Source organism: Ambystoma mexicanum, chromosome 9 (genome assembly GCF_040938575.1).
Source record: "Ambystoma mexicanum isolate Mex_15411 chromosome 9, UKY_AmexF1_1, whole genome shotgun sequence".
Classification (NCBI taxonomy): Eukaryota; Metazoa; Chordata; class Amphibia; order Caudata; family Ambystomatidae; genus Ambystoma; species Ambystoma mexicanum.
Window position 1 is genome coordinate 1433565232 of NC_090931.1, and position 288358 is coordinate 1433853589.

General features: G+C 46.7%; 1 protein-coding gene across 1 annotated transcript; it reads left to right on the top strand.

Moving 5' to 3' along the window:
• The first annotated feature begins 270 nt into the window (after positions 1-270).
• Positions 271-189407, top strand: CYP27A1 (cytochrome P450 family 27 subfamily A member 1). Its single transcript, XM_069616854.1, has 9 exons — positions 271-774; positions 121714-121904; positions 136323-136522; positions 146800-146997; positions 157731-157894; positions 172045-172211; positions 173730-173811; positions 187024-187224; positions 187996-189407. The coding sequence occupies exons 1-9, from the start codon at positions 529-531 to the stop codon at positions 188119-188121; spliced, it is 1575 nt and encodes a 524-aa protein (XP_069472955.1). The 5' UTR covers positions 271-528; the 3' UTR covers positions 188122-189407.
• The last annotated feature ends 98951 nt before the right edge of the window (positions 189408-288358 follow it).

A 288358-nucleotide genomic window follows, 5' to 3' on the forward strand; every position in this document is an offset into this window, starting at 1 on the left:
CCTTAAATCTGCCACTGCTGGAGACCAGCCAGGGGTGGACTGGAAACCAAAAGAGGCCATGCAAAGGATGTTTACAGTGGCCCCAAATCACACATGTTCAGCAATGCGCCTATGAGAAAATAAGGTTATTACACATAAGAGGCCCCGGGTGTAGCGGTCGACTGGGGAATCCCCAGAGTTTCCTATAGGCCAGTCCGCCCCTGATCAGCCAACCTGCGGTGGACCCAGCAACCTGTGGTTGCGAGCTCCGTTTCCTGCTCGAGAGTCCAGGAAATGCCCTTTGGCAACAGAAGGCGGCTGTAAACACGGCCGAGCTGGCACGGTGCCAGCCCGAGCCGCGCTTGCCCAGGTCACCGCAGCTTCCAGTCGTGGCCCAGCTCTGGCAGCTCCTGTCTAGGTGTGGCGGTGCTGTGCGGTGTGGAGGCACAGGGGCCAGCACCGCGTCACCGCCCGAGCGTCCCCGGCCCCGTTACTGCAGCCTGCGCTGTCCTGAGAGCCGTGTGGAGCAGCAGTGACCCGCCCCCAGCCATGGCCACCCCGTGCACCCTCCGCCTCAGCCCCCGGTGCCGCAGCCTGCTCCTGCCGCCGTGCAGGCTGTGGGGAAGCCCGCAGAGGGCCAAGGCTAGCGCCGCTGCTGAGGAGGTGGCCGCCGCCGGCGCATCCCAGGGGGAGCAGAGGCTGAAGGGCTACCAGGACCTGCCGGGGCCCACCCTGCTCCAGAACCTGTACTGGTTCTTCGTCAAGGGGTACGCACTGCGGACCCACGAGCTGCAGGTGAGTGTGAGGGGCGCCTATGTAAGATGTAAGCCCCCCCCCCATGTTGAAATGCCGGTCTCTTTTGAAAGTGTCATTAAAACGTACTGTCTGGGCATTTTGAAAGGGTCGTAGCTCACGAGCCTCTGTTATGTTTGGGGTGTGCAAAATAATGGTAAGTTATGTAACGCGTTAGATTAATTTAATGCATCTAAAAGGCCAGCGAGCACCGGTGGGCTGGGTAGGGCGGACGGCTCCCAGCGCTTAGATAACACTCTGCTGTAGGCGTGTGCGCCCGTTGGCTCCTGTACTACGGACACTCCGTTTTTTTTATCGTCTCTAGTGCTCCGATAAAAAAAAAATATATATGACTAATACACATATATGATTCTGTCTCACGGTAAGGTCGATCAACATACGCCACGAGAGACCAAAACACGCGGGGGGGAGGGAGGTGGGAGGGCACATTTCAAAATCCTGAGGTGTCTGGTGTTCTCAGCCCGCCCCTAAGACCCCTCCCATAAGTATACACTACTCTACCACTGCCCCACTTTTTCATTCGAACACTCATGGCTAAGTCACAGAATAATACATTGATTTGCCCAAGATCACACACTTAAGTGGTGCAGCAGGGACTTGAGAGCAGGCTTCGATTTATAGACATATGTTTAGTTATTGAATTTCAATAGTACTCTGTTTGGAATGCATTACAAGTACAGACATGATAATACACCAACTTGACACATGTATAGACCCTTTTATTTAGCGAAAAGGGTATAAATGTACGGCAAGGGGTAGATTGCGCAAGACACATACATCTCGCAATACATTGTACTTGCTAGGTAGCACAGTGAGATGACTAGTCTTTTAAAACCTTGGTGTCCTTTGGTTTTTCTTAGGACATGGGTTCGAATCCAGGTGGGGAATACAAGCGCGGTTATTTCCTTTTTTCTGCAGACCAGACATCCAGGCGGCGGCATCTCGCTGTCTTTTGGATACCCACAGGAAGTCTCCAAAAACCCTGAGTCTGTGTGTCAATCCCAGAGGTTAGGCAGCTCTGGGTAGGCACCTGCACCCCTCATTCAGAAATGGTTGTTGCTGTACTGCCCAGTGGCCGTACGGCGCTATTGGAGCTGACGACGGAAAAATCAGCTAAAAATGGAGGAGGCAGCAGGTTAACCCCTGCGGTGTCATGCCGCCAGGACCTGGAACCATCCCCTGGGGGTCAAAAGGCGAGGGGCGGAAAGGCGCCAAAGGCCTAATGGGCCAAAAGCCCGCGAAGGGCAGAACAAAAGGAAATGGGCGGGGACATCAGGATTTAAGCAGGCGGGACCGGGGTGCCAGGCATCTCGCTCCTGCACTGGGACCCGGTCGCCACCTCGCTGATGGAAGAAATTTCGTTTGCTGTGGAGTGTCCTTCGTTCGTGTTGCTGCCTGGGTCGCGTTCCAGAGACGGAAGAATGGTTCCAGCCAGAGAAGAAGGGCTCCGGCACTCGTGGGTTCCAGCCAAGCAGCAGCATGTTGCAGCCAGGAGGGTGCGTCGGGTAAGGAGCAGGGTAATGTTGGAGGTTGAAAGCAGGACTGGGCGCAGGGGTGCCGGTCGCGGCTGACAGAATCTCAGCACAGAGGCCAATCGTGGAATGGGCGGCCGTGCGCCACACGCGGCAGGCAGACACACGGGTTTGCAATATGGGGGGGTCGATGGCAGTGCAGGGCATGAGGGAAGCACATTGCAGGGGACACGTGCCGGGTTCGGTGGGGACGTGAACTGTTTCGCGGGTGTTCCAGTGTTTTGGGGAAGGTCGTCACGCTGGATGGCTGCAAGGGCAACTTGCTCACAAAGCGTTACGGAATAACACATGTCTGATCCACGGGGCCGCGTTTAAGAAACCTCTGGGTAGTGAGCAGGTTATACATATTATATCGTAACTACTGGAAATAACTTTGAAACAAGGCTTGGGTGCCCCCTGTTCTGCGGGGCCGGAGCAGCCGAGTCCACCTTCATTAATATACGCAGGTTTCTGTGGCTAACTAGAATGACATTAAACGCGAACGTTCCCAGTAGGGTAAAAGCTGACACTTGAGTTACATACGCAGCATGAAAATACAGCATGCAGGACGAATAGTCTCGCAGGCAGCGATGGTGTACCACTGTTCCAGGAGGTAGAAAGGGGGAACAGGGGAAACGCAATGCAGGCGTACACATAGCATTCTACTGCGGCGGGCCGGCGCAAAGCCAGACGCCTGCAATTATAATGACCCCAAAGCGCTTGGTCTGAACGCGAGATTGAAGCGGGGTGTCGCAGGGTGCAGGGGAATGCGCGCAAATGCCCCTATCCGGCACGTAATATTGGGCACTAACAGTGCAACCAGGGCAACTGAATGTAGGCCGCTATGAGGTACACAACTGAGGGCCGATTTTGTGGTATAAGGGCAACAATCCAAGGGGAACGGAGTAAACACAGACAGGCCAAATAAATAAAGGAAAGAGCGTTAAGAATAAAAGTGGTGAATTAGTTGTTATTATAAAGGCAATCTAGCATCACTGCAGAGCAAATGCAGGGAGTAGAGACGGCAAGTCTACAGACACCGCCCGCCGGAATTTTACTGGAATAATGGGAATAACTACCGGGTTAGGTTCCTAGGAATACGTTGGTGGAAGAGGCATAATTTTGGCAAATACACCAGATTTTGAGTGACGAATGGGTTTCAGGATTTCTATGGATTTGGAATACAGCTGATCGAACAAGTCGCACTGGTATAGGAACAGCAATTTCTCTGTCAAAGTAATGGACATGGCTGATTCGTTGCTAAGAGACTAGTGCAAGAATAACTAGTTACCAGTTCTAAAGGGTTGCAACCACAGCTGAGAATGCAGCAGGGAGGAATAATAACGGAGCCTGGAGTCGGGGTAACTACACTAGAGCAGGGACATTGGAATAGCCGCTTTGGATAAAGGCAACGTGGGGCGAGGCCACTCAGCCAGACTGCCATCAAAGCAGTCGAGTTATCAGTGGCAAGGCAGCCCACACGGAAGGCAGTTCTAACCGAACAGGAAGGGTGGTTTTCATTTGAGTTGTACCATTGATTGCTCGGGGTTTCCCACGTGTTCGTTGTAAATGTTTTGGAAGGATGAGCAAGAAGGGAGGTTTGTCCTTTGAGGACTTACATTCTGTGACTTTGGCGTTTGTTACATATCTGGCCAGTTTCTGTTGGGGCGTCAGCAATGACGCGCAACGCCGAATAAGGCGTTTGCAAAGCCCGGGGGCAGTTTGGTTAGGCCTCAACAATAGTGATTATTTGCAGGTATGTTACAGCAGCGCGTTAGCAGAAGGGGAATGTGAAGTGGTTTGGCCACGGCCCGGGGAAGAGTAGATAAGGGAAACGGACTGGGGAAGGTAATTTTTCGGTTTTGTTAAGGGTTGTGCGGTGGCGGGCCGCAGTTTCCTTGGTCAGGAAGCACGACCTGACAGCTAGGCATACGAAACCAGGCGCCAAATTAATGATCATGCAGGGTACAGGGTGGTACAAATGGCAGGCTCCCCCAGATAACTTTCATATGAATATTATGCATGTTTTGACAATGGCGTCAGTACTCCGGTTAAGAGTGAGGGCATTGGTCATATAAGGGGTGGCGCAGGGGCGGCCGGGTGGCCTTTTGGGGCGAGGCCGTTGCAATTTAAAATGTGTGCACTATGTTAACAAGGGAGTGGGCACAGGGCTCCAAATTAACGATCTGTGCAGGGGACAGGTGGTTCAAATTACAGCACGCCACAGAGAAGGTTCAAAAGGAGAGATAGGCACGGTTGCAATCGGTGGTAGTGCACCTGGTACGGGTGAGGGAAGGGTGCCTGGTGGGAAAGGCCGATACAATAGGCACACTGGATCCCCATAGGAGGAGATGCCTAACGTCACAGTTGGGGAGCAGCTTCAATGGTTGGGTCCGGGAGATAGTGCAAGGAAAGCTGCCCCCACGGTTATGCACGGGTCAAGTCCACCTTAGTGGGCCGCCACGGTACGCAGGGCCTTCTGGAAACAGGCGGGGAGCTGCAACAAACCGACACGGCAGTCTGGTGGCATACATATAATGGGAATAGCCACCAAAAACCTGGCTGGGGGACTGTCTGTTGTCTTGGGGGCTCACAGCCAGCTAATGCCTTGGTGTATGTTGATTGGAGCAATCGGCATATAGGGACGCATTTAGAGTCATTGCAGGTGACGGCTCCACAGTGAGCTGGGACTTCAGGTCTCCAAGTGCACCCTACCTAGACGCCAGAGGGTGGGCCAAGGGTGGCGGACGGGAAGAGTAAGAGAAGGGGCAATGAAGGCAGGGCGGTTTTGGAAATCAAGCAAAAGGAAGTCAGCTCAACCTCACCCGCCAGGAATGGCCCTCTCCTAACAGGGGAACGCCTGCAAGGGCAGGCTGAGCCAGGTTAAATTGATTGGGAAGCTTTTGCTGGATAAAAAGTGGGGAGGAGCCTTTTTTCGGGTGCAGTAGGAGGAGCAAGGTGAAAAGATGGCAGGGGTAGGAGTGTCCCGGAACAGGCACACCCTGGTTAAGGTGGAGCAAGACGGAAGATGGTAGGGGCGGAAGTGTCCCAGAGCAGGCTCGCCCTGGTTAAGGCGAAGCAAGTTGGAAAGGGGGCAGGGGCAGAGGTGTCCCAGAGTTGGCCCACCCTGGGTAAGGTGGAGCAGGAGCAGGCCCGCCCTGGTTAAGGCGGAGCAGGTTGGAAAGGTGGCAGGGGCAGAGGTGTCCCAGAGCTGGCCCACCCTGGTTAAGGTGGAGCAAGATGGAAAGGTGGCAAGGACAGAAATGTCCCGGAGCAGGCACGCCCTGGTTAAGGCGGAGCGAGTTGGAAAGGTGGCGGGGGCAGAGGTGTCCCAGAGCTGGCCCACCTTGGTAAGGTGGAGCAGGAGCAGGCCCGCCCTGGTTAAGGCGGAGCAGGTTGGAAAGGTGGCAGGGGCAGAGGTGTCCCAGAGCTGGCCCACCCTGGTTAAGGTGGAGCAAGATGGAAAGGTGGCAAGGACAGAAATGTCCCGGAGCAGGCACGCCCTGGTTAAGGCGGAGCGAGTTGGAAAGGTGGCGGGGGCAGAGGTGTCCCAGAGCTGGCCCACCTTGGTAAGGTGGAGCAGGAGCAGGCCCGCCCTGGTTAAGGCGGAGCAGGTTGGAAAGGTGGCAGGGGCAGAGGTGTCCCAGAGCTGGCCCACCCTGGTTAAGGTGGAGCAAGGGGAAAGGGGTAGGGGCAGAAGGGTCCCCGTGAAGGCATGGCCGGAAGACAGCAAAAAGTGGGGGGATGGTCTTCAGGTTGTTGCAAACGATATATCAGACACACAAAATATAAGTTAGCCATGCCGTTCCCTCCTGTTGTCACTTCACAGCAGCACAAGGAAGGAGGAAACGTACCGTGTAGGTAGTGGGGCGCGCATGCATCTCAAAGGCTAAGGCGAGCTGGACTCGGCGGCGGGAGGCGCCGATGGCCGGCGAGGCAAGGGGGAGTGGCACGGGGGCCAGGGATGCAGTTGGCGCAGCTAGAGGGGCAGCTATGGAAATTGCTGAGTAGGCGGCAGAAACAGGAGGGTTGGTAATACTCCTGGGAGGGAACGACCTGACCAGCCTGGGAAGGGGTGTCCGGCTGAGGGACATTACGAGATCATTGCAGGAAATAGCAGCACAGTTGGGCGAAATTGTAGGGTCGGAAGGGATTCCCCCGGCGCAAGGGAAGGGGGCAGAGAGCCAGGCAGTAGTTGAGAAGGGAAGAAGGAGGCTGAGGGGGAGTGTGGCAAAATTACAAGGGCAGGGGTCCCCGATCAGAATAGGCATGGCTGGAGTGATGGGGAAACACCCGAGTACTTCCTATCGGACGGTGGAAAACTTGTCCACGAACGAGACGGAGCTCCTTTTTCGGGGACATCTTTAGCAAGTTACTGGAAGGGGAGTAGGAGTCAGGAGGAAGGGGAGCCACAGTGGGCGAGAACCCACTCAGTGGCGTGGCGGTGTTTGGGCAACCAAGCACAAATGATAGACTCCGGACGAGCCAGAAGGAAACGGAATGGGTCTTCGCTCTTCCGGACCAGCGCCTCTTGGGGGCCTAAACGGCGGGGGCGTCTGGTAGGGACAAATAAGGCTCAGCTTCCCCCTAAACAAACGGCGCTCTCCCCACCCTCGGACACCTGCACGGGCAGGATAGGAACAGGTACAATGGGTCGGGGGAGTTGGGGGCCTACGGAGAGAGGGGGAAGCAAAGGAAGTCCGGCAAGCAAACGCCACACGGGCAGAATGAAGTTCACAAATGTGTACAAAGAATTCTGTTGTCAAGGAAATAAAAACTGCGGCCAAGTATGCCATTTGAAATTCTGTGTCATGCCAATTTGTGGGGATAAGAAGTAGTGCATGGGGGTGCATGCGCAAAGAATAATTGGCCGTAAAGGCAAATGGACGGCTGCAGGGGTTATGGAGCTGACGACGGAAAAATCAGCTAAAAATGGAGGAGGCAGCAGGTTAACCCCTGCGGTGTCATGCCGCCAGGACCTGGAACCATCCCCTGGGGGTCAAAAGGCGAGGGGCGGAAAGGCGCCAAAGGCCTAATGGGCCAAAAGCCCGCGAAGGGCAGAACAAAAGGAAATGGGCGGGGACATCAGGATTTAAGCAGGCGGGACCGGGGTGCCAGGCATCTCGCTCCTGCACTGGGACCCGGTCGCCACCTCGCTGATGGAAGAAATTTCGTTTTCCACCCACCCACCCACGAAATACAAGCAGAAGAGCAGGAGACCTGGGGTGTTGCTGTCGCAGGACACCCAGGCCAGGATGTGACAAGTTGGCGGTGTTTGGGCAACCAAGCACAAATGATAGACTCCGGACGAGCCAGAAGGAAACGGAATGGGTCTTCGCTCTTCCGGACCAGCGCCTCTTGGGGGCCTAAACGGCGGGGGCGTCTGGTAGGGACAAATAAGGCTCAGCTTCCCCCTAAACAAACGGCGCTCTCCCCACCCTCGGACACCTGCACGGGCAGGATAGGAACAGGTACAATGGGTCGGGGGAGTTGGGGGCCTACGGAGAGAGGGGGAAGCAAAGGAAGTCCGGCAAGCAAACGCCACACGGGCAGAATGAAGTTCACAAATGTGTACAAAGAATTCTGTTGTCAAGGAAATAAAAACTGCGGCCAAGTATGCCATTTGAAATTCTGTGTCATGCCAATTTGTGGGGATAAGAAGTAGTGCATGGGGGTGCATGCGCAAAGAATAATTGGCCGTAAAGGCAAATGGACGGCTGCAGGGGTTAGCAGTTAAACAATCGATTAACCATTGGGTTACGAACACCAGTCCCTTCTCTGCTGACCCCTCTGATAATGAAACTTCAATTTCAAGAAACTGCTAAAATCCTAGCTTTTTAATGCATACTAACCCTCCGACGAATACAACGCCTATGTATATATGTTGTGCTATGCATTCACGCTTCTGTATAGTCATACATCACATTAGCCAAGCACTTCACACTGTAACCAAGAAGTAGTAACACATTCATGTAACAATCCAGTTTGTAAGACTTCTATGTAACTGACATGCGAAATGTAAGCTTGTAAGGAACCTTGAAAAACGACGCCGTGATAGCCACAGGTTTGGGCGTGCAATCAAATGTAATGATAAATGATAAAACTGGAAAAGTCATTCTCCTTTGCTGAACCACAGGTCTAGACGCATCCATCCATCCCCTGACTGCCTTTTGTCAAATCCCATAAGGGTGTGCAGGCCATCTTAGCAACAACAGTCTCATGTATAATGAGTCCAGTGATGAAGTTGTCTGGGAAATTGCAGCCAGGGGGCGACATTTCCCTAAAATTCCCCCTTAATAAAACCAAACACTTTCCCCAAATAGTCTACATGGGAGTTTATAATATAAAATGATGCCCCTCCTAGAATATTTTGGGGAAAATATTTTAGGGGGTCAGGAACAAATTCCTGGTTACTCTTTCCAGGCAACATTATCACATGGAACCATTAATGCTGGCCACAAAATTCGCACACAACACAGATTGAATTGTCTCTTAAATAATGTATCCTTTCCAGCCACAGTCATTACCATGAGATAATTGCCCTCCCTCAAGTTATGATCAAAAGGAAAGCTGAGGGCAGCAAGCTGCCGAAGGGTAACACAGGTGGTCTTGTAAGTAGTGCTGGAAATGGAAACAATTTACTCAGATAACACCTACCTCATTGTGGGGAGCGAGGAGGGACAGAGGGCGTGGCCCAGGCCAGGTCAGCAACAAAACGCCCTATCTCTTCACAGAACCCAAGCTTGGTGATTTGCATAAAACGAAGAGCATTTAGGGAACACACAAATGCCCAAAGTTTTATATTTAAAACATGTTTGTGCTAGTGATTCAGCAAGAAACCCTTCGAGTGAGGAATGGAAGTTGTGATCTGCTCTTTTCAGTGGTCACAATACTCACCCTAACAAAAATGTCTGTAAATGGTAAGGCATATAAAAATACCAATTCAGACCGCTTCTAGATGTCCATGCAGACCAAGAAGTATACTAACCCACGACTACATACTCAACCCGAGAAGATGGAGTAATGAGGCTCAAGCCTCGGTATCCAATAATCACCGCTGATGGATAAAATATATTGGCAAGAAGAAGACAGACAGCCGAGCTTCTAGACCTGAGGCTTTGACTGTTTCTGTACTGAGCACACTTTCTGCCAAGTTTTCTCCAGAGCAGCCCAGGGCTTCAGGACGGAATAGAGTTCCGGCAAGACAAACGTTGCACAAGCTCCTTGCCGTCTTGTTAAGGCCATTTTCCTGCCCGGCCTGTAACCACCCCGTTGTGAAAGAAAATGAGCCAGCATTTATATGGATCTCCGTTTTCTTTCATTTGACTAAAACGCTTTGAAATCAAAGCTATTCTTTAAACATTGCAGTACCCTCAAGTTAGGTAACAAAATCTGCTATAATTACAGCGCCTGGGTCTTTTGCGCTATATACAAAACTGGTATTGTACTTGTTTCTACGTAATAAGGAGCTCCGCATTCTAGGTTAAAACTTTTTTGCTTTACTGTTATTTTCCTTTTTTATTTGCGGTCAATTTCCTGTCTCAAAGATCTGATTATGACGGAGAGAACTGTTAATTGGTTGGACCTTCTCTGTGACACTGTTTGCTTCATAATTGATGTTGCCTCTAACACTGCGGCTCTGGTTAGTGTTTCAAGTGCACTTTATACCTGGAGTTATTGACTGCTTTCTGATTGGCAGGGAGAGGTTAATTATGAAGGCATTGACTACTACTAGTTATTATTACTCCGCTGAATGAAGCTGGTTGTATTGTACTCGAGGGTGAGAGTTGGAGATGCCCATGTAGGGATTGGGGCCTGTGACCTGCAGGTTACACACACACAGATCCATGCAGCAGGTGCATTTGCTCCCTGAGTTATTTCACTAGCATTGTCTTGCTCAATGTCTGCAAGGTCTGCAACTTGTGGCTCTGCAGATGTTGGGACTAGAACTCGCCTGTTTTTTTTCACCATTATAGTGATGATGGGAGTTGTAGTCCAAAATATCGGGAGAGCCGACATTTTTAAAACCCTATGCTATGTGAAATCAGCATGCCCTGCACTTGCTCCAGAAAAGCGGGGGAACTCACGTCAACATGTTTTTGCCCGAAAAAATACAAACAAAAATGTTAAAGGCTGTAAATGTATTCAAGTCTGTTTTTTGGGCTGAGCACTACAAATCGAAGTAGGCTAGTGTGAGGAATTTCACCATCCGCACGGGGAGTGTGCGGTTGCCTGGGCTTTTTAGACATTTTGTGAGAAATAGAATGATGGGAGCTCAACATCTGAAAATGTGTGGGGCTAATCCGCACACGTTTTCATATGCTTGCCACACAACAAACACATAGTCAAGTGTACTCTGGGCAAACACAGCCTACAGGCGCAGTCCTCCCTGTCACATTTAGCTGGAATGTGACAGCCACAGGTAAATCAAAGCATCTCAGGAAGGGGGAGGGATGCAGGCAACACCTTCCTGCGGCCATGGCCAGCTTAATTAAATATCAAAGGTTCCATGGATCTGCCCTGTTCTTTTCTCAAAGTTCTGTATGGTGGCAGCGCATACTGATGAGAGTTAATTGAGGCAGGCCTGTGAAGAGGCCTGGTCACAGAACTAACAAAAGGGACAGGAAACCCCAACACCTCTTTGATATGCAATGTGTCAGCTTGAATCTAGCCCCCACCCCTCTGTAGGAAGGGCCATGAATATTATGTCTGGGACAACTGTTTACAGTAGGCAACACCTGCAGGGAGACCCCCTTTAAGAGGGAAGAAATATGTTAATTGATGGAGACAGAAAGTCTGTTCTCGCCACACACTTCAAGGGAGACCTGCGCTTTGATCAGGAGTAACAGAGAGCTCAATTAACTAGAGAGACACTTTGATCCACAACAGACAGGAAGATGGGTGGAACTTAGTACATGTCGTCACCCCTTAGCTTTCCTGTCGCAAAGCACTCTGGTTATGACCTCACGCATAACAGAAGATTGTTGGTGGGGACCCCTGATTGGTCCATTAAGGTAGGCTTTGCCTGCACCAATCACTGAGGCCCATTTGGCTTGAAAAGCGGACTGAGCCCCTCTCTTAGCAGATCACCCGATGACTTTGAAAGGAGTGAGAAGGACTCATTTGGACCCTGGCTGAAGGTACTGTCTGCATTACAGCTCCGCCAGTGAAGGAAGGCCAGGATTTCCAAGAGGGAAGCAAGATCCCTCCCCTTAACATCTCCCCGGGAATATAGGGAGATACTGGACTGTCCAGCAGCTCCAGAACCAGTATGCAGCCATCACACAACGTGCCCAGCAAGATTCTGCCAGCAAGCTTCCTAGGTGGGAAGTGCCAGAGAGTGTCTGAACAAAGACAAGGGTGTTGCCTGCAAACACTCTCCTCAGCTTAGGGCTGTCTGCCTTAAAGGATGATACAAGCCCTTCGAAGAAGCTAGGAGGAGTGCCACAACAAGCCTCAACCAGCGTCCTTCTTTTAAGGATATTTTTTGTGACAGTCGAGCCCACGAACCGCGACCGGCTGCACCACTGACTGTTGTCACGCTGCAGTCACTAAAGCCGCCCGAGACGCCTCGACCATTCTTCCTGATCCGCGAACCAGCACAGAGACCTAGATTCTTGACCCCGGGGCCGCCGTGTAGGCTAGCCTGCAGCCATCGATCCAACCTCGCTTCCCAAACTGCCTGCCGCCTGATACCTGCAGCTGTCTCCCATCTTGAACTCTGTCGCAGGAGCTGCAAAGTGTCCTGTAACTAACTTGCCGCTGTCGAGAATCAAGATGATCTCAAGCACCAGGTACATTGTGACATTGTGGTTCTGTCCTTCTCCGAAAGGCCCCTAGTGAAATTTACGACCCCTTGCTCCCTTGGTGCTGAAACAAAATAACCTTGAACAGTTAAGACTGATTGCTTTACTGACTACCCTCCTGTCAGTATCCAGAATGCAGCCCTTTCCTTTGTGAAACTGTCTTTCCTCTGTGTTCCTTTACAGTGTGGGTTTTGTTGTGTGCTAGAACTGTCTGTTGTAGTAATAATAAAGTAGATACATTTATACAATCTTGACTGGACAGTCCCTTTTATCATTGGGTAAAAATTGCATTTTTGCTTTGTTGCAACTAACCAACGATCCACAACCTTGTGGAGATCAGCCTGCCGTTCCGTCCACGTTACCAAAGTTGAACAAGAAGGTTTATAATTCACTTGTATTCCAATCTCTTCGATCCCTTCTGGTGTACTTGTGATGTGGGGCTGATTGATGGTTTAGAAACCGTAATTCATCCCTGGACCACTGGTGCCCCGGAAGTTGATTTGTCACAGCTAGTTTGAGGTTTTGTCCCAGAAATCAAATGTGCTGCACTTATTACACAAACTAAAAGTCAAAAGATATGCTAAAACAGTGTAGGCTTATCGCTGTTTTCGGTAGTGCACCCCCAGAGGCATCTGCGTGCTTAATAAAAGACATAGATTTACATGCAAGTTACATAAGTGCACAGGGATCTTTACATAATTTTGTGGGGAGGGATGGGGCTTGACATGTGCAGAAAGCACAACTGGACAAAGACCAGATATGAAGGGGCTAGGGGAATGGACAGAGGGTGTCGGGATCACATTATGAATACCTCTGAAACGGCATGGCAAACCTTGATAAACACTTTACTTGCTTAGGCCATGTCTTTTATTTGTGAATAATAATGCTTGGGTTCTTGCCATTTGGCAAAAGGTAGACATGTTATGTTATGAAGTATTTGTACTGCACCTGTCACGACAGTAGTCTTAAGGCGCCGAGTATTGTCTGATTATTTAGCGTATTGCGACCCAGCAACTGTGTTGGCAGACCTTGGTGTGTGGATACTGAAGGGTAAGGTAGTGATGGGAGAATGTGAGGATGGGGTGGGAGATGGTGATGAAGAGAGAGACTACAATAAAATCATGCCTTTCAAAATCGTAAAAATCCCACTAGATATTGAGGGCGAGTTCCTTAGTTTACATAATCGACCTAACAAAATATTTAGCAGTGCTTTTCGTAAAATGGTCCATGTCACCATACGCACACTTTATATTTGGTGCAATGCTGCCACCGAAAGGCCTGCCTGCCATGTACAGTTAAACTTTTATTTGTCATTTACTGCAAAGTTCGTTTGCATTTAATGACAAAAAGTTTCAAACATCCTCATATTCGCCAGCAAGGTTGCGTACCATGAAAATGCTGCTTGTGCTTCATTAAATCTTCTCGCCTATGTGAGTGGGCTAGCATGATATGATATGATATGGTATTTATAACGTGCCTATACACACGTGTTTCAAGGAGGCAAGGGAGGGGAAACAAGGTGAGGACAAGACAACGATCTTACTAGGCCTAGCATGGGCGTAATTTTAGGGGGACAGGGGTGTTTGTCCCCCCCCCCCAACTTTCAAGGCACACCATTTTTGTTCCCATTCATTTGGCTGGGCAGCTTTTCGTCAGATGTCATGTCCCCCCTCCCCAACATTTTCAGCAAAGTTACTCCACTGAGCCCTAGTGACATTGAGATTCTGCAGGTACAAGGGAGAGGGAAGGGGTACAGTGCCAGGGGAAGAGGAGGAGGAGGAGAAGTGCAAGACAAAGGATCAAACATCAAAGAACACGTAGTGTGGCCAGCAGGTGGCAGTGCAAGGTTGGGTGCAGACAACAAGTGTCTGATAAGTGCAGGTAGGGGGTTTGTAGGGATGCAGATACAGACCCAAGTGCAGGGTTGCCAGGAGGCAGTGCAGGTGTGCAGCTGGGAGGGCAGGGACCTGGGCCTGTAGTTCAGGGGGTAGCCAGGAGACCAGTGCAGTATCGGACAGGAGATCTGAAGGGAAGAGGAAAGCAAAGTGGAAAGTCGTGAGTTGCCTCCGGAACTGGAGATGGTTCTGCTCAAGTTTTAGAGAGGCAGGGAGGCTGTCCCAAAGGGAGGCCCCAGCCGAAGAAAGAGATCTACCCCATCTCATTGCTTGGAAAAGCGACTGACCCTCAAGGAGTGGGAGGAGCGAAGAGCTTGAGTAGGAAGGTATTTCCAAAGAGAGAGTTGGAGGTATTGTGGTCCCAGGCCCCAGAAGGCCTTGTGGACAATGCAAATGGTCTTGAACTTGATCCTTGCAGCCACTGGGAGCCAATGGAGAGATTTCAGGGCTGGAGAGATACGATCCCAGGCCATGAGGCAAAGGACAAATCTCGCAGTCCTGTTCTGGATGAGTTGCAGAGGACGGAGATAAGACGCAGACAGATTTAAAAAGAGGCTTTTGCAGCCTTTGCGCCTTGAAACACCTGTGTATAGGCGTGTTATAAATGCCATATCATATCAGTAGTCAGGCCTAAGGGAACCAGAGCTCTGGAGACAGAGAGCTTCTGGGGGAAGGAGAGTAAAGGAAGAATACCTCCGAGGAGGTGCAGTTTGTAGTTTGACTGCTTAGAGACCTCCGAGATGTGAGGAGAGAAGGAAAGTGTGGAGTCGAAGATGACCACGAGGTTCTTAGTCTCACAGGTGGAAGCAGGAAGAGGGCCAAGGGAGGCTGGCTAGAGAGTGGCAGGAAAGAAAGGTACAGGTGTGCCGATGAGGAGGATCTACATCTTACTGGCATTCAGGCAGAGATAGTTGGCGGCACACCACTCCTGGATTGCAGACAGACAATCCGGGATGAGAGAAGGAGAAGAGTCGGCAGAGGGGAGCCTGAAAGCAAGCTGTCATCCGCATAGTGCTGGAAGTTGGAGCAGAAACTAGCAATGCAGTGGGCGAGAGGTGGCAGGTATTGGTTGAATAACCTGGGAGAAAGGTTAGACCCCTGGGCAACACCACAGGAGAGGAAGGACCCAAGTTGGACCTGGGAGGGTCGGTCGGAGAGGAAAGACGCCAAGCCAGAACCTGATCAGTGATACCCAGGTTATCATGGAGCCGTTTGAGCAGGATGGCATGGGAGACCATGTCAAAGGCAGAAGAGAGATCAAGTAGGATGAGGACAGAGGGGAGATTAGCATCAAGATTAGAGAGCAGGTCTTCACGGATGTTCAGGAGAGCAGTTTCCGTACTTCTGGCTGCTCTGAAGCCAGACTGATGGTCATGGAGACAACCAACAGATTCAGTGTGAAGATTAAGCTGGAAGATGGCCAGCTTTTCCAGGAGTTTGCCCTGAAAAGTAGTTATGGAGATCCAGCAATAATGAACCGGAAGGGAGGGATCGGCTGAGGGTTTCTTGAGAAGAGGGTGCACAAGAGAGTGCTTCAGAGGGGATGATTCCAGTGGCAAAAGAGTGGTTGCAGAAGTCGGCCAAGGTTGGTGCGAGGGTGTCAGTGTGGTCCTTGATGGTTTTGGAAGAACAGGAAAGAGGCTTTTATCGATCAGACTTGTCTAGAAACCTCATCGGGGTGATAAGAGGGAAACAGAGAAGGGAGGGGGGTGGTGGCCGCAGGGGAGCCACAGGAAGAGGAGAAAGTGGAGGGAGAAGCAGGAAAAGATGAAAGACTGGACAGACTCTCCTGGGTTTTAGAGATGAAGTGAGAAGCCAGGGCCGTACAGAGTGCCTGGGAGGGGACAGGTCTCAGATTCAGCTGGTTTAACAACAGGAGCAATACCCTTTTCAATAGCCCACTCATCACCTGAGGATTCTGTGATGTCTTCAGATGGTTCTTCGGATGAAGTCTCCACACATTCTCTCCAGGCTCTGGTAGACTTCTTCTTCGATGTATTTCCTTTTTTCTTGACGAGATAGGGACTTGCTCTGGGGAGCCCACTCCAAACCAGGGAAAAAGCAAAGGCTAAAAAGAAACGTGGAGATGACAGTAGGGGTGGCTAAAGGTGAACTGTAGCTGCGTAACTGGATTTGATGTCGTCTTCTTTGATACCGTAGAAGCAGAAATACAAGTACCAGCATGCACTGGGAGGTAGCCGAATTACCGTAAGGAAAATAATGTGCAATGCTGGGAAGGATGAAGCCCGTAGGCGTCTAGGCAGGGAATGCTGAGCAAACTGTGAGGGCTCCATGGGGAGCACGGAAGAACCAGAAGTGAAAGTAAGGCAGCCGTGAGGGGCGCGGACCAAACGGGAGGTACGGACAGGAGCAGGAAAGAACCAAGGTAGGCTAAGTGAGCAAAGAGAACAGTAGAAAAGAACATGAGGCTGTTCTACCATGCACAAAGCGTCGGCATGCACAGAGTTGCAACGCACCAGCATGTACTTTCAGTGAACTTAAACAGCGGTAGCCATATTGAAAGACTAGACCGTGGCTCTGCGTGTAAAAAAGGTGGTGGCACACTCAGTACGCCCTCTAGCTGTCCCATTTTCGCCTGGGATGGATCATGACAACAGGAGAGGTAGAGACTGCGGCAGGATTGGCCAGTTCCTTGCAGATGGAGTTCGGCCGAGTTGTTAGATGCCGTAGAGATGTGGGCTTGGATGTGAGCTCTCTTCTTCGTGATGACAGAGAGTCGGTATTGCTTTTGGAGTAGGCAGCAGGCCAGTTTGTCAGAGGATGTACAAGATGCCAACCATTTCCTCTCAGCCACCCTACACTTGTGTTTAAGGGTAACGAGGTCTGAGTCGTATCAAGAGTTGCACTTTGTTTTAGGCTTCATGTGGATCCTCATGATGGGTGCAAGTATATATGTGTATATTATAGAGAGAGAATATCAAGATTGTGCCCTCCAGAATGAGTCGGGCCAGAAGAAAGAATGGAGAGAGTCGCAGAGGCCGCGAATAGTCCAGTGGTGGCACGGGAAGCATCCAGGTAGATGTTGAAGTCTCCTATGAGGAAGAGTTGAGTGGTCAAGACCAGGAGGGAGGAAGAGAGGTCCACCAACTCGGAGAGGAAGGAGGATATCTGACCAGGTGGTCGGTAGATAATAGCCACTGTGAGACCGGCCAGGGGAGAGAGAGAGAGCCTACAGACCAGGCATTCAAAGGAGGAGTAGGCCCGCACGGGAATGATAGAGGCAGTAATCCACTCCGGGAAGATCAAGGCTACACCCCATGGTTGGATCTGGGCGTGGAGAGGATCCTGTAGCCATCAGGGAGGAGAGTGTAAAAGCTTGTGACAGAGCTGGCCGTGAACCATGTCTCGATGAGACCAAGGAGATCAAGGTTAAGTTGTTCTAGGAGACTGCAGGTGTTAGAGGAGTGATTGACAGCTGAGCGAGAGTTCAGAGTGGCAAGGTAGAGAAGGTTGCCATCCTTGAAAGACTTCTGGGGAGGGGTACAAATCGGAGGTACTCCCTGCGGAGGTGCAGAAGGAGCCTGAAGGAGGGCAGAGGAGGATGGAGGAGAGAGCAAGGTTGCCAAGGAGGAGGGAGAGGGCACCAGAGAAGTGGCAGAGGGTGGAGGCAAGGAAGCCGAAGAAGGGAGAAAAGGACAAGCGGGAGAGAAAAGGAAATTGATATGGTGCAGGAAGTGTCTATCAAAGAGGAGGAGGTAGGCCTGAGGGCCTTGTACCAAGATGGTGCCATTCAGGTAAACATTAATGATGACCTTAGAGGAGTGGAAGGAAGCCAAGCGGGCAATCCACCGGGTGCCACCATTAATGAGAGAGGAGAGAAAGGAGAGAGCACAGAGCCCATATGAGGCGTCCATAGGTCAGGCGAAGGAAGGACAAAGAGGATATCTGTGAGGGTTTGTATGGAGGAAGCACTGGTGTAGGTATCTGCGATCGGGAGGCCTGGGTTAGAGACCAGGATATCCTTTTTGAACTTCTTCCTACCAGACTTAATGAGAAGGGGAGGGTAGTCGATGGAAAAGCCGTTGGAGAAGATGGGAGAAACGGAGAGCACCATAGATGGTGCAGAGGAGGGGGAAGAGGAGAGAGAAGGGAGGTGGGGAGGCAGAACAGCAGAATGGGGCAGACACTGGGAGAGAACACAGGGGGGATGCAAGCAGAAGAGACTGAGCGAGACAACAAGTGGTATGTAGTTAACTAGCTGCGCTAGTTGGAGGGCTCAGGAGAGAACACAAAAGCACAAGGCAGTATGATGAAAAACCAGGTTAGCAGGGCAGTCAAAGAAAGAGAATCTAGAGGAAGGAAGAGCACAGCAGTACAAAAGACAATTCACAGAGGCGCAACGAATACAGGCAGTATGGTGCACAACCAGGTTACAGGGCAACAAGAACCAGTGCAGTCGGAGAAAGAGAACCTAGAGGAAGAAGAACACAGCAAAGCATTATAAAGACAATTCACAGAGCCAGAACCAGGAAAGAAGGAGAAACCTAGAGAAAGGAAGAGCACAGTAGTACAAAAGACAATCAACGGCAACAACAGAACAGACGATGGACGAAGAACCTAACAGGGGGAGAAAAAGCAAGGCAGAATACAGAGCAGTGCAATGCAGGAACAGCAAAAAGACTGGTGCGAGGCTCACGCGAATGAGGGATTGCGAAGGAACGTGTGGGCAAAGGATGCGCAGTGCGTGCACAAGGTATGAGGGGTGTGAGTAACCAATGCAATCAAGGATCACGTGGGAATCGCAGACTAGGATGCGCAGGCGCAAGGTGGCCGAGGATGGAGCAGGAGCTGGAACAGGTGAACGCAGAAATGCGAGGAACTGCGCTAGCCTAGAGTGCGTAGCTGGCAGGCAGGGAACAGAGGCCCACATGATCGAGGGAACGCGCAGGCAAAGTACGCGCGGTGTGAGCAGCCAAGGAAGTAGAGTGTGACGAACCAGCGCAATCACGGATCACCTGGGGCCATGCAAAAGGGGGCACGCCAAGGACGGAGTCAGACGGAAGCACACATGCTCGTGAGAGTGCGAGGGTCCATGCAAATTGATGACGTGCAGATCAGACTGACCAGGATCTAAGGTGCGCAGAGGCAACGCGATCAGGGATGCGAGGGGCCATGTACGTCGGGGGCGTGAGGTGCGATCAAAGATGGCAGGGGCCAAGTACGTCAGAGACGTGCGGTGGGTGAAAGCCAAGGATGGAAGTGGTGCGGATGCGAACGTGTAAGGAATGCACGGGACAATGCTGGGAGAGGACCGGGAAAGGGGACAGACTGGAGGGGCGAGGAGGAACATAAGGAGGGGTCGGAGGAGAAAGCGCAGGTATGGAGCAGCAGGGAAGGGGTGCACGCAGCAGGGGCCGGGGCAGAAGCAAGGTTGCGGGATGCAGCAGGTGAAAGGCTCAGGAGAGAGCTAAGAAGCGCAATGCAAGCTAACTCCCCAACCCCTTACCTGGTGGCCACAGTCAGGAGGGTGAGTTGTCCACACTCACTGTCTGCGCCGCAGACCGCCTTCATCGCCAAACACCTGCGTTGCTCAACACCTCGACCATGTCCTGCTAGCCCTTTGCCACAGAGGGTCCAAACCTGATTTTATGGCTCGGTACTGTGGACATAACAACCATGTTACATGTCGTCCGGCAGTGTATCCTGCGAACCTGCATTGCTCAACACTGTAGTCTTGTCCTGCGACGGCTTTGTTGCAGAGGTTTCCGAACCTGCTTGGAGAACCGGCTTACTCGCAGAACGTTGCAGGTAGATGAGCGGAGGGCTCGAGAGGGACAGTAGGTAGGCAACTTTGCAGGTAAGTAGGTCCCAGGCCCCAGAAAGCTTTGTGAACAATGCAGAGGTTCTTGAACTTGATCCTTGCAGGCACGGGGAGCCAGTGAAGGGATTTCAGCACTGGAGAGATGCGGTCCCTTGGGTTGAGGCCAAGGATAAGTCTTGCGCTTCTGTTCTGGATGAGTTGCAGAGGGCGCAGGGCAGAAGCAGGGAGGTTGAGGAAGAGGCTGATGCAGTAGTCCAGCCTAGAGAGAACCAGGGCCCTGGAGACAGTGAGGCGCTGGGGGAAAGTGAGAACAGGTAGAGTGCCTCTGAGGAGGTGTAGTTGATAGACTTTTTTGAGATGTCAGGAATGTGAGAGGAGAATGGAGTCAAAGATGACCCGAAGGTTTTTGGCCTCACAGGTGGGGCTGGCCGCGGTGCCAAGGGTGGGCGGCCAGAGTGAAAGTGGGAAAGGGGGACCATGGGTTCCAATGCGAACGATCTCAGTTTTACTGGCATTGAGGCCGAGGTGGTTTGCAGCACACAATGACTGGATAAAGGACAGTCCGATATTGGTGAGGAAGAGGAAACGGCTGAGGGTATCCTGAAGGATAGTTGTGTGTGTGTGATGGAACACCTGCAGTGTGAAACTACTGCAGCAGTTCTCTGGCAGCCCAGCAGTGTGCACATTCAACACCACTGCCCTATGTGTGCAATGGGACTCCATCAGTGCAGCTTCTCTTTATTGATATTGAAAGTTCTCCTTGGAACTTCAACAAATATATTTATTTAAAACAAATATATGTATGTATTTCATTGGGGTCTCAACTTTATCATATGTCAACATATTCCTAGACAATATACCAGAATAGTACTCAAATTAAACTGAAACATATTTCAAACAAAACGGTAATATTGCCACTTGAACCACATGTGATCATTCAGCTGGATTATAGAAGCCAAGTGCATTGGAACGCACCCAATAGCAATGAGACGCAGGCTTTTGGAATAACCATTGAGCTCTGCAATGCTTCTCAATGCAGAGATGCACCGCTTGAGCTTTCAACAAAGCAAATTACTACTGAACAGCTTTAAAAGAGTTGGTCACGGTACCTTGTTAACAATCCAGAACATGCTGGTTCCTTCGGAGAATGCACATTTCTGTACTTTGGGCCTCATTACGACCCTGGCGGAATGGGTTTAACGGTGCCGGTAGAGCTGCCGGTGCCGTTTAACCCATTCCACCCTATTACGAGGTCCCCATGCGGGACCTGCTCTGGACATCTGGTCAGACCAGACGTCCTTTGCTGGTCCCACGAGGGGACCAGGGAGCTAACAATGGGCCTGTAATTAACGGGCCCGTTGTTAGCTCCCTCCCCATTCCCATTGAGCCCTATGGGGGCTCAAATGGGGATGGTCCGGGTCCGGGTTCCCTGAATGGGCAAATACCGTGCCCTCCAAAGTCGGAATGGCCTGGTATTTCCCCATTCAGGGACCACGGACCCGGACCGGAGTTTGGAGGCAGCCATGCCCTTAAGGGCATAATGAGGCTCGTAATGAGGCCCTTAATCTTTCATCAGCGGCTGATCGTTATATCACTACTAACCTATAATAAGAAAATGACATCATTGCTGTAACTGTGATAACTTATTACAGCTGGTGTGTCTTCCCAATGCCTGCTGCTTGAGCCAGCAGAGAGCAGAATTCCAGCTGTCACTGCAGCACTGGATTACAGCTGTGACTTGCTTTTCAAAGTCCTTTGTCTTGAAAAATGTTTGAGCAAGAATCTATCTGCATGTTATGTATCTCAAACCACAGAACCTTTTTACAAGCATTTGTATTAAACTGCTTACATTACTTTTCTGAAGTACATTACAAGCTACATATTTGTTTCTTTTTTATTTCCAAGCACATTCTATGCTGATTATATGTTATGTTATACGATATTTGTATAGCGCCTACTGCCATTGTTATGGCTTCGGAGCTCTGTGGGCCGGAAGACCCTTTGGAAGACACTAGTCTGTGCAGACATGAAAATAAAAAGAGCATCACATTGCACGCGAATAGTAATTGGAATTAGGTGACTATTCAATTACTAGCAGAGAGGACTAGTTTAAAAAATCATAAAAATCATGCAGAGAGTTGTGTTCAGGCTCAGAGATTACGGCTATTTCAGTGACTATGTGACAGCTGGAGCGAATTGTTTTGTGGGACTCTATGGGATGCTATGCGCAAGAGAGGTTGTTGGTATTGTAAATAGTCTATCCACCCCTAGTGCAACTGTCTACAGTTGAGGGCTCTGCTATACTTTAGACACAGAACACATGCAAACTGAAAAACATGCTGTCGAATGAACATCACATGCACAATTCTCATGTATGTCAGAGATACATTTAACGTATGTCCTCTTGTCTGTACCATCGAGTTATTGCAGAAGCCTAAAAAGGTGCTGCATCTTGGTGTGTAAAAGGGGACTGGGACGTGCAGCGTCAGCAGGATGGTGAAGAGCAGTGTGTTGGCAGTTACAGACGGGTATTGTGGGGCTAGGGAATATCTCGAGTTTTCAGTCCCCCTGGCCTCTTTCTAGCTAAGGGTCTCATGGGGGAGTTTCCTTACTTATGCCACAGCGAAAATGATTGGAGCCGGGTAAAAACAGACCTGCTTTATTCAGCAATATTTAAGGACTGTCCTAAGAATAGTGAGGGACTGTCAGGGATTCGTAGATGCACAAGGTGAGAGCTCTTCGCCACAGGGGGTCTCCTGGAGCCAGGAAATGTACTGCCTCACGCATTAACAGCTAATTGCACTACAGAAGAGAGGAAGGAGGCACAAGCCTGTTGGGCTATCGCTTTGAAGTACATGAGGTGTTGACTGAATTGTGCTCTTACGTTTACAACTTTTACACAAGTTTGTAAGATGTCTTCAGGAAATGTGAGAGAAGGCAGCAGAGCTCCATGCTTCTCCTAAACTGGGTAGCTGATGTCTATGACCACAACATTAATGGTAACCCCCCCCCCCCACCTACACAGAACCCTATATATACACACACCTACCTGTTAGGCACTGACATCATTTGGTTTGCCATGGTGTGGGCAGGTCCAAATGGTGGTGCTTGAGAAGTGTCTATTCCTTGATTTCTAGCTACTTCTATCATTTAGTAACATTAAAGTGTGTGTTGTATAGGGCCTGCCAGTGTTCTTTTTGAGCATTCTTCTGATTCTACATTGATTGTGAATGCAAATGAGTTCCTCTTGTAATTAAAATAGAACAGATGTAATTGCACCTGTTCCTTGCACTTAAGATCCGTTTATAACAAGTACTAACAAATGCAAACGTTTTGGCTTTTCTATAGGTATTATGCAATATACGTGATCGTGTATGGCACCCATCTCCCACTATTGGTGGCCTCGCTGTGCTTTGCTCTGTTAGAAAAAAGGGGAATGGGGTACATTAGAGGGACTGGGGGAAACGCAGATGTGAAACCTGTGATGTTGATGGGTGCAGGTTAGAAGTACCTGGTTCCTGAGTGCCAATCTGCCTTATTTAGGTTTGGCGGAGAAACCTGTGAGCACGTTATCCATAGGGAGGAGCCCAAGATCTGATAGACTACAGCACTATGGGTCTGGTTAGCTGCTGATGTGGCAGAATTGGACAGGGCTGAAGAGGAGAGCTTAGTCGTGGCTCGGTTAGTGTTGATGTGCTCACGGCTAAGTCTGTGGGGTCGTTATGTTAGTTCATATTTGTATAGCGCATACTGCCATTGTCATGGCTTCAAAGCACTCTGGAGTGGATGGCCCTTTAGAAGATCGTAGTCTGTTCATACATGAAAATTAAAAGAACATGCAAATAGTAATTAGCCCCTTTCCTGGATGATTCTTGTTTCCTTGATATTTATAGTTCACCTTTTCATGGCCTGGTCTTTCTGGTGGTTTATTTCTCATAGAGCCTTCTTTGGCCTTCAGTTCATCATATTCTTCCGTTATATTCCACTCGCTGACTCTTGACCCAGGGTTAACTTTCCCCTCGCCCCAGGGCTGTGTTTTCCCTGTCTTAGTGGTCTCCCCCCAGAACCCTCCCCCGTCCCCGATTGTCTATTATTCTTTTTCTTTCATTGAAGACAGTTCACATTTCTTAACTTTGGTTCCAAGCTTTTCTCATTTCTACTGGGATGAGTTTCTTGGAGCATATGATGAGTCCCTTGTGACCTCCCATTCTTCCTGGGTAGCCCATTACCTTTTGTACTGTTTGTGAACGTCTGTGAGTTTCTAATGGGCCAGGGACCTTCTCCATCTCACGTTGGGTTTGTTCTCGCTGGCGTCCTCGCTATGCGACTCTCGTTCTTTCTCCCAGTATCTCCGTATCTCAACGGGGAGCCGTGCTGTTTGTTGTGGTTTCCCCGGGTTGCAGCCTGCCCATCATGATGATCTTGTGGTCATGCCAGCACAGAATGTCCGACTCCAGTCGTCTCTGCTTTCCGTCTCTCGTGTTTGCTTTACTGGTCCCAGGTAACTCGGCATCTCATGGGTACCGCATCCTCCTGCTGCTCCGCCTCCTGCTAGTGTTGCGCTACCAGGGGCCCTCCCATGCTTCAGTATGCATTCCTCTCTCTTCTCTCGCTCTTGTTTGACAAGTACTCCTTTAACCTACTCGTCTCAGTGGATTGGTGATTTCCATTTATCAAGACAACTTCTCTTTCTTCCTGATGATGGCACATTTTAACTTTCTTTTTAGTCTCTGTACTTGGAAGCATTTGATATGTTAGATGGTCCCATGCAAGCCATCAAGTAAATTGGCTTAGGGAGTTCCTCACAGGAACGGGACTCCTTATCCCATAATGGAGAGTCTCTCCCGGTGGGGTCCCATTTGTCTCGACCCATCAGGAGGGTGTTGCGGAGGGCACTCACCTTCTTAGCATCGCACGGGGGCCGGGGTGGGAGATCTCGCTTGGGGAGAATGGAGGAATTTCCTCAATTCGTCACACATGTTGGTCCTTCTTATGGATCCATGAACGCCTCCTCTGCCTAAATTGTAGCCCTATTTCTATGTTGGTGGCCTGAATCTAGTCTCTGTACTCTTCAGAAGTGCGAAATTTATTATCACTATTCCAAAAAGATCCCCTGATCCCAGGCAACTATTGTTCTGGCCCAATAAAAGATGTAACCTTTCCCCCTAAACGTCATGCAAGAACATCTGCAGAAGTGTTGGGGTGGTCAGGAAAGGTCCCTGTGATTACAAGGGGTTCATGTTGTGCGCATTGCAGTGCTACCTGGGGGTGGCGGCGAGCTGGGTGCCATGTTGCAATTTCAGAGTTATCAAAGTGTAGTTAATTATGGATGGGATATGTTACTTTAGTGTTCATGTTGGTCTAGAAATTGATACATATTAGCTTGCATGCGTGCAGAAACATATAAAATGTTAAACCCACCAAATGTAAAAACATGCATATACAATAATACAAATACATATGGGTATTCATGAATCTCACAAATTAATCAGAAACACAGTAGTTGGGACTGTTTTTGCAAAATATACTTTGGCTTGTAAACTGACTATGACAGGTTTTCAGAAGGCAGAAGTTTGGTGAATAAGTAACTTCAACCTCTGCGGTCAGTCCAGCGGTAGAAAATAGCCATGGGTTTTTATAGTCTGATAAGTATCGTAGATTGTAGATATAATCTCCTGATGCTTGAGAGCCTGACAGGGGTTTCATTATTTATTTCGGTAAGTAGTAATATGTGGGTTAAGCCTGTGCCTTAGGCTGTTCAGGAGTTTCAATTGTGCGAGGAAGTGGGAGTTTTGTAGATTGGAAAGTTTCAATGGAACAGTGACCTGGGGAATGAGATAGCATCACAAACTCAAAGCATAATCATTCACCCATCCTTTCTCATATCGCAGGGAATAATCATGTGAGCCATGTGCAAATCACGATTTGGGGTTTAAACGGCTTAGGCCAGTTATTGCTAGTAATGAATTATGTTTCAATACCAATGTTTAACCATGTGCTGACGTCATGACCTACTACGGACGATTCCTAAGAAGCATGTTATGAATATGATCTGAAGAGGACTGTTAAGATAAAACTGGCCAGGAAAACATAAGAATTGGGAAACGATGGGATTTCTTTGAAAAGGGTTTGTCCAATCATGTTTGTGGGGTGGATTGCAATAAAGTATTTGGGAGTGGTTTTTTTTCTGTTGCAAAACTGTATAAAAGATGTGAACTGATGTGGCTTGTTGAGACTTGGGTTAGTTTGGTCCTGCAACACCCTCTAACTGTTCCTCGTAGAATTGTACAATAAACTTGCTTTTATGTACAACCGTGTACTCCCTTCTTAAGAGGTGGGCCTGTTTGGGTTAAGGTGATTAAAGGCCCATCCACACAGAAGTTAAAGAGGAAGACTTGCAAGATAAAGGATAAGCAGAAAAACTCCCTAAAAAGAAAGGAGAAAATCCTCTGTAACCTGCCTGCTTCTAACCAAAGGTTAAACATTGCATACGAAATGTACCACCAACAGCGTCCTATAAGGTGCACCATTCTACCTCCTAGCTTCCCCTGTGGCCAAGGAAGGCAGCCCTTGACTGTATGGCTGCAACGTGACTGGTGTGACGAATCCAAGGAGATGGTTACCTCTTCCTCAGGAGTAGCCTCCTCCTTTGAGACCATGGAGGTAAGCCTGCTGTGCTTGACACCCCCGAAAAGCCAGAATAAATTGGTCCCTCTCGAGGTGACTCTCCCTGTAGTCGACAGGAAAACCCCAGAGAGGGGAAGAAGTCACCATCCCTCCACAGACACTAACAACTCCATGGGGTCTGCAGACGGTAGGGTGTATGAAACTGACAAAAACCCTTTAATATTGACAGTCTCAGCTTCTGAGTGTGGCCAGCAAGGGAGAGAGCACACCAGTTGCGGCGGCACGGCCTGCAGTGCGCACTAGGGAAGTGCAGCCAGGCACAGCGGGCAAGCAGCCGGAAGCATCTCAGCCCGCAAGGAGAATGAGAACTAAGTACATTGGAGGCGCTATTAAAAGCCCCAACGAGAAGGTGCCTGCTGACTCTCCACACCGAGTGAGCGGAGGAGAGGAACCGCCTCCGGTTGGTGCTGTCCTGTTGATGAGTCACGTTGTGGAAACATAAAAATTAACATGAGGCCAGGAAGCCCAAATGGAAAACACACCAACACAGGTTGCAAAGGATCATATAAAACGTTTTATTTCAAAGTTCAAAGTTTACCAAAGTATCAAAGTCAATCGACATGCGAATAGCTATTCGGCTCTCTGACTCACATACGAACCTCCAACGATAAGGTTCGTACCGCAAGTGGGAGAGACCGAATATCTGGATGCTCTGTCTTTTATACGTTTTGTACTGCATTGGCCAGCCCTCTTGCAGATTAATCATTCCTGGAACTGTGGCTAGGGTTCGTAGCCAGGTCGAACATACGTTTTAGATCAGTTCCGCTGATACAGTTACAGATTTACAAGAGGTTGAACAGGGGACAGGGTCTTAGTTCATGACCCTAATAAATAGCTTGCGGACATATTGTTTATTCACGTGTGCGGAGGTCACCATGGCCGAAGTCTTTACTTGCAATGTCATTCGGCCTCCATTTTGTGGTTCGGGGTGACTTCCACACTGCAAGAATACCTAAAATGGCGGCTAAATCCAAGATGGCGGTTTACACAATACATTGAGGTCAAGACCTTGCCGCGGAACCTATGTTCGCAGTGTACTTTTAGACAGCTTGGCGTAGGCCAACATACATTTAAACAATGCGATTGGGGTCACAATATTATACCGATTTCCACAGACCCTCCTTTTGGCCTATGCCAAGTGCTAAAACACAATTTCTCTAGTACTTTTGAAAATACTTAAAGGCATTATCTTTTATAGGTTCCGCATCATTGTCCGAAACATCAATAGCCATAAGGTCGTTCACAAGAACTTCTTGCAACATGAACTCTTTAGATGCTGTCTTCGGGGTGTATGTTTTGCGCCCTATTGCACTCATTGCCTGAGCACAACATCCTCCCATCATTCCGCATATACTTGGGAGGCATTGAAAACAACAACAAAGGAATAACAGAGTCCCTAAAATACCTAAAATAACGGAAAGCACCTTCCACCCCCAAGATCGCAGAGAATCCCAAAACCAAGTACTGAGGCTCCAGTCTCCTACAGGGATATGGACTTCAGAACTGAGAGTGTGTAAATTCTGAATTGCTTTGAATATAGTTGGTGAAGAATCTGGTACGAAAACACAGCAAGCGGACCCCACTAATTTGCATACTCCACCTCGTTCAGCTAAAATGACATCTAATGCCATTCGATTTTGTAACGCTACCAATCTTATCGCCTTTTGCTCTAAGGTCATATTGTAGAGTATGTCTGTGGTCCGGTTGATCGTTTTCTCCAATACCCTCGCTAATCCCCTAATGTTTTCCGAATTTGCTATTTGTCCCCAGAAAGGGACCACTGATTTGGCTATATCCCCGAACACTTGTCCGGGGGTATCTCCATCGCTATCTCGCCGTGGGCGAGCCTTAGATACCTCTAAGGTACTAGCTATAAACACACCTGGTAATAATATCCCTAAGTAACAAGTTCCCTGCCAATCTTTAGGCAACCAGGGAAAAGCTAAACTACCACAAACAAAATAAACGGGTCCCCCTACATACAAAGGCCTATTTTCCCCAGTCAAGTTTACAATATTTACACAAAGCTCAAAATCTCCCATTGGCCTAGTGCCATTTCGCTGTACACAGAAAGGGACAGAATCAGGATTGTGATTTATAGAATAAGAAGGAGGCATGGCATCCTTATTGCCTATCGGAGCCATCTTGAAAGATATTAGATTTTGAAAAGGAGAAGAAAGTTTATCAGACGGCCTAATAGAAGCGATGTTAGGTCTACTCCTATTTGCGAAGAGCGAGCATCCCAGGGGAGTCAATTCACGTCTCTCAAATTCGTTCAAATTAGTGCCATCGAAGTTCCCTGAGATGCTATCATTCCATCGGCCAAAGAAAAGTGCTCTAAGAGAAGCATAGCAGGAGGTTGTCAGAGGTAAGGGATGTATATACCATCCCAGTCCCTTGTTCCCATGTTGTGGCAAGTGCGTGCAAACCCAACAATTGCTCTTATTAAATATTGCATGCGTAGCATTCATCACTATCATCAAGGTGTTATTATGATATTTCTGTCTATGCCGAGAGTCCCTAGGGGACAGAGTATGAAGGTGTACAGAGGGAGTCAAAACAGTTGGTACAATTTCGGTCGGTAACAAAGGCTTCAAAGGATAAATGTCTTCAAAGTACCATAGTCCCACGGCAGCAGTTGCAAAACTAACAATTATAAAAACAAAGACACAACAGTACGTTTTCAGGGCCCAGGAGCATTGTCCATTGTTCGAATTGGTCACCTCTTTGTTAGAAAGTTCGATACGAGGAGCAGTGGCGAAAGCGGCAGGCATCGTGCTTGTCCCGATTGTCGGCCCCAAATGTTCGTTTGCTGGCGGCACTTCGGCCGAGCGACTTCTTAGTCCTTCCCAACCCTAGCCAACAGAACCCTCCTTTTCTCCTTTGTTCACAAAAGGAAAAAGATATCAGTATTTCAATCACTTCTTCCCTTCCGGTGCACGACGGTCGTGCAACAACTTCTCCCGTGATCGGAGATTGTACCTGATGGTACCCAAGTTTGCTGAATCCAAAAGCAGAGTATCGTCGCTCCCTGAGGGGAGCGTCGCGTCAGTGGCGACGGAAGTCGCGGAACTCAAAACAGGATTTTCCGGAAGTGATTGATCAAAAGAGTGTGGAGACAAGATGGACGATTCCCCGAGCTCCTCGGGCTCAGAGGACTTCTCCGATGCACTCACAGCGCTGACTGCTACTCCGAGATCAGAGATCGTAGCATCAGCGAGGGGTTCTGTTTCTTCTGTAGCGTGTGGCGTCGGGTGAGGAATCTTCTTCAGATGCGTTGCATGTATCCAATGTTTCTTGCCCGCCACTACCACTAGGGCAAAGTTAGGGATCCACATTCTACAGTAGGACGCCATCCCTATCAGGGCTCTGACTTCCTTCTGCGTTTTTGGGACAGACATGCCAGAAATGTGTTTGATTCGTTCAGGTGTCAATCTTCTCCCCTCCTTTGACAGGAGGTAGCCTAAATAGGCAACCTCCTGGCAACAATATTGACATTTTTTAAGAGAAGCTTTGTGACCATTTTCAGCTAAATGAACAAGCAACAATATAGTGCCTTCTTTACAAGTTTCCTCAGAGTCTGCGGCCAGGAGCAAATCATCTACATATTGAAGCAGCGTACAAGTAGGTGGTAATTCAAGGGTGTCGAGCTGCTCTTTTAAAGCCCTACTATAGATACTAGGGCTTTCAGTATACCCTTGAGGCGCCCTTGTGAATGTAAACGAGCGTCCCCCCAAGGTGAACGCGAACAAATACCTGCTCTCTTCATGTATCGGGATACTAAAGAAGGCGTTTTTTAGATCTACGACACTAAAGTGCGTAGCCGTAGCAGGGATCATTGTTAAAATCGTCGTTACATCAGGCACGATTGGAAATTGTGGAGCCACTACCCGGTTAATAGCACGAAGATCTATTATAAACCGGTACGGAATTGCATTGTCGCCTTTCTTATATACCGGTAAGATCGGGCTGTTACATAAACTACCTGTAATCTCTTCGATCACTCCACGATGCACAAAATCGGAGACAATGCATTTCAAAGCGCGCTCGCCTTCGATCGAAATTTTATATTGCGGGATGCGCGGTAGCTTGACCCCATGTTTTAATACTATTCTTACAGGGTCAATGTGTAAAATCCCGACATCATTGTCGTCTATTGCCCACAAGCATTCTGGGACAATATCAAATTCAGGAGGTAGAGGTCGGGTCAAATATTGGGAGTTAAAGGGTTGCTGGGGTGAAACTGTCAATCTTATTCCATCAGGGGAACAATGAATCACTGCATTCAGTTTCTTCAACAAATTCAACCCCAGCAAATTTTCTCCACAGTTTGAAGTAAGAAGAAAAGGGCACTGGTCAGTAAAAGGACCCAAAGAGACAGACACCGGCACAGAAACCGGACAAACAGTTGGTATGCCAGAAAACCCTATAGAAACATTTGATTGCCCTGACAGGGGAATGTTTGGAACCCGAGAATGGTCAATGGAGCACTTCTGTGCTCCAGTATCGATCAAGAATTGGTGTTTCCTATTCCCTACCAACAGTTCAACATAGGGGCCCTTCTGAATAACAGGAATAGGTCGTGGTTCCAAACGCTGCTTCGGGCAATCCTAGTAAGGCAGAACTTCATCAAAGGGAAGTTCCTCAGAAAGATAGACGGCAGAAGGGTGATCAAATATATTTCTCGAGTCCATACTCGGAGTCTGATTTTCCTGTGAAAAAGGTTGCTGGGGATTTCGTAGAAGCTGACCCCTATCAGGGCCCCCTGCTCCAGGGCGGCCCCGTGGTCGCCTACCCATACCTCCAAATGTGCCTCCTGACCTCTGACTGAGGGCAGGGCATTGTGCTCGCCAGTGACCTTCCTGGCGGCAATAAGCACACTGATTAATGTTTGGAGGAGTATTTCCTCTCGGAATGTACTGACCTCTAGTTTGCGTCGTACCTCCTCTAGGGTTTCTAACTATTTGTTGCAATAATACCTTAGTTTTCAGGTCACCCCTTCTTTTTTCGATTTTCTCTTTTTCGTTATTAACCCGATTCTCATAATACTGAGCCATGTGCAAAACCTCTGACTGAGATTTTGCCTGCCAAGCGCTCTCCGAGGACATAATCTGTGACTGGATGTCAGGCAACAATCCACGCACGAATTTGTCCACAAACAACCTCTTCCCCGACTCGGTACCCAAATCCTGTCCACTAAAGTCGGAGAATACTTGTTCAAACCTATTAAAGAACTCGGTGGTACCTTCGGTTTTCCCTTGGACACAGGCAGTAAGCTTGTCCCAAATAATCCTTTTTTCTGGAATTATAGTTTTTAATTTGGCAACTATTCTATCGGGTAAAGTGAGTATTACCTGGGGTGGTTTCTCACCAGCTGGTCGTTCCCCATCTAGTCTAGTTAGATTTACCCATGTATCCCCTAACCCCGGCACATCATCTACTGTCCGTATCTGTTTCCATACATCGACGGGCAAAAGTACTGGAAACAATAAATCCATGTCACTTAAGGTGAACACAGAAGACTGCAAAACGGATTCGATTTCCTTATAAAACCCTGTCGGGTTCTTCCTAATATCTGGTACCGATTGTCTGATCGTGTTCACTTCCTGTCGAGAGAACGGGACGTGAACAAACTGTGATACATAGTGTGCTGGGATATCCACCGCGGGAGTACCAGCCGCCGCGTTGGCGGGGATTTCTACTTTTGGGACAAAGGTCGGAGGGACCTCTCTCATAGGCAACTGAGATACCGGGACCTCCGACCGCTTACTGAGTAATAAGGCCAAATCGAGCGCTAAGGCAGCTGTAGAGGTGTCGGGCGAAAAAGCTCTTTTACAAATACCAATTAATTCTATGGGGCAACCAACCTTCTTTCTTATACATTCTTCCTGCAAGTGCTGTACCATCACTTGAATTACTTTCCTTTGCATTTCTACCGTATATTGACTGTAGGTATCGTATACCTCATCCGGCGGTATCGATGAATCCGAGATCCATCTGACCGCATCTCTAGTGCAAATTCGTACTTCCTCGGGTGCTGATCTTCGGCACGAAAGGAACCGTTTCTGCATATATATTCTATCGTTTTCATCATCCTCATTTCGCAATCTTTCAAAATCCTGTCTAAATTCGAATAGTCTATCGACATGCCCATGTACCTTCTGTTCGGTATCCCTCGAGAGTGCTAGATCGTTTAGATCTCTCACTCCTTGTGGGAGATCCGAAGTCTGCAATCTACCCCACATTACACCTAAGTGAATCCCCAGCCCTTCAATAAAAACGTTTTTCTCGGGAAAATCGTGCAAATTAGACAATGTTAAAAATGCATCGTTTTGATCACCCTTTTCCATGCAATGTTTAGCCCAAGCAAATAGTTCCTGTTTCCTGCCCGCAGGAACAGTACTACGAGTCACAATTTTCGACCTTGCACCAAGGTCTAATTCAGTAGATACGGGACTCCCCGAAATCGGAAGGATAGGGGGGCCTAACTGAGGTACAGAGGAAAGAGGTAGTGTAGCAGACGGAATAGACAGAGAAGCGACGGCCAAAGAACTGGGAACAGCAGGCTGCGCAGGAGGAGGCTGCGCAGGAGGAGTGAGAGTAGCAATAGGAACAACAACAGGAACGGGCAAAGCGCCCGCACCAGGAGCATATGGAGGCGGCGCTGAAGAGTCAGGCCTCCGTTCATTTAATATCTTTTCGATAAACTCCTCAGAAACATGAAAATCTTTAGAAGGGTAAATTTTCTGGACTCCGAGCGAGAAAGCTCTATCCATTCTCTGGGTTTCATCTAATCGTTTTTCCTTGTCATATAACAATGCCTTTTCGGCATTCGTTTTATGACGTCGTGCATGCTTATCCCTACTCTTAAGCTGCTGTAATGCTTCCTTTTTCCAATTTTGTAACACATCGAAGGCTGCTGGCCTAGCCTTCTTTTTAAGCAGAATCGACTCTAAGTATTCAATACGGGGGATCTCAAAACTACCATTGATTGGCCACTGAAATTCGGAGGCATTTCTGGTCTGTCTGTGCCAAATATCATTAAATACAATACTACCAATGCCATACTTACAGTACATAGTACACGCCGGCGACCCCTCCTGTGGTGCCGGACGGCTAAATTCAAAGGATTGTCGATCGCTGCGGAATAAAGCCCTAAAGCAGCTAGACAATTTCCCAGGCATTTCTCAAAGACTTGGTGTTACCTGGTTCAATAATTGTGTCTGCAGATACAATACTTCAAATTCAAATGTCAGGGTTAAATTAAGAGCCGGGTCACGACTACACCTGACCAAATTCAAATGTCAGGGTTAAATTAAGAGCCTTACGACTGCACCTGACCAAACCTAAGGAGGACCGTACGGTTTTCAAAGGACTTCAAAGGACTTCAACTAACGAAGTTTACCTGCGTTTAGTGGTTTTCGGCAAATCTGCCCACCTCGGATTTGGACCCTCGTCAAGATGCCGTGTCAGACCGCACGACTATCGCCCAAGGATCGGATCGTGCAGCGCTGCCGAGGTATCGCGTCTCGATCGGTCGGGCCCGCAGAATCACACCGTCCGATCCCGATTCGATAGTCTGCGTCAACCTTCAATGATCCGGCATCAATCTTGAGGGTCCCTATTCGGGCGCCAACTGTGGAAACATAAAAATTAACATGAGGCCAGGAAGCCCAAATGGAAAACACACCAACACAGGTTGCAAAGGATCATATAAAACGTTTTATTTCAAAGTTCAAAGTTTACCAAAGTATCAAAGTCAATCGACATGCGAATAGCTATTCGGCTCTCTGACTCACATACGAACCTCCAACGATAAGGTTCGTACCGCAAGTGGGAGAGACCGAATATCTGGATGCTCTGTCTTTTATACGTTTTGTACTGCATTGGCCAGCCCTCTTGCAGATTAATCATTCCTGGAACTGTGGCTAGGGTTCGTAGCCAGGTCGAACATACGTTTTAGATCAGTTCCGCTGATACAGTTACAGATTTACAAGAGGTTGAACAGGGGACAGGGTCTTAGTTCATGACCCTAATAAATAGCTTGCGGACATATTGTTTATTCACGTGTGCGGAGGTCACCATGGCCGAAGTCTTTACTTGCAATGTCATTCGGCCTCCATTTTGTGGTTCGGGGTGACTTCCACACTGCAAGAATACCTAAAATGGCGGCTAAATCCAAGATGGCGGTTTACACAATACATTGAGGTCAAGACCTTGCCGCGGAACCTATGTTCGCAGTGTACTTTTAGACAGCTTGGCGTAGGCCAACATACATTTAAACAATGCGATTGGGGTCACAATATTATACCGATTTCCACAACGTAAGCAGCGAGAAGAGGGTCGAGCTGACTTCGGATCCCACCCGAGGAGTGCCACACAATCCAAGCAGGCACGCAGTGGCTCCAGTGCATTGGGAGACGGTTGACAAAGCGAGAAAGGGAGAGGAAAGCCCCAGAACGGGGAAGGAAGGAAAAAATTCCAAAGTGGGAGCAAGAAGGAGACAGACCCAGGAGTTGGGAGAGCAGAATAGACAAACCCCAGACTCGGGAGAGAAAGAGACGAAGTCCTGGAGTAGGGAGAAAACAGAGAAGCCCCATAGTGGAGAGAGAAAGAGACAAACCCCAGGTGTGGAGAGTTGACTAAGCAGCAAACCCCGGATTGGGGAGGGGACGAAGATACCCCAGAGTGGGCCAATAGAAAGAGGAGAACCCCAGAGCATGGAAAGAAGGAAGCAACCCCAGAGTGTGGGGGGTTGAGAACGAGCGGAGCCCCAGAGTCGGGAAGAGACTGAGAAATGGCTCCCAAAGGGGGGAATGAAGGGAGCCCTAGAGTGGGGGAAGAGACTGAGAGAACTGAAAAAACAAAGCTCTCCCCAAAGTGGAAGTGGAAAGTGGAAAGACAGATAAAACCCCCCAGCTTCGGAAGCAGAGGGACTTGGCTGGCTGGCCATTAGCAACAGTGCCGGTGCTTCTGTTGTCCCCTCTCCCATTCCGAGTCCGGCGGCAACCTGCCGGTAGCAACAGTAGAGTTGCTGCCGGACTCGGAATGAAGCCCAATGTGTTTTGCTGTAAAGTCAGCCAATCCAAAATACCTGACAAGACTGAAAGACCAGAAAATACGAAGCATCATGAATATAGTTTCAAAACTGGTACTGTGAAGAAGATGACCAGGAGACAAGGATCACTCTTGTGAACCAGGGTGAGCGGTCTAACATCCCAAGGCCAGTATTTGGGCCAAAGCAGTACAACAAACCCATGGGGGGGGGGGGGCAGGGTAGAGGGATGAAGAGTGGGTGCGGGAGGGAGGGCGAGAGGGAGACATATTACTATACCCGATGGTAGGCCGGCCCTGCAGGTAACGGCCTGTCACCCTTGTTAAGGGACCCCTTCGCTGTGCTCAGGACCTAAACTTGTGCGGCGGACAGTTCCCTACAGGGTCTTCCTGCCACCTTGGGGCATAGCGCCTCAATGTCACTTGCGCTGTGTGCTTTGAAGTGCACCATTTGCCATCATTTCCCCAAAGATTCTCCCCCAGGTCCCAGTTTGATGAAAAGCCATCAATCTCAAGCTAGCAGCTTGGTGCCCGGACCTATGTTCTGTCGCATTCCAACCCTGGCAGGCCCTCTGCCTGGAGGAGCAGGCACTCAGCCAGAGTTCCCCCTGCGCAGAGACTGTGTTATGTAGCATTTGTAGCCAAGCATACATAGCTTCAATATCTGTCATGTTGGTGCCCGATGGCTTGCAACCAAGTTTGCCCATTCGACCATCCGTTGCTATCTTATTCTTAATAATATTGCATGTTATCAGAGGTGCAGACACAATGGCACGTAAATAGGCCGGGGTGTTCAAAGTGACAAAGGAAGGTAATCTTGCGTCATCACCCAGTAAGAACAAAGAGGCAACCATTGCTGTTTCAGCTTCTATAATAAGATGCATTCTCTCGGGCACCTCTTCCCAGAATCCGTTAGTTCCTTGACGGCACCAGATTAGATGCCCAGAGTTCCGCCAGTTCTCTTGCACATGTCCTTATCCCTCATTTTCATCTTCGACATCTGTTCGGGTGTCCAGTATATCCGATCTAGGCCTTTGATTTGACAGGCCCTCAAGCTCCAATCCAACGATAACAAAATGTACATTGCAGCAGCCCCTTGTCCAACGTTCTGATCTCGGGTCTTCTCGAATGTTGTAAGTTTTCGGTTTGAACGTGAATGAATGCATGCCTTTCCTAGTCTGCCTTCATTGCCGAGATGTGTATGCCACCCTTTCCTAGTCTGACTCTTTGCCGAGATGTGTATGCCACCCTTTCCTAGTCTGACTCTTTGCCGAGATGTGTATGCCACCCTTTCCTAGTCTGACTCTTGCTGAGATATGTATGCCACTGTTTAGGAGTGCATATTGTGACTTTTGTTGGAAATGTAATCATTCTAAAAGTCTACTTGCAATTGTACTGACTTGGGCACCCTCCCCTTAGTGCCATAAGGCAGCAACCCCGGCATCCTGCATGTAAACTCTGGCTCCCGGCACCCCAAATGTGGTTCTAAAACCAACGTTTTGTCTTTGGCACACTGTCCGCTGGAGAATGCATTTATTGCGGGTTACACCCTGTTTACTTGAGGCAGTTGCGTTAACCCACCAAGCTACCTCTGCCTCCAACAAACATCACGTTGACGATGGCATTGATAACCTTTTCGCCTTCCTATGCTTCCTATAACATTGGAGACACACAAAGATGTTAACATGAGTTTGGCCAACTTTGCAAAATGGTTTTGCAGGACACTCTAGGACACTTGAAGCCGCAGTGTTGCATCAGAAGCAGTTTGTTGTGCACACTGTTCTGTATGACATCATTCACGCCCTTTGCCCATCCACTTTTATGGTTACGTTAGTGGCAAAGGGCATTTTAACACATGCACAGCACAAAATATTAACAGTGATATAGGACCGTTCTGCATCAGGGAAATCACCTGTTTCTCTTCTGGGCCTGTTCTTTAAAACAAACGCAGAGCCTCCTATTTTGCATTAACGGCATCAGCAGTGACATCACGGAAATAACATCACAAAGCATGCCAGTCTTTGAAGTTCTAGGGAAGGGGTCTGCGACCTTTGGCTCTTCAGATGTTTTGGACTACAGCTCCCATCAGTCCTAGCCAGCATAGCCACTAGGGAGGGATCATGGGAGTGGCAGTACAGAACTTCTGGAGAGCTGCAGGTTGCAGACCCCCGTTCTAGGGCATCATTGGAGGTGACATTAAAAGAAGTTTATGTATGTAACCACAGAGACGACTAACTCTGGTGTGCAATATTTGAATGGTTACTTACTATAATTTAAGCAATATGCCCCGAGCGGCGGGGGCATTACCGACTCAGGTAATGCCCCGGGGCCCATAGTTATAGGCCCGAGCGAAGCGAGGGCCTTAATGAAGGCCCCAGGGCATTACCAGAGTCGGTAATGCCCCCGCCGTGATGGATGGCCCCGCTCCGAATCTCCACACGGCAGGAGGCTGCCATCATCCCCCACCGGGGACAAAGGATAGAAGGTAAGTGGGGTGGGGAGGGAGGGAGGAAAAAAAAAAGCTAAAGCTTTACCTGAGTCCCCGGCGGGGGGCGATGGCAGCCTCTCAGCCATGGGGAGGCTCGGCGCAGGGATGGCCCCGCTTCGAGCATCCTCATTGGCTGAGTGGCTGCCATGCCCCCTGCCAGGGACAAAGGCCGTGGAATGCCGACAGAGGGATTACCGGCCTGGTAATGACTCGGCCAGGGCCAATCGGAATGGTTCTTTCATTCTGATTGGTGTGCCCTCACCGGGTACTAATAATAGGTATCAACTACATAGTTGTGTAAACCATGAGAAGGATTTTTTTAAATAGCATAACAAACTTAACTTTATAGCTTCTAGGAAATCTTAATTATGGCAGATAATTCGCAGAGAGATTAAATAATTTGCCCAGTATCGGACACTGTTAGTGAAACCAGAACTTGGGCCCAGCCTACGACTCAAGCCCTTGACCACATAGGTTACCAGCTTTTCATAGCAATTTGTTGAAAAAGACAAAACTTGCATAAGAAACTAACCTGAAATTGTATACATTGCTATAGAACCATGTTGAGGAAAAATAATAGTAGATTAAGCAGCAGCCTGCAAAGGTATGGAAGCCTACACGAATCTCAGATGGGTTTTTAAAAATATTCCCAGTGAAAGGAAATGCAACACAATGTGAGGTCGCGTGCTCGAGTCCCTGTTTCACACAGCATGCTGCCTTATGCGCTCCCCTCCCATTTATTATCACCCACATTTCGCACCTCATATTGGACAATAATAACCCTTCCCCCAAGCCACCCCCTCATGCTTTGTTGGCCCAAAGCATAACCTCTGAGGGGCTGCTGTTCTTCTCTGCGCCTTGAACTGTCGCGTGACGAATTGTGAACTCTGCAGGTTAAGCCGTTGAAAGCCTTCCCAGCTCAAAGTCCGGACTTCTACCGTCCTGGGCAGGACGTGTGTGGGAACTAAGTCCCAGAATTCAGGCCAGTCCTGTAAAACATAGGTCGCTTGGCCACCTTGAGTTCTGCGTGCAGGCGAGCAGGATGAGTATTTTCCCTGAGGCTGCCAATCGGATATATTCTCTTAACATTCTGAAAGAAATACCGCCCTCCCCACACGGCAAACATCTAAAAAATGTACGACAGCGCTAAATGGACAAGGTTCTCCACTTACAGTTGAGCAGGAATGTAGTATTTCCACCCCACCTTGCCGAACAGGGATCATTAGTTGACTGTGCATAAGGTGTTACAAATGTAGTGTTTACAAGGCCTTGCAGATATTCTGACCAGTCCATGATAAAGTAAGAAAAACTCACTTTAACAGTAGACCTGACCCCGTCTTCCCAGTCCCTCATGTTAAATGAGTTCAAACTTCTCTAGTTTCCTTCTGTGTCCTACAAAATGTTCATTAATTATTCTCAATAGCAAGTTATATTAAAGGATAGTTCCGGGAATTTTTTTTTATTGTCCCTAGGGGTCGGCCATGTGTTTGTAAGCATAAATCGGTAGATCGTAGAAAACTTTCCTATGGACCTTACCCGACTTTTCGCCCATTATCGCACTCGAAATCAGCCTCCATTTTGTGATAATCCTATCATTTCGCCCCATCGACCTGGCTCACCTGCCATTTCGGCACTAAATCAATTCCCCCGCCCCTGAGCCTGACATTATCAAAACATTCATATTCCCCGCCTCTCCCCGTGACGTTACTGTGCTGCGTAGGCAAACGCGCCCAGGCGTCTTCTACGCGACTCCACACAGAACCCGGAAATCAACACAGATCAGCTCACAATACAGCGCGCCACAATTCGGAATATGAAACTGTACTTTGAAATCAAACCGCAAGATTGTAAATGTGGTAAAGTACATTTATTTGACATCAAATGTTTAGAGAATATTCAGCGATTTGCATTTTTATTTGCTCATGTTCCAAAAAGTTCGTTTTGAGGCACGCGATGTTCCTTTGCTGTACACAGGGTCTTAGAGCATCTCACAATACAGCGCCACAATTCGGAATGTGAAACCGTGGTTTAAAAGCAAACGGCAAGATTGTACATTTGGCAAAGTACATTTATTGGACATCAAATGTTTAGAGAATATTCAGCGATTTGCATTTTTATTTGCTCTTGGTCCAAATTAGTTCGTCTTGAGGGAAGCAATGTCCGTGTGCAGTACACAGGGTGTTGGTTTACGATAACAATAAGCTCTTCGGTCGCACTGATAATCGCATGGCTGTTCCAACAACGAGGCACTAGGCCACCACAACGGTAGGCATGTTGCATCTAACCGTTAGTACCGCGTAAGGGCATACTTGTACTTGGCGATCGTCCCATAAAATGGTCAGGGTGGTAACGTTGTTCACGCGGAGAAGCAACTGGCGGCTGTAGAAGCCGTCCACCGGTGTCTGGTACTCGTGACACAGACAGTAGTGAACGACGTACCTAAAAACATAAAAAATGAAATTAGTTTCACCATCGGATCCTTATTAAAATTATTCATTTCATAGTTATGACAGCGCTACTGTGTGTACACAACTGATTAAAGGCGTGGCGAGGCAGGGAGGGGGTGGGTGGGAGGGGAGTACAAGGTAAGTAGCATAAAATAATAAATAAATAGGGCCAGCTGGTGGCAAGTGCAAGGTAAGTGCAGAACAAGTGCTGGGAAGGGGGGGGCTGTACGATACTGAGACAGTCCCCCAGTGCAGGGGTTGACAGGGAGGCAGTGCAGGTGGAGAGTGGAAGGGCCCAGGACCGAGGTCGCAGACAGTGGACCAGTTGTAGCAGGGGAGAGGGAGAGAGAAAGCAGAAGCAAAGTCGAAGGTTTTGAGGTGCTTCCGTAAACGGAGATGGTTCTCAAGAAAGGGTAGAAAACAATATGCCACATAGAACGAACAAGTACAACTGAACCCGTCTATAAAGCCACTGTATAGTAATTAAATTGCGGTATAAACTCATCAAAAGTTACTTACATTATATTTGCATTTTCCATTTTCTCTCTGTGTAGGGCAGAACCGAAAAACCACTCCTTCTATGCCGAGGTTACTTATTCTAATGAACGTGGCTCATCGTTTCGTTTCTGAAATTTTATTCATTATCTTTTCTTAGTCTTTCGGGATGGTCCCGGCCTGTCAAGGTCAAATCACAATAGAACCTTATACTGGGTCGTGGGCCGTTCCGCCACCCGAGCAAAACATCAAAGCAGCTGACCTTCACTGTGAGCGAGCAGACATTTCTAGTTTGCTAGCTACAGTTAGTGTAAGGGCATCTTGTCTGCGTGCCTTTTTTTTTTTTTTACTGTCCCTATGGGTCGGCAATGTGTTTGTAATACGGAAACATTCTATAATTTTTGTAAAAATGATTTATATTACTGTTTGGTTAATTTAATGCGCAAATCAACAAGGTTCGAGAGACACATTGCATGTACACTGAGCAATGACTTTTATTTACACCTAATACATAGCTACACGTATGCAATGGGCCTGCAACATGAGGAGACTCGAGAGAACAGACAATCAAATTACAATCATTTAAACCGTGATGTGTATTTCTCAATGAGCTCTGCTTTAGGTGGACATGGAACAGAGGCAATGTTGGGTGGCAATGCAGTTGTCCCCTGCATAGGTTCGTTCAACACTCCATGTATGTGCCTATCGAGGACATCTACGATAAGTCTCTCAATAAACTCATATTGCATATCCTCAAACACTGGTTTGATCACCCATTGTTTACTTCTTTTAGTGAAGGCCTTATTGTAGCGAAGCTTCCCTAAAGTTCCGGTCGTCCTACTTTGTTGATGGCCAACATTGTGGTTATGTGCCAAGACCGCTAGAAGAGTCCGATTTATCATGCCTTCCATGCCAAAATGCAACCTTTTGGGCCTGTACTTTAGGCACATATTGTGGAACACCTCCAAATCTCCTGTGTGGCAGAATTCCGTGAGTCCCCTCAAATCTCTTGTTATAGCTTTATCAAATACAATCTTTTCAATGGCCTTGTGAGTGGGTGATGAAGGAATCAACCACTTCTTCTTCCGTGCCTCCTCTGTGGACAAATGGCCATGTTCACATTTGTGGAAATGTTCATTGGTCGACCATCGATGTACGTTGCTGCAGTGCAACATTACTGACCGCCATTTTTCCAGTAGAATTTCCAACGACCCTTCGCATGTTTTTGAGCTCCACCAAAGATGGTTGCTGATTGACTTGGACCACTGCGAAATACCTTGCGTATTTTTTTTTTTTCCTGCAGCCGACAATTTCTTATTGATTGTTTTTGCAAGATGCCATACGTCAAATTGGTGATTTATATTTTTGTACTCTTCTCTCATTGTCTTGGCAATTGAAACGTGTCTGTCCGTGGCTATCAGGTCGATCACCATTCCCCGCGATTGTAGTTCTTGCAATGATGCTACAAAGCCAACTTTCTCCATGGCCACTGAGGATGTACTTTGTGACACCTGCACGACCACCGAACTCACAATTTTCTTACTTTCCATGTCCTGAAAGTGGTAGGTGCAGTACTTGGCTGAAAATCCTGGGCTGTCGCACTGTCCATCACCGGCTAGCCTGAAGCGTTTGCCCGCGAATGTACTTTCCATTGACATTTTTTCCATTCTCCATGCTTCGCTGATGGCTGGAAATAGATAATCGGTTTGGTATTTGTAGAACTGAGTTTTCGCAATGAAATGGATTCCCACAAACTGAAAGAAATACTGTAACTTTTTAAAACTTGAACCACTAAAAAGTGCGGCCGCTGCACAAAGTAGATTGCCTGCTGGCAGTTGCCCCAGCATGGGTTGTGCAGACCATGAGAACGGATGATATTGTGTACAGGTGGCATGTATTTTAAGGTTAGTGCCTCGAATTGCACGAGTCACATTAATCAATGGCTCCCCACATAATTCTCCACCAACCCAATGCCCACATTTCATCATCATAATAATATCCATCAAACAGCTATCGAATACAATGAATTTGGCCTCCTTCCTTATACTGTCACTCTGCATCCCAGCTGGTTCGGCCTGTAACGTTGAGGACATGTCACTCACATGAAAGGTACAATCTCTGATATCGTCTTCCGCTATGCTGAGTGATATTGATGGTGTTTCATTGTCGTCCATTTCACTCTCTTCTGCAACAACTGTTCCTTGGCCGGAAATGGGAGAAAAAAACAATGTTTTCAACTTTCTCGCCCTCTTATTTTTTGCGGGTGTGGATTCTGTGAATTGATCTCCGACTGCATCCAAACTACCAGGAGGACATTCACTATCAATGGCTGGTGGTGGTATAGCTCCGTTGTCAATCAATTCATATTCTTCCCATTGGCACGATGCATCTCCAGTCTCAAGTCCCTGCCAAAAGGTTTGACAAGCAACATCTCTCGTTCGCTTCACTGTCTGTGTAGATCGAGTTCTTACACCCACTCGCAACTAGAGGACAGAATAGAAAAGGGATGTTCAGTTTAAACACAACTTACAGTATTGAACTATTGACAGTGAAAGACAACATAATATAGTGAACAGGACACTAACCTTCTTTTGCTTTCTTTTCTTTGAAACTTTCTTGCCTCGAACTTCAACATCTGGACGCTGTTGCTCCGACTCGTGTGTGCAGGTCTCCACTTCCTCTCGCGCTGCAACGACTATATTTTCATGATAAGCACATCCATCACTCACTGATGCTCCATCGACTCCCTGAAACATAGAACTTTCATTAGTATGTATAATAATATTGAAAACACAAAATGTACTTGGGGACCAATACCCATACGTACATCTCAATAGCAAAACACCAATGAACGCATTGTGTAGAACATTCAAACGACAATAGTTCACGCATTGTTGATCTAGTTAGATGGAACTGTCAAGATCCATACCTCGGGCTCCGCATAGACTTCCATTGATGATATTATTGAAGATGACGCTTCAGCAACTCCCTGAAACACAGTAATTGCATTAGTATGGTTTTCTATTTTGTTAAAAAGAACAAACTTTGTGCAGGCGTCAACGGCTCATCTAAATAGTCCTGCACAATCTTTGATGAGTTGTCTAAAATAAAGAATGGATATCTAAATATGATTCGATTTGCTCCATCGTTGGAAGTGTCACCACCCAGAGATCTGCATCAACTACTAGGGGTGATGTTCTTGTAGAAGAAGCTCCGTCAGCTCCCTGAAACATAGTACTTGCGTTAATAAAGAAGGAAGTATAGCGGATGTAATCACATCATTTGATCTCGCTTGATCGATCTGTCAGTATCCATACCTCGAAATGCATAAGAACATCAAGGGACGCTGTAACTGCGGTGCACACTTCTGCAAGCTGTTGCGCCGACCCGTAACTGCATGCTCCCCCTTCTTCTTGGACTAATGCTCCATCGACTCCCTGAAACATAGGACTTTCATTAGTAATGAACACAATATTGAAAAAAGAAGACACATAGGAGGGCGACGACAGAAGGACATGGCTAAAAACGAAAGAAACATTGTGTGTAACAATCACGCTACAAGAATGCAAGATCTGATGATCTCCATCGATGGAACTGTCCGGAAACGTACCTCGAGCATCTGAGTGACATCTACGGTTGTCGTCAATGCGTTGGACTCCTCAGCATCTCCCTGAAAGACAGTACTTGCATTATTTTGGATAACAATAATTATAACTGAAAACAAAGACTAGAGGACGAGTACTGTGGTGTACCATTAGGTAAAATAATTACACGATAAATTAAAACTATTGATTTACATGCCTAAAACAAGTCAGTGGCAGAATAGCTAAGTAAGATTACCCGATAGGCGCTTGAAGTGGCTGATGACTGCAATAACGACACGGATGGAGAATCTTCCGCCTTCATATTGAGTGGAGACATAAATGGGGAAATTATGGTTAGCTAATGCTACTCACTACCGCAAGGCCGAGAGCTAAATCCGTAAACTTGACTCACCAGTGGAGGGATGTGGACGAATAGAGTGGGGATAGCGGTTGAGAGCAATTTTCGCCTCGCTCGCGGTGTTTTCTTCTTTATTAGCAATGATGTGGAGTACATGTCTGGGCTAAAGTGCCTGCTGCAGATGCGGTATCGATCACCCCTCTTGTCTGCAAAGACTTCTAGGACTCTACTTTCTAGCTCAGACGGTGGATATCCGCAATATCGGACCCATTCTCTTATCTGATCTATTGTCTTAGGGAAAACATGCATTATAGTACCTTCGGATTTATTATGGGTCTTCGAAGGGCAACCGCCAATGGAACAGGCAGGCATTGTGGAAAGTTCTGAAAAGTAAAGATCAACAATTCTCTATGAATACCAATGTGTTAAAAAATTAAATGACACATGATAAGTATTTCAATAACTTTAAAAAAATAGAAAAATATAATTTGACTAAACTCAGAACATGTGACTAGTTCCTTGCATGTACTGTCGTGAACGAAAAGAAAACATGGATGCAATTTGATGACTACTAGCAAATAGATATAAATTAAAAAATTGGACGCAAAATGATTATGGTACATGGCCTTACCTTGACGAACAAACAGTTAGATGCAGGGATCAGAGTAGTTTCTTGTCGTAGAACAGGGAGCAGTTCACAGGTTGCACACTGACGAGTTTGCTCAAAGTGGTCACGGAAGTTCACAGAGACGAAGAGCAGATAACCAGCACCTTCACGGGTTGACTAGCAAAGCGCAAAGAAGTTCTCATTAGAAATATGAAGTGGGTTATAAAGAATTCGAAACAGGGGTGTGTTTTTGAATGAATGACGTGTATTGCAGGGGGGCGTCCAGCGTGAGGGGGGATGCTTGGCAGGAGACACGGGGTCTGGAGGTAGACATGGGAACAACAGCCCATGCTCTATAGACCACTTTGAAGTGTACATGGTCTTTGGCACCTCTTGGCCTTTATCGCTCCCTGACAGCTCCACTTGCCGGCAGCACAAGTACCCCGGTGCGAACTGCCTTTGATAGGGCGGGGGGTGGATTGGGGCGGTGGTCGTGCAGACAAGACACAGGAAGACGCGTGAATGGAGACACACTTATGTGTATTGCAGGGGGGCGTCCAGCGTGAGGGGGGATGCTTGGCAGGAGACACGGGGTCTGGAGGTAGACATGGGAACAACAGCCCATGCTCTATAGACCACTTTGAAGTGTACATGGTCTTTGGCACCTCTTGGCCTTTATCGCTCCCTGACAGCTCCACTTGCCGGCAGCACAAGTACCCCGGTGCGAACTGCCTTTGATAGGGCGGGGGGTGGATTGGGGCGGTGGTCGTGCAGACAAGACCCGTTTGCCGCAGGGCCTCAGCAAGGAGAGGCCATCTAACTGAATGTAAGAGGATGGCTGCAGGATCTACTACATGGAAGGCAGGGGGGTGAGTTTATAAATACCTCACCCTCCCAGGAGAATATATGGGGGTCATCTCTGTACCCGGTGCCCAAAAAGAGGATTTATTATGATCAACCATATTTATTATTTACCTATAACCATGTTTTGTATCAATAAAATCGAACGGCTTTTTATTGCCAACGCTTCATGCCAACCCACAAAATAATATATGTATGACTGCTGCATATATGGGTTCAACGGTTATGTGGATTGAAGGTGGGCGGCCAGCGTGAGGGAGGATGCTGGCCGGAGACATGTGGTGTGACAAGGCAATGGAAGGCCATTCAACAGAGACACACTAGATTCATTTAAAAAATCAAAACAACCATTGTTAAAATATATGTTGGGCTTTATTTTAGATTTTAATTAAAATAAACATAAATAATAAAAATTACACATTGTAAATTTGAGGTTGCAAGACATCGAGGGAAAATCCGCGGTATTGTCCACTGTCACTGGGGAAATGTTGTCTAATGGCAAGTACCGCACAGGCAGGTATTACTCTCCGAACGCGGTGTCCGAGCCTCCCGTGAAGCCACCAAGTGAAGCAACGATAGGCCACCAGCCTGTACCACCTGTGAAAAAGAAAGATGCAAACTGTATTAAACTGACAAAACTTTCTTATCAATGTCGATTCAGGTAAAACATGTCATTTTGCTTAGAAAAAAAATATATCTAGAAAATGCACAATATGGAACCAATTTACATGCGTTCGAATGATATGTAGATGTACTTTTATATGTGGGAGACGACCATGAAATAGTAGTGGCATCACTGACATCACAAACAGAGTATACTTACTCGTTACTCGGATTACGCGGACGAACAGTGCCGCGAAGTTCGTGCATAAGCACCATCATCATCCTCAACACGGTCCGTGAGAGGCAGGCTTCCCTGAACTCTGGCAGCTCGGTGATGCATTGCGGACTTTGCTCGCCTTCCTGCAGACTTTGCTCGCTTTCAGAAATGTAGGCCAAGCACCCGGAATTTTCACGGCAGCAGCAGTTCTCCTCCTCAGTGGGCATTAACTCGCACCGATTGCACGTGCACCAGGTGGAGACGCCGTCCATGCGACATGGTCCAGGCTCTTCATCCGTTGACAGGTCCTCCCAACTGCCGTCCGAATCCCCATCGTTTCCGCGTGTTTCCCTTTCCAGTAGTTCCTCCTCGGTGTACTCGGGCTCGTACATGTAGGGCATTATTGTAGCCATTGTGTGGTAAACAGAGTAAAATAATTTACCGAGATGGTACAGGTGTTTACACGGGCTACAAGCGACGAAGGTAGCTGACCAGAGCACTGAAACGAGTCACAGAATACTCAAAGTAACACAGAGAGAGGAATGGAATCGAAAATCTGCTGCTGTGTGTTGTGAAACGGTCTGTTTATACTTATTGGGGAAAGAGGCGTCCTGCCATTTCCATGGCAACACGTCAATAGCTGAGGCGCAGCGATTGTTGACACGAGACGTGCTTGAAATGGGCAGTACGCGTCTGCTGATGTCAGGCTGAGGGGAGGGGGATTTGATTTAGTGCCGCAAAGGCAGGTGAGCCAGGTCGATGGGGCGAAATGATAGGATTATCACAAAATGGAGGCTGATTTCGAGTGCGATAATGGGCGAAAAGTCGGGTAAGGTCCATAGGAAAGTTTTCTACGATCTACCGATTTATGCTTACAAACACATGGCCGACCCCTAGGGACAATAAAAAAAAATTCCCGGAACTATCCTTTAAGTTATGTTACAGGCATGGCTTGAAATGTGCACTCGCCACTAGCCAATGGCGATTGATAATTGTCTCTTGGCGAGTGAGAAGTGGTATGCTGTCTGTAGGCATAGAATTCAGGTGGCGAGTGATTTCTTTTATGGCTGGTTAGTAGCTTGCAACTTGAAAGTGTGCACCCTTTTTATAGAGCTTTCATTTTGTGCCAAATAGCCACAATGATGGTCTTTGAGCACCTAGGCATGTTCAGGGGTTGGCTTATTTAGAGGGTAACTGAGGTTTTGGAAGGGAAGAGGGCAGGAAGGAATGAGACATCTGGGTGGCGAGTGTTTGAAACAGTGTGTAGGTCCTGTTATGTACAAGTGTGGAAGTGAAAGGCAGGCCAATATGGGGAATGCCTTGTGAGAGACCCCAGGCAGAGCTACAATTTAGGTCCAGGGAATTAACAGACCCTGGTGAAGTGCGCATTGTGTATGTGCACTGTGTCCTCCCTCTGGCAATAACAGGCAGGCTACACAGAAACGTGGGAACACAAATGAAGGCACCAAAGTCTTTGCAGAAATCACGAAACAGATTTATTACTGACAGGGAATTAGGCTCATTGCAAGAAGAGTAAGTTAGGCACACTGGACATGGATGATTGTCTGCACCGGGCTGCGGGCACAAAGCGGGCATTGATGGCAGGCATACTGGCTACGCACACCCAGAGGAAGGGAGAGAGCGTGAGAAGGAGCGCGAGTGAGAAGGAGCGCGAGTGAGGGGAAAAAAGGCAGGTTGGGGAGAAAGTGGCACACGGTGGAAGGAAAGTGGTGTAGGCCAGACTGGGAGATATGTACCTGATAAGGCCCTTTGTAGCTACCCTGCCCTCCACCCACGCCACGCGTTCAGCATAGCACTGCAGCTAAAAAAGAGACTGAGCCCTTGTTCTCTGTCCATTGTGACAAATCTGAGGATATCGTCCCTTAGTGTCAAGGGGTAGAGCTTTCCCATGGCGCCAGGGTCGGTGCAGCCTCAGTTCAATATTGCCCCTGTGGGTGGTACACAGATAGATCATCTGGGGTTGGAATCCCCCTATGGGATTGGGGACAATCATTACTCGAGAACACGGTATCACCCCGTTTTACCACATCTAACCCCTTTTACAACTCCAAGTCCTCCTGCCGCTTCCCTGGATGCAGCTAATATATACTGTTATCAAGTTAGTCCAACTATCTAACATGACAATACTGAGGGACCAGGTAATGTAAAATATTGTGCATGTAGTCAAACCAACTTCATGACAATATTGAAAACCCAGACAACATAGTATTATGCATGTAGCCAAACTAACCTACATAAAAACATGGAAAAACCAGATAACACAAAGTATTTTGCATATAGCCAAACCTGCATAACACTGGAAAATCAGATAACATAGTGCATGTAGCTTGAAAGTTGGTACTGTAATGAAGAAGATGGCCAGGAGTACAAAGATCACCCGTGAGCAACGGAACGGGCGGTCTAATTTCCAAAGACCAGTGATTGGCTCAAAGGAATATATCAGTCCAACAGAGGAGTTCCAAGGGTGTTCAAGCTCAGGCTCAAACAAAAGCATTAGAGACACGAGAGAAGGACAGACGTCACCCGAAAAAGAAGAGCAGGAGCCAGAACGGGATGAGGGAGCAAGGGCGGAATGAACCGAACACGCAACCGGAGAGAAGCCTCAGTCTGCAGGGATGCTGCAGTCCCCGCTGTATGCCGAGTGCTGCAGCACCCTCCAGGAAGGAGACAGCTGCCCGGGGACCATTGATACCGCCAAGATGGAAGCAAGCAGGTACATGGGCCACCCGGGAGCTGTTAGAGGTCCGGGGAAGCGTAGGGGTGAGCTAAGGAGCTGGAGAAGGAGGGTCTGGGACCCTACACCAAACAAGAGACCGTTGTATACTTGGAAGAAGAGTGACCCAAAGGGATGCAACAGAACGGTGCAAGTCTGGGACCTGCACCCAAGTGATAGAGGGTCTGTGACCCTTATAACAGAGAGGGTCTGGGACCTTGAATAAAAGACAGTTGTATATTTGACAGGAGAGTGAACCCAACAGATTCAATGCAACTGTGCGAGTCTGGGACCTGTGCTTAAAACCAAGAGGGTCTGGAACCCTGAAGCAAATGAGAAAGAGTTGCAAACTTGGTGGGAAGTGAACCAAGTTGTATAAAGTATTGTGAGTCTGAGACTTGCACCCACATATGAAACCAAAGTTTAAAGCCTGGAGGGTCTGAGACCCAGATAGAGAAGAGATAACACAAGAGAAAACACGTGCTTAACAAGGGAACCAAACAAGTCGCATAACGTATTGTGAGTCTCGGACCCGCACGCACATGAGAGATTGAACATAAGAGGGTCAAGAAAGACTGAAAATAAAGAAATCCTGAGTTTGGTAGAGGAACGTGCCAAGCTTTTAGGATGCAGGAACTGTGAACTGAGAAACAGTTCCTCCTGAGTTGTATATGGAATTTATTATCAAAATAAGTCTAGGAGAAAGGAGAACAATCCTAGAATTGGGGTCCTTAACTTGGCAGCAGAGCATAGTCAGGAACTGTGAAAAAAGAACAGTTCCCAGTAAACTGTTCAGAGACCGAAGATAAAAATAAAAGCTTGGGGAAAGGAGCACAACCCTAGCATTGTAACCTTGCATTTTGGAACATTATTTTGCATCACTTTATTACCAGCGAAACTGGGAACTTTCTTGTTGATTGAATACACCAATAACACTATTTTACTTTGAGAAGAGACTATACTTGCACAGTTACTATAGAGCATCAGTGTTGGGGACCAAGGTAGTTTATGGGACATGACAGTGACAGACATTTTAGTTTCGTACTTCCTGACTATTTCATTAGCTTCTTTTGGGGCAGTGAACCCTCTCTTAGCATTAGGGACAGAGAGGCCCTTTTCCACCCCTTTTTTTATTAATAAAAGTAGTTTGCAAAATGATGAGCATTGTGTGTGAGCCTTACTTCTGCACCCTTACACCACTTATAAGGCTGTTACGGTGCCCCTGCAAGACCTGACCCCTGCCCCGGATTGGACACAATAGTTCCCAGGGTCCAAGTGACAGGAAAATGGGTGGGGATTCACAGGGTGTCACGCCCCCTTCACCCCATCCACAGCTGTCCCAAGAAGGGGATAGAGGGACCAAGGAGGAAGGAGGCAGGGACATGACAGGTGGGCAAACATCCTCATATTGACACGGTGGTTCATACACAGGAAGAGGGGGCAGGTGAGAAAACATTCATGGACAACAGCTAAGGAAGGATATACAAGGGCTCTCCTTGCCCACCCCAATGGTGACCACAGCTGTTCTCATGAGTCCAAGTAGGAACGGGGGGGATTCACGGGGTGTATGCGACAACCTATGCTGTTTACTGGGGAGGGAAGGAAGTTGTCCAGGGAAGGATTGAAGGGGCAGCCCCCAGGCTGCAGATTGTACACTGGGCTGGGAGGCAGGTGAGACAGAGACAGATCCTCTCTCCATAGCTGTTGCTTTCTCCCTCCAGAGGGGAGGGGAATTGTTTCTCAGGAATTAACACTGCTGTCCAAGTGACAGAAAGGGAGGAGGCCACCATAGGCTGGCTGTAAAAACTGGCATTGTTAGCTGTCACCTGGGGTGCGAACAAGTTTAAAATGCAGTGGGAAAATGAAATGTCATTGAATACATTGAAATGCAACAATCCCCTGTGTCTGGGCCAGTGCAGTGACATACAGTGTAATACGAAAATACACTTGTGGAAATGAAAAATGCACCAAGTGACATGCAATACATTAAAATACATTTAAATGCAACAAATGACCTATATGAGAAAATACTGGATTCCACCCGTGGAGACTGCCATTTCCACACAGACCCCAGGTGTATGTTGCAGCATGATCATTTTGATGTGTTTTATGAACCAATAGTAAGCGTGAATGCAGATTATTCTAACTGTTCCCAAGTAAAAATCGTGCATTGGTTTGGTGTGAGTCCTGTGATGTGCTCAATTCTTCTGGATCTGTTTTCAATGTTCCAGAGGTCTACACTACAGAATCTTAATTCTGGGACTGTCGATCCTGAGGACCAGGGACCGTCTAGTCTAGTCGGTGTGTGTTAAAACAGGGAAAGCGAATGGGGAGTAGAGACCCATTTTTTTAAAAAAAATATAATTTGAAGAATGTTCAGGCGTGACTATGTGATGTGACAGCTGGATCAATTATTTCATGGGACTCAGCTGGTATACATTGTCTATCAACCCTAAGGGCACCTGTCTACAGTTTAGGGCTCTCCTATACTTTACATACAGAGAGCATGCACACTGCATAACATGTAATCCGATGCAAATTACATGCATATTTGGCAGGCGTGCCCATGATACATTCAATGTATGTCCACATGTCAGGCCCTTTATTGGGAATGGCTGGACCAGAGGACTGGTGTTACCCATGCATACAGCATGATATATGCAAAATAATGCAATACAACCACATTTAGTGTCCTGCTTCATATTAGCATTTGTTCTTGCTTCTGAGCACAGTGACAGGGAGCACAGTGACAAGGGAGCACAGTGTCGGGGAGTAATCGGTGTATCATTATCGGAAGGTACTACCCCTTCCAGTGAGAGCTGTACAAATGGGCGCAGTTTAGTGATGTTGGGCATGAATATATAGTTTTCAGTGTTTTGACCAGAAGAAAATATAATCCAAAGAACGGGTAAGTGCTCGTGTTGGAGTCTCTCCTGCTGATAGCTAAGCGGAGGTTGTGGTAAATCGGGGCACACTGACTGAGATGTCCGAGGCAGGAATTGGCTCTGTGCAGAATGATTACTCTGGGGCAACGAAGGAGAGTTTAACAAAAATGATCTCCCCAGCCTGAGCCATACCAGAATAGCCCCGGTTAAAGAGGCGAAAATGAGTTAACCTGTATATTCAGTGAATTAGTTAGTAAGCCACTAAAATTCCATATCCGAGACTTACATTAGATGTAAGGTTGTGAAATCCTGCCTGGTGTCTAGATCAGGCAAAGGAGTCGTTCAATATTTTAAAATAAATACCTTTTTTATTAATAATTTTTTAAATGAACATCAACATCATCATTCCACACCGAACAACTTTTAAACATCACATAAAAGTATTGGAAAAAGGGGGAACACCCTCCCAACTCTCCCCGAACATTGAATACCCATTTCCAGGTTCTATGTATAAAGTGCTTGATATTTCACTACAGGAGTGCAGTTCCACCTGGGAAACGCAAGGGCTCCATGCCAGTTATTCCATTTGATTACAAATAACATTTGATACATTATAAATTCTCATGGGTTTGGGGGGGTGTCTTTCATCAGTAGGATACAACAGTCTGTCTAGTAACTTCGCCCATTCCATTCTGTTCATCACTTCTTTGGCAGTGTTAATGGTCTTGATTCTGATATATGGGGCTAGTTCAGCTCTCGTCCATTTCAGAAAGTCTCTTGACCAATCTATTATTTTAGGTCCAGTTGGGCTGTACAATGTCTTGGCTCTTGGCCAGTATTAATTAAGTCTTATCCGCCCGGGGACTGAGAAAAGGGCCAGAGCGAAGTGATGGCGTTTAACAAGGGTCTCTGGGCTGATAAGACCCGATCCGACACACCGAAGAGGGTATCCATGCTATAAGCTCTCCGGGTTGCCGAGAACCAGGGGCGTTGCTAGGGGGGGGGCTAAGGGGGCTATAGCCCCTGATCTTTTGGTTGTAGCCCCGGATAGAATCTCAGGAGCTACAGCCAAAAGACTAGCTAGCCCCCAGTCCCAACAGTTCCGACATCAGCTTAGCCCCGGGTCTTTTCCAGACCTAGCAACTCCCCTGCCGAGAACAGTGTATTTTGTTTGATTGAACGTGACGTTCATTCAAACAAAATGCTGTCCTAAGATGGCCGCTACGAAAATGGAAGAGGGGCTCCTTATTTCAAATCTGTAGTGGCCTGGAGGGAGCATGGCGGCAGCAGAGACAGCGGCACCCTGCCACTGAAACAAACGGTAAGTAGGGGGTGAAGTCAAAAATACAAAACTTAATGGAAGGGAGGGTGGGGGTGCAAGATGGTGGTGGGGGAAGTAGCCAGCAGGCTGCTCGGAATGCAGGCTGAGATTAGCAGTTTCAGCCCGCGTTCCGAGCAACCTGATTGGTTGGCCCCCACGCCCTTGGTGCTAATGGCAAATCAGCCATTTTATTTACTTGCTTCATTGCTTAATGTCTGGGGAACTGCCCTAAAAGTGTTCATTCTCTCCATGTCTAGATTTTAACTGTCACAGCATTCCAGAATTGGTTCAGCCTCGGACAGTGCCATTGCATACGAATGCTTCTGCAGAACCTCATCTCGGGCAGTGTGCAGGTTTTATTGGGTCAAAGCTGCTCAGTGTGTTCTTTGCAGTACATTCTATTGTATGAGTTTCAAGCTGGTGTTCAGAGATGCCATTTTCATGTATGAGCACATCTTTTGCATTGCTGCTCTTCAAGATTCAACTTTAAGGACTTTGTTCTCGGAGGGCATTGTACTGCCTGTCTGCAGAAGCTGCCCAGCTCCTTAAGCACAGGCCTTCTGTGAGGCCTTCCTGCACAGTCTAGTTGTATTCAAGTAATGCTCAAAGGAGCAAGCTAGCACACACTCTTCCAATTAAGTTCGTAGGCCATGAACGCTTGGCTCCTATGTAGAGGAAAGCTGGTGGGGGGGGGGAACTATAGGCACATTTAAATCGGGGTGGATTTTGGTGTGTGGCTACACAGGGAGCAAGGCTCTGGATTTGGCTTCCTGGGAGTTCTTAAGGCCTGCAGAGAGCTTTACGAGGATGCTGAAGCTGGTGTGGGAGGTTGGATTCCTCCTCTTCTGACTGGGCTCTTCTGGTAGTTATTCTGCTTAATCCCGTTGTTGGGTGTCTTGACCCACGTGCAAGCTATCATGCTACAACAATTGGTGCTGTGGGCTTAGAAAATTCAAGATGGCGGAAAACCCACATGTGCGCCGAAATCCAGGAAAGCTGCGCAGTTTGTGCGCACACCAAAATGGTTGCCTCACTTGCCACCCAATTTGAGAATGATAGGCCGGGGTGCCATGAGGGAAATGGGTTGCCAAAGGAAAAACAGTAGCGCCGGTTAGCTTCAAAGCGCTTTAAAACCACCCTGTGTTTCTCTGAAGGCAGGCTCAAAATGCCTATTTTCAAACATTGCAACATGTGCAAAATATTCACTGAACACCAGCAGACATTTGGCAGAATGGAGTTTTGTGTGCTTACAAAATCTGGGAAATGAAGAGCACAAAACAATGTATAACTAAACTGGCTAAACTGTGCATGTCAGCAGCTTAAGACTAACTGAAACTGGATTTAAAACCACCAAAATTGAAAATGTTTAAATTAACTGAGTGACCTATGTTTGAGTGCCACATAGGTTGCAATTGTTTAAATGTCATAGTTTTAAACTTAGAATCAGCATTCTAGCTGCATATGTAAAAATGTTTAGTTTATTTGAATGCAGAAACTGGGGAACAGAAGTGACATTTTATCTAAAAAGAAAACTGGCTTAAGGAACTGAATTTTGCCTGGCAACTACCCCCATCAGGAGTGAAACTTGAGTCACAGCTGTGTTCCCAGGCCTATCTCCCTTTTGCTGGCCACACTAAGGATATGCCATCTCTCTGATAATTGAATTAAGGGAAGCCCCCACAGAATACAGGAGCTCGGAACAAAGCCATGTCCTGACTCGGGCAAATGTTTTATTACAGAGGTCGTAAAAAGTGGCTTCCTCCTGAAGCACAGGGGAGGGGCACTGCCTGTGAGAGCAAGCTGGCTTGGCAGAACTGGAAAAACCAGAAATTCAACCTTGTGCTGGGGGGAAACAACACCCCTTTGGGGCCAGAACATAACTTTAAAAAGATGGATCATTCATAGAGCGGACATGTGAAAATTTTATAAATGATACCATAATTCTTGTGATTTTTCTGCCCACAATTTAAGAGGTTTTTAGAACCGGTGGTATGTTCAGGGGGGTTTTAGCGGAAAAGAGGATATTACTCTAAATGTATGCATGTTAAAAATCTGACACTTCAGCAATTAATGTCCATACTCCTTGCGCACATGTGTGTAAAATGGGGTCAATGTCAGAAATGGCAAAATCAGTTAAAAAGTGAAATATGTGCCATTTCTGAATGCAAGCCCCCAGGAAGAGCAAAGTTTGAACAGGGGATACCTCCGGTGATATTTGAGGGGTGCATGTAATTTTAAACCAATGTTTATCTGTGCAAATATGTCTCTTTTTATCATATATAGATTGTGTGCCATTTGACAGGGGAGTGTCCTCTCTGCAAGCCATAAAATGACATCGCTCTGACTCACAGTTCCTTCCCCAATCAAGTGAGAAATGGAAATTTGACCAATGGCAAGTGGAGAGGGGTAGGGTCTAGTGATGCTGCATACACACCCACTTTCAAAACCCATAAAAGCAGACAGTCAGGACAGATAGGGACCTTCATTTCCATCTGCAGCTGGAAGCTCTGCCGGAAAAATCCATACTTACCTCCATCAACCTTCAAAGAGCCAACACTTAGACTCCAAGATAAACAGAGACTTCAAATCCCTCAATCTCCAGAATCCAGAAGCAGTGCTGTACCCAGAGAGAGAGAGGGCTGACCCAGATCACTGTGAAGTGCCGAGACCGAGACCGGAGTCCAGTCCAAAACCTGACCAGATCCGTGACGAGGCATATTTCTAAATAGATTGTGAGTACATAGTAGAACTGTTCAGAACCAATCTCTTAGTTAAAATAATATAATTCAATCTATTTAATCTAAGTAGAACTGCCTCCTAACTGTCACCTGTCATTTGCAAAGCTGTCACCTGTCATTTTCTAGTTGCTAGCTGTCACTTGCCACTTTGAACTTTAAAATTTCAAATCTGAAAAACGACCTTTACTAAATCGCTCATATCTCCGCGACCGTTTGTCTTAGAGACTTGCAGTAACTTTCATCTGGCAGCTGAGATCCTAGGCTTGCCTAGGACCCCAAAACGATAGTGATAGTCCTTGTAGTTCCTCTCTAATCGCGCCCGGCGCATTCGCGAATTTTGCGCGATTTGAACATTTCTCCACTTGCAAAAAGATAGCTGCTTTTGCTTTCCTCTGAAAAAATCGTTTGCCTCATAAAAACTATCCCTGCATCACTGCTAGTGTGAGCCTGGACTAATATTAACTAGATACCACTCACCCTGAATCTCTAGAGGGAATTAAAAGCAATTTAGCATATTTTTCACTTCATTACCAGCACATATAAAAGCATTTTGCCTGGGTTTTAAACTTCTGTAGTGTAAGCTTGCTGGGGTGAACTGAATTACAGTTGATTGCATTTCTGAGAACTGTGTGCTTCCTTCCATTTCCTTGCATTGCATCAAGGGGGGGAGGGGATTGCCAGAGAAAAGTGATTACATTGTTTTGTTGAAATCATATTGAGTATTTTCTGTATTGCATTTTCATTCAACATTACATCCATTTGAACTCTATAAAGCATTCTCTACCACATTATACTTCTGTACCGATTTACCAGTGTGCTACCTTATCCATTTCATGTCAACTCCTTAGTGATTATAAAGAAGTGTGCTAGTGCCAGATTCTCTGTTGTTAATCTTTATCATATCAGATTAAGTGTGATATTCAATTATTAATTTATTATAAAGCGTGATATATATATATATATTGCTTAAATTATCAAATAAACCTTTTAACTTGCAAAACAGAACTACTTCTTGGCTCAGTGGGGTCAGGAGGATTCCAAGAGAGGGGTGTTATATAGGGGTAGTCATCCAGAACGCATGAACTGGACATAAAGATATATCAATAAGGGTTTTCATTCAGTATTCTGGACTAGGCATTGACTTAGCTGTAGTGCGGGATTGAATCCTCTTACACCGTCCTGCCTCCCCTTCTCAACCTAGACCTGTGGTCTTCAAACATTTTGGGCCCCCCCCCCACACCCCCCCCCCGAGTCACATGTGAGCAGGATTGGACCCCCCAAAAATGCCAAATGGCTATGAACTATTGTGCACCATTGCCGCGCCCCGCTCCATGTATAGTCCTTGGGCCCCTCCACCTGCTCCCATCAGTCTCTGGACTCCCCCATCCAACTCCTAGCCCAGTCCTTGGGATCTCCCCACCCCTCCACAGTCCCTGGGCTCTCCCCACCCTGCTCCCACCACTATCACATGGCTCCCCCATCCTGCTCCCACTACAGTCCATTGGCTCACCCCACCCTGCTCCCAGCACAGTCCTAGGGCCAGCAGCGGCTGGTGAATTTTTTAAGTGAATGGGCATAAATACCTCCCCCAGGTATGCCATAGGAACTGAGCATAGTGAGGGAGCCTGAACCAATCGGGGGTTAGGGGTTTCGGGCCCCCCCCCCCGGAATTATTTTAACACAATGTGTTAGAATGCTGCATTTTAGAGCAGCCTTTTTAAATTAACCCTGTTTACCACTCTTACCGCCCATCCCTAAACCTTATTAACAAGTCCATCTAGAACAAGTGTTGTCATATCAGGCAGTAGAAGGAAAGAAGAAGCAACATGTGTACAAATCTCGGTAGGTCTCAGGGTGGATGTTTCCTAATTTAGGCTCACTTGTTTTGGACCTGCAATGACGGGACTCTTTCAGTATCTGCACACTCGCCATTGGACTGTCAAGCACCTAGAATTAGACAAGTCACTACCATTTCAATACTGAAAGGGTACCTCCACTGCAGGGCTAATACACATGTGTTTTCTGTGTCAGGTCAGGCACACTTGTCTCACGCTTGCAATGACGGACATAGTTCAATATTTTTAGCGATGGTTCCCTGTCCTGAGTGAGGTGCTTTTTTTCACACCACGCCCACAGCCATCATCACTCTCATTTATTGCAGCGGTGGCATTCCGCTCTCATTTGATGGTACTTGTTGTACTAATATTTCACTGGACACCCTCCAGTAGTTGTTTTAAGTTGCACTTGCGTCAGTCCTACTGAGGATTACCTTTCCATATTGCAGCGGCGGTGTCCTGTGTGAGGTGTGCTTGCGTCATTCTTGCACTGAAGGACGCATTTCAATATTTTACTACGGATAGTTTGTCCGTGTTGCAGTGTTTGTTTTAATCCCGCAGTGTGAGTCGCCTTTTAGTATTGCAGTGCTGGTGTCTTTTCCTGCGTGATGTCGGCTTGCTTCAATCCTTCAGTGATGGTCGCTAGTCAGTATTGTTTGCCATGTTCTGGCTGAGGTATCTTTGGGGCACTTTCACTTATGCCCTCTCCTGTATTGAGGTGCACTTATTCTTGCATCCATTGCCACCTTTCAATTTTGCAGTGCTGGTGTCCCGTTTAAGGAGAATTGATTGTAGTCATGTAGTTGGTGTCGCCATCGAACATTGCAGTGATGGTGTCCTGTCTGGTACAAAGCACACTTATTTCAGACCCCTGGTGGAGATGTCCTCTCTGGTGTGAGTTGAAACCATTTGTCTTCAGCAAAAGCCACCTGATGAATAGTGGTGTGCCTTAGCAGGTTTCCCCTTTGAAATCTCCTTTGGAGAAATTAGAGTTGCGCCTAATTGTGATCAACAGTGCGCCCCAATTTCCGATGGGAAAAGCCTCATTTAACCTAATGTGCACATATAACGCCTAGAGAGCAAGTACCCTGTGCTATGAAATGAACGCGTATCACCATATGGCTCCTTATAAAAAACCCATATATATAAAACAACATTATGAAGTAGCTGCTGGCGACATCAAGGTACAATATAAAACTCATGAACATTTGAACTGAATGAATAAATGTATAAATGTCTCTTTCCTTTACAATGCACTAATAGGCAGTCTTCATGAACCTACGCTGGCAGGATTAAACAAGTAGTGATAAAGCCCACAGTTTTGCTTTTTTGTGTGGAAAGGAGATATGCTACCATTGGTATCTGTCCATAGGATGGCAACAGCTGGTGAATCGTGAGTACCTGAGCATTTGCATGGCAGTGGTTGGCAAACTAATAGCTATATAAGAGCCAACAATGGCTTTTCCCGAGCTAGTTTTGTTTGGCATTTGTTGCGATGATAAAAAACGTATCAAAGCAGATTTCACATTTCTTTAAAGCTTTGAAAAAATGTCAGCCCAGAGTTTTCATAAAAAGAACACAGAACACGGGAAGCCCTACATATGTTTGATCAACCATATGAAGAAGGGTATCTTGTAGAAACCCCTATCAAGGATGCAAATCCCTTCGATTGCTCGGCAATCGCCCTCTTTTTATGGTGCTCCTCGAATCATCTGCATTTTAAATATTGCACTTAACTAATGTCATGGTTTAACATGGTTTAACGGAACATGCAAGATCCAATGGCCAATAGTGTAGAGAGCTACAATACTGTATGTTGTGGCCATTATACTATATGCTGAATCGGGTCTTCAGCATGCAATGAATATCGTGTGCAATGGTACCATTTACCTGCATACGGCTATCATTACACGAAATTTCCTTCTGTCTCGAAATTTTGTGTAATGATAGCCATATGCAAGTAAATGGTCCCATTACACCCAATATTCATTGCATGCTGAAGACCAGATTTTTTTTTTAGTCCACAATAATACATAAAATTTTATTTTTTTGTTTTTATTTTTTTATTTTTTATTTTCTCAGACTGTTGGTGTGTGACCCCCGGGACATGAGGCCCCACAGTTTGAATACCGGTGACCTAGGCAGAGGTTGCCTCATCCTGTTAATAATGAACAGCAGTGTGTGATCTTGGGTTCAGAAAGGATCGAATTGTCTGCCTTTGTAATGGGCTATGTGGCCATTTTCCTACACAAAGTATATTAATTATATGGCGGCTGGCGGATGCTACATGACACCTTCCCAATGATTTACAGCCTTTCTGGGCCATGTTCATACTGAAATGACAATGGAAATACGACACAATCTATATAGCATATAATTAAACCGCTATTATGTTAAAAAATGTAAGTGGGAGGTGAGAAAATGAAATGTATACATCACTAAAACAAACAAACTAGCATTGGCAATACCAACTGTTTGGGCTTTTGTGTAGGCATGGGAAAGAGACTTTCCAGGCACCGCCATAGTGGTATTAACTGGCCATTGATGGTAGCCGGTGTATATTGGCATATAATAGCAGTGCCTAGCAAATGCCTTATTTATTTTTCTATTTGCAGAGCACACTGAGCCCGTGGGCAGCAAGGCACTTTTTACATGACCAGTTACTTGCAGGAACATAGCATCCGAAGTGAGAGGAGACAGAAAAACAGTAAATAACCAGTGAGGGGATATGGGACAGTCCGTAGGGAGAACAAGTTTATAACAATAGAGTTTTTAGAGCTTTCTGAAAGGTGCAGTAGGAACGTTCTGCTCGCAGGGTTCGCGGGAGTGCGTTCCACTGTTTAGCTGCGATTGTTGGCAAGCTTGAGGCTTCTGTTTTTGCCCGTTCAAATTTAGGCATGGCGAGGCGATGAGCATAGGCAGATCTGGTGGGTCTGGAAGAGGTTGCTTTAGTAATTTATTGCGAGAGGTAGGAGGGGGGCTCCAAGGAGAGGCATCTGTGGGCGATTGAAAGTGTTTTCAATCAAATCCTCTCTCAGAAGGGGAGACATTGTGCCTTTCTTCTCACTGCCGTGATGTGTTCAAGTTTCAGAATGTTTAGTGCTGCTCTGAGGGCATTGTTCTGAATGACCTGCAACTTCCTGATGTCATGTTCGGATGTACCTGTAAAGAGCGCATTGTAGTAGACTAGTCTCGAGCCTATGTTGGCTCGGGCGATAGCGAGGCAGTTTTCAGTGGATAGGAAGGGTCTAGCTGCATTGATAAGCTTAGTAGTGTAGGCGACAGAGGAGGCAGTGGAGTTCACGTGAAATCACACAAGAGTCTTCACTGACTGAAATACTGAAATCGGTGTGCCCTCAATGACGGAGGCTGTGTACTTGGGTTACGCTTCTTAAGCATTGCAGAGGGGGCTACCAGGAGGATCTCATTTTTTTCATGGTTTACGCACAGTCGGGTCCATCCAGATTTGAATCGTCGAGTATACAGAGTTCAAAAGGGCAGAGTCTTCCTAATAGTGGCCAGAGAGAGGGAGTAGTATTTGCGTGTCGTCCGCATAGTTTTTATGATTTGCTGATGTAGTCAAGGAGGATGAATAGGGGCTTTGTAAAGATGTTGTACAAGGTTGGAGAGATGCACGATCCTTGCAGTACACCGAAGAAATGGGTGCGGGGGGCACTGGTGTTCTCTGCAGAAACTCTAATGGCTCTCTCGCCTAGGAAAGAGGAGATCCAAGTTGTGGCTTCAGGCGCAAAGTTTGCTGCTACGGCGAGGTGATGGCAGAGGATTTTGTGGTCCACCTTGTCGAAGGCGGCCGATAGGTCGAGAAGAGTAGGACAGGCTTGCCCACATCTCTAAGGTTATCTAGCTGATCTTTAAGGTCCAGCAGTGCTGATTTAGTACCCTGGCCAGGGCGGAATCCTGATTGGCAGATTCCTAGAATTAAATTGGCTTCTAGGTAATGCTGGATTTGTAGGTAGGCTGCCCTATCTAGAATTTTAAGTAGGAACGAGACAGTCATGAAAGGGCGCTAATTGGCAGGGTTAGCAGGGTCAAGGGAGTTTTTTTATGAGGGGGAGAACCCAAGCTTCCTTGTGGCTCAAAGGGTCTATGCCAGAGGGGAAGAAGGCATTGATGAATGAGAAAATGAGAGATGCGAGATCCTCTGCGCAGTCCTTGACTAGGGCTTCAGGGTAGATGTCTCCTTTGCATCTAGATGGTTTAAGATCTTTTAGGATACCCTTGACCTCAGAGTTAGAGACATTGGCAAGGCAAAATGCAGGGGAGGTGCTGTCTGTAGGTGGAAAGTGGGGCAGTGAGTGATGGGGGCTGGCTTGTCGGTGTCAGCAGGGATTATTTTTTACAAGGTGTTGATTTCTGCTAGCATAGCATTTTGGATATTAGTGCACCACAGCTGACCTTTGGTGATGGTAGTCGGGAGGAGGGGATTAGTGGGGGTTTCAAGTTCCCGAAGGATAGTGAAGATCTCTCTGGTGTCGGATTTGGCGTTGGAGTTGTGGGTGTTATAGGAGGTAAACTGGGCCAGAATGATGGCTTGTTTATACTGTTTGGAAGCGGAGGTGAACTCCAGCTTGTTTGTTTTGGAAGGTGACTTTCTCCTGTTAGCTTCTGCTAGTTTATTGGAACGCAGAACGGGGAGGTCCTGTGTATACCACGGGTTCCTGTGGTCCATGGGCTTGGTTTTTCGCTGTAGTGTGGGGGGGGGGGAGCAATGTCAATAGCTGTAGTGAATAAATACATTTGCGTACAGCTCAGCAAGGGCATTGGGGTCAGTTGGGAGGGGATACTCCGGTAAGGGTGAACTCTGTGCCGGGGCAAAGCACTCCTTGGTTAGGTTCCTGGAGCTGCAAGCTAGTGTCGGGGGCAAAGGGGAGTGGGCCGGGGTGGAATATCCTATAGGAGATATAGAGAAGTGGATTATGGGGTGGTCGGACCAAGGGCACGGGCTGTTGCTGGAGATTGCAACCTGACAGTTGAGGTCTGCAATCCAATCTAGAGTGCAGCCTTTAGAGTGTGTTGGGGGGCTAACCTGCTGTAGAAAGCCTAGGGCACTGAGGGTGTGACTACTGCCATAGCAGTGGTGTTGAGGGGTTCATTCTTGCCAAGATTCAAGTCGGCTAGGAGTAGGTTTTTTGAGGTAGTCTTAATGTGGGCAGACAGGGTGTGGAGCATGTCCTCTGCAAAGGTAAGCGCTGGCCCTGGGGGACGATAGACCGTGAGTATAGTCACAGTGTCTGAGTTTGAAATAGGCAGTTTAACTGAGAGGGTCTCACAATTGTTGTAAGGGGATGTCATGGATGTTCTGATTGGTAGGGAGTCCCGTTCTGTTAGTGCAACTCCTCTCCCCCTGTTGTTAGGTCTGTCACAGCAGTGGTTGGTGAATCCAGGGGGGACCGCTATCGAGAGGGCAAGGCCTGAGGCAGTGTGCAACCAGGTTTCTGTGACAGCCAGAATGTCAAGGCTCAGAGATGTGATGAGGTCATCGATATCTAAAGCGTTGGTTGGGATGGAGCTAGCATTGTTCAAGGCACATTGCTGAGGTGCCGTATGTGAGGTGGGGTTGTTACTGTTGGAATAGGCTGTAGGTCTAAAGTTAGGCGCTTGTACAGCGGGCAGGGTGGATGGGTCCCTGGGGTACATGTGGTTGGTGTTGAGGGTGGGGGCGAATTTGGGTGTGGTGTTTTTCTTATTCCTAGTAGGCAATGACATCCTAGATCTAGGCATGGGCCAGGTGGCGATGCGCCCACTTAGGTGATCGTTCCTGGTAGTTATGTCCTGTGTGCTGTTAGTAGAGCTTTACCGGACAGGGTTGTCTGGAGTGTGTAGCGGTATACAGGAGCAGGGCATTGGCAATTGGGTTGTTAGTAGGACTGAGTCATTTCCTGAGGCAGAGATATTGGGGGGCTGTGCAAGTGGCGAGCAGTGTTGTGGGCATGTTCTAGGGGTACAGATTGTCTGCACCTTCCTGGTGCCATGCTAATATTTGCCTGAAGGGCAATTTGTTGCCCTTTGTTGGGCACGGTGCTCGAGTGTACTGGGTAAAGGCCTCGTGCAGCTGGAGCTAAACTCAGAGTAAGCCAGGGTTTGGGGAGGTCATGGATGAACTTGGCGGTGAGGCATGAAGGGCGAGTCGCTTGGCTGCTAAGGTGGTAGTGTATTGGCAGGTACGGCAGGTTTCTTGGGAGCACTCACTGGATGGAGTGGGGCTGCGCACGTCGGTGTGTGCATAGAGGTGAGGCTGTGCACTGGTTGTGGCGGGCTTGTGTATAATACTTGTCCACAAGCCAAAACTGTTGGCTTTGTCAATGCTGTTTTTTAACAGGAATTCAGCGAAGCACACGTAGAGAGCTTATAAACCGAGTGTGGCTGAAGGCAGACCTGGTAAGGCATTTTTATTACACCAGTGGTGCACTTACAGCTCCAATTATGTAATGAAGACTGCTTTGAAAAACACTGACAGGCACTTTGCGTGCCAAGTTTGATGGTAAGGCGTGCCTGAAGTGAGCTCAAAGAGTTCCCATGAGGAGGTGTTTTGGGCGGGGAGGGGCCAGGAACCGGGTGGAAAGGTCATAGATATTAGCATGGCCATGGGCAGCCAATGGGTGGGCACGTAACCGAACAACACCTAAGGCCTGTGTTTCCCTACTCAAATGCTTCCCTTCGTGTCTGTACTATAATGCAACGGTACCGCTTATAGGTGGCGCAAGCACCGCCTCCTAATAGCACAGACTAAATATGTGTAACTCCCTTAAAAGGAATAATTTTCATGCAGTAACGAAGACGAAATTTGGAATGCAGAATTCTTTTGACTCGCCCTGGGCGCTGGCAAAGCTAAGGCCGGCCCTGCAGCTTCCTCCAGTGGGTGTGTGTCTGAGTCCAGCTTTTTTGAGCCTCTGTTGATCTGAACTATGCCCCATAACACACACAACTATCTTATCCCAAAAATCTACTTTTTGCTACACAAGCTTGCTCAGCACAGCCAGCACTGACGCCAAGGGCTCCACTCCCCCGCGAGGCCTGCCACGGTCTGAGCGCCTCCAGCAGCCCCGGAAACACGCGTCTGCGGAAAGAGGCACCGGTAGAGCATCGCGGCAGCCCGGGAGGTGCCCTCATTTGGAGGCAGCCCCTCAAGTGGAAGGAGACTTCGGGGTAAGCCCCTAATGAGTCGCAAGGCAAGGTTTGCGGCCGGGACCTGAACTGTCTGTCCAGGCCTAAGTAGCTAAAGAGACCTGGTCTAAGGCGCAGCCGAACTTTCGATAGGTTAAAGAGTACACTTGGTATGAGAGTGAAACACCTATTCAAAATGATCTTGGACTTAATATAATGACCCAGCAGTCTAGAAAAAAACTAAAATATTCAATCTGAAGAAAATAGCGGAGCACAGGTTCTAATCCATGTAGGATAGCTCAAGATGTTAAAGTGCCTGCTGCAGAGGTATGCTTGTACATTGCAGGTCAGAATTTCCCACCCGAGTAAGGTGGCTCTAAGGGTTAATGTGCCTGCTGCACACCTGAAGAGCTGTGGCCCCACTGTCACTATTTTTGCTGATCCCGCAAAGACTGAAAAGAAATACGATCGCAGAATTGTTGATCACTAAAAACAGTTAACGAAGCATTTTTCCTAAAAACGTTGTTCTTCTTTACATTATTATTTTTTTTTAGCATTTTTAAAGGGCTCACACAGCCCAGGGGCATCGATACGCTGTTACAGGAATATGACTTGGTTGCGTATTTATAACGCACTTAATACCCAGAGGTTTCTAAGCGCAGTTGCTTCGTGTTGTCTTGTTTCCAAGGCGAGCACGTTGCTGCTGAGCTATCCTCCCGGGAGCCTCTGCAGTGATCAGTGTAGCGGCGTTGCCTCCAGAGGCCTTGTCACCTTCGTGGCCTCCAGGGCAGGCAGCGGCATGCCCAAGCAGTCTACATGGGATTTGAACCTCTGTTTTAAAGTTCTGTTGGACTTGTTACACTCTTTTGTAATTAAAGGAAAGTCTGTCGTGACAAGCCCTGCCCCATAAATATCTTCCTCCGCCCGGTCTTTCAAAGGAAAGTTCGGGTTTGGTCCTCATTTCAATATCGGGAGCCGGATTCCAGCTTTGAAGGTTTGAGAGCAATAGAGCTGGGAGTTTGGGGGTTTGGGGGAGGGCAAGATGTTTGAGCCCTGAACATATGCTGATCCGCCATTTGATAATAAAATGGCGATGGCCCAGCGAGGCTCAACTAATAGGGTTTCCCTGCACACCCAACCCAAAGCGGAGGGTCTCTCCAATAGTGCTTGGTGAGGCTGGGCCTGGCTCGGCTCGAGTCTAAAAGACCGGCCAAGCTCCGAGCTTGGCCTACTCTTGGGTTAAAGAAAGTGTAGGAAAAAATAGTTGCCGGATTTCCTCCCCTCCGCCCTGTCACAACTCATGATTGGGAGTCTGAGGCAGCTGCAAGGAGTTAGGGGAAGGAATTAGGACACGGACTGCCGCGATGGAGTCTGGATGTGGTGGAATGATTGTGGGGATTGTGCTGCACAGACCCCACTTCAAACCCCTCCACCTCAGCCCCCATACGCCCACGCAAATGTTTTCTAGAATACGGGGGAAAACCGGTTCCATCATAGGCTGTTTGCCCATCATGTAAACCTGACTGCCCCATTTTCAGTGCACCCCCACTCACTTGGGCTACTCACCCGCCTACTCATCTAATTTATATTCCTATCTGCTTTTTCCCCCCTCTTCCACCGCATGATGTAATGAATCCCGTCCGAACAGTGCCGCCGCTGTGCACCCCCACCCTTCGAGACCAGAGAAAGCGTGCTCCTTCATCACCCACTGCCATTTAAACAAAATCAACATTTTTCTTTACCAGAGTTTACTTGTTTATTCATTTGTTTGGCGCACCCAACCCAGAGGTATCTGGGCGCCTTTCACGCAGAGGTTACAAGTAGTTACAGTGGATGCAATTCTATGACAAGACTGTAGGCGAGCATTATGCTTCAACTTCTTTTATTACTACTCCTCAGCAGTTTCAACAAACCAATAACAAAACACTGTAAAATGTCCAAAGTTACTTTTTCTTTACGGAACTACAACTCCCATAGTCTCTGTAGTCCATATCCATCCATGTTCAGCTATGACCACATCTTGTCCCTGAGCTCCTCCTCTTCTTTTACTGCTCTTCAAGCAGATAAGTACTATTTTGGCACCTCTTCTTGTTATGATTCCAAATGTCTGTTTATAGGGGTGTTGAGGATCGAAATGCTATGAAGGGCACAAGCAGTATTCCTAGCATGAGCGCAGGGCGATTTATAAGCGTATATACTTATATATGATAGACATTGCCGTGAAGAGAGTACAACACGTCGTCTTTCACTGGCGTAGAGACGCGAGTTCAGAGCCACAACGTAACACTAAGTAATTTCACAGATTTGTCTAGATTTCGCATATTCCGCGGCAGGCGGCACGTGCTGTATTACAGGCACATTTGGGGTTTGTCGCCGCCGTGGATCTCAGCATTCGTGAGCTCAGCGTTTGCTGGGAAGCGCAGCTGAGCAGGAGAAGGCTCCGGCCCCCACCCTTGGGAAGGCGGAGCCGGAGCCTCTTCTCGACTGCGCTCGCATGCAATCTGCGACGCGGCGAGAGCAAGAGGACGACTCCGGCCCCCACCTTTGGGGAGGTGGAGCCGGAGCCTCTTCTCATCTGTGTACGCATTTTGGATTGCGACGCAGAGTGCATAGAAGCCGGGCCCGGCAGTGAATGCCTGATCTTAAATAATACGTTTAAAGAGGCATATTTACATTATCTCGATGCCGCAACACAGCGAATTGTGAAAAAGCTACCAGCTGGGAAGCAGATCATACCGCAGGTGTCTGTAAAGCACTCACTCTCACGAACAGACGAACTTGGGCAATTACAGACACACACGGTCTCGCCTAAGAGGCAGATTTGGAACATTCAGCCTAAAACAGGCAGTGTAGAAGAAACAGTCCGGTGCAGCCACTGATACACCAAAGGGAAAAAAAAAACAGAAGACACCATCTCAGGTACCAGACCAGGCACACAGCATGCTCCCGAGAATGTCGGAGTTCGAATGGAGCGAGGAAGAGCAGTCTCTAGATCTCGCTGCCAGCTTCAAGGCGGTGCTGGGAAATTTGCTAGTCGATGCAGTGGCCCAAGGGGTGAAACCCCTGCAAGAAAGGCTGGAGACGCTGGAAGCGATGTTGAATCAGCCCAAGGATAGCACCAAAGAGACTGTACGCACGCCCACTGAAACTGCAGAGTCAGGGTCTAAGGGGAGTATTCAGGCCCGAAAGAGGAAATACTCTTGCAACCCCCTGGGGCCATCGGATGGGGCGAAGGGAAAGGCCCCGGAGGTTGCTGACGCCTTCGCAAAGCTCAGAGAAGCCTATTTGCAGCGTCAGGCAGTGGCAAGCCTCACCACCCCCACTCCAGGGGAAGACATTGGTGGAGGAGATGACCCAGGCTTGGAAGAGGAGCTGGTGGAAGGAGAACTGTCCTCACACGATAGTGAAGAAATAGTTGAGGAAGATTGGGCTAAGCCCAGCGGGGGGGAAGAGAGCCCGCAAAGAGAAACGCCTCGATGAGGATCAGGAGGACATGTTCGACCCAGACAGTATCCGGAATCCAAGGTCTTCAGACTGGCAACCGTCTCCCAGGGTTGCGCAGTACATGACCGTAAGATTGAGGAAGGTCCTTGACAAGGAGGTTAGACCTTGCCTTTGCGCGGAGTGTCCAAGACCGGATCTTCAGGGGAAGGTAGCAGAGACACCCGAGCTGGACCCCAAAATGTTAACATTTGTGTCCAAGACCAGTAAAGATCCCCAAAAAGATCATGGAAGAGCTGTCAAGAGAAGGTATTGGATTTAGCTGGCCCACTAGTGAAGATCGTGGATCTGGCAGAGAGAGCTAAAGATACGGGGGAGGAAGTGGACCCCAACGCCTTGGCAGGCTGGGCACTTCTGGGAAACGCCAACTGCACTATTGCCTCCGAGAGAAGGAGAGGTTTGCTGCTGAAAATCGATCCCAAGCTCAGTGACCTCGCTTCATACAAAGCAGGAGGGCAGCGCAAGGTCTCCTTTTCGGGGGAACCTTTGGGAAAAAATGGGCTGGTTTGTCGGCACTTACACCTCCTTGGAGAAGGCGCAGGCTTCCATTCGTAAAATGTTCCTGAACCAAGTTTTTGCTGGGACTGGCCGCTTCATGGGTTGCACAGTTGGTCGAAATCAAGGAGGGAGTAGACCCCCACAATCCCAGGGCTCAGTACTGGGAAAACAGACAACAGGATATCTTCTTCCCGGCCAGGGGACGTTTCCCTAGAGGACGCTGAGGCCAAGGATTCACACAAGGTGAGAGTAATACATTACCCTCCGGTAGGGCGGAGGAGTGGTATGTTCCGGGAAAATTGGTGCGCGCTTTCCAGCGATGCTTGGATATTGAAAACCGTGTGTAGTCTGCATCTAGAGTTTATAGACCCGCCAGTGCAGGAGAGCTGGCCACACCAGCAGCACCTAGCACACGCAGAGCAAAGCTGTTTAGATCGCGAGCTGTCTCAGAAGACAGAAGAACGCCATGGAGAAGTGCCCGATGACACCTAGTTTCGTGAGCAACATGTTCCTGGTGCACAGGAAAGTGAAAGTCCGGCCAGTGATAAACCTGAAGGAATTGAACGACTGAGTAGTGTACCGTCATTTCAAAATGGAAGGTGTTCACCAGATCAGAGACTCCCTCATGGAAGGAGACTGGCTGACGAGACTGGACCTGAAGGATGCATACCTGACGGTTCCAGTGCTAGAAAAGTTCAGAACGTTCCTAGCTTTTCATTGGAAAGGGCAGTTCTGGCAATTTAAGACGATGCCCTTCGGTCTTGCGTCAGCGCCCTGGGCTTTTACCAAACTGATGAAGCCAGTGGCCGCAGCTATCCAAGAGAAAGGCATAAGGCTGATCATATACCTAGACAACCTGCTGCTACTGGCAGAGGACTGAGAGACGCTGGTCTACAAGACGAGATGGGTGCAAGATCTGCTCTTGTCCCTGGGATTCCTGGTGAATGTGGAGAAGTCAGATACCACTCCAGCGCAGAGACTAGACTTTCTAGGATTTGTCCTAGATACCAAGAAGGCCACACTGGAGCTTCCGGTCGGAAGATACGAGATATCAAATGGGAGATCAGAGGATGCCTGATGAGGCAAGTAGTTTCATTCAGTGCTAGCAAGGATCGTGTGGCTGTTGGCAGCCTCCATTCAAGCCGTATTTCCAGGTTCTTTGCACAATTGGGCACTGCAGAGGTTGAAAATAAGACACTTCCAGCAAGGCTTGAAATATCATCAGCTAGTGTCTTTGGATCAGGAGTCTGTCACGGAACTGGAATGGTGGTTGAGGAATAAGGACGCCTGGAATGGGCGTGTAATCTTTGGAGATAGGCCAGACCTGATCATAGAATCGGACGGCAGCCGTCTGGGCTGGGGAGCTCGATGCAGAGACTTGCAGACAGGAGGGAAGTGGAGCGAAGAGGAGCTTTGTCTCCACATAAACTGCCTGGAGCTTCTAGCAGGGTCCTCCGTGATCAAAGCATTCACAAGAGGGAAGTTGAAGTTGTGCGTTCTGCTGAAGATGGACAACATTTCAGCAGTCCGCTACATAAATCACCTAGGAGGAACAAAGTCCAAGATGCTAGCCGAACTAGCAAAGGATTTTTGGCACTTTTGCCTCCAGTCGGAGACGTCAGTGACAGCAGAGTATCTGCCCGGAGCACTGAATGTGGTGGCCGACTGGAACTCTCGTTACCTCACGGATTCCAGCGATTGGAAGTTGGATCCAGCAGTGTCTCAGATACTGGATCGGAGGTGGGGTCCATTACACATAGACCTCTTTGCGTCTCGCCTCAATACGCAGACTGCCAATTACTTCAGCTGGAGGCTGGACCCGGGGCCGCAAGGAACGGACACATTCTTACAAGAATGGTTAGGCGGGCCGCACTACGTTTTCTTCCCCTTCGTGATGCTGAGCAAAGTTCTAGCGTTGGAGGGAGAGGGCAGAGTTCATTTTAGGCGCACAGCTGTGGAAGTCACAAGTATGGTCCCGACTCTGATGGAGCTGGCAGTAGACCTGCCGAGAGTACTTCCCGAAGTAGACCGACTACTCACTGACCCAGTTGGGTTGTGTCATCCTCTGAGAGTGAGAGGGACACTCCCACTCATCGTGTGCAGCATATCAGGAGACTCTGACAGGCATTTCGGTGCAAGCTGCAGAGCTCATCGCAGAATCCTGGGCTCCTTCCACTAGGAGGAGCTACGACGCGGCTTGCGCCAAGTAGACTAATTGGTGTAAGGGGATTTCAGCCCCTGTAGTAATCATATTGAATTTTCTAGCCCAGTTATTGCAAGACGGGAGAGCATTCTGCACCATAGGAGTGTACAGGTCTGCGATCTCCGCAGGGCATTTGCCGATTGAGGGAGTACCGACGGGAGAACATCCGCAGTGGTGAGGATCATCAGAGGAGCCAGATTCAAAGAACCCCCGGAGCCTAGATATAATACAGTATGGGACGTGACAGTGGTCCTGCGCCTGTTGAAAGACTGGCCTATGGACGGATACTTGTCCCTTAAGCAATTGTCAGGCAAGTTGGTGATGCTATTATGCCTAGTTTCTTGTAAGCGCGTGTCCGATGTCAAGGGTTGGTTGTCTCTCAATGAGAGAAGTAAGGTGTTCCATGCTTGTGCTGCTATAACAGGGAAGCTATTTCCTCCTGCTTTTTTTTGTGTAAATCTGGGCATGACCAGACAGGATGAATTGACTGTCCTTGTGGGTCGTGATGTGGATTTGATTCTCTTGGTGAGGTAGATGGGGGGCTGCTTGATTAAGGCATTTATGGGTTAGTGATTAAGTTTTAAGCATAGAAAGCCATTTGATCTGTCTCCTCAAATGCAAGTTGTGTTCTCTCCTTGGTATGCCATGAGCTGCTCTGAGAGCAATGTTTTGCAAGATTTGGATTTTATTGGTGATGTATTTGCTCGCCCCCAAGTACATAGAGTTACAATACTCCAGCTTGGAGAGGATACGTGCTCTAGGTAGGATTGTACAGCTTTCTTTGGATAAGAATGGTTTGCAGGCCCTGATCAATTTACAAGTGTAAGCTGTAGAGGACGGCAAGGCATTGACTTGTTTGTTAAATGTGAAGGTAGAGTCGAGGTAAAAACCTTGAGTTTTTACTTCTTTTACCACTTTAATGGTATTACCATGGATATTGAAGGCGGTATGGTTCGAGCTCAATTTGTTAAGGTTGGCTGTGGTTCTGAGTATTAGGAGCTTGGTTTTATCATCATTCAGGCATCGGCCGTGTGCGACCGTCCAAGCCTGGATGATGAGGTATATTTTATTCACCAAGGCCAAGTCCTTGTCATACTTTCCTGTGAGAGGTATGAGGATCTACTTGAGAAAGTTTAGCAGCAACGTCCTCCTTTTATAGCTCAGCGCTCGCCCCCGATATATGTGTGCAGCTTGCTGTTGCGGGTTGGAATCCCAGCAAGGTCTACTCAGCCTCTCATCCTTCCAAGGTCGATAAATTGAGAACCGTTCTGTGGGATAACAATGCCATCTGTTATTTCAGCGCTCTGAGACCTATGGGTGTGCAGCGCTATATAAAAAATACATTATTACCACATTATATCTCGCATCATGTTGCATTATCGCTTTTGAATGAATTTCAGCACTACAATTAACAGAAATGGGCGCAATCACTTTGTCTCAATGTATCTGCAAGACCAGGTGGTGGGCCATTAAAGCCGGTCAGGTGTGCTAGAACCTTCCTAACAAAGTATAGCACTTGAAAGTTTCACTTTACGTGTAGGAGCTAGCTGTCCTTCAGATTCAGGTCCACAGCTATCACTGACTAACACAATATTCTGTTCCAAGATTTCCACATCCATTCTTTTGCTGGCTCGGCTCGAGTTCGGATTTTAGAGCCAAGCCAGGCTACTTGGCTCGGCTGTGGCTTAATTCATCGCGTCCCCACCACTGCACCCCAAAATGCCTGGTAGGGCCAAATGCTTTTGTTGGATATTTTTCCGCCTTCCACCAGTGGGAGGTTAGTTGGTGGCTTAAGGTGCTGTAGCTGGTTTCTAAGTGAAATGGTGAAGCGGGTCTCCCACAAGCGGCCTATAGATCACCCTGGTGAGGCGATAAAACTCAGACCGAAACACTCCAGGAGAGGGTGGGCAGGATACCATGTGCAAGGTGACAGACCAGCAATACCAGACAACGACCAATGCACACCAAAATATGTTCATAATCCTAATTATCAGGACAATCAAAACATTCTATTCCTATGCAAGACTGGGAAACATTGGGAAAACCCTGGAACGGAGAATTCTAAAGGGAAATGGAAATAGTCAAGTATGGGGGAATAACCGGTTAAGCCCAGTCACCTATAACTGGGGTCACTATACAATAACCTCAAGCAAATCGGACAAAGAGTTCAGGAGTTAAGAAAGTACCACTGTGTAGTACTGATAAGCTGGGTTCATTCGGTATGTAGTATCAGGGGTCAAGTCCTTAAAAAAATAAATTTAAAAAAAAGTGGGGGACTCGCAATCATACCATTTGAATGTGACATCACCAGAAATTAGCATATCAAGTTGCCCTCTGAAAAAAGTGGGAGGACTATGTCCACCCGCGTGTACTATCGACTTATTTCTATTGGGATGAAGGCACACTGCTCGGCCAATCAGAACAGGGACTCGGTGTGAGTCTATTTGTTGAGCTAGTGATAGCAGAAATGCCTTTCAGGCCCTCGGGGTAGAAAGGATGCACATCAAAGAAAAGGTCGGTAGGGCATCTTCAGCCGCCTTCTGTTTACGGTGGCTGGGCGAGCTATTATGAGGATCCATCCCACAAATGTTTTTGGAGATTTGCCTGGAAAAGTTCAAGGTCACCCTGGGGCAGAAATAAAAAAGTGCCCTCAAAATGTTCTCCCGTTGTTTCCACACGAGTAATTACTTCGCAATCACTTCGAAAAAATACATGTAGTTGCGGGTTAAAGGGTAAAAAGAGAGTAGGTGAAGTAGTGAAGGGGAAGACGGGATGGGGGAACCCCAAATTTAAAAAAAATAATTACTGTCGCTGAAATGACCTGGAACACACAGGCTACTGCCATCGCCCACAAAGTGTTATTTATTTAATTATTCTTTTGAAATTGTAAAGCTAGCCCTGCAGAATTGGATCAAATAAAAGGTGCCAAAATCCTGAATAACACAGGTCGCGGTGCTCACAGCTTTCCTGAGTACCATAGGGTGAGTTACAAGCCGCTTTCCTGAGTAACACAGGGTGCGTTACACACAGCTATCCTGAATAAAACAGGGCACGTTACACGCAGCTATCCTGAATAACAAAGGGTGCGTTACACACAGCTTTCCGGACTAACACAGGGCGCGATACACACAGCTAACCTGACTAACACAGGGTGCGTTACACGGAGCTATCCTGAATGAGACACGGCGCGTTACACACAGCTATCCTGAATAACACAGAGGGCGCGTTACACGCAGCTATCCTGAATAACACAGGGTGTGTTACACGCAGCTATCCCGAATAACACAGGGCGCATTTCACGCGGCTATCCTGAATAACAAAGGGCGCCTTACACCCAGCTATTCTGAATAACACGGGCGCCTTACACGCTGCTATCCTGAATAACAAAGGGCGCCTTACACGCAGCTATTCTGAATAACAGAGGGCGCCTTACACGCAGCTATCCTGAATAACACAGGGCGCGTTACACGCAGCTATATGTTCATGTTCTGAAGAAGTAAAAGTTTGGCTTTCAAAGAGGCTTGAAAGGTGACGGGGGCGCACAACGATATGACAGGGGGAGGGCATTCCACAGTTTAGGAGCAAGAAGACACAAGCATTGGCAATGCCAACAGATTAGGTTTTTGTATAGGCACGGGAAAGGCACATGGCAGGCACTGCTTTAGTGGTATTAAGTGGCCATTGATGGTAGCAGCTGTAAAATAGTGCATGTACCTGAGCAGTGCCTGGCAAATGCCAAATACTTATACACAAGCCAGAACTGTTGGCTTTGCTAGTGCTTGTTTTTAACGGGACTTTGGTGAAACATACACATAGTGCTTAGAAATATAGTGGCTGAAGGCAGACCTGGATAAGAAATTTGAATTACTAGTAGTGCGTTTACAGATCCAATTAAGTCATTAACTCTCAGAAGACTACTTTGAAAAAAAAAACGGACAGGCACTTGAAGCACGAAGTTTGATGGTAAGGCTTGATAATGGTATCTTAAAGAGATCCCAGAAGGATGTGTTTTGGGAGGGGCAGGACGTTGGTGGGATGCCTATAGGGATTAAAAAGTTAAAAAAGTTAAAGGGGGGGGTGGGACAGTAATTGGAATCAAAAGAGATCAAGTGAGTGTTTCTTAAAGGATGAACGTGCCCGGTTGCAATGCTGCAGCCTGGTAGGCCCTGGCAGGCCCTGGGGCATTTGAATGTTTTTGAATGTTTTCTTTAAGAGCGCTCGAAATAGAAAAAAAAGTTTTCATATGGTGTTGGGAGCTTTCTAGGTGTGTGCGGCGAGGGGCTGCTTTAGAGCGGAAAGTGCAAGTTGCTTGGCCATAGTGGCGAGAATTCTCCACATAACCACGACCTTGACTCTACCAACATCAATCATGTCTTCAGCATCATACAGGCCTGGATGGCCACCCCTCATCTAGCTTGAATGATGAAAAAACACTGCCTTAAGCTCCACAGCCCTGCCTTCGCCTCCTTTTGCTTAGATGGTAACACTATCCCCGTCTTTGCCTGTGTAAAAACGCTAGGCGTTTACCTGGACGCTGAACTGAACCTCCAAAAACACATCAAAGCTATCGCCTCCTCCGCAGCCTATTCTACCAAACTCATAAACCTTTCCAGGAAATTCCTTACCACCAACAACTGTCTCACCCTAGCCAGAGCCATCATTGGACCTCCACCAAGAACCTCAACAAACTCCAACTGCTCTAAAACAACGCCCTCAGAGCAGCTTGGGGCTTGAAGCGCTCTGACCACATCTCCCACATCAGACGGGAGGCACACTGGCTGCCCATCAAAGCCTGCATCGACTTCAATCTCCTAACCATCACCCACCGCTATTTACACAACACTGCCCCCCCATCTCACTAACCGTATCACCAAGAAACACAACTTGCGCAGCCTCCGCTCCTCCACCACATCAGCAATGAGCATACCCAGATTTGCCAGAAAGAGAGCTGGGGGGCTCCTGCTTCACTACCATCCCTCTCACACTCTGGAACGCCCTTCCTTAGCAGATCCAAGACAAACCAGCCTACACTCTCTTCTGTAAAAAAGTGAAAACCTCACTGTTCAACAAATATCAGTAATTAAGTGCGGACTGCCCTATCTACCCTGAATTGACTCTTGATCTGTGTTGCAATGTTATTACTTTACTGTTAAAACTCACAATCTATGATACCATGTAACACCATACTGTTTCCATCTAATCCTAATTATGTACTTTTAGCACTGTGATACCTCCGGTCTGACTGATAACACTAAATAAATAAAATAATGCCTGAACCCCACACAGGTATTCCAAATCCCAGTTCCCATGCTCTGTAGCCACCAGACCTACAGATCAGGGGTGTATCTGCAACCTTTACTCCCTAATAGGCAACTTCTCAAAAATAAAACTAGGGAGTAAAAATACCCCCCTCCTCAATCCCCTCCCCAAATAGGAAACGGACACAGGAGCCTGTGCCCCGCCTTCACCCACACAGCTCCAAGGATATGTTTGGCCCCGTAGTTCGCATAGTGCCACAGGAAGAAACTCGGCTACTATTACTGTCTGATCTGAAGATGTAAAAATGTATATTTTAATGTGCATGAATAACTTGGTGCAAAGAAATACTTTTTCCAAAACCTTTCTGTTTTACGTTTAAAACATATCTTTATTTGCCTATTAAATACTCCCATTGGGAATGGGACATACTTTTTTACTCCCTAAAAATCATTTTACTCCCAACTTTAAAAAAACAGGGAGTAAAATACTCCTGCTTCTAAACGTATCTGGAGCATTGATAGCCGCACCATATGGGGACTTGTAAAGCAGGTCCACGGGGGTCAGTACTCTGACGAGAAAAAGGCAGGTGCAGTCCATAGAAATAAATGACGGCCGCCATTCTGCATCTCTGCTGTGTGCATGCGTGGACCGTGGAGCTTGGTCATAATTCACCATATGCCTTGGTGAAGGACATGAGGACCTAGGATTCGCCTGCGTTCCTTGCATTTCACACAGCCCATCTGTGCTGAGGCGCAACCATAGGACTCTTTCACCCGGGAGGATAGCTCAGTGGCAACGTGCTCGCCTTGGAAACAAGAAGATACGGAGCACCACAGGTTCGATCCCCGGGTCTGCGCTTAGAAACTTCAGGTTATTTTATAACGTGCTTAATACCCAATCATATCATATCACCCTCCTGCAGCACACTCTCGGGAGTGAGCCAGACAGGCTGGTTAGGAGTTCCCTCAGTGTTTCTTCACATGCTGCAAATCCTGCAGCTCTTACTAAAAGAAGGCGGACGATGCTTTGCTCACCGTTCTTTTGCAGCAGTGCCGGTAAGATGGCTCTGCGGGTTGAGTGCTTGCTGCTGCGATCTGTGCGTGAGCTGCAGGTCGAAGGTTCGAATCCCGGCATGGCCAACTCAGCCCCTCATCCTCTCGTGGTCGATAAATGAGTACCAACTTTGGTGGGTGATATTGTATGTAAATACGTTCTCTGTAAATCGCTTTAGCGAAATCACTATATAAATAACTCATTATCATTACCCTCAACTTCTTTGTTGCCAGGTTGGGATGCGGAGTGCTGCCAAGTGGTTAAACGTGACAGCAGCTCTTGCGTTGAGCTTTCAAAGAAACCCTCGGGCATTAAAGGACCAGGAAGAAAGGCGGGCGAGAAGGCAGAAAAATCAGATCACTCAACGTGTAAGCCTTTACACACAAACATTGGTGGGAAGGCGGCCAGCCAAATACTGCGGGCCAACGTTTCCAGGAAAATGGCCGCCAGGACTACAGACGGATCTTGGGACGCACGCAGATGTGCCGTCGGCAAGTTGGGAGTGGCAGCGCTCCCTGCTTTTCACTACTCTGATCTCCAGTGTCATGGTGAAAGGCACGGCTGTTGCGATGAGTGACCTACTTCTCACCATCTTGGGCTGCAATGTTGACTAGAAGGGTGTGGGGCTTGAAAAGGAGCTGGCCACGGCCGGCACTCGAGCCTGGCCAGGTCGAGGTTTCAGCTTCTGAATATATGAGCAGAGGGAATAGGCTTGAGAGCTTGTCAGACAACGTAGCTGGCATTTACAGGGTGCACCAGTAGTGACAGGGCCAGCTGAAGATGCGTCAGGGCTGGTGGGGCACCTTTTAACGTGAATTTGGGGGGTGGCGGGGGCTTGCTATGTATCGCTCTTTGACAGCAAGGTGCTAAGTGCAAGGTGGAGGTGATAGCCTGAAGGTGCCAGCAAAGGCAGCCTTCAGGCTATCACTTTTAAGGTTCAGAATTAAAGGAATGTATGTTTGTGTCACAAGGATGCCAACATGGGGTAGCTGCTGGGGGCCTCCCAGTGCCCTGGGGCCCATTTCACCTGAAAGGCTTGAAAGGCCCTGGCACCATCCCGGAGTAGTGGTGCCATACAAAGCCTGACTTTCTGTGCTCTGCAATATTGGCAAGAACTGCTGCTAAGCGCTCTGAGTCAATGTGACTTTCCTGGAGTTGCACCTTCCCAACAAGTCTGGTAGCATACCATTTTTATCATGACACTTCGATTTTCGGAGAGTGTTTTTGTTTGTTTTTGGACTATCTTTAATTTTTTCCCTTGTAGTACATTTTTTTGTTTTGGTTTAAAGATTATTATGCTCCTCTCAATGTCATTTAATAAGTTAATTCAGGGTAGTGTATCCAAATTGATCCCCACAGTATTTCTTGGAAAGGGACATATATATTTTTTTAATTAATTTGAATTTCAAGATCCAATCAAGAGTCCATTGAAGGGCTTTGTGCATATTTGCCTCTGCTGAAGTTTTACAAAAACAGTGTGTTTTTGGAGCTCACATTGCCAAGAAAGAAGATGGGGTACACGGAATAAAACTGTCCCCCCACCCCCCCGTCGCTATGAACTAGACCTGTGGAGCTACACAAATGCCAATGCCATGGAAGTGGTTAAGAGCACATTCTTCATTCTGTGGTAACCACGTGGATTGATAAAACAAGGACAAGGTTACTGTGTTTTAAAGTGTGGTTTTTTGTTGCACCCTATTTTCTCGCATATGTTTGTTTCCCCACTCTGACTCTGCCGGGATTATTTAGTCTCTGATCTTTCACCTCTTTACTCCTTTCTCTCTGTCGTTGGTCTCTAGTTGGTTTCTCAATGAATTCCCAGTCCTTCTCATGTTCATGCACTTTCAGGTTTGTAAGCACTTCTCTCGGCTTGAATGCATCGTTCAGAATTTTCAGTGTGCCTCTCAGGCTCTGGGCGCTTTCTAAAACTTCTCACGATGCCTTTTAAGTTCTAGCTATTTTCAGGATTCCTGGGGTGTGTCACAGGCTCTGGGAGCTTTCTAAAACAACTGAATGGCCCTCTGAGGTGCCATGCATCTTCCTAGTACCCCTCGCAGGCTCTATGCTTCTTGTCCAGCTTCTCAGCACCCTCCAAGGCATTCGGCGCTTTCTAAAATTGTTCAGTGCTGTTTTCATGTCCTAGGCGCATTTCATGGTTCACAGCAGACATTATGTTTTAGGTGCGTTTTGTGGTTCTTTTAAAGTTCAAGCATCAGCCTTTTAAAAACATGTTTTATTGTGGTATGGTTTGCATAAAACCTATCACAATTTCATAAAACATGCTTCTTAAAAAATATATACAACAATTACATAATAACATTATACAAAATCGATGAGAACATCTCCGAATAAACATGATCAGAACTGAAACTTTTTAAAATTAAGTGTTCCCAATCGATTGCCAAGAAGCTCCAGGACCTCCACAAGAAAAGGATACAGGGCTAATATCAAATATACATTCTCTCCCCACATTAATGGAGCTCAAAATCGGTCCCTAGAAAAGTCAAGATCAGACAGAGTATTGTCCTTAAAATGCTGAGTTCTACTATAGCTTTATAGACCTGTAGCGAGGGCCGTACCTTTAACGAGGTATGAGGGACCATAACACGCGGTACGGCCCTCGCTGCAGGTCTACAAAGCTATTAGAACACCCTCAGGGCCTGATTCTGAACTTGGCGCAGTGAATGTGCTAAAAAGCAGGATTCATCGCGCCAAATCAGTACGCCCAGGCTCCACCAGTATTTTCAAGTGGGCCTGGGCGTCCTCGTAGGGCACAAGAGTGCACCTTCAGGATTGCGCCCGTTTGTCATAACGGGCACAATCCTGAAATCTCAGCAGCATTTTTGTAAAATAACGACATATTCGTTATTTTACAAAAATGCTGCTGAGAACATGGGTGTATATGAACACATTCATATACACCAAAGGAAGCAGCTTCAATGTTGCATAATACAACGTGGAAGCTGCTTGCTTTGCAAACACCCGATTTGCGGGCTGTATTCAATCTGCGGGGTGGGTAATTCCACACCATCCTCGTAACTACGCAGCCCTCCCACGTTGGTTGGCACCGATGCCTGGATTTAAAGCAACAGGTCACCACAGGGCAACCAGTGGCAGCGGCAGGGGAGTTGCTGGGTCTGGAAAAGATCAGGGGCTAAGCTAATGTCGGGGCTGGCGGGACTCGGGGCTAGTTAGCATTTTGGTTGTAGCACCTGAGCTTCTATCCGGGGCTTCAATGAAAAGACCCGGTGCTATAGCCCCGTTAGCCCCCACCTAGCAACGCCTCTGGGCAGCGGGATGGGGGAAGAGTGCTCGGAAGAGGTTATGGAAGGCAGGGGGCAACCGGCAAGAAGATTAGGGAGAACATATGGATGAGGAGGAAGATGTCTTGGGCAACACAGTAAATGGTAGTCTCTTGATTATTAACCTTCTGTATTACACACCACTTCAATACTCTCTCTCACACGTGTACAGGTACCTCTCTAGGCGATCTACTGCCCTTAGGTTATATGGGCCTGGGCAAGAGGTCAGAGATTCTGTATCGACTGCCGCTACACAATGAATCCAGTGTCCAGTCTAGGCCTTGCAACGTGTCCCCAGCTTCTAGCAGACAATCCAACATGAGCAAGAGAACAAGGATGCGTCCACATGATTCTTTGCATCCAGGAAACATCAGCACATATATATTGAGTATTTTTCAGTCTTTGAAATGAGGTTTGGAGGGACCTGGTCCTTCACTTTACCCTTCTCTCCTGGTTAGTCACTACTATGGTCTAAAGACGCTTTGGTGCAGGAGCGCTTTTGCATCTAAAGAAAAGGATTTCAAGGTACTATAATTCATGCCAGGACCCATGTGCAGCAATGATGTCAGATATAAATATAACCTTTTCACTACCACTGTTCTTAGGCCCTGGAACCCACGGTTTGGACACCCAGGGTTTTGGAATCAAATCTGAAGTAATCTCCTATTTGGAGAATCTAGCTAGTGGTCTCTTGGTGTGCACCCTTCCTGCACTGAAGCTGGAGCATGGGGCGCGAGCAGGCCGAGTGGTCATTGTGGTGCGACACAGCATCTACGCAAGAAAGGAATTGGAGCAGTTGGAACGCATGTAGCGTCCCGCACATGGACTGAGCGAAAAGAAGCAGAAGCGCCCATGTAACTACATCCACCGTCTGCACGCCCCCCCCCCTCCCCTGCCTTGCCGCAGCCGATCTCACTTACCGGCTCTGCGCATCGTGTAGGCAGGGACTTCAATAAAATCGCCAGCTTGTGAGCAGCCTGGTGGGGATTCTGGGAACTGTAGTTCCTCAGCTGAATCTGCAGCATTTCCAGAGTATTTGAGCCCTGTGCTGGTGAACGCTTTCACACCACCTCTTAACAGATATAGCTGATGCCCCCTGGTACTCCTGGGCAACAACCACCCCTAAACTTCAGTCAGCCGATCGCCAGCCCTTTACATCTGGTGGAAGTGTAACCCCCATGCCACGTTATGTACTGACAATACTGTTTTCTATTAGCCGGAAAGGGTCAATCAAGGCTCCCAGGGGGCTCCCTTGATCCTTGTATGGTGTCATGCTGACTGTATATTGTTTGGGTGATCCTGAACTGCAGTGAGCTCTTGACTGTAGATGGCAGTATGGTGTCCCTTGAGAGACTGCATGGGAGTAGTTGTTCCTTAATGACTGGGAAACTGACGGATGACTGAGCCAATGACTAATTGGACTATTGACAAGATGGGGTGCCGGCGGCTTTCTGTGGGGAGATGATGAAAGCACTGAGGCAGGCACAGACTAATTTCAGGTGAGTGGTGGTACAACCGAGTCCCTCACTGCGAGGAGTCCTCGTTAAGTCATCCTCAGATTCTATTCCATTCACCTATTTGGGAAGGGGAGAATGCAATTGCATAACGACAGGAAAATGGCATTATGTGGAAGGAGTTCTCGGGAGAGGTGCTAACTACTGCATGTCAACCATCCTGTCAGCCACCCCTCCACTCCCCTCTCCTATCTCCTTCCACCCCGACCTCCTTGCTCCCTCGGCCAAGGCTCGCAACCTTGAGGTCCTCTTTGATGGCAACCTCTGACTGCAACAGTTCATCACTACTGCTGCCTCTGATGCTTGTGTTTACCTTTAGATAACTGTAAGATGCTGTGGGCATCACTCCCCAAGTTAAAAAAAAGGAAGATCTTCTTGGAATCATTCTGGAGTCATCTGATGACTCCATCCTAGAGTCATCCATGTATGGTTCAGGAATATAATCCAAAGCCATCCTAAGTATGTGAAGTATGTCTATTGGCCGAAATACTTAAATGAGATGACTCTAGAGTGATCACAGAAACTACTCCAGAATTAGTTCTGATTACTTCCAGTGATGATCTTATATTACTCTAGGATGACTTCGTGACAACTTCAGGATAAGTGGGGATTACTCTAGGATGACCCCATGACCGTTCCAGGATGACTCCCTGACAACTTCGGGATGGGTTGGGATTACTCCAGAATGACCCCATGACAACTTTCAGATGGGTGGGAATTACTACAGGATGGTTTCATAAGAACTTTAGGATGGGTTTGGAATTGTGAATGATTATTGCAGAACTCTAGGATGAGTTTTAAATTATTTCAAGAAGCTTCCAAAAGATTTTAGGAAAAGGGTTTTGATCCCCTCTGGATGTATCCCTTGTGAGTGAGACGGGTGGTATTACTTTAGGGCGAGCCTAGTTAGACTTCTGAATAGTATACTGGGAATTTGCAGCCGTCACTTTCCATCTTTGCCTTTTATGCTAGAGCACCCAAATGTTGTTCACTAAGTTGGCTGATTTTGTGTACAAAAATAACAAATCCACCCCACAATGTCACAAACCAACCTGGGAACTCTCCCATTTCAGTTCACACCTCTAGCTAACATGGCATCACACCGAATAAACTCCCACAAATGCAAAGCACTGCACTAAAATGCACACTTTCAGTGACCTAAACAGAATCTGTTAAAGGTGTACCTACATGACAGACTGACAACAGTCACTTCAACCAATATCGGTGTGAGCAGCTAACAATTGTTTCCACGGTACTAAACAAAACACTTGCTGACTCCACCAGAAATCATAGACCATACCCAATAGCACAAAAACATGTACCATTTACAAGTTAAAACCAACCTACAAATTCACCAGATCAACTATATAGTTCACACAGCAGCATGTGAGCTCTACACACACACACACTTTGTATCTGTACATGTATGATTTCACCACAGTCATCAGTAACTCTGGGGATATCTTTACAAGATTAGCATTGTTGTACATTACGTGGTCGATGAGCAATCTCACCAGAGGCGTAGCCAGGATTGTCTAGAAAATGGGGCCTGAAGCTAATGTAGTTGGGCCCGCCTCAATGACATTAACATCTGTAAATGCCCACACAGCGCTGCTGAGTGGGCATCTACAGATTTTGGGTGGACCTTGCCCGCACAGACCCCACCCTGTCTACGCATCTGATATCGCTTGCATTATGGTGTAACTAGTCTACATTATGATAGTAAAATACTGCAGTATACATTGCTGTGGCTATAAGATATTTTGAATCAGACAGAATCAGAATGTGTTCAATATTTGTTTATTTACCAAATGCAGTTCAACGGGCAATATACTATAAGAATGAAAACAATTTGTAAAGATAAAAGTCAACCATTATGTTTTTTGAAAGGTGGAGTCTTCTTTAGGACTCTTCTGGCATTGCAGATTTTGGTGGCAAGCTTCCTTCTCATCACTCTGATGTCCATAGCAGGCCAACTGTTGGCCTGGCACACAGATGTAAAAAATTCTACAAAAAAAGAAAGGATACATGAATATAAATGGACATCTGAATAGGCACTCGGACTCCACCCACAGAGCCACACCCATACATACTCCTCTCCTACACACTCAGCCCATCACAAAGCGTCCAGCTCCCCCAACTCACACACTCCGCATCGGCCCAATTCAACACCCAGCCCACATACACAGACAGCACACAGGCGCCGCAACTGCCATCCCACCCTTCTCCCCAATGGCCTCCCACTCATTCTCCCCAAGTGCCCTCACCACTCTTCTCCCACAACTGCTCCTCCACCCCTTTTCTCCCACCTGCACGACACGCAAAATTTCCCAGCACATGCACATACTAGCCCCCACACACACAGCCGCCCCTGACATAAACAGCTGCCCTTCTTCCCCAACTAACCTCTTGTGCCCCCGCCCTTACCCTCTTCTTCCCCAACTACCTCTTTCTGCCCACTCCCCTTAAAACTGCCCCACCTGTCTGCTCCCCCAGACACAATATCTCCCACAAATGTGCACACAAAAACTCAGCCCCCCAACAACCAGTCTCCAAACACACACAGTACCCAAGCCTCCATTGTACACAAACTCAGACACCCCTCCCAGCAGACAGCACCCAGCCCCCCTCAGCTGCTCCATTATCCAATTGTCCCCTTCTCCCCAGCCCCTCTTCTGCCTCAACGGCCCCTCTTCTCCAATTGCCCCCTTTTCCCACACCACTCTTCATCCCCAACTATTCTATCCCTTCTCTCACGCACATACAAAGATGTGCGCATGCACAAACAGGTAGCCCTGGCCCTTAGAGCACCATCTTACTAATGCCTTCAAAGCCGGGCGCCCACATTGAATATTAACAAAGAATTGCTGCTCTCTCTTAATGGCTCTTGAAAAGTTCCCCTCCTCAGTATTCCAGTGGCGTGCGTGCACTACCGGGTGGCACAGGAATATATCCAGAGCCGGCCCGAGGCATGGGCAGGCAGTGTGGTGGCCCAGGGCCCCGCTGTCAGAGGGGCCCTGCAAGGCACCAGTGTCTGCCTCAACTGATGTGCAGCTTCCATGTATGTAGTGCGCTTTGAGGCCATGGTGTTGCCTCCCAACCTCCTGTGGCTCACTAGAGAGAGACACCCGTTCCCAGCAGCCCATTTGATGCTGCAGGCCCTTTAACAAATGCTTATCACTTTCTTCAAGCCGCTCATTAAAGCGGCAGCGATTTACAAATGATGGCCCATTTAAGAGATCATTTTTTTGGAGATGTTCATAACGTTTCTTTGTTAAGAAATGCAAATGGGCATTTTCATTCTGTGCGCACACACAAAGCACCAGTTAGCTGCCTACATATACTCTCTCCTCCAGTTCAATTACAATATATCAAAGTAACAGTTTTAAATTGGCTGCATTATTTTCAGATGTTCATATTTAACACACCATAAAGTTTCTTTTTGGTAGAATCTGATGACAAGATCACATCATATATGAACCCTGCATTTGTCAACACACTTTGCATGCTATAATTTGACGTTTTCAAAACTCAAAGCCCACTTTTTTGTATTTTGCTGATTTGCATTCTGGTATTTGTAGTCTCCCAGTGAATGGGGCTGGGAGGCAGGAGGGGAGGGAATAAGGGCACAATTGTACACTTTTTTTGCTTAATATATTGCTGTCAATTATATATTTGAATGGGTACCTTACTATGGCCACTGAAGCCAGAAACCTTGGGGTCATCTTTCGACTCCTCTCTCTCTCTCTCTCTCTCTCTCTCTCTCTCTCTCTCTCTCTCCTTTACCCCTCACATCTTGGACCTTGCCAAGGCAGCCCACTTAAGCGTTCTCCCTTTCCTCATCTTCCCACTGGAAGCTTAACATCCCTACAGCCTCTGATCCTCTCCAGGCTGGATTACTGCAACAACCTCTCCCTTAACCTGCCTCTTTCTTCACTCTGTCCTCTTCAACTAATCCAGAATAGGGCTGCACGACTTATCCTTGGCCTCAAACCCCGGGACCACATCTCTCCAGCTCTAAAACCTCTCCACTGGCTCAAGGTGGCTGCAAGGATCAAATTCAAAACCCTTTGCATCATTCACAAGGCTGTCTGGGGCCTGGGACCACGCTACCTGCAGCTCTCTCACGAAATACTCTCCTTCCAGATCCCTTTTATTGTCTCACTACAACTCTCTGGTGGTCAAATGTTTCTCCAAGCAGAGAGCTGGGGGGAAGATCTCTCATCAGCTGTCTTCCTCCTATGGAACAGTCTGCCTCTCTCCCCGTCCTGAACCAGACCTCCAAGTTCTGTAAACAACTCAAGAACCTTCTCTTCTCCTCCTCCTTCCCTCTCCACCTCCCATGCTAACCATCACCTATGTCGCTGAGATTGGCAGCCTGGTCCCCCATGAGTCTAATAGGATCGTGGCCTTCTGCCCATTCGCCACCAGCATCCCTCCTGCACTGCCTTCTGGGCCCACACCCGCCTGTCGGGTTGTTTGACTCCACTGTACACTTACCTGTTGGACGGTAAAACCCCCCCTTCTCTGGTAAGTCTATGCCCTTGCACTTACCTCTTGGCTCACCAATATGCACATCTGGCACTCCCCCCCCCATGCCCCTTGGGGGCACTAATAGCACTCACCCCCACCCACCCCTTGTTTTTCTATTCACTGCACTTGCACATTCTGAATGTCACAAGGCCTAGTAGGACCACTTTTTGTTTCTTATTATTCTTTGTCAATTATTTAGGTTTATTTGCTACCCTGTTGCCTTCCCTTTTTGCCTTGTGGTGCTTTGAAACGCTGTATTGCTGTGTAAGCACCATATAAATAAATAAATATGGTATTTGTATTTTTGAAGTCATCTTCATGAAGATGAGTAATTTTTGAAAGCCAGACAGGGCATGCAAGTCCTAAATATTTGCCCAGGATGTGGAAAGAGAGGTTACAATCCTGGAGACTGGTGCAGTTATTATTTCCCTGATTGTGGCCATGTGCTGCTTTTCAGGGCACAAGTAAAGGATACATGTGGATGGACACTGTAACCCTTTTCAGAGGGTGGACACAAACCCCTTGGCCGTTTATGAGGTCGACAAGCTTGCTCAAGCATTTGGCTAACATGATTTCAGCCAGGTTGTCATGTTTCCAGTGCCGACACCTACCCACAAGACGCAGAAAATGATGAAAGTACATGCTTGTATTGATATTTTGTTTTTTAGGGAATATTTCACAACATATTTCTGGGTAAGAAAGGTGAGCACCTTTTATACTTTGCCGGCTTATTTAATGAAAATTGTCCTCCCTCAGGTTCTTTTCTGTTTAGTTTTTTTGAAAGGCCAATGCTCTTTTGTCTGTGGCACTTTAAAGGTCAAGTGAACTACATTTGTATCTTTATTAAGGCAAGGGGGAGGAGGGACAGAGGGGAAAACAAATAAAACGCTCCTACTAGGCCTTCTGACAATTGTATTGTGAAAGTGCAGTTATAGGAAGTGCAGGGGGGAGGAGGCAGGTCAGGGAGGGAGCATGGGGTACGGGAGAGGGGCAGAGGGGGAAGTGCAGGAGTGAGGTTGCCCCTGGGGCTGGGCAAGTGCTATAGGGAGCCACCTTCACATGGGTGAGGGTGAAGTAGTGCATGGCCAGGATGAACCTGACCCAGTAGGCTAGTCAGGGAAGGGTGCCCATATAGCGGTGGTGTGGCTTTAGTGAGGTGGTCTTGCTGTAGACCCTGATTCAATGGTTTAGAGTGAAGACTTTGTGTCTTTGGGTAATGACAGACAGTGCAGCCAGGCCCACAGCCATTAGGCAGTGACACAGTGCCTGCACGCCCGCAGATTTAAGTAATGACACAGTGCAGGCAAGGCCATTGCTTTTAGGTTATAAAACACTGCAGAATGCAGACAGACCCACAACATTTACACAATGACCATGCAGCCCGTCCCAGTATATGAATGAGCATTTAAAAAAAGTAATCAACACTGGAAAAATAGCCTGAGAGATGAGAATTTCCAATAACTATGTCCACATTTTTAAACCCAACAATGTATAATGAAATATTCCAAGGAAAACAAAATCCAAAACAGGAGACGTGTGCTTTGATTACACTCTTATGTGGTCTTGTGGGTAAGCGTCTGCACTGGAAACATGACAATCTGGGATGAAATCCTAGTAGCCCAACACTTGAGCGAGAAAACCTATTTAATGCTTGCCTCAAAGACATCTAACAGGCTGTGTTCTTCCTCCATTTCCCCACCCCTTCTCTTCATCAACAACTCCCACCCCTTCTCTCCATCAACAGCCCCACTCCTGCACCCCTTCTTTCGTCAACAGCCCCAGGAAGATAGCTCAGTGGGTTGAGCACTCGCTGCTGCGCTCTTTGTGTGATCGGCAGGTCTGATTCCCAGCAAGGCAAACTCAGCCTTTAGAGTACCAACCAACTTCGGTTGGGTGATATTGTATGTAAATATGTTCTATGTAAAGCGCTTTGGCGAAAGCACCATATAAATAGCATAATTATTCTCCAACTAACCAACGCCTTCACCCACTTCTACCTCAAACACCTCTCCACCCCTTCTCCCTCAACTGCCCCATTCCCCCCCAACAGCTGTATTTCTTTCTCCCTCAGCTGCCCCATCTTTCTCCTCCAAGTGCCCTATTCTCTCGCAACTGCCCCTGACTCCCTCTCCTTCAACTGCTCTAACCTCTTTTATCCCTCCATCTGCCCCAGTCCCCACCTCTTGTCCAACATCACCTATGCACTTCTCACCCAGCCCTTAAACTACCCCTTTTCTCTCAACTACACCCACCTCCCAAATGCCCCCACCACCCTTCTTCCCCAACATCTACCCCCTTCTCCCTCAATTGGCTTCCACATCCCCTACTACCTTAATTGCTCCCCCTTACCAAATGCCACTTCTACCTCAATTGCCATCCCATGCTTCCTCTCCAACTGCCCCTTCTCCCTCAACTGCCCCAACCCTCCTCTCAAATTGCCCCCTTCTCCCTCAAATGCCCCAACCCTCCTCCCCAATGGCCCCTTCTCCCTCAACTGCCCCAACACTCCTGCCCAATCGCCATTTCTCCCTCAACTGCCCCAACCCACCTCCCCAATTTCACCATCTCCCTTAACTGCCCTGCCACCTCCCCATCAATTGCCCCTCCCCCCAGGCGTCCTTCACCATCTGCCCCTCACCCTCAAACTCCCCTCCCCACTTCTCTCTCTCTCAACTGCCCCTCCATACCCAAATGCCCAATCTCCCCCAAAAGCTGTCTTTCTTCTGTAGCTGGCCTGCCCCTTCTCCTCCAAGTGCCCCATTCTCACCCAGGTGACCATCCCTTCTTCTCCAAACTGCCCCTTCTCTCTTACGCAGCTGCCCTCCAATCCCCTTCTGTTCCCTACCGCTTATACTGACCCACCCCTTCTCCCCCAAATGCCCCATCTCCCTCAATTCTCCCCACAGCCCCCTTCTCCCCAACTGCATTCTTCAACTGCCCCAAACCCCCTTCTCCCAAATTGCCCCCTTCTTCCTCTGCTGCTCCAACCCCAATGACTGCCCTCACCAATTGCCCCACCCCCTTCTCCAAGTGCCCATGCCTATTATGCTCCAATACTGCCCCCTTCACCACAAACTGCCCCTCTCCCTACACCTCTGCACCAATTATCCCCTCCTCACCCCCCACCTGCCCTACCCAACTGCTCCCCCTTCGCACCCAACTGCCACTCCTTCCCCACCAACTACCCCTTTCGACAATAAAGGGTGGATATCTCCAACCCAGAACCCTTTTCTACCGTAAAGGGGCCGCTCTGTACTACACCGTGGTGGAGCCCTTTTGTGAACAGCGAGCAGGATTCTGACTAGCAACACAATAGCCTGTTTTGCTGACCTGAAAATAATCCGGGTTCGGAATGCAGTAAAACATGCCTGCCGAGCGTGCGTTCGAATCGGGTTTCAGTTTTTACCCTTTAGTATTGTGCATCCGAACGGCATCGCCTGGGGTAAAGGCACGAGATCCCCATTGTTGCACACAGCAACACGACCGACCCCTCAATCCTCAGAATAAACCAGCCCTTTGTCTGCCGAAAACGCTATGCCGTTACATTGATCCATGTCTCCAAATTATTACCGTAACTCCAAAACTCCACAGGGACCCGTTGCCATTCCTTTGCCAACTTTAGCAAGAGCGGAAAGGAAGTACACACTTTTGCGAGAGGAGCACACGTGGAGCCCATCCAAACAGATACATGAGCCCCCTATCCTGACTAAATAAGCCTACAGCTACACAACACTCCTCACACACAACTCCGCTTTAAAGGAAAGAACATTATTTTAGGTGGATCCAAGTTGCTCTAAACGTGCGTGCTCCAAGGACCCATAACGGCTGCCATGATTGCAGTCGCCTTTCTTCTCTCCCAGGTAGAGACAGCAGCAACACAAAATACCTCACTGTGGCATTCAGGTAAACATAGATGAAAGACTCAGCATGTCCTATATGTGTTTACTCTTTTATCTCTATTTGCGATCAGCTGTTCTCTATTCTTTGTGCATAGGCCCAGACTGGAAAAACAAAAAAAGGCTAAAGTTACCCTGCTTATCTGGTCCAACAAATACATGCACACCAAGAGCTTTAGGTCTTCACCATGACATGGTCATCCATAGCTGTTCTTTCCTTTGCATTCTGGGTCTTGTAGTTTTTTGTTTTCCCCGTTATGCTTTTTTTGCGTTGTGAGATATATATATATATTTATATCATACCCAAACCCATGCATAGGAATGCCATAGAGCTCAACAAACAATAATTGTATTTTTTGAAGACATGTAAGGCATTTTTAATTATATTTAGATGTGGTTCCGGATGGCTTTGTGATGTGGTTGTAAATCCTGTGACATAGCTTTGATGTTTCTGTGGTTGTAATTGTAAACAAAGTTTGGCTCACCTTATGGTAGCACAAGCCAAACTCAAAATCATGACTTTGCAAGTTGCGTGGGGATCCAGTATTGAAAAGGTAAAGTTTCCAGTGCTGTGAAATAATTATAGTAGTATGAGGTCTAGGAATGTATCCACGTTTGGATCATCCCCGTCGGATGTTGTCCCAAGAAAGGGATGGGAACCGAGCATGATGCACAGTAGCACTGAAAATAAATACTGGGGTACATGTACTGGCATGCCAAAACACACAGGACCTTACTTGTGCATAGATGCTTTTCGGGATGACATATGCTTTTGACCTAAGCGCAGCTACATAATACACTATGTGTTGGGAAACCATGGCTTGTTCGCAAAACCACCAACAACTCTCAAATATCCCTCTTAACCTAAAACACAACTAACACCAAAGACCACAAACTAGCACACAGTGACCGGTATCGCCAAACTGAATCTAACAACAGCACATCAAAACTTTTATGCTTTTCCCACTCCATCCTACTAACGATACCCTCCACCAGAGCGCCAAGAGACCACGCAAGTGGCAGGAGTGTGCGGTAGAAGACCAATTAACATGGACAATAACATGAAAGCAACATAATGTCTCCCATTACCAAAAGCTCCTTTTTAGTTTCCAGGCAACATCCGGTTTGTGCGATATTCCTGCTCTTGCAATGAATTTCAGATGCGTTGTTTTAGTGTGCCTTGAAAGACTCTCTGGTGTGTAATGCATGCAGCAGATTTTATTTCATGTGTGTTTTTATTTGAGACAAGTGTATGATGGGACTTTTCACCCAACAGCCTCAAGATTTACCTATTTGCCCAATTGAGGATGGTGAGTGCAGGGGGTTCATGCTATGTTTAGACGTCTGGTATTTACTTTAGCCCCACATAGTCTCAAGCTTTACCCTTGCCACACTGGAGATTGTGAGGGTGCTGGGTGCCTGCTTTTGACTGGGATGGCAAAGGATTCTCACCAAGGGGGGTGCATGCTATGTTTAGGTGTCTGGCTTCTCCTTCGGCCCAGCATAGTCTCAAGCTTTACCCTTGCCACACTGGGGATTGTTACTTAGTAGACCTGGTGGACCATCCAGTAAGTGTATATGTTCTGGAGACCCTGTGTAGGCTCCTATACATAGTTTGGTGTTCTCACGTGAAATGAAGTACTCGCCTGTAATGTAGAGATTAATTTAATATCTAAACGTTTATGTAAAGTTGATATTTATTACCAAGATATATTGTGTAGACAATCTTCTCTTGTGTACTTGTTGTGGTGGTTGAGTTTTACTTTGGCAAGTCGGTTTCACTTGAGGGTCTTTACTCGTGGTTAGCAGCAGAATAGAGGACACTCTTGGCTTAGTTCATGCTTGGCTGCATGGCAGGCTATACCAATATTTGCCGTGCCCACATGGATTTGTATTGGCTGGGTGCATGAACTTCTTAAAAGGATTTCCCTACTTATGCGTTAGTCACTTATTACTGAAAGAAACCTATTTCTGTGGCATGTATGCTTTTTAAGTGTGATTCCAGTTGAATGGTATAACACTTTCGAGGGGATTGGGTCCTCCGACGTATTCCATATCTATGACATGTAATCACCACAGCTGTGCTGCTTCGGAAACTTTTTCGGCGTCTGCGTCCTGCGTCGATGACGTCGATGCGCCGTCGTCGAGGACCTCCTCCGACGTCCGACGTCATCCGATGTGATAAGTAGGACGCACGACGCCCGTAGCCTCAGTTCCGTTTTTTCCGCGAACGTGTTGCTTCGTGTTTCTCGGTTCTAGCCTCGACTCTTTGGAGTTCTGTTCTTTCTGGTTCTTCGAACCTGTTCGTTTGTGCATATTCTTTCGACGATGTCTTCCACTTCGTCTGCGACCCCGCGTCCGGGATTCAAGAAGTGCGGGGTGTGTGGGTCCAAGATGTCGGTGACTGACTCGCACGACGCCTGCCTCTGGTGCCTCGGGGAGGCCCACGACACGGATGACTGTATCGACTGCCAGTCGCTCACGTCCAAGGCCTTACGTGAACGTAAGAAGAAATTGTCGGTAGGTCGGGTGTCCAAGCCCCGGAAGTCGAAGTCGGCGGGGCTTTCGACGGATGATTCGAGGGGTGACTCTCCGCGTCATCGTCGGAAGTCTCGTCGGTCTTCTTCTAGGAGTCGGTCTCGCCACTCCTCAGCCTCTTCGAGGCATTCTCGGAAGCGCCGATATCGGTCGCCTTCCAGGTCCTCTTCCGAGGACTCTGCCCGGCACGTCGGTTATCCCACCAGCCGTGCGACGCCGGAGGAATGGGCTTCCTTCGGGAAGAAAATGTTGGCGATTCTTGAGTCGCAGGGTACTCAGCCGTCCGCGCCCCCGCGTGGGGTCGGCCGTGAGAGGTCGAGAGACACCGCTCGCAAGAGTGGTCGGCACGAGTCACGGGAGAGGTCCCGTTCGGACAAGGAGGCTCGTTCTCGACGTACCCGTTCCAGGTCCCGGTCCTCGACGCGCTCGAGACCGTGTGCACCTGTGAAGTCTTCGAGGAAGACTTCGACGTCGGTGGCGTCGAGGGCGTCGACAGGCTTTCTCGAGGCTTCGGCTTCGAGGAAGTCGTCGACGCCGTCGACGATCCGGTCGTCGAGGGACACGCTCGGGGCTCCGGCTTCGAGGGCTGTGTCGACGCCGCCGTTACTGGAGGCGCTGCATCTGACGTCGACGCCGGTTTCCTCGACGTCGACGCCGGTTTCCTCGACGCCGTTGCCGGTTTTCTCGACATCGGCGCCGATTCGCTCGACGCCATCGACGCCTTTCGTGTCGGAGGTGCCCCGTGTCACGGGTGCACCCCCTAGGAAGGCTCTGGTTAAGAGCAAGCACTCTCGGGTGCCTTCTTTTCGCCAACTGGAATATATTTCAGAGGCGGATGAGGATTCTGATGGCCTGGTGCCTAGTCAGGTGCCAGATGAAATTGTCTCGGGCCACAGTCAATTTGACGATTTAAGGCAGTCACTGCATGATGCCAGTGGACTGGACACCTCTCCGGAGGTGGAATTTTGTAGGCCTGAGCCTGGTTCCCATGCCGATTCCTCCTACCGGCGCCTTATGGCTCGGGTTTCTGAGTATCTGGGATGGTCTGCTCCCCCAGGGGAGTTTGTGCAGGATGATCTGACGGACATCCTTGATGTTGGTCCCCCAACTGACCCGGTACTGCCGTTCCATATGGCTTTACAGAGAAGGGTGGCGGCGGCTTGGACTGCTCCGGAGAGTCTCCCGGCGGTGGGCAGATCCTTGTCGCGAAAATACCGTCCGGCCAGTAGCGACCCCTGCTACTTGACCAGGCACCCCACTCCGGAGAGTTTGGTGGTGCAGGCGGCCACGGCCCCGGCAAAGCAGGCGTCGTACCCTACCATCCCTCCTGATAGGGACGACAAACGTTTTGATGGCTGGGCGAAGAAAGTGTTTTCTTCTGGTGGTATGGCGCTTCAGGCGGCCAACTCCATTTGTGCCTTGTCGCGTTTCACGCACACTCTGTGGAACTGTGTTGCGTTAGCGGCTGAACATATTCCCGAAGGGGACGAACGGGATGGTTTCCTTGCTATGGTCCAGGATGGTAAGGATGCCATGTGTGAGTCCGTTCAGTCGGGTTTGGACTTAGCTGAATGCGTCAGTAGGTCCATGGCGGCGAGCACCGTGATACGCAGGTTTGCGTGGTTGCGGAAGTCGGGGTTTGCTCCTGATGTGCAGTCCCGGCTCCTCAACATGCCCTTTGATGGTGAGCACCTTTTTGGCAGCAAGGCTGACGAGAGACTTGAGAGGTTGCAGACCTCAAAAGCTGCAGCGAAGTCGTTGGGTGCTGCAGTTCGCCAACCTCCGCCTTTTCGTCTTAGGGGACAACAGTGGAGGGGTGGTTCCTTTCGCTATTACTCGTCCTTCAGTAAAGCGAGAGGAGCTGGCAGTCAAAGAGGCCAACGTAGGGGTACCAGAGGTGGACGACAGGGTACCCGTGGTGCCAAGGCCGCTTGGGCAGTTGCCTCTTTGCCCTCAGGTAACGCCGCAGCCGCTCCTACTCAGTCATGAGGCCATGTCCCATGGTTCGCCGGTTGGGGGAAGGCTGGCGCAGCATCTTGTAGAGTGGCAAGCCATTACTTCAGATGTGTGGGTTCTGGAGATCATAACCCACGGCTACTGTCTTCCCTTTCGGCACAGGCCTCGCGACAATCCACCGGGGAACCTCTCTTTGCAGAGTCCGGATCCGCTCCTTGCGCAGGAAATTCAAGCCCTGCTGGAGAAAGGCGCCATAGAACTGGTGCCTGTAGCGGAGAGGAACAAGGGATGGTACTCCCCTTATTTTTTGATTTCCAAGAAAGACGGAGGATTGAGACCCATCATGGACTTGCGCAGTTTGAACAAACTCCTCAGGAAGGACAAGTTCAAGATGGTTACTCTCTCTCAAGTCCTCCAGGCCCTTCAGCTTCAGGACTGGTTGGTGTCACTCGACCTCAAGGATGCTTACTTCCATGTGCCGATCCATCCCAAGCACAAGAAGTACCTGAGGTTCGCGGTTGGCGACTCGCACTTTCAGTTTCGGGTCCTGCCGTTCGGATTGACCTCCGCCCCGAGGGTTTTCACCAAGCTCATGGTGGTGGTGGCAGCGTATCTCAGGCAAGGGGGGATTCACGTCTACCCCTACCTGGACGATTGGTTGATCAGGGGGAGCTCTCCCGAGCAAGTCCTGGATCATCTATCCGTCACCTGCCACTCCCTTCACAGGCTGGGCTTCTCCCTCAATTTAAAGAAGTCCCATTTGACGCCAACACAGCGGCTCCAGTACATCGGAGCAGTGCTCGACACTTCCCTGGGGCAGTGTTTTCCTCCCCAGGTGAGGGCTCTTCACATTCAGCAGATGGTGCACAAGTTTCAGCATGCCCAGATGCTCCCAGCGTTCGAGTTCTTGAGGTTGCTCGGCCTCATGGCATCCTGCATTCTTCTGGTGCCAGAGGCTCGCCTGCGGATGAGATCTTTGCAGTGGGCACTCAAGACGCAATGGTCGCAGTCCTCCGGCAGGATGTCGGACCCGGTTCAGGTGCCGCCCTCGGTCGCCCGGGACCTTCTGTGGTGGGCCGTCGAAGGCAACTTGATGAAGGGGGCTCCATTTTGGCTCCCCTGGCCGGAGGTGACGATCGTGACGGATGCATCCCTCACGGGTTGGGGAGCTCATGCCAACGGGCTGACAGTCAGCGGTCGTTGGTCTTCGTCGGAGTCCAGACTCCATATCAATCTGTTGGAGCTGCGGGCCGTCAGGCTAGCCCTGAAGGCTTTTCTGCCGACTGTGCGAGGAAAGAGTGTCCTGATCCTGACGGACAACACAGTGGCCATGCACTACCTCAACAAAAAGGGGGGGGCAGGGTCACTTCCTCTGTGCAGGGAGGCGATGCAGCTCGAGTTCTGGGCCATCCAGCAGGAAGTTTCGATCTCGGCAGTTCATCTGGCCGGAGACGAAAACGTGACGGCGGACGCTCTGAGCAGGCAGAGCGCGATCTCTCACGAGTGGGAGTTGGCTCAGGAGATTCTCCTGGAGATCTTCGCCCTTTGGGGGACCCCTCAAGTGGATCTCTTCGCCTCCAGTGTCAACCGGAAGTGCGAAAGGTTCTGCTCGCGGGAATTTCCTCCAAAAGGAGCCTTAGGAGACGCGTTCGTGGTGGAGTGGTCATTCCCGCTGCTGTACGCGTTTCCTCCAGTCCCCGTCATCCCGCAAGTGCTGCGGAGGTTACGGAAGTTCGGTTCCCGGATGATCCTCATTGCTCCGGCGTGGGCTCGGAGGACGTGGTACCTGGACCTTCTGGACTTGTCCATCTGCCCTCCACGTCGTCTTCCCTACCGAGACGATCTGCTCTCACGGGAGGGGGGTCAGGTTCTCCATCCAGAGGTCAGATCCCTCAACCTTCACGCTTGGCTTCTGAAAGGTTGAGGTATAAGGATTGGGACCTCCCTGAAGACGTGATGGAGGTGTTGCTTTCGGCCCGTAGGCCAGCAACAAAGTCTCTGTACCGTTGCCGTTGGCGTAAGTTCTGCGACTGGTGCAGAGTTCAGAATGTGGATCCTTTTGCTTGCGACATCCCCATGGTTCTGTCCTTTTTGCTTTCTTTGGCCCACAAGGGCTTGCAAGTGGGTACCATTAAAGGTTACCTGGCGGCGCTGTCCATCTTTAAGCGCTCCTCTGAGGAATGTTCTTACTTTAAAATCCCTTTAATTTCACAGTTTCTCAAAGGGCTCACTAATGTGTTCCCTCAGGCTCCTTTCCTGGTGCCCGGTTGGGATTTAAACCTTGTTCTTAGGTTTCTTATGGGTGCTCCGTTTGAGCCTTTGCATTCTTGCCCTTTGAGGCTGTTAACTCTGAAAACTGTGTTTTTAGTTGCGGTTACTTCCGCTCGCAGAGTGAGTGAGTTACAGGCACTTTCTGTTAAGCCACCCTTCACTGTATTTCACAAGGACAGGGTTGTCCTTCGAGTTCGTCCTTCTTTTCTTCCGAAGGTAGTGACGGAATTTCATTTGGCCCAGAAGGTTGTTCTTCCGGCATTCTATCCTCCTCCGCATCCTGGTAAGGATGAGGAGAGGCTCCATAGGCTTGATCCTAGGAGAGCTTTAAGCTTTTATGTTTCTCGCATGTCCCGGGTCAGAGTGGACGATCAACTCTTTATTGGTTACGCTGGAAAGCGTTTGGGGCAAGCTGTGACGAAACAGACTTTGTCCCGCTGGATTATTTTGGCCATCTCGGAGTGTTACCGCTTGGCGGGTAAGGACCCACCGGCTGGCTTGCGGGCCCATTCTACCAGGGGTGTGGCTGCATCTACTGCCCTGCAGAGGGGTGTTCCTATTCGCAACATCTGTGATGCAGCCACCTGGGCTTCAGTACATACATTTGTACGGCACTATTCCCTCGATTCCATCCGAGGGCAGGATCTGGCCTTTGGCAAGGCGGTCCTTTGCTCTGCTATTTGATTGGCTATTCAAAATTTTGATTCTAAATTCTTTCCCTCCTCCTTGATTTGGTACTGCTTTGGGAGTCTGTCATAGATATGGAATACGTCGGAGGACCCAATCCCCTCGAAGAACAAGTTACTTTCTTACCTGGTAACGTTCTTTCGATGGGATGGTCCGACGACGTATTCCATATCGCTCCCGCCCTGCCTTCCCCGCTGCAGAATTTCTTTTGCGATTGCAGCTTACGTTCCGCAAGGCTTTGTGTCTGACTGGCAGTTGACTTATGTCACACGTTCTGGGGGAAAAAACTACAACTGAGGCTACGGGCGTCGTGCGTCCTACTTATCACATCGGATGACGTCGGACGTCGGAGGAGGTCCTCGACGACGGCGCATCGACGTCATCGACGCAGGACGCAGACGCCGAAAAAGTTTCCGAAGCAGCACAGCTGTGGTGATTACATGTCATAGATATGGAATACGTCGTCGGACCATCCCATCGAAAGAACGTTACCAGGTAAGAAAGTAACTTGTTCTTTGCATTGAGTGTTCCAATTTAAATAATATCCATATTATGCTTTTAACATGCACTTAAAAAGAATATCAAAAAGGTGTGCTTAGCAAAGCATTCTAAAATCCTTCAGCACAAGAGCACAACAAAGCAAAAGCTGAACGACTAGCAGTATTAGTCCGCAAATCATCCTACAAACTCTGTGATGCTCTGAAGTAATCAGCAAGCCATCCCCAAATCGTCAAGAAGAAACACGTTTCATGGCGATGCTCTTGAAGTAATCAGCAGGTCATCCCAGAATCCTCTCCAAATCATCAGGGACAAACATGGCAATGCTCATCAAGTAATCCGAAAGCCATCCTTAAATCATCGGGAACAAAGACTTTTCTAAAATAGGGATGATGTTGGCAGAATCAGCAAGTCATCCTAAACTTCCTGCTTGCCACTCTGTTTCCCTACTTAAGGAGCCCTCCAGCTTCTTTTCCTTTGCAGATGGGGAGCAGGTGCAAGTGGATCTGGGTCACCTGGCCTAAGCCCCGCCCACCTGGTGCCTTCCTGCCTGCTGCTCTTTTTCACCACTTAGCAAGCCCCGGTCAACTGGTGCCTTCCTGCTTGCCGCTCTTTTTCACCACTTAGCAAGCCACGCCCACCTGGTGCTTTCCTGCTTGCCGCTCTGTTTCACTACATAAGGAGCGCTCCAGCTTCTTTTCCTTTGCAGATGGGGAGCAGGTGAAAGTGGATCTAGGTCACCTGGCCTAAGCCACGGCCACCTGGTACCTTCCTGCCTGCTGCTCTTTTTCACCACTTAGCAAGCCCCGCCCACCTGATGCCTTCCTTCACCATCACTGTCTTGTGGCCAATGCTGGATTTGACTTGTGTGGACTTCATTCATTCACGGTGCGTCACTCTTTCGCAACTCTCATGCTGGACTTCCTTTGCATCGTGTACTCATGGTGACCCTGAATCATGCTGTTCCCATCTTCATCTTGTATCCTGGCTTGCAACATTATATGTTACTACTGACTTCTGCAATTGTATTCGCTCTCCAATCTTGCTTCTACACTCGTTTTGACTGCTTACTCTCTTTTCTCTCCTCCTTTCCCTTCTCCCTTTTCCTATCTCCTCCCCTTACTTTCTTCTATGCACTTACTCTATCAGAATTGTCCCTGGACCTAATATGATAGCAACCTCGTCTGTTTCCTCCACCCTCCCATTACTGTTTTTTCCTCCCCACCATCCCTACAGCACTATCTGAAATGTTGTCAGGCCTAGTATGATAGTCGCTTGTTTTGTTCCTCCCCTCCCTTTCTGCACCCCTCTCCCTCACCTTTTGTATTTCTCTGGCTCTACCAGAAATGTCGTCAGGCCTAGTACGGTAGTTGCCTGTCGGTCTCCATTTCCTCCCCACTCTCCCCCTCCCTTCCTTATCTATGTTTTAGCTCTTGCACTATCTGAAATGTCGTCAGGCCGAGTACGATAGTTAATTTCACATCCTTACTGTTCATGGCCTGTAAGAATGTGGTTTTATTTTCCTTTGTTCCCTCCCTTGCCTTGAAGCGCTTTGAAACACATTGTGTATAAGCGCTATATAAATAAACGATCATATCATATCATATCATAACTCATCCCCAAATCATCACCCACCATTCTGAGACATTTTCTGATGACTTTAACAGTGGGATGACGTCTGATGATGTGAGAATGACTTCTAATGTAGTTCGATGATCATCAGATGACTCCAGGACGGTCTCTAAAGTCATCCTTTTAGACCAGGGTCAAATGTTTCATTCAATTAATACATGTAGAGAGCACTGCAGTGCAAATGCCTTTGACATCAAAGCACTATTAATAATGCAGAGATAAACCGAGAGGAAACCGCCAGGTACTGTGTGCAATGGCCAGAGGTGAAATTGGTTAGGCGAGTGTCTTGTGGTGAGATTGTACGTGTTATGGAGCACCTTAGGCAGGAGGGTTACCCATCTGAAGTAGTAAGTGATGGTTGTTCTCAATTTAAGTGTGCTGAAGTGGTCAAGTAAGGGCATGAGGATGAAGCTCACATCATTGTATCGTCCACAATCAAATGAGTTGGTGGAGCATTATAATAGTGATTGCTGGTGCTGTGGAGAAAGCGGTTAGGAATAGTGTGGATGTGAAGGAAACCTTGAAGTTATTGTGGAACACCAGGGTGGCTCAGAGTGGTGTTATAGGAATTTGGCCATTTAAGTTGATGGTGGGGGGGGGAGAGAAGCTAATACAGGACTCCATCCCAGTGGGGTGAACAAAGTTCTTAAGGGTAAGGAAGGATATGGAGTGTCAAGGGAAGTGGAGACTAAAGAGCATGTTGGAAGAAGGTTGCTAGAAGCACAAGAGAAGAATAAAAAATCTGACAAGATGTCATGCTTCCCCGATGGAAACTGTGGCATTCATGGAGACTCCATTGAACTTGCCGTCACGGTTCCTGACGTTCTGTTCTGATTGGTCTAGTGGTTAAGCAAGATGGCCGCCCGCTCTTTATACTGGTGACTGTTCATTCAGTCCGGTGCGTTACACCTTCGATCACATGTGTAGCTCCCTCTTTTTTCCTTTACTGACATATCTAAGCCAGGTGGCTTTCTTCACTGTGAGTCAGGAATTAAAAAAATAAAAAGTACTATATTTGTAGACCTTACCCTTCTCATATGTTCTTACAATACATCCTTGGGGTACAGTTACATCATATGACAGATATACATAAGAGAAGAAGGAATCTTGCAACACAAAAATCTTTTTTGTGCATGAAGTTAAATAGTTTGGTTATGAACACTTTCTGGTAATACTGCAGTACAATTGTGCAGTAAGGGAAGCATTTGTAGGAACTTATGTTGCACAGTATGCAAAAATCTGTAATGGATGCATTTATCATTTTACTCTTCAACATGGGAAGATTTCGGTTATTGCACCTCTATGGCTCATACAGCAGACAATGACTACGTTTCTTAATGAGTTAGTTCATATACTGAAAGAACTCAGTAATGCAATGGTATTTCTAGCAATGCATTGCTTATTGAACTATTTGGCATACACTTTTCTGCCAATATTATAATGACAATCCCTTGTGGAGGCTGTCCATGAAAACTAAATGCACTTGGGATGTCATCAGTGATGTCATCAATTACATTTGTGATGTCATCTTTGATGTCCTGGGTGTTAGTCTTAGCAGTGCAGGGTGGTGGTGCGAGTTATGGTTGCTTAGCTTACCATAACTGGCGAATTTTTAAAAGCGCAACTTAACCGTAACATCCCTTTAACAACGTTTTTTTACTGAATTTCATAGGTTTTTAGTAGCGCCCATTAACCATAACATCCCTGCAACAACATTTATTTTACAGAATTTCATTGGTTTCTAGTAGTGCTACGTTGTCATACCGCCGAGTTACTGGCGTCTATGGAGCCGCTGGCGACGCGGAACGTAGCGCTGTTCGCTTCGGCCACGCCCCCTGGTTCCGGGTTTTTCTTCCCTTGATTGTGATTGGTTGGGCGCTCCGCGGCCCGGTACTTTACCAGCCACTTCCGGGTCACGGATGCGTCGCAACGCTTCCGGTTTCGTTTCCGTTAGCTGTGTTGCTTGCTGCCTGTGGCTTCCTTACGAGTCCTTCGTGATTTGCTGGCCGGGTCCTCGTACCCTGTCTGGCTCCTTCTGATATTCCTTCTAGTCCCATTTGCCCTTCTTTCACCTTCTTAGGTTTTGCTTTCTTCCACCCGTCTCCCTTGCCCTCCTTCCATCTTGTTTACCCTCCCTCCTTCCCATCTTCACTTACCGCTTTCTTCTTGTCTGTTCAGCTTCCCGCTCTTACCTCGCCTTCCTTCTTTATTGCTGCTGATGACCTCCCGTGTACCTGACTCCGGCCTGTTTTCCTGGACTGCCTTTGCTCGCTGGATTTGTTACTTCCTCTCCTTGCCCGTGTACCAGACTCCGGCCTGTTCTCCTGGACTGCCTTTGCTTGCTGGATTGTTACTTCCTCTCCTTGCCTGTGTACCAGATCCTCGGACCGCTTCCTGGACTGCCTGCGTTCTTAATATTTCCTTTATTGGTTACATCCAGCCACTTTCCACCAGTTCTTTCCTTACAAGTATTTCTGGTTCCACTACTACAACACATCCAACTATACTACAGGGGTTTTTTGTGCCTAAAGGCTTTTTCCCCTCCTGGGCGATTCCGGGAGAGGAGCCCCCTGGTCTTCCTTATTAGAGACACAGTGGCTTCCTTTCGGGGTCGTCCCTACCTCCATAAAAAAAAGGAACCTTCCCGGAGGAGAGAAAAGAAGGGTACCTGGAAAGAAGAAGGTGAGGAGTTAGGGGAGGGGGTAACTTCAGAATCTGATTCATCTGACAAAGAGATCGCTGATCCCAGTGACAGATTGCGACGCCAAAAGAAAGTGATGGCCACCCCGCAGCAGGTACAAGAGCTAGTAGCTGCCGTACAAAACTTAAATCTGGAAATGCAGAATCTAAAGGCCGCTAATGCCACCCTACAACAGCGGCTGACGGACCGTGAAAGACTCTCACCTGACTTGCCTCCGCTTCCACTTGTGTCAGGAAAATTCGACGGCTCCCCAAAAAAGGTCAAAGAGTTTCTGGATGCATGCAATTTACATTTCTCTTTTCGCACACAGACCTTTGCCTCTGACCACGCAAAGGTAGGATTTATGATTACGCACATGACCGGGAACGCACTAGCCTGGGCTACCCCACTCGTTAATCTACCGGACCCTGTACTGCAAGATTTTAATGCCTTTAAAAATCTGCTTCAACAAACCTTTCTACGAACTGAAGGTACTTTCCTTGCCTCAGAAGACCTGCTTGATATTAGACAGGGTAGCTCAGACCTCTTAACCTACATTACTACCTTGAGGAATTCAACGAAGTAGTAACAGAAAAGGCACCCATCGAACTCCCACCACATCGTCCTGAAGATTGCTGCATAGATCTAACCCCAGGAGCATTGGTACCTTTTGGGAGGATGTTTCCCCTTACACTGGAAGAAAAACAATACCTCAGCGAATATCTGGATCGTAATATGGAAAACGGACTCATAAGACCATCAAAATCACCCGCCGGAGCTTCACTGTTTTTCATCTCCAAGAAAGGATCTAAGGAACTGAGGCCGTGTATTGATTATCGCGGTCTCAACAAAGTCACCATAAAGGATAGATACCCCATGCCTTTGATCACCGAAATCTTACAAGCAGTCCATGGAGCCAAGATCTTCACTAAACTTGACCTAAGAAATGCTTACCACCTCCTTCGAGTCCAAGACGGGGACGAATGGAAAACGGCGTTCCGAACTCCATTCGGTCTTTTTGAGTATAGAGTAATGCCTTTTGGGTTAGTTAACGCTCCATCTATATTCCAACGATTCATGGACCGGCTATTTTCTGATCTATTGTGCCAAACCACCTTGGTGTATCTAGACGACATTCTTATCTTCTCCAAAACTCCAGAGGATCATAAAAGACACGTCAAGGAAGTTTTTCACAGGCTTCAAATCAACCATTTGTCTGTCAAACTTGCCAAGTGCGTGTTCGCAGTCTCCTCCATCCCTTATCTCGGGTTCATACTCTCGGATCATGGAATCGCCATGGATCCCTACAAGGTGTCTTCCATCCTGGAATGGCCTTCTCCGACTTCAATCAAAGAGGTCCAACGGTTTTTGGGTTTGGCAAATTTCTATAGGAGGTTCATCCCAAACTTTTCTCAAAAAATCCTACCTATCACTTCACTTCTAAAGAAGACGACAACATCATTCAAATGGTCCATCGAGGCCGAAGAGAGTTTCAAGATCCTCAAGAAAGCTTTCTGCTCGGCTCCCATCCTACAACAACCTAACCAACACCGGCCCTTCATTTTGGAGACTGACGCTTCCTCAGCAGCTATAGGAGCTGTCCTGCTTCAAGAAATACAGAATATTGAACATCCAGTGGCTTACTTCTCCAAGACCTTAACCACCAGTCAAAGAAATTATTCGGTCATAGAAAGGGAGTTATTAGCCATGAAAGCGTCATGTTTGGAATGGCGTCACCTCCTCCAGGGAGGAGAGTTTCCATTCACCATTAGGACGGACCATAAAAACTTACAGGTGCTAAGACAATTCGAGTGCTATAACACCCGACAAGCACGATGGGCACATTTCTTCGCACAATTTGATTTTCATATCACCTATATTCCAGGCAAACTGAACCTGGTAGCAGACTCGCTTTCCCGCCGAAGTGACTATCTACCTGAGACAGAGACATCTTCCGAATTTATGTTTATGTTCCCCAAACCAAAAACCATTGGTGTGGTTTCAACATTCCTCAGACAAGTACAGGAGGACTCTGGAGGTCGATTCGAGTTGGAAAAACACCCAAAAGACTTGTCTTACGAAGTTAGAGACGGTCTTTACCTAGTCAAGGGAAGACTGTACCTACCCACACAATCATTCCGCAAAATGGCACTAAACTGGTGCCATGACTCCAAACTAGCGGGCCATCGAGGAGGAACCAACACTTTCGAGTATCTTCAACGACACTTTTACTGGCCAAAGATGAGAGAGGATGTAGATCGCTATGTTCAGTCCTGCATTGTCTGTCTTCGGAGCAAGTCTTCACGCCAACGACCAATCGGTCTCCTCAATCCATGTGAAGTACCCAAGAGTCCCTGGAGCATCATCTCTACTGATTTTATCGTGGACTTACCCCCATCACAAGGTTACACATGTATCATGGTAGTGGTGGACTCATTCACCAAACTGGCTCATTTTTCCCCACTACCAGGGGTTCCCACTGCGGATAAGATGGCAGGCGTATTTCTTCAGGACATCTTTCGGTTGCATGGTATGCCAAATAAGATAATATCGGACCGCGGTAGTCGGTACACCTCCCGGTTCTGGAAAGCATTATGTGCCAGACTAGGTATCGAAAGAGCTCTCACTTCAGGATTTCATCCACAATCCAACGGACAAACAGAATGATTGAACGGGACTCTAGAGCAGTACCTACGGTGCTTTATCAATTCCCAACAAGATAACTGGAATACATTACTCCCACTAGCAGAATTCTCCTATAATAATTCTGTACATTCTGCTATTGGGTGTAGTCCTTTTTTTTGCACCTACGGATATCATCCTCGTTCCATACTCCCTGTCTCTGGTCTTTCTTCTGATCTGCCCGCTGTTGATTCATCCCTCTCTATTCTCAAGGAAACTCACAAGAAAGCACAGGAGGGCCTTCGATCGGCTCAAGCGCGCTATTGCGTTCAAGCTAATAAACATCGTCGGCCGGTTCCGGGGTGGGAAGTAGGAACTAGAGTAATGCTTTCCACTAGGTATCTCCCTCGTTGGGCCCATCCCTCCAAACTGTCTCCCAAGTTTCTAGGGCCATATGAGATAATCCAAAAGATCAACCCAGTGGCCTTTCGTTTACGACTACCCACAAACCTAAAGAGGGTTCACCCTGTATTTCATGCCTCTCAACTCAAGTCTTTCCAGTCTGACCCCTGGGCACGTCAGGCTAAACAAAACCCGATCCCTAGGGGTTCCTCACAGACAGAGTTCGAAGTTGCCCAAATCTGTGACTCAAGATATCGCAGGGGTAGATTGGAGTATTTGGTCAAGTGGAAAGGCTATCCCTCCTCAGAAAATTCTTGGGAACCTATCACACACATTAATGCTCCTGTCCTACTTCGTAAATACCACTTTTTCCATCCAGGGAAACCAGGGGGAGGTGCATATAGGAGGGGGCATACTGTCATACCGCCGAGTTACTGGCGTCTATGGAGCCGCTGGCGACGCGGAACGTAGCGCTGTTCGCTTCGGCCACGCCCCCTGGTTCCGGGTTTTTCTTCCCTTGATTGTGATTGGTTGGGCGTTCCGCGGCCCGGTACTTTACCAGCCACTTCCGGGTCACGGATGCGTCGCAACGCTTCCGGTTTCGTTTCCGTTAACTGTGTTGCTTGCTGCCTGTGGCTTCCTTACGAGTCCTTTGTGATTTGCTGGCCGGGTCCTCGTACCCTGTCTGGCTCCTTCTGATATTCCTTCTAGTCCCATTTGCCCTTCTTTCACCTTCTTAGGTTTTGCTTTCTTCCACCCGTCTCCCTTGCCCTCCTTCCATCTTGTTTACCCTCCCTCCTTCCCATCTTCACTTACCGCTTTCTTCTTGTCTGTTCAGCTTCCCGCTCTTACCTCGCCTTCCTTCTTTATTGCTGCTGATGACCTCCCGTGTACCTGACTCCGGCCTGTTTTCCTGGACTGCCTTTGCTCGCTGGATTTGTTACTTCCTCTCCTTGCCCGTGTACCAGACTCCGGCCTGTTCTCCTGGACTGCCTTTGCTTGCTGGATTGTTACTTCCTCTCCTTGCCTGTGTACCAGATCCTCGGACCGCTTCCTGGACTGCCTGCGTTCTTAATATTTCCTTCATTGGTTACATCCAGCCACTTTCCACCAGTTCTTTCCTTACAAGTATTTCTGGTTCCACTACTACAACACATCCAACTATACTACAGGGGTTTTTTGTGCCTAAAGGCTTTTTCCCCTCCTGGGCGATTCCGGGAGAGGAGCCCCCTGGTCTTCCTTATTGGAGACACGGTGGCTTCCTTTCGGGGTCGTCCCTACCTCCATAAAAAAAAAAGGAACCTTCCCGGAGGAGAGAAAAGAAGGGTACCTGGAAAGAAGAAGAAGAAGAAGGTGAGGAGTTAGGGGAGGGGGTAACTTCAGAATCTGATTCATCTGACAAAGAGATCGCTGATCCCAGTGACATACGTAACCGTAATGTAAACGAACATCTGACTTCATTGCACACCTTGCGCAGAATGCCACATGTCCATGTGCTGGTGCTCAGCACGGTGACGTGTCTGAGAATCTGTACACACTTAACAATAAGATCTATGCCTCGTGGACAGTGTGGAAATACATTTTTTCACCTTCAACATTTCCCTTGCACAGCTCCAACACCTATTCGTGTGCAACCATTACCAATGCAGTACACAGTGAATAGTTTTAGCAAAAGTGCTATTTATCTGAAAAGTACATGAGCTAAGGCCATCCCTCCTCCCCAAGAAACGTCATCACTGCTTTAATGAGGGAGCATGAGAAACAGTGCCCCTAGCTTATAAATAACACAAGCACAACATTTTGGCCCGTCCACCTAACCCCCCATATTACTGTTTGGTGCCTCTTTGCTAATTTCTGTCCGCACCTTTCCTTCTGAGCTGTGCTTCCAAAGAAAAAGGCATCCGTACACAAAGTAAATGTTCCTTTAAGAACCACCTTTCACAGTTTAAAAAGATTTTTTTTTAAAAAGCCATAGACTCCATCTACTTTATATTTCTCTGTAAAGGACACTTCCACGCCTAAAATGGGGAATGAATGGCATTAACAATGTAGAGTTGCAAAGCAGTAACGTGCGACTGAAAAAGGAGGATTTTTGGTTTCGATCCGGGATGCCTGGGGCCTCCCGGATTAGAAAAAAAAATCCCTTTCCAAGATGGCCACCATAGAAAGGGAAAGCGGTGCTTCCATTCGGGGCCCCTCTTCGCTTTCCATGGCAGCCTGCAAAAAGCAAAAAGGAAACCCTGTTAACATATTACCACAAGCACTTTTTTCTTCCCTTTCAGATGTATCGTAATGTTGAACAACTTTATCACAAAGCCAGTCTCAGGTGGACATGGCCACTGTAATCCTATCTTATCCCCCTTCTGGTCATGGCCAGTAGTCACATTGTGCGGATCATGTGCTTATACCATGACCCCAACATTCTGCCCACTCCTCATAGTTGCAGCCAACCCTTCAGTCAATAAACGTATACTGCTACGTTTTTTAACATCACAACACTTGTGTAATACGAAAACACTCCCACATCTCGTCACATACCCAACCCTAACGATATTGTACCCTTTTTTTGGATGAAGTTCCTCTCCACCGTAGCCAAATGTGCCCATAAGCACCTACGTGCCGTGATGCAGAACCTGAAAATGAACATACAGTGACGTACAACGTAGCACCTTACATTTTCGAATGATAAACTGATTTTTAAAAGAAAACTTTAACATTTTAGAATTTGTAAAGTAGTTTTATTTCACAATAAACTGTCCGAGACCATCTTACTAATTCCATTTTCAATCAAATTGTAACAATGTTTCTATGGGCGTCATTGAAAATGTTAATGTTGAGGCACACGTTGTTCTTTTCCCATACACAAAGTATGCGTTTTCGTTAAAGCACCCGCTTTGATCGCACAGTGATTTTCAAGACGTCGCCATGACCTTCGGCCTACACCACCATAAAAGATGTCATGTTACTCCTAATGGCCAGTTCAGCGTATGGACAAAGGGGACCTGGGCGATCATCCCACAAAATTGTGACCGACAGGCAGCCGGTCACAAGCAGTTGCATCTGGCGTCCAAAGAAGCCATCACTCGGCATCTGGAATCCATGGCATGCACAGTACGGCAGGATGTAGCTGGTGGGAAAACGTAAGAGGAAATGCGTGTCAATACCCAACCTTTACAGATAAGGACATAACTAGTCTAATCTGTTTGGCCAGCATGGAACAGCAAACCGGACTGGAAGATGATTTAATACAGAAATTAGATAAGTCTACATTAGAAGAGCAATTTGGGATTTTCACGGATATAACTTGTCCCAGTCATCTCAAACCTAAATCTATCTTCTGTCCGAACATTGCATGTGGACCTATTGACACTTTTGAGAGTCTGGTGATGCAAAACCTGAAGAGATTGCCTACCAAAATACCATCGACTTCCAGGAATTTGGATTTCAAGCAATATAAAGCACTGGCGAACCTCAAGAATGACCATTCTATAGTTATATGCCCCTCTGACAAGGGAGGAGGAATAGTCATTATGGATAGTGAAAAGTACATCAGAGAAGCTAAGAGGCAACTGAGTGTGACAAGTAACTATGTGTTGGTAGACAACAAAGTATTAACGGAAACGAGTACTCTGTATTTTTCTATGCTGCGCAAATGGTGTGATCATGAATTAATTAGTGATGAAGAGTACTGGTTTTTGAAAAACCCTTTTCCAGTAACCCCCCTAATTTATTTTAACCCTAAAATTCCTGAGTCTTGTAGACCCTCTGGGTCGTCCCATAGTGTCCTCTATGGGCAGTCTTCTAGAAAACACCTCGAAATTTTTAGATCATTTTTTACAGCCATTTGTGACTAGCCTTAGCTCTTATATACGAGACACCTCTGATCTACTCATGAAATTACATTATATTGATTGGGAACCAGGATACTTGCTGGTATCCCTAGATGTAGTCTCATTGTATACATCTATAAAACATAGAGCTGGTATCAAGGCATGCAAATATTATCTAGAGACTCGATCCATTAGTCACAGACAACATAATGACATGCTGTTGGAAATGTTGCAGTTTTGTTTGGAACACAATTACTTTCTGCATGAGGCTTCGATATACAAACAAACCGAAGGCACGGCTATGGGGTCATGTATGGTCCAAACCTATGCCAATTTATACATGGGATAGTGGGAGTCACAAATAGCGTGGGCTGAAGAAAAAGAAAGATTTACAAAACATATAGTGGAATGTTATCGTTTTATAGAAAATCTATTTCTAATATGGGATGGGACAGAAGAACTACTATACCTATGTGAATATTCTGAATGATAATGACCTGAATCTTGAACTCACATCTGTTCAGAACAGAAAGGAATTGGTTTTTCTGGATGTGAAGTTCATTGTTGTTGACAATATATTGACCACTAAACTTTTTCGAAAAGAAACAAGCTCTAATTCTACGCTACACGCTTTGAGTCACCATCCAATAGTGCTCAAGAACTCGATCCCAAATGGAGAGTTCTTGAGAGCGAAGAGAGCCTGTAGCACTGAACAGAACTATCAAGAGTAGGCCCAATATATAGGCCAGAGGTTTGTCAATCGTGGTTACAAAAGGAAGGTTGTAGCCGATTGTTTTGACAAAGCCAAAGACATAAAAAGAGCGGAATTGTTTAAAGCACATAAAGTTGCTAAGAATGCTGATATTAAATTTATTACCAACTTTAATTATCAGGCTAGAAACATCAAGAATATAATGAGTAAACATTGGAATGTACTTTTGAGAGACCCAGATCTTATGAAAGTATTGAGAACTGCCCCAAGTGTTACCTCTCACAAAGCTCCTACCTTGAAAACTATTCTGTCCCCCAGTATGGTGATCACAGAGAATTTTACATTTGAGAGTCACTTTATGAAACAAGAAATTGTGGGGTTTCGGAAATGTGCGAACTGTAAAATGTGCAATTTTGTTTCTAAAAAGCCTTTTATCAGTTGCAATGGCATAAAATGGAGACACAAACATAAAATCACGTGTACCACCAAGTTTGTAGCATATGCAATTACATGTGCATTGCACTATATTGGATCAACTATAGGAGCCCTCAAATTGCGCATACTACAACACTATAGGGCGATCAAAAACGGGGACCTTACCCTGACGGGACATTTTATTGAAAGACACAATGGTGATGTAAAAGCTATGTCATTTTTGGGGCTTGACCATATTCCACAACACAAGAGACTGGGCAATCGGGAACTCAAATTGCATCAGTTAGAAGCAACATTAATATGCAAATTTGATACTTTGAGACCCCTGGGATTGAATATTGACCCGGAAATGTTTGTGTTGTTACAATGAATTCATGAAAGGATATTCTGGACACTGTGATGATGCATTTGCACGTTGATTTAACTTTAGTGGTTTAATCATATACTTATATGGGATATGTTAGATTTTATGATGATGCACTTGCACTGTATTAGAATGTCCATGCTCTAATTTTGGAAGAAATGCTGCTATTTGTGCATTATGCACGTTTTTGCCAGTCACCTATCTTGCACTTTATTGGATATCAAAGATATGTTGAGATCTAGGTAGATCAATGAGATCTGCCTTTTCACTTAGAAAATTGGACGAGGACCCTTTAAGGCACATCACATATATAGGAAGGTGATGTGACGATACTTTTAAACAGGGAGATGTGCTGCGCTCAACTCTGGCTTCTGTTAATCGCACTCCGAGCCATGGGGTGTAATGGTCGACTGTTTCATCATGTAGGATGAAACCGAACCATTTAATGAAATTTTGTGCACTTGTGCACATAAACACATTATTAGTATTTTTTAACATGGTGTCAGTTGGTGGGTCCTGGCATGTGGTAGGCAGATTCTACCTCGCGTCTCTGTAATTCTCCAATACAGAATCGATCCTCAAAGGGGACAGTATTAACTCTAATTTATGGAACCTTGAACTAATTCATAGATGGCCGCGGCTTCGCGCACTAGCAACAACAGCCACTTGCGATCACATGATCGGCTATACGAGAGCGAATGGAGGGAGCCTAATACCAATGCCGGTCCACTTCCTGATTTTATAAAACGAAGGTGTTTTCACGTACATGGAAAGAAAAAAGCCTGAGGAAGCTTGAATTTCAAGCGTAACGCGTGGCTGTTTCCACCCTGGTGTGGTGAGTGCTTTTACAACCTGTATGTCAGCAAGGGAGGTGTGGTTAAGATGCCTACCCTTTTTAAGCCATTAGGCAGTGTTGGTTGCACGAGATTTTTTTGTAATTAAATAAAATACTTTTTTGAGAAAGCGGCTTGGTCGTGTGTTCAGGGATTATTGTGCGACATGTTGTTGCTGTTTTTTTTTTTTTTGAAGTGTTACAACCTTCCTTAACACATGTATATTTTTTATATATATATATATATATATATATATATATATATATATATTTCTGAGGCTTGTGGAATCTGCTTAGATCACATGCTGTGCATAGGCCGACATCTAGTGGAAGCTGCAGAGTATTACAGTTTATTTTTCGAAACTCGAAAATGGGCGTCGACACAGGGCGTGCCAGTAATATAGGTACATTTTATATATTCCTACACTTATTAGCCTGCTGCTAGAAGGTGCGTATGGAGAGTACCCCTTTCCAATTTTGCCCCAAGTGCAACCGCAAGTACCCTTGGGTTGACAGACACGCCACGTGCAATCTCTGCTTGCCGAGGGACCACCCTGAGGCGAACTGCAGAGCGTGTAGTAGGTTCAAACCGAAAACACTAAAGGACCGTTCGATCAAGCATTGGGCCCACCACGCCAGGCGTCAAGAGGCCATGGCAGCGGAGGACGCCTTCAGCGATGGCAGCGACGCCGTGCTTTCGGACGGCGAGGGCAACGTGGCGTCCAGAGACAGCCAAGTGCAAGTCCCCAACCTCGGAAGGTCGTCCGGAAAGGCGACTATGGGGAAAACTCCCGGCGACACAAGCGCTCCCCACAGCACTTCCACAAAACACATTAAGTCCAACCGAGACGCGACGCGTACGTTGAGTACTCGGAAAGAAGCACATAGAGAATGGTCCGAATCAGTGTCCTCTGGGCGTTCTCGATCTAGATCGCCGCATGACTCCAGGCAACCATCCACTGTTGCCAAGAGTGCCTCGCTCCCCAAGGTAACGGAGTTTCGATCGTCGGAAGACGAAGCCGACCTCTATCCCCAGACCGCACTCCAGGAGTCGGCGTCAGCAGGCCGCGTAACGGCTGTCCCCGAGTCCCAACCTCCACGCTCGAGAGATAGGGACACTACCCCCGAACCTCGGCGCCAGGCGTCGAAAGGCTCAGAAGGGGGGGAAAAAACAGGGTAAACACTCTTCCACCCATGGGGAAGGGTAAAAACAACAGAGGAAGCAGTCCCAGCCTCCTTCCACACCTCAAAAACATTCTACTCCACATACACAGACGGACAAGTGTCAGTCTTCTGTTATCCCAAAGACCCCTGCTCAAACCAGTAGGTCTAGTCAAGATAAAACAGGGAAAGCCCTCCAAGAAAGAGTAATTTCCAGTTCAAGAGAATGGTCTAGTGATGACCTAGACAGAGTCATGTCAAGGATGTCATCATTGGCAGATTTCTACGCCAAGAACCCTGAACACTTTCTCGCTTATACCCCCGACGGGTCAGCACCCTCAGGCTCTAAGGATCCAATAACCCCAAGTAAAAAGTCCCGGGTTGAAGCACCAACACAGTCTTCAGACCCCTTCTGTATGCAGCCCTATTCTCAATACCAAGGAGATCCATCCTTTTGTGAGGATCCAGATTTGGGCATGTTGGAAGAACAAACTGGGACAGGCTACTATGGGGATGATTAGGACCAAGAGGAGGAGGAGGAGGACGACCCAGAAACCTACAGGGTAGATTCGCCGGTAGATAAAGAACCCCCGGTTACCGGCTCCCCTGTCGACAACCAGTCTCTCTTGAATGAAGTTCTGTCCAGAGCGGCAGAACACTTCCACATTGACACCCAAGGTGCTCAAAAAGAGAGGGACTTTGCTGAGCAGTTAGTGGGAGAAAGGAGACCTGTTGCCCAGGCCATCCCTATCCTTAAGTCAATCCAAAGAAGAATAGACCCTTCCCTTGTTAATCCCAATCTCACTAGGGCAGTAAACCCCAGAATTGAGAAGCTTTTCAGGGCAGCCCAATCAGACCCACTGTACATAAGGGGGCATCTGAAACCGGACTCCCTGGTAGTTACAAACACCCATAAGAGGGCGGGAACACCCTTGTCATCGTCCGAAGCTCCTCCCGACAAGAGAGAAAGAAGATTTATGGCTTGGGCAGGAAGGTAGCCTCCACTTCCGCCTACCAGGCAAGGATTGCCAACTCCACCACCCTGCTGGCGGGTTACAACTGCCACCATGGGAAGAAGTCGCGGCACCCATAGATTCCGCCCCAGAACCCTTAAAAAGCCAATTGGCATGAGTTTCGACGGAGGAAAGAGCCGTGTCCGGTTGCAATTTAAAAGCAACCTTTGATGCCGCGGATAACGCCGGCAGATTGATAGCAGAAAGTACTGTTATCAAAAGGCATGCTTGGTTGCGGCAATCTGGGTTCAAACCCGAAACCCAAGCATCATTAATAGATAAACCAGTGGAGCCGGATCTATTGTTTGGAAAGGCGGTCGAGGACGCGCTGAAAAATGCCAAGGACGAGTATGAGGCACTCAAATCCCTAGGCCAACTAACCAATAAACCCCCAAACCAAAGAGGGAATGGCAATTTTCGTCACCCACGCGGACAAAATTCCCAGAGAGGATCAAACTATTCCCAGGGGCAGGGTACACCATGGAACAATAACAACCAGCAGTCTACCCAGGGTTATGGCAGGGGTAATAAGAGAGGACGTGGTAAAGGTAGAGGCAGCCCCAGTAGAGGCGGCGGCACGCCTCCACCGAAACAGTGATGCTCCGTTCAGGGTCCCGTCTCACGCATCCCCAGTAGGGGGACGCATTTCCAACTTCACCCAAGCTTGGGAAGGGATCACATCAGACAGATGGGTGCTGTCCACAGTGTCCGCAGGATACTGCATCGAACGTCCCCGAAACCACCCTCCACGACAAAAAATACATTCTTTGGACCACCAGAAGATCCTCCTCGAGGAGATCGTCAATCTTCTAGCAAAGGACTCGATAGAACTCTTCCCGGGACACCAGGTAAACAAGGGTATCTCTTCAACTTACTTCCTTGTGCCAAAAAAAGATTTGACAATGCGCCCAGTATTGGACTTACGGCCTGCAAACAAGTATATCAAGCCCCAAAAAGTTTGCATGACTACTCTCCAAGAGGGAATCCCCCTCCTAAAAAAGGGGGATTACATGGCAACATTGGACATGAAAGATGCCTATTTTCATATTTCCATGTTCCCAGCGCACAGAAAGTACTTGCGCTTCAAGGTGGACAGTCGGCACTACCAGTTCAAGGTACTGCCCTTTGGGATAGCTTCGGCTAGGTACTGGCGGTGGCGGCAGCACACCTACGCAGGGAGGCAATCCCAGTTTACCCTTACCTGGACGACTGGCTTATCACGGGGGAGACCCCAGTAATTTGCAGAACAAACATTCAAAGAACGATCGACCTCCTCTTCGAATTAGGTTTCTCAATACATGAGAAAAAGTCAAGTCTGGTGCCAAGCACCTCCAAACAGTTCCTAGGAGCTATCCTAGACACGCAAGAGGGGTTGACCTTTCCATCAGAGGAAAGAATTCAGAATATACTGCTGCAAATTCCGCAATATCAGACCAGTCGCCAGATAACGGTACGCAAAGCAATGCGCTTGCTGGGCATGATGGCGTCATGTATTTACCTGGTCCCCCACGCGTGCCTGCGCATGCGTCCCATGCAGGAATGGTTGGCGAAACAGTGGTCTCAGGAAAGTGGTCAGTGGGACGATCTAGTGGTCGCTTCGCCAACACTTGTACAAAGTCTTCACTGGTGGACAAGAGAAAATCTGTCCAAGGGGAAACCCTTTTACGATCCCGAGATACAGGCGGTAGTCGCAACCGATTCATGCCTGACAGGGTGGGGAGCTCACCATCTCCACCACACAGCTCAGGGTCTCTGGTCTCACTCAGTGGCAAAGAATCATATCAACCTGGTAGAGCTTCTGGCCGTATTCAGAGCGCTTCAAGCGTTTGAGCCCTACCTGTTGAATCTATCAGTGCAGATCCGAACAGACAGCACTACAGCCATGTTTTACCTGAACAAGCAAGGAGGGACTTGTTCGCCAAATCTGTCCAAGCTTGCCCAGAAAATTTGGATATGGGCACTCAGACGGAACATCTTCCTGTCATCTCAACATGTTCCAGGGGATCTCAATTCTCTGGCGGATCCTTTGAGCAGAGATCCCCTCCCAGTGGAACACGAATGGTGTCTACACAGAGAAATCGTAGAAGATATCTTCTCTCAGTGGGGTTTCCCCACTATAGACCTATTCGCCACAAGCGAAAGAGACAGTGCCCAGGATTTGCATCCAGGTTCCCCCAGCCAGACTCCCAGGGGAACGCCCTGTGGATGAACTGGTCAGGGATGTTTGCGTACGCTTTTCCACCAACACCTCTCATCAGGAAGGTGGTTAACAAGATGAACAGAGAATCGATGACGCTCGTCCTAGTTGCTCCCTTGTGGGCGAGACAACCGTGGTTCCCACACTTACGCAGACTAGCGGTGTGCAAACCCATCAAACTCCCGGGCTGGTACAACCTACTGTCCCAGCACCAAGGTCAAACAGTGCATCCTCAACCCAACTCAATGAACCTGGCAGCATGGCTCCTGAGGTTTTAGAGTTTGGACATCTCAAATTACCACAGAGATGTATGGACATCCTAAAAGAATCTAGGAAGCCAAACCCGAGGCACTGCTACTTTGACAAATGGAAAAGATGTGTTATCTGGTGCCAGAATAAGCAAATCAACCCGGTTGATTGCACTCCTTCCACAAATGTCACATACATGCTCCACCTGCTGGATGCAGGACTGGTATTTAACTCACTGAAGGTACACCTGGCACCACTGTCAGCATACACCACCTCCCATAACAAAGTGTTGTGGTGGAAAATACCAGTGGTTAAAGCTTTCATGGAAGGAGTAAAGAGACTTCACCCTCCTATTTCAAACCCAACACCAGGATGGGACCTTAACGTGGTGCTATCTAAACTCATGGGGCCCCCCATTCGAGCCCATGCATAAAAGCAGTCTCAAACACCTGACTTATAAGACGGCCTTCTTAGTAGCAATTACATCTATAAGAAGGGTCCGTGAAATTCAGGCTCTGTCAGTGCAGGATCCATTCTTTACAGTTCATAAAGATAAACTGGTTTTACGTACACACCCTAGGTTCTCACCTAAGTTTATTTCTAAATTCCACGTGAACCAGTCCATCGAGCTTCCGGATTTCTTCCAAGACCCACAAAGCTCGGCTGAGGTGAAACTACACACCCTAGATGTACGTAGGGCGGTCCTCTACTATGTAAACAAGACCAGACCGCTAAGGTAAACAGACCAGCTGTTTGTCTCCGTAGCTACAGGTAGAGAGGGAGATCGGTCTCTAAAGGTGCCATCTCTGAGTGGATTGTTAACTGTATTCAGCTGTGTTACTCCCTTTCTGAAAAAACTCTGCCTTTCACGCCAAGAGCCCACTCTACAAGAGGCATTGGGGCCACTCTGGCTTTCATTGCAAATGTACCCCTTGACACCATTTGCAAAGCAGCTACTTGGAGCTCTATTCACACTTTTACTCAGCGTTACTGCATTGACATCCATTCCAAGACAGATACTCAAGTGGGACAAGCGGTCTAAGACATTTATTTGCTCATGACCCTTCTCCCATTCCACCTCCTTCTTCTAACACTGCTCGCTAATCTATGCACAGCATGTGATCTAAGCAGATTCCACAAGCCTCAAAAGGGATACATTACTCACCGTTATCGTATTTCTGATGCTTGTATCTGCTTAGATTCACATGTGACCCACCCTTCCTCCCCTCTGAGAGAAGGCGCATGGATGCTTGTAGTCTTATCTTTCTATCTATCTGCTTGGATTATCTGTACTCACGCTACTCCTCATGCTACCTCATGTCAGAAAAAATACAATCTGAGGGTCCTAGACGCGTGAGGGATCATGGGTACAGTGGACGTCACACTAGGGATAGTATTACTGGCACGCCCTGTGTCGACGCCCGTACTGCCTGCAGTTTCTCGCTTGTATCACTTGTGTTTGTGCCCCCTTTTACTGACCGACTGCTGTTTTTCTCTTGTACCACCTGTGTTTATGTGTCTCCTTTCACTGGCCACCTGCTGTTTGCCCTTGTAGCACTTGAATCTGTCTGATTCCTTTCACTGACCACCATCTGTTTCTCTCTTGCCACTCGTATTTATGTGACCCCCATTTCACAGATCACCTGCTGTTTTCCCTTGTAGCACTTGAATCTGTCTGATCCCTTTCACTGACCACCTGCTGTTTCTCTCTTGTACCACTGTTGTTTGTGCTCCCTTTCACGGACCGCTTGCTGTTTCTCTTGTACCACTTTTGTTTGTGCCTCCTTTCACTGAGTGCCTGCTATTTCTCTCTTGTACCACTTGTGTTTATGTGACCCTTTCACTGATCACCTGCTGTTTGCGCTTGCAGCACTTGTATCTATCTGGCTGATCCCTTTCACTGTCTGCCTGCTGTTTCTCTCTAATACAACTTGGGTTTGTGACCCCTTTCACTGACCACCTGCTGTTTCTCTCTTGAACAACCTGTTTTATGTGATTCCATTCACTGACCACCTGCTGTTTGCCCTTGTAGCACTTGCATCTGTCTGATCCCTTTCACTAACCACCTGCAGTTTCTCTCTTGTACCCCTGTTTGTGCCCCCTTTCACTGACCACCTGTTTACTACCTGATCTCTTTCACTGACCGCCTGCTGTTTCTCTCTTGTACAACATTTGTTTATGTGCACCTTTCACGGACCACCTGCTGTTTGCCCTTGTAGCACTTCTGTTTGTGTCTCTTCCACTAACTGCCTGCGGTTTGCCCTTGAAGCACTTGCATCTGTCTGATTGCTTTCACTGACCACCATCTGTTTCTCTCTTGCCACTTGTATTTATGGGACCCCCTTTCACTGACCACCTGCTGTCTGCCATTGTAGCACTTGTATCTATCTGATCCCTTTCACTAACCACCTGCAGTTTCTCTCTTGTACCACTTGTGTCTGTGGCCCCTTTCACTGACCACCTGCTGTTCTCTCATGTACCCCTGTTTGTGCCCCCTTTCACTGACCGCCTGCTGTTTACCCTTGCAGCACTTGTATCTGTCTGATACCTTTCTTTCACTGACCGCCTGTTATTTACCCTTGCAGCACTTGTAGCTGTCTGATCCCTTTCACTGACCACCTGCTGTTTTTCTCTTGTACCACCTGTGTTTATGATCCCTTTCACTAACCACCTGCAGTTTCTCTCTTGTACCACTTGTGTCTGTGGCCCCTTTCACTGACCAGCTGCTGTTCTCTCGTGTACCCCTGTTTGTGCCCCCTTTAACTGACCGCCTGCTGTTTACCCTTGCAGCACTTGTATCTGTCTGATCCCTTTCACTGACCACCTGCTGTTTTTCTCTTGTACCACCGTTGTTTGTGCCCCCTTTCATGGATTGTCTGCTGTTTCTCTTGTACCACTTTTGTTTGTGACCCCTTTAATTGACCACCTGCTGTTTGCCCTTGCAGCACTTGTATCTGTCTGATCGCTTTCACTGACGGCCTGCTGTTTACCCTTGTAGCCCTTGTAACTGTCTGATCCCTTTCACTGACCGCCTGCAGTTTCTCTCTTGTATCACTTGTGTTTGTGCCCCTTTTACTGACCGCCTGCTGCTTCTCTCTTGTACCACCTGTGTTTGTGACTCCTTTCACTGGCCACCTGCTGTTTGCCCTTGTAGCATTTGTATCTATCTGATCCCTTTCACTTGACGCCTGCTGTTTCTCTCTTGTACCACCTTTGTTTATGTGCCCCTTTTACTGACTGCCTGCTGTGTCTCTCTTGTACCACTTGCGTTTGTGAACCTTTTCACTGATCACCTGCTGTTTTCCCTTGTAGCACTTCGGTTTGTGACCCCTTCCACTAACTGCCTGCTGTTTGCCCTTGCAGCACTTGTATCTATCTCATCCCTTTCACTGACCGCCTGCTGTTTCTCTCTTGTACCACTTGTGTTTGTGACCCTTTCACTGACCACTTGCTGTTTACCCTTGTAGCACTTGTATCTGCCTGATCCCTTTCACTGTCTGCCTGCTGTTTCTCTCTTATACAACTTGGGTTTGTGACCCCCTTCACTGACCACCTGCTGTTTCTCTCTTGACCACTGACCGCCTGCTGTTTCTCTCTTGTACCACCTGTTTTTATGTGACTCCTTTCACTGGCCACCTGCTGTTTGCCCTTGTAGCACTTGCATCTGTCTGATTGCTTTCACTGACCGCCTGCTGTTTCTCTCTTGCCACTTGTATTTGTGACCCCTTTCACTGACCACCTGTTGTTTAACCTTGGACAACTTGTATCTATCTGATCCCTTTCACTCACTAACCACCTGCTGTTTCTCTCTTGTACCACTTGTGTCTGTGACCCCTTTCACTGACCGCCTGCTGTTCTCTCGTGTACCACTGTTGTTTGTGCCCCCTTTCACTGACCACCTGGTGTTCACTGACCACCTGCTGTTTCTCTTGTACCACTTATATCTGTCTGATCCCTTTCACTAACTGCCTGCTATTTCTCTCTTGTACCACCTGTGTTTATGTGATCCCTTTCACTGACCGCCTGCTGTTTCCCACTTCTGTCTTGCAGCTGATTTACAAGAAGATGTACGGGCCCATGTGGAAATCCACCTTCGGACACTACAAGAACATGAACGTCGCCTCCCCGGAGCTTCTGGAGATGGTGCTGAGGCAGGAGGGGAAGTACCCCATGAGGAGTGACATGGCGCTCTGGAAGGAGCACCGCGACTTGCGAGAGCTCGCGTACGGGCCCCTGACTGAGTAAGAATGAGAAACCTTGTATTTGCTCCCACCAGGCAGGCCTTCACAGAGTAAACCCATGTCTCCTGGTCTCAGTCCATCATGTGGCCCTGGGCAGAATGAACAAACGCCTGTCCTGATCTTAGAAAGACAAATACCGCGTGCCAGCAGACGAGGCCATCCTGTGCCACCGGTATTATGCCCCCTCCAAACACACATCCCTTTCATGGTCTCTAGCTTTGCCCTTATTCGGGAGATCTATATTTGGCAGCCTCTTTATAGTTTTCTATTTTTTGCATCTACGTCTTCTTGAGTTTCTGTGCCTCATTACGGGTTTGGCAGTGCTGTTAAAACAGGCGGTATTTGAAAATACGCTACCAAAACCTGCAATTTGTATGTCAGTAATTACCGCCACACATATGCGGTACTGAGAAAGTATTAACCATGCGATATAAATGTATGCAGTAATGCCAGATTTCCCCAATTCAGTCCAGTGGAACTATATAACATGTCGAATAACTGCTGTGTCCATTTGACCCAGTCATACGGACCCTTCCCGTAAAGCATTGTTGCTGCACAAAGCAATGGTAACTTTTGGCGCTATTACTCCTAGATGAGTTTGGTGGTATTATATCTCGTAACGGGTCCCTGTGCCATAATCTCAGTGCCCTCTCAGTGGAAAAATACTTTCTAATACTAGCTTTACCCGGCGTATCACACACCGATCTAGAGCCTGCTCTCTCTCCCATTTGCTAGAGCCAGCCATTGCTGACAACTGCACAACCAAAGAAAAAATATATATTTTTGGGGGTTGGGGAGTGGCGAATCAACTTCCGGGGCACCAGTGGTCCAGGGATGAATGTCGGTTTCTAAACCATCAATCAGCCCCACACCCCTACTACACAAGAACGGATCTTAACAGATTGAAAATACAAGCAAATTATAAACCACCTTGTCCAATTTTGGTAACGTGGACAGAACGGCAGGCTTATCTCTGAATGGTCGTGGATCGGCGGTTAGTTGCAAAAAAGCGAACATACAATTATTACCCAATGATAAAAGGGACTGTCCAGTCGAGGTTGTATAAAAATGTCTACTTTATCATTATCACAACAGACAGTTCTATCACATAATGAAATAAAACCCACCCTGTAAAGGTATGCAGAGGACAGACCGTTTCAAAGAAGGAATAGGAATGCACTCTGGATACTGACAGGAGGGTAGTCGGTTAGTTCAAGGATACTTGGTTTCAACACAAAGGGAGCAATGGGTCATAAAATGTCACTAGGGGCCTTCGGAGAAGGACCAGGGGTACAGAACCACAATGTACCTTGTGCTTGAGATGATCTTGGTACTCAACAGGGTCGAACCGGTTTCAAGGTGCTTTGCAGCTCCTGCAACAGACTTCAAGACGGGAGACAGCTGCGGGTATCAGGCAGCAGGCAGTTCGGTGAGCGGGGCTGGACGGACGGCTGCAGGCTGGCCTGCACGACGGCTCAGGAATCGTTGTCTGTGTTGGTTTGCAGGGTCTGAAGTACTGGTCGAGGCCTCTTGGGCGGCTTTATTGACTGTAGAGTGACAACAGTCCGTGGTGCAGCCGGTCACGGTTCGATGGCTCGACTGTCTTGAAAATGTCCTTAAAAGATGGACACTGGTTGATGCTTGTAGTGGTAATCCTCCTAGCCTCTTTGCAGGGCTCTTGTCATCCTTTAAGGCGGACAGCCCAAAGCTGAGGAGATTGTTTGCAGGCAACAACCTTGTCCTTTGTTCAGAGACTCTCTGGCACTTGCCAACTAGGAAGCTTGCTGCAGAGCCTAGCGAGGCATGCTGTGTGCTGGCTGGGTACCGGTTCTGGAGCTGCTTGGAGGGTCCTCTGGATTCAGTATCTCCCTCTGTTCACTGGGAGATGTTTAGGGTAGGGATCTTTCTTCCCTCTTGGAAATCCTGGCCTTCCTTCAGTGGCGGAAGCTGCAAGGCAGACTGTACCTTCAGCCAGTGTCCAAATGAGTTCTTCTTGTTACTCTTGCAAAGTCTTCAGATTATCTGCTCAAAAGAAGGGCTCTGCCCTCTTTTAAAGCCAAATGGGCCACAGTGATTGGTGTAGGCTGATTAGTATGCGAGGCTGCTACCAGCAGCTAACAAAGGCAAAGGGCGTACCATGGAGGCTTTGTTGGTTAATTAGGCTGGCCATGGCAGGAGGAAGGTTTTGCCTTCCCCTTCTGGGATGCCTTGATGTTCTACTAGCTGTCATATTCTAACTAAATATGACGGACGGCGCCTGTATGTGTCCAACCATTAGTACATGGGTCTATGTGTATGTCGTACAGTTAGCATAGGAAAATACGTGGAGATTAGCCCCACATATTTTCTGGAAGTTGATCTACCATCATTCAATTTCATTTAAAATTTCAAAAAAGCCCAGACAAGTGCACACCCACTGTGTGGTCAAATTCCTCACAAGGGGGCGGAGGAGAACAGATTTTTTTCCAAAAGCATGTATTATTTAATAAAAGGAAATGAATTGTACTAAATTGTAAACCTACTCCTTTTATAATTGGACGTTTGTTTATTGGTCGCTTCTAGCATGTGTTATGGTCCTACCAAGAACATTACAGTTATCGTAATGAGCAAAGCACATTATCAAACCTTGAATAACCATATACATTACTTTCTGTTAGGGTTATCATTCCAAGATGGACAGTCTGGTGCAGAAAGGGAGGGGAAAATTAGCACCAGTGAAGGTTCCAACCTGCTTTGCATTAAATCAAATAGCATTATGGGACCAGAAGAATGACCAGAGATCTTTATATTTCACAACTAGGTTTATGATAAAAGGGTTGTTTACTTGCATCAATAAGTACATAATAAACACTGGTTCGTGGTGCCCATTTCATTTGTCACAATACTCATTCTAAAATTAAAATGTTGTAATATTGAAGCATATGGGGTCCATTGATGATATAGAGTTTATGGTGTTTTTTCCCTGGATAAAATTGTAGCCACAGCTCAGGGTAAGGTAGGCTGCATAATTGCTCGGTTTCCAATGCAGGTAACCTATGAGAATTATACCTGTACTATTGTGCCCCCAATCCTTTCATAGTTATGGCTTCTAGTTCAAGTTTTGAAAAATTCCTTTCTTAAACATGCCTTTGTTTTCATCTCATGGTTACTTTCTTGCAGCATATATTTTCTTGGTACTGTTTTATTGTGGTTTGGTTTAAAAAAGAAAATTGCAATTTCTCCAACATACAGTACAAATAATCAACCAAAATACAAATGACATCTTACAAAATGTAAAAAACAGACTCATACAAGAATTTATTTCACAACGCTAAAACTGATATCAACGACGAGCTCTGCTGATCCCTAAGAATTCTATTCCAGAATTGATGAGTCCGTAGACTTGTCTCGTGATATACACATTTGTTCAGCCATCTCTTCCGTATTAAAAATAATTCTTCACATTCTATAAGCTTCACAAAACTGACATAACCTTTCCTCCCTAGCAATCTTGTTTAAAGCACCTATAATTTCAACCAAACTTGGAGTAGTCCAATGCAGACTCAACCAATCGACAGATATTCAAACTGCTAGCTACTACGTCTACCAACAGCTTGTGTGAGCTGGAATTGCCTTCGCCTGCAGATTTTACCAAACAAGGACGCACACTACTGCAGATTTCAGTCTCGGTGGTACCACGCACCCAACAGATTTTGAACGTGGCATGACCCTTACGGACAGTGAGGTCCGTGGAGAATCACCTGACATCACTCTGGATACATCAAAACCCGAAAAAGGTAGCTGATGAGGAGGATGACGTGTCGGTCCCTATGAGTCGAGACATCAGCACATTTATTGGATACTGGGACTATTTCACGAAGGCAATTCCAGCTCACACAAGCTGTTGGTAGACGTAGTAGCTTGCAGTTTGAATATCTGTCAATTGGTGGTTGAGTCTGCATGGGACTACGCCCAGTTTGGTTGTACTTACTCCACGGGTTTCATAATGGAGATGATGTCTCTCACCCCAGCCATTGTTGAAGCAAGGCACATTTCGCACTGAGCTTCTGTCCTGATGAAGGTCGGCTAGAGTTAGTCACACTTGTATCAAAGAAAAGGTGTTAGAACTTTGTGTTAGACGTTTTCTTTGAGAGAGGTATGTGTGTATCAATAACAGGTTTTGACTTGGAAAAGAGAGAGAGCTGTGATTCAATGTACGAATGTATATGAGCGGTGGGGTAACTGATTGCGAGATTGTCAACATAGATATATATGCACATTGATGTCTTTTAATTTTAAAATTAAATAATCTGTATGAAGATTTAGTTGAAGAATACTTTGTCATCCTCGATCTACTTGTCCATTTCTTATTGTTTACCTGCAAGAGGTGTGTTACACCTACGTGTTCACCCGGCCTCCTCCATCACAGGGTCTCCAGTAAAGGCCTGCGCATTCCTAGGAGCCACGCCCCGCTCCAGAGAGCAGACAGGAATTCTTTGAACACCGTTTCTGTACACCACTGTGGGTTGCGCGCTTGAGACTAGTCTCTTCCGGTGGAAATGCCGCTCCAGATATGGTCTTGTGCAGAAACATCTGGTATCACGTCTGGGTTACCAAAAGTGTAGAGAAGCCCCTCAACACTCACACCAGAGAAAATTCAACCCACTAGGGAAAAAAGGTCCAACACACCTCTTGCAAGGAGAACAAGTTATTACTCTCATAATAAAGTCAAGGACGCAATAGCAAAGAAGCACAAAAAGGTCTGGGAACCACATTTTAGTTCACTGTACTTTTCACAGAGGAGAAATATCCATTTGCATATCAGTCTTTGTCCCACCCACAAGGGCAGTCCAGCACCGAAATGCTAGGCAATTCTCCTCTGAACAACAGTACCAAGAGCAACCCAGACACATGTTTCGGCATAGTCGGGCCTCATCAGTGAGGTGAAGCTGCGCCTCTCTAAACACAGTGAGCAAGAGGTCCACATCTAGATTACCCTGGGTAGCTTAGGCTGACACCCAAAGTTCTTAAAAATGCACAAAAAGGTCTGTGAGCCCCTCTACCGAGAACAAACAAATGGATATTTCTCCTCTGTGAAGGGTGCAGTGAGCTAAAATGTGGTTCTAGACCCTCCTGAGTGGAAGAAGTTCCATAGAACAGGGTATTTGACCCACGTTCTCGCTTTTTAGCGATACCAAAGAACTCTGCTGCCACGGAGCGCACTAAGAAAACCAACATGGACGGCAGCTTATAAGGGCGAAAAGCGTCACCACCGACGTACACCACATAGGGTACAAATCCACATAGTTGGTTGGTGTGACCCTATAAAAAGGCCACCTGCTCCATATAAGATAACAGGTCATTGGTCGCAGATTCTCCTGTCCATCTCCTTCCATGTGGGGCTCTTCTTAATGCATCATCAGGTGCCCGGGCTTGATAATTAGCAATTAAGTGTGCAACTCATAGCATGCCCTATGAGCGGTCTAATGTGCACTTGGTACTGCAGACATGGGCACAGAGGCTACATTTGAGGTCATTTTTTCTTAGCAAACCCCAACTCTATCCCAGACGTGTTTGTGCCTTTCCAGGTACTCCCAACCTGGGCTTTAAATGTGTTACTTTCCCTCCCTGGCACCTCGCAGCACCAATCACAGTGGCTTTGAGTATTCTACTGTGATCTTTATACCAAATGGGTGTCCAAACAGTTTTATGGTATGGAGTCTGGGGCTGGCTGGAACTCTGGAATGTTAGGGTCTTGGGACTAGGGCATCTGGTCATTATATTTTAGGATTTAGGTTGGACTGGGTCAGAGGCTCGTGCCCTTCTTCTCGTGGGATATCTGTTCACCGGGCGCTCTCGGCCCCCTCATGGCCTTGCACATTTTTTCTAGGTTACATGTCCTAACGATATGAGACAGTGAGAGGTTTGTGGATCTGTGTGAGCCTGGCCCAAGCATCTACAACACAGTCTTGGGCCTTTGCAGCATTCAAAACTTCTTGGGGACCTGGGACGACTGCCCCTGCCTCCCAACATTACAGGTCAGTTGTGATGTCACAGCTAGTGTGTAATAAGAACATTATTGCTAGGCTTTCATACGGATATTGCTGGCTGTCATATATTTTCGTTTTTCATTTAATGAAATACTCTAACAAGTATGAACATGACATCACCCTCACCTTGTAGACCAAGAGCGGGGTCATTATCTCCAGTGCTAATGACCCCTCCAGGTCTATTAGGCCATAAGAGTTCTAAATTGAGATTCGATAAGCAGGAGCTAAAACCAGGTCCTGGGTGTTGGGCATCACCCTGTAGGCAGGAGATTCCGCAGGCGAACCATGAGCTACCGGAGATGCTCCTTTAACTTTGTGTCCATTTTGCATGAACCATTGTGTTTAAATGTGTATTAGATGTGTTGTAATTCTTCTTCATTAAAATTCTCAAATACTCAAAGTTAATGTCACATGTACATGTTTGGAAAGCACCAGTGGGTCCTAGGAGCCAAAAGTAGCTCCTGGAAGCTGTTGGTTTCAAGCTGACCAGGCTCTAGTACGCTAGAAGCAGGAGGCGAATGGCTCCAAGCTCCCCTCAATTTCGAACCCTGCCATAAGCACATAGTGCTACTAGCAATACAAATGTTGGAGTTGCGGCGGTGAAGTAAAAAACGTTACCTGACTAATGGCTAAAGTACACAAAAAATTTTAGGAAATTAAATGAGGTTCATTTTGTAACATTTAACCCCTTAAGTGCTAAGGGCGAGTATGCTCGTCCTTTTTGCATAGACTTGATTGAAGCTCAGCAGTTCAGGGGAACTCGGTTGTTTTTTTTTTTATAAGGTAAGCATTTTAATTATAAACTTGGTTGAATTCGAACAGTTTTATCATGAGTTTGCTTTAGGCAATGTTAAACAGAACGGTTTTTTCTTTACAAAAGTACAAGCACTGTCCCATGATTTAATGTTCACCTTGATGTGTTGAATTATTGTTAGAGTGCCTTGCTGGAAGACATGAGAAATTGCATTGCTGTTTCTTGAATGCAGATGAAATGCTTTCTGTTTCTCTGGCTGCTTCTGAGGTCAGAATGTCTTTAATGAAGTCAATATCAGTAGTTATTGACTGAACTCTGAATATTCCGATTGACTGCGAGGGGGTTACTAATAACTTCCATGTTCTAATGAAGCCCCACAGAACTAGCCAGAGGGTCCCACCCAGAGTTATATGGAGTGAACACCAAGTTAAAGGCTTGCACACAGCTGGACCGTGCACCCACTTCCGGGGACTCTACTTTACAAGAGTAGACATCTTTTTGACATGGTGTCTTCTGTTAGTAAAAGCTGTAATGGCTTTAAGTTCAAGAGTGTCTGGTGGTCAGGGGTGCAACAAAACCTACATTTCAGGGGGGGGGCCTAACTGTTGATGGGAGGGGGCACTTTAGAAAAATGACACTGCACACTTGGAGGCTCTGCTCCCTCTTTTCGTGGCCCAAGTATGAAATGGGAGCAGCCCAGCATTACACATAGGCGCACACACAATTACACATTCACTCGCTCATTTAAACATCCCATTTACCATACACTCGCTCATTTACATGTACGCCCAGCCCGCATACATCATACACTCATTCACACATACAGTCCATACACACCCCTTGCACGCACACATGCATACATACACAATGAGCTAATATGCACGGCTAGTTTCTGAAAGGCTTTCCTCACGTCTCAGCCCAGCAAAAAGCAAGTGTGCACATCAGCCCCTTCCCCTCCGATGTGAAAGAACATATAATGTTCGCACACTCACATCCGTGGGGAGGGGTCTAATGTGTGCATTTGATTTTGGTTAGGCAGAGAGGCGATGGAAGCCTTTCTTGAAACGGAGAGCTTTAAAGTTGCAAAAACATTGTTCTGCACAAACAGTCAAACTTTAAAGCCCCAGTTTTAGGAAAGGCTTCTTTCCTCTCTCTGAGTAAGAGAAAATCGGGCTTCAGCTCACATTTGGGGGGTGGGTGTGGGGGGCGGGGCAGGGGGGCTGAAGCACGATTAGCTCAATGACATTGCACGCCTGTGCAGTTTAAAGATGAAAACACCGTTAATGGAACGCAGGGTACACAAAACAGTCCTGTACTGCCCTCTTTAGGTACGTTTTGGAATAACAATAAACTCTAGTTATGTTGGAATTCTGTGCCACTTCTAAGTGCAGCATTTTTGCACGTTGTGGCTCTGGCCAGACTCAAACTTAAAAACCACACATTTTTTGGCATAACCTACAAAATATGTGCACCTCGTCTTCAAAAACAATTTAAAGAAAGCAAATAATTAGGTTGAAGTTTATAGGCATGCATTTTCATTTTTTCTTGTTGTTAAATGAATGTTCTGTGAAGTTAATTTGCAATGGAATACTTTACACCTGCTCCTGGTGCGGCCTGGTAGCACTGCTGCTGTTGCAGGCTGCTGCCTGGGTGAGTGGGTGGGCGTGTGCGAGCATGCCACCCGAGTGCTGCGTCCATGCTCAGCTCTTGGTACTCTAAACCATGCCAGCGCAAAGGCAAAGGCAAAGGCCTTACCCGATGGAAGACCTTTGAGTATAAGCTGCCAGAACCACCGTGCAGCAGCAGGGTGCCTGCGAGGCATTTTGTCCATGTGTGTCCTGCCTGACAGTAGTAGCTCGTGTTGTGTGTGTGATGCAGGCCTGGAGAATGTGGGTTTGCTGCTGCAGATGAAGACCCATTTTGCTCCCCCAACTTGATGCCTACCCCCACGTGGCACCCTAGCCTGCATGTGGCGCGGGTCTTCCATGCTCTGCAACTCTGCTCCGCACTTAATGTCTCCCTCCCTTAAGTTTGGGAAGAAGTGATACTGCAAATAGATGTTTGGGTAGATTGGGCATTCAGCCAAGTGCATCTTGGGAAACTGTGGCACCACCTTGGCTTTCACACGGACGTGTATTTGGAAACGTTGATGCACCTGCTGTGCATGCGATGGGCCAACTGTAGCAATGGGTGCAAATGGAGTAGCTCCTCGTTACAAAAGTAACATTCTTTGGTGGTATTTAATTTCATCACCTACAAACGTTTGAAAAGCTGTAGTGAGCCCTGCAAAACGTGATCAAAAATCGAAGCGATCACCAAGAGGGTCAAAACTTATAATGGGAAGAACGGATAGAACTCTCTGCAGTAGGGACTCAAACCACAGAGCTATGTGAGACGTGCAGAGCAATGCACACCAGAAGCTGCAACCGAGTGGTGGAATGGCACCCCTTACACATGTTGGGCTGTCCTCGGTGATGACTCTGCACTGGCGAGCACAGACTTTTACAGCAGCACGATCAAGGAAAACAAAGAAGCAGAAGGTGCCATACAGATGATTTAGCATCTTTCTCGAGTAGAAGTGAAGTTATATCTTTATAAAAACTGTCACACGAATGTGCAGCTGCAGCACACGGCCCATTCCAGTCTGCAGTTCACCACACACTGCATCGCGGTGCCAGGCACGGGTGTGCAGCTGCAGCACACGGCCCATTCCAGTCTGCAGTTCACCACACACTGCATCGCGGTGCCAGGTACGGTTGTGTCTGGCTTTGAACGTGGCGCCAATCGCTGGTAGCACCACTGAACCCCCTACTTCTCCCCCTTCAGAGTCCCCCTCCCCTGCTCCACCTGCTCATTCCAGTTACCTCTTTTACCCCCACGGCGTGCCTGCCTGCAAGCCCCGGGGGGTGTTACCCATGTGTAGAATTCTGTTGCTTCCCAGCTAGGTTTGCACTTTATAAATCCCATACGTAGATCTCTCTCCGCGGCAGGGGCCTCACTCTGGAACAGCCTCTCTGCCTCCCTGAAACTTGAGGAGAACCATCTCCGGTTGCAGAAACACCTCAACTCCTTCCTCTTTGCTTCTGCTTTCTCTCCTCCTCGCCCCTGCTGAACTCCTGGCTGACATGGCACTGGTCACCTGGCCACCCTCTGGTCTCGGGCCCAGGTCCCCTCTCCCACCAGTTGCACTCCTGCTCTGCCTCCCTGCCAACCCCCGCACTTGGGGACTTTTTTCTGCACGGCCTCCCTGGCAACCCCCGCACTTGGACTGTTTTCTGTATCCCTACAGTCCCCGCCAGCACTTGACACCTGATGTCTGCACTTATTGCCACCAGCTGGCTCTGCTTCTTTTATTGTTTTATTTATTCTATTTATCCCATGAACTGCACAGTCCCCACCCCCCTCCCACCCTGCACTTTTCTCCTTGCCCCGGCACTTGCCCGATCTGAATGACACCTGGCCTAGTAGGATCGTTGTCTCTGTTCTTCCCTCTGTTCCCCCTCCCTTGCCTCGTCGCGCCTTGAAGCACTTGTGTATAGGCGCGTTATAAATGCCTTATCATATACATCTATTGGTTTCCTTAAGAAGCCATTGGTGCATGAAGGTGTTTCATAACACTATTATGGGGCTCATTACGAGTATGGTGGTACAGGAATAAATTGTGGGGAACGGAATTCCTGCTACTTTTCCCGCACCGCCATGCTACGAGTATGGCCCTGGCCTGGGGGATTTCCTCCCACTGTCCACGCGGAAAATTGGCTAAATCTGTAATTCGTAATTCTGCCAGCGGTAATTCTGGTGAAAAAGCCCTATAGAGTCCAATGTGAATTTACCCTGTCACCGCCAAATGTAATCCGGCTGTAATTCCGATGGACCAAGTGGTGCTATTGGTAATTTCTTTGTGTGGTATTCCAGTGGATTTACTGCCGGAATACCACCCAACACATAATGAGCCCCAATATCTTGCTGCTGTCACCTAGTTCCAGTGAATTATGGCAGTCTTACTCCACTGGACTGACCTTGCAGCAGGAAATTATGGCATATTCTCTGTCTCCCCAGTCCTCCGGCAGAGTGCGGAGGGAAGGAGAGTGACTCCAGGGAAAGGTGGGGGGAGGGTGGCAGGGTGTTTTCTTTTCCCACTTTCATTGTCAACCCCATGTTCGTGGGACAGGGCAAGGGGGTAGACGGGGATGTCGAGGGGCAAAGGGGCATACACTGTATATAATTGTAGATGGGGAAACTGTCAACCACAGGGTTCACTTTACCTCTAATGCCACTCAGAACCCCTTTATAGGCTATACCTCTGTCGATAGGTGCCCAACTAAAATTCCATATGTCACTGTGACGTGAACCCGATGAAGGAAGGCCAGGAAGAGAAAAATGCATTCCTGGAACTACAATGGGTAAAAAGGAAGACTGATTTCCCCCCCCACTCCCCTACTTTGATATGAGGGGATGAGGCTAGTCATTGCCCTAGTTTGCCTGTGGACTTGTGTACACAACTTCCCTTGCCAGGCAGAAGAGGCACAGAGATGGGCACCTTGCAGCGGATCGCTATCTCTTTCTGGCATGTTTTCAGTTTCAGGTGGTACAGGGGTGTCCAGTGGTTAACCTCAACCAGGTATTAGCTGGGAATAACACCATATAAGTCCACTAAGAAGGGAAAGCTGCTGAGTTTGACAACCTGTGTGTCCTCGTTTTAGTTGTAGCATGTGGGGCTGTATACTAATAATAATAATATATTCCTTATATAGCGCTACACACCCATGGGTCTCGGAGCGCTGAAATAACAGAAGACATTATTATCCCATAGAGTGGTACTCAAAGTAGCGACCTTGGAAGGATGAAAGGCTGAGTTGACCGTGCCGGGATTCGAACCTGCCACAGCAGGCAGCGCACAGATATTAGAGGCAAGCACTTAGCTCAATGTGCTATCTGGCCGGCTATGGCACGATTGAATGCGCATGGTAAGTAGACTTAAATAGAGATTTAAGAGGAGAGGACAGTGTGCGCAGCCCAGGACAATCCTAGAGGGGCTTGGCAAGGAATCTTCCGCCAGAGAGCAACTGGTAGGTTTGTTGTTCCTCTTAGCCCAGTTGACTATGGCCATTGGAGGCTTGCAATTCCACGCTTGAGTTAGAATGATGCTATTGTAGTGGGTCGTAGAGCCTTGTCTAGATGTGTCCCACTGCAGTAGTATGTTCCAGAGGCGATGCCGGGTGGGGGACAGCCACTTGCGGCTCAGTAGGCAATCTTCTGGCACCAAACCGAAGGCTGGACTGTCTATGGTATTGGTCCTACAGCCCTTCTGGGCAGTATTGCTTTCCTCCTCTCCGCTCTGACATACGCATATACCTATCGAACCTGTCGCTAGATCCCTTGTGATGAACTTGCTTTTCACCGACTCCCCTCCGGCCCTCTCGAGGCATCCCCACAGGATCATACATCCTCCTCTCACACACCCCATAGATGTAGGGTGCTATTGTTTCCATCCCTCCCACCATCTCCTTTCACCGTATCTACATCTTCATCCAGTCCTCCTTTCCCCCTCCTTCTCCGATTGATCTCTCCTCTGATTCTTGTTGTGCAACCTCCTCCACTGATTTCTCCACCCTCCACCAACTCCTACATTACTCTTTTCACCACCCCTTCTCAGATCATTTTTTTTATTCCTCTGCCCCTCCTTTCACCCCCTCTACTCCTCTTTTCGCCACCTCCTCTGCTCCCTCTATCACCCCCTCTTCCAAAAAGCATTCTCTCGCCATCAACTCTTTGCGTCTCCTCTGACTACCTCTTCTCATTTCACAGCGCTCCTCTGATCTTACGCTCAGCACCTATTCCTCCCCAGTTACTTCTTTCACCACATACTCCGCGCTTTCTTTGAGCGCCAACCTCTGCTCTCTCCCCCAGCCTTGCCTTTCCCTAGACATCTTCAAAATCCGTCTCCTCCTCCAAACATCCACACAGCCATGTTTCCCTCTTCTAAGCTGTACAGGGGAGTAACCCGTCCCCTGGGGTGAGGCCTTTCCTAAGGGGCTATTCCTGGGTATCATGATGGGTGTTTGAGCATGATTAGCCCTCTTTTGATAGTGTAATGATCACACGTGCTTTAGGTCTGTGTGCTGGTCCAATGCGATACCCAGGCCAAGCCTATGAAAGGCCAGTTTGCCATCTTTGTTTTCATACATGACTCCTGCATGTGCTATCCGAGTTTGGTCTGTTTATGCTGTTCCGGTCTTGCTCCCTAGATGGTCCCAACTCTTGTGGTGAGATTGTGTTGCTCTTTTCTTGTTCTAGGCCACAGTATGGGTGTAGTGCTGAACAAGTGTTTGCGTGTGGGGGCAGTACGTTTCTCTGTGTGTACCCTGACGGCCATGTTGTACTCACTGATGTCCCACCTTAATGGGGCAGCAAGTAGCTTTGAGTACTTGTGACAAGCCTCTGCCATAGGTTTTGTGTTGGGGGCCGGGGGGGAGCAGGGATCCTCTCCACACTAGATCTAGTTTACACAACAGTGCATCCCTTATACCAAATACTTACACACATAGAAATGCCATGAATACATATGTGAATCACTCGTAGCTCTTTCTGAATCTGTGGTAAATTACTGACCTGTAAATTGATTGGCCCATATATTGTTTTGCAAAATGTTTTCTTTTCTCCTGAGATGGGCTGGATTCATAATTGTAGCATTGCCATGGCTTAGGTTTCTCATTGTGATATAGTGCCTTGTTTCTATCTAGAGGTTCCTAATCCCTACTGACCAAAGGCCTTCAATACACCACGCTGTGCTTTGATTATTTGCTCGACTGGTTTGGTAAAGTTAGATGTTCATCAGTGGAGGAGGAGTCTAGTAGAATAGGCTACTCTGGGTTGCTGTTTATGATCCTGATAAAGAAACGTGCTGTAGTTCAAACATTGAAATAATAACAAAAAATCAGGGTGAAGGATCCCACACACATTTCATATTTCACTCTTATATAGATGCAAGCAGGTTTCTCAGAGAGTATAAAAGACCAGAAATGTTTTGACCTAAAAGTGTTTTAATTTACATATATTTGTCGCACGTGGAGAGAACACAGTTGCCAGAGACACTCTTATTTGGCACAACAAGAACATATTTCAGTGCATGAAATTGACACTGTTTGATTGATGACACCAATCAAGTGTCGATTTCATGCACTGAAATATGTTCTTGTTGTTCTTTGAATTCTGTTCTGTTCAATGTTCACATTGTATTTGTAATACACAATGTGTCAATCAATGAAGACAAAACATGTTATTTGTTCACCTAAATCCAGTCAAGCTGACTGGATTGTACTCACCTGTATGATATACAACAAATGCAAAATAAGAGTGTCTCTGGCAACTGTGTTCTCTCCACATGGGACAAATATATGTAAATGAAAACACTTTTAGGTCAAAACATTTCTCTTTTTTTATACTATCTGAGAAACCTGTTTGAATCTATATAAGCGTGAAATATGAAATGTGTGTGGGATCCTTAACCCTGATTTTTTTGTTATTAATGAAATGTATGCCCACCTGGGTTTGTCAGGGTTTATCCAGGTGCCCTTATATACTATATCTGTTCAGATATTGAAAACATGGTCTGACCTCTTCTTCTTGGTTCAGAGAAGGTGAGCGATGGCACAATCTACGCACTGTTCTGAACAAGAGGATGCTGAAGCCCGTGGAGGCCGTACGCTACACAGGGGTCATTAACGAGGTGGTGTCTGACCTACTTCTCCAGCTCCAGGAGATCAGAAGCAGTAGCCCATCTGGCGTGATAGTGAACGACATGGCCAATGTGCTCTACAGATTTGCTTTCGAAGGTAAGGGAACGAGATCAAATATCTGCTATGTTATGTTATTTGTGTTTATTCAGTGTAGTGCGTACATGTGCTGCAGAGTCACATCACTATACTAAAATGCAAAGTTTCTTTTTAATTCAAAGTGTATGCCTTAAACTTCACAAATGAAGTGGTGGAGCACTCCAAATTATGTGTGCTAGAGTTGTGAAGTCAGTCAGTCAGTCAGTCAAACAACTTTATTCAGCCGGAAAGGCCATCAAACTACATCCTAAAAAACGTACATAATTGCATTAAACAAGAAAAGGACAACAAAACCATGCAAAAGGCCGCACCCTCGATGAGTGCCCTCGAACAGAACTATGGGCCAATCATCCGCAACCACTGACCCCTTGCCTCCTCCCGTAGCGCCTCGGTCCCAAGGCAGTCAGGTTCGCCCCTGAGAGGGGACTGTTACTAAAGGGGTCTACTATGGGGCACACAAGGACAGGGATAAGGGATGGGCTGACTGTGATACCACTTTTCCTTGTCTGCATGTGGCCATTACATTTTTCCAAGACGTCCCTTGCCGTGTGGGCGTCCCCAAAGACCACTTTGACTATATCCGTATTGGCTGGGAATTTAGACAGTCTGGTGCACTCCAACAAGGAGCCCCTGGACACCATCCCACATTCCCCTACAGCCCGCAACCAATGACGGCATGTGTTCTGAAGGGCATCTTGGGACGTCTTGGGACACCATGAAAAAACCCCATGGAGCTGCTACAGCCTTCAGGTGTGTGGTGCCCAGATAGAAGCCTCCCTTGACTGGGATTAAAGCCCTTTCCCCACTGGACACATGTTGCCCTGGGCTCTCCCAAAGGGGAACCGCGATGGTGGAGAGAAGTAACCTCTACCTTGCCGCACCTTTCGGTAGTCACACATATAGTCTGCACATTGTACTTGATCCTGGCTTTAAGTGGGCTGGACTTGGCTCAGTCCCAACTGTCTCTAAAAATGTCATTTGAGCTGGGGCTGTGCTGGGGCTCCTCAATCTGATTTCCCATTGCGTACCAATACTGTTCTTCACCAGTAGATGCCGCTATTACCCAGGTTTTGCTTCACATCATTGGTTTTGCATCACATCATTGGTTTTAGTTCTTTTAATTGATTTATGAAGAGCAAGTGCCATTTGCATGGTAGTTGAGGTTGGTGGTGAATAGGGGGATTTTTTAAACTTATATTTGGCATTAACTGGAAACAAATTCTGTTTGCAGTAAATGCCAAATATCATTTTCACTGTGCATGGCCGGCCTTTGGGTGGCAGCAATGCACCAAATATGAAGTGTACTTATGGTGACATGCATCTTTTTACAGAAAGTACTGGTATTTAGTCACCCATCACCCTGGGTTGAGTGCATGGCTCTTAGGTTGAGTATTTAATCCAAGGAACTCGCCCTGCAGGTCTAGTGAGATTTTTTTTTTATAATTAGCGAGGCCTTGATTTAGGGTAGGAGCTTTTCTTTTGGAGAGCAAAATATTGATGAATTAAATGGTCCCACAGGCATGAGATTATAAAGTCGAAGTGGAAAAGGAGTCCACAGAATTCTTAGTGATAAGTCGATTATTTATATTGACATTATTCCTTGGGAATGAGGGGGAGAAAATAACCTCCTTCCTGTTCCACTTTCAGGGTAGAAAAATCCATTTTTCTTTTATACAACCTGTTGTTTTCACAGGTCAACAATTCTATCCCTAAATGTTTGAGTCACGTTCACAACATGTTCACAAACCAAGATAAAATTTGCTCCTGTGAAAACTCTGGAAATAAATGGATACTTGGATATTGTCAGTGTCTTATATGCCCTGCACAATTATAGTCTGTGGGGCACTCTATTTTAAATGTAATTCAACAACATTTCATTTACAGGTCCAGTCTTTATTTCGTGGCAGATCTTGTAAACAAGGTTCTCACAAAATACTGTCAATTGCTATCTGGGATTTAACTTATTCTTGTGACATGTATCTAAATGCACTGGGGTTATTGTACTCACTTTTGGTTTATCTTTTTAAAGTCCCAGATCAAGTAGGGACATCAACAACTCTAGTTAACTCTGCCAGGTAAGCTCCCTGCTCCCAAATCTCTCTCAGGCAGTCTAGTTCTGTTTTGGGAAAGGCTTCTGCATTCAGCTCCTTCTGGAAAAGGGTTTCCTAAAAAAAGATTTACATCCACTACCTCCAGGTGGAACCCCAATCAGCTGTTCTCCAGCCAGACAGACTCTCTTCCTATTCTGCTTTCTCAAACACTCTTCCAACTTCCTATGTGTTTAATTGTAAATGCTCAGCAAACCCTATCCATGCCACATCATTTGATACAGCATTTTCTGATAGGATCTCCTTCACATCTATCACCTTCAAAATCCTCCTTTTTGCTTTGATTCATCCACTGTGTTTTGACATTTTATAAGCAGAGGTATTTCACCCCCTCAGGAATTATAATCAAATTGCACTGATATATTACTTTCTTCTGTGGACCTGTGCCATTGCTGAGGCCGATATATTCAGAATTGCAATACACCTTTGAATTCAGAGACATCCTTCCGATCTCTGTAGCTGCAAGCATAACAGAGCTATTAAAATATATGAATGTATTAATAATTCATACATACAAAGGACTGCTCTGCTGAACTACTTTTTTTATTTATCGAGCAAAGGGTTCAAATGTTAGAGCCAAGAATGTATTTGAATTCTGGTGAATTTAAATGTACTACATTTCGAAAGGGCTGTTCCATTACATGTTTAGCCTTGAGCTTTGAAATAAATAGAAATAACCTGGGAGCAAAAGATACATTTTTCTTTTGTTTTTTTTATTGTGTTGACTGAAATAACAGTTTTTTACAAGAAAAGAAGAAGCGAAATCCTGGTTCCTTATGAGCTTTCGTGTGTTTTCTCATTTTGTTTTTTCAAGTTAGTAGTCCAGTTGCTAGTCAAAGGGCTAAGTCCTTTCCGGGTCTTTCTGATCATTAACAGATAGCGTCCAGGTTCAAACTGTGCAAGAAGTTTACCACAGCGATTACTGGTCTTCGACTTAGCCCATTGATCAAGTATGACCACCAGTAGTCCTCATCCAGTCTTGAGAATTTTGAATAGAGGTGGCCCAAGTGGGTTTCTCTGTAGCCAGTGGTTCCCGGACAATGGAGAATCAGATGTTTTAGGCTCTCCTTCGAGTCTTGGTTCAGACAGAAACGACAGGCGTCAGACGCGGCTTTGCCTCGGGTTTTCAAGACCTCGTTGGTTTTTAAGATGTTCAGTCTTGCTCTCAAGAAGGTCGAGCAAAAGGTCTCATTCGGAAACTTCAATAGATAGCTAGTGGGCTCATTTATTTTTTGGGCAAAAGTCGGGAGATGGGCCGCAGATTTGTAGTTTAGTGCTTTCTGTTAGGTGTCGCACCAATCTGTTTTTTTCGGATTAGCCAGAAGCTCGTTCTCTGAGCTTCCTATTGATTTTAGGAGAGTTTGGTTTTTATCTATCCAGGTTTTGAGCGTTTTGTTTGAACCTTTCTCGATTTCTTCTTGGATCAGTGGATGAATTTAATAGTGTGCTTTTCATGAAGATGACACATCATGGGTGATGCCTTATTGCGCTGCTAATTCAGAGTTCATGTTTTTATGGATACATCTGTTTTTCTGAAGTGGCATTGACTTGTGGACAGACTCCTGAACTCTGACTTTGGTCGTCTTGTAATGTGTAGCTCCACTAATTTGAGATAATTCAAATTCTGGCCCAGATATAGCTCTGTTGTTCTTTGCATTATCTATACAAGCCTCCTGTTCTGAGTACTGTGAGGGCATAGAAGTAGGAGATTGACATGGATGGGCCATGATTTTTGGTTATAGACTTTCATTTTTCAATACCAAAAACCGATCTATCTCTATGATGGGCTCCCTGCCTCAACCTAGGAAAACTAATGGTAATGTCCTTTTCACCACTTCCTTCCTTTCCTCCCTCCTCTGCTATACCCCACAGCTGCTGAGATTGGTGACCAGGGCCCTTATGTGTCCTCCTGGGTCCTGGCCTCCTACTCCCAATCGCCTACAGCCTCCGCTCCTCTCAGCACTTTGCCTTGGAACCCACTGGCCTGTGCCACCACAGGCTTGCCACTTACCTATTTATTGGTGTCTGACCACTCCCTTAGGCACTTACAGCCGCTCACTCCTTAGTGCTTCCCGCTTGATACAACTAGCACTTACCCCTACTCCCCATCCCTTCTCTCTCTATGCACTTGCACGTTCTGAATGCTCACAAGGCCTAGTAGGTTTGCTGCTATCTTACAGTGTTATATCTATTTTTACTCCCGTGTTCCCTTCCTGTTGCCCTGTGGGTACTTTGAAATACAATTTACTTGTTGTATTAGCGCCTTACAAATGCACAATAAAATAAATAAAAACATAAATAATGGTAACATCAGAAAATCTGTCAAAATGATAAATCCTCTGTCCTTTGTCAAAACCTACTTCTATCCCTGACATTTGAAGTCTCTTAGTAAAGTAACATTTCTGTTATGAGGAGATTGCCTCCCTTATCCTAGTATCGAGCTTCCACTTTGTAGAGCAAAACTTAACCAGGAGATTCCCCCCTTCTCCAGGTTTGTACAGTTCTTGCCTCTTCTGGCAAATCCTGAATTGTCAACCACCAGGAGAATGTCTCCCTTCTCCTGGTTCATATTCTCCCCTGAAATAATGTCTCTTTAATTCCTTCAGCTCTTTCTAGGCCTTCCTTAGAGCTCCCTTATAGGTTATACAACCCTGCTTTCTCCGAGGAATGTTTCATCTCAGGTTTGTTTCGACTTCACCATACATTTCTCTTGTAGTGTTTCTCCACCCACTACTGGTTCTAAGGAGATTTCACAACTCGGTGTATCTTTCTCCAATAGCCTTCCATTTGTCACAGGAATGAGGGAGATTATCCCCAATGCCCTCTTCACTCTTATTATATCCAGTACCTAGTTGGCTACTACTGGGACAGGGGAGAGTATTTTAGATGCACACTTCACTCTTCATATCCCCAGTAGCTATTTGGCTACTACTGAAACGAGGGAGATTATCCCTGATGCACTCTTTACTCTTCTTATACCCAGTAGCTAGTTGTCTACTACTGGGACCAGGGAGATTATCGCGGATGCACACTTCACTCTTCTTATACCCAGTAGCTATTTGGCCACTACTGTGATGAGGGAGATTATCCCTGAGGCTATGGTTGGCTCTCCACTCTACCTCGCTGGTTCTTTCATGTTCCCTGTTACCTGCTTTTCCAATGGGATGCGCCACCAGCTTTTCTAGGATTTATGCTTCTTTACGCCAGCCCCTGCAGTCCTCTTCTGCTCCGACTGGCTTTCTCCTGTGGCTCCTCGACCCACACCGACCTCAAAGGTAGTTGGATTTGTCTCTGGACCAGATGGTACACTCTACTGTAGGTGGATAACTGCCACTGATTCGGCAGTCTAGATCGGAGTCGGCCTTCTGCTGGCTCTTCTGCTGTGGCGGCGACGTCTCACCTTCTCCTACCCTTCTCTGGGACAGCCTTCGTTCTTCTCTCGTTTGCCCGGTTTCAATCTCCCAGGTAGCTTTCGTGGGATCCTGGCTTTTGTGGTGCATGACTAGTCCTTCTTCTGTTTCCTTTTTATAGTGCTAACTCTGCACTGGTATAATGTCAACACCTGATGGCAATGTCTCTTTGGCATTCTTCATGTCTCCTGTGAGCCACCTTGTGTCAGTATGTTCTGTATACGGTGCAGCCATGCACTTCCACCTTTGACAGTAGGATTATATTTTAGTGTAACTGTTGAGTGATGGTGGTGTAAGGGATTTTCGGAATGTGGTAGGCGATCATTCAGGTGAATGTCCTTTACCCAGGAAGGGGAGTTCCTTCCTATGAGGTTCTTTGACAAATTACCACCCCTAGAGGGGACTATTGGGTAGCAGCCTCACTTCCCTAGTCTCAAAAGGGCTCCTCTCTGGAGAGAAGTGACGAGAACTGATGAATCGTCATAATACACACATCTTCGCCTATTCATCTCTATTAATGTGTTAGTCACTGATTAATGGGAAGGTCTGTTGTACAGAAAGCTGACCTCTGCACTTCTTATATTGAGAGATGAGTCCTGGATAAACACATCTCTGACTCGAAGAGGTTTCAACTAAATCTACAATTTCAAAGTTGCACGTAGAAAGGGAAAATGCTCAGTGTAATTCTTACTGTTAATGACAATTTAATAAATGCAGGCCATAGACTACTCAATCTACACAACTTACAAAGCATATTGGTCTGTCATACAAATTGTATTTCAATATTTTGCGAGACGATAAGTCTGCACAATGTTCGTACACATGGCTGTACAAACAAGCTATCTTTGAATCAGGGATTTTGTTGCAAAAAGAAACACTTCTTCCTGTTATGTGTGACCTTTGATTATTTCATATGAATCATATAATCTTTCAAAATGTGCACTTTGTTTGATGAAATGTATTATATTTATTCAAATAGTTATGACACATCAGTTTGATCATTTATGTTCAAGGTAATTGGCCCACATTTCACCAAGAATGATTTAGGTTACCCTGCCTTAACTGGAAGTTTCCAAATCATACTGTGCATTGTATTGCTGCTCTTCTAACAAGCAGTGTGCAAGATTGCACATCAAAGGATGCAAGTCTAAAGCCAAAGCCTGGTTATCCTAATGGTGCACGGGGAGTTAGGGAGTCATAAGGGTAGGGGAGACGGTTACTCTCTTACATAGGGGTCCTGGCCAAATGAGCACCTATAGCATTTGCCCCTCAATATACTGCGGTCCCATTTGGATATTTTGGCAATTCTGTGACTCCCTCAATCTCCACGGTTGGCCCTTACTTTGAGTGTTTGGGTAACAAGCCACTTTTTATTTCATAAAAAGGCAAATATTCCCGTACATATAAGGGAGTAATAATACTTCAAAAAATAATTAGGAATCAACAGACCTATAGGGGTCTTGCCTGCTCACAGCTCCACTAACATGTGAGGATAAGTGATTGCAACATAGCAGTTCACAGGAAGGAACACTACTATCATTGCTTCCAGATCTAATAGGATGATGAAGGTACGAATGCATTAATTACTAGGAGCAATAAAGTATGGATTACAATAAAAATCAGTTTTAGAGCTAGAGTATACTTTTACTCATCTAATAATAGAATGGGGCTAATTATTATTTTTACTTCCTAAAAAATCATTTTACTCCCAGCCTAAAAAACAGTACTTGCACTTCAAAATATTACCCGAAGCCCTGGTTATAGTAATGCTCAACTGGTGTGAGCAGGAATGACCCAGATGGGCTACTGGGGGATAATGTACAGAAGCATGTGTGTGGGCACATGTCTGAATGGTACATGGGGCTCACAAATCATTGAGTGCCTGCAGTGTCACATAGGTAACTTAAAGGAAGAGGGCAGGGGTGGCACTGGCTCAGTAACAGACTACAGGCTATACCTCTCTTTTCCAAATTACAACTTGGCAGAATTTGTTTTTATTTATTTATGTAATTTCATTTTTTAACCACCACATTTTTTTAACTGCATATCTATAGGTTGTAAGGGGATGGAGCAAGCGTCAGCGGGGAGGGTCTTCCCGGTTTTTGAAGTGAAAACAGTGGTAAAATCAGCAAAGAAAAGATGAAATGATATTTGATAAATATATGATTAGATCCGACTATACACCAAAGGGCAATGTGCCGTGATGGAGCAGTGACTGTAAGGAATATACGGAAGGGGGCGGGTGAGGTAGATATGCATGGGATTGGTCCCTTGTCATACAGGGGACATGAATGCAGTGGGCAGGGTGAAAACCGTCCCTGTTCATCAGAGGACCTACCCAGTGCAGCATGTTGCCTCTGGTCCAGTATTACACAGGGGACTTGGATGCAATGGACCTGCGATTGGACTGATCCGCTGTCGATTGGGGGATCTGGGGGGCAGTTTGCAAAGGTGCAAGAGTAGCATTTGCCCAGTATCAAGGTAGTTGATAAGGGCCACACTAGAGCAGCAGTTGGAACTTGGCAGGAGTTCTGTTGGTTACTACCATAGAAGGTACATGGAGAGAGTGGCAGAGAGCGACCTAAACTATGACACTGCTCTGAGATTAGACAGGAGACTCTGAAGCAGTGCACAGGGGAGGCACTGGCTGGGCCCATGTTGCGCAGGAACCCTGAGAAAGTGGCAGTGAACAGAGATAGCAGTTGGCAGGGTTGAGATCTGACCAGTTACCATACAGGTGTAAAGCGAGAGGGCGTTGGTCCATTGTCATACATGGAAACTGGTGGAAGTGGGCAGGGATGCAGCGTGCCCATTTTAAAACCCAGAACATCGGGACGGGGTGGCACCGATCCCATGTTATGCAGAGCCATTGAGACAGTGCAAAGTGTTGGTGTGGGACCCAGTCACACAGGAAGCCATTTTTGCATGGGGAAAGTGACAAACTAGTAAAGAATTACACTCTCTGGAACACCCTACCTCCTTGCATCCAAGAGGAGCCCTCCTACTCAACCTTTAAAAAGAAAATGAAAACTGTACTGTTCAACAAATATGTATAGCACTCCCACTCAACCTTAGAATAGAAATTGAAAACTACTGCTCTACAAGTATGTATAAGACTTCCCTCACCCTCTTGTCTTCTGCTCATTATGTCATGAATGTGCTTTGGACTAATGATGTACTACCGCCTGGTACCTCCGGGGTCTGGGCGCTGACAACAAATGCAATAAATAAATAAGACAAGACATCAAGGCAGTGAGCAGTGATGGCACACGCCAACATACCATGTAGAGGGTCTTTAGGAAGTAGGGAAGCATGACAATGATCCCCGCATGGAGGGCATTCACAGGATGGCGGGAGCCCAGGGAAACGGAGGCAGCATGGAGGCAGTGTGAAAGTGTCCCACGGTGACAATATGGCGGGGCACTGGGCCATTATCACAAAGCAGATCCGGGGCCAGATACAGTCACAGTATTGTAATATCACACATGGGATGTGGGGCTGGTTTACAATTGGGGGTTCGGGGGGGAAATGTGCCTGATGTCCAATAGGACCATCTCGGGGGGATAGCTCAGGGGCAAGGCGCTCGCCTTGGAAGCAAGACGACATAGAGCAACACAGGTTTGATCCCCGGATCCACGCTTAGAAACCTCTGGGCATTAAGCAATTTATGAATAATCAATTGCAATATTTAAACATTTCAGCATGACTGTCCATTGCTGACCTAATTGGAATGGCAGTCTGTGAAGGGGAACGATGAGAGTTTCATCGCTCAGGCCCACACAGCCCTTGATGGACAATACTAAGCTACGCCATTAAACATTCACTTTTGCTGGCCCAGGCCTATCAGAAATCAGTGACGACTCAACTTTGCGCTGCCGACCATCACTTGGTTTGAATTAGCAATGTTTATGGACCTGCTGTCTATTCTCAGTGGTGAACCCACATCCAATATATACTGCTATGGGAACCCCTATTTCCTTGCCTTCTTTTCTTTTTATGGTATTTGCTGGCAGACAATGTTCAATGGGTTCCAATCCCTGCAAAAAGGTACATCTACCCAATAACTGTTTGCATTCACGACGCCAGCCATTGGTAACATGCACAATACAGAACCGCTCTAAAGGACTACGCGTTTCATACTTGTGTTAGAAGCTGTGTTGGATTTGGCATGTATAAAACCATTCACCTGTTCGGCACTTCCTGGAATTCCTGTGAGAACCTGCACTTTTCACGTGAATTTTCTGTGTCTTTAAAAAAAATCTGTAGGCATAAAAAGAAGGGGTTTTGATGCATTTCTTTGTATACTTACAGAACAGTGATAGCTAATTGAGAATTAATTTGAAAAATCTCGCTTTAATTGCATTGTTAAAGTATAAAAATGTCGGCTTAAAACATCACATTTCAGAAATGAGGTATACAAAAATTGAATAAAAATGATTTTGGGCTGAAACAACATTGCGATAGGAAACGTAAAGAATAACGATTGTTTGATAAATAAACTGAATTTTAATAAGTAAAAACAATGTGGAAAGTTTCATCCCAAAAGGGGGGAAAAAAGACGGAAGTGCAAACAAGTCCTCCTTCATAGGGAAACCTGGGAAAAAGTTGTCCCTTTCGTTCCTGTGGATATTCCCCAGTTCGGGAAGAAATGCTATTTTTCTTGCAAAAATATACCTGGGTGGAAAAAAGACTCTAATGCCCACACACAGAGCGCACTCTTTGAGTAACTCTTCCTCTGACCTCTCTTGTTTTTTTCCAGGAATCTCGGCCATCCTCTTTGAGACGCGGCTGGGCTGCCTGCAGAAGCAAGTGCCAGCCGAGACTCAGAATTTCATCAACTCCATTGGCGACATGCTGAAGAACTCGGTCTTTGCCACGGTGCTCCCCACCTGGACACGGAAAGTCCTTCCCTTCTGGAAACGGTACCTCGCGGGATGGGATACCATCTTCGCCTTTGGTAAGGCCCAATTGGTGGTGGCGTCTATTACAGCACTGGTGCATGCCAGACCGCCCCAGTGACTGCTAGAGATATTGCCAGGTTTAGGCTTTACTGAACAGACAATCACTGGCTCTTGGTTAACACCCATGTTTCATACCATGAGCTGCCCAACTACTACCAACATATCCAAAATGCTGTGTTCGTCGAGCTGCCAATCTGTCCCTCTTTATGCGAGTGAATTTGAAGATTGCAGGAGCGGGTCCAAATGACCACGTTTCCCTTTATGAGTAAGACCTGGCTTCTTTCCCTTAGAGAGATCCGTTTCTGCATTGACCTGGGATGGCTCTCCTTGGCAGCGGGCAAGTGCTCAACAGTTGGGCCTGGGAAGCAAGACGATCTCCCGTGAGGTACAGATCTTTGCAGCTTGTGTGTAGAGGTCGGCCACACATCAAGACTCATTTGTGTGCCTTCACCAGCTGGTGGGGTTTCCCCAAACAACCTGGATTCAGTTTTCACCATATTGGGCTGCTACCCTTAATGGGTGACATCACTCTTCCTGTCTAAGGATCACATGCCCATATTAAATAGAAAGACACAAAAGGTGAATCCTGAGTGGGCAGTACCATCACTTAACTGGAAAAGGAGGGGGGTTACTCTGCTATTCAATAAGTCCAATAAAAGCAGCATTTATTTCATTGTGTACATACGCCTGGGTCCTTCCGAAGTCCTGTTACGCTTATTGCCCTTCACCATTGCATACCATGCAATTTCCCCCTACCAATGAGAATGTTGGACAGTTTTTCTTAAGTCCAGTTAAGGGCTTCATAGAACCATACATCTGAGGCAGTACATAAATCCACTCTCAGTATAACACTGTACCACCTGAGAACATTTGGTAGCGTAGACAGAGCAACCAGGCTTATTTTAGTAGAGAGAGAGAGGGGGGGCTTGAGCTTGGTACAAAGAAATTGTAGCATATATATAGTGCAAAGAAACACTGAAACACTATGGGCCTTTTTCACAGAGACTTTTTCAATGGGATTGTGCCATTATAAAGTACTTCTGTGAATCGTGCCCTATGTATTGTAAAAATAAAGGGCTTATTAAAAAACAAGTAGACCAACATAAATCTTGGTTATGTCAGTACTATAACGTCATATAAACACAATCATAAAAAAATAAACAATACCTATGGTTTACAAACCAAGATATAACCTTATTCAGAGGAGCAAGAAGCAAGTCAGTCAAACCTGAGGTTATACATTCAGGATAGTAATATACTATTCTTGGGAAATAAGACCAGGTTAGATATACCTTTTAGAATACAGTCAGTATTTCAAGGGTAGTAGACCGTCAGTCATGCAGTAACACTCCGTTACAGAAATCACGTAATAAACCAACCCATTTACAGGTATACCTTGCAACAGGTGCAACTTTCTTCTTTTCCGAATGGATACAGTTACACCACCAGTATTACGTTTAAGAACACAGTCTAGAGCTAGTAAAGCAACTCCTATACTTTCTGTAGGGGCTTTACGCTACTCAACGAGGAGTATGAACACTCAATAACTATTTTAGAATTCACTAAGAAAATCGGGGACAACAAAACCCTATTATGCTTTAGGAAAGATGCAATTCATTTCAAGGTAAGTAATTGACCTTATGACTATTTTAGAAATGCTAAAAGCAGTTTCAGGGAAAAACAACCCAGTGTTGCAGGTTTAGAAGAGCAGCAGCTATTTAAGGTTAGTAAAGAACCATATACTTTTTAGAGCAGCTACAAGCAACTCATAATGCAAGTATTAACTTCAATACTGTTTTAGATATGTATAAAACCGACCAGGAAAGCAAAACCCATGTTACACTTTCATAAGAACACAGTTATTCAAGGTTGGTAAAGCCCTATTGGTAAGTTTTTACACTCATTCAGTTCAGAATAATAAAACAGTACCAATACTTATTACTTTTCAGAAGGGGGAAACATCATTCAAAGTTAGCAATTTATACACTTTTTTGAGGGGCAGACTGCAACTCAAAGGTGAGCATAAACTTAATGACACTTTGTAACTTCTTCTTTCACAGAGATACAGTTACCACATTAACTTCTTTAGCACGTTAGTACTTTTACACTTTTAATACTTTCAATCCTTATCTTATAAAGTCCTTCCTTAGTCTATAGCATGAGTTTTCCCAGAGGCAGAAGAGGGACCCTAGTGGTCTAGGTGCCAGCTGTAGGCGGGTCAGGATAGTTTTCAGTTGCAGGAAAGTCACAGTTCCAGAGGATATCTTCTTAAACAAGTAAGTATTTGCTTCAGAGTTAGTTATAGCATTAGGCCTAGGCAAGTTGTATGGGCAAACTCCAACCACATAAATCACCCACTCAGCCTCACTCTATGCACACAAGACTTAAGGTAAATATTACCCAAGCCCACACAGTACCTTATGAGAAAAGAAGAGGTTCTGGGTGAATGCCTTCAGGATGCAGCAGCACAGGACTCAGTCCCTTGATTCTTGGTCTGGAGATGAAAGAACTGGACACTGGATAGGAACTTGCAGCAGCAGTCATCAGAGGAGGCTTCCAGCAAAGGTTTCTTCATGGATTCTCACAGCTCTGAGCATTTGGTGCCTTTTTACAGCAGCCAGATAAAGAACGAATCTTGCCGGTCGGATTCTCTTCACCCTCTTGGTCCTGCAGCCTGGTGATGGGACTTCAGGGTTATGAATCGTGTCTCTGGGGATCCAGCAGGAGTCCACCAAAGTTTTGGATGGATTCAGACTTTGGAAGACTATGCACCACACTCCAGCTCGAGGTCCCGGGATATTAGCAGTTTGTAGCCCACAAAAGTCGCAGCATGTTGTGCGATGGCTCAAAATGCAGGTCTTCTTGAGACTAGGGGATCACAAGAGACCCTGGGTAGAAAGCATTGCAACAGGGAGCCCCAGGTTGATTAAAAGGAAGGATCACATTAGGTTCCAGTTACACACCAGGCTCTCTGGTCACTGGAAATCACTACAGACATCTTTTCTTCATCTTCCTCTTCAGTTGTAGCTCCAGTGGTTGACTTGTAGCAGCTTTCAGGTTCGGAGAAAATATCAGGAACTACAGCACAACCTCTTACAAACTCTCATTGCAGTTTAAAGAATAGGGTAGTCTGGCTGTCCAAGTAGGACAGCCAGCCCCCATTGGGACTTGGTTCCTTTCTTTTAGGCCCAGTGAAAGACACAGGACTGCTGATTTTTGGACTCCTCCTTCACTTCCTGCCTTCTCAGACACTCTGGAGCATAGGCGGGAATTGAAAGGATTCCCGGCAAAGACAAACTTCCCCAGTGTTGTTCCCACCTATAATGGCAGGAGAAGACCTCAGAAACAACAAGCAAATGAGAAATGGCAAAACAAGTTGGAGCCCACTATTCTAGCAGAATGGTGGCCCTTCAGTGCATTACTGGGGCTGATTTATCTGCCTGTGAGTAATAAGACTACAAAGTCACTATGGTAAAACCACTGCCACCAGCCATTCAAGCAGACTTGGAATTGTAACACAAATGTTACCAGGCAAATAAGAAAGGGGATACATTGTATCCCCACAGGACTCATCATAAGGTGAGGGTAAGAACAGTAGTTCACCCAAGATATAATAAGAGAAATTAAAAAGGAAGCCACTGCATTTAAAAGGCTGCGTGCTGGCATAATACATTTGTCAGTCCAAAGTTATAGGAAACTATAACTCCAGTCATACACTATGGAGAGACATAAAAAGGTCACCCATAAAAGGAGTTAAAGACTAGGTGAGAGGGCAAAAATATTCCCCTTCACCTAGGTACACAGTAAAATAATTATCAAATCCATGCAAAAAGTTCTGGGGTTGACACAGGTCAGGAAGATTTATCACTGAAATATTAACCAAGACCAACCACTTCATGCCCACACTTCATAAAAGCTGGGACAACTTGTGTAATTCTTCAAAGCCTTCACTTAACATTTGATCCAATGACCCCTGGAGACTGTCCCATTGCACATACACTGAGCTTTGGCGTGACCCTGGAACCATCTTTTGATTTCCCTCTTGACTCTTCCCAACCTCTCTAGATCTCCCTTCCTTCATTCTTCTCTGTAAATAACTCCTGAAACTCCCCATCTCTCTTCTGTCCAGAAATTACCTCACATATAGTTGAACAGCTGTGTAGTGAACCAAACCTTTCTGTTTTCCCCTATCCCTGAAAATTCAAGGTAAAGTGTGTTACTGCATCTTAAAACCAATTCTGCCCTGCCCCATAACCTAAATAAATGAGAAACAGTCAGAAGAAAGGTGTGCATGAAAACGTGCTCCAAATTGCTAATGTGGTGCAACCATGGTAGCTATTGTCCCAATAATCACTATGTTGTGACAGTGTCGCAATTTTGAAAAGAAGCCACAGTTGTCGATTCTGGAGAGACATTTGACCCCAGAACTTTGTTAGAGAACTTAAACTGAGGTTCTAGTTGCATTAAACTGCAAAGGTAGTCTAATGTGCATTTTCAAAATGTTCCATTGTATTGGAGGGAGTGGTATTTTAGTGGTACCCAGCCAATTAAAGCCTGTTCTTCATTTGTTTTCCTGTATCCTAACAGTCATCCATCATTTCTCAACAGCCCATCCAGTTTACTCAAGGTGCATCCCAATGTCCCTTGCCGTCTCAGGGGCTGGGAACACTCCCCAGAATTTGGCTTCTGAAATTCAGCTGGGCTTTAGGCGCCACCTGGAAATAAAGATTATTGGGCCTTCTCTAGGCTGCCAATGACCACATGCCGGCCAATTACCCTCTGGAGAAAAAACACATATTTCTGTTGGCCCTGCATTTTTCTTAACAGATCCTTGCATTCCTGGCAATTTTAAAATAACTGGCTGAGAAAGTAAAGTTGGGTGAAGAAAGCAAGGATTGCAGCTCATAAAAAAGCTGTAGGGCGAGCTTCCTGCCAGACTTCCCAACACAAGACTGACGAGACAAGTGGTAGATTTCTTCCATCAAAGTGTGACTAGAAGAAAACAAGTGTAAGGGGGGAAATTAGTGTACAGAACCCCTGCGTTCAGTTACAGTAATGGACCACTGCCTGTAATCTAAATACTCTGAGTGAGAAACAGTCCCTGTATATCATAGAGGAACAGACACGCATGTATTGTTAAACCCATGAGTTTCTTTGGACAACGTGCAACATCGGTGTAAGATATACTTCTCTAGTTCCACCTCCTGGTGTGTTCCAGTAGGTATTATCTACTTCTCTAGTTCCACCGCCTGGTGTGTTCCAGCAGGTATAATACACTTCTCTAGTTCCACCGCCTGGTGTGTTCCAGCAGGTATAATACACTTCTCTAGTTCCACCTCCTGGTGTGTTCCAGCAGGTATAATATACTTCTCTAGTTCCACCTCCTGGTGTGTTCCAGCAGGTATAATACACTTCTCTAGTTCCACCGCCTGGTGTGTTCCAGCAGGTATAATACACTTCTCTAGTTCCACCTCCTGGTGTGTTCCAGCAGGTATAATATACTTCTCTAGTTCCACCTCCTGGTGTGTTCCAGCAGGTATAATATACTTCTCTAGTTCCACCGCCTGGTGTGTTCCAGCAGGTATAATATACTTCTCTAGTTCCACCTCCTGGTGTGTTCCAGCAGGTATAATATACTTCTCTAGTTCCACCTCCTGGTGTGTTCCAGCAGATATAATATACTTCTCTAGTTCCACCGCCTGGTGTGTTCCAGCAGGTATAATATACTTCTCTAGTTCCACCGCCTGGTGTTCCAGCAGGTATAATATACTTCTCTAGTTCCACCTACTGGTGTGTTCCAGCAGGTATAATACACTTCTCTAGTTCCACCGCCTGGTGTGTTCCAGCAGGTATAATATACTTCTCTAGTTCCACCGCCTGGTGTGTTCCAGCAGGTATAATATACTTCTCTAGTAATATACTTCTCTAGTTCCACCGCCTGGTGTGTTCCAGCAGGTATAATACACTTCTCTAGTTCCACCGCCTGGTGTGTTCCAGCAGGTATAATATACTTCTCTAGTTCCACCGCCTGGTGTTCCAGCAGGTATAATATACTTCTCTAGTTCCACCTACTGGTGTTCCAGCAGGTATAATATACTTCTCTAGTTCCACCTCCTGGTGTGTTCCAGCAGGTATAATATACTTCTCTAGTTCCACCTCCTGATGTTCCAGCAGGTATAATACACTTCTCTAGTTCCACCGCCTGGTGTGTTCCAGCAGGTATAATACACTTCTCTAGTTCCACCGCCTGGTGTGTTCCAGCAGGTATAATATACTTCTCTAGTTCCACCTCCTGGTGTGTTCCAGCAGGTATAATATACTTCTCTAGTTCCACCGCCTGGTGTGTTCCAGCAGGTATAATATACTTCTCTAGTTCCACCGCCTGGTGTGTTCCAGCAGGTATAATATACTTCTGTTCTGCAGGTATAATATACTTCTGTAGTTCCACCGCCTGGTGTGTTCCAGCAGGTATAATATACTTCTCTAGTTCCACCTCCTGGTGTGTTCCAGCAGGTATAATATACTTCTGTTCAGCAGGTATAATATACTTCTCTAGTTCCACCGCCTGGTGTGTTCCAGCAGGTATAATATACTTCTCTAGTTCCACCGCCTGGTGTGTTCCAGCAGGTATAATATACTTCTGTAGTTCCACCGCCTGGTGTGTTCCAGCAGGTATAATATACTTCTCTAGTTCCACCTCCTGGTGTGTTCCAGCAGGTATAATATACTTCTGTTCAGCAGGTATAATATACTTCTCTACTTCCACCGCCTGGTGTGTTCCAGCAGGTATAATATACTTCTCTAGTTCCACCGCCTGGTGTGTTCCAGCAGGTATAATATACTTCTGTAGTTCCACCTCCTGGTGTGTTCCAGCAGGTATAATATACTTCTGTAGTTCCACCGCCTGGTGTGTTCCAGCTGGTATAATATACTTCTGTTCAGCAGGTATAATATACTTCGCTAGTTCCACCGCCTGGTGTGTTCCAGCAGGTATAATATACTTCTCTAGTTCCACCTCCTGGTGTGTTCCAGCAGGTATAATATACTTCTGTTCAGCAGGTATAATATACTTCTCTAGTTCCACCGCCTGGTGTGTTCCAGCAGGTATAATATACTTCTCTAGTTCCACCGCCTGGTGTGTTCCAGCAGGTATAATATACTTCTGTAGTTCCACCTCCTGGTGTGTTCCAGCAGGTATAATATACTTCTGTAGTTCCACCTCCTGGTGTGTTCCAGCAGGTATAATATACTTCTGTTCAGCAGGTATAATATACTTCGCTAGTTCCACCGCCTGGTGTGTTCCAGCAGGTATAATATACTTCTGTAGTTCCACCGCCTGGTGTGTTCCAGCTGGTATAATATACTTCTCTAGTTCCACCTCCTGGTGTGTTCCAGCAGGTATAATATACTTCTGTAGTTCCACCTCCTGGTGTGTTCCAGCAGGTATAATATACTTCTGTTCAGCAGGTATAATATACTTCGCTAGTTCCACCGCCTGGTGTGTTCCAGCAGGTATAATATACTTCTGTAGTTCCACCGCCTGGTGTGTTCCAGCTGGTATAATATACTTCTCTAGTTCCACCTCCTGGTGTGTTCCAGCAGGTATAATATACTTCTGTAGTTCCACCGCCTGGTGTGTTCCAGCAGGTATAATATACTTCTCTAGTTCCACCTCCTGGTGTGTTCCAGCAGGTATAATATACTTCTCTAGTTCCACCGCCTGGTGTGTTCCAGCAGGTATAATATACTTCTCTAGTTCCACCGCCTGGAGTGTTCCAGCAGGTATAATATACTTCTCTAGTTCCACCGCCTGGTGTGTTCCAGCAGGTATAATATACTTCTCTAGTTTCACTGCATGGTGTGTTCCAGCAGGTATAATATACTTCTCTAGTTCCACCGCCTGGAGTGTTCCAGCAGGTATAATATACTTTTCTACTTCCACCGCCTGGTGTGTTCCAGCAGGTATAATATACTTCTCTACTTCCACCGCCTGGTGTGTTCCAGCAGGTATAATATACTTCTCTAGTAATATACTTCTCTAGTTCCACCTCCAGGTGTGTTCCAGCAGGTATAATACACTTCTCTAGTTCCACCGCCTGGTGTGTTCCAGCAGGTATAATATACTTCTCTAGTTCCACCGCCTGGTGTTCCAGCAGGTATAATATACTTCTCTAGTTCCACCTACTGGTGTTCCAGCAGGTATAATATACTTCTCTACTTCCACCGCCTGGTGTGTTCCAGCAGGTATAATATACTTCTCTAGTTCCACCGCCTGGTGTGTTCCAGCAGGTATAATATACTTCTCTAGTAATATACTTCTCTAGTTCCACCGCCTGGTGTGTTCCAGCAGGTATAATACACTTCTCTAGTTCCACCGCCTGGTGTGTTCCAGCAGGTATAATATACTTCTCTAGTTCCACCGCCTGGTGTTCCAGCAGGTATAATATACTTCTCTAGTTCCACCTACTGGTGTTCCAGCAGGTATAATATACTTCTCTAGTTCCACCTCCTGGTGTGTTCCAGCAGGTATAATATACTTCTCTAGTTCCACCTCCTGATGTTCCAGCAGGTATAATACACTTCTCTAGTTCCACCGCCTGGTGTGTTCCAGCAGGTATAATACACTTCTCTAGTTCCACCGCCTGGTGTGTTCCAGCAGGTATAATATACTTCTCTAGTTCCACCTCCTGGTGTGTTCCAGCAGGTATAATATACTTCTCTAGTTCCACCGCCTGGTGTGTTCCAGCAGGTATAATATACTTCTCTAGTTCCACCGCCTGGTGTGTTCCAGCAGGTATAATATACTTCTCTAGTTCCACCGCCTGGTGTGTTCCAGCAGGTATAATATACTTCTGTTCAGCAGGTATAATATACTTCTGTAGTTCCACCGCCTGGTGTGTTCCAGCAGGTATAATATACTTCTCTAGTTCCACCTCCTGGTGTGTTCCAGCAGGTATAATATACTTCTGTTCAGCAGGTATAATATACTTCTCTAGTTCCACCGCCTGGTGTGTTCCAGCAGGTATAATATACTTCTCTAGTTCCACCGCCTGGTGTGTTCCAGCAGGTATAATATACTTCTGTAGTTCCACCGCCTGGTGTGTTCCAGCAGGTATAATATACTTCTCTAGTTCCACCTCCTGGTGTGTTCCAGCAGGTATAATATACTTCTGTTCAGCAGGTATAATATACTTCTCTAGTTCCACCGCCTGGTGTGTTCCAGCAGGTATAATATACTTCTCTAGTTCCACCGCCTGGTGTGTTCCAGCAGGTATAATATACTTCTGTAGTTCCACCTCCTGGTGTGTTCCAGCAGGTATAATATACTTCTGTAGTTCCACCTCCTGGTGTGTTCCAGCAGGTATAATATACTTCTGTAGTTCCACCTCCTGGTGTGTTCCAGCAGGTATAATATACTTCTGTAGTTCCACCTCCTGGTGTGTTCCAGCAGGTATAATATACTTCGCTAGTTCCACCGCCTGGTGTGTTCCAGCAGGTATAATATACTTCTCTAGTTCCACCTCCTGGTGTGTTCCAGCAGGTATAATATACTTCTGTTCAGCAGGTATAATATACTTCTCTAGTTCCACCGCCTGGTGTGTTCCAGCAGGTATAATATACTTCTCTAGTTCCACCGCCTGGTGTGTTCCAGCAGGTACAATATACTTCTCTAGTTCCACCGCCTGGTGTGTTCCAGCAGGTATAATACACTTCTCTAGTTCCACCGCCTGGTGTGTTCCAGCAGGTATAATATACTTCTGTTCAGCAGGTATAATATACTTCGCTAGTTCCACCGCCTGGTGTGTTCCAGCAGGTATAATATACTTCTGTAGTTCCACCGCCTGGTGTGTTCCAGCTGGTATAATATACTTCTCTAGTTCCACCTCCTGGTGTGTTCCAGCAGGTATAATATACTTCTGTAGTTCCACCGCCTGGTGTGTTCCAGCAGGTTTTACAGTTGTAGAATCATAGCTGGTTAGCATCATTACCCCAATGAAATTGGGTGTGATGAACAAATACATGGGTGTGATTCAGATCAATTTTGATAGCATTTTAATGTTCAGCTATTTTATTTTACAGTTCATCATGGTTCCTCCTGTGTATAAAAGTGGACAGGGACAGTCTTGTATTCGTATATGTAAGCTAAGAATGTAGAATTTTAGGTGACAAAGTCTCTTATAGTCCTGCCATAAATAGTCAGATTGTTTTATGCATGATTTTCTTATTGACTGCCTTATAAGGCAAGTTGCAAGTACTACCACAATGCCCACCTCTTGGGTCAATTCCCAGTTATTAAGATGTTCTCTAGTCAATTTAGATATACATTTGGCCTTCTTAGTTATTTTTTAGTCAATTGAGTGAATGGGATAGAGAGGGAGTAATCGAGTGAGTCTTCTTGCATTGCCCAACACAGTCAACTGAATGTCCTGTACAAGCTTTCCGGCTGAAATGGCTGGGGTACCACTCCAACTCTTCCATCAGGTTCAGATTTGCCACAGTCTTTCACAGGAGCTACTGAATCCCATCGACTGTGCCTCTTTTGCTAGATATTTAAGATTCATCAGTAACACGTTGATTAGTTCAGTGATCTTATGCATTTGCAATTGAAAGCCGTGTCTCACTTCCTCCATCAATGGTTTCATCAGCATACATGTGGTGGGGGGGGCAGGCTCTGTAGGATCCTGCTGCACCCTGTGATTGATGCATTTGATCCATTGTAATTCCCTAGGAAACAAGCTGATTGACAGGAAGATGGCCTTAGTCCAGGAGCGGCTGGCCCGCGGAGAGGACGTCGAAGCCGAATACCTGACCTACCTTCTGTCCAGTGGGAAGCTGACCCCCAAGGAGATCTACGGCAGCGTGGCGGAACTGCTGCTGGCTGGAGTCGATACGGTATGCTGAACAATGCACACATGTGCTGATGACTACACTATGTGTGGGTGATCCCCTATATCATAGACACCTGGAGAATAATCCCAGTAAACATTACAGTCCTGGTTTCTCCCGAATAAAATCCTTAAGACAATGTCCTTGACTGAAAGGGTATGGACAGCAGAATAACAATCAAGGGAGAAATATTCTGCGAAAATATATTTCTGAGGCTTGTGGAATCTGCTTAGATCCTATACATACACACCATAGCTTAACAATGTATTTAAAAAATACAAAAGGTAGAGAAGCTTATATTGACATTAATTCGGTATATCAGGCAGGCAAATATCTAATCCGAGGCATGTATGAAAATGAAAAGAAGTGCAAAGTGCAATCCTTTTTAATGCATGAGAACCTAAAATCTGAAGACCTCTAAAGACCAAGCTTAACCGTTAAAATGTATCACAGCTCATCATTTAGTCTCCAATCACTTGTCTGAGAGTTCATGCAAATACAGTCTTTAGTCCACTAAAGGTTGTTCACAGGTCCGCTTGTTTTCCTGCCTTTTTAGAAAGAACTTATCTTAGTTTCGACCAGGTTGCAGGAGGGAATGATGGCAATCGGGCAGAGCGTCCACTGGAAGAGGAAGAGACAGTCAACCCGATGACCATCTTATGGTCTCTCCTGATGATGATGGGGACGCACATGCAACTTCCTCATCCTCACAAGGCCTTTTTCAAAACGCGGCTTTGCTGGACAGGGCAGCAGGATGGTTTAGCATTAGGGCTCAAGAGTGCACAGACTCTATTGAAGATTTCTTGGGGGAGGAAAAAGAGGTTTCTCAGTGCACCTGGTTGTTAAACTCTGTTACCCTCTCCCCCAAACAGTGACTACCAAAGCAGTTAATATCGGGATCAAAAGGTGGTATGAACCTTCTTTCAGCCTTCCTCTATATATCTGGTGGCACCCCATCCCAGGTTCCTTTGCGGTAGCTGCAGCCCATAAGTGGGGCAGTGCAGTACTTCCTACTTCTGAGCATCCTTTCAGATGGGGAGAGTAGGAAGGTGCATTCTTTTAGGAGGAAAATTGCCACTTCGGCAGAAAACCGCATTTGCATTGTCAATGCAACGATTGATGGCACTAATGGCACGCTATAATATAGCCCAGTGGGACGAGAGGGAGATCCAGAGTAAGGGTTTCCCTGACGAACTTCAACCACCTTTCCAAAAGGTTCTCCCAGAGGGGAAGCAGACGGCAAATGCAGCAATCGAAAATATTTGGAGTCTCGGGAGGATAGCTCAGGGGCAATGTGCTTGCCTTCAAAGCAAAACGACACGGAGCACCACAGGTTCGATCCCCGGGTCCGCACTTAGAAACCTCTGGGTATTAAGTGCGTTATTGATAACCAATCCTATCAGAAGAAACTGCAGGACCTCAAGTAGCTGGTACAATGGTTGTAAAGCCCCGTGCATGGCTGCCAGGCACAGGCCTCAAAGCAGAAACCCAGTCTCATTTGTTAGACAAACCAGTGGTGATCTCTATGCTTTTGGATCAGCAGTAGACAAAGCCTTGGAAAAACCAGGGGAAAAAAGCGCACGATACAACAAAAACCCTGGGACAACTTGCTGCCAGGCCATACCAGCAGAGGGGCACAGCCTCCAACCATCGCTCTGGTCATGCCCAGCCTTACAGCCAAACGACAGGGAAAGGCCAGCCTGAAAGCAGTGGGTGGTTCACTGGTGCCCACACCAACCAAGCCCCACCCCTATATATTGTACATCTTTCAGTGATGTAAATTACCATGAGTTCAACTGAGTTGTCAAGACTGTAAAACAAGGGTACTGGGTGGAAATTCTACAAGGACCTTGGAATCTTCCATCAAGATCAAGTCGGCTCTCTGTGTGCTACTGTGTCCCTCTCACCAGTGAGTAGCATGTTGCTCGCTTGGCTGCACGGAGCTCTGGTCACTCTGGTCCTTGGAGGGAAACCTGGCCAGTATTTGGCATGATCAAAAGAGGTCGCTGTACAGGCATACAGATGGGAGGCAGAGACTGGGGCCCTTTGAACTGCCTCTCTGGCAGGACTGGCTCTGGCACACACACTGGTAGGCTCCCTTTACAGGGTCAAATCCCTCACCCTATCAGTGTTCAAAGAAACAGATCAACCTAATTGACTCTATGCCAGCAGACATCTTTACTTATCTGCTCTGCCTCCTTGATTCAGATTGAATTTAAGTCACTCCAAGTACTCTTAGCAGTGTTAGAAGTGTATAGCACCTCACAGCAGAAAGTGTCATGGTGGAAAAGGCCTGCATTCAAGATGTCTTGGCAAGGATAGAAGCATTTATTCACTGGTTGTGCATCCCGTGCCTGGTTGGGAACTTTATACCGCCCTTCAAAGACTAATGTGATCTTCTGGTGAGCTAATGCATGAAGCACATTTAAAAAAGCTCACTTACAAAGTGGCATTTCTTTTTACAGTCACTTATATTGGAAGAATAAGTGAGCTACAGTTCATTTTAGTAACTAAACACTTTGTCACTATAGAAAAGCATAAGGTAGTTTTAAGAACGCATCCACAAAATGCAAAAACAGGAAGGGCTTTTTAGAACGCATCCACTTTTTTCACCAAAGTATATTTCCAAATTCCATGTCAACCAATCCATAGAATTGCCAGCATTCTTTCACAATCGGGGAGGAAAGGACGCTTGAATATTAGAAGAGCAATCATGTTGTACCTCTGTAGAACTAAAGACCTGTGAAAAACAAGTCAACTCTTTGTTTTCTTTTCCACAGGAAAGGAAGGTGATCTAGTAACCAAAGCCGCCATCGCTAGACAAATCGTTAGGTGTATCCAGCTATAGAACACCCTAGAACATAACCCCTTCGGTTCACTCCGAAAGCACACTCCTCACATAGCACTGGGGCAACCATTGCTTTAATTGCTAATGTACGGTTAGGTGCATTTGGAAAAGCTGCAACGTGGAATTCAGTTCACACATTCACGCCACATTACTGTTGCTGGAATGGATTCCCAGTTGAACCAGCATTTGTTTTACAATGTTCCTCCTGCTCACCCACCACCCTTTCCAATGCACTAATAGCTAGTCTATGCAAAGCATGTGAATCTAGGCAGATCCATGAGCCTCGGAAGACAAACATTACTTACACAATAATCATCTTTCTGTGGTTTGTATTTGTTTAGACTACCATGCACCCACCTAGTCCCCCCAGATCGGAGCGGACGCACAGTACAAAACCAGAGCTACACCTTCCGAGTACACTACTGTCATGCCTTAAAACAAACAATCTCGGTACATCAATGCGTGAAGAATCCTGGCTCCCTGTTCATATAGGATAGGCAGAGGCGTAGACAGGGTAGGGCCTGAGCGGGCAAGGCTCACCGACAATCTGTAAATGCCCACTCAGCAGCACTGTGTGGGCATTTACAGAGGTTAATGTGAATGAGGTGGGCCCAACTACATTAGCTTCAAGCCCAACTCGTTAGACAATACTGGCTATGCCTCTGAGGATAGGGATAGTGTGACAACACCACACCTGTCAGTGTACCTTTTTAGAATTAAAGAAACGTGAAATGTAATAGTCTGAGCGGACCACTAGAAGGCAGCCTAAGCAAAGCATGTGATTCTAAGCTGTTTCAAGTCACTGAAAGACAATTACAGCGTTAACAATGTTTGGTGTGTACATAGGTGTGTGTGTGTGTGTGTATATATGTATATTTACACTAGCAGATATACCCAGTGTTTCCTGCGTTAAAAAGTAAGCACACTTTTGACATGGCTTTCCACAGGCGCACAAAGAGACATAAGAAATGGCTAAATAGTTCTGTATTGCTTATCAATGCCACTTCAACCTTAAACTAAGGAAAACGTGCATTCGTGGTAATTTTGTCCACTAGGTTGCCACATTTGCAACTTTCAACCACATCTTTAGGCTCCTTGTGGCTCCTGGCTAACAAGTTCGCCTGGTTTTTCGCTTCTTTTAAACTGTTCTGTAAATGTTTACAATTGCAATCAGGGGATGCAACGGCACGTAAGTACTAAGGCTGGTGGTAGCCTGCATGCAATTAACACATTTTGCACATTACCACTTGGTATTTTAGCATGCATTTGACATTACTGCGTTTTAACTGTATCAATGGCATGCATTGATGAAAAAACAAGATGGCTGTTTTCATTTACAACTGAAATGGGGAAACTCTAGACAATTTAAGTCATCCCCATTCCCACTGCATCTCTCCATGTGCCTTCCTCATCCTTTTATTCTGCTGGGCCTCGGAAGCCCGACATCATTCAGGGTCCTAAGAGAGCTGTACAATTATAGTTGCACTTTTATAGATTTCTAACATCCCTGATTGCACTGTAGTACAGGGGTGAGTTCTGGTTGGACCAGATTTTCCCCAATAGCAGCAGTGAGCTGAGCTTCATTAGACCATCCACTGGTGTTCTCCCACCCGCTGCCTGCTTATGCCAGGAATCGTGTCCATAGTGCCTCATAGCTGCAAACCCAGCGGCTTCCCAGCACCATCGCCCAACACCAGTGGCGGTTGCCATGGAGATTGGCACAACGTGCCGAGTGTATGCGCCGCACGACTCGCGCGCTTCGGCAGACATGTCATGCATTATGCTTTGCCATGGGTGCACGGCCGACGTCCGCACACTGCCGCACTCAACGGTGACGTTCCTGTAGGAAGTAAGTCTTTCCTGCAGCGGCAATGGTGCTTCTTATTAAAGTAAGTACGTACTCCCTGGAACTTTGTTTTCCTGTTTTACGAATACTTTGTTTTTTGACCCTGCATGCCTGACTGACTGTCTCTTGGATGAGCCCTTTGGTACTACTGCACGTGTATTTCACTGGTTACAAACCCATAGATATTTTTTATAAGATATTGTGTTTGTACAGTCTCGGGAGGATAGCTCAGAGGCAACGTGCTCGCCTTGGGAGCAAGACGACACAGAGCAACCCAGGTTCAATCCCCGGGTCCGCGCTTAGAAACCTCTGGGTATTAAGGGCGTTCTAAATAACCTATCATATCATATCCTTGTCTGCTGATGAGATGCTTGGTCCCCTTCATTGTTTCCCCTGGATTCTTTCCGGATTGTTTCCTTTGAGAATAAATAACTTTTGGATGCTTTGCTGAACCGTGGATGCTTGGACGGGCTCCTTTGCGATGGTTTCCCCTATAGAGCACACGTGTGCCGTCCGAGGTCTGGTCCTATTAACATTACTAACCAATTTCTTTCCCTTTTGCACTCTCCTTGAACTTTCCTTCCTTGACCCTGGGGTATCTGTAAATTGCTTCTTTCTTTCTGGTCCATTATTAATCTTTCTGTTGCCCAATACAGGCGAGAACCTTTAGTTTTGGTAATACTGTATTGTATTCTCTTAGGCACCCAGATACTTATAGTATTTTGTTTTGTTCAGCAGAAATCTGAACAGAACAGCAAGCTTTTTGGATCACCAGACTTGTTAATTACGAGACCTGGTTCGCTCTCAGGATATTGAGGTGGGTGCCTTTCCCCACCCCCATATTTCTCATGAGGAAGTGACTCCACTACTGATATCTACTATATCTAAAGACCTGTTCTCCCTTCTAGCCTGGCGAATCCTGCTGGTCCTTATGTGGAATATCACGTGAACCAAAGTCTTCCCTGTAATGTTACTTTGGGGAGGTATTGTTTCATGGGGAAGGTCACCCTCCCATCAGGACACCCTTTTGGGTTGCTTTCTGGAATAGAGGAACAGATATTAACCTTGGCTCCCAGGCAAGTCTGACAGTGTACAGATTACTGACGTCCCTCTAGGAACGCCTCTGAGACTTCGTAGGAAGGCATTCTCCGATCTTTCCACCTTATTCTGCCCAAAGTAACTTCATATTTTGGCCCCATAAACCCTAGATGGCACTGTAGAGCCCAATACATTTCGAAGGTCTCTGCTGGACTGGGCCACCCTAACGTCCTGGCAAACAATAGCCTGTGCAAAGATTGCGCTGCAACTCTTTCCTCCTACTTCCATGGTCCAGAGGTTGCAGAGTGCAAGGATAGAGAACCAGAGCATAACCATCTTTGCAGTGGACCTTCTGTCGGATTAAAGAAGGTGCAATCATTCTTCACTCTCTACCCCCTCCCAGCAAAATGTACCACTGCTGGATTTTCGCTGCTCTTAAGCATAAGCACATCGCAATTGTTCCTGATAATATTTTCCACAACACAGTAACTTAAGTGGTACATTCCCATTTTACAAATATCGGATCCGAAATTCTTTTCTCCCTCCAATGCAGTCGTCTGCCAATTCCCTGAAATCCGCGATGGGAGGTTGCTGGGTGGAGGGGGAGAGTGTTCAGCTGTATACCTCTAGGTCTGGCCCAGGGGGGCCTCAGTCTGCCGAATTCTGCTTCCATATCACTACAGTACAGAATGTCAGCTTGCCACTACTCCGGTTTCGGACATCGATTCCCACCCCACAGTATTGCCACCCGCCTTTTGGCCAACAGCAACCCAGCCAACCGCCTCGCACCTTTGGGGATCAATTTGGTGTAGCCCAGCAGTGCAGGCATCGGATCAGGTTCTAAACTTTTCCCTGTAGCCTCTCCTAGCACTTTGAAGACCCCCTCCCAGAAGGGTAGGATTGTAGGGCACCCCCATGCCAGGTCAAGAAAATCTGCCGTCATACTCCACATTGTTCAGAGACCTCGGGGTAAAATGTGTGTAGAGACGCAGGCGTATAGTAGAACTGATGTAGGTATTTGAAATGAATTGGTGTATGCCTGGCATTTAAGGTCACCCTCCTTGTTTCCTGACAGCAATAATCCCCTGCTTCTTCAGATCTCATTCTCCCTAGTGTGTATTTTCCCCTTTCTCATGGGGATGAGTCCCGGGTTTCAATCTGGTTTGGATGTTCAGCTTGCACATAAGAGAGACCACTCTGTCGATCTGACCACTTTGGAGCATTTTATCCAGTACTGGGGCCACCTCTGGCTTCCCGGGGGAAGGGCATAAAATTGTGCCTCAGAGAATTCCTTAGTCTAAAATATGAGAACACGTCTAGAGGTGTAAGAGCCCCCCCTGCACCTCAGTTCTTCCAGTGTTATGAACGGACTATCTGGGAAAAGATCCCGAAAGCAAGTCACCTTCACCGGCTCTATAAAGGTGATATAACCTTGGTGGTTAGAGGGATCCCCGGTATTTGTGTTACCAGCAGGACAGGGGAGTAAAGGACCTCACCCTTGGTCTTTGTGTTCGATACGGGTCCACGCTTTGCAGGTCAGTTCCACCATGTTGTTAACCCGGTGAATTCTATTTGGCGCTGTTAGGATAACTAAACGTAAAAGACTGTGATGCCAAAGCTCTTTCCACTTCCATGTGCCTTCTATCTGCCTGGTTGCCAAACCAATATAGCAGAAACCCTGCTTGAGCCACCTCATAGTAGGTCTCAAATTCAAGCAGCGCCAGACCACCTGCCGCTATAGATGCAACAAGCCTGTCCCAGGAAATCCTAGCCTGTTTCCCCACCCATATAAATCGCAGCACAACCAACCTAACCTCCCAGAAATACTCTTTCGGCATGTCTAGTGGGATGTTGAGGAATACATACAGAAACCGAGGTAGAAACACCGTCTTAACCATCCAAATTCTCCTGCGACACTGGGTGGCACAACCAAGCCCTTTCACCAATACAAGGCTACCTGATCCAAGTAGTTCTTTATCTCACACGGGGAGGCCGATAATCTGGAAGAATATAGCTGGCTGTAGAACCTGCAGAATTCCTGGACTATGTCCCAGTCTGCCAATTTCTCCTCACCCTGTGCATCCCTTATCAACATATTCGCTTTTTGGAATTGTCGGATTTGGCAGCCCTTGCCAATAACCTGCCCGAGCGTTGCCCCTCCCCACACTGTCTCACCACCACTTTGCTCTGAATAAACTTCACCTCCCTATGCACCAGTTTGCTAAATGTGTGCAATTGTCTTTCAATCTTGACTTTTTCCACTTATGTGGGATCAGCCGTTCCTGATTGTAATGCCTGTATACAGGTCTCGGTGTGAGAGGTCCCTACGAATTTGTCTCGGCATCCGTGCTTCTCTTGAGATACACTCCACTCTAAGGACACATTTGAAACACTCCTGCAGTGTTGTAGTTGACTCCACCGACCCCTCATTAATCTCAAATAAAGATGTCTATTACCTTTGACAGCCCCTCCTGGAATACCCCATCGGATGGCCCATTACTTTTGAACACCCACGGGTCCCGTCCCCCATCCCTTCCAGGCAGCTCCATGGTCAACATTACTGGAGCATGATTGGACAGCGTGCATGCCAATGTAGAAATCTCAGAGACCCCACCAACCAGCGTACAGGAGACCAGGAACAAATCCAGCCTATATGCTGAGTCATGAACTGAGGAGTGGAACGTGTACCCTATGTGCCCTGAATTCCTACTCTGCCAGATATCGTTAACCTCCCATGTCCAACACATGTCCTGCAGTTTGCCTATGACTGTCTAGATTGGGTGCTGAGCCCCTTCTGTGCCGTCCATATCCGGATCCATCACTGCGTTGAAATCCCCAGCCCATATTATTTACCCGGTTGGTAGCCCCGCCAGTTGATGGCTAATCCACTCCAGAGTCTCCATTGATTCGGGCCATAGTAGTTGACCAGGGTGTATAGGCGGCCCTGGATGGTCCCCTGCACCACAAGACCCCTACCCTGTTTATCCTTAACCACCTTGATCAACCAAAACCCCTCAAAGTTGTGTAAGAGAATGCACCCCTCCTGAAGTATGAAGAATAGGAGGAGAAATAGGAATGGCACCCCAAACTCTGCCCGAAATTTGATTCCCCTCCCGGTGTGCAGTGCATCTCTTGTAGAAACGCGACTCCCACCCAGTGCCTCTGCATGTATAACAATACTTTACGGCATTTGGACGGACAGGTCAGCCCCCTCACATTCCATGTAATGCTGCTAATCGACCCCATCTGGACTTACTCTGGTTAGCGCATTACCGGGGAAGACATTAAAATACAATCCGTGTTGTGCAGGTCCACCCCAAGCCTCGAAAATGGATCAACCACCGGTGCTGTTCTACTTCCCCCTCCCTTCCACCTCCCACTATATCCCCAGCTTGGGAGGTCCTGCCCGCCCACCCTCCCTTCCACAATTCTAGAACAACCCCTCCCACCCGCAATCCCAATTCGCCAGATCCCCCTCCTCCCCCCAGCTCCAAACATAACATAACTGCTCACGCCTGGGGGCGCACCAGGGCCCGACCTCCAGGCAATCCACCAATACAATTATGGCCTGACTGGCAATGATCCGATCATCAACCCCACAAAGGTTCAGTTCCCCTACAAAACTTTGTGCAGAAATATGCACCGTTAGTCATTGTTGTTCCCTCATCGTGGCATCCTGGGCAAAGTCTCAAGAAACAAATTATCTTTTTCTAGGTGTTGAAGAATAACGCCCTCCCCTAGTGTTCCACCCTGAGCTTAGCAGGAAAAAGCATGGCATGCTTCATGTCTTGTGCTCTGAGCCTCCTTTTGACGTTGATTAACGTCTTCCTTGAAGATTGTACCTTGTCCAAAAAGTCTGGGAATATCCGAATGTGTGCACCTTTGTGATTTAGCGACCCCCTTCTCTCTCGCCCTGTGCAGAGCCATGTCTCTATCTCTATAATTAAGCAGGTGAACAATCAGTGGGTGTGCTGGTGCCCCCAGGATCGGTTTCCTTCCGTTTGGGATCCTGTGTGCTCTCTACACTATGAACAATGCAAATTGACTGACCTTGAAACATATCCCTCATCTCCTGGCACCCTACTCTTTCCCATTTCGAGTATGGTTGAAAATCTGGATTTCTGCACAGGGGGAAAAATGGGGATGGCTTCACTGAGCGTGCTCCTCTCCATTTCCTTGTCCCAGGTCTCTAGTCAAACCCCCAGAACCTCACGTATCCTCGTGTTCAGGTGTCTCTTCTTTTTATCGATCCACAGGATCCCCTGGAGAGGGGAGTCTGTGACTGCCCTGTCCTGTCTCAACCATATTTTGAGTTGGTCTTCCCCCAGCCATTCTCTCATGACCCGCAGTTGTGCCGCCTTATAGTATCTAGCGAAGTGCAGGAGAGCCATGACCCACTTATTCTTGGGGGCCATAAGCGTGGCCATTGAAACTTTTGGGGGGCTTCCTCTTCCATATATAGGAGGTTATGGTCCTGTTCAGGAAACAAAAAAAGGTTTTCGGGATTCTGATGGGTAGAGCTTGGAAATAGTTTCAGTCTCGGCCGGATCACCATCTTTACTGATGTCATTCTCCCCTAACATGTTATTGCTAATGGGTTCCATCTCATCAGATCTTTTTTAATTTTCCCAAGTAATTGTGAGTAATTTGCCCCATACATACCTTCTATGCTTTTCGTTAGGGTTATGCCCAGATAAGTGATGCCCTATGTTGCTTGCTTGAGCTGTGAGGTTGATTCTAATCTATTCTTTATCTGTGGATCTACTGAAAGGTTTAGCATCTTGGATTTTTGCCTGTTCATTTTTAGTCCTGAGATAGCTCCAAATTCTTCCAACTCTTTCATTAATGTCGGCAGCAATTCTACCGGGTTTGATAGTTATTAGCATGTCATCTGCAAATGCCACCATTTTATGTGTTTCCCCTGCCATCGCTATTCCTGTCAGCTGGTTACATTCTCGTATCCTAATTAGTAAGCGTTCTAAATATATTGTGTAGAGTAGCAGAGATAGTGGAAACACTTGTTTGGTTCCTCTGATACCATGCTGTTCAGTGTCACTCATATCGTTAGCGTCACGTAATTAGCCTGCACCCTTGTCAGATATTTAGGTCTAATCCCCATATGTTTCAGTGTGTTAAATAGCATTGACCATTCCACCCTGTCAAATGCTTTTTCTGCGTCTAATGATATCAGGATTACCGGCTGTTTAGTTAATCCTTTCTTTTCTATTCGGTGACTGACTCCACAGGTATTGTCACATGTGTCTGGATGGTATAAAACCTGATCGATCCTGGCCTATTAGTTGCAGGAGAAGATGCATCAGTCTGTTAGCTAGTAGCTTAGTGTATAGTTTAGCATCTATGTTTATTAGTGCTATCGGTCTGTATGACCCTGGCATTATAGGGTCTTTCCCCTGCTTGTGGAAAACTACCAGTTTCACTTTATTCATGGAGGGGGTTATTTTCCCCTTAGTCATAAATGAGTTAAATAATTTTGTAAGGATTGGGGTCAGTATCTTTCGGAATTCTTTAGAGAAGCTTGCCGGGAATCCGTCCGGACTCGGACGCTTTGTTCTCTGGAAGGTCATTTATTGCTTTCTTTACCTCCTCTTCCTTAATGTCCTCTTCTAATATTGGCCATACTTCTTTTATCTGTGGGATGGGGATATTTCTAAGATATTCCTCTTGTTGTACTGTCAAGGGGTTTTCTGAGGCGTATAAATTCTCTTGGTACTCCCTGAAGATTTCCCCCATTTCTTTGTTGTTTTCTCCTGCCCTTGGGTGTTTCAGTGTTTTGTTATTGTCTGATTTCCCTGCTTTTCCTTTAGTTGTCTAGCTAAGTGTCGGTCTGCTTTATTAGCTTTTACATAGTACCACTGTTTTAGATGCAGAAGGGCCGTCTCTGCTCTCTTGGTTCTAAGTATCTCTAGTTGTCCCTGGATATGTATCATTGCATTTTTTTGTAACTTTATTTACTTTTTAGCTAATTCTGCTTGTATATCTTTCAGTTTACCTTCTAGCTCTTTTCCCCATAGACTTTTTTTGTTTCTCTTTCCCTGATTTGAGAGCTATCAAATAACCCCTTGTGACTGCTTTAAATGCATCCCAAATGATTTCCTATCTCATTTTCCCTGAAGTATTTCTCTATCTGTTCTCTTATTGATTCACTCGCTAGTGGGTTGTGTAAAAGGTCAGTGGGGAAATCCCACTTCTTTGTTCCACCCTCCAGTGTCATCCACAGTGGGGCATGGTCTGATAAGAAGATTGATTCCATTTCTATTTCCCTTATTTTGCCTAGTATTCCTTTTGAGGTCCAAATGTAGTCTATCCTCGAGTTGGTGGAGCGTACGTGAGAGAAGTGGGCTAAACCCTGAACCTGGCCTCTAATTACTCTCCACACATCCTGAAGGGCCAATATTGCCATCAACACTTTGAATGGGGCTGGTGTTTTCGGTGTTCTGATCCCGCTCCTATCCTAAATTGGCACCCAAAAATGTCGCATCAATATGATAGCCCCTTTCGCAAAGGTCTCTAGTTTTGTTATGGTTTCCCTTTGGTACCCGTCTTGTCCCGTGTTTGGTGCATATATTGTTGCTAAGGTGATCCGCTGGCCCCCGCAAGACTGCGTTTAGAAAAATGTATCTACCCGCCTTATCTATTTTCGATTCTAGTATGTGTATTCCCAGTCTGTCATGTCGTGCTATCAGCACTCCCACTTGTTTCTCTTCCACGTTCGCCTGGTACAATTGTGTGTATCCCCTGATTTTGTATTTCCCTTTGTCTGCTTTTTTTAATGTGTTTCCTGGAACATCAAGATATCTGCTTTCAACATGTCGCACTCTTTCATGTCTCTTGCAAAATGTTTCAACAATATCCCCTTCTTTATGGGTAGCCAATGGAGGGACACACAAAGCCAGTGCAGGGATCGAAGTTAGGATTTGCTGTCCAATAGCAAAAAGCAGATCCTGGGTGTCGCGCATCACCCACTAGGCAGGAGCTACCTGTGGGGAACTAGGACCCAGTGCACACAGTGCAACAAATCTAACGTGCGCAAGATGCATACTCTAACTGTGTGGCGATTACATACTATACAATATGCTTTAAATGTCCCTTAGGGGTGTCCCTTATTCTCCTTTAAACACATGTCCAAATCCACCCGTTTAATACCACATAGCCTTTCCTGGGGAGGGAAAAGTCGCTCATGGTAGCCGTTGGTTTCAAGCTAAGCAGGCTCCACTTAGCTGTAACCAGCAACTACAGCTTCTGGCAAGCTTCTACTATTGCTTCTGGCAATTTCGAACCCAGCAGTGATTGAACTTATCGCGCAGCGGTATCAGTGGAGTAACTTTGCTGAAAATGTTGGTGGGGATATGACACCTGAAGAAAAGGTGCCCCAGCCAAATGGATGGGGACAAAATGGTGTGCCATGAAAGTTGGGGGGGACAAACACCCCCGTGCCCCCCTAAAATTACGCCCATGAACGGTGCCAAGGTTACCTAGAGGGGTGTTTGGTCACTGTAGACACTTCCTCTTATGTGAGCCTTCCCAAGTAAGACTTTCAGCCTTGTGTCCCTTGCCTTCCACGTACTTCAGCTTACCATGAGGCAGTTAGGTCTGCGCTGTGGGATGTATGAATGATCACAATAACTTACTCACCAAAGCGGAGCGAGGTGGTGAAATCCGATGCCGAATGCATCGGTGACCCTTCTAGGTGAACTTCAGCAACCTCTGATACAAATACACTTGGAAGATATCCTATCTCGTCTTTGCAGTTTTGACCACACCACAGTCACTCGCAGACTGTGCTTATATTGCATGGGAACCACGAAATACCCCCCCCCCCTTTGTGTTTTTACAATGTATGCTTACCACCCCATCTGCGCACATCCACAATACATTTTTATATTTAATTTTGAAGCATTGCCATCTCATTCCTTTACTTCCTGATACACTGCCTTCTGCAGCTGCACTATGGCGGAGTCACTGTGTCCACCGCATGGCAATTGCCATGGGGCGGAGGTATCAGAAGTGGGTCCTGGTGGCAGTCATCTCACAGCCTGTTCTGCGTCACATACAAAGTCACTCATGGTCGATGGCCAGGTTTTGGAAGTAAAACGGCCAGCACAGTAGATCCTGGAATCAATTCAGAAGATCTGGTATGGAAACATGGGCCACAGTGGATCTATTGCAAAGTTATGGAGCTGATATTAGACGCATTGTATTCATGCATGTTGAAAATGCTGTTAATTATACACTAAACTCTTGTGGCATTAACCTATACAGGGATAGCAAATCACACACATTTAATACAAATTGATGCACTTTGGCAGCTGGAGTGCAAGTTAGCCACATGGAAGCATGCAGGTACTTGCATGTTATGTAACAGTTTGTATTGGGACTTTGAGTTAGTTCATTCTTTTATCACAGACTTCCAACACGTTGTCTTGGACCCTGTACCACCTGGCGAGAGATCCTGAAGTTCAAGACGCCCTGTACCGGGAGGTGGTCAGCATCGTCCCAGGTGATAGAATTCCTACCGGTGAGGATATTTCCAAAATGCCGCTGCTGAAGGCCATCATCAAGGAGACATTAAGGTAGGATCTCAGGGTAAAGAATTTAGTTGAATATTGGGTATAATTCGCAGGGGTAGGCAAATCGAGGCTCTTCAGATGGTTTGGGCCACCTCTGTCCCCAGTCCTAGTCGATATAGTCAATGGTGAGGTGGTGAAGGATCATGGAAGTCGTAGGTTAAAACATGGAGAACCACAAATTGTCTATCCCTGTTCAGAGAATGACAGAAATATGCTAGGAGTCATCTGGAATTCATGGGAGAAGGGTCTGACCTAGGGAGACCATAATTAGCCAGTGAAATGTGGGTGACATTACTTTATCACCCGGGGAGAGGTGATGTGGCCAGGAATATGGGCAGAATCTCGTAATGACCACCTGTGTTTACCCTGGCCACAGTGGCCCCAGCAGTGTGCGTATCTAGCACTTTGGGAAGTAAAAACAACTCGCTCGTATCTCCTACAAACTTGTCTCTTTTGCTCCTTCCACCCCACTATCTCTACTTGCCCCTCTGCCTGATGGGCTGGCTGAAAGGGCTGGTAAGATGGCCTGTCCCTTGCTTTCACTTTTGCCCATCTAGTCCCAGGGTTTATTTCAAGGTAGTCCCCTAATTGTCCCCAAGGCCCGTCTGATTGTCCAATGGCTAGGCCCTCCAGTCCCTGCTGGCCTAGTGGTGCTTGCAAAATACTCAGCAATGTAATTTTGCATAAAATAAAGCGGGGCTCAAACTTCCTTGCAACCGGCTGGTGGTCTAGTACTGCGGCTTCCTACCCATCCAACCCTTCACCCCCACTTAACTTCTTTGGTGATCCCTGGTGGGAAATCCCCAGGAAAAGGGCAGGCTGCTGGGACACACCTCGTCTAGCATAAGCCTTTTTGCACGCCAGGCACCAATCCCTTTATTTTTCCTGTGGTGGCGCGTGTCATCCACTGCTTACGTTGCGCGTGAGCTTCCGCTCTCCATGTTCAAGGTCCCTCCTGCATACAGCTCGGCCTTCATCATGTTGCTCACACCTGCTCATTGAACCAGAAGGAAAAAGAGCTTCCTCACCACACTCCACCTCCAAATAGACCTTTTTAATGCAGTCCGACATGGGACAATGACGTCACGCCTTTCCTATGTACCACGGCCCTGTGGTCCTGATGCCCAGTTGACTAGGGCCCTCTCCTTGCCCTAAACCGCCTGGCTGGCCTAGAGTTCACACCTAAGGAGCAGTGCAGCAGTACTGCAAGTGTGGCGGGCGTGTCAGGAAATGCTGGCTCTGGAGGCGTATGGACAGCTTTGTCCCGTGGGATGCAGCCTCGTCATTGTAAAAAAATAAAACGGTCATTTGAGACTGGAGTGGTTTGTACTGAGATGTGTAAACAAAGTTGGTTTTGGGCGAGTTCCAGGCTATGAAGGGAGGGTCTCTCGAAGGGGGGGGGGGCCTGATTGAGTAGGGGGCGAATGGAGGGGAGGCTGCAGGCCATTTTCTTACAAGGGGTCTCCAAAAGTAAATTGTTTGCCCTTTCTCCACTCAATCCATTTTTGTATCCCTTACCAGGCTGTACCCCGTAGTTCCTGTGAATGCCAGGATTGTCACGGAGAAGGATATAACCCTGGAGGGCTACTACTTCCCGAAGGAGGTGAGCCTGGTGTCCTAGTCTCTTCTTTCTTCAGCATCTGAGGATGATGGATTGTTGAGTTTCTGTCATGCCCATCCTTTAGATTCTGGCCGTACTCTGCGACCGAGTGCTCAATCTTTGGGGGGCTGTTGACTAATCTCGGTGGAGCTTTTCCGAAATGAAGTGCGCAAAAAAGATCTGATATCACAATTTCGAATGGATTGTGTCCTCCAACGCATTCCACATCTTTGACATGTAATGTCCACAGCTGTGCACATTACATGTCAAAGATGTGGAATGCGTTGGAGGAATATCCAGTCGAAAGAACTTTACCAGTTGGTAAGTAACTTGTTCTTTGTGAATGGCTTATGGAGTAATCTGGTTGTCTTGTTGATTGCTAGCACTTCCGGCTGATTGCATCAACTCAGAACTAAGACCTGGGGTAGCCAAATGATCATGTAGTTATCCTTGGATACCAGCATAATGAACATGGCAATGAGCTGGATACATTTTACATTATGCGCTGAAAATATGATGCACACCTTGACCGTAAGGTATGAAGTTACCTCTCATTAATTACTGAAAAATGTGAGGTCCCTGTATTTTTATTGGCTGTTTATAATCTTACCCTTGAATGGGATAACCGGTTTTACCCCATCTCATACAAACTATTTCTCATACGCTTCTGCATGCAAAGCCTTAGTGCGAAAGCGTAGGTCCTCATGGATAATGCCAGATGTTCTGTATCATTGCCCCTCCCTACTTTGAGTCTTCCTTGACAAAGTGCACAAAACTGAATCGCTCCCACTTGGGCAGAGCTACCATGAATTGTTGGTGACCTCCTTGCCTCTTTTTGTGGGACTTTTTGGGGCTCATTACAAGTTTGTCAGTATCCTGGCGGTAGATTCACTAGGATACTGGCAAACTGAAATACTGAGATGCCCACACTCGGTCCAGCTGTGTTACCGGCAGATTACAAGTGCCAGTTGTTAACCCCCATTCCATGGAGCCCCAAACGGTAATCTGGTCATCCTCAGTCAGGTCTGCTCCCGATCCCGGAAACTTTGCATCTGAATCTACTTTGTTGGTCGAGGGGGGCAAATCTGTTCTCCAGCATGGGGTCTGGCATGGATTCACATGCTCATGCCGTCGTCAGGCCGGGAATCCTCGGTAAAGAAAAAAATCAGTATCAGTTTCGTTTCTGATCTGTCTTTCTTAGTAGTAACCAATCACTGGTCTCTGGGTCATACTGCCCCCAGCCAATGACTGCACTCTCCCTAAACCCCGCCTCTGGCAGCCATCCTCAGATTTTTACCACACGCTCAAGTGTTGGGAGTCCTCGTGTTTAGCTCTCAAGCTTTTTGCTGCGTTTTCGCACTTTTTCAAAGAGATTTTGTCATTTTTTGGTCAAATAGAGCCTCAAGCTCCACCGTGTCTACATCCAATCAACGGGGACCCGTTTTGGATTTTTCTACGCCCCTCAAGGGTGAAGTTTTCATCGAGTTACGCTTTTTGGAGGAGTCCAGAAGTTTCTGCGGCCTACCCGGACATGGCCCAGGAGAAAGGAAGCTCGACGCCCGGAAAGCTGTTCAGGGTTTGCCCTGGATGCCAGCTGCAGAATGTGTTCAAGGAGGACGAGCACTCGAAATGTCTCTACTGCCTTCATGAGGACAAAACGCATGTGGGAAGGACTGTACGTTTTGCGGGAACATGTCGGAACGGACCATCAGGGACCGACACTTTCGCCTCTCCAACTAGCTGGAAGGAAAGAGCCCGTCAGGTGAGAGGAAGAAGTCCGAGCGGTCTTCTAAGTCCTGTGAGGGCGCCCCGGCAATGGGGGCCCAACAGAAGGCAAAGCACCGTGAGTCCGTGGGCAACGGGAGCACCTAACGGTTGGGCTCCTCGGCTGCCAGGCAGGGCTCCTCGGCTGCCAGGCAGGGCGCCCCCTCTCCAGCGCCATCAACCATGAGCCAATGCTCTGGCTCAGGGAAGAGGAAGGCCGAGAACCCGGCGAAGCTTCTGGAGAGGCCCCGGTCAATCTCGAAGGATCCAGCCGAGGGGGACCGAGGCGGTGACCCTCCCCCCAAGGTGAAGGCCACAGGCCCGCAGTAGGTGGCAAAGGCCTTGATTCACCTGGCCAAGGCCTCGATCGAGGAAGTCGCGGCGGCCCTGGTGCAGTCTGAGGAGGCTACACCAGTGGAGGCGACCTTGGGGCACAGAGTTTCCCTGCCACCGCGGAGGGAAGCCTCTTTCAGTCCCATCGAGAAGACCCCCATGAAGATCCCGGCGGAAAAAGAGGGGGGGGGGAGACGGTGGCCATTGTAGACACAGACACAACGAATGAGGAGGAACTGGTTGAAGTCTTGGAGGGCCTTGATGAAGGTGTCGAAGAGGCCCGGTCCCACAGGAGGGATCCCGACGAACGGGACGACGAGAGCGCCACCGGCGCCGGCGAGGTTCCTAGTCAACCGTCGCTCCCGGAGCCGCAGGCCAACTCGGCGGCCATTTTGTTTGCAATACAATCCTTATGTTCGGAGATAAGGACGAGATTGCCCCTACCACCGACGGAGGAGCCGGAACTAGGCCCGACGGAGGAGCCAGAGCCAGGCCCGTCAGGAAGTCACCCAAACAAGAGAAGACGGACCCATCCAGCCTCGCCTTTTCAGCCCTCGCGGCCTGCTCAGCCTTTGCCCGCGTCCCCCGTACCTGGGGATGACACGGGAACGGACATGGCCACAACGGGTACGGATGGCGACGTGGCAACGACGGGACGGAGCTCCCATCGCCTCCAGCCCAGGCCTCCCCACCTGACGAGATTGGGTCTTTCCACGCTATGATCGCCAGGGCATCTGAGCTTTTTCAGCTCTTCCCTGAAGAGAAGAAGGAAGATTTCCTTTACCAACGGCGCAACGGCAAGAAGAAGACAGTCCTCACCGTGCCTTTGCTGGATGACATCTGGGATGAGGGTCTCACCCTTCTCAAGAACCCGTCTACGACACCTGCCAAGAAGGATCGGTACGAGAAGAAGTACCGGTTCCCCGACGTGGCACCTTTGTGCCTTAGGGTGCAACCGACCCCAGACTCGGTCATCTCAGCGGCAGCCAAGAAGAAAGCGGGGGGGGGACATCAGCCTCAACGTCAACTTCCCCGCCGGATGGCGAAGGAAAGAAGCTGGATGCAATGGGACGACAAGTTATCTCGTCAGCGGCAACAACGATTAAGGTGGCCAACGCCCTCGCGCTTGTGGCCTGCTACGACAGGGAGTTATGGTACAAGATCGCCCCCCTGTTGGACTTCCTACTGGACGACAAGAGGGCTTAGGCCCTGGAGATCTTGCAGGAAGGTGAGGTGGCATCGGACCACGCCATAACTGTGGCAACAGACATTGCCGACACCGGTTTCCACCAGCTAGGCAACAGCGTTTGCCTCAGACGACGAGGGTGGGTCAAGGCAACGGATTTCCGCCAGGACGTACAAGCCAAGGTTTTGGACATGCCGTTCAACGGGAGCAACCTGTTTGGGAAAACAGTGGATGAGTCCCTCCAATTCATCAAGGCGGACACGGAGACAGCTAAGGCCCTAGGAGTTCTCCAGCAACGAAGGCCGGCCTTTCGGAGCTCCGGGGGCAAGCAGGGTGACTCCAAGGGATTCGGCGGTGGCTCCTCTACGTACCGCCAAGCGGCCCACTCCTCGTCACAGGAAGCCTATAGAAGACGAGGCAAGTTGAGTGGATCCCGCCGTCGTCGCCAGGGAGGCCAAGGCAGCAAGGTGCCCTCCAAGCAAGATAGAACCGACCGTGGCGTCGGGCCCCCACCGAAGCACCCCGGTGGGAGGCCGGCTGGTGAAGTTCGTCAGCGTGTGGGAGTCCATCTCGACCGACCATTGGGTGCTGGATGCCCTGGCCCAGGGGCACGCCCTCGAATTTCTAAAAAAAGTGCCCCTGCATTCCTCCCGTGGCCAGGAAAGAAAACCACGTCCCTCAACTGCTGTTGGAGGTAAGGGCGATGCTCAAGAAAGGTGCCATCGAGCTCGTCCCAAAGAGACTCCGGGGCTCCGGAGTATACTCAAGGAACTTCCTCATGAAAAAGACGACAAGAGGGTGGCGACCCATCCTAGACCTGCGACGACAGAACAAGTACATCAAGGCACAAGTTCCAGATGGTCACCCTCCAGCACGTGCTGGGACAGCTGGAGGGTGATTTCCTGTCATCGTTGGATTTGTAGGATGCATACTTTCTCCAGCATGGGGTCTGGCATGGATTCACATGCTCATGAATATTCCCCGTCGTCAGGCTGGGAATCCTCGGGAAAAGAAAAAATCAGTATCAGTTTCGTTTCTGATCTGTCTTTCTTAGTAGTAACCAATCACTGATCTCTGGGTCATACTGCCCCCAGCCAATGACTGCCCTCTCCCTAAGCCCCACCTCTGGCAGCCATCCTCAGATTTTTACTGCACGCTCAAGTGTTGGGAGTCCTCGTGCTTTAGCTCTCGAGTTTTTGTTGCGTTTTTCGCACTTTTTCAGGAGATTTTCTCATTTTTTCGGTTTAATCGAGCCTCAAGCTCCACCGTTTCTACTTCCGATAACGGGGACCCGTTTCGGAATTCTTCTACGCCTCTCAAGGACAAGGCCAAGGACAAGGGAAGCTCGACACCCGGATCCAAGCTGTTCAGGTGCTGCCCTGGATGCGGATTACAAAACGTTTTCAAGGAGGACGAGCATTTGCAATGTCTCTACTGCCTTCATGAGGACAAGACGCACGTCGAGAAGGACTGTGCGTTCTGCAAGAACCTTTCGGAACGGACCAAACAAGATCGCCGTTCCCGCCTCGCCGCCTGGCTGGAGAAGGGCACAGCAGGTGAGAAGGCGAAGAAAAAGTCTGAGCGGGCTTCTAAGTCCTGTGAGGGCACCCCGGCGACGGGTGCCCAACAGAAGGCCAAGCACCGTGAGTCCACGGGCACCGGGAGCGCCGAAAGGTCGGGCTCTTCGGCTGCCAGGCAGGGCGCGACTTCCCCGGCATGTTCAACCACGAGCCAACGCTCTGGTTCAGGGAAGAGGAAGTCCGAGAACCCGGATAAGCTGCTGGAGCGGCCCCAGTCGATCTCAAAGGGGAAGCGAGGTGCTGACCCTCCCCCCAAGGCGAAGGCCCCGGACGCACCTAAGGTGGTGAGGGCTTTGATCCAGCCGGCAAAGGCCTCTATCGAAGTGGTCGCTGAGACTACGCCAGTGGAAACGGCCTCTGGGCCCAGAGTATCCCTGCGACCGCGGAGGGAATCGTCTTTCCAGCCCATCGTTAAGACCCCCGTGAAGTCCCTGAAGGAAAAAGGGGGGGGGGCGGTGGCCATTACAGACTCGGAATCAGCCTCTGAGGAGGATCTGGTGGAAACCGAGAAGAGCCTCAACGAAAGGTTCATAGGCCTCAACGAGAGGTTCAAGAAGGTTCGATCCCAGGGGAAGGTCCCCGCTGACGTGATCGAAGATAGCGATGATAGCAACGAAGAGGGCCCAGTGGAGTGGCCATCCCGTCCGACGCAGCCATTACCCGAGCCCCAGGATAGCTCGGCGGCCATTTTGTTGGCGATCCAATCCTTATGTACCGAGATAAGGACGTGTCATCACCACCCCCCCCCCACAGGCTCCAGCCGACGAAATTGGCTCCTTTCATGCCATGATAACCAGGGCATCCGAGCTCTTCCAGCCCTGCCCTGAAGAACAAAAAAAGGAAGGGTTTCTTTACCAACGAAGACGGTCCTCGCGGTGCCTTTGCTTGACGACATCTGGGACGAGGGGCTTGCTATCCTCAAGAACCCTTCCACGGCACCCGCCAAGAGGGACAGGTACGAGAAGAAGTACCGAGTCCCCGATGCCGCCCCCTTGTGCCTCAGGGCCCAGCCCACGCCGGACTCTGTCGTCTCGGCAGCGGCCAAGAAGAAAGCAGCGGGTGCGGCGGCTTCAACTTCCACTTTCCCGCCGGACAGCGAGGGCAAGAAGTTGGACTCCATGGGACGACAAGTCATCTCGTCGGCGGCGACGACGGTTAAGGCGCCCAATGCCAAGGAGGCCAAGGTGGCAAGGCCTCCTCCAAGCAAGACTGACCCAGCCGTGTCGTCGGGGGCCCCCACCGAAGCACCCCGGTGGGAGGCCGGCTGACGAAGTTCATCAGCATGTGAGAGTCCATCTCCACCGACGGTTGGGTGCTGGACACCCTGGCCAACGGGCACTCGCTGGAATTCCAAAAGAAGTGCCCTCGCATTCCTCCCGTGGCCAGGAAGGAGAATCACGTCCCTCAACTGCTGTTGGAGGTAAGGGCGATGCTCAAGAAAGGGGCCATCGAGCTCGTCCCGAGGAGGCTCCGGGGCTCTGGAGTGTACTCAAGGTACTTCCTCGTCAGAAAGAAGACAGGCCGGCGGTTGGCGCCCCATCCTGGACCTGCGTCGATTAAACCAATACATCAAGGCACAGAAATTCAGGATGGTCACCCTCCAGCACGTGCTAGGACAGCTGGAGGAGGGCGACTTCCTATCGTCGTTGGACCTGGAGGATGCTTACTTCCACATCCCCATTCTAAAAGGACACAGAGTTCCTCAGGTTCGTGGTTCAAGGACGCCATTATCAATTCAGGGCCCTACCGTTCGGATTAAAGTCGGCACCCAGGGTATTCACCAAGTGCCTGGCACCAGTGGCGGCGCAACTGCGCCTGCAGGGGATCCACGTCTACCCCTACCTGGACGACTGGCTAATCTGGGCAAGGACAAAAGAACTCACCGTCGAACACGCAGCGAGGACCGTCCAGCTGCTCATGGAACTGGGGTTCGCCATCAACTACCCCAAATCCCACCTGGTTCCGTCGCAGGTAGCACTGTTTCTGGGAGCAAAGCTCGATACAGTGGGGCAGCTGGCCTCCCCGTCAGAGGAGAGGACGAAGACCATTCTGGGCAAGTTGCGGCGCCTGCTAGCCACGGACGTGGCCAGGGTGAGGTCCATCAAGTCCCTCCTAGGGATGATGTCCTCATGCATCTATCTTGTACCCCTTTGCAGACTTCGTCCGCTACAGGAGTTCCTCGACGCCCGCTGGCTACAGGCGACGGGCTGCTTCGAAGACAGGATCCCTCTCGACGAGGAGTTCCGTCGGGTGATCCTATGGTGGGGTACCCGTGCTCACCTCTCTACAGGCACGGACTTTCAAACCCCGGCGTTTCAGGAGACGGTGATGACGGACGCCTCTCTGGAGGGTTTGGGGTGGGGCCCACACCGGAGATCTCCACGCGAGAGGCCTTTGGCTCCCGGAGGAGAAGCCGCTCCACATCAACATCCTGGAGCTCCAGGCGGTGTTCTGGGCCCTCAGGTCCTTTCTACCGTCCCTCAAGGGCAAAGTGGTGAGGATCTTCACCGACAACACCACCACAATGTTCTACATCCGGAAGCAGGGTGGAACCAAATCCCCGGCCCTATCCAAGGAAGCCCAGGACCTGTGGCATTGGGCTGTTGCTCAAGGGATGTTTCTGGTGCCGTTTCATCTGGCAGGGATAAAAAACACCATTGCCGACTCACTCAGCTGCCCTCGTGCCACGAGTGGGAACTACACCAGGATCAAGTGGACCGACTCTTTCAGCGATGGGGCAAACCCCAGATCGACCTGCTCGCGACGGCGACAAACTCCAAGTGCAAGAGGTTAGCCAGCTGGTTTCCCCAACCGAGGAGCATGGGCAATGCTTTCTCGTTCCCCTGCGACGGCCTGTTCCTATATGCGTTTCCTCCGTTGCCGTTGCTGCTCCAACTCATCAACCAGCTCAAGAGTTCCCGGTGCAGAATGATCCCTGTCGCACCGGCGTGGCCGAGACAGATCTGGTTCCCGGACCTTTTGGACTTGTCAGCGTCCCCACCAGTCAAGCTGTCCACGGACGCAGATCTGCTTTCTAGAGAAGGAGGCGCAATTCTTCATCACGACCCCGAGTCGCTGAACTTGCAGGCCTGGCTCCTGCAGCACTAGAGTTTGGAGGATACGAAATCCCGGCCGACTGCAGAGAGGTTCTTGCGAAGGCCAGGGCGTCCTCAACTCTCAAGTGCTACGGTCATAAGTGGAAGAGGTTCTCTATCTGTTGCCGTGCACAGAAGATTAACCCTCTGCGGATTACGGCCCCTCAAGTATTGCCGCACCTTCTGTCGCTAGCCAAAACTGGACTATCTCATGCTTCAATCAAGATACACCTGGCAGCGATTTCCCGATACACCAGGACTACAGGGCGGTCATCCCTGTGGTCTCATCGCCTGGTTAAGGAATTTATGAAGGGACTGTTTCGATCATTCCCGCCGGTGAAGGCTCCAGCCCCGGCGTGGGAGCTCAACGTGGTGCTGACCAGGCTCATGGGTCTGGCATTCGAGCCATTGCATTCGGCCCCGTTGAAGTTTCTGTCATGGAAAACAGCGTTCCTGGTGGCCATCACCTCTGCACGACTCGTGGGAGAGATCCAGGCACTATCCTGCAAGCCTCCATACCTGACCTTTCACGATATGAGGGTAGTGCTGAGGACGCACCCCTTCTTCATGCCCAAGGTGCCGTCGGACTTCCATCTCAATGAGCCCTTGGTGTTACCAGTCTTTTTCCCGTCGCCTTCGTCGCCGGCCGAGAGGACTTTGCACTAGCTGGATGTAGCTAGAGCACTGAAGTTCTACGTGGACCGAACGAAGAGTTTTCGGAGGACATCACAGCTGTTTGTGAACTTTGGACCTGTGAACCAAGCGAAGGCTCTCTCGAAGGCTTCCATTTCCAGATGGCTCTCCGGCTGCATCATGCACTGTCACCGGTTGGCGAACCGACCGTTGCCCGACCGGACGAGAGCCCATTCGACCAGAGCGGTCTATGCTACCACAGCGTTCTTGTCTGGTGTGCCCCTGCTGGACATCTGCAGGGCTGCTACGTGGAGGTCAACACACACCTTCACGAGATTCTACTGCGTCGACCGGGATTCCAGGGAGGAGTCCAGGGTCGGCCAAGCAGTGCTGCGCAACCTGTTCGCTTCAGGTGAGCCTGGTGAGGAGGTAGGAAATGCTTAATTTTGAGTTTTGATGTAATGCTTAATATTGAGCCTTTGCCACCTCCCGTGGTTGTGCATGTGTGTACTGCTATGTATTCTTATATTCATGAGCATGTGAATCCATGCCAGACCCCATGCTGGAGAAGGAACAAGTTACTTACCTGTAACTGTTGTTCTCCAGCATGGGTCTGGCATGGATTCACATGCAAACACTCCCTCCTACCCCTCTGCGGCTCTTCACTTGGTCATACTGCCACTTTACGTGCTACCAAATCTGAGGATGGCTGCCAGCGGCGGGGCTTAGGGAGAGGGCAGTCATTGGCTGGGGGCAGTATGACCCAGAGACCAGTGATTGGTTACTACTAAGAAAGACAGATCAGAAACGAAACTGATACTGATTTTTTTCTTTACCGAAGATTCCCGGCCTGACGACGGGGAATATTCATGAGCATGTGAATCCATGCCAGACCCATGCTGGAGAACAACAGTTACACGTAAGTAACTTGTTCCTTGCCATGCAACCAATTGTCGAATACGCTTATGCAGTGGTCACAGACTCGTCCCTTTCAGGGTGGGGTGGTGACCTCAGATCACCTGTCAATTCGCGGTCCCCTCAAAAGCCATGCGAAAACATCACTTTCCTGGAGCTCAAAGTGATCCAACTTGGGTTGTTCACGTTTCTCACATCTGTGAACGGAAGACAGAGGTCATTCAGTCAGACAGCACTACTTGCGTCTTCTACATAAGCACACAGGGTGGAACCAAGTCCCCTGCTCTCTGCAGATTGGCAGTTCAGATTTGGGAATGGGCTTCGGAACACTCCATCTCTGAGAGCAGTTCACCTACCAGGGAAATAGAACGTGTATGTGGACAAGCTGTCTCAATACAACTGAAGCTAGTAGGTGCACCCTTCGGTAATTCAGACGATTTTCAGGAGATGCGAAGTCCCTCGACTAGACTTGATTGCACCTGAGAGCATTGTGAAATGCAACTTATTTACGCTGAGAGTGGGACTTGAGTACCTTTCACAGTGAGATGCTCCTCAGATCCCCTTTGGCGACCAGAGCTTCTAATCCATTCCCCCATTCTGCTAATTCCGAGATTGATCTCAAAATGGTGATTAACTTGCCAGTCATCCATGAGTCTCATAACCCTTCATTGGCGGGCAACCAGCTGGTTCTCAGATCTTTTGGAGCTTGCACTGGATGGCCTTACTATTCGCCCGTTTTTTCCAGTGATATTATCTCACCATGGAGGGCACATCTCACCCATCACCCTCATCGATGACCTTGGTGAGCTGGTGCGTTACGAACTGACGTGCGGTCATTTGGGACTCCGCAGGACAACCTAAAAATCATTCTGACCGCTAGGAAGCCTTCCACGTGCACCCAATGGGTCTGGTTCTGTTACTGGGCCATCAACAAAAACATTAATCCTCTGAAGTACTTGCTTGATGAAGTGCTCTCCTAAATGTTGCACTTAGCTAGCAGCGGGGTTCAAGTACAATCATGCAAAACATATTTGTCAGGAAAATGTGTCAAGAAAAACTGCTTACAGGAGCACAGAGGGAATGTCTTTTGTCCAATCCGGTGATTCGTCATTTTGAATACCTGTTGTGGATGTAACTCCCCACCCCCAGTTAAAGCCGCTCTCCTGTTGTGGTATTGGAACCTGGTGCTGGAAGTTAGTTTGCACAAACTGTTCAAAATCGTGCACTCGGCAGATATAACATCAGTGACATGGAAGATTGCTTTCCTAGTGGCGGCGAACTCCGCCAGACGCATCATATGCATACTCCTCCTAAATTCCTGCCCAAAGTAGACTTCCCTTTCCAATCCACCAGGGATCCCTAGCAGAGCAGGTCTTGCATTGCCTGGATCTTAGGAGGACTCTTACATTTCATCTAGGGAGAACTAGTTCGATCATAAAGGCCGACTGCTTGCTCATCACTTGTGGTGGGGCTCACCTGCGTTCTGTGGCATCAAAAGCAACCATTGCACGCTCAATTATAAGTAGCGTGCATAACCGAAGTCTATTCTCTGCAGAGTAGAGCAATTCCAAAGAGCCTTCATGTACATGCTGTTGGAGCTAAGGCAACAGACGTGGCATACCAGAGACCGGTTCTGTGGGAGGTTGTTTTGAAGGAGGCAACGTGGACTTCAGCTTACGCCTTTTTGTAATCACAACTGTATGGACACAAGTCGCAGAGCTGATGCTAGGTTCGGGCAGGTGGTTCTGCAGAACCTCTTTGCTTAGGGAGATGATTCTTGGTAATCTCCCATGAAGTATGGAGAAATAGGGACTGGGAGTAGGAGTACAAAAAAGTTATACACCGTAGAGACTATTGTACTCCTCGTCCATAGTCCACCTTTCTGCATATTCCCCTCCCTTCTGCCCCTTTAAAAAGTTGTGCAGTATAACAAAACTAATAGGAATGGAAAGGCTTTGCCAGTGTGTGGAGTCTGCATGCGCCATGGTCATACCCTGCACTTGTACGGGCTCTGCCCCCCAAATTTACCAAAGTATGGGGGAAAGGGGACTATGGATTAGGAATACAGTAATTACCACATTGAGTAAATTCTTCTTTTGCTGTCCGACAAAGCAGGTGAAAGATGATCACACCTCCCTCTCCGCATTGTCCACTTGAAGTGGTTACTATGCCGCTATGGGAGAAAGGTGACTGCTGCCACCCAAAAAGACTGTGGGCCTCATTACAAGTATGGCAATAAGAGGAAAAATTGGCGGTAACTGCATTACCGCCAGCTTTACCACTACACCAAATTCCGACTGCTAAAGAAATTGCCACTAAGTCCACCGGCGTAATGCCACCTGGCAGATTTACCTTCAGCAGTAATTCTGCCAAGAATCGGTGGAATCTGCGACGGGGCTAATTCCGCCAACAGAATTACTGCCAAAAATACCAGTGGTCGAAGTGGACGGGAGCGGTGCTCCTCTACTTCTTTAAATTAAGTTTTACCGTTCCGGAACTGTTTCGTTTTAAAATAAAAGTGTAGGAAGAGGTTAGAACTTGCACTTTCAGTGCACTGCACTGGACGTTTGCTTAAAGAGCAGGCACTTGTGTTTTGGGGTTTTTATTGTGCATAGGAGGGGGCGCGGCGATGGGGTCTGTGGGGAGAGGTGCAGGCCAGCAGGGAACACCGTTCCACTACTTCTTTTCGGACACTTTGACCACTGCAAAAAACAAAATCACATTACTGCCACATTACAAGTCCAAAAACAGCATAATTGCCTCCAAAAATTGGAGGAAATTCCGCCAAAAACACAGCACAGTTACCTCGACAAATAAGGTGGAGGTAAATGCATATAGGGGGTCACAAATCAAGGCCCAGGTGCATCAGAACCAGTCAGGAGGGGTATGAAAGAGCCACCCCTACCCCAGGGACGTCATTTGGGGATTGCCAGGGGTAGCAACGGTTCCCGCTCTGCTATCCCTAGACCTGTTCTTGCGATCCCAGAGCCACAGGACAAAAAGGCAGCGCCAAGAGCAGATATCTGTGTTGCACCTAAAAAAAGGCAATTGTAAATGCAGCTAAATATGCCACAGCTTTTTTCACCTGGAATCTCGATCTCGTTAGCTGGAGAAATAACAGGGATGCAGGAAAACCATGAAGCCGCCAGCACTAATAGTTTGGCAGTCCATTAGTGAAGAATGCCTGAAAGGGTTCAGAGGCGGGGCTGTCTGTGCAACGATCCCAGGAATTGGGAGCAGAACTGCTTTCACTGGTAACATACTTATCAAAACGTTGAATGTACCTGGGTGGTTTACACAGATGACATGTAGTTTCCGAATACACTTCTAAAGATCTATGAGTAACCTGAAGATGCCTGGTTTGACTTCCTGCAGAGCTAATGCAGAGTAAAAATCACCAGTCACAGTTTCTGCAAAGCCATCTCCACCACCCAATGGTTCTCATTTTATCAGTATGTGTCAAAGGGATGAATGAGGGGGCATTGTGCTCTGGTGATCAGCAATTATCTGGTATCGCCAGGCAAATGGCAACATGTGAATAAGGTAATTAACATTATTTATCTCATTGTGTTAATGTGCCCGCAGCAGAGTGCTGTGTTGTGCATTCATTAGGCCATTAATGTTCTACAATAAAGTCAGTCTTTGTAATGTTATGAAAGATGTGATCTTACAATGCTGAGAGCTATTCGCTTTTGCTCTCCTACTACAGACATTATTTGTCCTGTGCCATTTTGCACTATCCAGAGATGAGACCAACTTTCCAGAGCCGGACAAGTTTTTGCCACAGCGATGGCTGCGAGATGGGGGCATGAAGCATCATCCCTTCAGCTCCATCCCCTTCGGTTATGGGGTCCGAGCCTGCGTTGGCCGGCGGATCGCAGAGCTGGAAATGCACCTTGCCCTCTCGCGAGTGAGTAGTGTAATTTTTCGTTCTTCCCTTGAAGTCAATAATTGCAGAGAAACCATGATCCGGGGAGAGACCTCTGTTAGCGGAAGCTGGCAAGAGGCAAACAAGAAACCATAATGAACACTTCAGGGGACCAGATGTTAACCGGATACCATGGGGTCCAGGTTTGGTCTTCAATTTCACTTTCTCTTGCATTTGGGAAATTGAGCTCCAAACTAAGTTTCCTATTACAAGGGAAGTCACATGGTACCCGGTGGCCATTTGGTCTCCAGACGAGTCACTTCCCAAACTCTCCTAGGTAGTTCTAGAAAAGCAATGTTCCTGCCCTTTCTTTTAGATAGCCCAAAGGTATCACTTTCCTGCATCTCCTCCTGGAACATCTAGAATAATTACATTGCTACTTATCCTTCTAGATGATTCTGAAATAGTTGCTTTACTGCATAGTTCTCCCTAAAATAGTAATTTGCCTATAGTACCGCACCTTCTATAGAGTCCTAGAATCGACAGTTATCTACAACTTAGACTAGCTAGGTCTGCAACATTCACCGATTATTCTAGAACTAGCTAACATGAGAGCGAGTTCTACAATAATCAGATATCTACTTCTCCCCCACTCTTGCTAGATAGTTCTAGAGTGGCCACTTCTCCACCACTCTTTCTAGATAATCCTACAATAATCTCTTTCCGGGCTCTTTTAGATGGTTTCAGAATACCCTTTCCGCTGCCACTCCTCGATACCTTTAGATTAACAGAACTTCTGCTTGTACCTTGCAGATAATTCGGATCTTTGAACTGAGACCGGACCCGACGGGGGAGGAAGTGAAGCACATCTCGCGCATTGTGCTGGTGGCAGACCGGCCAATCAACATACAGTTCATTGAGAGAACCCCAGGGCACTGAGTGTTGGCCCAACATTGTCTTTATGGTTCCTGCACCCTCCTCCTGTGCCTTACATGCTGTGGATCCACTCTTGCACCGCTGCCTGCTGGCATCATTCTGCAGGAGGGACATACAAAGCTTTCTTTTAGCAATGCCTGAAGCAGAAAAGGCCATGGGAGTCTACCTAGGTCTTCCACACTGATCTGAACTATGTCAGTAACAGAAAATAACGAAAAACTACTCTGCTGTGTTGTCTGCTGTCTCTTGAGGGGTATGAGTTCACAATGTGTGCAAATTATTGTCCCCAAAAATATATGTGGAAAAATATTTGCTGACTACTGAAAATATGCTTCTGACTCTGTCCTCTAAGGAGTTTGAGCTGTGCACTATGATCTGGAGTCAAAACAGTCTCCAGTTTCAAGGTGTATGTTCGATATATGCATGGGTTCTGCCTCCAGCGACAGGAGCGGGCTCTGCAACTAGCACTTTATAGCTCCGTAGTCCATTACACTATTATCAAATGGATCAAAAAGTCTTTATAACAAGTGTCTTTACTTTAAACGGATAACACTGCAGAATGAGAGCGGCTTACTTTGGAATTTCTAAGTCACTATTCTAGCAAGCCTGATCTCCCTAATTACAATATTATTAAGCGTTTATGTAGTACATTCAACAAAATAATTGGTCAGTTGAATTGGTAGATACATGTTTATTTTGAGCATTTTACCCAGATGATTCGATGTATATTATATGTACCAACAGAACAAAATAGATTTTAAGTTTTAAAATGTGCAGAAGGATTTCTAAGAGGTTGATCAATGTGTTACAACCGTTATTATAAGCAAAATAAGAGATCACATTTGCAGCGGGTGATGTCCAGAATGCAGGCTAGAAAGGATACAGGATAGCAGAGTTTACCTACACTCTCAGATGCAAAAAAACCCATTTCACCAATATCCCCCTTCTAAAGAAGTTAATGAGGAACAGTCTTCCGCTTCATTTCCCAGATGACATGGCCTCTTATATTGTCAAGAAAACCTAACTCAGTGACATTTTTTCTATGATTTTTTGCTGCCATGAATTTCCCTTAAAATGTGTGATTTTATTTTATTTTTTTAAACAGTTCTACCAACGTTTTTATGACATGTTTTCAGCTCTTGTCTGACTTTTTAACCGTTTTAATCATTTGTTTCTAGCCTCCTTATAGCTCTTAATCGTCGCATACCCTGCCTTCATCTAATTTCGAGATTATTTTCAAAGATTCCTTCCTGTTTCATTGCTGTTTCAATTTTCTAAATTTTGTTTCTGTTACGCTGGTCACTCTCCCACTTTTTACCAAATGCCCATCCTGTATTTTATCGATATTAATCTCCTTCATTTGCCTCCTTTATTCCCTTCTACCCCCTAATCATGCTGGCTGCAGCTACTTGCATAATCATTTATCCATTCCTTATTTTAAAGAAATTGTGATAGAACTGTTTTGGCCATAGCTCAGAGTTAATTACGTGAGTAGGATGTGGCTGCAATCTTCATTGACCGGCCCAAATCTTACAGGGTCCCTCTATTCATCCTTTCCAAGTTAAGGATATTGAGCTCCATTAAAATAGGTACAAATAACGCCACTTATTACAGCAATTAGTTGCGGGTTGAATCGTAGTATATTTTGGAAAAATTGATGACATTTGTCATTACAAAGTTATCAATAATACTGTATAAGAGAAAAGCACATAGATAATTCCTGATATAGAAAACAGCCTTACAATATTTGGCCTCTTCAATTATGTTATTTGCCATCTTTAATGCATGCAAATAAACCTTTCTAAGCCATGCACAGGTAATATTGGAGGAAATTAAAACTGGATAGATCCAACGCACACAGAAATTCCATACCCAGTGCAAGTGAATAGGGCATGCTTCCCAGTTTCTTGTCATTTGTACAACACATATAGCATGTTTTTTCTCACACACACACTATGCGACTGTTCCTCACACGCAAAAGCAGACCATCCAGTCTGAACTGAAGGAACAAAGTCCATGAACAATGGGCATGTAAACATGACCTGTATTCCTCGTTAAAGGGGTGATCAGCTTGAATTTTCACTGGCTATCTGGTGACGTGAGGATTGTACTTTGAGATGTACACTTTGATGAATTGTCCTCCACAGATGACTCCTTCACGCTTGAGGGGGCTGAGGGGGCTATAGCCCTGGGTCTTTTAGTTGGTAGCCCTGGATAAAACCTCAGGGGCTACAACCAAAAGGCTAGCTAGCCCCGAGTCCCGACAGTCCCGAAATTATTGTAGCCCCGGATCTTTTCCAGACCTAGCAACACCCATGAAGCGGTCAGTGATTTCTCTAGCCCATTGGGATTCTCCCATGCATACTGCACCCCCATTATGAAGGTTAGATTTCATAGGCATTTGCAGGGAAGTTTAAAGAGCTCTGATCTTTCCTGAAAGGTCCCCCTTAATATGAGGACACCACCCCTGGGATTGGGCCACCTGCTAATCGAAGGCAGTGAGGTCAGTAGTTTCAGGGGGCCTGTTCTAGCTGTTTAACATCACATAAGCAGGCACGCTTTATCATTTGGTGGAATCGGGAACACCTTAAACTTAGTTTGTGAAATGAGCTGTTTGGTCTGTTGTTGCTTGAATGATATGTGGTATTATATTACTGCAGCGTATTCATTGTATCAGAAGGACCAAAGCAGATGTCACCCACGCCTGGATCCAAACCCTGCAGGTTTCACAGCGCCTGTTGCCAGCACGGAAGCACACTGAGGACCAAATTTAACTAGATCATTGAATGTTTTACATTGTCTATGCAAAACACTTTATTACAGCCACATTATTACAATACGTTTACATTTCTACAACCTAAATGTTTTTAAGATGTTAAATGAAGTTGTCTTTGATTAATTTTTCGCTTTGTGTTCCATGTATTAAACATAAATACATTTGCTTTCTTTGAACTGTGCTTTTTACTTGAACAGACAAATTGGCATCACCTTTATAAGTCACCTTGGGCAACCAGAAGACAGAAGACACTGAGAGGAAGAAAGGATTTAACTGGTACGAGCCAAGCCGAAGTGTAAGATCTGAAAAGCAGGGACTACTTGAGTCAGGCCATTTCAGAATAAAAGCCACAGGCCTAGGTATGGCGTTTCCCACCAAAGCCATCTCCCTTTGGAATGAGCTACCGTGAAATCTCGGGCTTGAAAGCAACATCCAAACATTCAGAAAGCAATTAAAAACTGCGCTCTTTAAATAACCTTAGACACCTGCCACCCTTGGGCTCACATTTTGAGCTTACTCTTCTTTTCTTCTGGTATTGTCCTGTGAAATCTCAGTCCATGTCATTGTCGCGCCCTGATGCTTGCGAGCTTTCGGAACGTTACAAATATATAAATAAATAAATAAACAAGGAACAAAATGCCATTTTAGGACTTAAATGTCTCTAAATGGAATGCCAGAATAACCCTATTTGGGAAGCAAAATATCCTATGGTTTGCAAATGCTATCCTACATCCAGCCCACAATTCCTATTGTTTGTAACACACAACTATGCTTATTAGAATCTAAAAGGCTCCTCATCTTATTTTCACCTTAACTATGCAATTTGATTCAAAATGTAATTTTCCTGTACTAGACAGTATGCTAATTTTCAAAAGAAATGCCAAATATATGGGCACGAAATGTCTCGCAACAGGAAACATCCATTGTAAAGTAACACTCTGTAATTGTTTCTGTTCATGCTGAGGGGGGCTCGGTGAGGGGGCTCTTTCTATCATATGTTGGACTTGCTGCTAAGAGCAGCAACATCTCTAGAGCCTGTGCCCAGGCAAACCGGCGCTGCATCTGTGTAATAGCTCCTCTGTATCGCCGAGTGTTGGAGGCACTAGGATGGCCGAATCCTATGACCTGGGTACCCCTTGGAGACGCAAGAGGATAGTCCGCACACTCAGCTGCCGGGGACCCGACCTGGGCGCCTAGCTGGAGTACTCTGAGAGCTGCGTTTTCTCTAGGGCGTAAACAGGATCCCATTAATATGCGCTTTTAACCCTTGCGTGCCCTTACAATGTATATACACACGCCAAAAGAGTGTCCTTGTTTTGTCTCAAGGCGTGTATACATTACATATCTCCTAATTTGGGATGTGGGCAGTAAGCCCTGAGCTCCGGAACCCACCTCAAGTTCCAGGTAGGTCCCGGAAAAGCACGTTTTTTTGTTTATCTCGGTACTGTGCGTCCCCCTGGGCGGGGGGCTGTGGCGGAATGCAAAAGGTTAAACTGTTTGCATTCTAAGTGCTTTCTGCACACACATCGTACTACTTACCCCTACCCCAGCACTTTTGCATTGGATCAAACGGGATAAAGTTCCAGTCTGCCAAGATGTGGGGTCATTCCACAGATTTTCATACATATGCAGTGATATGATATGACATGTATAACGCGCCTATAGACACGTGTGTCAAGGCGCGACGAGGTAAGGGAGGGGGAACAAGGGGAGGACGGACAAACGATCCTACTAGGCCAGGTGTCATTCAGATCACGCAAACAGTGGGGGCAAACATTTTGGACAGAGTTGTTGAAATATTGGCATACTTTCTGGCTGGGAATTTCGGACCTTTTGTAAAGCTCTGTGTATTAGGAAAGCCAAAGATCAGCTACCTTTCTAATGCTGGGATTGGTTTTAGATCAGCGTAAAAGCGCGCAACAGTGAAATCTATCAAGTCCGTTTCTTCTGAATGTTTGGCCGACAACATAAAATGGCAGACGGGTGACCGGGATATTACAATACGGAACAGAGTGGTGGGTGAGGACAAAACAATAGGCTCAACATGGGGAGCTTTACTTGGTGCAGTATCACACTCGCCTGCCTTGAAGCAATCCTGAAAGTCGTTTACATATTCACTTAGTTTGCTGCTTTAATTAGCTCCCCTACCTATTAAGCATGACATAATTGGTGCGCCTTAAGTTTGCTCACTTTTTCATTCAGTTTAAAATGTGTTTTAAAAACAAACAGGCACACATGCCGTAGTCTTATTTGAATCGGGACAGGAATAGCAAACCATGTTTCGAATGGATTGTGTCCTCCAACGTATTCCACATCTTTGACATATAATGTCCACAGCTGTGATACTTTGGAAATTTTTCGGCAGAAGGCATCCTGCGTCGATGGCATCGTCGATGTCCCTCGAAGGCCTCCATCAAAGGCGAGGTCACCGGATGTTATAAATAGGACGCACGGCGCCTGTAGCCTCAGTTCCGTTTTTTCTGAAAACGTGTTTGCTTCGTAGACTCAGCGCTTCGTGTATTCCTCGTGAATACGTCATCTTCTTCAACCCCTCCGACTCCGCGGTCTGGCTTTAAGACTTGCCGGAACTGTAAGTCTAAGTTGTCGATTACGGACCTGCATCGCATTTGTTTGTGGTGTCTGGGCAAGAGTCATGAAACCGACGACTGTTCCAACTGCCAGTAGCTGACTGCTAAGGCCTTGCGGGAGCGTGGTTCTAAACCCAGTAAATCCCGTAAAGCTGCTAAGGGGAAGTCCACTGACGATTCGAGGGGAGAATCTCATCATCGGAAGGAGTCCCGGGGCTCTTAGTCCCAGAGTGGTTCCCGCCATTCGTCCTCCTAGTCTTGGCATTCCAGGAAGCGCCGTCACCGGTCGCCTTCCCCGTCCTCCTTGGAGGATGGCGCCGCAAGGAAAGTGGTTTATCCCACTAAGTCCCCGACTCCGGAGAAATGGGCAGCCTTAAGGGAGCAGATGCTGGCGATTTTTCAATCCCAGGGCACAGTTCCGTCCGCGCCTTTGGAAAAAGCCGTCGGGAACCGGTCTCGGTCCGTGGCTCGTGTGCCTTCGGGCTCGGGTCCTCAGCACGATTCTCATCGGGAACCTTCGAGGTCCCATTCGGACAAGGTTCAGGTTGATCGCCAGAGACGTGCTGCTTACAGATCTCGGTCTTCATCTCCAGCGAAACCACACAAATCTGTTAATGGCTCACGGTCGCTGTCAACTCCGTCGCCGTGTCCATTGGATACAGATGTTGAAGCTTAGCCTTCACACCAGCCCTCGGCACCGTTGTCGATTCCGAAGCCATCGGCGCCCTCGACATCAAAGCCCTCGACGACCTCGACGCCTTCGGGGCTTTTTGGCCTTTAATTTGCCGATGGAGGTCCCTGGTACTGTGGATCCTCCAAGGAAGGCTGCTCAAGTCTGTGAGGCCTGTTGAGGATTCCAGACCCTTTTCTGTCCCGGGGCAGAAGTTCTTTCTCCCTCTGGATGATATCGATGAGGAGAGGTCAGATTTGGAATTGGAGCCTGAGGTGGCTCCTGTCTTTTCTGGGGACAGTCAGTTGGAAGAGTTACATTAATCTCTTCATGATGCCAGTGGCTTGGACACTTCTCCTGAGGTGGAGTTTGGCAGGCCTGATCCTGGGGCTCATGCTGAGTCATCCTATAGGAGACTGATGGCTAGGGTCACTGAGTATCTTGGTCTAGCCCTCCGGAAGCTTTTGTTCAGGATGACTTAACAGATATTTTGGATCAAGGTCCATCCTCTGACCCAGTGTTACCTTTTCATTTGACGTTGCAGAAAACGGTGGTTGGCAGACACAGGATTCTCTTCCGGCAGTTAACAAGTCGTTAACCAAAAAATACCACCCTTCCAGTAGCGACCCCAGCTATCTTTCCTCTCACCCCACTCCCCAGAGTTTGGTGGTTCAGGCGGCTACGGCCACCTTGAGGCAGGTGGTGTACCCTACCATCCCTCCTGATCGGGAGGACAAACGCTTCGATGGTTGGACACCCAAGATGTTTTCGGCAGGGAGTATGACGCTGATCAGCCAACTCCACTTGTGCCTTGGCAAGATTTTCACACACTCTGTGGAATTATGTTTCTCTAGCGGCTGAGCATATCCCCGAGGGGGAAGAAAAGGATGGGTTCCTTGCTTTTGTGCAAGATGGCAAGGATGCCATGTTTGAATCCCTTCAGTCGTGATTGGACACGGCCGACAGTGTTAGCCGGTCCATGGCTGCGAGCATCGCATACGCAGATTTGCGTGGTTGCGGAAGACGGGTTTTGCTCCGGATGTGCAAGCCCGTCTTTTGAACATGCCCTTTGATGGCACGCATTTGTTTGGCAGCAAGGCTGACGAGTCTTGAGAGTTTGCAGACCTCAAAAGCTGTGCCGAAATCTTTGAGCACAGCAGTGCGTCAACGTCCACCTTTTCGTCCTAGGGGACAGCAGTGGAGGGGAGGTTCCTTTCGTTACTACTCATCTTTCGGTAAGACGAGAGGAGCCACCAGTCAAAGGGGTTAATGTGAAAGTACCTGTGGTGGTCAGGGAAATAGGTGTGCCAAAGCCACTCAGGCAGCTGCCTCTTTGCCTTCAGGTGCTGCCACAGTCGCTCCAAAACAACTGAGACCATGTTCCATTGTTCGCCGGTTGGTGGCAGACTGTCTCAGCATCTCAAGAGTGGCGAGCTATTACTTCAGATGCGTGGGTTCTGGATACAAAAACCCACGGCTACTGCCTTCCCTTCCTAAAGCGGCCTCACAACAATCCCCCGGGGACTGTCTCTTTGAAGCTTCCGGATAAGCTCCTTGTGCAGGAAATTTTGACCCTGCTGGAGAAAGGTGCTATAGAACTGGTGCCTGTAGCGGAGGAACAAGGGATGGTATTCACCATATTTTTTGATTCCAAAGAAAGACGGGGGATTGAGACCCATCTTGGACTTGCATTGGTTGAACAAACTTCTCAGGAAGGACAAGTCAAGATGGTCAATCTTTCTCAGGTCCTCCAGGCCCTTCGACTTCAGGATTGGTTGGTGTCTCTGGACCTACAGGATGCCTACTTTGATTTGCCGATTTATCCAAAGCAAAGCAACCTGTCAGAGCTGAGGGCCATCAGGCTGGCCCTGAAGGCGTTTCTGCTGTCTGTCTTGGGGAAGAGTGTCCTGATCATGACAGACAACAGGGGGGTAGGGTCACTCCCGTTGTGCAGATAGGCAATGCAGCTCTGGTTCTTGCAATCCAGCAGGAAATATCACTCTCGGCAGTAGATCTGTCGAGGAGAATCCGGCGGCGGACGCTCTCAGCAGGCAGAGCACGGTCTCTCACGAGTGGGAGTTGGCTCAGGAAGTCCTTCTGGAGATCTTTACCATTTGGGGAACCCCACAAGTGGATCTCTTCAAAACTAGTGCCAACTTGAAGTGCAAGAGAGTCTGCTCAAGGGAATTTCCTCTGAGAGGAGGCTTAGGAGACATTTTTGTCGTGGATTGGTCATTCCCACTTCTGTACGTGTTTCCTCCGGTCCCCGTCATTCCTCCAGTGTTTCCTCCGGTCCCCGTCATTCCTCCAGTGTTAAGGAGGTTGCAGAGGTTCGGATCCCAGATGATCCTCATTGCTCCAGATTGGGTCAGGAGAGCGTGGTACCAGGACATTCTAGAAATGTCCATCTGCCCTCCACGCCGTCTTCCCTTCCGAGAGGATCGTCTCAGGGGGGCATAAGGGGGGTTTTCTCCATCCAGAAGTCAAGACTTTCAACCTTCAAGCTTGGTATCTGAAAGGTTGAGATACAAGGATCGGGACCTCCCGGATGATGTGATGGAGGTGTTGCTTTCGGCCAAGCGGCCAGCAACCAAATCCCTGTACGGTTGCCGTTGGTGTAAGTTTTGCGACTGGTGCAGAGGACAAGATGTTGATACTTTATAGTGTTCCATTCCCATGGTTCTGTCTTTCTTTCTTTTTTTTGGCCCACAGGGGCCTTCAAGTAGGTACCATTAAAGGTTACCTGGTGGCGCGGTCCATCTTCAAGCGCTCATCTGAAGGATGTTCTTTTTTTAAGATTCCTGTGATTTCCCAATTTCTAAAAGGTTCCCTAATGTGTTCCCGGCGTCTCCGTTTCAGGTGCTGGTTTGGGGACTGAGTTTGGTCTTGAAATTCCTGGTGGGTACTCCATTTGAACCTTTGCACTCTTGTCCTTTGAGACTGTTGTCTTTCAATATGGTTTTCTTGGTTGTGGTTACATCCGCTCGCAGAGTGAGTGAATTGCAGGCACTTTCATCTAAACTGCCCTTTACTGTGTTTCACAAGGATCGGGTTGTACTGCGGGTACGTCCTTCCTTTCTACCTAAGGTATTGTCTGAGTTCATTTAAGACAGAAAGTGGCTTTCTATCCTCCTCATCCTGGAAGGAAGAGGAGCAACTCCATAGGTTGGACCCTCGGAAAGCTCTAAGCTTTTATATTTCTAGGATGTCCAGGGTCAGAGTGGATGATCAACTCTTTGTGGGGTATGCTGGACACCGATTGGGCCAGACTGTTACCAAACAGACCTTGTCCAGGTGGATTATATGTGTTGTAGTATTTGTTGTTCAGAAGCATCTTATTTGCAAAATGGCTGTGTTTCTGGCACCTAGCCAATATCCTGTGATATACTTTCTCTTTGACGCGGAGTATAAGATGACATGATTTAATCTTTGGATTTTTACACAATAAAAATGTTTTTATCTTTGTGTCTCTTTTCTTATAAATGTAGCTTTTGAATACCAGATGTAGCATGGCAGGTAATATGGCTATAGATGAAAACGAAGCAATCCCATAATCAGTGGTTTTATTGCCTGAGACCACTTTACTTCACAGCTCCATAAAATCAGCACAATCTGTCTAAGGATTGGGGAATTACTTGAATGTGCAGGGACTATAAACAGGAGCTAAAAGTAGCCACCATGAAGTATGGAGGAAAGGGGACTATGGACAAGGAGTACTGTAGCCACTCCGCTGAGTAACTTTTCCGTCAAATACATTCTAGAGGAGTCACATTGTAATCATGTCAAATTCAAGTCAAAACCCCATTATCCATTCCTTGAAATAATGCAGAGTACAAGCTCAGTGACCCAGTGGGCACCTGCTTAGTACTATGCTTCTTCAGAGGTCTTGACCGAGTTGTCGGACTATTGTGGCCGCCCTTTATTAGATGCGTGCAGCTCTTTCCAGGAGCTGGTAGGTAATCCATGCAGGACCAAGAAGCCATTGCTGGATTGGGATTGGGCTCGAACAGTTGAGGATTTTCATAGGTATCCCTTGATGGAGCAGCTCCGTAAAGATCACAGGAGATGGGGCATTTCAGCCCTGTTTCTTGAGCTGTATCCTGGGAGGGCTGTGCGACCCTGTTCATAAGATTTCGCATGAATATCTTGCATACCAAGGAAATCTTATTACGCTATGGCTTCGAGAACATTGACCACTTATATTGCAGGTTTTGTCAAGTGATGACCCAGAGAGAGACACTGAAACACTTGATGACTGGCTGTGCTCACTAAGGGGGCAGGCCTTCAGTAAACATCGGGAGTAATGTCAAGGTATTGATCCTGACACTTTGTGGGAATTATGTTTGGCTGGCCGAACTACTGATATTGTGATAGCGGTCGCAAACTTTGTAAATCTTTAATACTGTGTTGGTTTGTGGGATAGATTATTTATTTGAAGAGACTGTGTATCGATTATATTTTATTTCTCAGTAAGGGCATCTGTTTTTTTTTATTTTCTTGGTTTGCTGTTTGGAAATTGTGTAGATTATATATATTAGTAAAGGTTATTGCTATTTAAGCAATAAAACATTAAAAAATATGCTTCTTACCATCACGTCAATTTGACAATTCAAATTCCCCAAAACACACAAGATGACACGTTAATCATTTTGATTCATGTTGGATAGTGTAATAATCTAAATTGGAAATGTTATTAAGATGCATATATATGAGAATCGCAAATGACAGACATAGCTTTAATGTTACATGGCTGTATTTGAATACTATCGGTTGACCAGGCGTCCAAAGTAGCTCCAAGCAGTAGACCATGTTAAAGTAATCGGGGTCTTTTAATTTATAAGCTGGAGCCAAATCGCTCCGAGCTAAGTGACGCCCTCCTGTATTACCCTATCCCGAGCTAATGCCCCGCCCTATCCAGGCCCACGCTATGGATAACAAAGCCATATCTGCAGAGCAAATATTTTAACACCCCAGTCCTTTTCAGAGTCCAGCTCTGTCAAAAGTCCAACTCTTCCATTGAACCCAAGCCTAGCTCAAAGTCTAACCTACCAATCTAGGTCTAACACTCACCTGCATGTAGATGCTGCCCCCAGCTTCTGTAGCATTGCCCTGATACCCGTGTAACCTAGATCTTCCTGGAGCCGAGACCCACTCAGAGCTCTGCTGCGACTCATGCTCGAAGCCCAGTACAGGCCAGATCCCTACCAGTGCCCTACCCACAAATAGTCTAGTGCACGGCGAGAGACTTCCAAGAGCTCGGCGTAGCGCTGTTAAATAGGTAACCCAGAGTCACAACCATGCCAGAGCACAGCAATGCCTACCAGAGTCTAACTCGGAGCCCTGTCCTGGTCTGAACAGAACCTTGTATTGGACCCAGTCTCTCCAGGAGCCATCTATGTCAACATCGTAGCCCAGTCTAGAGCGTAGTATGGACCGCCTCCATGGAGCCCATTCCTCAACCCAGCATGGAACCCAGCACAACCTGCACAGGTCCAGAGCACAGCCCAGCAAAGAGCCCTGACACATGTTTATCCATAGCCCACCCCAGCAAATATAACCCATTCTCGTTGAATGGCAATTCAAATTAATGGCATATAAACAGAGATTTCTGCCAAGATAAATACCCATACCTTTCCCCCTCACTCCCTATCCAGTCAGAGGTTTTATTATAGAGTATACATGGACTCTACAGTACAAACTGTGTTTGTTATTACATCCTGATGGTTAGGGTATTGTTACAAAAAAGGCTAAGGACGAGAAGACTGACAAATGAGTTTGAATTTTTTTTATTCTCTCATGCAGATGTAATTAGAAGGGTCACGGTGGTCATTTTTAGTTTTGCAGTGCCACCTATAAGCCGAAACTAATGCATTGGAGTACAGCTAGGGAGAGATGGCATATGAGTGGGGAACACAGCTTATATGTGTTTGCTTAGACTGCTCATGGAAGTGCCTGCCATGGTTTTTCAAAGCAATCTTCTAAGGGCCAGTGGTTTAATTGATGCTGTAAATGTGCTACTAGTGTGATAGAAATGTCTTAACTAGGTCTTCCTTTAGCCACTTGATTTATAAGCAGTTTGCGTTACCTTCACTGAAGTCCTGTTCAAAACAAACATTAGCAAAGCCATCAGTTTTGCCTTGTGTATATGTATTAGATGGGCATTTGCCACACATTAGTATTGTATCCCCAGGTACTCACACCATTTTCAAGCTGCCACCATTAATGGCCAGTTAATATCATTATGGCAGTGCCTGGCAAATACCAGTTCCATATTGTAAGGATGACATGGTATCAAGAATAGACAGACACAAGTGATCACAGTTCAAAGGTGTTAAACTGTATAGGTAGGGTGAAAAATGCCTAATCTAAACCTAAATCTAAGATGGGAGCAAGCTACAACCATCAAAATGAAAAATGGGCCTTGGTGCTCCTCAGGTGCCCAGTATTTCTTTCTCCGAGGGCTTCAGGGGTTGGAACCGCTGTCCCTGAGGTCTCGTCAGGACCCCACAGCGTATGCCCTTGGATGTGGCTCCTGGGGAGGGTTTACTAGACTACTTTAGGGCAACTTATGTCTGCTTCGGTGCGGGAGCTCGGGGGACGTGCTGTTTACATTATCATGGCCATCTTGGAATTGCAGCATTCACAAATCTTAAGGTCCATTTACAAAGTTCACTGTGAACATCCCTCTGCTGGGTTCACTTTTGTCAACATACTGTTCATCAGGACTTTAGACTTCGCCCTGTTTCGTCTGTATCCCTGAGTCGGGTTTACTCTTGCCAACTTTTGCTAATCACACATTTTCTTCTACTTTCATATAATGCAGGATTCACTTCCCTTATCGTTACAATCTTCTGCTGGTCGAAGACTTTTGACTGTACAGAGGATTTTACTACACCCCTGTATGAACACTTTGACGCCTTTCGCGCCTCATTCCCAAGGCCTTCTGGTAACGGTAGTTTCAACAATAGGGTAATCCGCCATAGTTTTCACGAGTGAGCACCCATGTGGTTCAGGACTCTTCTACAGCTGGTTTTCCACTCTAGTATCAACAGGTCTTTGTACTTTTCTTCAATTAGCTGTTTGCTACTTTTGTTCAAACATAGTTCGGTTTCTTATCGGCTCTCCCCTTGACTCACCGGCTGTGATGAACCACTTGTCTTTTCTTGCTTCTGGATTCAAGGCCAATACCACAGTAGCAAGTGTCTCACCTCAGCTTGGCGATCAGCGGAGGAGGGCCCCATGTACCATGTACATCTGCTGCAACACACACTGACTTTTGTTCGTGCTCTTACGATTCCTTCTGTGGAGGTTTCACAGGCCTGGCTTTGAAAGGGCAAGGTGTCTTCTCTCCTTGTCACCCTCTTGGTTTGCGCCATCTTTCTCCAACTCTTGAACCACTGTGCTGAGTTAGCTCTCTCATTGTGCATTCTGCCTTGTGTAGAGGAGGTTCCAAGTACAGCCCGCACTCCAACCGTCCATTTTGAAGTACCAGGAACGGTCACACCGAAGTATATGATGTATGATGAGCAAATAAACCAACAGAGAGCCGCAGTGGGGCTCTGCCCGGTACCTAGCAGAAAACAGCACCTATTGAAGTACCGACACCAGAGGGGACATGGACAGTAAGGTATCCATTGAGAAAACCAAATCAACAATTGAAACGGAATGAAGATCGTCTGAGTACAGTCCCTGAAGAAGCCAACAAGGTCTTAATGGAAACGTTGCAAGAACCCGGACTGACTCACATATAGAAGATATGATGACCTGAGAATGATAAAGAGATGAAACGCCATGTATAAGGGACATCGCAAACCTAAAGTGAAAGGACGATGTCAAATACGAGAAGCTTATGCCATAAGAATGACGAAGATATTCAACCAGTTTACACATGTACATATGCTTGGAACCACAAGAAAGCTAAGAAAATCGTGTGGCTTGCTATGCTTAGTAGTAAGATAGATTGCAGCAAGCGCCACCTATACATATCTACCTCAAAAGAAGCACATTATATGAGTATACTTCCACTATGCACAAGAGCAGAATCATCCAAAGGTTACTAGAGGTCACATGAGGAGAGCTTCATAGCTATCAAATCAAGAATAAAGAAAGAAGCGAAACTCGGACAGAGACGAATCGTGCCAAAAGCCAAGGTCATATCAGCTAAAATATACGAACAGTAGCTACAATTAATGAAGCAAGGAACAGAATATCCTGCTCAGAATTGTCAAGATAAGAAACCTAAGGCAGGTGGTGGGCAAAACGAAAATCAAATATACGAATTACATGGAGAAGAAGGCAAGTTCACAGTGTCTGAATTACGTGACCAGCCGAGCGAGACGAAGTGAGACTTTCACACCTATGCATGGCGGAGTGCAATGCAAAGATATCAGAACTTTTCCAGACAGAGATGCAGTCTTGAGGCCAACCACCGTGAAATAATTGACAGATGACCGCTGAAGTGATGATTGATTGTAGCAATAATTGGATGAAGGCCGGGGGAGCTGGAGGGCACCCTGAAGGGCACCCATTCTGCATGCTGCTAGGCAAAGTGTAAAAGTATGAGTGGGGTTGGTGCCAACCCAATCATATTGGACCAAGTAATCTAGGGTCCTATAGTTAGTAGAACCAATGGGATGTCGTACTTTTAGTGACATCTACAGTAGGCATTTTTAAGGTAGGGCTTAGATGTCCCACCTGACAGTGTTTACCCAATCCCCTCACTCCGTTACCATATACAGATATAGCACCTATATTAAAGTTACCTTCTTGGAACCAGTAGAAATGCATGCCAACTTTTAAGCGTTACACGTCAGGGATGACACGTTTTTAGTATAAATTATGTGTTTTTTATGAAGTTCGTTGGAGTTGTGAAGCGAGAACGAAGATCACGCAACCGCTGATATTCATGAAACTCCCCATTTTTTGTACTTGTCATTAAACGGATTCTGTTTGACAAACCGTTGAGTTGTCATTATTGATTTGATTTTTTAGTATTAATCTGCATCCCCACCCATCTCACGGGTGCTGCTATTCCATCTTAAAGTGCCATTGGGCAACCCCCAGCTTTATGGGCTGGTTGGGGTCCTGGTGCACACTTGGTAGCAGAGATAGATGGTTTATCGATTAGATAAGACACCCATTGACCGTCGACATAAAGTAACTGTAGGTCCTCGGCAATATCACGAGTCCTTTGCCATCCAGGTAAGTAGACCGTGAAGCTCCCCGTAGATAGAGGCTAGAATAAAGCGCAAAACCTGCAGGTAAAGGTCTGAAGGGACCTGTGTTTTCTCCCACAAACCCCTTCCCACTTCTACGAGCAGCTGATCGGGTGACGAAGGCGGTGATCCCGAGCATCCAGAAAGGAAACATGCGAACGGTGAGTGAAAAAGACTAAATACTTTGTAGTCCTTTAGCCAATCTCTAAATAACCTTATTTGGGTAGAAATGTAGTACACCCTGAAATCTGGTGCTCCCAAACCCCCCTTAGCTACGGGCATCTCATTACCTTTGCTGCCACTCTCGGTGGTTTGTTGTTCCAAATGAATTTATCAGTTGCTTTGTGTAGGTTTTTAAAAAAGCAGGGTGGTATGTGGGTCGGGAGAGACGTGAAGTGGAAGAGGAATTGCAGTAGCACTACCATTTTCAGGGTGTTTATACGGCCCAGCCAGGATTTGTCCTGCGGTCCCCAGTCTATCAGTTTTGATTTGAGTTTCTCTAGAAGGGGGAAGAGGAGGTAGTTGGCCTGGTATAGGTAATTCACTGATTTGATCAACTTCACCCAGGGTAAGTTATGAAGTTATCTACCCGTTTGAATTGGAAGGAGGCTTTGAGTTTCTGTGCTTGTGCGGCTATGAGAGTAAGGTTAAGGATTTCGGATTGATTTATTTTAACTTTCAGACCTGCTATGGCACCAAAGCGGTTGAGCTCCCTTTCCACTATTCCCAGGGATGTGTCCAGCCGGGTCATTGTCAAATTAAATGATCCGCGAAGGCGGTGATTTTGTAAGTGGCTCCTCCAAAGGGTATACCTGCTATCCTTTCATCATCCCTTATAGTCGTAAGCAAGGATTCCAAGTGGAGGGCATAGAGGATGGGGGACAGCAGACAGCCCTTTTTTGTGCCCCCTCCAACATCAACTGGGCCGGAGATGAGCCCGTTTATCGCAAGAAGGGAGGGTGCTGCTGATAGTTCGCTTTGACGCTCCCCAGAAACCACAGTCCAAATCCCATCTTTACCATGGTTGCAAAGAGGAATCCTCACTCCACCCGATCAAAAGCTTTCTCGCATCGATGGCTGGACTTTTTCAATAAGGTGGACTATTATCCTTCTATTGTCTCCTGTCTGGCTTCCCTTAATAAAGCCTGATTGGTATGCATGGACTAGTTTGGGGAGTAGGTTCTTCTCGAGCCTGGTGGCTATGATTTTAGTGTGGATTTTCACGTCCACATTTATTAATGCATGGGCCGATATGACCTGCACTCAGCCAGGTCTTTGTCTTTTTTGGGGAATAATATCACATATGCCTCCTCCATAGATTTGGGTAGTGATTTGGACTGCCCTATGTGATTGAACAGGTTAGTGAGATGAGGAATTAGTGCTTCTTTATGAGTTTTGTAGAACTCTGCCACGTAACCGTCGGGGCTCGGGGCTTTGTTAATTGATAGCGAGTTTGTGGCTGCCCTAACCTCATCCCTCGTAATTTCCCCTTCTAGAGTGTCCCTTTCTGCTCCCGTTAGCCTATATAGGTTGATTCCCCTCAGGTAAGCTTCCTGGGCTTCTAGGGGTGGGTTGTCAGAGCTGTATAAAGAGGTATAGAATTTCACAAATGTCCTTTCTATGTCTTTGGTTTTGGTGCTGCTCTGACCTCGCTGTTGGTTGATTTTCAGGTTTGTTCTAGCCCCACCTCCTTTTTCCTCAAAACTTTGGCTAGGAGTCAGTCTGCTTTGTTAGCTTTGATGTAGTGCTTTTGTTTAAGGCGCAGCAGGTTATGACCTCTTAATCCCCTGTACTCCCTTTTCATAGCGGGGGTCTGTATTGGACCCATTTTGGCCATCATCTCTTTTAATTTCTCTTCTAGGCGGGCTTCCTCCATTCTCTTGAGCATCTTGCTTTTATCGCTATGATCCTGCCTCTGATTGTCGCCTTAAGTGCGTCCCACCATGTTTGGTAGGAGGCGTCCCCGATTTTGTTGGCCCAAATAAAGCTTTCGATTTCTTCTGTCACTTCTCGCACTAAGGTGAACTCTCTGAAAAGCTGGGCTGGCTATCTCCATTTCCAGAGGTCCAGGGGCCCTCGTTCCTTTCCAATACTAGGGTCATTGGTGTGTGGTCGGAGAGGGTGATCTCTCCCAGCGATAGGTCAGTGGCCTTGCCCAATAGCGAGCTGGATAACCATATATAGTCAATCCGGGAGTGCAACCTTTGAGCATGAGAGTAGAAAGTGTATTCTTTACTATCCCCCTGGATTAGCATCCATGTGTCGACTAGGGCCAGCTCATGTAATTTCCATTTAAGGTCCCCGGAATGGTAGGACTGGAGGATCAGCGGTTTTTGTGGACCTGTCTTTAGAGGGATCCCAGGCCAGATTGAAATCCCCCGTCAAACTGACAGGAGATTTTGCGAAGTTTCCTAGGTGAGTAAGCGCTTTGCATATATAGGAGTCCTGGCCTATGTTTGGGGCGTAAAAAGTCTCAACCGTGTAGGCCTCCCCCTTCCTTCTAGTGTGAATGCCAAGTATCTGCCATGATTATCCTTCTAAATTGCCTTTACTGTTAAGCCAAGCCCATCTTTCAGTGCAATGAGGACTCCCCCTTTTTTACAGGCCTGTGTGTTCTGAAAGATTCTCTTGTACCCCCAGACTTTAATCCTATGACCGTCCTGAGTCTGCATGTGAGTCTCTTGCACCGTGATTACGTGTGGGCTTTCTCTTCTCGGGTATCTCTCCACCTTATTCCTCTTGAGAGGGGAGTTAAGGCTGTTAAAGTTTTAGCGATAGTACCCCTAATTGGTCAGGTCAGGCCATATTCGATATCTTGGGATATTCTTATCCGGGCTGGTGACTCTGGATTTCCCGGACTCGCTCCCTTTGGTCCCCACGTTTTCTTGGCCCCCCCTGGCTCCTAGATGTGTCCTTCCTCTCATGTTGCCCCTCCCCACTCCTCCAACTCCTACCTCCCTTTGCTGGTTGGGTCCAGCTGGCATTTAGCCCCCCTCGCATCATGGTCACGAGAGATAGATCCTAATACAAGCCCAGCTTGTCCCCAAGTGGGATCTCCCATTCACATTCCAACCCACCAGCCGCCCTCCCGCCAATGTGTGGGTTACAAATGTCACTTTGTCGCTCTAGCGCATAACTTATCTCATTGAATGCCCTCCCCAGGGATGCTGTAGTTGCAGATGTCGTGCCCTCAGACTTGGATTATTTGTTCTATTCCTCTGTTCTCCCGGGTTTGACGGGGCATGCATTGGTGGGAGGGTTCCGCGGAGGGGCTGTCTTCCCCCCTCTCATTTCTTCTGGGCTCTACCGTCAACCACTCCCATGCCCTCTGGGCGGTAGTTTGGGTGGGTGGTGCGGGGTGCAGTAGGTGAGGCTCTTCTTTCGATCCCCAGTTTAGCTGCACCTTGCAGGTTGTTACTTTTTGGTGTTTCCCTTGCCAGATGAAACCCAGTACAAATGGGTGCAGCCACCTTTGGCGCACTTGTCTCACAAGTGAGACAGTATCGTGGCCATGCGTTGTCTTCTGTTTAGGGTTGTCTGGGACAGGTCTTTGTATAGATAGATTTCTGCGCCGTTGTAGGTGATTTGATTTGACTTCCTGGCCTTTTCCAGTATTCGTTCTTTCAGAGTGTAGCTGTGGAATCCCACCAAGACCATGGCTCTTGGTCTTGCCCCTGGTTCCTGTCGTTTCGGGCCCACCCTGTGAGTTCTATCAAATCGGATATCTATGTTCTGATCTGCGTCCAGCAGGTCTCCGAAGACGGACCTCATGGCTTGAGTCAGGTCTTGGATGGTCTCGTGCAAGCTTTTGAACCGTATATTGGATCGTCTGGACCTGTTTTCCAAATCTTTGGCCTTTAACTGGAGGTTGTGGGTAGCTACTGCCAGGGACTGCAATAGGGTGTCTGCTTTCCGTGCTTCCTCTGTGAGCTCTTGGATGGTCCTCTCATTGGTATCCACCCTTTCCTCACTCTTATTGATGTCCCTTCTTATTTCTTGTATTCCTTCTGCTAAATCTTCCCTCAAAGTGTCCATTTTGTTTTTGCCCTGCGCTAGTGGTTTTCTCTACTATTTCTCCTAGTAGATCCTTGAGTGGGTCACTGGTCTCTCCTGGTTGTCCTGCCTGTTATCCGTGCGGACGTCTGCTCCCCAGTCGTTGGTGTTTTGGGCCCCCATTGTGTCCGTTTCTCTGCCCCAGATCTGTGCTAGGGTTCCCTCCTGGGTTTTCTTTGCCACTTTGGGGGGCACTGGGGTGTCCTTATTTCTGTTCCTGGACATCACAGAGAGAGTGCGCTGTGTAGGGTGACCTCCGCTGCAATCCGACACTCTGCTGTGCTCCCAGATCGCTTCGGACTAGGGGCTGTTGTGCTTGAGGGGATTGGGGGGGGTTGGAGGCTCCTGTTTTTGGAGATATCCCTGGTGCCCTGTGTGGAGTCTTCGTCTTGATTGCAAGCCCCCAGTTGTCCTCCGGGGGGTAGTGCACCACCCACGGCCCAAACTCAGTCTGCTTGCTGGGGTTTTCTCCTCAGTTGGTCTCTTCAGGGGTGTGGGGGACTGGCGTATAGAATTTTAGATGCCCCTGTTTTGTGCGCTGTGAGTGGGTGCCCCTCCCCCGGCGTTGCTTAGTCCATAAGGCACGGGGTGCCTGGAGTCTAGTGGAGGTATAGGGACTGCGTTAGCTGTGGGGGCCCTCCGAGGAGCGGTGGAGGAGGGCAAGTCCCAAGCGGCTGGGTCCAGATAAGGACAGTAGTGACTGGTGGCGTAGTCCCTTTGGGTGTCGGCGACCAGGCCCAGCCCCGGGCTCCGTGGCCTCTGGGTGCTAAGGTGAACAAATGGGGGACGTGTGGGGCCCTGTGCACTGCTTGAGAGCAGGAGCCACTTGTGGGGGGAGCCGGAGGGCCCTCGTCTAGGTTGGTCTGTGTGGCGTTCTACCGCCGGGTTGAGCCAATGCACCCCAGGTGCCGGCCGGGCCCCCCTATGCACTTACTTGATGTGCTGGGAGTCTGCTGGCTGGATTCTTCAGTTCGTTGTGGGGTGGGCTCAGCGCTCATCTTGTGTTGCCGCCAATGGGGGAGCTCAGTGCAGGGTCTCTGACCTGTGTTTTCAGCTCTTGTGAAGGGCACGTCCCCCCTCACTGCTGGGTGCGTAGTATTGGGCGAGGAGATTAGGATCCTTCTCTGCTGCCTTCGGGCAGATGTTGCGCCCCCTTGTTGGTCCCTGGCAGGATTGGCAGGTGGGGAGATGGCACTACTAGGTCTCAGCGCGCTGTTCCTGTCGCTCCGTGGGTGGCGAGTCAATGGAGGTGCTAAATCCTGGGCTCGGAGCAACCACTGTGTCCGTTAGCTCCAGACGAAGGACATGCCAAGCGGAGTCCCCTGGGATTGCGGTCTGGTGTATGGAAGGGAATGCTGGACAGTGTGTCCAGTGGGTCCCGCGGATAGCCCCCTTTCTACCTTTCATGTTTGGGCTGTTCGTACGTTGCTGGGTCGGCTCTCCGGGTGAGGTAGAGCCTTAAATTGGCCGGGGTGAATAATTCTGCCCCTCTGTGGGCGAGGGCTCCTTTCGGCCCCATCCAGAAGTTGCTGTCGGAGGAAGGGGAGTCTGGCAATAGATGCACCGACCTGTGTGCTCTGCCTGTCATGCGTCCCCCTCTGCGGGGAGTTTGGTGTTGATGAGGCGTCTTCTGCATGCCTCCGTCGCCATTCCCCGGGGCGAGCCCCATGCCAGAGTGCGTGACCTGAGCTGGTGGTCCGCTGGGGGATGTTGTCTCCCGCCTGTCTCGCACTGATCCTGGGCAGTGTTTTTCAGAAAATGGGGTAAAGGCTCCACAGCTCCAGCTACGCCGTCCAGGAGCCCGAGATGTGGAGGACTGGTCTGATTCTGCTCGTCCATATTCGTGGGCTCCCTGCCAAGGGCACCTCGGATGCAGCGACAGGCCCTGGGTGCTCCTCAGGTACCTGGCATTTCTTTCCCCGAGGGATTCAGGGATTGGAACTGCTGTCGCCGAGGTCTCGTCGGGACCCCGCACCGTATGTCCTTGGAAGTGGCTCCTGGGGAGGGCTTGCTCGGCTACGTTAGGGCAATTTATGACTGCTTCGGTACGGGAGCTTGGGGGACGTGCTGTGTGCACTATTATGGCCATCTTGGAATCGCGGCATTCACAAATCTTAATGTCCTTCCCTTATCGTTACAATCTTCTGCTGGTCGAAGAATTTTGACTCTACAGAGGATTTTACTACACCCCTTTATGACCACTTTGACGCCTTTCTTGCCCGGTTCCAAGGCCTTCTGGTAACGGTAGTTTCAACAATAGAGTAATCCTCCATAGTTCCATGAGTGAGCACCCATGTGGTGCAGGACTCTTCTACAGCTGGTTTTCCACTCTCGTATCGACAGTTCTTTGTACTTTCTTCGATTAGCGGTTTGCAACTTTTGTTGAAAAATAGTTTGGTTTCTTATCGGCTCTCCCCTTGACTCACCGGCTGTGATGAACCGCTTGGCTTTTCATGCCTCTGGAGGCAAGGCCAGTACCACGGTTGCAAGCGTGTCTCCTCGGCTTGGCGATCAGCGGAGGAGGGCCCCATGTACCATGTGCATCTGCTGCAACACACACTGGCTTTTGTTTGCTCTCTTACGATTCCTTCTGTGGAGGTTTCACAGGCCTGGCTTTGAAAGGGAAAGGTCTCTTCTCTCCTTGTCACCCTCTTGGTTTGTGCTGTCTTTCTCCCACTCTTGAACTTCTGTGCTGAGTTAGCTCTCTCGTTGTGCGGTCTGCCTTGTGTAGAGAAGGTCCCAAGTACGGCCCGCACTCCAACCGTCCATTTTGAAGTACCAGGAACGTTCACACAGAAATATATGATGTATGAATTGCAAATAAACCAACAGAGAGCCGCAGTGGGGCTCTGCCCAGTACCTAGCAGAAGAACAGCACCTATTGAAGTACCGACACCAAAGGGGACATGGACAGTAAGGTATCCGTTGAGAAAACCATATCAACCATTGAAACAGAATGAAGCTCGTCTGAGTACAGTCCTTGAAGAAGCCAAAAAGGTCTTAATGGAAGACTAATGGTGACATCACAAGAACCCGGACTGACTCACATATAGAAGATATGACGACATGAGAATGATAAAGAGATGAAACGCCATGTATAAGGGACATCGCGAACCTAAAGTGAAAGGACGATGTCAAATACGAGAAGCTTATGCCATAAGAATGACGAAGATATTCGACCAGTTTACATATGTACATATGCTTGGAACCGCAAGAAAGCTAAGAAAATCGTGCGGCTTGCTATGCTTAGTAGTAAGATAGATTGTGGCAAGCACCACCTATACATATCTACCTCAAAAGAAGCATGTTATATAAGTATGCTTCCACTATGTACAAGAGCAGAATCGACCAAAGGTTTCTAGAGGCCACATCAGGAGGGCTTCATAGCTAACAAATCAAGAATAAAGAAAGAAGCGAAACTCAGACAGAGACTATTCGTGCCAAAATCCAAGGTCATATCAGCTAAAATAGACGAACAGTAGCTACAATTAATGAAGCAAGGAACAGAATATCCTGCTCAGAAAGGTCAAGATAAGAAACTGAAGGCAAGTGGTGGGTGAAACGAAAATCAAATATACGAAGTACATGGGTAAGAAGGCAAGTTCACGGTGTCTGAATCACGTGACCAGCCGAGCGAGAAGAAGTGAGACTTTCACACCTACGCATCACGGAGTGCCATGCAAAGATATCAGAATTTTTCCAGACAGCGATGCAGTCTCGAGGCCAACCACAGTGAAATAATTGACACATGACCACTGAAGTGATGATTGATTGTAGCAATAATTGGATTGGGAGCTGGAGGGCACCCTGGAGAGCACCCATTCTGCATGCTGCTAGGCAAAGTGGAAAAGTATGAATGGCGACCTAGTAATCTAGGGTCCTATGGTTAGAACAAATGGGAAGTCGTACTTTTAGTGACGTCTACAGTAGCCATTTTAAGGTAGGGCTTAGATGCCCCACCTGATAGTGTTTACCCAATCCCCTCACTCCGTTACCATATACAGATATAGCACCTATATTAAAGTTACCTTCCTGGAACCAGTAGAATTGCATGCCAACTTTTAAGCATTACACGTCAGGGATGACACGTTTTTAGTATAAATTATGTGTTTTTTATGAAGTTCGTTGGAGTTGTGAAGCGAAAAGGAAGATCACGCAACCGCTGATATTCATGAAACTCCCTGTTTTTTGTACTTGTCATTAAATGGACATGTATGATAAAGCTGGGGGTTGCCAATGGTACTTTAAGATGGAATAGCAGCACCCGTGAGATGGGTGGGGATGCAGATTAATACTCAAGCATCAAACCAATAATGACAACTCAACGGTTTGTGATCTCATCTTTGATGTCCTGGGTGTTAGTCTTAGCAGTGCACGGTGTTGGCACGAGTTATGGTTGCTTAGCTTACCATAACTGGCGAATTTCAAGAGTTTTTCGGTTTTCCTTCGAACCATAACTTCCCGTTAACGTTTTTTTACTGATTTTGATAGGTTTTTAGTAGCGCAACTTAACCATAACGTCCCTTTAACAAAGGTTTTTTACTAAAGTTCATTGTTTTCTAGTAGTGGCACGTAACCATAATGTAAAGTAACATCTGACTTCTTTGCACACCTTGCGGAGAATGCCACATGACCATATGCTGGTGCACAGCACGGTGACGTATCCGAGAATCCGTACACACTTAACAATAAGATCTATGCCTCATGGAGAGTGTGGAAATACATTTTTTACTGATGTAGGAACTTCTACCTTCAACATTTCCCTTGCACAGCTCCAACACCTATTTGTAGTCCGCCATTAACAATGTAGTACACAGTACATACTTTTAGCAAAAGTACTATTTATCTGAAAACGACATGAGGTAAGGCCATCCCTCCTCCCCAAGAAACACCACCACTGCTGTAATGAAGGAGCATGAGAAACACTGCCCCTACCTTACAAATAACACACGCACAACATTTTCCCCCGTCCACCCACCCCCCCATATTACTGTTTGGTGCCTCTTTGCTCATTTCCGTCTGCAACTTTCCTTCTTAGCGGTCCTTCCAAAAAAAAAAGCCTCCGTAAACAAAGTAAATGTTCCTTTAAGAACCACCTTTCACAGTTTAAACATAAAAAAAAATATCGCATACACTCCATCTACTTTATATTTCTCAGTAAAGGACATAGACGCAATAAGATTTTTCAACATTTCCATTTGCAGTTTGTGTTATGCTAATGGGAATATTGTAGCGTTCATCCTCCGTTCCAGGGACTGGAACGGTGAATAAAGGGCCAGCAGGCCAAGTTATCAGGCCAATCAAAGCGAGAGTGCATAACGCGATCTCTGGATCATTACCCCCACTTCCATCCCTAAAATGGGGGATGAATGCCATTAACAATCTAGATTTGCAAAGCAGTAACATGTGCTACTAAAAAAGAGGATTTGTCGTTCTAACCTGGGACGCCTGTGCCGTCCCGGATTAGAAAACAAAATCCTTTTCCAAGATGGCCACCATAGAAAGGGAAGGCGGTTGTTCCATGCATGGCCCCCCTTTGCTTTCCATGGCAGTCTGCAAAAAGCAAAAAGGAAACCCTGTTAACATATTACCACAAGCACTTTTTTCCTCCCTTTCAAATGTATCCTAATGTCAAACAACTATACCACAAAGCCAGTCCCAGGTGGACATGGCCACTGTAATCCTATCTTTTCTCCCTTCTGGTCATGGACAGTAGCCACATTGTGCGGATCATGACCTTATACCATGACCCCGACATTCTGCCCACTCCCCATGGCTGCAGCCTACCCCTCAGCCAATAAACGTATACTGCTACGTTTTTTAACTACATTACGACACTTTTTTAATACGAAACACTACCACATCTCATCACATAACCAACCCTAATGATATTGTACACCTTTTTTGGATGATGTTCCTCTCCAGCATAGCCAAATGCGCCCATAAGCACTTACGTGCCGTGACGCAGAACCTGAAAATGAACACACAGCGACGTACAATGTAGCACGTTACATTTTTAAATAATAAACTGGTTTTTAAAAGAAAACATTTTAGAATTTGTAAAGTACTTTTATTTTACAATAAACTGTCCAAGACCATCGGACTATTCCCATTTTCAATGAAATAATAACTTTGTTTCTTCGGTCGTCATCGAAAATGTTAATCGTGAGGCGCACATTGTTCTTTTCGCATACACAAAGTATTCGTTTTCAATAAAGCAACCGCTTCGGTCGCACAGTGATTTGCAAGACGCCGGCATGAACTTCGGCCTATACCACCATAAAAGATGTTATGTTACTCCTAATGGCCACTGCAGTTTATGGACATGTGGGTCCGGCCCGGTCGTCCCACAAAACTGTGACGGTTAGGCAGCCGGTCACGAGTACGTGCATCTGGCGTGGAAAGAAGCCATAACTTGGCATCTGGAATCCATGGCAATCACAGTACGGCAGAATGTAGCTGTTTGGAAAACGTAACAGAAAATACGTATCAATACCCAACCTTTACCAAACAATTTAAAAAAAGACAAAAAAAGTGGAAACTGATACACAAATCGATGTGGTCATACATGACATTATAAAGAAATATTAGCGTTGAACATGGGTGAATCTAGTGATAGCCTACAAACGCCGACAATCTGCACTTACCATAAGTTAAAAAAAAATTACAACTACACAAAGATACTACGTCATTTACATTGCCATAATTATTGTTCTGGTAATAAAAAATTAAAACACGTTCCAGTGTAGAGTCGTCAAAAGTAAACTTACACAATATTTACCATCTCCATTGTCTTCGTTAAAATCAGACAGCAATGTACTTGCACCAAAGAATCTTGTTGAACTGATATTACATGTGTCTTACAAATGTTTTGAATACATAACCTTATCAAATGGTATTTTTTCCAAACTTTCACTCCCTGCATTCTTACAGAATTTTCCCTTTCGCTCAAAGTCAAATAACAATTGACCCTTATGGGTTCAGTCAGATGCGTGGACCTACTGAGCTCGCAACCAAAAAAGCAAAGCAAGTGATCTTCACTCAGAATGAAAATACATTCTGACTTTGCAACATATCTGAATGCATTCATGAGAACTGCTACTCCCATACACTTGCAGACCCGCTGTTTCCATCAAATGGGGCAGATGGCTGCCTCAGATTTCAAACTCTAGGACGCCAGTCTGACTGCAATATTATTTTAAATACATTGTAACACAGACGCAGTAAATCTTCGTCTGTACTTAATGGACACTATATTGAGCAGCAACTTCCAATTTACCGTATGACTTTGGTGACATGAAAACAACCCTTTTTGACTTCCTGCTGCCACATCCCATCCCAGCCTCATTAACCCTCACCTTCCGAAACAGTATTTCATAAGTTTAACAAGTGCAATGCTGTGTTGTTTTATATTTGTTAGCGGCGATGTCCACCTACACCAAAACACGAATGAAAGATGGTGGGCGCAGCGAAAGACTCTGACACACTTCACGCTGTTCAACAGCCAATCAGTGAACGTGTAACATGTCTGCGGAATTGATGCTATGGATTAGCCAATCAGTATTTTGTCCGCGCAGCGAACAGGGAAGTGTGTCCACGCAGCGGACATAGATATCACTAAATTTTGTAGACCTACTTTTTGGTTGTTTTAAAGAAAACTACTGGATGGATTGGCACCAAATTTACAAAAGCACGCTTTCAAGACCAAGCTCCTGCCGCACATTTGGTGAAAATCCATCCAGCGGTTTGGGCTGTAGGCATGCAAAAAGTTTTTTCACCAAACTTTGCAAAAAAATTCACAGTGGCCCATATACTTCTTTTGCAAAGTTCGGTGTGGATTCGTCCAGGGGGAGCTGAGTTATAAGCCGCCCAAAAAGTGCTCTCCCTATGGAAACAGCAACTTAACCATAACTACACGGCCACCAGCGTGGCCGTGTAATATGAGAAGGAAATAGTGACTCAAAGGGTGACTGAGTAGTGGATAAAGATACTGAGGAGGACACCCGAGAAGAGAGGATACCAGGAGGATACCTGAGAAAAGAGGAGATATGGGGTGGGACACCCGAGAAGAGAGGATACACCCAAATTCCTGCGCTTAATATAGCGTTTAGAAGAAGCCTGCATCAAAAATCCTGAATAAAATAATAGGAATAATTAGGAAACCAAAGCGGTTAAAGACGCTCTCAAAAGGGATGGGCTTACACCCCATGTCGGGGTAAAATTTAGGGCCAGAGATCTGTGTAGCCAACTGGAGTTTGTCTAGTCTGTTAACGTCTGTCTTATGTGTTGTTTGTTATGATGTCATAGGGTGACATTTTTACTTTGAGGAACTAGCATAAAAATTACGCGATTGAGTAACTGAGATATTGTAGAATATGAATTGATGTTTGTTGGTTGGAAAAGGAAGCATATTATTTTGTGAAAAAAACGGGATTGAAGCTTGCGACGATTGGTGCTCTCTCATATTGTTGAACTTGTTTAAGGAACGGAAAAGTGCAACAGGCGTTATACAAAGAGAAGGTGAACAGATTTAAGCATGGAAGACATGACTCCATTAGTACACCTGTGCAAGCAGTTGCCAAAACATGCACCTAAGCTGAAAAAGTACAGTGCAGAATGGGTTAAAAGAACCGTAAATAAAATGTTTATGCCATGGCCCCAGGGTGGATCGCTGTCTAAAACGGTCCTACAGCACATGATGACATATTTGCACGCCACATATACAGGCAAAAAGTTGGACAAACGCCTAGCTAGCTTAGAGCTTTGGAAGATGTATCAACAGGATAAGGAGGAGGAGCCGCCGTTAGATTGGATACTTAACGTATGCAAATAGAGGGGTGAAATGCCTTCTGCGCCACCCGCCCTGTCTGAAATGAATAATGAAGTCAGTAAAGACTAAGGGTTATACCCGCTAAAGGAACTTAAAGCAGCTACGGGGTATAGCAACCCGGCATATGAGTCACCTACGCAAAGTAGTGACGAGAAGCCAGGCAAAGACAGAGAAGGAGATATCACCTCCAAGGTCCCAAAGGACAAAGAGAGGCGCGAGAACGAGAGAGAAGGTGAGGCACAAGCAAGTACATCTCTCGATACAGAGAGAGAGGGCAAGAGATGGAAAGGAAATGAGAATAGAACTGATGAGATATCATTCACACAGAACGAATGGATGGGAGGTCAGATTTTATTGAAACTCAATGGTAAAGTCATTGATGGTGCAAAACAAAAAGGGAAGCTAGACAATGTACAGAGACAGGAGAAGGAAAAGGAAAAAGGATTGAGAGATGAAAGAATCAGGAAAAAAGCTAGGCAGAGACGAGGACAATTGTATCGCGAAGAGCAAGAGAGACAACAGGATCATAAACAGAACAGCTGATGATCAGGACAGACGGGAACAAAGGTGAATCGAAGAAGGGTAAAAGATATGGGAAAAAAGAATAAAGAGATGAAGGGATGAGGAAATACAAAGGGCGAATGAACGTAGAGATGCAAAGAAAGAGGAAGAAGATGGGGTCAGAGCGGAAGCAAGGAAGCGCAGAGAATTCGATGACGACATAGAACGTAAATGAAGACAGAGAGCACGCGATCTTGAATATTTGGAAAGAGAGGTTAAAAAACCTGACCCAGTAGTAGATTGGGAAGACATAGAAGAATTCTTTCCCGAGTACAATTCAGTAGCAGGCACTTCTAGGGCGAATGTCGAGGATGACTTTGAGACCAAAAGCATCGGAGAGATGATCGATAGAATATACAATGAGATGGGGCTAGAACAAGAACCCCAAAGGGAAGGGGAAGACGAGAACCTTGAGAGCACTCAGCTGTACGATGCTGAGGACATCTCCCGAAGTAGTAGAAATAGAGAACTGTCCCTAGACAGGTTGGAAAATCAGTAAGAACAAGGAGGATGCGAAAAGTTCCATGAGTTGGGCACAGACAATATCAGACGTAGAAAGAGAAGAACACGAGGAAAAGGAGGAAGAGAGGAGACGCGAAGAACCCTTCTCAGGAGGGAAATGGGTAAGATGGTCAGATTATAGTGGGTCTGCACCGAGGGCATCAGAGTCAGCCACACAGTCAGAGGGGGGTGTCTCCGCCTACCTATGTGAGCCGACTAAGGACATTACCAGGTAGGCAGCGATGCAGGAATATTACTCCTGCAATAGACAGAAAAACAATGAGAGAAGAGAGGGAGAGCTATGCGTCCCAATTTCCCTTGCTCGAGAAAGGAGGAATGAGACCACAGTATATTCCATGGCCACACATGGATTGGGAAAACCTGAAAAATAAGCTTTCAATGTTGACATCAGGAGCCGGAAAACGGATACACGAGCTAGAAAAAATGATGGGAGGGAACATGTTAGCTATCGGGGATATCAAGGGTGTTTTAATCGCCATACTTGGTGATAGAGCTGACAATGTGTGGACACGTGCAGGTTACCCTGACGTGACTACAGTTAATACTGCGCACGACGGAGTGCAGTTTAACAATTGCAGAGCCGTGGTATGGAAAGCATTACGATTGCTATATCCTGATACTTCTGACATTGGAGCTATCATGACACATAAAATGAAGGAGTCAGAGGATCCTTTGCTTTACATCCGAAATTCCAAGACGCATGGGTGCTCGAGACTCATGAATCTTGGGGGAAATCTATATCCGTGTTTTATCATATATTATGCCAAGGGCTGCCAGATTAGGGACAGAAGCAGCTCAAGAAATTGGTAGGAATGGAGGCCAAACCATGGTCTGAAATACAGTTGACCATAGCACATTATTGCAGGCTGCTGCAAGAAAAGAATCTCAAAAAAGAGGCTGCACAAAAAGGTAAAGAGGCAAAATTAGTGCTGAAAAAATTGTCAAAGCATGCCATTGAAGGGGCAATGATAACTAGCACATAGCATCACTGAATTTCTTCAAGATCCTGAAAATGAAAAGACGATAAGGAGGCTGCTCACTGTGATTGCCGAGCAGTTCCTCTTGCTTCCGGAGTACAGTGAGGAAAAAACAAATGTCCCAAGCAGAAGAAGAAGTGAATAGGCTTATCAACGTGCCATTCTTTCGCTTAATTGAAGACTGTCCAGATCTTGTCAGGAGAAACACAGACGTTTTGGCATTTCTTCGAGATCCAGCAAACACAGAATGTTTGAGTATAATCTTGAATGGAATTATCATCCAAGTTGCTCTCCACACACATAGAAATTGCAGAAACTGCTCACAGTGAGCGAGGGTCAAGCAGTTCCAAACTTCAGCAATGGCAGGACAAATGTCCCTGTCATCAGAAGATAGCAGATTGGCAAGCAATGTCTTTTTTTGCCTAATCGAGGATTTCCCAAAACCCTCTGCATTGTCCACAAGGCCTTCTTGTGCTTGGGGCCGCAATACCTTCAACTCTCTCTTCCTAAATAACTTCCTTCACAAGCTCTTCGCTCATTTGCCTCCAACTCCCTCAGGGTAAGTCGCTTCTCCAAGCAACGAGTTGGTGGTCGATTTCTCTCTTCGGCAAGGGCTTCCCTCTGGAACAACCTTCCTGCCTCCCTGAAACTTGAGGAGAACCATCTAAGGTTCCGGAAGCACCTCAAAACCTTCCTCTTTGCTTCTGCTTTCTCTCCCCCTCCTCCTGCTGAATTCCTGACAGAAACTGCACTTGTTACCTGGCCACCCTCTAATCTCTGGATCAGACCCAGCCAGTTGCCCACCTGCACTGCATCCCTGGCAACCCCTGCACCTGGGGACTGTTTTCTGTATCCCTACAGTCCCCCTACCAGCACTTATGTTTGCACTTACCTTGCACGTGCCACCAGCTGGCCATTTTATTTATCTTATCTTATTTATTCTACTATCCCATGTAATGCACTTTACGCTCTCCCTTCCCCCTTGCACTTTTCCCTTTCCCCCTTCCTATGCATTTGCGCGATTTGAATGACACCTGGCCTAGTAGGATTGTTGTCTGTCTTCCCTTTGTTCCCCTTCCCTTACCTCATTCCGCCTTGAAACACTTGTGTTTAGGCGCGTTATAAATGGCATATCATATATCATATCATATATTCATCATTGTTTTACTATCACTGACGATTAGAACTGCATTTTTTATTGGTGCACAAAGTGTTCCGGTTCCAGTGCACCCACCTAATGATGTACCCATGAAGCGCACAAAAGCACCCAGACCTTATAAAATCATTCCAGTCCCTAGAAGGTCTGATAATGGAGTGAGTGAACTTGAGATGGCTGTGGTTAATAATGACACACACTTATGGTAACAATGAAATTGAAAAGCCGGAGACAGGGTCGGCAGAGTATGAACGAAAGAAGGTTACTGACAACCACACGCATGAAAATGATGAATGCTCACACACCAGGTCTAGTGTCAATAACTACAGAATCACAAGCCAAAGAAGAAAGGAAGGTTGGACAACCAACAATGAGAAGCTCTACGATAAGTGAAGTTTAAAGCCAAATGGAGAAAGCTGAGCTCTTGAAGAGACAAAAAGAGTTGGGGAGGAAGTCAACTGAACCAGCATTAATGAACACCCCTGACCCAACACTGAGAAGGGCAAGTGCAAGCCCAGAGAAAATCTCACAAGCACAGATGATGGCAGAATCATTATGGCCGTTCAAAGCCAGAGCCAGGAAGAGGCAAGAGGAAAAAGAAAGAATTGCCAGACTTTTGCCTACTCAATTGGTGCAGATGAAGAGGCCCGCACCATGGACCAGGATACCTGGGAATCCTCAAGCAAGAAGAAGCCATACAGATGCATTCAAGGACGTAGTTATAGCAAACAACATGAAAACCTTAAGAATCAAGAGGAGCATACAAGGAGATGACGGTGAGCTAAACGACTACTTGGACAGCACAGCACATTTGGGAAACAACATATGGGACCAACATATGAAAGAAGTTGGAAGATGGAGTTCAGAGGGGGAATGCTTTGTTTGTGCACTCCTACCTTACAGCATGGGGAAGTCAAAGATCTTTGTGGCTGTAGAAATGAATGTCCAGATAGCACACTATCACACGTGGCAATGTGCAATACCAGAGGCCAGTTTATGGGAAGTGATGCCTCACTTAAATGGGCAACTGAAGCAACCGATCCAAACGAAGACGATTATGTCCAGGACATAAAGACAAGAAACAATGGAAAAACAAAGCACATTGATCAGATACGAGAAGCCTGGAGTTAAAGGAGCAGAAATCAGGAGAGAAGCAAATCACAATCTAAACGTTAAAGGAAAGACGTCAGAAAAGGCTAAAAGTTGGAAGAACAGAGGCCAAATGCAAATTTGGGGAACAGTGATTTCACCAGACAGATGGGAGAAAGGAATGGTGATCCCGCAGAGCAATAATGGTGATTGGTCATTACCAGGGCACCATTGACATAGTACAGAACGGATGCAAACAATTATGGCCAAAACTTGCTAAACTACTGACATGGGTCGAAGACAGAGGAGGACCCTTACAGATAGTACCACTGGAGAGTCTGAAACTCTGCTTCAGGAATAATGGAATAGAATTCATTGGAATTTCCAGTACAGAAGGGATGAATTTCTTGGATCTAACCATTGATGTGGTAAATAATCAACTAAAGACAAGAACCTACAGGAAAAGAAACAGAGGCCAACTCAACGCTGTTTGCCACATGTTGTCATCATAATCCTGTGATCAAAAATATCCCTAAAGGACAATACATACGAGCACTAAAACTATATGGAACAAGAAACTTTTGATGATGAATGCGAGTTGTTAACAACAAGAGTTATAGGCAGAGGCTATGCCAAGAAAAACATAGCAAAAGCACGAGAGAAAGCAAGGAAACTGAGCAGAGAAGTTACTTTGGCTTCCAACAAGCAGATAGAATGTAAATCTATATTGTATATATTGTGCTAACAACGCCACTCTAAGTAAGATTTTGAAAAGGAACCGGCACCTTTTTAAAATTAGACCCACATATCAAAGACCTTATTGAAGATTGTTCATCTGTTATTTTCAGATGAGCAAGAACACTGAAGAACATTCTAAGTCCCTCTTTTCTCCCGGAAGAAAAGACCAAAATCACTCTGACATGGCTACCATAATTACCGATGGGCTTCAGGAAATGTAGCTTGTGCTCCATGTGTAAATATGCAATGAACAATACAGAGGTTTTTGAAGACAAGTTTGGCATTAAACACAAAATGACTGACTTTATAAACTGTAAAACAAAATTTGTAATCTATGCCATTATATGTCAATGTGAACAAATATACATAGGAAGCACCATTAGAGAACTGAGAGTGAGAATTCAAGAGCACATGTCAAGCATTGGAAGCCAGGACATTAATTTACCACTAGCCTAACACTGGCAGAAGAATCACCAGTTAAGTGACAAGAAAGTTTTCAGATACCTGAGTCTCAGTAAAGTGACACTTGGACCCAGAGGAGGAAATCAGGAATCAAAATTGAGACTAGAAGAAGCGAAATTAATTTGTAAATTTTGAACGGTGGAGAGGGGTCTCAACTCGGATAATGAGATGTCTTCTTTTTTCTGAACAATCTGAAATTATACTGATGAATATTGCTTAATGGTACTTTATGCAACTTATGGAAGAATCCAGACTGCACGAAAATGAATGTCCTTTCAATAATTCAGATTTGCTACCGCCATATCTTAATGATCCACAAATAGTGCATGTACATGTCATCATTAATGTGTGTTATAATTAGTATTTAAGATACCCCACTAATCGGGAACTAATGAGAGAATATTGAAAAACACGATAACAAACAAGGGAACCCAAATTGTTCTTTAATGTAGTAGGAAACACTAAACAAGTGTCATTTTCTTCATGAAAGATTATGAACTCCGTTTCAATTTAAGACAGATAATTATCATAAATGATCCTGTGCTCGACGAGTACAATTAGAAAGGTAACAATAATCGAACCGAGATTTAGTCAAAAATTAAAGAGGTGCTTACTTTGCTCAATAAAATGTGCACATTTTAAGGATCACGTATCAACTGAATAGTACCGCCACACTATAGATTGTCGCATCTTTTCCTTTATAGGGATAGTAAACATGTACAGCACTCAACGACACACTATATTAAACTAGAGGCAAGGAAATGGCTGAGAATAGGTTAGTATCCATTTGTAAACATTGGGAAACGTACTCAGTGACCAAAAGATGGCGGCCGCAAGAGACAAGGAAGTAGGACCAAAGCGGTTGCTAGGAGATCGCACGCACAACAAAAATAACATTGAATTCAGTTCGTAGGCGAACGCAGACTGAAACGTACGGATGTCAGGGAGCTTAGTCTTTTCAGGTGAGCCCTCAATACAGGATGTGTCACATAAGAATCGGAACACACTTCTTGCTTTACATTAGTCCACGTGTCCCAAACTCACGATAGACTATTTTCGTGATTGATGATTTATAGAGCGTATGCAATGTTAAAAGATAACGTAGTGATTTGAATGAAATTCTAATCACTTTGTTAGCCTCACACTCTTTTGTCTTTGCAATAATTACAAATAGCAAATAGTTCAATGAGACATTAGCAAAGGTCCACATTAGTTCACGTGTGCGAACTTCACGTCAGACAGGTTTATGGCACTCTATGCACAGGGCGAATGTGATTTTCAAAAGAGCACACACAATTTGGAAGCTTAGCGCACTTTTCTTTATGCTATAATAACAAACAGTAAATGTCCACTAAGACTTTAACAAGAGTTAGAAACTTTAGTGTCCACCCCAATGGACATAGAGAAGCGTAACCAAGATATCAATATTGATAAGATACTAAAACCTGTGATTTATTTAAAATGTACATGGGCGAAACACTCACCTAAGGTTTACTTGACAGGTTTGGATTGAATTTATATCATACAAAAAGAAGTTTAACAATTTGAAAGTGTTTATCTGAATGGATATCCTAACTAGCAAACAATAACATACCATATTATTTCATTAACATATACTTTTTATTACTCCCATATAGTGAAAATTCTCAATAAAAACAATCATAAAAAATAATCATATCACATAAAACAATTACAAAAGTAAAAAAGGAACGCAAGTATTTCTGTATAAGTGGGTCCTAATGGTACGATTTTTCTAAGGTCAATAACAGTGTCAACAATTCACACTCAGATCCTAAGCCACAGAAGAATCTGGCTGTTTCATATTCTTTGATGTATTCAATAGGTTCCCAACTTGCACAAGTTTCTGTCCCTTAGACACACAGAATGTAGGACATTCTTCAGGGGTATAAAATGTCTTGTGTCGATTGTATTAAAAAAAGCTTCTAACATTGAGGAGATACCCGGCAGGTCAAAAAAGAAGGCACTAATTAGTACCGCATCTCTCTATATAGGTCATTTTAATTTAACCATTTAATAACCCTAACCCCCAAGGGTGCAAGGTATATTATTAATCACATCCCTCTCTGTCTCGTGGGATAATTTTCCCGGAGTCTCTTAAACTTTGAACTTGGTTTATAAATGGCAGGTTCCAATTGATTGCAGAAATATTGCCTTTGTTTTCCTCTAGCTCCCAACCTAGTGCATAATAGATAATCAGACTTAGAAGTTTCTAATGTCAGAAATGTCATCCTAACTCACTTAATAGAAAACATGAGAAAGGGAGAAGTCTTTCCCAATATTGGCTGGGTCTTCAATTGTCCACTTATTGTAAAACACCTACTGGGTGTTGCTGGTCTAAAGACACCCAAAATAGTTCAGGAATAACCTCTTATCTGATGGATCCCACTATCAGAAAATAGACAAAGACCCCAGTAACGATTTAATCCTCATAATCAAGGAGAAAGTGACTAGAGCAGTTGACCTCCATATGATTAGTAAACAAGAAGGAGAGTACTTGATCAGAGAGAATGGTAGAATACCTGTATTTTACATTCTCCCTAAGATACACAAGAACCTGACAAAACCCCCTGGGAGACCTATTGTCTCTGGTGTTAACTCTGTGCTGGAGCCACATTCAGCCATATTGCTATTAAATGTGGCAGAGATTTTATGCTACTAACAATCACTACTGCACAAAGAATCAGCAAAGAAATACAAAAAGATCTTGAAAAAGAAGAACAGGCTTTTCTCAATAATAAATCCATTAAAGATGCTCAAGAACAATTAATAGCTACAAACAAATTACTAGAAGACTTTAAAAACCTCAATATTGCTAAGAAAACCAAAAAATGAAATAAGGACATACAGGATTTCAAATTAGAAGTCATTTTCCCTTAAACTACTGAAAAAGCAATTGAGGCGGCAAAACTTTCCCAAACACAGAACCAACCCAAAAAAAGATGGGTTTCTTTTTCGAATACGAGCAGCAGCGGCTCGGACGACCAATGTCGCCAGAACAGAGCAAGGCCTTATGGGAATCATCAACAGCCCCAATACCCACAACAGCCTTTTTTAGGAGGTGGTCCCATGATGGCAGGACCTGGATGGGGCCCCCCATGGTTCCACCAGTTCACCCCCATGATGTGCAGCAGAGGACCATAGACGACAAACCCGTTAAGTGATTCCATCATTCCTATTTTTAATTTGGCTGACATTGCCCTTACTGAAGCACAGACATCAGTTTTGAGCAAAGGACTATCGTATGTACCTACTCACAAAACAGATTGGTACCACACTGAATTAGAGATTAGAAAATTCTTCCGATCCATACGGTTAAGGGTTTTCTTTGAAGAAGAAGAAATGTCAGAAACAGAGGCAGATTCAGGCCTACATGTCCCCTCTTCTTTTTGTCCCTCAGATAACCAAATGCCACCTGAGATCTTGTCATTTGAAAAATGTATCATGAGCGACCTTCATAAGCTTAAGAATAACAAACAATATCAACAATATAACATGACAAATGATGAGAACAATGCCCTTTTAGAACTCACCAAAAACAGAGCATTAGTGATCAAACCAGCAGATAAAGGTGGGGGCATTATACTCATGACCTCCACACAATATAAAGATATGATACATACCCTTTTATCCGAAAGCCAAAGCTACAAAAAAATCAAACGGGACCCCAGCAAGAGCATTTTAGCTGAAATTATGGAAATGGCTGTATACGCCAGAGACCGAAGATGGATCACTTCCAAAGAATTTGATTTATTGACAACCAACCACGGACGCATACCGTCAATTTACTCCCTGCCCAAAATACACAAAAATCCTATCAACCCACCTGGACCACCTATTGTTTCGGGTTGTGACTCGGTGCTAGAACCAGTTTGCAAATTTATAGATGTTTTTCGCAAACCGATGAGTATAAAGACAGAGACATATCTACGAGACACAACCCAAACCATTCAAACCTTTGAAGGAATAGATTTTGACGATAAAATTCACCTTCTGGTGACTCTTGATATCTGCTCACTCTATACCAGCATTCCACAGGAACTGGCTATAGCGTGTATACGCAGATATCTGATACAATTCAATCTACAAACTAGAGTACCAGAAAATGTAATCACAGAACTGTTAATGCTTGCTCTGTCCAAAAACGACTTTGAATTCGATGGACAGTTCTACCTCCAATGCAAAGGGACGGCAATGGGGGCAAGTTTTGCGCCCAGCCTGGCCATACTGTTCATGGCTGACTTTGAGAAAACCAACATATCATCCGAAAAAAAACCTTTCAAGAAGCACATAAAAAATTGGAAAAGATACATTGATGACATTCTCTGTATCTGGGAAGGCTCCAAATCAGATCTGGAAAAATTCATCCAATGGCTTAATAAGGTGGACAAAAATATCCAGTTCACTATGGAGTGTAGTGACTCCGAAATCAATTTTCTGGACCTTAAAATCCAAATAGACAATGGTTCTTTGAAATGTAATTTGTTTCGCAAACCTAGCGATAGGAATTCACTTTTGCACTTCAAAAGTGACCACCCTAGACATATTTGAGAAAATCTGCCCTTCGGACAATACCTCAGAATTAGAAGAAATTGCACTGAGCTAAAAGATTTTTATGAACAGGCCAATGACCTCGACCACAGATTGATCGAGAGAGGTTATCCGCACAATGTGATCTCTAGATCACGGAAAAGAGCCAGATTTTTTAATAGAGACGCACTCCTGATGGACAAAATAGCTACCAACAATGAGAAACCAAGAACAACCTGTGTGAAAACACATGGTGCTCACACATTAATTCGTAAATATGTAACCAAACTTTGGGCTTTGACTAGATTGTGCTTACCCAATGAACCTACACCACGATTTGCATATAAGCGGGGCAAAAACCTTAGAGATCAATTGATACATTCCAAATTCTCTAGCCCTGCCCCAAGATTGGATTTGTGGAATTTGAGATCACCTGTGGGACATTTCCCTTGTGGGAATTGTACCTCATGCAAATGTACTAAAAAGATAAAATACTTCAAGATCAATGACAGACCGTGGATCTTGAAAAGCCTGACAAACTGTAAAACTAAAAATGCAATTTATATCATTGAATCCCCGTGTGGCTTAAGATATGTCGGGCAAACTGAGAGACCTATCCATATTCGGATCTGTGAGCACCGCTCAAGAATAAGATGCAAACATGCAAGTGCTCCATTGGTGAAACATTACATGGAAGCCAAACACACAGCTGATGACATTTTATGGTGGGTAGTTGACACCATCACATCCTCTACTACAAAAAGAGGCACAATGGATCTATAGAGTAGATTCTTTCCAACATGGCCTCAACGAAGAATACATTTGTCCTACATAACCTTACCTCCCTTTAAATGGCCCTTATTTTGTTGGCATTTTTCTTCATTCTGATGGCCCGTGCTAAATTGAGACGCCTTTTCTCTTTAGCCTCTGCGGCACATCACATTGAGCCTCACTTTTTTGGCCCATTTAGTCTGTAGGTCCTGCTTCTGCTTTTTTCTTCTCTCTCGGCCCCTTCTGCCTTGCCCGCCACGCTCTTCTGTATGTACTTTCTTGACATCAGATTAATTCGTCATTGTTTGACACTGCGGTAACTACAGCAACTTTTCTTCCTGACACCGCTAGACACGTCTGCAAAGCAAGACCCAGGAATGTACCACATGCTCCCAGGGTCAGCTCCATTTTCTTGCAGCACTTCTCGGTTAACGGGATCACATCCCCTGTTACGTATCTGATTCTGACATTTTCCTAACCAGGTGCTGTTTATTCGGCAAAATGTTTATTTTCACAACCCTTGGTCCCCTGATTGGTAGAGTCCTACCGCACGGCATCATGGGGAGTGTAATATCAAGGGTTTCCTTGACTACCAGACGCCTTCGAACATGGCGTACTGTCGGCCTGGTTTACTTTGGTTTCTCTACGGTGCTTTGTGAGCCTCATCTCACTCGCATTCAGTGGAACCTCAGTAAGTGTGTTTTTTACGCTTGACCACGTCTTGTGTAGTGCAAATCTTATCCGCTTTTTTTTAAGGATTCGTCTCCTTAATGCCTGTCTTGTCTCTACAGACACCTCGCCGCCACCAGCGGCTTACGAGAATGTGAGCCAATGCGATTTTTCCTCGTCACTCCGCATGAACTTTGTCATCATTTGGGACATCTTGCCCAGCGACCTCCACATTTAAGGAGCGCCCCAGTCGACAGCAGTTTGGTGTACTCATTTTTAAGACACCTATACTTCTGTATGCATTTCCCTTTTTTTCACTATGCCACTGCCAATTCCTTAGCTAGGTGCGTTATGGCTTTATCTGCCCCCTTTTACAAATTTCTTGTCCCGAGTTTTTCGCTCGGTCACTATTAACCCTTCCCGCATGACATCTCGTCTTGCCTCCTTTTCACTTACCTCTTTTCACCAATTAACTTATGAATTTATTTCTTTATATTTTCTCTATAAAATAGTGCATCCATTTTTGGATTTTCAAGTGTTTCGGGTTTATTATTCAGAGACTCATCCCTCGCAGCTCCAGGGGGTTAAGGATTTCTGCCACCTACAAATCGTAAAGGCTGATAAGTCTGCACATCCCTGTGCCATATACAGGGTGAGTACAGTGCAGTCCTTTCACCTTTGTTTTAGCTAGCAGTACTGTTATTCTCCAACAATGTTTTAACCTTAATAGGAAATACTGTTGACAAACTGGGCTGATTGCATTTATTGCATTTACTGACCTTATATACCTGCCTTACCCCTCCCAATTTTTTGTCTTCTTGGACTCTATTTAGATCCAATTTGACCTGAGGAAGACTCTTCAATCAATGCCAAGAAAGATGGCAATAGCCGGAACGTGCCTTTAGTACAGCGCATATCAAAATCGCAAGAACTAATGTTTCTGTATGCATTAATACTTATCCATAGTTTCAATACTGGCACGTAGGCAGCTCCACAAAACATGATCATACCTTGATCATGAATACACACAAAGGATAGGAACCTTTGATAAAAGACAGTCTGAATAACACTGTGTGAATACAAAATACTAAGTCTAATTTTGCAATTTGTATGCTAAATGTGATTTTTGTCCATGCTTTGAACAAATCTCTCTTAGTATGTTTTAACCCTCTACTTTGACAATTCTGTTTAATTCACTGTTTATGTATCTGAACAATCTATGTACAAAAAAATCCTTATTGCATTGTTTAGAATTATTTTCTTTCATTTTTGTTGTACTTTGGTCATTTTAACCAATTTCCTTCTTGTTTCATTAAAGTTTATGGTCAGTTTCGCTCCAGTTGTTCTTCTTGGTACTTTCCTATTTTTCTGACTCATTAGGAGCAGAACATACATTGGTTTGGTAAATTTAGCATAAATTAGACCTTAACTTCTTTGTCAACTTACAGTGTGAGTTATATTCTTCTTTGTTTACTTTGTACTTTGCCCCGAACCCACACTGAACACGCTGGGGGCTCCCCTATTTTTTCGTAAAACAGAATACCTGTATTTTACATTCTCCCTAAGATACACAAGAACCTGACAAAACCCCCTGGGAGACCCATTGTCTCTGGTGTTAACTCTATGCTGGAGCCACTTTCCAAATTTGTGGACTATTACTTGAGACCCTTTATTCCCAATATGAAAAGTTACATAAAAGATACCACGGATGCCATCAATAGGATTGAAGGCAATGCATTCAACCCAAATGATAATCTATTGATGTGCTTCGATATCCAAGCCCTCTATACCAATATACCCGAACTAGCAACGTTAGAGGTTGTGGAGAAGACTCTACTTATGAGAGAAGATCGGCATCCTGTATCTAATTCCTTCATAAAATGGTGGACTGAAATGGCACTTACCAATAACTTTTTTCAGTTCATGGGTCAATTCTATAAACAGATTGAGGGTACAGCAATGGGGGCAGCCATGGCTCCCAATGTGGCCAATCTATTTGTCAATATGTTCGAGGAAACAGTAGTGTACACCAATTCGAACCCATTTCAAGACAATATAGTCTGTTGGCTATGCTATATAGATGACGTTTTCGTCATCTGGAAAGGGAATGAGGAAGAAGCACACGCTTTTGTCAAGTGGTTGAACCAACAAAATTGGTATTTGAAATTTACTAGCGACACCAGTAATGAACTATTAGATATTTGTATATATCATGACCAAGGAAGTTTGTTGGTAAGGCCATATACTAAAGATACCAACAAGAATGCATTACTGCACTTTAGCAGCCATCATGCCCAGCATGTGAAAAATAACTTGTCATTTGGGCAATTTTTGCGCTTGAAAAAGAACAGCAGTACCAACAAATCCTATGAAAGAGGAGCGAATAATCTTATTGATAAATTGGTACATCGAGGGTACCCTGTGCCCATGGTCAAGCTAGCAGCTAAAAGAGCGTTTATTAATAATCGCAAAGCTTTACTAGACAAACAAATACAAGGAGATGATAAGACAAAAGAGACACCTCTTGCGTTTGTGAGCACATTTAGTAATCTATCATACAAAATCAAAAGCATCATCAATAGAAATTGGAAAAAATTCATGACAAAAGAAGCAGGTAGATCATTTGTAGCATTCAAGAAGAGTACCACTGTACGAAATCTAGTCATGAGAAATGATATAGTCAACAAAAAGAGCAAACAACAACAGACTAACCTATGGGGTCTTCCCCTGGTTTTAGGTCACTATCCATGTGGCAATTTTGTAATGTGCACCCAAACGACTAAAACTCAGAATGTAGATTTGGGTTCAGATAAAATGTGGAAACTCGGTGAACAGACAAACTGTAATACCATTAATGTAATTTACCTAATCAAATGCCCTTGCAGGAAGATCTATATAGGCAAGACTAACAGAAAATGTAAGACAAGGATGATTGAGCACAAAAGTTGCATAAAAACAAAGTAGAACAGGCTCCCCTTGTAAAACATTTTTTGGAAAAAAAACATGGTTGTAATGAGTTCGAATGGGTGATACTTAAACATATTAAAGGTCATTCACAAATTGAGATCAATAAAAAATTGCTACATTTGGAACAGAAATTGATTTTTTTTTACAAAAAGCCGTATCCAAGGCCTTAACGAAAATGTGGAATGGCACAACGCATAAAACAACTTTGAGGTGCTGGATCATCCTTGGGCAATAGAAACTGAACTGCAATCATTATGAAGTGTATGTTGGAATAGTGGACGGTTCCCATCTGTTTTGAGTCCACGCATAATTGTTGTATAAAGCGTTACAGGATATTGACGACTCCACATACCCTGGGATCACATCATAAGGGATACATTTGATCAAGTGGTGGTAGTGATATGTGTGTATGTATATATTAGTAGAGACCAAGGGTTTCCACACCAGAGATGCTATATTTGTTCTATATGTAGATGCTCCATGACATTACACCTGCACTATGTAATGAAACTTCGATCTATCCCCTAAGACTGAATACCTGTTTAACCAAACCTCTTTGAGTCTCCTGGAACTTTCAAAATACAATTATTGGTAACATAGAGTACTACCAGTGAGGTGTATACTTCATATAATATAGGCTGCTACCCATACTATGGAGTCCTTTTCCTTTTGGCATCCTGGGTAGATAGATATGGAATTGAGGACATTATGAATATTGCATGTGAATAGTAGACTAGGATTCTCTGGCATCTAACATTACATGTAACTAAATAAAATTAAGCAGGCTTATTTCAAAAAAGCATCTAGACACTTGGGAGGATATTTGCCATTTTCCGATGTCCCTCAGGGTTATTATACACTTGGGACTTCAATTCCCAGGGTACAAAAAAAATATATATATTACTCTTTTTTTTACGCATACGCGATGACGTGATGACGCAGTGACGTCATAAAAAGTGCCAAATTTACATTCGCAGCATTTTTGTGCTAGTAAACAGGAGTTCCATTTAAAGAAACTGTGACTTACAACTAAAGGAAAGCCCATGTGAGTATTCAGAGGCCTTTTTTTAAAATACGGGCCATAAGACAGAGTGAATACTTATTCAGTTATTTAACCTAGAGGTGGGGGCTCTTTGTCTTTTTGGGTTTTGTATCAGGCTGGATAGACCTTAAGAAGAGTGGTTTTGCCTGTACTGCATACTACTCCAGTGGGAGGATTAGAAGAATAGAGTGGAGAAAACCATTTTCATATGCAAGTAAGTGGGATTCTGGATATCTACGTTAGGAATGGGGTACCTCTATGTACCTCCATAGCTGACAAATGTTGTGGCTTGTTTGTTTTATTTGCAGACAACAGCAAGCATTATTCCTGAACTATTTTGGGTGTCTTTAGACCAGCAACACCCAGTAGGTGTTTTACAATAAGTGGACAATTGAAGACCCAGCCACTATTGGGTAAGACTTCTCCCTTTCTCATATTTTCTATTAAGTGAGTTAGGGTGACATTTTTGACATTAGAAACTTCTAAGTCTGATTATCTATTATGCACTAGGTTGGGAGCTAGAGGAAATCAAAGGCAATATTTCCGCAATCAATTGGAACCTGCCATTTATAAACCAAGTTAAAGGTTTAAGAGACTCTGGGACAATTATCCCATGAGACAGAGAGGTATGTGATTAATAATATACTTTGCACCCTTGGGGGTTAGGGTTATTAAATGGTTAAATTAAAATGACCTATATAGAGAAACACGGTACTAATTAGTGCCTTCTTTTTTGACCTGCAGGGTATCTCCTCAATGTTAGAAGCTTTTTTGAATACAATCGACACAAGACATTTTATACCCCTGAAGAATGTCCTACATTCTGTGTGTCTAAGGGACAGGAACTTGTGCAAGTTGGGAACCTATTGAATACATCAAAGAATATGAAACAGCCAGATTCTTCTGTGGCTTAAGGATCTGAGTGTGAATTGTTGACACTGTTATTGACCTTAGAAAAATCGTACCATTAGGACCCACTTATACAGATATACTTGTGTTGCTTTTTTACTTTTGTAATTGTTTTATGTGATATGATTATTTTTTATGATTGTTTTTATTGAGAATTTTCACTATATGTGAGTAATAAAATGTAAGTATATGTTAATGAAATAATATGGTATGTTATTGTTTACTAGTTAGGATATCCTTTCAGATAGGCACTTTCGAATTGTTAAACTTATTTTTGTATAATATAAGTACTTCTCCATGGAGTAAGCAGTTGTGAACCCCCCACTGTGGATCAAGCCGTTTTGAGAATAGGTTGGGATTGAACTCGTGACTTCACACGTATGCTGAAAGACATATATATTGGGTAAGACTGATTCCTACACCTTCGCTGTAATTTGTAGCAAGTTGTTACAATATACCTTGACATCAAAATGTATCTCATAATCAACTAATGCGTTGTCTCTTTCTTTTGTGTATTCTTTTTACCCTAAATTATCCCTCCCTTTCCCCCTCCCCTCATGTCTACATCTTTTGGGAAATGGCTATTCACAATATCTTAATTCACTGTTTTCACTATTATGCTTATGTTTATGTGATATTGGAATTATGTGATTGAATATGGTTGAAATCAAACTATAGCCCTGATTTGAAAAAGACGGTGAGATCCGTCGAAACACGTGTCATCCCAATGGGCAACTGCACACTTAATATACTATCCATCATCACTAAAAAACGTCAAGTCTTTCTTTGTTCTTTGGCGCATGAACTCAACGAAGCGTAATCACAACCAGAGCAATTTTTCAAAACTGAGTTGAGGAACTGGTTTTTCTCCGTTGTTACCAGGTTCATGCGACTCAAATACAATTTGCAATAACAAGGAGGGCGCTGAGGTCCAACTTTTAGTGTCCACTGTGAAAGGTTCCTTATTAAACATTCAGGAATAATGGCACTAGAAAGATGGGAGAGAATCAGAACTGTGGACAAGTCTTTGATGCTCCAACAATGGTACATGGAACTGCAGTGATCATGGATCATTATTTGGTATGTGGATCCAAAGCATATATCAGACTGCCAAAGAATTGGGGAGATATATGCAAATTGGTGAATGTCCACGTTTCAGCATTGGTGATTCCAAAAAGTGATCTGGATATTAACAGTTTCCCGAAAGCAGATGCTCACCTGAGAAAGAAGAGATCTGTGGAACTGATGAATCGGGTGAAGAGAGAGAACTACTTTTCTGCCAAATCAGAAGAGGCTTTTCATGTGGTCCCGTATGAACACAGGCTGTTCAGCCTCACCTCATCAGTGTTCACAATGATCCTGATGCCGAGAGTTCAGGTTGGAGCAAATACGAAATGTTTGCAGATAACCAGATGGGAGTTACTGCAGACTATCAACACGACCATAAAAGGATTCAATACAATCAAAGAAGAGTTAAGAGCGATTCGACTAATGACTCTCCAGAACAGATATGTCCTTGAATGATCACAGCCATGGATGGAGGTGTTTGTGCAAAAATTGGAGAATCATGTTGCACATTATACCTTCTCACGACAAAGAAAATGGAACTCTATGAAACTGACGAAGTGGACGGCGACAGTTGGTTTGGATCACCATTCCCATGGCTCCGTAATGGATGGCAGACGCATTCAAATTCCTAGGAGCTCTGCTAGTGATGATAATCTCTGTGTGTCAGAAAACTGCGAAAGACCTGACTGAAGAAATAAGAGACTTTGTGAAAGCCAGCATTCCTGCACCAGAAGGAACAAAATTTAATTATCCCAGAAAACATAGAAATTATGTGGGAAGATGTATCTATTGCAGCCCAAATGGACAGTGTGAACTAATGACATGGAACAAGGATGAACACGTAAGAACATCAGGAAGTCTAAAAGGAGTCATAAAAATATGGACCACGAAGAGACATTTCTTCAGACCGTCATGTATAGACCCAGAAGATGAAGAAAAAATGGATCCAGGCGATGAAGTGAAAGTGAATGCAGAGGATACAAAGCAGATCGATACAAAGGAAGAAATGAAAGTGGTCGATGAATCGCCCAGACGGAGGAGTGTAGAGGAGGTCCCAAATACAACCCGCACTCCAACTGTCCATTTTCAAGTACCAGGAACGTTCACACCGAAGTATGATGTATGATGAGCAAATAAACAAACAGAGAGCCGCATTGGGGCTCTGCTCAGTACCTTTCAGAAGAACAGCACCTATTGAAGTACCTACACCAAAGGGGACATGGACATTAAGGTATCCATTGAGAAAACCATATCAACAATTGAAACGGAATGAAGATCATCTGAGTACAACTTCTCCAACTTACACTGTGCATAAGCAAAAGCATGCTGGAGATGTTTCATTAGATTCTCAATGTACTAATGAGTAGTGCATATGTTGATCAGCATCTACTCCTGAGTTCTATAGAACAGATGCTGATAACACAATTTTTCATCCGATCATAAGCTCAAATGGAGACATTTTAGTTGCAGAAGATAGTGTAGGGCTAATAGCCACCAGGACAAACAGTAATCGAATGTCCCAACTGGGTCCAGAGTCTATCACAAGCTTAGTATGCTTACAATTGTTTTATTGTACCTCTCAGCCCCTCCGCTCGATGCTACTCACTTTGTAAACAAGCATGTCGAATCAATAGCCCAATGAAATCGACTTCCATATCTGACCAAAGCAGTGTAATTTCCCTTTTTTGTAGGGGAGCTCTGTGTGTGGGAGAATGTGTCTGAAATTGTGCACACACAAGATTCCCCTTGAGATATATGTTGAGGTCCTGTCCCATATGTGGCCAGTATGCAACCTCATCAAGATTTCCAATGTCATGTGAAAACCTCTATGACCAGCACTGGCTGCGTCATGGGCGTGATTCAACAGCAGGCTCCTTAATGTGGTATGTACCACCCACTGGTCACATCCATATAGTGATCTCTGTACAAACAAACTGTCTTTTGGATTCAAAACATTTTGGAAAATGTCATCAACACCCGGAGATTTTCTTTACCCTTATAATCCAATTCTGTTATAGGAAAACTCACAGGGTCTTCAATGTGTCGATAGAATTTTCCAATGATAGGGTCCTCTTTTTGTGCAGTGATCAAATATGCATCCGAGGCATCTTTACTCCACTGAGCAGTTGAGGGTTCACTGTTGGCACGAGTTTGAGATATGTGATGACAGCTGTGACTTGGATTTCACCCAGCAGGGATTCTGTATCTATAAAATCTTCTGCAGAGCTTCAGTTTTAACCAGCTGGTCCACCAGATCATTCCTAGTTTTGTCTGGCCCATCTATTTTGGAATGACTTCTTATCTTCTTCTAATAGAGGGCCAGCCCAGTGGAAGTCACCAGATCATCAGACTGGATCAATTGTCCATGCTTTAATGGCTTGTTGTTGGCACAAAGCATGTCTCGAATCTTCCAGTTAATCAGGTGTTCCACAAACCCATACTCGACATAGTCAGAGTCTGTGATTATCACCAGTTCTATGAGTTGGTGGTGTACGGAAGTGAGAATGGCTTGATGAACGTCCATCAACTCTGCCACCTGACTACTTCGGGGTCCTTTTTTGTAACCAGCAGAGGGCTCTGGAACATCATTCACCCAGGCATTCCCAAAGCCAGCCACTAGATCTTTTTTTCCTGTTTTTCCAACATGGTAGGAACACTTGTCCACATAAAATGCGGCTATCCCCTGGAAAGTGTCTTCTTCTTAGACCTTGTGTGGGAATGTGTCACCCCATTATCCTAATCTATGATTATATTCTGGTGGGACTTTGTGTGCGTGCTTGTACTTCATGCCACCCTTGGATATGTTAGTGCACCACTTGGGCCACTCCAGTCCAGAGTCTGCACACACCACTGAAAAAACTGAATCTTTTCAGGCTGGTATGAGCAATTATGATACAGTGAAGGCCTCGTCCTCCGATCATGTATCTGGTATGAATGTATAGGAGACTTTATCTGAAACCCAGTGTCATGATGCCTACCCCCGGACATCCAGACCAAGTCCATCAGTCCAGGGAGCAGGCATCCAGACACCTATTGAAAACCCAGCCACCCCGGCTAGGGGCTATATGGGTTCAGTCCTGGCACCATAGGCGCCAGGCTCATATATGGGATCAGTCCTGGTGCCATAGGCGCCAGGCTCATATCAAGAAACTTACCTCATGCAGACCATGCTGCAAAGAATCCAATCCAACGTGAGGCCTGGAAGGAACTACTTTGTTTCAGGGACTATTTTTTACTCGGGTGTGGTCTTGGGGAACTTCTTACCTGGGACTACTTTGGAGGCTATTTAAACCACGCCCGATGAGCAGCACACGCTTCGCGTTATTCTGCATGCTGCAGCGTAATGCTCACCGTGCCTGTCAGTCCAGCATCCGGTCTTATACCACGCCCGCCTCGAATCTGGAGCTCCTAGAAAGAAGGGAAATAAGAAGAAAAGGTTAGAGCAAGAACATTACCTTCATTCTTCATCTGATCCTGGATCCTTCGCACATCCGAAGAAGGAAAAAGACTTTATTTTGTGCACGTCGCACCGCCAGCTGCAGCGCCGCGCTACACTCACCAGTCTTCACAGCACCTCCTCGACCCGGCGGTGCTCCATCATTCATCGCCGAACTCCTGGCACCTAAGGGGACGAAGAAAGACAATAAGGTGGGCCGAGAAAACCAACAAAGACAATTTCTATTATCACTATAGACTTGCCGAGTTACCGCCAGAGATATTCTTCTTCTACATGCCACATCGTCGTACGCTGCACCTGTAAGGAGAGAGAAAGCAACAGGTTAAGCACTGGCATTTTCTACCGGACAGTGTTGGGTAACACAGACTCTTACCTAAACGCAATCAGCTGCTACGGGACAACCTCCTCTCGAATCAAGCTGCAAGACAAAGGAAGGAATCGGACAAGAGTGAATAACAGACATTTTGAACTCTTAAGAACCAAATACTTACAGATCCTCGCCACTTACCTCGGAGTCAATATTCATCTGGAGCTCACCCAATTCCTTTGGACCAGGGAAGTAACTAGTTATATAGGCGCCCCTGCACTCCACGCAGGATGGAGAGCTCATCATTCAAAACCATAGGGTGAGACTGGTGAAAGAGAATATCGGAGGTGATTAGTGGGAAAACGGTGGGGGTGTGCTCGCTCAATCCACGCGTGGCTCATTCCTTTTCTCCGCTTTCAGGAGAATACTCCTACGGGTCAAGCAGAGGAAATTGAGCAGGCCAGTCCAGTCAGTCATCTCTGCACTACAATTCACGTTGGTGGAGGCCGCAGCTATCCAGTTCCGACCGTCGCCCCTGTGGGAGCCAGGTGAGCGTAATACCCAGGTTCGTTGATTTTGGAGTACGAAGTACATCTGAGACACTCTATGTAAATTGACAAAAATTGAGCAAGGAATTACCCAGTAGCCATCACCCTGGGCCCAAACTGATGGGCAGATGAGAACACACTACCTCCTTAGCAAGGAGACCATGAAAGAGATACTCTCTTTGATACAGGCTGATCTAAAAAGCAGAATCAACATCAGAACAACCCTCCCTGTCATGCCACTTACTCGGAGACCGGGGTATTCCAGTTCTTCCCGGCTTGTGTTGTCCTGGTGGGTCTACCCGCGCTTTTGCGCTTGGGGTACCGCGCACCAGGTTGTTTCCGGGTTCTGTGGTCGCGCTCCCCTGCGCATGCGTGGGTGACCATGTTCTTCCTTCTGCGCATGCACGGTTTGCTGGGCACTCAGAGCTGCTGAAGCTTGCTCTTCAAGCCTCGTTCTGGGGACACCAGCACCTGGGAATGACACAGATTGCGTTCCAAGCCTCCCAGGTGCTGGTAGTCCTATAAAAGGAGCAGAAGAAGTCTACTAGTTGCGTCTCAATGCGGTTGGTTTTCTGATCGTGTCTTTGCTCCTGACCGTCTGTCAGCCTTGGCTCTGCTCCTGTCCTTGGTTTCCCTTTGGGTTCCTGACCAGCGAGTCCCTGCCTTGTGCCCCTGATGTTGGGTTCCTGACCAGTGAGTCCCTGCCTTGTGCCCCTGGTGTTGGGTTCCTGACCAGTGGGTCCCTGCCTTGTGCCCCCTGATTTTTGGCTGCCCCTTTTTTCCTTCTAGTTCCTTGGGGATAGCGGCTTATCCAGTTTCCTTTCCTTTTACCTTGTCCCCTTGGCTGCCCTGGGTTGCCATCAGTCCTGGTACACCTTTCTCTGGCCTTTAAGTTAGGGCTTCCTTGCCTCTGTGTCTCTGTCTGGCCCCTTGCCTCGCCTGCCTACTACCCTGCCTGGCAGACTCCGGATCCTCTGCTACACCTGTCAGCATATCCCATCAGTATTATGGATCGAGGATCATCGGCTACTACTATTCCAGTCGGACCACCTACCAGATCCTACTACATCTACTATTGGACTAATAATTAATAGCTTCGGGAGCGGCATGTGCTGCACAGCTGGATGATGCCATTGCACTGAGTGAGGATAGAAGGTGTGACAGCAGCCAGAAGCAGCAGAAGTCCTCCAGTTTATCGCCCCTTTTTCTCATTGACTGGTCCACCTTGGGCGCAATGAAGCAACGGGTACATGATGACAGCGGCAGTCAGTGAAGGGCCGGCGTCAGAAGCTCGAGTGCGAGCGTTTTCTGCAAAACAAAGCGAATGGTCTGCTGCCTGCTTTCCCTAACACACTTTTTGCGAGTGCATTTGCTGCAACTGGACCCTAACGCTTTTGGAAGGCAGGTCAGTCCAGGATTCAGCCCATCGGGGTTCTTTGGTGCAGGGCAGATACTTTCCACACAAGCTACAGCAGCGATTGCTAACAGAAAAGTACAATTGTTTTTCTGTAAATAATCGGATTTATGGTTCTTTACTGCCATCTACTGGGAAAACTGCGGCAACATTCTGCTGGATTTATTTTGTAAAGATGTAGTTCTTATGAAACACGACGGGTGACTGCAGACGATTGAACCCACTTGGAGCCACGTTGTGTGTTGCATTTCAGGACAGGAAAACCTACTCGGATCACTGCATTTACTGATTAGTGCTCTGCGAACTTACTTCCTTGAAAAGCACTGTTGGTGACTGTGGAGGGTCCGTACTCTCTTTGAGCCACGCTGGAGTATAGTTCATATCTAATCATCCTAGCAGAGTGTGGGCAGAGTGTTTGGTGTGGAGGTGTGCGTCCCTCCTTTGATCTGGTTTCTCTTCAGTGAGTTATTCCCTGCTGTGTACGAAGCAACTGCAATTTCGTTACAAGGACTACAAATACAAGCCACAAGGACTACAAGTACCAGCATTCTTTTTTGCTTCCAATCAGGAGCAGCTTCACCAGACCCACCCCGGCCATGCACGCTTGGGAGTCTCTCCTCCATTGCTGTTACTGGAGCTGGATCTACATAATCCTCAAGTCTTTCCGCGGAGCGGAACGCGGAGTAGGGCGCAGAGTACAAGCAGTCTGCAGTCCGCAAGGCTGCAGAGGCTGCGAGGCGTGAGTATCATGGACTCCGCCGGCTCTGCCCCCTCTCCTCCGCCTTCGTCCTCGGACTTGGAATCAAAGCAGATCCTCCGCAGTAGCAACGCACCACAGGTCATACGGCCAGATAAACAAAGTTCTTCATCAGCTTCATCGCCAAAAATGTCTAAAAACAAAACCACAAAGAACATTGCACTTACCAACGAGACGGGCGGCTCCCCCTTGGCAGCACAGTTGAGGTCCCCTTCGAGCCTGCCCAACACAAGCATGCCAAACAGCTCGCTTCCCCTGCCTCCAGCACCACCAGCGTCTCAGCCGCCGGCTTCACGGGGCGTGCCTTCGGCGGAAGACGTGGAACGAGCGGAGGCGGTGCTTGCCGTGGACCTAGCTGAAGCCGTCCTCAACCTCTCCTCTCCTCGCCGTTCCAAGCCAACGCGGGACGCGGACTGGAGCTCGGGCCGGGCCCCTGCCTCAGCGAGAGGGATTTCCGCCGAGGCCGTCGGAGGGCGTCCTGGGAGGGCCCTTTTCCCAGCCCATTCTCCAGATCCACAGAAGAGCCAGGCCATTGAAGGAGCAGAAGAGGCTATAGCCGGGAACGCAGTTCCACATGAAGGCCTGACAGCCTTAAATACACATAAACTAAAAGCCGTGGCCCAGATACACGCCGAGACCCCCTCGAGGGTGGCCTTACCCTGCAGGACAGACTTGTCAACAGTGCACCATCAACCTCAAGTAAACGACCACCTAGTGCCCACTGCAGCCCCGCAGGGCGCGCCTCCCGCCTCAACCAATGCAGAGCTGGGCGACTCCAACAACGGTGGATCTGATGCCCAAGGCCAAAAGGTGCACTTTGCCACAACTGTGCCCTTAAGAAAAATCATCTATAAAAAAAATCAAACCGGCAAAAAAAGAGGGGCAAAGTCAAATGAAAAAACACGACCGAGAGCTGAGCCTGGAACGAGAACCAAAAGAACCAAAAACTCTGTCACCTGACATCGGACTCTCTAATTAGACTACAGCGAGAAACAACGACTTGTTCAATCAAAATGGTTCAAAGCACCCTATTCAAAAAGCGCTTTTCAACCTATTCAAATAGCAACAATGTAAGCGCAAACTCAACGCAGAAATTGAATTATCAGATGGAGAAATCCTGGAAGTTTTGGAAAAATCTCCTTCAGGACCAAAACTGGATAAAATGACTGGGAACGATGCACGAGCACAAACAAATTTGCCAACTCAATCAGCTGCACCACCGGCAGAGATGAACCCAACAAACAATTTACCCGGTATAGAACCACAATTGAACTCTCTGATACAACCGTCTATAGTTTCTACAGAGCTCGCATCAGAAAGAAATCTATCCTGTCCCACCCAGCCCAGCACACTATGCTTTCTGGGCTCGGGGGCACTGCAAAACGATTGTCTGTACCAAGACACTTTGTCCTTAACCGATTCGGCAGGGAAGGTCAAGACTCCCGAGCAGCATAGAAAGCACCAAGATCAGTCACATCTCGACCAACACTTGGGCAAAATAGCCCAGACAGCGGGCATCGTTATTAATAGCGACCTAAATAACAGGAATATGACAAGCTCTTCGGGGGCTACTGAAAAAGAGTCGTCTGCTATTTCAGCCTGGACTTCATCTACAAAAAGCCACGAAACAGACAGACCAAGTCCCCAAATGAGCTTACAACCGTGGGCCAATGTCCATCTTGATAGCAATCGCCTGGGCAGGCTATCTTTACCAGCAAACTCTCACCTTGGCTCCTTTAACTCTAGTCGGGATGAGATGCCAATGTCTCAGAGAGCCCGAACATTTCCGTCTTGTTACCCCTTTCCATATGATAATCTATCTGATACTCAGTTTCATTCTAGGGAGTTAAGAGACGTACCATCTAGAAAAAGACCATCATCAGAGACTTCGGGAGACTCGAGTAAAGGGTCGCCCAAGAAAAGGCCTGACATAACTACTGTAATGTCGGCTCTCACCATTGCCTTATCCCCCCTTCCGCAATCTTTATGAAGCATTAAATGATTCTGCAAAAGACAATACCTCCATACTGCCAACAATCTAGTCCAAACTGTCGTTTCTAGAAGGGTACATAACTGCCGTCGAAACCAAAGAGGCCGCTAAGCAAACTATCATTGAGGAAAAGCTATCTTGGATAGAAAAGCAACTAATTAAAGGGCCACCTGCAATTCAGACCAAACCACAGCCGTCTGATAAGGCATCCCAATCAAAAGCGGTTACCAATCAGGAAAAAGTGGCGCCCCTATTTCACAAACATCAAAGCAGAGACCTGCTTGCTTCTTCCATTGCTTTGATCAGAACAATTGAAGCAAAAACAGGCACCAATTCTCCACGAACACTGAATCCGGCCTTTCAATTAGCAAGTCCAAAATTAATATCTCCTAGGAAATCCAAGGCATCAGGGACAAGCAAACAGGCCGGTAAAGAGAATCAAGCTGTGCTCAAAACCCATCAAAACAAACTCCAACAACCTGGCGATCAAATCCAAACCCAAGTATTCATCGACCTAAGCAACTCTCCTCGGTCATCAGCTGAATTCCGGGTGTCGAGTAGCCTTATGGACCTAACACAACACTTAGAAGAAGATGATCCCACTCTGATCGAGACGAAACAAAGCAGCCCTAAACCAGCCTCAAGTCCAAATCAGGAAAACCACCAGGAACCGAATCCCGCATCCAGTAGGATTAAATCCCGAGGCCACAGTGGCTCCAGCACAGAGCGGAAATCAAGGATTGTGTCAGACAAAGTTGAAGTGCAAAAGCGCCGAAACCCAGAAGCCTCACAAAAAGCAGTGCAGGACAGACCATTGCCAACTAAACACCACAATCAACAAGGGGAGGAAAGCAAACCCAAAGAACAAGGAGATTCTTCTCGAAGTAACTCACACAGTGATCCGCAAGGCACCAGAATTTTCAAGCTGGAACAAACCTCACATATATCTGGATACATGATCCTGAATAGGAAAATAGTGCCACAAATCTTGAGCAAAACCAAATCACTCAAAGCATTAACCACGGGAGATGTCCGGCTAATAGAACCCTACCACAGAGAACAGAGGGCAAAGGCATTTTTGCATATAAAGGCAAGGGCGCTGGAAACAGGAATGGAAGAGACATATAAAGAGCTTAGTAAAACTGGCCTCCTAACTGAATTGAAATCCACTCCACAGAACATGCGAAAAGAAAGAGGGAGGACGCGCAACAGCAAAATCCAAACAGAGAAAGAACTAAATCTAGATCACACAGGTACCATCAGGTGGATCACACATCATCCTTAAATCCAAATGCTTCAAGGAAAACATATGTAGTTTCTACACCCTATAGATCACGACAAATCGAAAACAAGCTGCGAGTCAGATCAGATATTACACCGACAAGACAGGCCATCGACGAAGAACCCCGCCGCAAAGATACTGTCAGGATTAATCAGGTGAGTACAAAGGCAGCGAATATGGCAAGGGAAATGTGCACAAAATCGCACAGTGAATAACCTTGAATCAAACAACGTGCACACAAGAACCACGACTCATATATACTAAAACCCAGGAGTGCAGATAGAGTGAAACAAAAATACCAATATATGAAAAGGGATGTGGGGTAAGCACTTAGAACCTCCTTATGACTGAAAGGAAAGTCAGCAAACTCCTTACCCACTATGCTATTACAGATACTGACAGCGCTAAGCCCACGTAGAGGGCAAGCAAGGACAGGATCTGTGTGCTGACACTCTGGATGATACTGAATAAGGAACTTACAAACAGTACTCACGAGAACCGGAAAGACCACTTGAATGTCAGTAAACCCACAAACCCAGTTGATAAAACAGGGACCCAGAAGGCTATAACAGCAATGGGTGGAGGATAACTAAATACCTAAGACCTAAGTCAAGGAGCAAGTAGGAATTGTGATTAAAGAAATAGTGAGGAAAACAAAAGGCATTCACACAGGGACTAGTTACAACAGCACCCCACACCTAAATAATCAAATGGGAAATAAATGCAGAAGTGAAATGGAAAACATGGAATGGATCCCAATAGAAAGTAAGGATCAGGAGCAGGGAAAATGATATCACAAAAGGAAACCTGTCCCACCCATCCAAGGAGAAAAGGCAGGAAGCTAAATCTAAAAAGGGAAAGACTAATGCATCAAGTTTTTCAGTAGCAAAGGACAGCATCAAAGAAACAGAAGACACAGGCAAATTGGGCTGCATCAAAGGGTAAAGCACAGAGAAAGGCTGCCTGCAGACAGAGGAAGACAGAAAGGGAAATCCAGAAAGCAGAAATCAATTAAGCACATGAATCCGAAATCCAGGGCGGAGGAAGAAGAAACGGGAACTAGGAGCTAGGCACAAAAGCTAGGAACAAGGAACAAGGGACCAGTCACAACAGGAACACTGCAACGATGACCAGCGCTGGACTGAAGCAAACGGAGGCTTTTAAAGCTGCTTAACGAGCACACCCCTCAGGTGTGCCGCCTGCTGCACCTGCAGCCACAGGTGTTGCCTATCCTCCACCCAACCTTGTCCTGCAAGGGAGGAGGTGAAGCAGTGAGCCAGGCATTCTGGGAAGCATAGTCATTTGATTAAAGTAGCATGCTGGCTGCCAAAAACCTGGAATGGATCCGGAAGGGAAGTAACTTGGAAAATAAGGTTTTAGCGCTCCCAATTCATCACAGCACTGTAGCATTAGGTTCGGAGGAAATGTCCAGTAGGGAATAAACCCCAAAACATGCCCCCAAGTGGCGGGAACGGGAGCGAGTTGTGACAGATACATCTCCAACCTGTGACTTAACACGATACCCGAAAGGTCCATGGGAATGGCTAAAGTCAGAAGTGAATGGGAAGTCCAGCAGATAGCAACCAGGTTGGGCTAATACCACACTAGCCCTAGACTCATCGGAGAACCGCACGATTGCAATGGCCTCATGGAACACCAGAGGCCACGTCCATCTAACAAACAGCAATAACCAGACCTTAGTGGGCTTTGACATCATATGCCTCCAGGAAACCTGGCTGACCGAGAAACCTTTCCTGGATGGTTACGAGATTGAACTTTCACCGCAAAATGAGGTCTATTTGGGCGTCCATCATCCCGCCTCCTGCTTGCAGTGAGAATCGATCAGGCATCAAGATCCAGAAAAAGTTATCAGAGAGCTACGGAACCTTGGCAGTCCTCACGGCATGGTCATTCGAGGATCCAAAGTCCAAAAAAAACATCATCACTAATCTGGCTACATTAAATTTGTATTGGAATCCGCAACAAACTTCAATTTTTTTTTTTTAACGAAGTGACAGAAGCAATAGACAACATCAGAATCGACTCAAACACATATCACGTAATTATCTGCGGAGATCTCAATGCAATATGTGTACAAGAAACTGTCAATCGGCCAACAAACAAACCCAAACTGTCGTCAGAAGAGAGGAAAAGCTTGGATGCTTTCTATGAATTCAAGACACTTTCACAATTTGGCCTGGCTAAAAACCTGGGAAAACATCTTACCTACGTGGGAACGGGAAAATTCAAAGGCCACACTGGACTATATCTTTGCATCTGAAAATCTACTGCCCCTGATTAATTCATTCAAAGTCATACGGACAAAAGAAAGTGATCACAATTTGCTCGCAATAACCTTCTCATCATTACATCACAAGAACAAGCTTTCTCTTCCTACATTAGAAGCCAACACTCAGCGAACCAGACTTCGCTTAGCAGCTACAAACATCAAAACCATTACTGATAACTACGCAAAACTATCGCAGAAAATTCAAACAAGTGCAAAAGACCAGACTACCTCTCCTTCCTACTGCAGTTTAGAATGATCCCAAGAACAGCAAAGGCCCTAGCCGAAAGCACTTTCATGTATTTGATCAGGATCTAGTGGACAGAAGAAAACGGATGAGGAAAGCCAAAAGACGAGCAGCAACTGAACAAACTGACTTGGCCAAGAAGGACTGCTTAGCGGAAGTCAATAGCTACAAATCTTGGCTACTGAATCGCAAGAGGTTAATGTACCAAAACGATGCAGAAAAAATGCTCAGGATACTGAGCACCAAGAAATCGAGTGACTTCTGGGCCCTTATTAAATCAGCAATGACCAGACAGGAAAGCGAACTGGTAAATCGGTCACGGAGGAAAATTGGACAATCTTCTTCAAAAAAAAATGTGCACTTCCAAAGGGCCAGCTCGAAAGCCAGCTAGAAAATCCCAGCGAAAGATGGTCCATCCTCTCAGACGAAGAAGAAATTATCAATGTCATCAAACACCTGAAATCCTCGAGAGCCCCGGGTCCTGACGGCCTGAGCAACATCGATCTCAAGCAACACCCGGAAGCCTGGGCCAGATTCATAAGCATCATATTCCAGCACTGTGAACTGCTCAGAACCATTCCAACATCTTGGACCCACTCGAATATTGTCCCGCTATTCAAACGCGGTAACAGGGAAGATCCACAGAATTACAGGCCAATAGCCCTGCTATACATTATTGGCAAAATTTTCGCAACTCTTCTGTTAAAAAAGTTCCAAACTTGGGCAAAGGCATCCTCAGCTCATGACCCTTTTCAGATGGGCTTTCTCAAAAACGGCGGAACCTCTGCAAACATCTTGATGCTAAACCTAATTAAAGCCAAGGTAAAGCAGGGCTCTCCCCCGGTGTTCCTGGCCTTCATAGACCTTTCTCAGGCCTTTGATAGAGTGGATAGGAGTCTGCTTTGGTCGAAACTGCATAAATGGAAATGCCCTACTGAAATATTAGATCCAATCAAAACACTTCACACAGCTAACAAACTTCGAGTAAGACTCAACAACCAAGGAACGCTATCTGAAGAGATTCCAGCAGAGAGGGGGTGAAACAAGGGTCCCCTTAACCCTGGCACTTTTCATCAGCTTCCTCGGCGACTTCAAGGACACTGAAATTTCAGTTCGAGCCTTCCCACCGAAAATAGGCAATACAAACATATCTCGCCTCCTATACGCAGATGATCTAATTTTGTTAGACCAAACTGAAATTGGACTACAGCGCCAACTGACCAACTTGTCAAAATACATAAAAGCAAACAACTTGGAAATTAACAAATCTAAAACAAAAATCATGATCCTGGCGAAAAACCATTCCGTGAAGAGCCGCAACAAAGGATGGTTTTTGGAGAACACCAAGATTGAAATTGTCGAACACTACAAATACCTGGGGGTAATGATGGACAGCTCAACACAAGAAACATGCATGCAATCTACTCTCTGGGGCAAAACCAGGAACTTAGCAGCCCAGATGAGATCCATCGACAAAAGATATGGCAAATTATTGTTGGAGCCTGTAATTCAATTCTATAGAGGCAAAGTTGTCCCGGCGCTAACTTACGGAATGGGCGTGACCCTGTCAATGCCAACCTCAATCTGGGCCAAACTCGAAGGCTTGCTATGGCGCTCAGTTTTGGGTTTACCAAACTCGGCGGCCATTGCAAATATCAGGCGGGATTTGGGCCTTCAGTCTTTACTGGCATCTGTCGAACAGAATTCTATGCAAATTTACAGAAAAATCATCCTTCCAGACACTCTTCCAATATACAAACTGATAGCCACAGAAATTTCAACCCGCCGCACCAGTATTTTGAAAAAATGGTCGCTAAAGCAAAAAACAAAATTGGAAGAAATAGCCTGCACCGAAGATGAATTGGTCGGTAATCCGCAAAGAATCAAAAGAAAAATTGACCTAATGGACTGGATTGGAACAGTCGAAAAGGCCCAAGCTAACAAATTGACCGCACACCTGCCTCCAACATTTAATCAGCTAAAAGTTCCTCTGCCATATTGTTCAAAATTTCCGGATAAAAAACTAATGAGGACATTTCTGAGAGCCCGTTTGAACTTAATGCCCACACGCGAAATTCTATGCATTAGACTCCAGTCGGTTTCTAAAGAATGCAGATTGTGTCGATCAGCAGAGGAACCTGAAAATCTGAAGCACCTGTTGCTGTATTGTAAGGTGCTCAGTCACGCAAGAAGTGCCTATCTCTCACCTCTTGGGTTGCCAGTTTCAGTTTTAGATGAAGAGGTGTGGTGGAACAGATTAATGTCGGGAGAAAAGACAAATTGGACTATTGCGACAACAAAACTTCTGACAATCACTTTTGACAAAATGAAAGCACATGATTCATGAATCATAGAGACGTAAAAGCTGGATAGAACAGAAATTACTCCGGTCAATTTATTTCTCCACAAAGACAGTCTTCAGTCTTCAGAAATCTTCAGAAATTTCTCAGAAATTCATAGAAATCAAAGCGGCTTTGTAAAAATAAAAATGTGATTATATACAATAAAAAAAAAATGTCAAAATTGGACTACCTATACGCAATGCTTCCCCTGCCAGTGCTTGCACTGTCCTGACGTCACGTAAATCAGGGGAGAGCGCATTGTGACGTTGGGAGCTGGTTCACCTTCAACCCAGTGCTTATTCTGGTTTGGAGTCGGGCTGGTTCTCTGCGTCATTACTTCATCTGTATTTCAGCAGACAGTCTGGCAGCCAATCCAAGATCTTCAACCAGACAAACAGGTACACAGCACCCCCGAGATACGTACCTTAACACTCCCACATCTGATGATGCTTGTGATGATGCTGCTCTTTTTTTTGCCACAGGCACTTTCCAGCATTCTGTGGGTATGTTGCAGGCCAGATTGTCTATTGTGCTTGCTTAAGTGCTAGAGACACACATGCATCATACACCACAGCATATCTCCCTGCTGACCAGACTGGTGCAAGTATATGCAACAAAGACCCGGTTCTATGCAGCTGCCCCGTTCCATAATGTCATCTGAACTCTGGACTGCATGCGTGTGACATTTGTGGCCCTTCAGGCATCAGAAGAGTTGTTCCAGAACAGGAAACAACATTCACTTAACTTGCAGGTGATCTGCACTGCAGACCTCATCATGACCCACTGCTTTGCCCGCTCCCCAGGTTCCACCCATGATGCCATGGTCGTGCAAAACAGTACTCTTCCGGCATTTTAAGTAACATCACCATTAAGCTACACATACAGGCTTCTCAGTTGCAAAGGGTTGCAACGAAGGGGTGGTGGTGGGGCAATCACCCATTTGATGTCAATGTGATGCATGGTATGCCACATCCCTGTGAATAAAGGTCTTACTCTCAGACACAACACACACGATGTACCACTCCACTGGACAAGTCCCTGCAGCACATCGTCTGGCCATGAGAGAAAAACCAAACGTACGAAGAGTAAACCTCTGAATTCCTCAATGCATTGGGAAACCATACCTACACAGGACACAGCACATTTCCCCTGTGCACAATGACAGTGCAACACTGACAGGCAGTAATGGCATGAAGGATGCAACCCATGAATGCCATTTTCCAAGAGCAGGCGCACCATCACAAAGTGCCCAAGAATAGCAGAAAGCTCATCAGAGCACATGCATGAGTGCTCATTACTGAATATCCAGAGACATGTTAACTGGCTGTTGGCCTCACAGTGCTCCCAGTGGCATGTCCTGTTGACCATGATGTACTGGGCCTGACTTCATCTCCTTGAGTGGGCTTTGAGCCTTTTGGGTGATGAATAATATGCAGTCACTCGTCATGTGGACTGGTGCATGGCAATGCAAGACGCTCGTGCATTTTGAAGTATGCTGACTTAGGCTAAAGGAGCTAGGGTGGGTTAACCTGCAGGAGTATGTCTACCCAAACATTGGTACACATACCCTCTGAGGTGTACACCCCATGCAGCATGTGAAGGTTGACTTTCGTGTGACATTGTGTTTGGTGTGATGTCTGCTATGACGAATCCATAGATGGTGTCACTTTTCTACAGGGGGAGCCCCTTTCCATGAGGCCAGGAAAGTGAGGCTGCTACCCGATAGTCCCCCTTGGGGTGGTTATCAGTGGGAGGATCTCACAGGGAAAGGGGACGACTATCCAGGGAAGATGTGGTATTCCAACCCTCCACACACCTCCCATACATCCTCTTTTCCCTTAACTCATACTTCCAGGTCATACACTTCCATGTATGTCTGTGAGATTGAGAGCCCAACACTGAATGGGACGAGGAAGAACCCAAACTACCCACTAGTAGCTGGTAGTAGTAGTACTGGGTTGAGGAAGAGAATGATCACTTATAAGTGCTTAACAGGGCAATATCCAGCCTACATGGCGTATAGACTGAATGCGAAGAGAGAAACTGGGATACTCAGATCTAATGACCTCAAATTAATAGAGGTTCCTAGATCCAACTTGACCTTGGTCAAAAGAAGTGCATTCTGGGTGGCTGCACCTCTGAGCTCTAATGCCAGGTCTGTTGATCTCAGAAGCTGTGTGAAGTTTAAAAAAAGAAAACTAAAAACGTGCCTTTTTAGTTAGGCCCCTCTAGCAGCTCAGACAGTTACATATAGGTCTGATTATATTGTCCATAACCATCTTTGTTGGGACTCTAGTCCTGGGCGCCCGTATACCCATGGGTTTTCTGGTAGTGCTTGAATAAATGAATTAAAGTAAAGTGTGGTGCCTTGAGGAACACCACGCCACGCTGAACCAAGGTGAGCGTTCTAGTGACTATGGACAGTGTACGAACATGGCCATAAAAAGGAAAGAGGGAAACTGTACTGGCTTCGTCCCTCTCTGGAGGAGCCGCAAGCAAGTCAACGGTGAGGCATCTCTCGAGGGTCAGAAGTGGAAGGATCCTTTTCCCGGCTGGAGACAAGCTGTTGTGCCCGATGGAGGAAGAAGGACTGTGCGGTCCACATTGGTAGAGCAAGAATTGCAGTAAGGTCCAGTAATAACTTCCAAGCTCTCCTTTACTGACATCCAGGGTGCCCAAGTTATGCCTCCATATGTACAATTCAATGTGGGACATGTAGTCTGTTCAGATCAGCCTGGAGAAAATTGCTCCCTACCCTTGAACTCTACTCTCACCTATCCGTCCAACCACAGTATTAAAAAGGTTTGGACAGACCTAGTGAAAGTTCCCCGGCTATCCTTGATTGCTGGCGGAGAGTCCAAAGCCAAATCCCCAGTCTTGAAGTCTCTAGACCCACTTTACCCTTTACCCCCAATAACTTGGAGAATTAGGAGTAACCCTCTTATTTGGGTTTTTGTTCGAATAATAGCCCAGCGGAACAAGATGGGGGAGAAAGCCAGGATAATGACTCATGGGAAAGGGAAACTCTCATTCAGCCCGGGAAAACCGACCCACCAAAGAGCTCAAGGAATAGGAAACCTTCAGGAAATACTTTCATGATAGAACGCACAGAGAGCATGATCCTCTCCTCTCCACCCTCATCGGTCAAACCAGACACACTATGCTACTGAGGTGGAGGATATGGTCACCCAACTAGACACTGTCTCCTAAATTTGAATATTTCATCATCCTCACCATCTTTACAAAAACCCAGGAAAGTAAGGTAGGTCCCAAAAGAAAAACCTGAGCTATGGTATGCTATTATACTATATACCCAGTCCTCAACATTAACATCCAGGTTTGGGGAAAGGGACCTCGGTCATTCTCTTCTGAAGGGTAGAAAGGTTCTTAAAAAGGACAGGAACAACTATCTCTTTGCAGACAGCCATAATATCTATAGGGTACGCTCTACCAGTCAAAAGAAAAGAAATTGGGCCAACCTAGACCACGGGTGTAAAGGTTGTGCTGTACATCTGGATTTTCGACCAATAAGGTGGGAGAAATCCTGAGAAAAGGTGGTTAGGTGCATACATGGCCATACAGAGGTATACTCACATGCTAATCTCCCTGTCAACATCTTAGGAGAAGAGCTGTGGATAGCCGCAGCAGTGATCCCTGACCTACCGGCACAATTAGTCACAGGTAACACAGAACCCCAGTTTAATCAGTGGGTATACAAAATTACCTGAATAGACCTTAAGATCAAAGCACTAGAAGAGAGTAACCACTCAATTTGGCAGTGGCAGGAGTACCCCGAAGATGGCCTGAAAATAAGCTCACAAAACTATTACTTTGGAGAAAGCTCAGTTGTGGAAGCTACCACCATTAAGGAAGGGTGAAGAATCCCGACATGTCATCACTCCTCCCGCGAGGTCAGGAAGGTGAGGCCACTACCCGATAGTCCCTCTGGGGGTGGTACTCAGCGGTAGGATCTAATGGGGAGAGATTGCCCCTATGGGATAGGGGACGACTATCCAGGGAACAGGCAGTGTTCCAACCAGCCCCACACCTCCCATACATTCTCCCCCTTAACTCATACCTCCATGTCACACACTTCCATGTATGTCTGTAAGACTGAGATCCCAACACTCAGTGGGACGAGGAAGAACCTGAACTATCCCCTAGGAGCTGCTAGCATTAGTACTGAGATGAGGAAGAGGTGCAGAGCCATGAGGAACACCACACAAAACCAAGGTGAGCATTCTAGTCAATATGGACAATGTACGAACATGACAGACATAAAAAGGAAAGAAGGACTCTGTACTAGGTTCAGGCCTCACTGGAGGAGCCACAAGCAAGTCGGCAGTGCGGCTGAGTAAAGCAAGGCATTCTGGGACATGAGGTGAGAAGGCGAGGTGTTTCTCGAGGGTCGGAAGCGGAAGGACCTTTTTCCGGCTGGAGACAAGCTCCTGGGCCCGATGGATGAAGTAGGACCATGCGGTCTAAGTCGGTAGAGCAGCCCTGAAAGAACCAGTAGCTGTGAAGCCTTCGTAGCTGGACCAGAGTAGGTGGGGTGCACACCAGGACCCAAGGCAAGCCCCAGGACTGAGCAGAACACATGGTAGGGGCCAACACGGGCCGGCCTGTGGGGACAGAAGAAAGGCTGGTAGTCCAGATAAAAGGGGTGGAGATACCCTGGGAAGAAGGGGTGAGAAAATGGCCCGGGAAAAAGAATGTGAAAGAACATATGCTGCAAGACATGTCTGAGACCTGCACCCACACAAAGGAAAGTGAATCAGTCAGTCTTCATAGCCTCGGTGTGGCAGACCGGGTTCACTTGCCTGCCAGGCACTATCAGAGTCTCACCATTCTGGGACCCATTGCCACAAGACTAGAAGCCAAGTCTATGGTTGGGAGAAGTTCATCCAAGTAAGAGAAAGAGACCAGGGAAAGGTAATAATAATAATAATTTGGCATTTATATAGCGCTACGAACCCTCAGGGATCTGAGCGCTGCTTATTATTACCCACGGTGTGTGGTACTCCTTGGTAATGTGAAGTGTGCAAATCCTAGAAAGAAGTATGAGAAAGGCCAGGGGAAGGGAGTCATTCCCCCTCACATTCTGAACTGTGAAATTAAGCTGAAGAAAGGCCAGGGGAAAGGGGACATTTCCCCTGGTGTTGTGAACTGTGAAATTAAGCCTAAGAAAAGCTAGGGGAAGGGAGTCATTCCCCCCTGTTTTGCGAAGCAGTGCTGCTGGAGTACCAGGTGAGGGTAGGCATTCCCCTTGCGGCACCTAGACCAGGGGAAGTGAGTCATTCCCCCTGGTGGTGGAAAACCAAAATACCTTGAGAAGGGAGACCTTCTCCAGGAACCCAATAGTGAAGAAGCAACTATGGGCGATAAGGAATGTTGATGCTTGAACTGGAACTTTACCTCTGCATTGAGACCTTTTCTACATTGGAAGCCAATTTTTCTCAAAGTGCGCTGTATTTTGCATTAAAAAACATTTATATATTGTTCTTAGTGTACCCCTGCAGCCGCACGCTCATGCATATTGCGCAAGCGTGGTAATCTAGGCTGGCCCAGAGTGTGGCGCGACCTGTGATTTGTTGCCGAGTTGGGGAGGGGCCCACATCATGGCTCGCAGGGGGGGCCCCAAATTTTGTGTTAAGCCACTGATGGTAGTCCTAAAGAAAAGTCACACAACAAACTCTGTGATGCATGCATCCACTGAGACAGACACAATCAATTGTCCCACCTGGGGTTGGTGAAGTGAAACTGAAAAAGAATAAATGATGTAGGAATATATTGTCTAAAACTCATGCCTACCACTGCTGTGTTAGAAGTCAAGTGGGAGACAAGTCCCCATATAATCCACCAGAACAAAATGAAACATTATAACAAATATGGGACTATGTAATATGAAACTGAAATATAATAACTACATATAATAATAATAATAATTTAGCATTTATATAGCGCTATCGACCTCGGAAGGATGAAAGGCTGAGTTTGGCCCTGCCGGGATTTGAAGGCTGAGTTTGGCCCTGCCGGGATTCGAACCTGCGCAAGCTCTGCACGGATAGTGCTCTACTCGCTGTGCCACTTGACCGGCTATAGTTGTTGGAGTATGAACAATAAACAAAGTCACAACTAAAAATACATTTGAGAAGCTCGAGAGAAATGCTTAATGTGCCTTATTCAACAAAGATCCATTAGAAAATGTTCTATTATCTATAGAAATAGAAAGTGTAGAATCTAGGCTCTAACCACAGTAAAAATCTGCATGCATTCTATGATCCTCTTTTGTTCTTCACTCAGGTACCAGCTCTCTAGCCAATCAAGCAAGGTTGAGCTGGAGGCTTTAAATGTATAGTCTGTATTCCAGCTTTCCCTTTGCAATGTGTACACACTGCGCACCGGTCATGGTGACATGGACAAGCTGTGTCACACAAGTCCCAAGTGTGACTGCTCTTTTTCCCCTCACAAGCTCTACTGTTAAGGATTTCAATCAGGCACACACCCAGGTCTTGCCTAGCATGTAATGCACAAATGAAATATTTATTTATTATGTCTATAGGTTCAATATTCTGAGTGATATACCACTCATATCACACCCGTCTCAAAATATCCCCAATGTCACACTGGACTAGGAATCAGGCTAGTTGGTAAAAGTAAATATTTATTTATTTATTTACTGTTCAAATCAAACACACATTATATATATATATATATATATATATATATATATATATATATATAAAAAACACATGCCCCTACGCGGTTGTAACACTTCAGAAAACCACCTAGTAGGCATGTACCAAAACATCCCAGCACACAATGGCCCCCACCTATGACAACCTGTATATGGGATGGTGGGAGACACATCAGGCGTTGACAGAAGAATTGGAACATTGGACCCTACACATAAAAATTTGGTATCGTTTTATAGATGACCTGTTTATTATTTGGGATGGGACTGAACTAGACCTCACGGAATATGTGAACATATTCAATGATAACATGCTAAATCTAGAATTAACCACAGTGATCAGCAAACAGAATTTGGTATTCTTAGATGTTCAATTCCAAGTAGAAAATAACAAACTTACATCCAAACTATATAGGAAACCAACAAGTTCCAATTCAACTCTCCATGCCAAGAGTCATCATCCTAGAGCATTAATAGACTCTCATTACATTCCGTATGGAGAATTTTTGAGAGCCAAAACAGCATGCAGTAATGATATGGACTACAAGAGTGAAGACAAAGACATTAGTCAGAGATTTATCAGACGGGGGTATGGGAAAAAAGTTATTTCCAAATGCTACATGAAAGCTGAAACACCTACTAGAGAATCCCTTCTGTCTAGGAAAAAGAAATTGAATGATAATAAAATTAGGCTCATTACAGGATTTAACCATCAAGCAAAAGAAATCGAAAGGATTACGAATAAACATTGGAAGGTTTTGCTTACCGATCCTCATCTCAAGGTAGTCTTGGATGATGTTCCTAACATCAAATATCATAAGGCTCCTACTCTTAAAACCATGTTGTCCCCCAGTATAGTAATTACTAGATCAGCTGATAATATGAGGATGACATATATAAGTAGAACTGGCTTCTACAAATGTGTCAACTGTAAAATGTGCAACCATGTGTCTAAGGTCCTCTTTCTGAGTGTGAATGGCCAATGTTGGAAATATAAACAAAGAATTTTTTGCATTACGAAATATGTAGTATATGCGATCACTTGTGCCTGTGGCCTTCATTACATAGGCTCGACGATAGGACCTCTAAAGATGCGGATTTTCCAGCATTACAGAGCCATCTTCAATGCCAAATCTGAATCATACAACCGTCGAATATTAGACTCAAAGTGCCACTCAAGAGAACTCTTCTCTATCTTTAAAGAGCTCACAGTGCCTTCCACTTCCTCTGACGAGATCATTAAGGATGAAGGCTGGTGCAACAGTATCCAAGCCGCCATACTCAACAAAATAGACCTCTTACAAACCAAAATCCGTGACCACTACAATACCTTGCTGAAACAGAGTCGGCACTTAGATTCCCAATCGCCTAGCAAAACCACTAACATCCCCAAATTTGCCTTTAAAGAAGTTTCAGAACTAGAAGTCCTGGACATACTGAAACATTTGAAACCATCGACTTGCAAAGCCGATACATGCCCCCCTAAGTTAATCAAGGACTGCGCTGAACCACTTGCCCCAATCATTACCGCATTCATTAATGCCTCATTCAAGACCTGCTCTGTCCCAGACAGCCTTATAGAAGCTTGGGTGCGCCCACTTCTAAAAAAGCCCACTCTCGACCCCACGGTGCCTAACAACTACAGACCTATAACAACAGTCCCCTTCCTTCTCAAGATTCTAGATAAAGTGGCACACAGCCAAATCCAACTATACCTCGAATCTAACTCCATCCTAGGTACCAGACAGTCAGGCTTCCGCAAAGGTCATGGAACAGAGACTGCTCTGCTGGACCTTAAAAACCAACTAACCAAGATATTGGACATAGGTAAACCCGCCCTTTTACTTCTCCTCGACCTCTCTGCGGCATTCGACCTAGTGGACCACAAGACCCTCACCTCACACCTCTCCCACTCCGCACACTTCTCTGACCAAGCCACCTCCTGGATAACATCATTTCTTGAAGGGAGGGCCATGAAAGTCTTTTCAAACACTTCTAGCGCAACACCATCCATAATACACTGCAGTGTCCCTCAAGGCTCCTGTACAGCACCTACGCTTTACAATTTATTCACTAAGCCCCTATTCGAGAAACTTGATGCACTTGGGATTGCCTACACCAATTACGCTGACGACACCCAAGTGCTCCTCCCTCTAACAGGCTCATACCACAAAGACGCCCTAGCTCTAAAACTCATATACGCCACCATTCAAGCCTGGATGGCCACTAACGGCTTATGTCTTAACGGGGATAAGACTGAAATCCTTATCCTCGGCCAAAAATCCACACTGGCCAGGCTAGATAGTTGCTATGCCAATTTCAACATCAACAACTGCACTATCCCAGTCCTATCTTCTGTGAAAACGCTAGGGGTCTACATTGATGCAACCCTGTCCATGGACAAACAAGTTAGTGCCATTGTCTCCGCATCTGCACTAAGCACTAAACTCATCAACGCCATCAAACCATTCCTCTCCAAAGAAAACTGCCTTTCAATAGCAAGAGCTACCATAGGCGCTAAACTTGACTATTGCAATGCACTCCTAGCCGGCACCTCTGAAAAAAACCTAAACAAACTTCAGGTCACCCAAAATAACGCTCTAAGAGCAGCCTTAAACATCTCCAAAAGGGACCACATCTCACTGGCAAGACAATCAGTTCACTGGCTCCCTGTCAAAGAACGCATCACCTTCAAGGTACTGACTACTACCCACAAATGTATCCACCACACTGCACCATCATATCTCTCAGACACCATTCTCAGACCGACCTCATCCAGACCTACCAGACTGTGCTACACTAACCAACTCACTGTACCACGCATCAACAAGATTACAGCAGGAGGGCAGGGTTTCCCCTACATAGCACCAAAACTTTGGAACAATCTCCCCCACGCTCTAAGAGCAGAAGGCTCCCTCACAGCGTTTAGAAAAAAACTCAAAACCTCTCTCTTTAACTAAATTTCCTCTACCTACAGCCAATCAGGCACATATTGCTAAATATTGCTACTGCCCAAACTTGTATGCCTGTATGCCTCTATGCTGTAACTAAGACGCGCTTTTCCTGTAACCAGCGCTATTCTGTAACCAGCGCCACGATGCCTCAGGGCTGATTCTGTGCGCTTAACAAATACGAATAAATAATAATAATAATAATAAGAATGGAGACTTAACCTATCCTCTCACTAGCCATTTTCAAGAGAAGCATAGTGGGGATGTGAGATCTCGATCCTTTACAGGGTTGGCCCATATACCACCGAACAAAAGATTAGGCAATCGTGAATTGAGATTGAGACAATTAGAGGCCACACTCATATTTAAGTTTGACACCTTGAAACCAAAAGGTTTAAACATAGATGCTGAAATGTATGTCTTTTTACAGACATGAGTTTTCTAGCGATGAGGTAACAACTGAAACACTCTTTATATCCTAGAATTATTAATTGCTGTTTGCACATATCTCAGGAGTAGCTTTTTATGCAGGAGGATTCTTTGTCCATTTCTGAATTGTTCTAAGAAGGGTATGTTTTTTAGCATTGACTGATATATACCATGCCCATTGTACTTTTGTAAATGAGTTTTAGCTTCATGTACTGTGATCTATTAAGTTGCACATCTTTTGAATATTGCTGCTATTCGATGGTACTGTACTTTTGACATAGGAATCGCGATTTGCACGTTGATAAGAGATGTGTCATATAAGGGTATTGTTTTTATCATTGAGACTTATCCTGATTGTGTATACACGTCATATGAATGATTTAGCTTGACCTGGAAACATACATATAATTGTGATTTCACTCAGAAATAGGGCACTTGCCCTTTTGCAAGCTATGTGCTATCGAGATGTGATGCAGTAATAGGGCACTTACCCATCAATGAGATGGCTGCTGTTTTCTGCTCTCTTTTTCCTGGCTTGAAAGTGCTTGCTCTTCGAGGGGGCGTATGGCTAATTGCGGCTATTTAAGCTGTATTTAGTCATTTAATGACAAACAGGCACATTTGTGCATCTGTGTTACACATCGATTTTTCTTAAATGTTGATATTTTTAAAATGGGCAGTCCCGAGCGTCTCTTTGATCGTGCCATCATTGCGTGAGTTACAGATATTGTACTTTATAGTCTTGTATGATACATTCACATACTTTTCTATGTTGTGTACCGTATTCATAGGTACATGACCATTCCAATATGGAGGTCATGATATTTGTTGGTTTTAACCATCTTACATGATGCGGTCACATGACCGCTATTCACGTGATGAGACATGAGTGGGGACACTTGGCAATTGCCCACCTTTTTAAACTCAATTGAATTCACTTGTAGTAAAACAGAATAGAAAACACAGGAAAAAGAACAGTTTTGGTTTGTGAAAAGATTGTGTTTAGGTTAATATTTCCCCCTGCAAAGTTCTTAAGGCACAAATGAGCAATCCTACACAGATGTAAGTAAGCATCAGGTATTCAGGAATGAAAGACAGTGTCTAGAGTTTGAATGCAATCTTCCCTCCCCAAACAAGAGAGAAAACCATTTTGGAAATTGACACTTTTAAAGTGAGAGTTGAAATGGCTTTGTGAAACGAGGAAAGTGTGCAAAAATGCTTAAACTGATATAAATTCTTATGAGAGCAACACTAAACAGGTCCTAACACACATGAGCTACAAGATGTGCAACAGTACACACTTTAGATCGGAATGGAAGTTAAGAAACACTTTGGATGGGAAAACACACGTGTAAAACCTTAGCAAAATATGAATTCACTGCAACATTTCACTATGCAATTTTTTGTGGATGTAGCCAAGGGTCTTAGGTGTAACTGAGAGTTGGAATTAGGTTTCTATCTATAAAATTGAAGAAGTTATGAAAGTTTTAATAAGAGGCGTTTTTGAAAAAATAGGCGCAAAAATTAAAACATAAATCAGTTCTTACAATGACAATTATGCTCTACACTAGGGTATTCAGGCTGGTTACCAGTTTGAAACACAGTAAGCCCCGGAGTGGTCCACGGAAACCAACCCCAGCACCTCCGTGTCTGCCTTGGAGGACTCTGTCGGATTACCCGTGTGATGATTTTTAAGGGTTTGGGATTTTCACAAGACAAAAGGATTTTCAGAAATTATTACTATTACAAGAAATCAAAGCAAAGTTTCAGACTGGTGTGACACTATGATAAATTCTTAAGTTAAAGACAGGATGGGTTGAGACTGGGATAGGATAAGGCAAATATACTATGGATTACTATGATTCCTGTTGATACTCACAGTCCACTGTAAATTAAGATTTGACCGTCAGGGTTCTGGTCATCATGGGTCGGGTCTACCGGCAGCAGGGCACCTGTGGCAGGATGATCAGCGGGCGGTTTGGGTCAATTTGGACTGCACCTCAGACGGGAGATTAGCGTGATGGCGAGTTTCAGCAGGCAAGCGTGATGGTAGCAAGCCAGACTGGATTAGAATTCATTTCCCTTAAGTTTGGGATGGTTGGTCTTGGGCCTAGCTGAGAAGAGTTCAGCAAATGCTGGGCCTTGGTTTTTGCAAAGAAGTCTGGAATCAGGACAAGATGAAGAAGTCAGGAATCAGATGAAGAAGTCGGGAACAAAGCGCTCCACGGAAATCAGGATGAAGTCAGGAAGCAGTGTGTGTCTATGTGTGTTGAAGTTCCTATATTTATCCTACCAAGTGACATCACAAAATGTATGGTATGGGCAGAATTTCAAACCACACCCCCACGGCTGTGAGTTGTCAAAGGCACTTGCCTTGTTCTGGTTGGAAGTCAGAAAAGAGATGTCATCTTTATGATATGATTTGGGAACTCCCACATTGATTTGAGCCACAATTTAACTTTTGCACAAATGTATGTTTCTAAATGTATATCCCCTAAAAAAATCAGACACATGCATTACATATTTGATGGGTTATCTTTACATTCAATTCCCATCTCTGTGAGAGCTGTCTTTGTCATTCTGTGGAATTTTATCAATTTTAATCATAACAGTTTGGCCTAACAATTTCTACTTCAGTACATATCCGGGCGATTATCACTAGAGCATGGGTGTACAATTGTCAAGACTTGATAGTCGTGTAGATTATAAAGGCCTCCGTCCACAAAAACCACACAGGGAGATATCAAATAACTCCCTGGGCAATCCTTGAGGCCACATGTGATAGGTACTGGAACGCCGGAACCTGGAACGCTGGAAACCCCAGTCCGCTGCAAGGTAAACAAGCAGTTAACACAGACACCTATGCAGGGAATACCTACTAGGGACAACTCAATACTAGTCAATAAATAGCTTACCTAGTTGTGGAGAGAGTGTAACTTTAACCAAACCCCGACCTCAGGGGCAAGTAAAGTGGTAGGCGTTAATAGGAGTACCCTCCGGGTATGGTATAGGCGACAGCAGTAGGATGTAGATGGTTGGTCACCGTTTTGGATTTGAACGTACCAAACACTGGAAATACCTGTATACGCTTTGCTGTTGCAATCGGGAATGGGTGGAAGAAGGAACTTGAAGTGTTGTAGCAAAAGGGAGGTGCCAGAAGAAGTCCGTGCAACAGATCCGAAATCGGGTTAATCCGGGAAAAGCAGAAGTTAACAAAAAATCCAAGGGTATGAGCAGAAGGAATCCAAGTACAAAGTCTGTGGTCGAGGTACCAGAAGATCAGTTCATGAGGCAACAATCCAATGGTGAGGCAAAGTGAGATCCATAGTTTGTAGTCCGTGATCAAGAAGCTAGTAATCGAGGTTCGTGAAATACACCAAATAGTGCGAACAGGAACAGCTGTGAAGCACTGAAGAGTGTGGAATCAGGGCTTTTAGCCTGTCGCTATGGGAACAATGTCACGTGAGCCGGCCTTCTGTGTCACGTGATTCGTAAATATGTCACTTGAGCGGGTCTTCCGTGTCACATGATCCAAAAATGAATGTGACTGCTTGGCAGCGGAATGCCTGACCCTGCCTGTACTTATGCGCCAGGGAAGTTGCCAGTAAAGGAATGGATGTAAATGTCCTGAATGATGCGAGAGTGATTTCCCCAAATGGTAGTTGACACCAGTCTATGAACGAGGCCAACGGACACCAAACTGCTGCCGCCCTGAATGAGGACCGGGGGTAGAGGTGAGTGTGCGTGTAATAGGGACAACAGTATGCGGAGGGACGGAATGAATGACAACACTATTAGACTTGCAGCATTAATAGTTTTGCTACAATTAGGGCTTTCCTGTGACTTTGGTTCCTTAGGTAGTACAGGGTTCATTAACATCTTCAAATCAAGGGCCTAAAATTAGATTAACATCTACCACTTTTTAGATTTGTCCTCCTTCATGTTGCAATGTTAAAGAGTTTCAAAACTTCATCACAAATAGGTATTTAAACACCAAAAGTTCTGGGTGTTTTTTTTTTTCTTTGTAACTTTCCTTTCAACAGGCAACAGCTGTCACATTCCTTTGGTGAAGGAGGGCTGTCCTCTTCCTTGAGAGGGAAGCTCCCCTATAGAGATCAGTAGGCAGCCTGCCATTGTCCTTGGCTGGCCAGAGACGAAAGTCTGATGAGCTCATTGTTGTCAATATATGAGAACCTCCAGCATCCCTTAAGCCTTCCTGTAGCAAGGGAGTGTCAAACTGAGGTCTCATCTTTCCCAGGCTGGGCACTGTCAAATCAGAATTAAGTATTTACTACAACTGGGTTACTTTAAAATTCACTTTAAGGTCTTTCATTTAAAACATATAAAACTGAACACAGTTTATAAGGGATTTGGACATTTACAGAATTAAGATCTTCACAAAAATATGCTTTAAAGAGGCGAATTTTGCAATTTCTTCAGGGAACAAGTACATTTAAACTGAGTCTTTTACATCAGAGTTTCCTTTGCAGCATACACATCTATCCATCATCATTTCTGTCCTTGAGTTTTGGAATTTGTTTGCAGCCTGGAAATAAGTATTCAGCCTATGCTTGGAGTGTTCTCTGCACAGCTGAAATTGTTGTATGTTGCCACTTTTATCCACATTTTTCCAGTGTAACTAAAAACAAACTGTTGCTGAACTGGTTTTTCCTAAAATACATTTCTTAGTTGCTGTCAGTCAGTGAGACCCGGTTACTTCCGAGCCACTTGAAGGATCTGTGATTTCAGCACTTTTTGAATTTCAATGGTTCACTTGGAAATGACTGAATCTAGTGCCAAAACAGCACTTTGAATGTTGCAATGGATTGGGGAAGCTGCATTTTAAACATTTTATAGGGCATTTTCGGTTTTTACGCCATTTCTGTGGGCTTGCTTCATGTACATCACCCACTGGCATTCTTCTAGAGTGAGTTAGGTTTTTACACCAATGTTGACTGTGGCAGGGATGTGCAGCCTTTGGTGATGGTGGACCATGCACAGTGTTGCAGGTTTTCTGTGCACACATGGGTTAGCGTATCCATTTTTGGCTGTTTTATTTCCCTATTTGCAAAGGGGTGCAGTGGGGAGTATGGGCATGGGTAAAAATATCCCACAAAGCCCCCCCCCGACTTCGGCTTGACTTCCAGTCATGGGGAAGTCAGGCACGTGGTATTTTTCTTTCTGTCCACATGAAGAAACCCAGTTGCTTCTCCCGTCAGTGATTGATGCGACACGCTCTTCTCGCCGGTTCTGGTTGGGATGGGAAGATACTCCGGATTTCTGGTGTTTTTCCTCCCGGTCCCTGAGGATGTCCTCCTTGGTGATTAGGTGTATTTGGTGCAATACTAGAAAACAGAACATAGCACGGTTATGAAAATGTTCCCACTACTGTTCCCCGGGGGAATTCAGCAGTGGGATAGACACATGCATTTGATGACAATTTACAACATTCCCTGCATATAATCAATGACAATTTAATAATTTCCCTGGTTGTTCAGATTCTCCCACTCTAGGTTTGCGGTAGGCTCTTCTATTTGCTGCAAAGTGTGCCTGGGATGGCAACTCTTTAGCCGGTTCATGTGGACCCACTTGTCTTCCACTTCTCTCAAATTTCCCTTGGGGATGCAGATTCTGTAGGCGACTGGTGAGATTCTGTCCACAATTTTAAAAGGACCCTGCCAGCTTGGCAGGAATTTGCGCTCCTTGGCTTGGTTCCTTTGGAAATTGTACAAGTAGACCCTGTCTCTGTTACGCTCACCTGGTATCCACGGGGACGCCACCCAGCCAGTTGGTCGTTGGTGCCCTTCTCTATGACTCGCTGGTGTGGTTCTCGGTGTCGATGGGATTCCGCCTGGAAATGAAGACTATATTAGGACTGGACGACCAAGGTAAGTTTTCCCCCACTTCCCTTGTGTTTTCAGCCCCTCTGGGTTCTCTCCTCACCTGGCTGTCGGAATTGGTGAGCTCTCTGTCCTGCTCTCTGGGCAGGGGCGCGTTGGCTTTTGTGGGCGCGGGCGGTCCAATTACTTCACTGACTGCGGCCCTTGTAGTGTCTTTCAGGTAGGTCTTATTGCGATTGATGGCGTTGTTATTCTTGCATGCCTTTTCTCTGTTCTAAAATGTCTCTTTTTATCTCCCTTAGGTGCGCGGAGTATCCGCTTGGAGAACTGGGTAGGCTGGTTCTCACCAGTAGATGATGGTGCACAATAGCGCTATGATGCGGTAAGTAGGTGCTTTGCGCAGCGCAGCGATGTCTTGTCCTCACTGACCTGTGCTTTTCTCTTTTTCGTAGGTCGCGGTGCGCTCCCAGCGTGGATAGAGTTCCGGAGCTATGCCGGTCAAAAATCAGCCAGCCAGGTAAGTCTCTAAGCGCTTCACGGTTGTAATGTCTCTTTTACCTCCTTTAATAATGTCTTTCTCCCTTTTTTCAGGTCCTTCGATCCGGGTGGCAAACTCTTCAAACGGAGCTGCCCAGGAGCTGCGAGCAGTGAAGGATGGAGATTACAGGTAAGATTCTGCTGCTAACGATGTTCTTTGTTTTCTGCAGGTCCGGAATTCGTCAGGCTCGTGAGAAAGCTGGACACGGTGAGCGTCACGTTGCTAGTAGAAAAGTAACACGAAGCGTGTTGTCTTGTTCAGGTGTGGTTTAAATAGCCACTGCAAAGTAGTCCAGGTAAAGTAGTCCCTAGGCCACCACACCCAAAACACTAGACCGCATAGCTTGGTTCTAGGAATCAAGCTATTTGGATGCCTCCATGTTGGCTGAAAGCCCTAAAAAGTAGTTCCACAAGTAGATGTCTATCTTTGTTTATGAGCCTGGCGCCAAAGGCGCCAGGACTGGCCCCAATAGGGCCTAAGAAGTGGATGCCAGGCCTTATAAGCGATCCGAGTCCTAATGCCACCTGGCCAATGGGGATCAGGGCTGAGGGTCGTGACAGTCTCCTACTTGATATTCCTTTTTGGTTATCTTAAGGTCATCGTGGGTCTTCATACTGTCTGCAGATCTTTCTAGATTCCGCTGAGCATACGCAAAAGCATGTTGAAGGTGTTTTCTCAGATTCTCAACATACTCATGAGTTGTGGAGGCATTTATCAATGTCTGCTCCTGGGTTCTATAGAGCAGATGCTGGGGTAGCACCATCCTTCGTCCAGTCATCATCTCAAATGGAGACATTTTTGTTGCAGAGGAAGGGGTAGATCTGATGGCCATCAGGACAAGGGGTAGTCGAATGTCCCAACTTGGCCCAGAGTCTACCACAAACTTTTTTAATATGATCACAATGGTTTTATTGTACCTCTCAACTCCACCACTAGAGGACTATGGTATGCAATGTGTAATTTCCTTTTTACCCCAAGTATCTCCCACATCTTTGTCATCACCTCGCTGGTGAAGTAACTACCTCGGTCTGACTCAATCCTTTGGGGTAGTCCAAAACACGAGAAGATGTGATTGATCATCAGGGCAGCTGCTGTTTCTGCCTTGCAATTTGGGGCCGGGACACATTTCACCCATTTAGTGAACAAGCATGTTACAGTTAACATGTACTTGTTCCGCCTAGAGGAGCGAATCACAGGCCCAATGAAATTGACTTGCAAATCTGACCAAGGCAGTGTCATCCCCCTCTTTTGGAGGGGAGCACGCTGTGTGAGTGATGTTGGCTGAAATTGTGCACACACAAGACACCTCTTCAAGTATTGGTCAAGGTCCTGCCCCAGGTGTGGCCAGTATGCAACCTCTCGCAAGATTTTTAATGTCGTAGGAAACCCCCGATGACCGGCTGTGTCCGCATCATGGGCGTGACTTAGCATCAGGCTTCGGAATGAGATAGGGACCACCCACTGGTCACAGCCAGATATGGATCTCCTCACCAACAAACCGTCTTGGATTCGGAACATTTTTGGACATTTCATCAATACTCTGAGGTCCTCTTTCCCAATGCAATCAGTATCCGTCAGGGGAAAGTTCTCAGGGTCCAATATGTTGATAAAACTTACCAATTATTGGATCCCCTTTTTGAGCTGTAATCAAATCAGCATATGGTGTCTCCTTACTCCACTGGGCAGTTGAGAGTTCCTTGTGAGCATTTGTCTGGGACCTATTGATAGCAGTGAGCTGGATTTCCCACAACAGGGACTAGATCTCAAGTAGATCCCCTTGGATGGCTCCGGTTTTGGCCAGCTAAGTCATTTTCAGTTTTGTCTGGTCCCTCTACTTTGGAATGACCCTTGATCTTTTTCCAGTAGATGGTCATCCCACTAGAGGTGACCAGATCATTAATATTCTGTATTAGTTTTCCTTGTCTTAGTGGTTTATTGTTAGCACATAGCATGCCTCTGGTTTTCCAATTAACCAGGTGCTGCACGAACCCATTCCGGACATAATCTGAATCAGTGATTATGACCAGTTCGTGGAGTTGGTGTTGGACGGCAGTGAGGGTGGCTTGATGCACAGCCATCAGCTCTGCCACTTGACTACTACAGGGACTGATTTTTGTACCCAGCAGAGGGTTCTGGGGCATCCTTCACGCCGGCCACTAGTTGCTATTCCCCGTTGTCAACATGGTAGGAGCACCCATCCACATAGACAGTGGGCATTCCCTCACACTTGTCTTCTTCATAGACTTTGTGTGGGGAATTGAGGTGCACCTCCATGTTGTCCTTGATTTTAAGACTTTCATCCTCAAGACCATTTTCCCTGGCACAATCATGCAAGTCAGCCAGACCTTTGGTGAGGGGACTCTTCTTGTTTTGGACATATCTGACCTCCACAGGAAAGCCTTGCATTGACAGAATCCAGGAAGTAATTTGGGAATTACTCACATTTCCGGCACGGATTCTGTCAATATCTGCAATATTGAAGATATTGCAGAGGCTGGTGTGAAGTCTCCACTATGATGTGTTTCCCCTGGATGGACGGGCGGTCATTCTTCAATGCGCACACCATTGCCAGGACTGCCTTCTGACAATTGTTGAATTTTTCCTCCACAGAGGATAAAGTTTTGCTCGCATAGGAGATTACTTTATTGACCTTATCATGCTTTTGGTATAATACTGCGGTCAATCATGTATTTGAGAACCCTGTCTCCAAGAATAACTCCTTGTTTTTGACAGGGTAAGCTAGTCAAGGCGCTTGTGAGAAGCTTCTTTTGAGTTGTATTATTGCCTCAGCTTGTTCTGGACCCCATCCCACTTGACCCCACCCCTTCAACAGTTGGATCAGGGGTCTTGTGATCTCTGCGTAATCCTCAATGAACTTTCTGCTGTAATTAATCAGTCCAAGGAGGCTCCTTAGCTCACGCAGAGTTGCAGGGTCTTTTAGTTTTAGGAGTGCTTCTACTTTCTTTTCCTGGGAACAGAGACCCTCAGGAGTTATCTCATGCCCCAAGAAATTGACACGGGTCCTGCACCACTGTGCCTTGTGGAAAGATAGTTTTGCTCCGGCAGCCCTCAACTGTGTCAGAACATAACGGATCTCTGCTATGTGTTCCTCCACAGTTGAGCTTTTGATCAGAACATCATCTACATCAGCCAGGTTACCCCTTTCACCCAATTCGGGCAAGGCCTTATGCAAGAAGATATTAAATTAATTGCTGGAGTTGATGTATCCGAAGGGAGTCCCGGTCCAGGTATACTGCTGCCCCCCGAAGGTAAAGGCCAGCTTGTATTGGTCCTCCCTACTGACAGGTACGGTCCAGTACCCATTGTTCAGGTCAATGGCAGTGTATACCTTTGACCCCTGGATCTGGGCCAGCCCTTGGTCAATGTAGGGAAGAGGCCATCGGGAAGTGTGGACCCATTTGTTTATCTCCCTTAGGTCAGTACAGAGTCTCCACTAGCCGTTTGGTTTAAAAATCCACAGCACCGATTTATTTCCCAGAGTAAGTTTGGGCAAGGTGGCTTTCTGGCTGATCATTCTGGGGTTCAATGATGGGCAGTTCTAACTCAGTCCCCACATTTACGCAGTCTTGATTAGGATCTCTTGGGAACCATTTTTCTTTGGGAGGAGTTCCCCCATCCCTGAAGGAGAAGATCCTTTTCCCAGAGACCTCTGAGGACACCTCTCCTTCAAATTGGAGGACACTAACTTCCACAAAAAGGGTCTTTTTAGGTCCTTTATTTCTCCTACCCGCCCTCTGTTCCTTAGGTTGCAGACTTTTGGGGGCAGGAGATTTCGGTTCCAGTTCCTGGGTTTCCAGGGGCTTTTCACAAGTGGGGAAGGAAGCTTCCTCTATGGCTTTACACCCTCCTTCCTCCCGTGCCTCCTCCTTTGGAACTGGTGAATTGTCGGGGTTCTCTCCCCGTCATTGCTCTGGAGTACCAGACCCTTGATTCGTGGAGTTCTGAGCCGCCATGTTCATCTGTGGGTTCTGCTGAGCCCTCAGCATGCGACCCAGATCCTGTGACAAGTTCTGGACCTGTTGCTCCAGTTGGGGCACCCGCTCTGGATGGTACGGGGGTCTCTGGTCCATCCTAGGTGGATCACGGGAAGGGTATCTGTCCCTTCTCCCATAACCCTGGGTTTGGATATTTTGGGTAACCCTCCACCATTGGCCTCCCCTCTCCCGGATTGGGCTGTCTGGGCTCAGGAAAGTGGAGGAAGAACGGAGGGTTGTTTTGTGGGTTGAAGTTTGGCGGGTACTGGGGAAAGAAGCTCAACCCGGCATTTGGGGGATTACTGCCCTCCTGGGGAAAGTTAGGAGGGAAGTTTCCTGGGGTTGGTAGCTACCTGGTTGGACCCCCCGTTGGGCTGGGGGAGTCCACACATACCCCAGGATGGGTTTGTTGCCCTTGTAACGATGGCTAATATAATCAGGGGAGTTAGGGGTCCCACTTGTGGGATTAACTCCCTGACTACCTGTTTGGGATTGGCCTGAGGGCTTTCTGATTCTTTGGTTAGAAGATGGATTTTGTACAGGAATGTTTTTAGGCCCCCCCATCTCCAGATCTAAAATGGGGGCAACCTTCACCTCCGCCACCTTAGCACCAGCAGCAGTAGTGGTGTTGGCTGGTTTGGGGTTTTTATTTGTATTTTTACTCTCTACAGGTTTCTGCACTTCATAAATACGGGTCGCCTGTTCAATGACCCAGTCTAGTGATCTCTTCTTGTGTAAGTCCCTCACCAGCTGGGTCATGATGTATTTAGGGAGTGCATGGAAGAAGGTATTAATGAATTTCCTACTGTATGTGCGCACCCTCCTGGTGGTCTGCGCAAAGGCACATTTTAGTTCTTGTACAAATTCTTGCTGGGCCTTGTCTTCCCCACACTGCAGATTGTAGGCCGCCTTGCGGGCCTCTTGGGGGTTCCTAGGGACGGAAACATGTTTTAAGATGGCCGCCCTGTAGGTCGACCATCTTGAGTGGTTCTGATCCTCCAGCCCTGCAAAGAATCTGGAGTACTCAGGGGAAAATGTCATTTTGACATATTGGATGCAACTCTATCTTTCAGATGGAAAGTATCCATAATCTGCTCGCATAACTCAAGGTGCTAACAGACTGAATACTTGGCATTTTTGTGATAGGGAGTTATGACGCTCCTAATGGCCTTCATCTGTTTCGGGGGATCTTTTAGTAGAGCCCTCTTAATTTTGTGGCCCTTTTTGGTCTTAGTCACCCGAGTCCACTCATCCTCTGAGTCAGAGGCACTGCTACTGGAGGTGGCTATCTGATCTTCTAGGCTCTCATTGATTCTGTGAGCTTGGAATGGCTTGCAGAATGTGGGGGCATAGTTTTGTGATACCTGTGGTGCTCAGAAGAGTCTTCTGACTCTCCCTTGCTCCCATGATTGTCTGAGTACCTCCCCCCTCCCCCCAGCTGGGAAGAGGTCTTTAGGATACTCTTTTTGGGCTTGCTTTCCTGGAGTTCCCCACCAAATTTGACAAACTGGTCCTTTGGTAGGCTGTATTTTTTAGCCTATTTTCTATCCAATTCCCTTATTCTCCCCTCACAGGAGTCTTCCTGATCAGAGAGGCTAGTCCTAACATTTGGGATCTGTACAGAGACGCTTGTCCATCAATTTCTGGGAGACGCTGATATGTCAGTCCCATGTTGCCAATTCTGCTAAAGTCTACCATCCCCATGGCCCTTGGTTCATATGAGCCAGTGGACATGAAGCTGGCAGAGTCCATGGTACTGAAGGGGTTAGAGTCCCTCATTGCAGGGGTCCTGAAGTTATGCTCAGGGGGTTCTCTGTCCCTTCCTACCTCTTCTCTTTCAGCCCCTATTCCCTGGTGACATGCACAAATCTGACTCGTTTGCTCCTCTATTAAGGCCTTACTGTTCTCAATGATTAGCTCTTGCATGGCTATCTGTTTGTGCAGCCTATAATTCTTTTCACCAAGAGCCTCATTGTCTCTCTGTGCTTTCTGCCTGGTTTGGGAATACTGGGCCAATTTCTACTGCAGTAGACTCACCTCCTGAGTTTTATCATTATTGGTCTGGGTGTTCTTTTCCAGAGCATCCTCTACCCTACTGCTGTGCTCTAGTAGCTTCTCATATTCGGTTTTGACCTCACTGAGCTCTTGGAGGGCCAGCTTTCTTTCCTCTAACTTAGTTTTCAATTGGCTGACTCCCTGGCCTAAGGCATCCCTCTCTTGACTTAGAGTGCCCCTTTGTTTTTTAAATGCTTAACTAAACATCCTTTATCTTTATTCTATCATTAAAAGGTACCTGTACCCCGGTGTGAGCTTCAGGAGCAATGATTGGAGAGCCGCCCCCACAGGAGTATAGTAATGCAATAGTGGCGTGTGGCCGCAAGACAGTTACTGATTTGGTTGACGTGGCAGCGAGTACGTTTGTTTGTTCGTCATTGCTGCTGTTGTTTAGACTGGTATACTCATGCGAGTCACTATGGCCATAACAACGTGATGGATGGCTTATGCTTGTCACATGATCCAGATAGAAATCAAATCCTGTACTTTAATGCGCTCTCTGTGGTGGTATCTCACTTTGCACATTAAATTGATAACAGGCTTTTGGGTTGGCACAGTCACATTGCGAATCAGGTATGAATTTCATGCCAGAGTCAGAAAATGTATACAGACTGCCTGCACCAATGTAGGCTAAACTATCCACCTAATAGAATATTATAATTGCTTTACCCTTGCTGGCCAGTATAAAATGCTACATTAGCAAAATATAACAAGAGTGGCTGCACCAACGTAGGCAAGTCTGGCAGCATAAGAACACTTATCAGGTTTCATTTACCTTCTCAAGTCAGTAAGACATTCTACGCCACTGAAGCACACTATAACCAAACTGGCTACACCAATGTAGTCCAGTTTAGACATGTAGCAACACTTATCCTATTTATGTATGTCCCGGTTTCCAATAAATGGGTGTTTTAGACCCCTGAGGTTTGGGGTTGCTCAGTCAGTACTTAAATCGTATCTGACCCTTTCACGTGTAAATATGCTGTAACTAAATGTACTCTGCTGCTGAATTGTGCTGTTGTAATTTGATTCAAGGACTCCTGAAGTTTATTAGTATTCATTGTCCTGCACAGGATTATGGGTCCGCTTGGTCCCAGTAGTTTTGAGAGGTGGGAGGCTCGTGCAGGAGTCCTATGAGTTGTGCATGATGCGTCATTTTGATGAAAAACCTGGTTTACTCTACAGAAGGGTCTCTACGTTGAAAAGCACTCCAAGTGTGTCAGTTTGTGGCTACAGACTTATCCAGCATAGTAAAAGATAGCTCTGCTGCCCCACGCAGGATAGTAGGCTCACAAACTGTGATTTGACGAAAATGAGATACACTGTGTGTAAAAATAAACACTTGCGTTCCTTTCAAGTCACACATGCATAGGTTCACTATTACAGAAAAGGAAAGGGCTGAAAATAGAATGCATTACAACTTCCCTGAGTGTTCATTTTGTATTGTAAATAGACCTTACACTGTATACATGTGTTAACCCAGTTACTGCTTTGGTATCCCTGCTGTGCATATAAAGGGAAATCTGCCAACTCTCTTCCTGTGTTATCCCTTGGGCTGTTTTGTGCAAACCTCTCACTTACTGTTGTCCAGATGTCTATTGAAGTGTCATGTTTGCTAGTTCTGGAGTGCAGTATTAATTTTTGCATTCACTTTGAAATGCATGGAATGTGTATGATGACCAGTGTCTCCGCTGTTAAGTGTTAACTTCCCCAATCCCTGTCTGTCTATACCATGCTGGCATTGCCCTAGTCTTTCAAGAACTCAGGAGGGGATCCCAGGTAACCCAGTGGTCACTTTCCTGACCACTAGGTTTGTGGTTGTCAGGAGTAGGGCTGGCCTTAAGCCAAGTACTGTTGGAGCTGTGGGGCCAGGGACCATGAAGAAACCCATATCCAGAAGGGTACTGTACTTTAGAGGGCGGTTATGCCCTTTCTGCAGACAAAATGCGGCTACAAACTACAAATCCCAGCGTTTGGCTCGCCAGGACTACAATCCCCAGCATGCTTCGCGGGCTCGGAAGCCAATGGAAAGCCGTGCTGGGTGTGGCATGCGAATGCCCATGCGCAAGCCCCAAGGCACGGGGCTTGTGCTCAAGACACCGAGGAGAGAGGACGTAAAGCCCATCAGCTCCCCGGAATCCATACGCGAGGGGCCCAGAGCCACTGGAACAACGATCCGGCCCCTCGCTGATAAAAGATAAGTGCCGCTCAGCCCAAGCAGTTCCTGGGATCCTTAGGGGAAGCGCAGGGGGCATTGCCAGACCCCCCCAGAGCCCCTGCGCATCACGTAGAAGCTAAGTGGGCGGGTTTACGGGAAAGTCATAGTCTTGGTACTGCTTCAATGAATGTGCGAAAGTGAAGGAAGGAAGTGTTTATGGTTTCACGTGCATTCGTCTCGTGGGGAACACGCCGGAAAGGCGCATGAGATGGAAGAGCATTAAGTTATGGCACCCTGTCTGAGGAAAGACCGCGTTTTGGCACCCGCTCTGAGGAAAGACCGTGTTTTGGCAAAACTGTAAAACTTGGGGGTTAATAAGCCACGTGCGGCAGCGCACCCATTGCAACTTGGGATTTGTGGAATATATTAAGCGCTGAATGCGTGTTGAGTGAGTTTGTGAGAGTGAGAGAACAACAGAACTAAAGACATACGCTAATGCTTGTCTTTTGTTTTCTTTTAGTGTGAACCTGATATGAACCTGAACCTCAGACTGCAAGGACGTGGCACAGGACTCGACAGCCTTTGCAGGACAGGACTTCAAAGACTGAAGCGAAAGCTAAGTGTGCTAGTGCATGTGACTGTGCTCATGAAAATGTAAATGGGCTCATGCCAACAATTGTTTGTTGTCAATCCTAGTATGCTTACCGTCGTGCTCATGGGAGCACCTACATGTTTGTTCAGAAGGGTAAGGTGAAGGAAACCCCTTTACATGTAAAGGTGTTAAGGCAGTTCCATCAGCCAGTTTGAGGAAAGTGTGCAGACATCGTTTACCCTAAAAATCCCCAGTCCCATCCATAACCTCTCCCCAACCCTCAATCCGGTTACCCTAAAATCCCTCTACCTATCCACTCATCGAGATCCTAACCCTCCTTCCCCGCTCTGGTTAAAGAGACCATTGAGGGGGTGGTTGGTACTGCGTCGCTCCTGCGCCTTGGACCTGGGCACCCTGACAGAAGCACAAGCCCACGTAGTACTCAGGCGCCTGAGTGGTGTAGCCAACCCCCATCACCGTCATGGAAGAGATTGCCAAGGTCTTACAGGACCTACAAAGCGAGCTGGCAGCGTCCAGACAGGACTATGCCACGCTGTCAGCGCAGGTACGTAGTTTGGCCGCACAAACAGCAGCTTTGCCGGGTCATGCACCAGTACAGGTGCAAGTCACCCCAGAGCCCGTGATTCCTCTGGCACCACCTGAGCGGTATGCAGGAGACCCGCAGAAATTCTCTACCGTTATTACGCAATGCCGCCTCCATTTCCTTACGAAGCAGGCAGCATTCTGGTCCAATCAATCTAGGACTGCATTCGTTATCTCCTATCTCACAGGAGATGCTGCAGCATGGGCAAACCCCTTAGTCCAAAAGGACAATACAATCCTATATGATTGGGACGAGTTTTTCAGTGATTTTGAGAAAATATTCAATCATAGGGCTACCACCTTATGTAAGGATCGGGAATTGCTGACTTTGAGGCAAGGAAATAAGGAACTAGTGACTTACGTCACTCAGTTCAACCGATTGGTAGCCGAAGCCGAGTGGCCATGCGACAAATGCATGTCCCTATTCTATCAGGGGCTGAGGGATGATATAAAAGATCTTATTGCCCAAGTTGACCCCCAACCCCGAGAATGCTCGGATATGATCGATCTGGCCATGCGGTTGGATCATCGTCAGGCGGAGCGACGGGGGGATAGGAAAAAAGGGGAGTCACGTCCAGCGGCAAGGTTTGACCAATTTAAAGGGACACGAGGGTCAATGGACAAGTCCGATGGAGACGAGCCGATGCAAATTGGGTCGGGTCGAGGTCCCCTATCCAAAGAAGAAAAAGAACGAAGGAGAAAAGATGGTGTTTGCATGTACTGTGGGAAGTCCGGACACTTTGTTTGTGAATGCCCCACAAAGCCCAAGACTCAGGGAAACACCTCGGCTCGTCGGTAGTGGGGGTCACTCGGTCGAGCCTGACTGATAGCAGGGCCCCAATTGAAGGTTGTCCCAATTTTGCCCCACACGTTTTGTTAAGGGGGTGTCTTGGTTTTCAGGGTATATCAAAAGAAGTCACCATGTTGATTGACTCGGGGGCAACGGGTAACTTTATAGATACCCAGTTTGCGGCTAGGTTGGGTATCCCTATCCAGCAAAACGCAAAACCTGAGCCCGTACGCGCTGTCGATGGTACACCTCTATGCTCGGGACCCATTACACATAACACTCATTTAGTGACCCTGAGTTGTGGTATTGGGCATTGGGAATACATTGCCTTTGACTTAATTGCTGCCCCGCAATTCGGCCTTATCTTAGGGTTGCCTTGGCTGAGAAAACCTGATCCTCAGGTTTGTTGGACCTCCGGCTTGGTAAAATTTAGCTCTCCTTATTGTCGAGAGCATTGTGAACAGCCGGTGGCCGCGGCCTCCCAAGTCCCAAGTATTACTGGTGTTCAACCCGAAGCGCGCTCAGAAGAACTACCCACAGAGTACTCCGACTTTGTAGATGTCTTCAATAAGAAAGCCGCTGAAACCCTGCCCCAACATCGGCCATTCGACTGCCGGATGGACCTAGAGCCAGGGGCAACATTACCATGCAGCCGTATATACGCCTTGACCGAGGCTGAAAACGAGCACCTCCGGGAGTATATAACAGCCAATTTGCCAAATGGCTTTATTAGACACTCTAATTCGCCGGTATCTTCTCCCTTGTTCTTCGTACCGAAGAAGTCCGGGGAACTTCGGACTTGCATAGATTACCGCGGGGTGAATCGGATAACCATCAAAAACCGTTACCCACTTCCACTCATCCCAGTCCTTCTAGATCAGTTAGGGACGCGGTCATCTATACTAAGCTGGATCTTCGTGGGGCTTACCATCTTGTGCGGGTGCGTGGAGGTGACGAGTGGAAAACCGCCTTCCGAACAAAATTCGGATTGTATGAATACCAGGTTATGCCATTTGGTCTATGTAACGCACCTGCTGCCTTCCAGCATTTCCTAGATGAGGTTCTTCGGGAATATTTGGACATATGTGCTGTCGTGTACATTGATGACATCCTCATTTATTCTCACAGCCTTGAAGATCACGTCCAGCATGTACGCGCTGTCTTACAAAAGTTAAGAGAATACCATCTATATGCCAAACTAGAGAAATGTGAATTCCACCGCACTACCGTGGAATTCTTGGGATACTACCTTACTCCGACAGGCGTGCAAATGGATCAAAAAAAGGTACGGGCCATTCTTGATTGGGCCCCGCCAGCCAATGTAAAAGACGTGCAATCCTTTCTGGGATTTGCGAATTTCTATAGACGGTTTGTCAAGAATTTCTCTGAGCTGGTCACTCCGATCACGAGACTTCTACGCAAAGGCTGCCCGTTTATTTGGGACGCCTTGGCTGAGCAGGGATTTCAACGGCTCAAGAAGGCCTTTACCGATGCGCCGATTTTAAAGCATCCGGACTTGTCCCAACCATTTGTGGTGGAAACGGACGCTTCCAGCTATGCGCTGGGAGCCGTTCTGTCCCAACGAGATCCTCAGACGGGCCTCTTACACCCAGTAGCCTACTATTCGAGGAAACTGCTTCCTGCAGAAGTGAACTACATCATAGCAGATAGGGAACTATTGGCCATAAAGGCAGCCTTTGACGAGTGGCGGCACTGTTTGATGGGGGCACGTCACACAGTGATGGTTATTACCGACCACCGCAACCTTCAGTTTATTAGGACTGCCAAGACCTTGAGTCCGCGTCAACTGCGTTGGGCCCAATATTTCGCAGAGTTTAATTTTATTATCACATACAGACCCGGAACGAACAATCGGAAAGCTGACATTCTGTCCCGCTATCCAGACAAGGTCTCTGAGGAAATAGAAACTGTGCCTCGGACAATAGTCTCCCCGGCACAGATAGTGGGTTTAACCACCAACATTTTTGAGAGCATCCAAAAGGAGCTTTCCATGCACGACCTTCATCAATGGTGCAAACAGGATCCCCAGCATACCATTAAAGATGGGCTCCCATATCATGGGCATTCTTTGTATTTGCCTACTATACCTCTACGCGAAAAAGCGATGTCGTGGTGCCATGATTCCTCCCTAGCGGGTCATCCCGGTCGGGCAAAGACTTTAGAATTGGTAGCAAGACATTTTTGGTGGCCAAGGTGGCGGCTTGATGTTCAGCAATACGTGCGACAATGTGCAATATGTGCCCGTAATAAAGCCGACCACCAGAAACCAGCGGGCCTCCTACGTCCCCTGCCAACGCCTACTACACCATGGCATACAGTCACTATGGACCTCATAGTCGAATTCCCACAAGTGCAAGGCTACACCTCCATACTGGTGGTGGTAGATGCCTTTTTCAAAAATGGCTCATTTCATCCCCTGTAAAGGGGTTCCAACAGCCAAGGAAATTGCAGAATTGTTCCTGCAAAATGTGGTTCGCCTTCATGGCCTTCCATGCCGTATAATCACTGACAGGGGTCCACAGTTCACTTCCAGGTTCTGGCGCGAGTTTTGCAACATCATTGGAATGGAAGTTCGATTATCCTCGGGTTATCACCCCGAGACGGACGGCCAAACCGAACGCGTGAACCAAGGACTTGAACAGTTCCTGCGTTGCTTGGCCGCGGGACGAGAGACGACGTGGGTTCAACACACTTGGCTAGCAGAATTGGCATACAACAATGCTGTTCACTCTTCCACAAAACGATCCCCGTTCTTCTGCTTGTATGGAAGACATCCACGGATTTTACCTTTATCCGTCCCAGCAGCAGAAGCGGCATTGCCTACATTGGCAGGACAACGGATCGGAATAGAGCAGGTTTGGAAGGAGATGCAGGATAATCTCGTAAAAGCCAAACATACATACAAAATGTATGCCGATAAACATCGACGTGCCAGCCCTGTGTATCATAAAAACGACCTGGTATGGTTGTCCACCCGAAACTTACGGTTAGAAGGGCCCAAAAAATTACAACTTCGCTATTTAGGCCCGTTCAGCATTGAAAAAGTAATCAACCCAGTAGCGGTACGACTAGCCCTGCCACCCCAGATGAAAATTCACCCTACTTTCCACACGTCACTGTTGAAACCAGCTCCGCCTGGCGCGAGCTCCCAAAAAACACCCCCAGTACTCATACAAGGGGAACCAGAGGATGAGGTTCGAGCTATTCTGAACTCCAAACAATTAAAGGATGGCCAAATCTATTACTTAATTGACTGGGTGGGGTACGGGCCCGAAGACCGCTCCTGGGAACCCTCACACCATGTGCATGCCCCACGGTTGCTGCGCACTTTCCACAAAAACCACCCTGATAAACCAGGAGGACCTGCCTTCCGTGGGAGGGGGAGTGCTGTCAGGAGTAGGGCTGGCCTTAAGCCAAGTACTGTTGGAGCTGTGGGGCCAGGGACCATGAAGAAATCCATATCCAGAAGGGTACTGTACTTTAGAGGGCTGTTATGCCCTTTATGCAGACAAAATGCGGCTACAAACTACAAATCCCAGCGTTTGGCTCGCCAGGACTACAATCCCCAGCATGCTTCGCGGGCTCGGGAGCCAATGGAAAGCCGCGCTGGGTGTGGCACGCGAATGCCCATGCGCAAGCCCCAAGGCACGGGGCTTGTGCTCGAGACACCGAGGAGAGAGGACGTAAAGCCCAGCAGCTCCCCGGAAGCCATACGCGAGGGGCCCAGAGCCACTGGAACAACGATCCGGCCCCTCGCTGATAAAAGATAAGTGCCGCTCAGCCCAAGCAGTTCCTGGGATCCTTGGGGGAAGCGCAGGGGGCATCGCCAGACCCCCCCAGAGCCCCTGCGCATCACGTAGAAGCTAAGTGGGCGGGTTTACGGGAAAGTCATAGTCTTGGTACCGCTTCAATGAATGTGCGAAAGTGAAGGAAGGAAGTGTTTATGGTTTCACGTGCATTCGTCTCGTGGGGAACACGCCGGAAAGGCGCATGAGATGGAAGAGCATTAAGTTATGGCACCCGGTCTGAGGAAAGACCGCGTTTTGGCACCCGCTCTGAGGAAAGACCGTGTTTTGGCAAAACTGTAAAACTTGGGGGTTAATAAGCCACGTGCGGCAGCGCACCCATTGCAACTTGGGATTCGTGGAATATATTAAGCGCTGAATGCGTGTTGAGTGAGTTTGTGAGAGTAAGAGACCGACAGAACTAAAGACATACGCTAATGCTTGTCTTTTGTTTTCTTTTAGTGTGAACCTGATTTGAACCTGAACCTCAGACTGCAAGGACGTGGCACAGGACTCGACAGCCTTTGCAGGACAGGACTTCAAAGACTGAAGCGAAAGCTAAGTGTGCTAGTGCATGTGACTGTGCTCATGAAAATGTAAATGGGCTCATGCCAACAATTGTTTGTTGTCAATCCTAGTATGCTTACCGTCGTGCTCATGGGAGCACCTACATGTTTGTTCAGAAGGGTATTTGCATTGGCAAACAAGTGACGCTTAGAACAAGAACTCACAACAAGTCTGTAAGGGCAAATATTTGATGTGATCTGGAATTGTGCCAAAGCAGATGAGTTCAAAGTGGGCAGCACTTGAGTAAGTTAAATGTGGTTCAAATGTTATTTAAATCATGCTATTTAGTTCATGACCGAACCCTCTTTGCACTAAAGGGTGCATCACATCTGCAGAACATGCTGGTAAAATCCCCTTGTCAGGAAACGGGTCAGAACCCCTGCAGATATCCTACTTCAAGAAGAACTACAATCCATTTTTATTTCATAAATGTTCCCAATTCAATTCGATGAAAGAACATTTTTAATGGCAGACGCAAGAGAGGTCCAATCCATTTCTGATGGTGACATCCATTTTCATGGACCGCTCTGTATATAAACATATTGAATATTTATATTAAAACATGTCATTTCAATAAATGACTGATGATATCATGTATCTACTTGAGGGTCTGTCGCTTTTCTAAGCAACGAGTTGGGGCAGATCTCTCTTTGGCTGGCGCCTCCCTCTGGAACAGCCTCCCCGCCTCTCTGAAACTTGAGCAGAACCATCTCTGGTTCCGGAAGCAGCTCAAGACTTTCCTCTTTGCTTCTGCCTTCTCTCTTCCGCTACCGTGCTGATCTCCTGCCTGATACTGTACTGGTCACCTGGCTATCCTCTGAGCCATGGGCCCAGGTCCCTGCCCTCCCAATTGCACAGCTGCACTGCCTTCTGACAACCCTGCACTTGGGGCTGTATCTGCAACCCACAACCCATCTAATACTTGTTTTTCTTCACTTAACCCTGCACTGCCACCTGTTGGTTGCACTTCTTGTTTTCAATGTTGATCCCATGTCTTGCACTTGGTCCTCCTCCGCTTGCCCTGGCACTTCTCCCCTTACCTCTCCCCTGTACTTGCGCAATCTCAATGTCACTGGGCCTAGTAAGATCATTCTTGTCCCCCCGTTCTTCCCTCCCCCGCCTTGTTGCGCCTTGAAACACTTGTGTAGAGGCATGTGTATAAATAAAATATTTCATATCATGTTGTCCAACATATTCTACTCATTCATTGTGTTGTTTAATTCTAAAAATTGTAAACTTAACAGACAACTATAGTAAAAATAGAGAAAACAATATGTGCAGAAAATACATAAGAACAATGCTTCAGTTATTTCACATCCATGGATTCATATCACAGTTTTTAAGCTGCACTGATATAATCAGTGTTAAAAAACCTACATCCATAAATTCAGTCACCACCAAGAGAACATTTTCCTGGAGTGCGGGGGGTGTCTGAAAACAAAATATAGGGTCAACTCAGACCGATAGAGTACTCCATTCTAATGGCAACATCCACATTCTTGAGTTTAAAATGTGCGTTCCTTGAAGAAGTAATCACTTCCCAATGTGAGGGCTGCAGTAACAAAGATGCCCACAAAAAGGCAACACAACCTGTTCCATGTAGAACACGGATGGACATGGGTTCAATCTCATCAGCTACAACACTTGGTGGTGGCGGCCCAGAATGCTGCAGTATGGGTCGTGTGCGCACTCCCGTGGCGAAAGCCGGTGTCGGAATCATTGGCTTCCGGTCCATCAAAGAATACAGTTCAAGCTATTGTGTTTGATCTTCAAGTGTGTACATAATTTGGCCCTGTTCCCCTTTAGTGTACACAATCCAGATATACATCCCTGGAAGACCTCTGAGATCCTTGGCCTTGAACTAACTAGGGATTCCTACCTCTAGATCTGTCCATTGGGGGTACAGAAGGTTCTCGGTAGCTGGTATGATCCTCCACTTTCACCAAGGAAGCTAGAATCTCGGTCAGTCTTCAGGAAGCAACTAGAGACACATCTATTTGAATAATGCTATGCCAATGACGACGCTCCATCTAATTCAGATAAGAGCTGCACCCACGTGCAGCTCGCTGCTTGGTTCCTCCGGGATGTGTGCAATACAAATGATAAATCAAATGAAATCATCCATTAGCGAAGACGTTTTGGTGACATCACGGGTGTGATGACGTCATCAAAGTGAGTATGACTCAGCTATGGAATAGCCATGCAAACATCGAGGTACTGAGTTCATGAGCATGGGAATCATTTTAAAATTGTAATAATAAACAGTGTAGTTTAAGTAATCAAATCATATCTATGCTCTGTGTAAATGCATCGTGGTTATCAGGTATCGTTTGCTTACAACAGGTCCTAGTAATGAGTTGATATCTTGTGTGCGTGTGTACTAATATACTGCAATCCATAATCCAATAGTGCAATATGAGGCAGTACCTACTGCATGTATCTCCTGCTCAAATGCCTTGTCATTATGATATATGATTTGGTTGCAGAGAGTCCTAATAGTTAATTAATACCAGAACGGTATACTCATGTTCCACAATACTTTATCCATTGATGTTAAAACAATGTAATTGGCTGTGCAGCTGGTTGGGATAAAGTTAATCAAAGGTTAGTACCAGTATAATAGTGAGAAAGAATAACTATGTAAAATTAGTACTTGGGGGTTACTATTAGTAACCTGGTACAATGTGTTGGGACAATGAACCTCTCTGGGTGGGTGCATTACCGGGTCAGGTAATTCCCTGGGACGTCAATTCACCAAAATGCCTGGGGTAGCGGAACTGACATCACACAACCAATCACATCACAGGAAGTGATGCCACATTACCTTTCGCCTTAATGGCGTCAGTTTCCCTGTAACCCTGGCGACATCACTGGAAGTGGCTCAAAGGTGTTAAAAAACAAACAAACAATTCATAAAATACCAAATGGGTAGTAAAGCAGACAAGACTAGATACCAACCGCCTTTTAACCTTAACAAGGGTGCTGTCTTCATAAGCTGTGGGTGGGGTCATATTATTACAGTGGTAGCCTCAATATAACCATCATAGGCCGGGGGAACTGCCATGCATAGGCCACTTCAGCTTTGCATGGCCAGATACTTCCATCTTAAACCAGTTACAGCTGCACACGTCAGGCATGGGCATAATGTAATCAGTAAAGCCCTGCATTCTCGGTTGCTCGCCCCATGGCACAGGAGGCAGAATGCAGCCTGTGTATGCAGACACTGCCATCTTAAGCCTGTTATAGCTGCACAGGTCAGGCATGGGCATAATGTAATCAGTAAAGCCCCGCATTCTCTGTTGCTCCCATTACACAGTAGCAGAATGCAGCCCGTGTATGCAGACACAGCCATCTTAACCTGTTATAGCCTTACAACCCAACTATAGTCACACTATGTAAGTTGCAACTGCACATGTTCAGTTGTCTATGCTGTATGCTAAGTGGAGCCTCACATGCTCAATAGTTCCCAATGTGCAATACAGTAATCCAAAGTCTGTTAATGCCTCATACACCTGGCATGGTTATCATATGTAATGTAGTGCCTCACATTGCTGCCATCATATGTGTAGTGCACTCCCAAATGCTCCAGGATTTCCATTCAATGGTCAGTGAATGCCTTGTATGCATGGTATAAGGCACCCTAGGTGCAGCCGCGCATGTAGTAGCTGCCATCATATACCAGGAGCAACCTTGCATGTCCCAGAAATGCTGCATAGTTCTCAACGTGCGGAGTAACCTCACCCTGGTGCACAGCCTCAGGGACCCAGTTACTGCTTTCATGTGCCTGGGATGGCCTGAAATGCCCCGGTGATAATGAGAGTGATAGAGGAAGAAGCACACAAGAGAGGAAGATGAGAGGTGCAGAGTAACCTCACCATGGTTCACAACCTCAGGGACAGAGTTACTGCTTTCATGCCTATGCCTAGGGTGACCTGAAATGCCCCGGTGATAATGAGAGTGATAGAGGAAGAAGCACACAAGAGAGGAAGATGAGAGGTGCAGAGTAACCTCACCATGGTGCACAGACTCAGGGACCCAGTTACTGCTTTCATGCCTATGTCTAGGGTGACCTGAAATGCCCCGGTGATAATGAGAGTGATAGAGGAAGAAGCACACAGGAGAGGAAGATGAGAGGTACAGAGTAACCTCACCATGGTGCACAGACTCAGGGACCCAGTTACTGCTGCCATGCCTATGCCTAGGGTGACCTGAAATGCCCCGGTGATAATGAGAGTGATAGAGGAAGAAGCACACAGGAGAGGAAGATGAGAGGTGCAGAGTAACCTCACCATGGTGCACAGCCTCAGGGACCCAGTTACTGCTTTCATGCCTATGCCTAGGGTGACCTGAAATGCCCTGGTGATAATGAGAGTGATAGAGGAAGAAGCACACAAGAGAGGAAAATGAGAGGTGCAGAGTAACCTCACCATGGTTCTCAGCCTCAGGGGCCCAGTTACTGCTGCCATGCCTATGCCTAGGGTGACCTGAAATGCCCCGGTGATAATGAGAGTGATAGAGGAAGAAGCACACAGGAGAGGAAGATGAGAGGTGCAGAGTAACCTCACCATGGTGCACAGCCTCAGGAATGCCCCAGTGATAATGAGAGTGATAGAGGAAGAAGCACACAAGAGAGGAAGATGAAAGAGGTGCAGAGTAACCTCACCATGGTTCACAGCCTCAGGGAACCAGTTACTGCTGTCATGCCTATGCCTAGGGTGACCTGAAATGCCCCAGTGATAATGAGAGTGATAGAGGAAGAAGCACACAAGAGAGGAAGATGAGAGGTGCAGAGTAACCCCACCATGGTTCACAGCCTCAGGGACCCAGTTACTATTGTCATGCCTATGCCTAGGGTATCCTGAAATGCCCCGGTGATAATGAGAGTGATCGAGGAAGAAGCACACAAGAGAGGAAGACGAGAGGTGCAGAGTAACCTCACCATGGTGCACAGCCTCAGGGACCCAGTTACTGCTTTCATGCCTATGCCTAGGGTGACCTGAAATGCCCCGGTGATAATGAGAGTGATAGAGGAAGAAGCACACAAGAGAGGAAGATGAAAGAGGTTCAGAGTAACCTCACCATGAATCACAGCCTCAGGGACCCAGTTACTGCTTTCATGCCTATGCCTAGGGTGACCTGAAATGCCCCGGTGATAATGAGAGTGATAGAGGAAGAGGCACACAAGAGAGGAAGATGAGAGGTGCAGAGTAACCTCACCATGGTGCACAGCCTCAGGGACCCAGTTACTGCTTTCATGACTATGCCTAGGGTGACCTGAAATGCCCCGGTGATAATGAGAGTGATAGAGGAAGAAGCACACAAGAGAGGAAGATGAGAGGTGCAGAGTAACCTCACCATGGTTCACAGCCTCAGGGACCCAGTTACTGCTTTCATGCCTATGCCTAGGGTGACCTGAAATGTCCCGGTGATAATGAGAGTGATAGAGGAAGAAGCACACAAGAGAGGAAGATGAGAGGTGCAGAGTAACCTCACCATGGTGCACAGACTCAGGGACCCAGTTACTGCTGCCATGCCTATGCCTAAGGTGACCTGAAATGCCCCGGTGATAATGAGAGTGATAGAGGAAGAAGCACACAAGAGAGGAAGATGAAAGAGGTGCAGAGTAACCTCACCATGGTGCACAGCCTCAGGGGCCCAGTTACTGCTTTCATCCCTATGCCTAGGGTGACCTGAAATGCCCCAGTGATAATGAGAGTGATAGAGGAAGAAGCACACAAGAGAGGAAGATGAGAGGTGCAGAGTAACCCCACCATGGTTCACAGCCTCAGGGACCCAGTTACTATTGTCATGCCTATGCCTAGGGTATCCTGAAATGCCCCGGTGATAATGAGAGTGATCGAGGAAGAAGCACACAAGAGAGGAAGACGAGAGGTGCAGAGTAACCTCACCATGGTGCACAGCCTCAGGGACCCAGTTACTGCTTTCATGCCTATGCCTAGGGTGACCTGAAATGCCCCGGTGATAATGAGAGTGATAGAGGAAGAAGCACACAAGAGAGGAAGATGAAAGAGGTTCAGAGTAACCTCACCATGAATCACAGCCTCAGGGACCCAGTTACTGCTTTCATGCCTATGCCTAGGGTGACCTGAAATGCCCCGGTGATAATGAGAGTGATAGAGGAAGAGGCACACAAGAGAGGAAGATGAGAGGTGCAGAGTAACCTCACCATGGTGCACAGCCTCAGGGACCCAGTTACTGCTTTCATGACTATGCCTAGGGTGACCTGAAATGCCCCGGTGATAATGAGAGTGATAGAGGAAGAAGCACACAAGAGAGGAAGATGAGAGGTGCAGAGTAACCTCACCATGGTTCACAGCCTCAGGGACCCAGTTACTGCTTTCATGCCTATGCCTAGGGTGACCTGAAATGTCCCGGTGATAATGAGAGTGATAGAGGAAGAAGCACACAAGAGAGGAAGATGAGAGGTGCAGAGTAACCTCACCATGGTGCACAGACTCAGGGACCCAGTTACTGCTGCCATGCCTATGCCTAAGGTGACCTGAAATGCCCCGGTGATAATGAGAGTGATAGAGGAAGAAGCACACAAGAGAGGAAGATGAAAGAGGTGCAGAGTAACCTCACCATGGTGCACAGCCTCAGGGGCCCAGTTACTGCTTTCATCCCTATGCCTAGGGTGACCTGAAATAACCCGGTGATAATGAGAGTGATAGAGGAAGAAGCGCACAAGAGAGGAAGATGAAAGAGGTCCAGAGTAACCTCACCATGGTGCACAGCCTCAGGGGCCCAGTTACTGCTTTCATAGCTATGCCTAGGGTGACCTGAAATGCCCCGGTGATAAGGAGAGTGATAGAGGAAGAACACACAAGAGAGGAAGATGAAAGAGGTGCAGGGTGGGCAACTGTTTCAAAGCTGGGGCAAGTGAAAAGAAGATGCTTGATGCAGTGGGGGTGGGGGTGAGAGAAGTAGAAAGAGGCTTAATGGGGAGCGACAGGTGGGAGGGAAAGAAATAGACAAGCGATGGAGGAAGCAAAGGAGCCGGTGGAGAGTAGATGCATTGTCTTCAGAGGGCTTAGTAGGATGGTAGGGGCACTAAAAAGAATGAGCAGGAAAGGGGATGTCCCTACTCATTCCATTTCACCTCTTGAGTCCCTCTACCTTCTCAACAAACAAGCATAACCCTCGCTAAGGCCATGCTGGTGTAATCCCGTGTTCGTCTACAATAGCCTTTTTCCCCCAGCCCCACTACATGTGCATATTAAATGTACAAATGACCCTCTAATTGAAAATACAATCTAACCATGAAAACCCTTCCCTCCATTCTTCACATCCATCTTAGCACAGGGTGCTCATGAGGAACAGGCTCAGTAGGGTCAAAGGGCATGTTGCTTTTATATCACTAATAAAGTGTTGATTGCTCCTGTTTGTACCTCTCCCCTAAAAGGGCTGCTAAATTGTTATCTGTCCTGGGAGGCCAGAGTTCTAGTCCCAGCTTCTCCACGTGAGCGAACTGTGTGATTGAACTACTTTGAATCGTGGTTGGTCCAGCTCAGCCTTTCCTCATCCAAAATTCAACACAGTAAGACTCATTGTGTCGGGTAGGAATCTACTTCTCTCACACACTGCAAGTGCTTAACGCTCTGAGCTGTGCTATTTTACCAGACTTGCGTTTCTTTAGATACATACCATCGGTATCCAGAGTTTATAACGAAAAACAAAAAATTATATACCTTTTAAACGACACCTAAATAACGAAAAATTCGAATTTTAAAGTAAAAATATATATGGGGGTGGGTTAAAGGATTAAAAGGGGTTAGGATATGTGTGGGGAGGGTCAGAAGGGAGTAGAAACAAGGGGCTTGGGGGACCCCCTCAAATAATAACATAAAACATCGTTATTTAGGTGTTATTTTTAAAGTATGTCGTTATTTTGGGTGTGGTTGTAAAGACATGGAACCCATACCATCGAATACCACAGAAGAATACACAAGAGTTTCTTGTCTATTTTTACAGTCATCTGTGAAGACCTCCTTCACTGGGCCCATCCCAGTGTGTAAACCCCAGTAGAATCCACATCCAACTGGGAGAAGCACAGCAGCCGCTGCTTCCATGTGAAGGCGAGCTGCCCCTCTTTCCCACGTAAAACTCTACAGGCGACCTCTAAGTCTGTGCGGAAAACTAAGCACTCGGATACCTTGAATCTCGCACTGCTTTCTCTGTCCTAGGAGAGCCATGGACTCTGACGCAGTGCAGTGCAAAGCCTGAGCTGTGTATGCCTGAGCTGTGCAGTCCTAAAATAAACAAGCATTGGCAACGCCAACAGATTTTGCTTGCGTGTAAGTACTAGGCATTTGCCAGGCTCTCACCATTTTGCACCAGCGACCATCAATGGCATGTTAATACCACTCTGGCAGTGCCTGGCAAGTGCCTTTCCGGTGCCTACACAAAAGCCCAAACTGCTGCCTTTGCCAATGCTGGTTTATTTTGTAGTGTCATCTGGCGCTGAAGACGTTGCCCTACAGCCACTTTGTTTGTTTGTTTGTTTTATTATTTGTAATGCGCATCAAACCCTAGGGTAACAGGGCGCAACAGTTACAAGTATATGCAAATCTTAGTTACACAAAAATGTATACAGTTTACGTACAGGCAGTAATTACAGGAGTGTATATACAGAGGGTGCTTATTTACAGGCGTAGCATACAGGAGAGGAATATGCAGGCAGTTTCCAGAAAGCATTATATACAGAATAAGATCGGGTGAGCGGATATAAGTATAAGGATGCAAGCAGGGAGATGAAGATAAAATGGCTACCTTACAGGTAGCCTGACGATCAGTTCTAGTTGTTTTCTAAGCAGGGGTTATTATTACTGGTCATTGGATTTCAGCCACAGGATGGTGTTGGATCTGAACTTGTGGTAAGATTGGTCTGTTCTCAGACTGGGAGGCAGGGAATTCCATAATTTGGCGGCTTTCACCGGGAAACTGTTGCCTCCAATTGTGG

Coding starts and splice junctions, on each gene's coding strand:
- CYP27A1 (XM_069616854.1), top strand. CDS start 529: ATGGCCACCCCGTGCACCCTCCGCCTCAGCCCCCGGTGCCGCAGCCTG. Junction 121,905..136,322: donor GCGTACGGGCCCCTGACTGA/GTAAGAATGAGA, acceptor TTCTTGGTTCAG/AGAAGGTGAGCGATGGCACA. Junction 173,812..187,023: donor GCTACTACTTCCCGAAGGAG/GTGAGCCTGGTG, acceptor CTCCTACTACAG/ACATTATTTGTCCTGTGCCA.